General features: G+C 32.0%; 2 protein-coding genes and 1 pseudogene across 3 annotated transcripts; 1 reads left to right on the top strand and 2 right to left on the bottom strand.

Moving 5' to 3' along the window:
* Nucleotides 1-54,550: 54,550 nt before the first annotated feature.
* Syx18 (syntaxin 18) lies at nucleotides 54,551-87,367 on the bottom strand. The gene is made up of 10 exons (XM_076452217.1): nucleotides 87,143-87,367; nucleotides 80,355-80,419; nucleotides 74,375-74,490; nucleotides 69,325-69,402; nucleotides 69,093-69,159; nucleotides 62,754-62,937; nucleotides 61,749-61,807; nucleotides 60,421-60,490; nucleotides 58,576-58,656; nucleotides 54,551-54,702 (listed from the first exon to the last, which is right to left on the bottom strand). The coding sequence occupies exons 1-10, from the start codon at nucleotides 87,290-87,292 to the stop codon at nucleotides 54,607-54,609; spliced, it is 966 nt and encodes a 321-aa protein (XP_076308332.1). The 5' UTR covers nucleotides 87,293-87,367; the 3' UTR covers nucleotides 54,551-54,606.
* Nucleotides 87,368-100,132: 12,765 nt separating this feature from the next.
* LOC143223789 (STE20-like serine/threonine-protein kinase) lies at nucleotides 100,133-194,193 on the top strand (annotated as a pseudogene). Its single transcript, XR_013013074.1, has 23 exons — nucleotides 100,133-100,269; nucleotides 109,302-109,848; nucleotides 119,440-119,604; nucleotides 120,577-120,775; nucleotides 123,559-123,632; nucleotides 130,898-131,092; nucleotides 132,848-132,929; nucleotides 134,573-134,683; nucleotides 138,046-138,169; nucleotides 149,470-149,881; nucleotides 150,393-150,499; nucleotides 158,434-158,569; nucleotides 162,236-163,109; nucleotides 170,074-170,264; nucleotides 171,869-171,993; nucleotides 173,221-173,349; nucleotides 173,815-173,958; nucleotides 175,847-175,976; nucleotides 180,567-180,691; nucleotides 181,457-181,654; nucleotides 187,223-187,348; nucleotides 190,516-190,629; nucleotides 191,148-194,193. The product of XR_013013074.1 is annotated as an STE20-like serine/threonine-protein kinase (transcript).
* A 9,974-nt stretch (nucleotides 194,194-204,167) lies between these two features.
* Nucleotides 204,168-245,663, bottom strand: LOC143224052 (atrial natriuretic peptide receptor 1-like). Its single transcript, XM_076452514.1, has 16 exons — nucleotides 245,557-245,663; nucleotides 241,822-241,954; nucleotides 239,623-239,694; nucleotides 238,886-238,963; nucleotides 235,617-235,721; nucleotides 233,081-233,152; nucleotides 231,449-231,599; nucleotides 222,353-222,521; nucleotides 221,394-221,543; nucleotides 214,499-214,642; nucleotides 213,781-213,904; nucleotides 212,356-212,424; nucleotides 210,646-210,820; nucleotides 210,224-210,322; nucleotides 206,660-206,751; nucleotides 204,168-204,454 (listed from the first exon to the last, which is right to left on the bottom strand). The coding sequence occupies exons 1-16, from the start codon at nucleotides 245,661-245,663 to the stop codon at nucleotides 204,383-204,385; spliced, it is 1,812 nt and encodes a 603-aa protein (XP_076308629.1). The 3' UTR covers nucleotides 204,168-204,382.
* Between the last annotated feature and the right edge of the window lie 37,036 nt (nucleotides 245,664-282,699).

Below are 282,699 nucleotides of genomic sequence, written 5' to 3'. Positions count from 1 at the left end.
ACTCCATGGGGAACCTTCAGTTGAACTTTCTAACGTCATACTGACTATAGCAGATATAATTAGGTAATGGTTGTTGGGGTTGACTGTAAATAAAGACAATGATACTTCATGTGTTAGTGCTACCTGACACAAAATGGTTCACTGGTATCTGCTACAAATAAATCGAGTACCCGTAAAAACAGGATCCGAAAATGTTATGCAAAACGTGGACAGCAAAAGAGCATTAAAAACACCAGCATATAAATAAAACAATATAAATATTCATAATATAATGTGTAAATTTATATCTTTTAACTGGTCAACTCTTTATTTATAGCACCATTGGAGAAGGTATCAGAATTTATGATGAGATAAAGATAAGACATTGACAATGATGATACAGGTGCAAGTTAAACCTCGCGCAGTATCCTAAAATCCATAGGTTACCTAGCTTGACAGTTATTCTTATTATTTTCCCTTCTCCCTCTGTGCAACTAATCCTAACTGATATAGTGGTCTGTAATATTCTTTGAAACAAGTATTAGCTCACCCTAAAGGGGAAAATAACATAAACAGGGTCAAGCAAATGTAAGTTGTATGTATGTTGATGGAGGTTTGATTGGTAATAGAAGTAACTATAGTAAACTCCAGTATGGCTAGTGGACGATCACAGAACTTGTAAGGTGCAATAAATACTTAAGATTAAGATATATTTGAAAACTATGGGTTTTATTACTGTTTTGAAGAGGCTCAAATAGATACAGTAAAAACAAGATGAGTAAAATATACTATGAAAAATGCTCGATTTACAAAAGTGTACAGTGGTGTTATAGTAAAGCAAGATGAGTAAAATATACTATAGTAATTTACAAACGTTATAGTAAAATATAAAATATACTATGAAAAATGCTCGATTTACAAAAGTGTACAGTGGTGAAACGTTATAGTAAACCAAGATGAGTAAAATATACTATGAAAAATGCTCGATTTACAAAAGTGTACAGTGGTGAAACGTTATAGTAAAGCAAGATGAGTAAAATATACTATGAAAAATGCTCGATTTACAAAAGTGTACAGTGGTGAAACGTTATAGTAAAAAGATGAGTAAGATGAGTAAAATATACTATGAAAAATGCTCGATTTACAAAAGTGTACAGTGGTGAAACGTTATAGTAAAGCACGATGAGTAAAATATACTATGAAAAATGCTCGATTTACAAAAGTGTACAGTGGTGAAACGTTATAGTAAAGCACGATGAGTAAAATATACTATGAAAAATGCTCGATTTACAAAAGTGTACAGTGGTGAAACGTTATAGTAAAACAAGATGAGTAAAATATACTATGAAAAATGCTCGATTTACAAAAGTGTACAGTGGTGAAACGTTATAGTAAAACAAGATGAGTAAAATATACTATGAAAAATGCTCGATTTACAAAAGTGTACAGTGGTGAAACGTTATAGTAAAAACAAGATGAGTAAAATATACTATGAAAAATGCTCGATTTACAAAAGTGTACAGTGGTGAAACGTTATAGTAAAACAAGATGAGTAAAATATACTATGAAAAATGCTCGATTTACAAAAAATGCTCGATGTACAGTGGTGAAACGTTATAGTAAAACAAGATGAGTAAAATATACTATGAAAAATGCTCGATTTACAAAAGTGTACAGTGGTGAAACGTTATAGTAAAACAAGATGAGTAAAATATACTATGAAAAAATGCTCGATTTACAAAAGTGTACAGTGGTGAAACGTTATAGTAAAACAAGATGAGTAAAATATACTATGAAAAATGCTCGATTTACAAAAGTGTACAGTGGTGAAACGTTATAGTAAAACAAGATGAGTAAAATATACTATGAAAAATGCTCGATTTACAAAAGTGTACAGTGGTGAAACGTTATAGTAAAAACACGATGAGTAAAATATACTATGAAAAATGCTCGATTTACAAAAGTGTACAGTGGTGAAACGTTATAGTAAAACAAGATGAGTAAAATATACTATGAAAAATGCTCGATTTACAAAAGTGTACAGTGGTGAAACGTTATAGTAAAACAAGATGAGTAAAATATACTATGAAAAATGCTCGATTTACAAAAGTGTACAGTGGTGAAACGTTATAGTAAAACAAGATGAGTAAAATATACTATGAAAATGCTCGATTTACAAAAGTGTACAGTGGTGAAACGTTATAGTAAAACAAGATGAGTAAAATATACTATGAAAAATGCTCGATTTACAAAGTGTACAGTGGTGAAACGTTATAGTAAACCAAGATGAGTAAAATATACTATGAAAAATGCTCGATTTACAAAAGTGTACAGTGGTGAAACGTTATAGTAAAACAAGATGAGTAAAATATACTATGAAAAATGCTCGATTTACAAAAGTGTACAGTGGTGAAACGTTATAGTAAAACAAGATGAGTAAAATATACTATGAAAAATGCTCGATTTACAAAGTGTACAGTGGTGAAACGTTATAGTAAAGCAAGATGAGTAAAATATACTATGAAAAATGCTCGATTTACAAAAGTGTACAGTGGTGAAACGTTATAGTAAAACAAGATGAGTAAAATATACTATGAAAAATGCTCGATTTACAAAAGTGTACAGTGGTGAAACGTTATAGTAAAACAAGATGAGTAAAATATACTATGAAAAATGCTCGATTTACAAAAGTGTACAGTGGTGAAACGTTATAGTAAAACAAGATGAGTAAAATATACTATGAAAAATGCTCGATTTACAAAAGTGTACAGTGGTGAAACGTTATAGTAAAACAAGATGAGTAAAATATACTATGAAAAATGCTCGATTTACAAAAGTGTACAGTGGTGAAACGTTATAGTAAAACAAGATGAGTAAAATATACTATGAAAAATGCTCGATTTACAAAAGTGTACAGTGGTGAAACGTTATAGTAAAACAAGATGAGTAAAATATACTATGAAAAATGCTCGATTTACAAAAGTGTACAGTGGTGAAACGTTATAGTAAAACAAGATGAGTAAAATATACTATGAAAAATGCTCGATTTACAAAAGTGTACAGTGGTGAAACGTTATAGTAAAACAAGATGAGTAAAATATACTATGAAAAATGCTCGATTTACAAAAGTGTACAGTGGTGAAACGTTATAGTAAAACAAGATGAGTAAAATATACTATGAAAAATGCTCGATTTACAAAAGTGTACAGTGGTGAAACGTTATAGTAAAACAAGATGAGTAAAATATACTATGAAAAATGCTCGATTTACAAAGTGTACAGTGGTGAAACGTTATAGTAAAACAAGATGAGTAAAATATACTATGAAAAATGCTCGATTTACAAAAGTGTACAGTGGTGAAACGTTATAGTAAAACAAGATGAGTAAAATATACTATGAAAAATGCTCGATTTACAAAAGTGTACAGTGGTGAAACGTTATAGTAAAACAAGATGAGTAAAATATACTATGAAAATGCTCGATTTACAAAAGTGTACAGTGGTGAAACGTTATAGTAAAAGCAAGATGAGTAAAATATACTATGAAAAATGCTCGATTTACAAAAGTGTACAGTGGTGAAACGTTATAGTAAAACAAGATGAGTAAAATATACTATGAAAAATGCTCGATTTACAAAAGTGTACAGTGGTGAAACGTTATAGTAAAACAAGATGAGTAAAATATACTATGAAAAATGCTCGATTTACAAAAGTGTACAGTGGTGAAACGTTATAGTAAAAGTAAAATATACAAGATGAGTAAAATATACTATGAAAAATACTCGATTTACAAAAGTGTACAGTGGTGAAACGTTATAGTAAAGCAAGATGAGTAAAATATACTATGAAAAATGCTCGATTTACAAAGTGTACAGTGGTCAAACGTTATAGTAAAACAAGATTAAAATATACTATGAAAAATGCTCGATTTACAAAGTGTACAGTGGTCAAACGTTATAGTAAACCAAGATGAGTAAAATATACTATGAAAAATGCTCCATTTACAAAAGTGTACAGTGGTGAAACGTTAGAGTAAAGCAAGATGAGTAAAATATACTATGAAAAATGCTCGATTTACAAAAGTGTACAGTGGTGAAACGTTATAGTAAAACAAGATGAGTAAAATATACTATGAAAAATGCTCGATTTACAAAAGTGTACAGTGGTGAAACGTTATAGTAAAACAAGATGAGTAAAATATACTATGAAAAATGCTCGATTTACAAAAGTGTACAGTGGTGAAACGTTATAGTAAAACAAGATGAGTAAAATATACTATGAAAAATGCTCGATTTACAAAAGTGTACAGTGGTGAAACGTTATAGTAAAACAAGATGAGTAAAATATACTATGAAAAATGCTCGATTTACAAAAGTGTACAGTGGTGAAACGTTATAGTAAAACAAGATGAGTAAAATATACTATGAAAAATGCTCGATTTACAAAAGTGTACAGTGGTGAAACGTTATAGTAAAACAAGATGAGTAAAATATACTATGAAAAATGCTCGATTTACAAAAGTGTACAGTGGTGAAACGTTATAGTAAAACAAGATGAGTAAAATATACTATGAAAAATGCTCGATTTACAAAAGTGTACAGTGGTGAAACGTTATAGTAAAACAAGATGAGTAAAATATACTATGAAAAATGCTCGATTTACAAAAGTGTACAGTGGTGAAACGTTATAGTAAAAACAAGATGAGTAAAATATACTATGAAAAATGCTCGATTTACAAAAGTGTACAGTGGTGAAACGTTATAGTAAAACAAGATGAGTAAAATATACTATGAAAAATGCTCGATTTACAAAAGTGTACAGTGGTGAAACGTTATAGTAAAACAAGATGAGTAAAATATACTATGAAAAATGCTCGATTTACAAAAGTGTACAGTGGTGAAACGTTATAGTAAAACAAGATGAGTAAAATATACTATGAAAAATGCTCGATTTACAAAAGTGTACAGTGGTGAAACGTTATAGTAAAACAAGATGAGTAAAATATACTATGAAAAATGCTCGATTTACAAAAGTGTACAGTGGTGAAACGTTATAGTAAAACAAGATGAGTAAAATATACTATGAAAAATGCTCGATTTACAAAAGTGTACAGTGGTGAAACGTTATAGTAAAACAAGATGAGTAAAATATACTATGAAAAATGCTCGATTTACAAAAGTGTACAGTGGTGAAACGTTATAGTAAAACAAGATGAGTAAAATATACTATGAAAAATGCTCGATTTACAAAAGTGTACAGTGGTGAAACGTTATAGTAAAACAAGATGAGTAAAATATACTATGAAAAATGCTCGATTTACAAAAGTGTACAGTGGTGAAACGTTATAGTAAAACAAGATGAGTAAAATATACTATGAAAAATGCTCGATTTACAAAAGTGTACAGTGGTGAAACGTTATAGTAAAACAAGATGAGTAAAATATACTATGAAAAATGCTCGATTTACAAAAGTGTACAGTGGTGAAACGTTATAGTAAAACAAGATGAGTAAAATATACTATGAAAAATGCTCGATTTACAAAAGTGTACAGTGGTCAAACGTTATAGTAAAGCAAGATGAGTAAAATATACTATGAAAAATGCTCGATTTACAAAGTGTACAGTGGTCAAACGTTATAGTAAACCAAGATGAGTAAAATATACTATGAAAAATGCTCGATTTACAAAAGTGTACAGTGGTGAAACGTTATAGTAAAACAAGATGAGTAAAATATACTATGAAAAATGCTCGATTTACAAAAGTGTACAGTGGTGAAACGTTATAGTAAAGCAAGATGAGTAAAATATACTATGAAAAATGCTCGATTTACAAAGTGTACAGTGGTCAAACGTTATAGTAAACCAAGATGAGTAAAATATACTATGAAAAATGCTCCATTTACAAAAGTGTACAGTGGTGAAACGTTATAGTAAAGCAAGATGAGTAAAATATACTATGAAAAATGCTCGATTTACAAAAGTGTACAGTGGTGAAACGTTATAGTAAAACAAGATGAGTAAAATATACTATGAAAAATGCTCGATTTACAAAAGTGTACAGTGGTGAAACGTTATAGTAAAACAAGATGAGTAAAATATACTATGAAAAATGCTCGATTTACAAAAGTGTACAGTGGTGAAACGTTATAGTAAAACAAGATGAGTAAAATATACTATGAAAAATGCTCGATTTACAAAAGTGTACAGTGGTGAAACGTTATAGTAAAACAAGATGAGTAAAATATACTATGAAAAATGCTCGATTTACAAAAGTGTACAGTGGTGAAACGTTATAGTAAAACAAGATGAGTAAAATATACTATGAAAAATGCTCGATTTACAAAGTGTACAGTGGTGAAACGTTATAGTAAAACAAGATGAGTAAAATATACTATGAAAAATGCTCGATTTACAAAAGTGTACAGTGGTGAAACGTTATAGTAAAACAAGATGAGTAAAATATACTATGAAAAATGCTCGATTTACAAAAGTGTACAGTGGTGAAACGTTATAGTAAAACAAGATGAGTAAAATATACTATGAAAAATGCTCGATTTACAAAAGTGTACAGTGGTGAAACGTTATAGTAAAACAAGATGAGTAAAATATACTATGAAAAATGCTCGATTTACAAAAGTGTACAGTGGTGAAACGTTATAGTAAAACAAGATGAGTAAAATATACTATGAAAAATGCTCGATTTACAAAAGTGTACAGTGGTGAAACGTTATAGTAAAAACAAGATGAGTAAAATATACTATGAAAAATGCTCGATTTACAAAAGTGTACAGTGGTGAAACGTTATAGTAAAACAAGATGAGTAAAATATACTATGAAAAATGCTCGATTTACAAAAGTGTACAGTGGTGAAACGTTATAGTAAAACAAGATGAGTAAAATATACTATGAAAAATGCTCGATTTACAAAAGTGTACAGTGGTGAAACGTTATAGTAAAACAAGATGAGTAAAATATACTATGAAAAATGCTCGATTTACAAAAGTGTACAGTGGTGAAACGTTATAGTAAAACAAGATGAGTAAAATATACTATGAAAAATGCTCGATTTACAAAAGTGTACAGTGGTGAAACGTTATAGTAAAACAAGATGAGTAAAATATACTATGAAAAATGCTCGATTTACAAAAAATGTGTACAGTGGTGAAACGTTATAGTAAAACAAGATGAGTAAAATATACTATGAAAAATGCTCGATTTACAAAGTGTACAGTGGTGAAACGTTATAGTAAAACAAGATGAGTAAAATATACTATGAAAAATGCTCGATTTACAAAAGTGTACAGTGGTGAAACGTTATAGTAAAACAAGATGAGTAAAATATACTATGAAAAATGCTCGATTTACAAAAGTGTACAGTGGTGAAACGTTATAGTAAAACAAGATGAGTAAAATATACTATGAAAAATGCTCGATTTACAAAAGTGTACAGTGGTGAAACGTTATAGTAAAACAAGATGAGTAAAATATACTATGAAAAATGCTCGATTTACAAAAGTGTACAGTGGTGAAACGTTATAGTAAAACAAGATGAGTAAAATATACTATGAAAAATGCTCGATTTACAAAAGTGTACAGTGGTGAAACGTTATAGTAAAACAAGATGAGTAAAATATACTATGAAAAATGCTCGATTTACAAAAGTGTACAGTGGTGAAACGTTATAGTAAAACAAGATGAGTAAAATATACTATGAAAAATGCTCGATTTACAAAAGTGTGACAGTGGTGAAACGTTATAGTAAAAACAAGATGAGTAAAATATACTATGAAAAATGCTCGATTTACAAAAGTGTACAGTGGTGAAACGTTATAGTAAAACAAGATGAGTAAAATATACTATGAAAAATGCTCGATTTACAAAAGTGTACAGTGGTGAAACGTTATAGTAAAACAAGATGAGTAAAATATACTATGAAAAATGCTCGATTTACAAAAGTGTACAGTGGTGAAACGTTATAGTAAAACAAGATGAGTAAAATATACTATGAAAAATGCTCGATTTACAAAAGTGTACAGTGGTGAAACGTTATAGTAAAACAAGATGAGTAAAATATACTATGAAAAATGCTCGATTTACAAAAGTGTACAGTGGTGAAACGTTATAGTAAAACAAGATGAGTAAAATATACTATGAAAAATGCTCGATTTACAAAAGTGTACAGTGGTGAAACGTTATAGTAAAACAAGATGAGTAAAATATACTATGAAAAATGCTCGATTTACAAAAGTGTACAGTGGTGAAACGTTATAGTAAAACAAGATGAGTAAAATATACTATGAAAAATGCTCGATTTACAAAAGTGTACAGTGGTGAAACGTTATAGTAAAACAAGATGAGTAAAATATACTATGAAAAATGCTCGATTTACAAAAGTGTACAGTGGTGAAACGTTATAGTAAAACAAGATGAGTAAAATATACTATGAAAAATGCTCGATTTACAAAAGTGTACAGTGGTGAAACGTTATAGTAAAACAAGATGAGTAAAATATACTATGAAAAATGCTCGATTTACAAAAGTGTACAGTGGTGAAACGTTATAGTAAAACAAGATGAGTAAAATATACTATGAAAAATGCTCGATTTACAAAAGTGTACAGTGGTGAAACGTTATAGTAAAACAAGATGAGTAAAATATACTATGAAAAATGCTCGATTTACAAAAGTGTACAGTGGTGAAACGTTATAGTAAAGCAAGATGAGTAAAATATACTATGAAAAATGCTCGATTTACAAAGTGTACAGTGGTGAAACGTTATAGTAAAGCAAGATGAGTAAAATATACTATGAAAAATGCTCGATTTACAAAAGTGTACAGTGGTGAAACGTTATAGTAAAGCAAGATGAGTAAAATATACTATGAAAAATGCTCGATTTACAAAAGTGTACAGTGGTGAAACGTTATAGTAAAACAAGATGAGTAAAATATACTATGAAAAATGCTCGATTTACAAAAGTGTACAGTGGTGAAACGTTATAGTAAAGCAAGATGAGTAAAATATACTATGAAAAATGCTCGATTTACAAAGTGTACAGTGGTGAAACGTTATAGTAAACCAAGATGAGTAAAATATACTATGAAAAATGCTCGATTTACAAAAGTGTACAGTGGTGAAACGTTATAGTAAAACAAGATGATAAAATATACTATGAAAAATGTAAAATGTATAAACGTTATAGAAAACAAGATGCTATGAAAAATGCGATTTACAAAAGTGTACAGTGGTGAAACGTTATAGTAAAACAAGATGAGTAAAATATACTATGAAAAATGCTCGATTTACAAAAGTGTACAGTGGTGAAACGTTATAGTAAAACAAGATGAGTAAAATATACTATGAAAAATGCTCGATTTACAAAAGTGTACAGTGGTGAAACGTTATAGTAAAACAAGATGAGTAAAATATACTATGAAAAATGCTCGATTTACAAAAGTGTACAGTGGTGAAACGTTATAGTAAAACAAGATGAGTAAAATATACTATGAAAAATGCTCGATTTACAAAAGTGTACAGTGGTGAAACGTTATAGTAAAACAAGATGAGTAAAATATACTATGAAAAATGCTCGATTTACAAAAGTGTACAGTGGTGAAACGTTATAGTAAAACAAGATGAGTAAAATATACTATGAAAAATGCTCGATTTACAAAAGTGTACAGTGGTGAAACGTTATAGTAAAACAAGATGAGTAAAATATACTATGAAAAATGCTCGATTTACAAAAGTGTACAGTGGTGAAACGTTATAGTAAAACAAGATGAGTAAAATATACTATGAAAAATGCTCGATTTACAAAAGTGTACAGTGGTGAAACGTTATAGTAAAACAAGATGAGTAAAATATACTATGAAAAATGCTCGATTTACAAAAGTGTACAGTGGTGAAACGTTATAGTAAAACAAGATGAGTAAAATATACTATGAAAATGCTCGATTTACAAAAGTGTACAGTGGTGAAACGTTATAGTAAAACAAGATGAGTAAAATATACTATGAAAAATGCTCGATTTACAAAAGTGTACAGTGGTGAAACGTTATAGTAAAACAAGATGAGTAAAATATACTATGAAAAATGCTCGATTTACAAAAGTGTACAGTGGTGAAACGTTATAGTAAAACAAGATGAGTAAAATATACTATGAAAAATGCTCGATTTACAAAAGTGTACAGTGGTGAAACGTTATAGTAAAACAAGATGAGTAAAATATACTATGAAAAATGCTCGATTTACAAAAGTGTACAGTGGTGAAACGTTATAGTAAAACAAGATGAGTAAAATATACTATGAAAAATGCTCGATTTACAAAAGTGTACAGTGGTGAAACGTTATAGTAAAACAAGATGAGTAAAATATACTATGAAAAATGCTCGATTTACAAAAGTGTACAGTGGTGAAACGTTATAGTAAAACAAGATGAGTAAAATATACTATGAAAAATGCTCGATTTACAAAGTGTACAGTGGTGAAACGTTATAGTAAAACAAGATGAGTAAAATATACTATGAAAAATGCTCGATTTACAAAAGTGTACAGTGGTGAAACGTTATAGTAAAACAAGATGAGTAAAATATACTATGAAAAATGCTCGATTTACAAAAGTGTACAGTGGTGAAACGTTATAGTAAAACAAGATGAGTAAAATATACTATGAAAAATGCTCGATTTACAAAAGTGTACAGTGGTGAAACGTTATAGTAAAACAAGATGAGTAAAATATACTATGAAAAATGCTCGATTTACAAAAGTGTACAGTGGTGAAACGTTATAGTAAAACAAGATGAGTAAAATATACTATGAAAAATGCTCGATTTACAAAAGTGTACAGTGGTGAAACGTTATAGTAAAACAAGATGAGTAAAATATACTATGAAAAATGCTCGATTTACAAAAGTGTACAGTGGTGAAACGTTATAGTAAAACAAGATGAGTAAAATATACTATGAAAAATGCTCGATTTACAAAAGTGTACAGTGGTGAAACGTTATAGTAAAACAAGATGAGTAAAATATACTATGAAAAATGCTCGATTTACAAAAGTGTACAGTGGTGAAACGTTATAGTAAAACAAGATGAGTAAAATATACTATGAAAAATGCTCGATTTACAAAAGTGTACAGTGGTGAAACGTTATAGTAAAACAAGATGAGTAAAATATACTATGAAAAATGCTCGATTTACAAAAGTGTACAGTGGTGAAACGTTATAGTAAAAAAGATGAGTAAAATATACTATGAAAATGCTCGATTTACAAAAGTGTACAGTGGTGAAACGTTATAGTAAAACAAGATGAGTAAAATATACTATGAAAAATGCTCGATTTACAAAAGTGTACAGTGGTGAAACGTTATAGTAAAACAAGATGAGTAAAATATACTATGAAAAATGCTCGATTTACAAAAGTGTACAGTGGTGAAACGTTATAGTAAAACAAGATGAGTAAAATATACTATGAAAAATGCTCGATTTACAAAAGTGTACAGTGGTGAAACGTTATAGTAAAACAAGATGAGTAAAATATACTATGAAAAATGCTCGATTTACAAAAGTGTACAGTGGTGAAACGTTATAGTAAAACAAGATGAGTAAAATATACTATGAAAAATGCTCGATTTACAAAAGTGTACAGTGGTGAAACGTTATAGTAAAACAAGATGAGTAAAATATACTATGAAAAATGCTCGATTTACAAAAGTGTACAGTGGTGAAACGTTATAGTAAAACAAGATGAGTAAAATATACTATGAAAAATGCTCGATTTACAAAAGTGTACAGTGGTGAAACGTTATAGTAAAACAAGATGAGTAAAATATACTATGAAAAATGCTCGATTTACAAAAGTGTACAGTGGTGAAACGTTATAGTAAAACAAGATGAGTAAAATATACTATGAAAAATGCTCGATTTACAAAAGTGTACAGTGGTGAAACGTTATAGTAAAACAAGATGAGTAAAATATACTATGAAAAATGCTCGATTTACAAAAGTGTACAGTGGTGAAACGTTATAGTAAAACAAGATGAGTAAAATATACTATGAAAAATGCTCGATTTACAAAAGTGTACAGTGGTGAAACGTTATAGTAAAACAAGATGAGTAAAATATACTATGAAAAATGCTCGATTTACAAAAGTGTACAGTGGTGAAACGTTATAGTAAAACAAGATGAGTAAAATATACTATGAAAAATGCTCGATTTACAAAAGTGTACAGTGGTGAAACGTTATAGTAAAACAAGATGAGTAAAATATACTATGAAAAATGCTCGATTTACAAAAGTGTACAGTGGTGAAACGTTATAGTAAAACAAGATGAGTAAAATATACTATGAAAAATGCTCGATTTACAAAAGTGTACAGTGGTGAAACGTTATAGTAAAACAAGATGAGTAAAATATACTATGAAAAATGCTCGATTTACAAAAGTGTACAGTGGTGAAACGTTATAGTAAAACAAGATGAGTAAAATATACTATGAAAAATGCTCGATTTACAAAAGTGTACAGTGGTGAAACGTTATAGTAAAACAAGATGAGTAAAATATACTATGAAAAATGCTCGATTTACAAAAGTGTACAGTGGTGAAACGTTATAGTAAAACAAGATGAGTAAAATATACTATGAAAAATGCTCGATTTACAAAAGTGTACAGTGGTGAAACGTTATAGTAAAACAAGATGAGTAAAATATACTATGAAAAATGCTCGATTTACAAAAGTGTACAGTGGTGAAACGTTATAGTAAAACAAGATGAGTAAAATATACTATGAAAAATGCTCGATTTACAAAGTGTACAGTGGTGAAACGTTATAGTAAAACAAGATGAGTAAAATATACTATGAAAAATGCTCGATTTACAAAAGTGTACAGTGGTGAAACGTTATAGTAAAACAAGATGAGTAAAATATACTATGAAAAATGCTCGATTTACAAAAGTGTACAGTGGTGAAACGTTATAGTAAAACAAGATGAGTAAAATATACTATGAAAAATGCTCGATTTACAAAAGTGTACAGTGGTGAAACGTTATAGTAAAACAAGATGAGTAAAATATACTATGAAAAATGCTCGATTTACAAAAGTGTACAGTGGTGAAACGTTATAGTAAAACAAGATGAGTAAAATATACTATGAAAAATGCTCGATTTACAAAAGTGTACAGTGGTGAAACGTTATAGTAAAACAAGATGAGTAAAATATACTATGAAAAATGCTCGATTTACAAAAGTGTACAGTGGTGAAACGTTATAGTAAAACAAGATGAGTAAAATATACTATGAAAAATGCTCGATTTACAAAAGTGTACAGTGGTGAAACGTTATAGTAAAACAAGATGAGTAAAATATACTATGAAAAATGCTCGATTTACAAAAGTGTACAGTGGTGAAACGTTATAGTAAAACAAGATGAGTAAAATATACTATGAAAAATGCTCGATTTACAAAAGTGTACAGTGGTGAAACGTTATAGTAAAACAAGATGAGTAAAATATACTATGAAAAATGCTCGATTTACAAAAGTGTACAGTGGTGAAACGTTATAGTAAAACAAGATGAGTAAAATATACTATGAAAAATGCTCGATTTACAAAAGTGTACAGTGGTGAAACGTTATAGTAAAACAAGATGAGTAAAATATACTATGAAAAATGCTCGATTTACAAAAGTGTACAGTGGTGAAACGTTATAGTAAAACAAGATGAGTAAAATATACTATGAAAAATGCTCGATTTACAAAAGTGTACAGTGGTGAAACGTTATAGTAAAACAAGATGAGTAAAATATACTATGAAAAATGCTCGATTTACAAAAGTGTACAGTGGTGAAACGTTATAGTAAAACAAGATGAGTAAAATATACTATGAAAAATGCTCGATTTACAAAAGTGTACAGTGGTGAAACGTTATAGTAAAACAAGATGAGTAAAATATACTATGAAAAATGCTCGATTTACAAAGTGTACAGTGGTGAAACGTTATAGTAAAACAAGATGAGTAAAATATACTATGAAAAATGCTCGATTTACAAAAGTGTACAGTGGTGAAACGTTATAGTAAAACAAGATGAGTAAAATATACTATGAAAAATGCTCGATTTACAAAAGTGTACAGTGGTGAAACGTTATAGTAAAACAAGATGAGTAAAATATACTATGAAAAATGCTCGATTTACAAAAGTGTACAGTGGTGAAACGTTATAGTAAAACAAGATGAGTAAAATATACTATGAAAAATGCTCGATTTACAAAAGTGTACAGTGGTGAAACGTTATAGTAAAACAAGATGAGTAAAATATACTATGAAAAATGCTCGATTTACAAAAGTGTACAGTGGTGAAACGTTATAGTAAAACAAGATGAGTAAAATATACTATGAAAAATGCTCGATTTACAAAAGTGTACAGTGGTGAAACGTTATAGTAAAAAAGTGTACAAGATGAGTAAAATATACTATGAAAAATGCTCGATTTACAAAAGTGTACAGTGGTGAAACGTTATAGTAAAACAAGATGAGTAAAATATACTATGAAAAATGCTCGATTTACAAAAGTGTACAGTGGTGAAACGTTATAGTAAAACAAGATGAGTAAAATATACTATGAAAAATGCTCGATTTACAAAAGTGTACAGTGGTGAAACGTTATAGTAAAACAAGATGAGTAAAATATACTATGAAAAATGCTCGATTTACAAAAGTGTACAGTGGTGAAACGTTATAGTAAAACAAGATGAGTAAAATATACTATGAAAAATGCTCGATTTACAAAAGTGTACAGTGGTGAAACGTTATAGTAAAACAAGATGAGTAAAATATACTATGAAAAATGCTCGATTTACAAAAGTGTACAGTGGTGAAACGTTATAGTAAAACAAGATGAGTAAAATATACTATGAAAAATGCTCGATTTACAAAAGTGTACAGTGGTGAAACGTTATAGTAAAACAAGATGAGTAAAATATACTATGAAAAATGCTCGATTTACAAAAGTGTACAGTGGTGAAACGTTATAGTAAAACAAGATGAGTAAAATATACTATGAAAAATGCTCGATTTACAAAAGTGTACAGTGGTGAAACGTTATAGTAAAACAAGATGAGTAAAATATACTATGAAAAATGCTCGATTTACAAAAGTGTACAGTGGTGAAACGTTATAGTAAAACAAGATGAGTAAAATATACTATGAAAAATGCTCGATTTACAAAAGTGTACAGTGGTGAAACGTTATAGTAAAACAAGATGAGTAAAATATACTATGAAAAATGCTCGATTTACAAAAGTGTACAGTGGTGAAACGTTATAGTAAAACAAGATGAGTAAAATATACTATGAAAAATGCTCGATTTACAAAAGTGTACAGTGGTGAAACGTTATAGTAAAACAAGATGAGTAAAATATACTATGAAAAATGCTCGATTTACAAAAGTGTACAGTGGTGAAACGTTATAGTAAAACAAGATGAGTAAAATATACTATGAAAAATGCTCGATTTACAAAAGTGTACAGTGGTGAAACGTTATAGTAAAACAAGATGAGTAAAATATACTATGAAAAATGCTCGATTTACAAAAGTGTACAGTGGTGAAACGTTATAGTAAAACAAGATGAGTAAAATATACTATGAAAAATGCTCGATTTACAAAAGTGTACAGTGGTGAAACGTTATAGTAAAACAAGATGAGTAAAATATACTATGAAAAATGCTCGATTTACAAAAGTGTACAGTGGTGAAACGTTATAGTAAAACAAGATGAGTAAAATATACTATGAAAAATGCTCGATTTACAAAAGTGTACAGTGGTGAAACGTTATAGTAAAACAAGATGAGTAAAATATACTATGAAAAATGCTCGATTTACAAAAGTGTACAGTGGTGAAACGTTATAGTAAAACAAGATGAGTAAAATATACTATGAAAAATGCTCGATTTACAAAAGTGTACAGTGGTGAAACGTTATAGTAAAACAAGATGAGTAAAATATACTATGAAAAATGCTCGATTTACAAAAGTGTACAGTGGTGAAACGTTATAGTAAAACAAGATGAGTAAAATATACTATGAAAAATGCTCGATTTACAAAAGTGTACAGTGGTGAAACGTTATAGTAAAACAAGATGAGTAAAATATACTATGAAAAATGCTCGATTTACAAAAGTGTACAGTGGTGAAACGTTATAGTAAAACAAGATGAGTAAAATATACTATGAAAAATGCTCGATTTACAAAGTGTACAGTGGTGAAACGTTATAGTAAAACAAGATGAGTAAAATATACTATGAAAAATGCTCGATTTACAAAAGTGTACAGTGGTGAAACGTTATAGTAAAACAAGATGAGTAAAATATACTATGAAAAATGCTCGATTTACAAAAGTGTACAGTGGTGAAACGTTATAGTAAAACAAGATGAGTAAAATATACTATGAAAAATGCTCGATTTACAAAAGTGTACAGTGGTGAAACGTTATAGTAAAACAAGATGAGTAAAATATACTATGAAAAATGCTCGATTTACAAAAGTGTACAGTGGTGAAACGTTATAGTAAAACAAGATGAGTAAAATATACTATGAAAAATGCTCGATTTACAAAAGTGTACAGTGGTGAAACGTTATAGTAAAACAAGATGAGTAAAATATACTATGAAAAATGCTCGATTTACAAAAGTGTACAGTGGTGAAACGTTATAGTAAAACAAGATGAGTAAAATATACTATGAAAAATGCTCGATTTACAAAAGTGTACAGTGGTGAAACGTTATAGTAAAACAAGATGAGTAAAATATACTATGAAAAATGCTCGATTTACAAAAGTGTACAGTGGTGAAACGTTATAGTAAAACAAGATGAGTAAAATATACTATGAAAAATGCTCGATTTACAAAAGTGTACAGTGGTGAAACGTTATAGTAAAACAAGATGAGTAAAATATACTATGAAAAATGCTCGATTTACAAAGTGTACAGTGGTGAAACGTTATAGTAAAACAAGATGAGTAAAATATACTATGAAAAATGCTCGATTTACAAAAGTGTACAGTGGTGAAACGTTATAGTAAAACAAGATGAGTAAAATATACTATGAAAAATGCTCGATTTACAAAAGTGTACAGTGGTGAAACGTTATAGTAAAACAAGATGAGTAAAATATACTATGAAAAATGCTCGATTTACAAAAGTGTACAGTGGTGAAACGTTATAGTAAAACAAGATGAGTAAAATATACTATGAAAAATGCTCGATTTACAAAAGTGTACAGTGGTGAAACGTTATAGTAAAAACAAGATGAGTAAAATATACTATGAAAAATGCTCGATTTACAAAAGTGTACAGTGGTGAAACGTTATAGTAAAACAAGATGAGTAAAATATACTATGAAAAATGCTCGATTTACAAAAGTGTACAGTGGTGAAACGTTATAGTAAAACAAGATGAGTAAAATATACTATGAAAAATGCTCGATTTACAAAAGTGTACAGTGGTGAAACGTTATAGTAAAACAAGATGAGTAAAATATACTATGAAAAATGCTCGATTTACAAAGTGTACAGTGGTGAAACGTTATAGTAAAACAAGATGAGTAAAATATACTATGAAAAATGCTCGATTTACAAAAGTGTACAGTGGTGAAACGTTATAGTAAAACAAGATGAGTAAAATATACTATGAAAAATGCTCGATTTACAAAAGTGTACAGTGGTGAAACGTTATAGTAAAACAAGATGAGTAAAATATACTATGAAAAATGCTCGATTTACAAAAGTGTACAGTGGTGAAACGTTATAGTAAAACAAGATGAGTAAAATATACTATGAAAAATGCTCGATTTACAAAAGTGTACAGTGGTGAAACGTTATAGTAAAACAAGATGAGTAAAATATACTATGAAAAATGCTCGATTTACAAAAGTGTACAGTGGTGAAACGTTATAGTAAAACAAGATGAGTAAAATATACTATGAAAAATGCTCGATTTACAAAAGTGTACAGTGGTGAAACGTTATAGTAAAACAAGATGAGTAAAATATACTATGAAAAATGCTCGATTTACAAAAGTGTACAGTGGTGAAACGTTATAGTAAAACAAGATGAGTAAAATATACTATGAAAAATGCTCGATTTACAAAAGTGTACAGTGGTGAAACGTTATAGTAAAACAAGATGAGTAAAATATACTATGAAAAATGCTCGATTTACAAAAGTGTACAGTGGTGAAACGTTATAGTAAAACAAGATGAGTAAAATATACTATGAAAAATGCTCGATTTACAAAAGTGTACAGTGGTGAAACGTTATAGTAAAATAGTAAAACAAGATGAGTAAAATATACTATGAAAAATGCTCGATTTACAAAAGTGTACAGTGGTGAAACGTTATAGTAAAACAAGATGAGTAAAATATACTATGAAAAATGCTCGATTTACAAAAGTGTACAGTGGTGAAACGTTATAGTAAAACAAGATGAGTAAAATATACTATGAAAAATGCTCGATTTACAAAAGTGTACAGTGGTGAAACGTTATAGTAAAACAAGATGAGTAAAATATACTATGAAAAATGCTCGATTTACAAAAGTGTACAGTGGTGAAACGTTATAGTAAAACAAGATGAGTAAAATATACTATGAAAAATGCTCGATTTACAAAAGTGTACAGTGGTGAAACGTTATAGTAAAACAAGATGAGTAAAATATACTATGAAAAATGCTCGATTTACAAAAGTGTACAGTGGTGAAACGTTATAGTAAAACAAGATGAGTAAAATATACTATGAAAAATGCTCGATTTACAAAAGTGTACAGTGGTGAAACGTTATAGTAAAACAAGATGAGTAAAATATACTATGAAAAATGCTCGATTTACAAAAGTGTACAGTGGTGAAACGTTATAGTAAAACAAGATGAGTAAAATATACTATGAAAAATGCTCGATTTACAAAAGTGTACAGTGGTGAAACGTTATAGTAAAACAAGATGAGTAAAATATACTATGAAAAATGCTCGATTTACAAAAGTGTACAGTGGTGAAACGTTATAGTAAAACAAGATGAGTAAAATATACTATGAAAAATGCTCGATTTACAAAAGTGTACAGTGGTGAAACGTTATAGTAAAACAAGATGAGTAAAATATACTATGAAAAATGCTCGATTTACAAAAGTGTACAGTGGTGAAACGTTATAGTAAAACAAGATGAGTAAAATATACTATGAAAAATGCTCGATTTACAAAAGTGTACAGTGGTGAAACGTTATAGTAAAACAAGATGAGTAAAATATACTATGAAAAATGCTCGATTTACAAAAGTGTACAGTGGTGAAACGTTATAGTAAAACAAGATGAGTAAAATATACTATGAAAAATGCTCGATTTACAAAAGTGTACAGTGGTGAAACGTTATAGTAAAACAAGATGAGTAAAATATACTATGAAAAATGCTCGATTTACAAAAGTGTACAGTGGTGAAACGTTATAGTAAAACAAGATGAGTAAAATATACTATGAAAAATGCTCGATTTACAAAAGTGTACAGTGGTGAAACGTTATAGTAAAACAAGATGAGTAAAATATACTATGAAAAATGCTCGATTTACAAAAGTGTACAGTGGTGAAACGTTATAGTAAAACAAGATGAGTAAAATATACTATGAAAAATGCTCGATTTACAAAAGTGTACAGTGGTGAAACGTTATAGTAAAACAAGATGAGTAAAATATACTATGAAAAATGCTCGATTTACAAAAGTGTACAGTGGTGAAACGTTATAGTAAAACAAGATGAGTAAAATATACTATGAAAAATGCTCGATTTACAAAAGTGTACAGTGGTGAAACGTTATAGTAAAACAAGATGAGTAAAATATACTATGAAAAATGCTCGATTTACAAAAGTGTACAGTGGTGAAACGTTATAGTAAAACAAGATGAGTAAAATATACTATGAAAAATGCTCGATTTACAAAAGTGTACAGTGGTGAAACGTTATAGTAAAACAAGATGAGTAAAATATACTATGAAAAATGCTCGATTTACAAAAGTGTACAGTGGTGAAACGTTATAGTAAAACAAGATGAGTAAAATATACTATGAAAAATGCTCGATTTACAAAAGTGTACAGTGGTGAAACGTTATAGTAAAACAAGATGAGTAAAATATACTATGAAAAATGCTCGATTTACAAAAGTGTACAGTGGTGAAACGTTATAGTAAAACAAGATGAGTAAAATATACTATGAAAAATGCTCGATTTACAAAAGTGTACAGTGGTGAAACGTTATAGTAAAACAAGATGAGTAAAATATACTATGAAAAATGCTCGATTTACAAAAGTGTACAGTGGTGAAACGTTATAGTAAAACAAGATGAGTAAAATATACTATGAAAAATGCTCGATTTACAAAAGTGTACAGTGGTGAAACGTTATAGTAAAACAAGATGAGTAAAATATACTATGAAAAATGCTCGATTTACAAAAGTGTACAGTGGTGAAACGTTATAGTAAAACAAGATGAGTAAAATATACTATGAAAAATGCTCGATTTACAAAAGTGTACAGTGGTGAAACGTTATAGTAAAACAAGATGAGTAAAATATACTATGAAAAATGCTCGATTTACAAAAGTGTACAGTGGTGAAACGTTATAGTAAAACAAGATGAGTAAAATATACTATGAAAAATGCTCGATTTACAAAAGTGTACAGTGGTGAAACGTTATAGTAAAACAAGATGAGTAAAATATACTATGAAAAATGCTCGATTTACAAAAGTGTACAGTGGTGAAACGTTATAGTAAAACAAGATGAGTAAAATATACTATGAAAAATGCTCGATTTACAAAAGTGTACAGTGGTGAAACGTTATAGTAAAACAAGATGAGTAAAATATACTATGAAAAATGCTCGATTTACAAAAGTGTACAGTGGTGAAACGTTATAGTAAAACAAGATGAGTAAAATATACTATGAAAAATGCTCGATTTACAAAAGTGTACAGTGGTGAAACGTTATAGTAAAACAAGATGAGTAAAATATACTATGAAAAATGCTCGATTTACAAAAGTGTACAGTGGTGAAACGTTATAGTAAAACAAGATGAGTAAAATATACTATGAAAAATGCTCGATTTACAAAAGTGTACAGTGGTGAAACGTTATAGTAAAACAAGATGAGTAAAATATACTATGAAAAATGCTCGATTTACAAAAGTGTACAGTGGTGAAACGTTATAGTAAAACAAGATGAGTAAAATATACTATGAAAAATGCTCGATTTACAAAAGTGTACAGTGGTGAAACGTTATAGTAAAACAAGATGAGTAAAATATACTATGAAAAATGCTCGATTTACAAAAGTGTACAGTGGTGAAACGTTATAGTAAAACAAGATGAGTAAAATATACTATGAAAAATGCTCGATTTACAAAAGTGTACAGTGGTGAAACGTTATAGTAAAACAAGATGAGTAAAATATACTATGAAAAATGCTCGATTTACAAAAGTGTACAGTGGTGAAACGTTATAGTAAAACAAGATGAGTAAAATATACTATGAAAAATGCTCGATTTACAAAAGTGTACAGTGGTGAAACGTTATAGTAAAACAAGATGAGTAAAATATACTATGAAAAATGCTCGATTTACAAAAGTGTACAGTGGTGAAACGTTATAGTAAAACAAGATGAGTAAAATATACTATGAAAAATGCTCGATTTACAAAAGTGTACAGTGGTGAAACGTTATAGTAAAACAAGATGAGTAAAATATACTATGAAAAATGCTCGATTTACAAAAGTGTACAGTGGTGAAACGTTATAGTAAAACAAGATGAGTAAAATATACTATGAAAAATGCTCGATTTACAAAAGTGTACAGTGGTGAAACGTTATAGTAAAACAAGATGAGTAAAATATACTATGAAAAATGCTCGATTTACAAAAGTGTACAGTGGTGAAACGTTATAGTAAAACAAGATGAGTAAAATATACTATGAAAAATGCTCGATTTACAAAAGTGTACAGTGGTGAAACGTTATAGTAAAACAAGATGAGTAAAATATACTATGAAAAATGCTCGATTTACAAAAGTGTACAGTGGTGAAACGTTATAGTAAAACAAGATGAGTAAAATATACTATGAAAAATGCTCGATTTACAAAAGTGTACAGTGGTGAAACGTTATAGTAAAACAAGATGAGTAAAATATACTATGAAAAATGCTCGATTTACAAAAGTGTACAGTGGTGAAACGTTATAGTAAAACAAGATGAGTAAAATATACTATGAAAAATGCTCGATTTACAAAAGTGTACAGTGGTGAAACGTTATAGTAAAACAAGATGAGTAAAATATACTATGAAAAATGCTCGATTTACAAAAGTGTACAGTGGTGAAACGTTATAGTAAAACAAGATGAGTAAAATATACTATGAAAAATGCTCGATTTACAAAAGTGTACAGTGGTGAAACGTTATAGTAAAACAAGATGAGTAAAATATACTATGAAAAATGCTCGATTTACAAAAGTGTACAGTGGTGAAACGTTATAGTAAAACAAGATGAGTAAAATATACTATGAAAAATGCTCGATTTACAAAAGTGTACAGTGGTGAAACGTTATAGTAAAACAAGATGAGTAAAATATACTATGAAAAATGCTCGATTTACAAAAGTGTACAGTGGTGAAACGTTATAGTAAAACAAGATGAGTAAAATATACTATGAAAAATGCTCGATTTACAAAAGTGTACAGTGGTGAAACGTTATAGTAAAACAAGATGAGTAAAATATACTATGAAAAATGCTCGATTTACAAAAGTGTACAGTGGTGAAACGTTATAGTAAAACAAGATGAGTAAAATATACTATGAAAAATGCTCGATTTACAAAAGTGTACAGTGGTGAAACGTTATAGTAAAACAAGATGAGTAAAATATACTATGAAAAATGCTCGATTTACAAAAGTGTACAGTGGTGAAACGTTATAGTAAAACAAGATGAGTAAAATATACTATGAAAAATGCTCGATTTACAAAAGTGTACAGTGGTGAAACGTTATAGTAAAACAAGATGAGTAAAATATACTATGAAAAATGCTCGATTTACAAAAGTGTACAGTGGTGAAACGTTATAGTAAAACAAGATGAGTAAAATATACTATGAAAAATGCTCGATTTACAAAAGTGTACAGTGGTGAAACGTTATAGTAAAACAAGATGAGTAAAATATACTATGAAAAATGCTCGATTTACAAAAGTGTACAGTGGTGAAACGTTATAGTAAAACAAGATGAGTAAAATATACTATGAAAAATGCTCGATTTACAAAAGTGTACAGTGGTGAAACGTTATAGTAAAACAAGATGAGTAAAATATACTATGAAAAATGCTCGATTTACAAAAGTGTACAGTGGTGAAACGTTATAGTAAAACAAGATGAGTAAAATATACTATGAAAAATGCTCGATTTACAAAAGTGTACAGTGGTGAAACGTTATAGTAAAACAAGATGAGTAAAATATACTATGAAAAATGCTCGATTTACAAAAGTGTACAGTGGTGAAACGTTATAGTAAAACAAGATGAGTAAAATATACTATGAAAAATGCTCGATTTACAAAAGTGTACAGTGGTGAAACGTTATAGTAAAACAAGATGAGTAAAATATACTATGAAAAATGCTCGATTTACAAAAGTGTACAGTGGTGAAACGTTATAGTAAAACAAGATGAGTAAAATATACTATGAAAAATGCTCGATTTACAAAAGTGTACAGTGGTGAAACGTTATAGTAAAACAAGATGAGTAAAATATACTATGAAAAATGCTCGATTTACAAAAGTGTACAGTGGTGAAACGTTATAGTAAAACAAGATGAGTAAAATATACTATGAAAAATGCTCGATTTACAAAAGTGTACAGTGGTGAAACGTTATAGTAAAACAAGATGAGTAAAATATACTATGAAAAATGCTCGATTTACAAAAGTGTACAGTGGTGAAACGTTATAGTAAAACAAGATGAGTAAAATATACTATGAAAAATGCTCGATTTACAAAAGTGTACAGTGGTGAAACGTTATAGTAAAACAAGATGAGTAAAATATACTATGAAAAATGCTCGATTTACAAAAGTGTACAGTGGTGAAACGTTATAGTAAAACAAGATGAGTAAAATATACTATGAAAAATGCTCGATTTACAAAAGTGTACAGTGGTGAAACGTTATAGTAAAACAAGATGAGTAAAATATACTATGAAAAATGCTCGATTTACAAAAGTGTACAGTGGTGAAACGTTATAGTAAAACAAGATGAGTAAAATATACTATGAAAAATGCTCGATTTACAAAAGTGTACAGTGGTGAAACGTTATAGTAAAACAAGATGAGTAAAATATACTATGAAAAATGCTCGATTTACAAAAGTGTACAGTGGTGAAACGTTATAGTAAAACAAGATGAGTAAAATATACTATGAAAAATGCTCGATTTACAAAAGTGTACAGTGGTGAAACGTTATAGTAAAACAAGATGAGTAAAATATACTATGAAAAATGCTCGATTTACAAAAGTGTACAGTGGTGAAACGTTATAGTAAAACAAGATGAGTAAAATATACTATGAAAAATGCTCGATTTACAAAAGTGTACAGTGGTGAAACGTTATAGTAAAACAAGATGAGTAAAATATACTATGAAAAATGCTCGATTTACAAAAGTGTACAGTGGTGAAACGTTATAGTAAAACAAGATGAGTAAAATATACTATGAAAAATGCTCGATTTACAAAAGTGTACAGTGGTGAAACGTTATAGTAAAACAAGATGAGTAAAATATACTATGAAAAATGCTCGATTTACAAAAGTGTACAGTGGTGAAACGTTATAGTAAAACAAGATGAGTAAAATATACTATGAAAAATGCTCGATTTACAAAAGTGTACAGTGGTGAAACGTTATAGTAAAACAAGATGAGTAAAATATACTATGAAAAATGCTCGATTTACAAAAGTGTACAGTGGTGAAACGTTATAGTAAAACAAGATGAGTAAAATATACTATGAAAAATGCTCGATTTACAAAAGTGTACAGTGGTGAAACGTTATAGTAAAACAAGATGAGTAAAATATACTATGAAAAATGCTCGATTTACAAAAGTGTACAGTGGTGAAACGTTATAGTAAAACAAGATGAGTAAAATATACTATGAAAAATGCTCGATTTACAAAAGTGTACAGTGGTGAAACGTTATAGTAAAACAAGATGAGTAAAATATACTATGAAAAATGCTCGATTTACAAAAGTGTACAGTGGTGAAACGTTATAGTAAAACAAGATGAGTAAAATATACTATGAAAAATGCTCGATTTACAAAAGTGTACAGTGGTGAAACGTTATAGTAAAACAAGATGAGTAAAATATACTATGAAAAATGCTCGATTTACAAAAGTGTACAGTGGTGAAACGTTATAGTAAAACAAGATGAGTAAAATATACTATGAAAAATGCTCGATTTACAAAAGTGTACAGTGGTGAAACGTTATAGTAAAACAAGATGAGTAAAATATACTATGAAAAATGCTCGATTTACAAAAGTGTACAGTGGTGAAACGTTATAGTAAAACAAGATGAGTAAAATATACTATGAAAAATGCTCGATTTACAAAAGTGTACAGTGGTGAAACGTTATAGTAAAACAAGATGAGTAAAATATACTATGAAAAATGCTCGATTTACAAAAGTGTACAGTGGTGAAACGTTATAGTAAAACAAGATGAGTAAAATATACTATGAAAAATGCTCGATTTACAAAAGTGTACAGTGGTGAAACGTTATAGTAAAACAAGATGAGTAAAATATACTATGAAAAATGCTCGATTTACAAAAGTGTACAGTGGTGAAACGTTATAGTAAAACAAGATGAGTAAAATATACTATGAAAAATGCTCGATTTACAAAAGTGTACAGTGGTGAAACGTTATAGTAAAACAAGATGAGTAAAATATACTATGAAAATGCTCGATTTACAAAAGTGTACAGTGGTGAAACGTTATAGTAAAACAAGATGAGTAAAATATACTATGAAAAATGCTCGATTTACAAAAGTGTACAGTGGTGAAACGTTATAGTAAAACAAGATGAGTAAAATATACTATGAAAAATGCTCGATTTACAAAAGTGTACAGTGGTGAAACGTTATAGTAAAACAAGATGAGTAAAATATACTATGAAAAATGCTCGATTTACAAAAGTGTACAGTGGTGAAACGTTATAGTAAAACAAGATGAGTAAAATATACTATGAAAAATGCTCGATTTACAAAAGTGTACAGTGGTGAAACGTTATAGTAAAACAAGATGAGTAAAATATACTATGAAAAATGCTCGATTTACAAAAGTGTACAGTGGTGAAACGTTATAGTAAAACAAGATGAGTAAAATATACTATGAAAAATGCTCGATTTACAAAAGTGTACAGTGGTGAAACGTTATAGTAAAACAAGATGAGTAAAATATACTATGAAAAATGCTCGATTTACAAAAGTGTACAGTGGTGAAACGTTATAGTAAAACAAGATGAGTAAAATATACTATGAAAAATGCTCGATTTACAAAAGTGTACAGTGGTGAAACGTTATAGTAAAACAAGATGAGTAAAATATACTATGAAAAATGCTCGATTTACAAAAGTGTACAGTGGTGAAACGTTATAGTAAAACAAGATGAGTAAAATATACTATGAAAAATGCTCGATTTACAAAAGTGTACAGTGGTGAAACGTTATAGTAAAACAAGATGAGTAAAATATACTATGAAAAATGCTCGATTTACAAAAGTGTACAGTGGTGAAACGTTATAGTAAAACAAGATGAGTAAAATATACTATGAAAAATGCTCGATTTACAAAAGTGTACAGTGGTGAAACGTTATAGTAAAACAAGATGAGTAAAATATACTATGAAAAATGCTCGATTTACAAAAGTGTACAGTGGTGAAACGTTATAGTAAAACAAGATGAGTAAAATATACTATGAAAAATGCTCGATTTACAAAAGTGTACAGTGGTGAAACGTTATAGTAAAACAAGATGAGTAAAATATACTATGAAAAATGCTCGATTTACAAAAGTGTACAGTGGTGAAACGTTATAGTAAAACAAGATGAGTAAAATATACTATGAAAAATGCTCGATTTACAAAAGTGTACAGTGGTGAAACGTTATAGTAAAACAAGATGAGTAAAATATACTATGAAAAATGCTCGATTTACAAAAGTGTACAGTGGTGAAACGTTATAGTAAAACAAGATGAGTAAAATATACTATGAAAAATGCTCGATTTACAAAAGTGTACAGTGGTGAAACGTTATAGTAAAACAAGATGAGTAAAATATACTATGAAAAATGCTCGATTTACAAAAGTGTACAGTGGTGAAACGTTATAGTAAAACAAGATGAGTAAAATATACTATGAAAAATGCTCGATTTACAAAAGTGTACAGTGGTGAAACGTTATAGTAAAACAAGATGAGTAAAATATACTATGAAAAATGCTCGATTTACAAAAGTGTACAGTGGTGAAACGTTATAGTAAAACAAGATGAGTAAAATATACTATGAAAAATGCTCGATTTACAAAGTGTACAGTGGTGAAACGTTATAGTAAAACAAGATGAGTAAAATATACTATGAAAAATGCTCGATTTACAAAAGTGTACAGTGGTGAAACGTTATAGTAAAACAAGATGAGTAAAATATACTATGAAAAATGCTCGATTTACAAAAGTGTACAGTGGTGAAACGTTATAGTAAAACAAGATGAGTAAAATATACTATGAAAAATGCTCGATTTACAAAAGTGTACAGTGGTGAAACGTTATAGTAAAACAAGATGAGTAAAATATACTATGAAAAATGCTCGATTTACAAAAGTGTACAGTGGTGAAACGTTATAGTAAAACAAGATGAGTAAAATATACTATGAAAAATGCTCGATTTACAAAAGTGTACAGTGGTGAAACGTTATAGTAAAACAAGATGAGTAAAATATACTATGAAAAATGCTCGATTTACAAAAGTGTACAGTGGTGAAACGTTATAGTAAAACAAGATGAGTAAAATATACTATGAAAAATGCTCGATTTACAAAAGTGTACAGTGGTGAAACGTTATAGTAAAACAAGATGAGTAAAATATACTATGAAAAATGCTCGATTTACAAAAGTGTACAGTGGTGAAACGTTATAGTAAAACAAGATGAGTAAAATATACTATGAAAAATGCTCGATTTACAAAAGTGTACAGTGGTGAAACGTTATAGTAAAACAAGATGAGTAAAATATACTATGAAAAATGCTCGATTTACAAAAGTGTACAGTGGTGAAACGTTATAGTAAAACAAGATGAGTAAAATATACTATGAAAAATGCTCGATTTACAAAAGTGTACAGTGGTGAAACGTTATAGTAAAACAAGATGAGTAAAATATACTATGAAAAATGCTCGATTTACAAAAGTGTACAGTGGTGAAACGTTATAGTAAAACAAGATGAGTAAAATATACTATGAAAAATGCTCGATTTACAAAAGTGTACAGTGGTGAAACGTTATAGTAAAACAAGATGAGTAAAATATACTATGAAAAATGCTCGATTTACAAAAGTGTACAGTGGTGAAACGTTATAGTAAAACAAGATGAGTAAAATATACTATGAAAAATGCTCGATTTACAAAAGTGTACAGTGGTGAAACGTTATAGTAAAACAAGATGAGTAAAATATACTATGAAAAATGCTCGATTTACAAAAGTGTACAGTGGTGAAACGTTATAGTAAAACAAGATGAGTAAAATATACTATGAAAAATGCTCGATTTACAAAAGTGTACAGTGGTGAAACGTTATAGTAAAACAAGATGAGTAAAATATACTATGAAAAATGCTCGATTTACAAAAGTGTACAGTGGTGAAACGTTATAGTAAAACAAGATGAGTAAAATATACTATGAAAAATGCTCGATTTACAAAAGTGTACAGTGGTGAAACGTTATAGTAAAACAAGATGAGTAAAATATACTATGAAAAATGCTCGATTTACAAAAGTGTACAGTGGTGAAACGTTATAGTAAAACAAGATGAGTAAAATATACTATGAAAAATGCTCGATTTACAAAGTGTACAGTGGTGAAACGTTATAGTAAAACAAGATGAGTAAAATATACTATGAAAAATGCTCGATTTACAAAAGTGTACAGTGGTGAAACGTTATAGTAAAACAAGATGAGTAAAATATACTATGAAAAATGCTCGATTTACAAAAGTGTACAGTGGTGAAACGTTATAGTAAAACAAGATGAGTAAAATATACTATGAAAAATGCTCGATTTACAAAAGTGTACAGTGGTGAAACGTTATAGTAAAACAAGATGAGTAAAATATACTATGAAAAATGCTCGATTTACAAAAGTGTACAGTGGTGAAACGTTATAGTAAAACAAGATGAGTAAAATATACTATGAAAAATGCTCGATTTACAAAAGTGTACAGTGGTGAAACGTTATAGTAAAACAAGATGAGTAAAATATACTATGAAAAATGCTCGATTTACAAAAGTGTACAGTGGTGAAACGTTATAGTAAAACAAGATGAGTAAAATATACTATGAAAAATGCTCGATTTACAAAAGTGTACAGTGGTGAAACGTTATAGTAAAACAAGATGAGTAAAATATACTATGAAAAATGCTCGATTTACAAAAGTGTACAGTGGTGAAACGTTATAGTAAAACAAGATGAGTAAAATATACTATGAAAAATGCTCGATTTACAAAAGTGTACAGTGGTGAAACGTTATAGTAAAACAAGATGAGTAAAATATACTATGAAAAATGCTCGATTTACAAAAGTGTACAGTGGTGAAACGTTATAGTAAAACAAGATGAGTAAAATATACTATGAAAAATGCTCGATTTACAAAAGTGTACAGTGGTGAAACGTTATAGTAAAACAAGATGAGTAAAATATACTATGAAAAATGCTCGATTTACAAAAGTGTACAGTGGTGAAACGTTATAGTAAAACAAGATGAGTAAAATATACTATGAAAAATGCTCGATTTACAAAGTGTACAGTGGTGAAACGTTATAGTAAAACAAGATGAGTAAAATATACTATGAAAAATGCTCGATTTACAAAAGTGTACAGTGGTGAAACGTTATAGTAAAACAAGATGAGTAAAATATACTATGAAAAATGCTCGATTTACAAAGTGTACAGTGGTGAAACGTTATAGTAAAACAAGATGAGTAAAATATACTATGAAAAATGCTCGATTTACAAAAGTGTACAGTGGTGAAACGTTATAGTAAAACAAGATGAGTAAAATATACTATGAAAAATGCTCGATTTACAAAAGTGTACAGTGGTGAAACGTTATAGTAAAACAAGATGAGTAAAATATACTATGAAAAATGCTCGATTTACAAAAGTGTACAGTGGTGAAACGTTATAGTAAAACAAGATGAGTAAAATATACTATGAAAAATGCTCGATTTACAAAAGTGTACAGTGGTGAAACGTTATAGTAAAACAAGATGAGTAAAATATACTATGAAAAATGCTCGATTTACAAAAGTGTACAGTGGTGAAACGTTATAGTAAAACAAGATGAGTAAAATATACTATGAAAAATGCTCGATTTACAAAAGTGTACAGTGGTGAAACGTTATAGTAAAACAAGATGAGTAAAATATACTATGAAAAATGCTCGATTTACAAAAGTGTACAGTGGTGAAACGTTATAGTAAAACAAGATGAGTAAAATATACTATGAAAAATGCTCGATTTACAAAAGTGTACAGTGGTGAAACGTTATAGTAAAACAAGATGAGTAAAATATACTATGAAAAATGCTCGATTTACAAAAGTGTACAGTGGTGAAACGTTATAGTAAAACAAGATGAGTAAAATATACTATGAAAAATGCTCGATTTACAAAAGTGTACAGTGGTGAAACGTTATAGTAAAACAAGATGAGTAAAATATACTATGAAAAATGCTCGATTTACAAAAGTGTACAGTGGTGAAACGTTATAGTAAAACAAGATGAGTAAAATATACTATGAAAAATGCTCGATTTACAAAAGTGTACAGTGGTGAAACGTTATAGTAAAACAAGATGAGTAAAATATACTATGAAAAATGCTCGATTTACAAAAGTGTACAGTGGTGAAACGTTATAGTAAAACAAGATGAGTAAAATATACTATGAAAAATGCTCGATTTACAAAAGTGTACAGTGGTGAAACGTTATAGTAAAACAAGATGAGTAAAATATACTATGAAAAATGCTCGATTTACAAAAGTGTACAGTGGTGAAACGTTATAGTAAAACAAGATGAGTAAAATATACTATGAAAAATGCTCGATTTACAAAAGTGTACAGTGGTGAAACGTTATAGTAAAACAAGATGAGTAAAATATACTATGAAAAATGCTCGATTTACAAAAGTGTACAGTGGTGAAACGTTATAGTAAAACAAGATGAGTAAAATATACTATGAAAAATGCTCGATTTACAAAAGTGTACAGTGGTGAAACGTTATAGTAAAACAAGATGAGTAAAATATACTATGAAAAATGCTCGATTTACAAAAGTGTACAGTGGTGAAACGTTATAGTAAAACAAGATGAGTAAAATATACTATGAAAAATGCTCGATTTACAAAAGTGTACAGTGGTGAAACGTTATAGTAAAACAAGATGAGTAAAATATACTATGAAAAATGCTCGATTTACAAAAGTGTACAGTGGTGAAACGTTATAGTAAAACAAGATGAGTAAAATATACTATGAAAAATGCTCGATTTACAAAAGTGTACAGTGGTGAAACGTTATAGTAAAACAAGATGAGTAAAATATACTATGAAAAATGCTCGATTTACAAAAGTGTACAGTGGTGAAACGTTATAGTAAAACAAGATGAGTAAAATATACTATGAAAAATGCTCGATTTACAAAAGTGTACAGTGGTGAAACGTTATAGTAAAACAAGATGAGTAAAATATACTATGAAAAATGCTCGATTTACAAAAGTGTACAGTGGTGAAACGTTATAGTAAAACAAGATGAGTAAAATATACTATGAAAAATGCTCGATTTACAAAAGTGTACAGTGGTGAAACGTTATAGTAAAACAAGATGAGTAAAATATACTATGAAAAATGCTCGATTTACAAAAGTGTACAGTGGTGAAACGTTATAGTAAAACAAGATGAGTAAAATATACTATGAAAAATGCTCGATTTACAAAAGTGTACAGTGGTGAAACGTTATAGTAAAACAAGATGAGTAAAATATACTATGAAAAATGCTCGATTTACAAAAGTGTACAGTGGTGAAACGTTATAGTAAAACAAGATGAGTAAAATATACTATGAAAAATGCTCGATTTACAAAAGTGTACAGTGGTGAAACGTTATAGTAAAACAAGATGAGTAAAATATACTATGAAAAATGCTCGATTTACAAAAGTGTACAGTGGTGAAACGTTATAGTAAAACAAGATGAGTAAAATATACTATGAAAAATGCTCGATTTACAAAAGTGTACAGTGGTGAAACGTTATAGTAAAACAAGATGAGTAAAATATACTATGAAAAATGCTCGATTTACAAAAGTGTACAGTGGTGAAACGTTATAGTAAAACAAGATGAGTAAAATATACTATGAAAAATGCTCGATTTACAAAAGTGTACAGTGGTGAAACGTTATAGTAAAACAAGATGAGTAAAATATACTATGAAAAATGCTCGATTTACAAAAGTGTACAGTGGTGAAACGTTATAGTAAAACAAGATGAGTAAAATATACTATGAAAAATGCTCGATTTACAAAAGTGTACAGTGGTGAAACGTTATAGTAAAACAAGATGAGTAAAATATACTATGAAAAATGCTCGATTTACAAAAGTGTACAGTGGTGAAACGTTATAGTAAAGCAAGATGAGTAAAATATACTATGAAAAATGCTCGATTTACAAAAGTGTACAGTGGTGAAACGTTATAGTAAAACAAGATGAGTAAAATATACTATGAAAAATGCTCGATTTACAAAAGTGTACAGTGGTGAAACGTTATAGTAAAACAAGATGAGTAAAATATACTATGAAAAATGCTCGATTTACAAAAGTGTACAGTGGTGAAACGTTATAGTAAAACAAGATGAGTAAAATATACTATGAAAAATGCTCGATTTACAAAAGTGTACAGTGGTGAAACGTTATAGTAAAACAAGATGAGTAAAATATACTATGAAAAATGCTCGATTTACAAAAGTGTACAGTGGTGAAACGTTATAGTAAAACAAGATGAGTAAAATATACTATGAAAAATGCTCGATTTACAAAAGTGTACAGTGGTGAAACGTTATAGTAAAACAAGATGAGTAAAATATACTATGAAAAATGCTCGATTTACAAAAGTGTACAGTGGTGAAACGTTATAGTAAAACAAGATGAGTAAAATATACTATGAAAAATGCTCGATTTACAAAAGTGTACAGTGGTGAAACGTTATAGTAAAACAAGATGAGTAAAATATACTATGAAAAATGCTCGATTTACAAAAGTGTACAGTGGTGAAACGTTATAGTAAAACAAGATGAGTAAAATATACTATGAAAAATGCTCGATTTACAAAAGTGTACAGTGGTGAAACGTTATAGTAAAACAAGATGAGTAAAATATACTATGAAAAATGCTCGATTTACAAAAGTGTACAGTGGTGAAACGTTATAGTAAAACAAGATGAGTAAAATATACTATGAAAAATGCTCGATTTACAAAAGTGTACAGTGGTGAAACGTTATAGTAAAACAAGATGAGTAAAATATACTATGAAAAATGCTCGATTTACAAAAGTGTACAGTGGTGAAACGTTATAGTAAAACAAGATGAGTAAAATATACTATGAAAAATGCTCGATTTACAAAAGTGTACAGTGGTGAAACGTTATAAACGTTAAGTAAAACAAGATGAGTAAAATATACTATGAAAAATGCTCGATTTACAAAAGTGTACAGTGGTGAAACGTTATAGTAAAACAAGATGAATAAAATATACTATGAAAAATGCTCGATTTACAAAAGTGTACAGTGGTGAAACGTTATAGTAAAGCAAGATGAGTAAAATATACTATGAAAAATGCTCGATTTACAAAGTGTACAGTGGTCAAACGTTATAGTAAACCAAGATGAGTAAAATATACTATGAAAAATGCTCGATTTACAAAAGTGTACAGTGGTGAAACGTTATAGTAAAGCAAGATGAGTAAAATATACTATGAAAAATGCTCGATTTACAAAAGTGTACAGTGGTGAAACGTTATAGTAAAACAAGATGAGTAAAATATACTATGAAAAATGCTCGATTTACAAAAGTGTACAGTGGTGAAACGTTATAGTAAAACAAGATGAGTAAAATATACTATGAAAAATGCTCGATTTACAAAAGTGTACAGTGGTGAAACGTTATAGTAAAGCAAGATGAGTAAAATATACTATGAAAAATGCTCGATTTACAAAAGTGTACAGTGGTGAAACGTTATAGTAAAACAAGATGAGTAAAATATACTATGAAAAATGCTCGATTTACAAAAGTGTACAGTGGTGAAACGTTATAGTAAAACAAGATGAGTAAAATATACTATGAAAAATGCTCGATTTACAAAAGTGTACAGTGGTGAAACGTTATAGTAAAACAAGATGAGTAAAATATACTATGAAAAATGCTCGATTTACAAAAGTGTACAGTGGTGAAACGTTATAGTAAAACAAGATGAGTAAAATATACTATGAAAAATGCTCGATTTACAAAAGTGTACAGTGGTGAAACGTTATAGTAAAACAAGATGAGTAAAATATACTATGAAAAATGCTCGATTTACAAAAGTGTACAGTGGTGAAACGTTATAGTAAAACAAGATGAGTAAAATATACTATGAAAAATGCTCGATTTACAAAAGTGTACAGTGGTGAAACGTTATAGTAAAACAAGATGAGTAAAATATACTATGAAAAATGCTCGATTTACAAAAGTGTACAGTGGTGAAACGTTATAGTAAAACAAGATGAGTAAAATATACTATGAAAAATGCTCGATTTACAAAAGTGTACAGTGGTGAAACGTTATAGTAAAACAAGATGAGTAAAATATACTATGAAAAATGCTCGATTTACAAAAGTGTACAGTGGTGAAACGTTATAGTAAAACAAGATGAGTAAAATATACTATGAAAAATGCTCGATTTACAAAAGTGTACAGTGGTGAAACGTTATAGTAAAACAAGATGAGTAAAATATACTATGAAAAATGCTCGATTTACAAAAGTGTACAGTGGTGAAACGTTATAGTAAAACAAGATGAGTAAAATATACTATGAAAAATGCTCGATTTACAAAATGTACAGTGGTGAAACGTTATAGTAAAACAAGATGAGTAAAATATACTATGAAAAATGCTCGATTTACAAAAGTGTACAGTGGTGAAACGTTATAAAACAAGATGAGTAAAATATACTATGAAAAATGCTCGATTTACAAAAGTGTACAGTGGTGAAACGTTATAGTAAAACAAGATGAGTAAAATATACTATGAAAAATGCTCGATTTACAAAAGTGTACAGTGGTGAAACGTTATAGTAAAGCAAGATGAGTAAAATATACTATGAAAAATGCTCGATTTACAAAAGTGTACAGTGGTGAAACGTTATAGTAAAACAAGATGAGTAAAATATACTATAAAAATGCTCGATTTACAAAAGTGTACAGTGGTGAAACGTTATAGTAAAACAAGATGAGTAAAATATACTATGAAAAATGCTCGATTTACAAAAGTGTACAGTGGTGAAACGTTATAGTAAACCAAGATGAGTAAAATATACTATGAAAAATGCTCGATTTACAAAAGTGTACAGTGGTGAAACGTTATAGTAAAGCAAGATGAGTAAAATATACTATGAAAAATGCTCGATTTACAAAGTGTACAGTGGTCAAACGTTATAGTAAACCAAGATGAGTAAAATATACTATGAAAAATGCTCGATTTACAAAAGTGTACAGTGGTGAAACGTTATAGTAAAGCAAGATGAGTAAAATATACTATGAAAAATGCTCGATTTACAAAAGTGTACAGTGGTGAAACGTTATAGTAAAACAAGATGAGTAAAATATACTATGAAAAATGCTCGATTTACAAAAGTGTACAGTGGTGAAACGTTATAGTAAAGCAAGATGAGTAAAATATACTATGAAAAATGCTCGATTTACAAAAGTGTACAGTGGTGAAACGTTATAGTAAAGCAAGATGAGTAAAATATACTATGAAAAATGCTCGATTTACAAAAGTGTACAGTGGTGAAACGTTATAGTAAAGCAAGATGAGTAAAATATACTATGAAAAATGCTCGATTTACAAAAGTGTACAGTGGTGAAACGTTATAGTAAAACAAGATGAGTAAAATATACTATGAAAAATGCTCGATTTACAAAAGTGTACAGTGGTGAAACGTTATAGTAAAACAAGATGAGTAAAATATACTATGAAAAATGCTCGATTTACAAAAGTGTACAGTGGTGAAACGTTATAGTAAAACAAGATGAGTAAAATATACTATGAAAAATGCTCGATTTACAAAAGTGTACAGTGGTGAAACGTTATAGTAAAACAAGATGAGTAAAATATACTATGAAAAATGCTCGATTTACAAAAGTGTACAGTGGTGAAACGTTATAGTAAAACAAGATGAGTAAAATATACTATGAAAAATGCTCGATTTACAAAAGTGTACAGTGGTGAAACGTTATAGTAAAACAAGATGAGTAAAATATACTATGAAAAATGCTCGATTTACAAAAGTGTACAGTGGTGAAACGTTATAGTAAAACAAGATGAGTAAAATATACTATGAAAAATGCTCGATTTACAAAAGTGTACAGTGGTGAAACGTTATAGTAAAACAAGATGAGTAAAATATACTATGAAAAATGCTCGATTTACAAAAGTGTACAGTGGTGAAACGTTATAGTAAAACAAGATGAGTAAAATATACTATGAAAAATGCTCGATTTACAAAAGTGTACAGTGGTGAAACGTTATAGTAAAACAAGATGAGTAAAATATACTATGAAAAATGCTCGATTTACAAAAGTGTACAGTGGTGAAACGTTATAGTAAAACAAGATGAGTAAAATATACTATGAAAAATGCTCGATTTACAAAAGTGTACAGTGGTGAAACGTTATAGTAAAACAAGATGAGTAAAATATACTATGAAAAATGCTCGATTTACAAAAGTGTACAGTGGTGAAACGTTATAGTAAAACAAGATGAGTAAAATATACTATGAAAAATGCTCGATTTACAAAAGTGTACAGTGGTGAAACGTTATAGTAAAACAAGATGAGTAAAATATACTATGAAAAATGCTCGATTTACAAAAGTGTACAGTGGTGAAACGTTATAGTAAAACAAGATGAGTAAAATATACTATGAAAAATGCTCGATTTACAAAGTGTACAGTGGTCAAACGTTATAGTAAACCAAGATGAGTAAAATATACTATGAAAAATGCTCGATTTACAAAAGTGTACAGTGGTGAAACGTTATAGTAAAGCAAGATGAGTAAAATATACTATGAAAAATGCTCGATTTACAAAAGTGTACAGTGGTGAAACGTTATAGTAAAACAAGATGAGTAAAATATACTATGAAAAATGCTCGATTTACAAAAGTGTACAGTGGTGAAACGTTATAGTAAAACAAGATGAGTAAAATATACTATGAAAAATGCTCGATTTACAAAAGTGTACAGTGGTGAAACGTTATAGTAAAACAAGATGAGTAAAATATACTATGAAAAATGCTCGATTTACAAAAGTGTACAGTGGTGAAACGTTATAGTAAAGCAAGATGAGTAAAATATACTATGAAAAATGCTCGATTTACAAAAGTGTACAGTGGTGAAACGTTATAGTAAAGCAAGATGAGTAAAATATACTATGAAAAATGCTCGATTTACAAAAGTGTACAGTGGTGAAACGTTATAGTAAAACAAGATGAGTAAAATATACTATGAAAAATGCTCGATTTACAAAAGTGTACAGTGGTGAAACGTTATAGTAAAACAAGATGAGTAAAATATACTATGAAAAATGCTCGATTTACAAAAGTGTACAGTGGTGAAACGTTATAGTAAAACAAGATGAGTAAAATATACTATGAAAAATGCTCGATTTACAAAAGTGTACAGTGGTGAAACGTTATAGTAAAACAAGATGAGTAAAATATACTATGAAAAATGCTCGATTTACAAAAGTGTACAGTGGTGAAACGTTATAGTAAAACAAGATGAGTAAAATATACTATGAAAAATGCTCGATTTACAAAAGTGTACAGTGGTGAAACGTTATAGTAAAACAAGATGAGTAAAATATACTATGAAAAATGCTCGATTTACAAAAGTGTACAGTGGTGAAACGTTATAGTAAAACAAGATGAGTAAAATATACTATGAAAAATGCTCGATTTACAAAAGTGTACAGTGGTGAAACGTTATAGTAAAACAAGATGAGTAAAATATACTATGAAAAATGCTCGATTTACAAAAGTGTACAGTGGTGAAACGTTATAGTAAAACAAGATGAGTAAAATATACTATGAAAAATGCTCGATTTACAAAAGTGTACAGTGGTGAAACGTTATAGTAAAACAAGATGAGTAAAATATACTATGAAAAATGCTCGATTTACAAAGTGTACAGTGGTCAAACGTTATAGTAAACCAAGATGAGTAAAATATACTATGAAAAATGCTCGATTTACAAAAGTGTACAGTGGTGAAACGTTATAGTAAAACAAGATGAGTAAAATATACTATGAAAAATGCTCGATTTACAAAAGTGTACAGTGGTGAAACGTTATAGTAAAACAAGATGAGTAAAATATACTATGAAAATGCTCGATTTACAAAAGTGTACAGTGGTGAAACGTTATAGTAAAGCAAGATGAGTAAAATATACTATGAAAAATGCTCGATTTACAAAAGTGTACAGTGGTGAAACGTTATAGTAAAACAAGATGAGTAAAATATACTATGAAAAATGCTCGATTTACAAAAGTGTACAGTGGTGAAACGTTATAGTAAAACAAGATGAGTAAAATATACTATGAAAAATGCTCGATTTACAAAAGTGTACAGTGGTGAAACGTTATAGTAAAACAAGATGAGTAAAATATACTATGAAAAATGCTCGATTTACAAAAGTGTACAGTAGTGAAACGTTATAGTAAAACAAGATGAGAAAAATATACTATGAAAATGCTCGATTTACAAAAGTGTACAGTGGTGAAACGTTATAGTAAAACAAGATGAGTAAAATATACTATGAAAAATGCTCGATTTACAAAAGTGTACAGTGGTGAAACGTTATAGTAAAGCAAGATGAGTAAAATATACTATGAAAAATGCTCGATTTACAAAAGTGTACAGTGGTGAAACGTTATAGTAAAACAAGATGAGTAAAATATACTATGAAAAATGCTCGATTTACAAAAGTGTACAGTGGTGAAACGTTATAGTAAAACAAGATGAGTAAAATATACTATGAAAAATGCTCGATTTACAAAAGTGTACAGTGGTGAAACGTTATAGTAAAACAAGATGAGTAAAATATACTATGAAAAATGCTCGATTTACAAAAGTGTACAGTGGTGAAACGTTATAGTAAACCAAGATGAATAAAATATACTATGAAAAATGCTCGATTTACAAAAGTGTACAGTGGTGAAACGTTATAGTAAAGCAAGATGAGTAAAATATACTATGAAAAATGCTCGATTTACAAAGTGTACAGTGGTGAAACGTTATAGTAAACCAAGATGAGTAAAATATACTATGAAAAATGCTCGATTTACAAAAGTGTACAGTGGTGAAACGTTATAGTAAAGCAAGATGAGTAAAATATACTATGAAAAATGCTCGATTTACAAAAGTGTACAGTGGTGAAACGTTATAGTAAAACAAGATGAGTAAAATATACTATGAAAAATGCTCGATTTACAAAAGTGTACAGTGGTGAAACGTTATAGTAAACCAAGATGAGTAAAATATACTATGAAAAATGCTCGATTTACAAAAGTGTACAGTGGTGAAACGTTATAGTAAAGCAAGATGAGTAAAATATACTATGAAAAATGCTCGATTTACAAAGTGTACAGTGGTGAAACGTTATAGTAAAGCAAGATGAGTAAAATATACTATGAAAAATGCTCGATTTACAAAAGTGTACAGTGGTGAAACGTTATAGTAAAGCAAGATGAGTAAAATATACTATGAAAAATGCTCGATTTACAAAAGTGTACAGTGGTGAAACGTTATAGTAAAGCAAGATGAGTAAAATATACTATGAAAAATGCTCGATTTACAAAAGTGTACAGTGGTGAAACGTTATAGTAAAACACGATGAGTAAAATATACTATGAAAAATGCTCGATTTACAAAAGTGTACAGTGGTGAAACGTTATAGTAAAGCAAGATGAGTAAAATATACTATGAAAAATGCTCAATTTACAAAAGTGTACAGTGGTGAAACGTTATAGTAAAGCAAGATGAGTAAAATATACTATGAAAAATGCTCAATTTACAAAAGTGTACAGTGGTGAAACGTTATAGTAAAGCAAGATGAGTAAAATATACTATGAAAAATGCTCGATTTACAAAGTGTACAGTGGTGAAACGTTATAGTAAAGCAAGATGAGTAAAATATACTATGAAAAATGCTCGATTTACAAATGTGTACAGTGGTGAAACGTTATAGTAAAGCACGATGAGTAAAATATACTATGAAAAATGCTCCATTTACAAAAGTGTACAGTGGTGAAACGTTATAGTAAAGCAAGATGAGTAAAATATACTATTAAAATGCTCGATTTACAAAAGTGTACAGTGGTGAAACGTTATAGTAAAGCACGATGAGTAAAATATACTATGAAAAATGCTCGATTTACAAAAGTGTACAGTGGTGAAACGTTACAGTAAAGCAAGTTGAGTAAAATATACTATGATAAATGCTCTATTTACAAAAGTGGTGAAACGTTATGACTGTTTTGACAGTTACGATGTTCAGACAACAGATTCAAACTAATTTGAAACCATAGTTGGATATAATGAGGGGAGTAATTCTTGATGACGAGAAACCCACTTGAAATAAAAATGTATCTCAGAACGGCTGGTATGAGTATTAACATTTCTATTGACGTTCCGAGATACATAGTGAGGGAAGACATGATCCACAAATAGTTTACACAGAGAAAGACCAACAGATTAGTCTATTTGTAATGGACAACATAAAAAGTGCAGAGCTAAACTTTATTTGCTATATTGGTAATAATGTAGCATGCAGAATAAATTGTGTAATATATAGTGATCAATAAGAGATATTTGATTCACCATACAACTGTGGTATCCTTACACTGGTATGTTCGTATTTAATAATTTACACAAGCGGTAATCTAACATTTATGTAATGTGTGGAAAAGAAAGAAAAAAAAGATTAAAATTTCTCTAGGAAAATTATTATTTATTTATATGGCAAGTAATTTAAACTGGAGAGCACCAAAGAGTCTGGTGTGAAACAAAGTATGTAATCACACACATGACAAACAGTTCGAAAAAACAAAATGATATGATGCGACTTGAAATGACTAATGTTAGGATCGGTTGTTAGATGAAAAATATCTACATAGTTATGAAAATATTGTTTGTTCGGTTCTCTATTAAAGTCCTATCATTTAAAATAAAACAAAAACTCAATTTAGGAGAGATTTATAACGAGGATTTAATCATTATCATAAGATTTCTTTTCTAACAAGTGAGTTTCTGTTTCTTTTTTAACAACTTTAATTGTGGAATAACTAAGACTTGTTTAAATAAAACTTAAATAAAGAAACAATTGAGTGGATAGATTGGTAACACAAAATAAGGACTATTGAAACTCCAGATTGGGAAGACATGATCCACAAATAGTTTACACAGAGAAAGACCAACAGAATAAGGACTATTGAAACTCCAGATTGGTAACATAGAATAAGGACTATTGAAACTCTAGATTAATGGTAACATAGAATAAGGACTAGTGAAACTCCAGTTGGGCTTATAGCAGTTCACGAACAGTTGCAGTGAAAGTTATAGGGTGTGTGGCTAATCGTCATTCAGGGACAGTTGGAGTGGAACTTATGGGCTGTAATTATGTTCGAAAATCATGGATTTGGTTATGACTTTGAGCAAACTCAAACGATACAATCCAGAATTCGCTTGCACGAACATAGCTTTGAGATATATTTCTGGAAGAGTGCTCTTTTAGAAGATTGTTTGTTTTTTAATTTCGCACAAAGCTACTCGAGGGCTATCTGTGCCAGCCGTCCCTAATTTAGCAGTGTAAGACTAGAGGGAAGGCAGCTAGTCATCACCACCCACTGCCAACTCTAGGGCTACTCTTTTACCAACGAATAGTGGGATTGACCAAAACATTATAACGCCCCCGTGGCTGAAAGGGCGAGAATGTTTGGCGCGACGGGGATGCGAACCCGCGACCTTCAGATTACGAGTCGCACGCCTTAACACGCTTGGCCATGACTGGCCATCTTTTAAAAGAAGAAATATGACAGCTAGAAATATAAAAAAGATGGTCTGGAAGCAAAGGTTGCTTTGGAGAGAGTAACATTGAGAATGTTTCGTTTTAAAGAGTAGGGAAAATAAATAATGTTTGCGCTATAGATGGAAGCTCACTGAGATCCAATCACTAGTCGTTATGAGACTTGAACCTTTGGCTGTTTGTAACGAAAAAAGAAGTAGATGGTGAAGAAGTTTACTTTATAAAAGTTTTATTAAGAAACTAGAACTCCAATCTTCTTGTCAGGACATTATAAAAGATATGCACACTTTGTTTACTTGGATCAGAAAGAATCCTGTTGAAGAAGATTGTCAGAAACGCTCTCTGCTTTGAAAAATTTCTCCAGAAGTTTCGGGATTGAAATAGAGGTATAAGCCATTTGGGATACAAACACAATAGGTGTTGTTTTTGTTTTTGTAAGGTCCGTTTTCAAAGCAAGATTGAACTGTAAGCTAAAGACGGACTTCACTTCAATAGACTTGGTAGCAGGTAATTAGAGGAAACTGAAGAATTACATAAGGTTGTCTAAACTAAATTTAGTGGAGAACCAGTTTGGGAAACTTGAAATAACAAGGTTGTTGAAGAACATCGAGCTTTAAAAAAAAAAGTTAAAATTTTAAATATAAGTCTATCGGATTCTATTGTATATAAGCACAGTTGATAATTTGATAACGTTAGGGACAACAGAAACTAAAAGAGTGAGTTCAGAGCTCTTGTACAGACCTGTTGTTTCTATCTCAACTGAAACAGTTAGGATATTAGAGTATTAACTGGCCAATCGTGTTAAGGCGTGCGACTCGTAATCTGAGGGTCGCGGGTTCGAATCTCCGTCCCATATTGTACTGCTGGGAGTCAAAGGTTCATAATATATTGTCCTGCTGGGAATCAAAGGTACATAATATATTGTACTGCTGGGAATGAAAAGTACATAATATATTGTACTGCTGAGAGTCAAAGCTACACAATATATTGTACTGCTGGGAATCGAACGCCGAATTTCTCCAAACACTTTCCTTCTCTCTGTGGTTTCTCTAGGCAGTAGCTACGTACACTGTTCGTATTATTTGATAGTTCTCAGAATCGAGTAGTTCAAAACCTAGGCAGTGGACTCAAAATATATAGTAATATCCATGGTTATTTATACATTCCAACTCATATTTTTGAAATACCAGGTTAAAAAAATACTCACTATTTCTAGAGTTTCACGGATTTGTATCCATTAAGTGCTAACCCTTGTTCTTAAATTCAGAGATTTCTTCATTACAATAACACTATAAATATATATCTGTTACCTTGCATCACTTATTCATGTGTATAGTAGGTTAACATTAACCTTGGAATACGTCCATGTTTACATTTTAAGGGTAAAATATAGAAACGATGAACCCAAAGATATCTGTTAGTTATATGAATTAGGGTTATGTTAATTCGAGCAGCGATATTACTTGGTAATTATATTCATGTTGCTATTCCTATTCAAACGGATACTTCACTATTTCATCAAAATTTGTGGGGAAAGGCTACCAAGTAATTTTCTCTATAATGGAAGATGCAATTTTCAAATTCAAGACATTTATAATTTTATAACTCTTGTATCTATTTCACTCATCTTTCCTACATGTAATTTATTAACCTCTATTGCACCTAATTCATCAACGAAACTTCTGTAACTAAAATAGAATATGATAAATTTAAGAGTAAAATATTGAGTTTGATATACAGAGGGTTTATGTTACTGGCGTACTCTATGAGCCCTGTTTACAGAGTATAGTTTTAAATCGACATTTGTACTTTCAGCCGTGATACTATTCTGCCACAAGCATTATTTACAAAGGGGTTTTAAGTTTTTTTGTTGTTTTTTTTTCGAGTGGAAACTGTAATTCGGTTGATTGAACATTTCCGGGCTCTGCAAGACATCCATAACGTCGAACGTGGTTCGCTAACGTAGACCTAAGACGTCCAGTACCTCGTTGTATGCTGATATATTGCCTGTAGAAACTTGTTGGCAATTGTGGGTGGAAACTACAACTGACTTGTACATTTATCAATCTCTTAAATAACGTCTTGACAAACTCAGTTCTTATTGGTTTAGTTGTTCCCGTCACCCACACCAGTGAAGGTCAAAAACCATCGTTAGGCCCTCGTTTGTAGTTTCTCGTTTCGCAGGGTAAATTTACGTCTAAGGCTTAAGAATATTGTATATGTGTTTTTACAGCTCGTGAAAACCCTGTTATTAAAAGACGGAACTATCTGTTTTCGTATGTTGGATAACAGAAACATTATTATTACAAAACATCAGATATTTTCAAAACTCTTACTTTTTGTATAAACTAAAAAAAGATGTATTTAGCATATCTTTAAATAAAACGAAACAATTTCCACTCTATTTAAGATTCATAAATTAGAATGAATATCGTCCGCCCTTGGGTAGGTCAGCGGAAGGTGTGCGGACTTGCAATGTTAAAATCCGAAGTTAGATCCCCTGTTTTAGAGAGATCGCAGATAACCCGTTGTGTATCTTTATGTTAAAACAAACAATACTCTCCAATAATGGACGATATAATTAATTAGCTTTTATAAAGAAACTCAATGATTGTTAAAATTTGACGTTTATCCATTTATTGGCAAGTTCCAACAGCACACAGTGTATAATATTGTTATTTCTAATTATTGTCTCATTTTTTATATATTTTATAGTGAAGTTCTTTAGACAGCATTGCTTATCATTAATCTAAAGTTAGGCTTATCAGAGTCAAGTATGCGTTACAAATTACATGTAGGAAAGATGAGTGAAATAGAAACAAGAGTTATAAAATTATAAATGTCTTGAATTTGAAAATTGCATCTTCCATTATAGAGAAAATTACTTGGTAGCCTTTCCCCACAAATTTTGATGAAATAGTGAAGTATCCGTTTGAATAGGAATAGCAACTTGAATATAATTACCAAGTAATATCGCTGCTCGAATTAACATAACCCTAATTCATATAACTAACAGATATCTTTAGGTTCATCGTTTCTATATTTTACCCTTAAAATGTAAACATGGACGTATTCCAAGGTTAATGTTAACCTACTATACACATGAATAAGTGATGCAAGGTAACAGATATATATTTATAGTGTTATTGTAATGAAGAAATCTCTGAATTTAAGAACAAGGGTTAGCACTTAATGGATACAAATCCGTGAAACTCTAGAAATAGTGAGTATTTTTTTAACTTGGTATTTCAAAAATATGAGTTGGAATGTATAAATAACCATGGATATTACTATATATTTTGAGTCCACTGCCTAGGTTTCGAACTACTCGATTCTGAGAACTATCAAATAATACGAACAGTGTACGTAGCTACTGCCTAGAGAAACCACAGAGAGAAGGAAAGTGTTTGGAGAAATTCGGCGTTCGATTCCCAGCAGTACAATATATTGTGTAGCTTTGACTCCCAGTCGCACAATATATTATGTACCTTTGACTCCCAGCAGGACAATATATTATGTACCTTTGACTCCCAGCAGTACAATATGGGACGGAGATTCGAACCCGCGACTATCAGATTACGAGTCAAGTGCCTTAACCACCTGGCCATGCCGGGCCATTTTCTTGTTAAACGATCCAACAAACAAATGAAAAGTTAAAACCACTTTTTTAGTTCTTACATCGTGTCAACTTTTAGGATTAACAAAAAGTCACTTCGTTTCGTTTTTGCATCATCTCGGCAGTTTGTACATTAATATTTCTAAACTCGTCCACTTACTCTATGGTAAGGGTATGATCAACATACGTATGTCTTACTTCGTGTTCACTGTTTGTATATATATATATAGATAGATAGATAGATAGATACACAAAATCATTTAAAGCAATATATTTCCAGAAAAAAATATTAATATTTCTAAACATTAATATTTCTAAACTCGTCCACTTACTCTATGGTAAGGGTATGATCAACATACGTATGTCTACTTCGTGTTCACTGTTTGTATATAGATAGATAGATACACAAAATCATTTAAACCAATATATTTCCAGAAAAAAAATATTGTTCAATGAACCTTTTGGTTTTGAAATTCTAAATACCTATGTGTTCTTTAAAGTTTTATTTTATTGTAAAGTCACTAACTGCCTAACCCAAATTTTCCTAAATATAACTATTATGACATATAATATCTGAGAAGTTAACAGAGATCGTCTTCATCAACCAATCTACAGCCACGTGATCATATTCAATTATATGAATAATAGTTAACATTGTCATCGTAATAAAATGAACTTTTCAGTTTGCGATAATAACCACTTTATTATTTAAAATAAGCTAATCAAAATGCAAATATTTTACTTTTATGTTATGAAAGTCAATTAACTCCTCTAATGACAAAAAATCCATTATTTAGAAACTAATTTTAATCTGATGAAAGTTTTAAACGTGAAAGTTGGGAATATAGTCGGTATAACTCTAACATTAAATACACAATGTAGTAAGTAAAACTATAATATTAAGTACAAATGTAGTAAGTAAATCTATAATATTAAGTACAAATGTAGTAAGTAAAACTATAACATTAAATACACAATGTAGTAAGTAAAACTATAATATTAAGTACAAATGTAGTAAGTAAAACTATAATATTAAGTACAAATGTAGTAAGTAAATCTATAATATTAAGTACAAATGTAGTAAGCAAAACTATAACATTAAATACACAATGTAGTAAGTAAAAGTATAATAAGTACAAATGTAGTAAGTAAAACTATAATATTAAATACACAATGTAGTAAGTAAAAGTATAATAAGTACAAATGTAGTAAGTAAAACTATAATATTAAGTACAAATGTAGTAAGTAAAACTATAAATGTTAAATACAGGACGTAGTAATTAAAATTATAATATTAAATACACAGTGTAGTAAGAAAAATTATAATATTAAATACACAATGTAGTAAGTAAAATTATAATATTAAATACACAGTGTGGTAAGTAAAATTATAATATTAAATACACAATGTAGTAAGTAAAATTATAATATTAAATACACAGTGTGGTAAGTAAAATTATAATATTAAATACACAATGTAGTAAATAAAACTATAACATTAAATACACAATGTAGTAAGTAAAACTATAACATTAAATACACAATGTAGTAAGTAAAACTATATTAAATACACAATGTAGTAAGTAAAACTATAACATTAAATACACAATGTAGTAAGTAAAACTATAACATTAAATACACAATGTAGTAAGTAAAACTATATTAAATACACAATGTAGTAAGTAAAACTATAACATTAAATAAACAATGTAGTAAGTAAAACTATAACATTAAATACACAATGTAGTAAGTAAAATTATAATATTAAATACACAATGTAGTAAGTAAAATTATAATATTAAATACACAGTGTGGTAAGTAAAATTATAATATTAAATACACAATGTAGTAAGTAAAACTATAACATTAAATACACAATGTAGTAAGTAAAACTATAACATTAAATACACAATGTAGTAAGTAAAACTATATTAAATACACAATGTAGTAAGTAAAACTATAACATTAAATACACAATGTAGTAAGTAAAACTATAACATTAAATACACAATGTAGTAAGTAAAATTATAATATTAAATACACAGTGTAGTAAGTAAAATTAAAATATTAAATACACAATGTAGTAAGTAAAATTATAATATTAAATACACAGTGTAGTAAGTAAAATTAAAATATTAAATACACAATGTAGTAAGTAAAATTATAATATTAAATACAAAGTGTAGTAAGTAAAATTATAATATTAAATACACAATGTAGTAAGTAAATGTATAATATTAAATGCATAATGCAGTAAGTAAAACTATAATATTAAGTACACAATACAGTCGGTACAACTTCAATATTGAATAAAAAATGTAGTTTGTAAAACTAGAATATTAAATACAATGTTGTAAGCAGAAGTATAATATTAAATAAACAATATCATTGGTAAAACTATATTTTAAATATAAAATAATATAGTTAGTAAAACTATAATATTAAGTACACAATGTTGTAAATAAAACTATAATACTAAATACACAATGCAGCAAGTAAATCTATAATATTAAGTACACAAGCCAGTCTGTACAACTATAATATTAAATGTAGAATATATTTGGTCAAACATCATGTATACCCTAAAAATGAGGGACAGGTTGTAGTGGCCAGCATTCTTACCGGTTCGATTTAAGTTGGTATTTCTTTTTGATAAATCAGTAATGGTTGGAAAGGCGCCATCTAGAATCTAAATATTTTTGCCACCTGTGGGCAAAGATTAAGTGGAATAAAGTTCTTGTAATTTCTGTCTTATATGAAATCCAATAATACATATAGCTGTTGATAGTACTTGTTTTGAATTTATTGTTTGACACAATTCTGTTATAATTTAATTCCTTCCTTATGCAATGAGGTTATGTGGTTCTTAAAAAGCTCAAATGATACATTCTTATTGGTGATTATTTATTATACGCTGTTAAAGGCTCTATTTTGTGCTTTTGGAGAGTTCTTAAATAGTAAAGAATTCATCTTTCCCTTTGACTGAATTTTACTAACCCCATGGAAGATATTCCAATCCGTGATTGCATCTCATGGATGACCATATTAACATAATGCCTCTGATGAACCTAGAAGGTGTTCCCATCCAAGAAAGACCTCTGGTTGTTATTTTGAAACCAATCTTTTACACATTGTACATCTTTATTGTGACAACCGGCTTGTGCAGAAATGGTTCCATTTGCTGTCTTTTGGTAGGTGAAAAACCTCTTCGAACTGCAACCAATTATTTGTTACTCAATATGGCAATGTCCAACGTGTTTGTATGTTGTGTCGCTCTGCTTACGCCTCTAGTAATACTATCACGAGTGCCAGTAATCTCAACAGCCTTGTGTCACATTCTATCCTTTATAACCTGTGTCAACAGTAACTTTACGTCCTTGATTTTAACAAGCTGCCTGGTACAGTTCACCTACCAAATATACATAATACATACAAGTAGATGCGGAATTTACTGTGGGTGTCACTGAGCATGTGACTTTCGAGCATCGTCCTTTCTGTTCCTCAGACAATCTTCAGACACTTTTACCTTTTTGAACTAGGTGGCGCTGCTGAAAAGATTTGTAACCCCAAACTTCCTCTTCAATTAAGAAAAATACTTCCGATTATAACAGTCCTGCTTCAAATCGTTTCCCCATTAGTCATAAATACATTTTGTTTGTCCTTCGGCCATCAGGTTATTTCTCGAAGTTTCCAACATCGTCAAAGAAAGCAAAACTTGTGTTCAAAGCATTTCAAAGCAACCCATGACACATTGCATGCTCTTGTTGGTTTAGGAGTTGTGAATATTAGTTGCTTGTTGCCGGCCTATGTTCTAGAAATACTGCCCTGTGTTCTTCTATTCACAACCATTGAACAAACACCAGAATGTCATCTCATTTACTATTCTTCTTCTACCTGTTTGTGCCACACCCCTGTTTTTTGGATTTATACCTACAGAGTGCTCAAAAAAAAAAAAAACTCCCTTCTCCAAGAGTGTTTACAAACATAGGCAAGTAAACAATGCAACGCTAGGCCTAGTAAACCAGTATAACTATAATACTTCTATATTTCCTTAAAAGCATCAATTGAAATAAACATGAAATGAATCGTATCTTGTTTCTTATAATTATCACCAACATATATCTACACTAGTTTGATGAAGCTAACATTCCAACCTTTGACATTCATTTCAACATAAAAATGTCTAAGTTTTAACACAATATGGAACAGGTATCTTAATATCATATAGTACTTTTCTTTGATACAATACCCTATTATTACAGGATAAATCTAACGATTATTACTAGTGTGTAAATGCCACATGGCTGTCCATAAACATAGATTTTTAAATGGTCTTTTTCTTTAATAATTAATATAATAGTAATCACTCCAAAATTAGTTTATATTTACCGATTCTAGTGTTTAAGAAATACAAATTAAAAACTACTTGATTCATAGGAAATTTAATTTCATTTTTAACACAAGGTAAAAAAAATATTACTGTTATGTGATCCAAACTTAAGGAGATAGAATTATTTATTTTTTAATTTTGTCCAAAGTTGCATGAAGGTTGTCTGTGTCCATAATTTAGTGACCAGAGAAGGCAGCTACTCACCAACACCACCCATTGGGTGGCTCTTTTACCAACAAATAGTGGAATTGACTGGAACATTATAATACCCCCATGGTTAAGACAGCAAATACATTCGATGGAATGAGAATTCAAACCTACTACTCTGTTTATTTTATATCAAAGCCACATTGGGCTATCTGCAGTGTCCATAACATGGAATTGAACTCCAGATTTTACAGGTTTATCACTGTCTCACCAGGGAATTAAAATCTCAGGCTTCCTGATTAAGACAGTTATAGACTTGTTTAATTACACACATATTTTCCAATTAATTTGATCAATGATCAACTTGAACCTACACATATTATCATATAATCTTTGGATACAACAAGGGATCTGTCTGTCCATCTCGACCATCTCATCCTCTGAGCCTAACTACAGCTATTAAAATAAATAAAATCCACCCCTTACAATTCATATATCTATCAACCTTTCATTTAAACTCACTCAAATTTATTTCCTCCACAACATCCAAAGTCAACTCACTCCATAGGCCAATCACCTTGTAAGGAAAATAAACTTTTCTTTGCTTAAGATGACTTACATCTTACCTAAATCCCTATTCATGTCTCTTAGTTCTATAACTCTTGCTGTTAAATATGAAAAATATTGATCCATTCACATCATCATTTCCTTTCACAATATTAAACACTTCAATCAGATCCCCTCAAACTCTTCTTATTTCAAGAGAAACCAATTTTAAAGATCTTAATCTCTCCTCATATGACAACTCCTTCATCACAGGTACCACTTTAGTAACCATCCTCTCAACCATTTCAAACAATTCAGTGTATTTCCTAAGGTAAGGAGCCCAAGACTGAATGTGCTGCAATTTTAAACTCTCAAACAAAATCTGAAAACCTTATTAACAAATATGTTCATTATAAACAGAGATAAAGGTATTTAACCTTACATTTTACTGTTCAACGACTGTTTGTTTTATAAACAAAAATAAAGGTCTTTAACCACACATTTAACTGTTTGCAGACTTTGTTTCATAAACACAAATAAAGGTCTTTAGCATCATATTTAACTATGCAATGACTGTTTGGTTCTCGTTAAGCCCAAAGATGCAGAGCAGGATGTTTTGTCCACTGTAGGTATAGAAAACCTCATTTTAAGTTTCACATTCAAAGACAAAGATACTGAAAAGCTCTTCAGAAAATTAACTAAATTCATTCATTCATAAAGTGTGTAACGAATAAAGATAATTTTTTTACATTTATTGTGAAACAGATTCAAATGGATTTCTAAGAAATGAGGTGCATTGAAACAAAAACTGGCCAAAAGTCAGTATTATTTGTCTTGGTTGTTTTCTTACACTTAAAACACTCCATCCTCTGTTAGTTCTAATGTTGTATCCCACCAGATTAAATATAAAACCACATATTCTGAATGTTGTTATCCTGATGTTTACTAGAGTTAGGACAGATAAAACAGACTTTCATACAACCTTGTTCAGCATTCTTGTTCCATTATTGAAAGTATAACCTTGTTCAGCATTCTTGTTCCATTATTGAAAGTATAACCTTGTTCAGCATTCTTGTTCCATTATTGAAAGTATAACCTTGTTCAGCATTCTTGTTCCATTATTGAAAGTATAACCGTGTTCAGCATTCCTGTTCCATTATTGAAAGTATAACCTTGTTCAGCATTCTTGTTCCATTATTAAAGTATAACCTTGTTCAACATTCTTGTTTCATTATTGAAAGTATAACCTTGTTTAGCATTCTTGTTCCATTATTGAAAGTATAACCTTGTTTAGCATTCTTGTTCCATTATTGAAAGTATAACCTTGTTTAGCATTCTTGTTCCATTATTGAAAGTATAACCTTGTTTAGCATTCTTATTCCATTATTGAAAGTATAACCTTGTTCAGCATTCTTGTTCCATTATTGAAAGTATAACCTTGTTCAGCATTCTTGTTCCATTATTGAAAGTATAACCTTGTTCAGCATTCTTGTTCCATTATTGAAAGTATAACCTTGTTTAGCATTCTTGTTCCATTATTAAAGTATAACCTTGTTCAGCATTCTTGTTCCATTATTAAAGTATAACCTTGTTTAGCATTCTTGTTCCATTATTAAAGTATAACCTTGTTCAGCATTCTTGTTCCATTATTAAAGTATAACCTTGTTCAGCATTCTTGTTCCATTATTGAAAGTATAACCTTGTTTAGCATTCTTGTTCCATTATTAAAGTATAACCTTGTTCAGCATTCTTGTTCCATTATTGAAAGTATAACTTTGTTTAGCATTCTTGTTCCATTATTAAAGTATAACCTTGTTCAGCATTCTTGTTCCATTATTGAAAGTATAACCTTGTTTAGCATTCTTGTTCCATTATTAAAGTATAACCTTGTTCAGCATTCTTGTTCCATTATTGAAAGTATAACCTTGTTCAGCATTCTTGTTCCATTATTAAAGTATAACCTTGTTCAACATTCTTGTTTCATTATTGAAAGTATAACCTTGTTTAGCATTCTTGTTCCATTATTGAAAGTATAACCTTGTTCAACATTCTTGTTTCATTATTGAAAGTATAACCTTGTTTAGCATTCTTGTTCCATTATTGAAAGTATAACCTTGTTTAGCATTCTTGTTCCATTATTGAAAGTATAACCTTGTTTAGCATTCTTGTTCCATTATTGAAAGTATAACCTTGTTTAGCATTCTTATTCCATTATTGAAAGTATAACCTTGTTCAGCATTCTTGTTCCATTATTAAAGTATAACCTTGTTCAGCATTCTTGTTCCATTATTGAAAGTATAACCTTGTTTAGCATTCTTGTTCCATTATTGAAAGTATAACCTTGTTTAGCATTCTTGTTCCATTATTAAAGTATAACCTTGTATAGCATTCTTGTTCCATTATTAAAGTATAACCTTGTTCAGCATTCTTGTTCCATTATTGAAAGTATAACCTTGTTTAGCATTCTTGTTCCATTATTAAAGTATAACCTTGTTCAGCATTCTTGTTCCATTATTGAAAGTATAACTTTGTTTAGCATTCTTGTTCCATTATTAATGTATAACCTTGTTCAGCATTCTTGTTCCATTATTAAAGTATAACCTTGTTCAACATTCTTGTTCCATTATTAAAGTATAACTTTATTTAATATACATTTTATTATTGAAAACAGAACTACTTAGTAAATGTCACATTACTGAAAGTATAATTATTTGTTACTCATAATTCACTGTTGAAAATGTATCTTTTAGTTATTTGTTTTAATGTAAAGCTACATAATAGACTATCTGCACTCTGTTCGATGCAGGAAGGTGAACCCTGAATTTTAGCTAGAATATGAGTAGATGTGTATGTATATATTTAAAATGAACTCTTATGAGCTCAGTACTTTATGTGTGTCAAAAAAGTCACCACACGCATAAGAATACTTTATAACAGATTAAACGCAAGCAGGTGAAGTGTAAGTGAACTGAAAATGTAAACTAAAGATTGTTTGGTTTTACAACAGTTCTTTTCATTTGGCCATTTCAAATTTAAAATCAGAGGCAGGTAAATAATATTTTTAAACACATTTAAGTCGGAATCTGAAATGGAAGTGCAGACACACATAAAATAGGAAGCTGTAGCCAAGAAAACCTGTGTAAAACAAGCAGAAAAACTGAATTAAAGAAAACATGATTCTGTGTACATTTTATTTTATATTACATCAACGAATATAAACTTACGCATGGCTATGGGTTATACCAATCAAGGAACAACAGTGAAAAGGAAATTACCAAAAGGAAGAACAGAATCCAAACACGGAATCCTGCATTCTTCTTCATAGCCTGGAAGATAAAGAAATTTGTTAAAATCACATACAGCATGTGACTTTAAAAACGTTTTATACTTCCTAAACCTCGATTTTTTTGACAGTTTTCCCATGTCTTACCATGAGTTGTTAGCAAATACCTTATATTTATAATGGATTAAGAAGAAATACTTAAAAAAAACAAAAACTTAAACCAAATTTGCCTGTATCAAGTTTTGCAAGTTACTTTTGAAGAACAAGACTGTGTGCATGATCTCTGTATAGTAAAGAATTATATGGATGGTGCTAAATTATGAATTAGTGTTCTACATTGAAAGATAGGTTTCAATCAAAATTCCAGTAGCTAAAAAAAACCTAATTATAGACAACCTTTACACTAATGAGTTGTTTTGGTGTTGTTTTTTTACATTCAGCCTCGTTTCTGGCCAGTGTGTGGACTTCTGAACATTATTACACCACCAAAGTTAGAGAGATGAGAAAGAAACTAGTCCTAAATATCACTTGGGTATCAAAACTAAACAAGTTGTGAGTCAGACAGATGTGTTTTTACTAGTTTTTTAATAGTGAAACATGGCACATTTGTGTAGAAACAGATACCGCAAATTTAAAGACTTATGACACATAATAAATGTCAAACAGCATGTTACATCTGGCAATAAACATTATATAACATTTAAAAACACAAAATAAGTAATACTGGCATATTTATAGAATTTATTTGTATTTAACACAAACTGTATGAACAGAAAGAGGCACATTCAGTAAATTTCAAGTTATAGTGGGTTGAATCAAAGTACACTAAGAGCAATGATATAGTATGTTAAAAAATCTCAAACTGAAAATTATTAACTGATCTGTTGACAGATAAACATAAAAACACATCATGACAAGAAATAGTTTCATTTCAGAAGTTCGTGATGTAAAATACTTACTTGTACAAAAGGGTAAATAGCAAAACATTTTATGTTTCCATAATACTATTACTTAAATTATAACTGAAGAAAACACAAATTTGATACTTTTGTCCTAGGAATCAATAGAATTTGGGGCTCATTTTAAGTACAGAATTTTTTCTTCACAAGGTAGAAACTGATATGTAAAGTAGCATGATTCTTATGTAATAACATTAAACTTTATGTATTTTTGAAACATATTTACAAGTCACATTTGTTATACTATTAATCACATGTTCATGTATGTTCTCAAATTACCTAGTCATTCAAATTATAGAATATTTTTTATATTTCTTCACTGCAGCTCTATATACAATATAAAATATGTGAAAGGAAAATTAAACAATGTATGTCCTACTAACTAGTTAAACTGATAAATACAATATAATACAAATACACCATAATGATTAAATTCTGTATTCTACAAGTTCTCACTCTGTGACTGAACATATCTGTTCATTTTTCAACAATGTGTGCCTGCACTAAGTACAACATGGGAATCAAATCCCAATTTGTAATCTGTAGAAAAAAGTTGAAAGCTAATTAAGCAAGACAATAAAAGAACAATAACACAGGTCTGCAGTGGTTTTATTGTCTTGAAGTTTTTACATGTTCTACGGATCCTGTATGCTGAATCCAAAAATGATATTCATCACTCATTTATCTCCATCACATACAAACTTATCACAAAACATCATATGTACTATTACATATGTGAATCAGTTTCATTGAAATTGGGTCGTAATTTGTCATGCTTAAAATATTGACAACAACCACTGACTATAGATTTCTCTAGACCAACTGTGACATACGTCTTTTTCTAGACCCCAAACATAGTAAGAAAAAATGTTCGTCATAGTAAATGAAATAATAATTTGATCCATGTAAGTTTTCCTTTTCTTGATTTGTAACAAATCCTTGTGTGATAAAGAAAATGATTATTTTAAAAAATCTGCATAGCTGTTATGAAGTTTAATTATGCAGACCTGTTAAAATTTGAAATCTTGTGATATTTAAGTTTTAATTACTGTGTTTCAAAGGAAATCTTTCAAACAAATACTTACAACAGTCTACATCAAACATAAACCACAAAACTCCAAATTTTAACATTCATCATAAGGTTAATATCATTGACATACACAGATAATAATACACAGAAAGGAATTTAAAAATGGAACCAAAGGCCATAGGGTTAAATGAGAATTGCCACAAACAAGTTTTTCCAAAGATTTCATTACTTTGTCAATTAGCAGCCAATCTTCTTCAAAATCTGCAAAAGTCTGAAGGAATCTTGGGATTTTAATGACTATTTTCCAACACAAGTACATTTACCTTTCCCAAACAGTTGCTTTATAGTCCTTTACAGTGAAAACATGAAGTCCTCTCTCTTTATATTTAACATCAACATCAGAAAAATAAAATGTCTTTGTGTTTTTTCTTTATCCATATCTAATATAACTCTTGATGAATTACAAATGACCTTAGAAACTAATATAACATTTCTGTACCCATCTCCTGAGTGACTCCTATAGATAACATTTCCATCCTTGGCTTTGCACTATGTAGAAAGTGCACACAAAGTTTTGTGTCCATTTCCTCCAGGTTACTGGACAACTCATTCACTACCAAACTTACATTCTCTGTAATAAGATGACATTTCTTCAGTTGAGAAGTTAATCTCTCCTAATGGTAATGCTCAGAAAGACTTATTCCTGTTTCCAAACACTGTTGAGAGAATCAGCTGATTTTTCAGTGTGGTTCTACAAGATCCATCTGGATTGATACTTATTTAAAAGGTGATTCAGGTCATTCTTATGATACCAAATTTCATGTTTAGCATAAAAAGGCAATAAACAATTTACAGAAAACAGACCCTTAAGAATTTCAACAATGGCTAAAAAGAAATATATAGTTTGTAAAGCCCATCTTGTTGTTGACATCTTTACCATGTGACCACAACAGTGATAGCATAAGCCTGGTGGTGACTGTCAAGCATAAATAGCCTCTAATAACCAACTAACATCATTAACCAAAAAATACATCCAGTAGTGCTACATTCAACTAATGAGACTGACATAAGGATATAGACTTTGTGACCTTTGATGTATTAAAACATTATCTTTGTCAAACCTTCCTGCCATGACAACAAAAGACTGACTAATATAGTTTTTAATGTCAAAACCTTCATTCACATTAAAATATTTCATAGCAATTGAAAGACACAAAATGCTTAAATTGTCCAATTTGAGAAAGCCAAGAAACTGTTCTCAGACTTTGTCACTCAAACAATGAACTCACACTAACATCCACTTGATATGTGCTTAGCATCAAACTTCATCCACATACAATATCCTAATAAATGAAAAGAGAAGATGCAAGCAAGATATCATTTTAAACATCTTTTGATGGACATTTCACACCATGCAGAAGAGATTCAACTTTTGACAGTTATGTATTATTCTCTAAATACTACTTTTTGTAATTACTTCATTTACAAGCATCTTCATGTGGTTACTTGATTTGGTTTGTTTGAAATTTTGTACAAGGCTACATAAGGGTTATTTGCACTAACAGTCCTTAATTTAGTAGTGAGGGAAGGCAGCCAGTCAGCAACACCCACTGCCAACCCTTGGGCTACTCTTTTACCAATGAATAGTAAGATTACATGTCACATTATGACACTCCATGGCTGAAGGACAAGCATGTTCAGTGTGACAAGGATTTGTACTTGTAACCCATAGATTTGATTACTATCATTTAATAGCTAAAACTGCATCATAAAATTCTCCTAAAACATGACTGACTAAAAGTGGACAACCATGATATCTAAAAAAATGAGAAAGTTTTATTTTCAGAACTATTGGAAGATGTTTTGTTGGAGAATGATCAAACCTGCTTAACACAGTAAAACATAGAAATAAGTTCTTCAGATTTACCTCTCGAAGCTCCTCGTTTCCTTCTATGATATTCTCTGTTGTCCCAGCTACAGTCTCTGCTATTCTGTTGGCGTCACTCTCCTTTTTTGTGAAAATAATAATTAGAAGCTCAATTTTGTTAACATGTTTGTATTTTATTTTATACTGGGCAAAAAAATAATAGCTAGGTAAACACAGCATACAGCTACTGCAAGTTCCTAGAATTCTACCACAAGGAATTATACTGTTCAAGTAGTGATGTGGATTTGGAACATAGATCTTGGGCAACCAAGACAAAGTTTCATATCAAAACATAAAAACCAAAACTCGCTTGTATCTTTCCAAAGAGACATCCTTTTCTGTGCTTGTTATGAGGTTCTACTGAGTTGCATTCAAATCTACTTTACCATCATACACAAGTAAAGTTGGCATCAAGATGTAAATACAATCTTAATATTAAACAAGTACTGAGTTCTTACTTCTACAAAGCAATAAGCAATATTACAAAAATAAAAATCCTCAGTTTCCTCTAGTATGAGAATTGCGACATTTGCTATCTAGGTCTTCCCTCTTCTCTAATTTACCAACCCTCTGAAAAGTACAAAATTTAATGTAAATTACTCATTATAATATTGTTATTACTCAGACAAACCATAATATTTATAGCCTTCAATCTAACTTGATTACAGAGCAATAAACTAAAAAATCAGAACCCTCTTGCCACACTCATCTGTCACATTGTTTCACAAATTACTAAAAGTTTTTTCTAATGTTCAATGCTAATATTTTTATTCAATAATCAATTAAAATCCAAGGTTTTAATCTATCAAATGACGTTATGTTACATTATTTTACGTACAGAGAATTACATCTTTCACTACCAGTTCAAACTTCATTTCTATGGAAAACACATATATGTGCTTAGCTGAATTTTCAACAGCTCTTATTGCACAATTAGAAATCCAGAAAAATAATATCATTTATTGGACATAGTCTGTTTTTTTATGTGCTGTTATCTGTGTTCTTAGTTACATTAATTATTAAATAAAAAAATATTTAGTACTGTTAATTTTAAAATGGAGTTAAATTTTATCAATAGTAAGCAGCACAAAAAAGATCCATGTAAGTTTTTTTGTATTCTTTATTTTATTACAAAAGCAACTAGAATATAAAAATAAAAAAAAACATTTTAGGTAAGACAACGTTTGATTAAGTAAAATAAACAAAAGGTTTTCAAAAGGTAAAACATGCTTTACATAATTCAATAGAGAAACATCAACTACACATCTACAAGCTAACTTGTGTGGTGGGATTATTAGTTAGACACAGTTCAAAGAACAATAATAAAACAACAAAGTTAAAGTAGAAACAGATGAATACTGTTATGAGTTTTAAGCTGTTCAGGATAAACAAATATAATTTCATGTTACAATTTGAAGTAATGTAATTATGAAAAGAAAAAAAGCTAATTTATATTTATTTTGTACTTTTTATGGAGGTTATAAAATGACTGACCTTGTACAGTTAGGGAAGAGAAAATAATAGGTAAAATATAGTTTTACTGAAAACAAATGTTTGAAATTTATTTAGGAGGATTTTGCATCTTAACACAAAAAGCAAATTAATTCATAGCAATCATCACTCCATACATTTATAGAAAATGTTTAGTGAAGACACTTCACTGCAGATTCCAGTTTTTTGTCAACAAAAGGCTCTTAACACTTACTGAAAGATGCAAAATTTTGTGAAAGTATACAAAACACATTAGAAGTTATGGTATGGAAACTATAAAGGTTAATTTGGGGTCTCACACTCAGCCCATACAAGCCCATAATGTTAAGCAGAAAATAACATATTTCTCCTCACCTGTTGAAGAACTTTCTCTGTAAATATTTCTTGAAGTTTGGAGATTTCAACAACTTTTCCCTCTATTTGCCTGAAACAGAATATTTGTCATTGATAGAGGGTCATTTTAAAAAAAATACCAGTTTTTATTAAAGTGCAAGTAGGCAACATTTCAGTCTGTGATTAAAGGACAGTAAAATGATACTTGGTGACACATTTACAAGTTCCTCGTATTTCACCAGTGATATTTGAAAGTATCTCTTTTCCTTAATAATTCAACACTTATTTAAACAATTTTTTATTCATAAACATAATCTGATCACACTGATCTTTCAACAGATTTTCTGATTAACCATAAGATTGTTTAATACTAGTTTAATTAATTACTTTTATAAATTCACGGTTTAAATGCACATCATAAAAATCACTTTTGAACAGTGGCATTAGAAATTTAAAGTAATTTTACTACAGCAAAAATAATACGACTGTCTTTGAGTCTGAAATGCTCTAGATTTATTAACCCAAAATTTTTGTTTATTTTATCACTGTGTAATTTAATGTGTATAATTTCAGATGTGTAAAGGAAATTAGTTTATAATACCAATAACAATTCCTGAAAATTCATTAAATACTGACTTAATATTTTTATGTGTAAAATAGCTATTATCTAACATACAATGTGAAAGTAATAAAAACAAACATCTCATTAACACATTTGAAGAAAATATTCATTGTGACCCACACCAAATACAACACAATATCACTACCAATATTTCATAATTTAAAACGTTTTTTTTTGTTTCTCACAACTGTATCTTAATTATTTTTCATAACCTAAGTATCCTTGAAATAAATTATTTACTTTTTACCATTGTATCTTATTTTTCATAAATGTACTTGGAATTAAATTTTTTTTTAGATTTCTCACCACTGTATCTTATTTTTAAGAGTTCGTTTTTTGTTTTCCATTTGGTTTTTTCATAATGTTATTACATGAACTGATTTTCTCAAGAAATATTGTGTAAAGTCAATACATTTTGCTATTCATTAAATATATATACAACTAATAACAACACTGGCACGAACATGAACACACATTTTTGTTGTTGTCTATTTTAGGGTTCCCAACCACTAGTCTATGGTGAAATTTAAAATGTATTACAAGACTATTAAAAAACAATGTGCTTTAAATATAATAATTGGATTGTTTTACAATGTTATATAAAAGTATTTTCAAAAAGTTACTATTCTGTAAAGTTGTCTATGAAATGTTGAGATTGAAACCAGCTTCTTGGTTAGAAATAGGATGGGAATTGCCAGTCACAAGAACTACTTAACCTTTGCCTTACCTGACTTCATCTACAAGGCTGTTCATCTCTTCATAGATCTGATCATTTTCTTGTTCAAGCTAAAGAAATTACTGAACTATTTACTGATGCAAAAAATATGAAAACTTGTGATTTCTGCTAAGAAGGTATTATTTTGCAAGAAAACTTGAAATGTCAAAGGTTTCAGAAATAGTGTACACTATAATCTATAAAAATAACAAATACTGAATAATGTAAAAGTTAACTAGGCTTCAGCCATAAATTATACTGAATAATGTAAAAGTTAACTAGGCTTCAGCCATAAATTATACTGAATAATGTAAAAGTTAACTAGGCTTCAGCCATAAATTAAACTGAATAATGTAAAAGTTAACTAGGCTTCAGCCATAAATTTAGTTTAAAATTATAGTTCCAAACTATCCATTTAAACAAAGCCCTTGTTTTGAAAACATAATTATAAAAGAGACTGGTTTTAAAAAAAACGTTTTTATAGGTTTAAATAAGCCATTTTTAAGAAAAATACAATAACTTTCAAAACATAAGCTTTAACAAATTTTACAGGTTTGATGGGAGACCAGATATAGTAATATTAGTTCTATGTATTCTTTAATCCTTCAATAGACAAAACATACCAACCATCTGTATTTCTTCTGATGAAAACCAGATATAATAATATTAGTTCTATGTATTCTTCAATAGACAAAACATACCAACCATCTGTATTTCTTCTGATGAAAACCAGATATAATAATATTAGTTCTATGTATTCTTCAATAGACAAAACATACCAACCATCTGTATTTCTTCTGATGAAAACCAGATATAATAATATTAGTTCTATGTATTCTTCAATAGACAAAACATACCAACCATCTGTATTTCTTCTGATGAAAACCAGATATAATAATATTAGTTCTATGTATTCTTCAATAGACAAAACATACCAACCATCTGTATTTCTTCTGATGAAAACCAGATATAATAATATTAGTTCTATGTATTCTTCAATAGACAAAACATACCAACCATCTGTATTTCTTCTGATGAAAATTCAAACTCGTTCTCAAGCAAAGAAGTTTTCTCTCCACTAGGATTACGCTGCCTATCTTTGGAAACTTCTGTTCCACTATTGTCTCCTTGTTTTCTTCTGGATGGTTCTGACTGATCCATCAAGATTTTTCTTTTCTTTAAATCAGGTTCAAGCCTCAACCTACAAATACAATATAAACAAAGTACAGCTTGTTTCCAGTTTCCTTTTTATTTTAATGTAAACTGTACTTTTAATTAACCCTTCTGCAATGGGTTCAATATAATATACACAAGTTTGTATACAAGTTAGTACATTATATATTTATACAACAACTTTTGATGCAGTCAATATGTGTATCTTCATAAAATATAATAGACTTTAAAAATAGTTTACAAGTTTTTGTGTGGAAAAAATCACATTTTTTAATGAAGTATTTTCAATAAATACTTGTTTGTGAGAATTTTGAGTCTGTTTCATTCCCAGTCTGAGTGTGAAGCAATTTTTTTATAAAAAAATTCTCCATCCCAAAATTCTCAAACATTATTTGTATAATTTCTAAAACTTCCTAAATATATTTCAAATATTTGTTTCAGGTAAGACTTCATATTTTATCTGTTATTTTTCTCTACACTAACTATGTGGGGTCTGCCATATTGAACGACCTCATAATCATTATAAAAAATTATTAGGACAACAATGCTGTTTTCATGCTAGAAATGACTACAAATTATAACTAAAAAATATAAATTTTTAGTCTAAGTAGATTAAATCTCACAACATTATATATTTAAAAATATTTTTTTACTATATTGACCTTCCAGTCATGTCTGGCTAACATCACATAACATACACTGATGCAGTGCATGTACTGTCATGTTACTGTATTCACTAATATAAAATTGAATTTTGTAACATACATTACAATCATTATACATTATATATCTATATATAGATTATTACTACTTCAAAATAAGTTATTATATTTATTTTCCTAATATATAGAATAATAAATAAAGAGTACAGCAAAAAATTCTCTTTTAACTACACTACAACCTTTGAGCTCAGTTACTGCTGGTTGTAGGTCACCAAGCCTCTAATATTTTACAGGTGAAGGATATAAACAAATTTTTGGGAGTTTTTTTATATGTGGAGCTGAATAACCAAAAAATTATAAATATATTAATAACATAGAATTTCACTATACTTTATCAACCTGAGCTGAATTTAGATCTAAAAAATATATGAAATTTCAAGCACACTAAAGACACAACCTACCTGCTTGAAATTTCAGTTTGAAAGAAGGCGTTAGTCTTTTAACAGGTTAAAATGGCTGAGAAAGTAACTAGGGAGAATATTTTGAGCTGTTAATTGGTTATTCCCATGTCATATATTGAAGTAAGTATATATAAGAGACGATTTTGAGAAATGGAAAGAGCTCAGGATTCATGTGTTTGATTCAGTACACAAGTCTTCTCTCAACAAATATAGAAGATATGAGGTCTTTGTTTTATGTTGTCCATATTGGTATTTGTGAGCTATATGAAACTATACTCAGTATTTTGACATCACAAACATCTAATTTTGACTAGTGCTGCATTCAACTTACCATGTGACTCACAAAAATCTACATTTATGTGTGTTATTTTAATAATTACTTTTAAACTAAGAAGTTAATTAATGTATGATATGAAAATCTGAATGATAACCTACAGTTTGATACAAAACTTATTGATATAAATTCATAAAATTGTAATTCAATAAAATTCTGAAATCAAGTCAACAAATCTGATAGCATGGCCTACAATCCTTGACCTGTTACAAGAGGGTTAAATAAAAGAACTACATTATTCCAAACAAAATAATGTTTATAACTACACAACCGTTCTGTACTTCACACTTCCACACATCTCCAGTATGAACTTCCATATGTTCTATACATGTCACATATTAAAAAAATTACAAGCTTCTTTTATAATGATGTATTACTTGTTGAATCACGTTATTAAAAACGGTGAAAAGAAAATAATGCAGTTTATTACAGATATAAGGTTAAATAAAGCCTTGAAATAGGGATATTATAAATTATTTCTAACAATAGATGGTTGAATGTCAAATGAAGTAAAAAAGGTTACTGTTAGGAAGAAGACAAAAATGATACGATAATAAATGGAAAAAGAAGGAAAATTATAAAAGAGAAAGATACAATCTTCCATTGTAAACACATAAATGCTTCTTTTCCATTAAATATACTATATTAAGGGATAAGGTAAAGATTTACAGAGTTATCAATAACCTTAACTTAATTGTTAGCTGAATGTAGAATTTAATTTTAGTAGCCACTGGCTGCCCATGATGTTGGGTTTTCCTTAAAAGATTCTAAATTAAAAGATAAAAAGAGATACCTCAAACACATTAAATTATAGAAATTCAACCTGTAGAAAAAATATGTTAAAAATTATACATTTCAATAGAAAGCTGTACCAAACCTCTTATTGTGAAGATAAGAAAAAACTAAAAAGTAACCAAAGAAACAGATGTTTTCAATAAAGGAAAATGTGATTCAGAACTAGAAACTGTCACAACACTCAAAATGTACTTCTGATATGAACTTACCTAAACTAGCGTAAATCGCTATTAAACTAACATAAGAAACTATGAAGCTAACATCAATAACTATTAAATTAACATAAATAGCAATTCTTGTTCAATGTTGCCTCCACATGCAAAACAATTCTTTAAACATGTCATAAGCCTTTTTTCTCCCCTCCACTGGAATTGATGAATTTATGTCCAGCTCCCCTGCAAATCATTCAACAATTCTCCACCAGTAAGTGTGACATGGTATCAAGATGCATGTGACTCCTTGTGACATGGTATCAAGATGCATGTGACTCCTTGTGGCATGGTATCCAGATGCATGTGACTCCTTGTGGCATGGTATCCAGATGCATGTGACTCCTTGTGGCATGGTATCCAGATGCATGTGACTCCTTGTGACATGGTATCAAGATGCATGTGACTCCTTGGGACATACCATCAAGATGCATGTGACTCCTTGGGACATACCATCAAGATGCATGTGACTCCTTGTGTTCAATTCTACCAAACTATCACTTCAAGTTTTTGTAAAAGATGGATGCATTGGTTTCAGCAGGAGGAAGAGTGGGAAATACAACATCAGTGTAGGAAAATTAGAAATTCTGATACAGTACTTTACCACCACTGACATGAAGAACTAGAACCCCACACCAAATAGACGAGAGAACTAGTTTGAGGGAAACCAAGAAGAACCCTACGGACTCTTCATGTGGGAGAAGGAAAGAGAATCATACCATTGGCAAGTCAACTACAGTCCAAAACCTAGCTACCTGGCAGGGGTATGAAAAGGGTCATATCATTTTAACATCTAGTTCATGAGACTGAAGGGAATCTAGTACTCCCAACTTACAAACAGGGCACATGTAAGTAAAATAAGTAGATAGGTCAGTCCAGAAACCCAGTATCAAAACAATATCTACATAATGTAAGCCACCTCCATCAAAAGTGTAACAGACCAGGACCACCCCAAGCATATTAACAGCCTTGAAATAACAAAAATGAATGGATAGCAAGAGGTAAAGAATTGTAATAATCTGCAATTACTGTCACTATAACCCACAACACTGATGGGGTATAAATAAGGGAGAAGTATAGACATCTGTAATGCATACTTGTGTTGATTGTTTTTTCTAAAAATCCAAAATCCAGACACTGGCAACCAACATCAATGCAATGGAAGTAAAAGAAAGCTGAACAGGTCTGATGGTCTGTTGAGATAAAATGTCTTGTACTACATCTTACAGACACTGGCTGGTATTAGGATCCTGAGGCACATGGAAACACATACCAAAAACAAAGGATTGGGAAAAAGAAATTGGAGGACAAGTTACCCTGATAAAGCCCAAATGACCCACTACTCTGTGGCATGAGATTACCAAAAGAGATCACATTTGCACAATTGAGTTCCAACTAGACCAGAACTCAGTGGGTAGTCACCAGTACTGTTGGCATGTGCCCATCTACATCAAATAAAACAACAAAATTTCTCAAGAAACCCTTGTAGGGAGGAACAAGTAAGGCTGAGAAGGATTAGGGGCCAGGAAAAAGGAATGGAGGTTGTTTTGATTCCAACTGTGACAAACAAGCAACCAAAGAAGAAAGAGTACAGAGTTTACACACACTCTACAGATGATTCCAAAATCTCAGGTGCGTAGTCAAAAACATATCGCCTAAGAAAAGGGGCCATATAAATCCCTTAGATAAGTGAGCAGCAAATGAAGCCGAGACACGGCTGCATTGCAATCCAGAAAATCTCAACAACAAAGAAACCACATGTAAAGCAAGATCTAAAAACTCCAAATGCACCAAAGTGGAGATAATAAGGAAGAAGAAGCTCTGAAGATTTCAATGCATCATCTCATAAAGGAAATGGATTTCAATGCATCATCTCATAAAGGAAATGGATGGTAAAGAAATACTGTAGCAGGGAAATAATGGAAAAATGAAAACTGGGAATGGGTTAAACACACAGTAAAAATCACAGACTGCCTCCTCACAAGGAAAATAGATCACAACTGCTGAGAGTTGAGAAATGAACAGTCAGCTTGATGATAAACTACAGCAAATTGATGCACAGTCCACGGAGGGTGAGGCATGCTGGTTCCCTCAACCAATTGCAAAACAAATTTCTCAGCATGAATCCTGATATCTTCAGAAAATGGGAATTCTAAATACCAAGAAGAAAAACTGTGATGAAATAAAGGAAAATGGGGATAACAGAAAATTGGAACAAATTGATAAAATTTCACATACCTGAAACATCATGTCTAAAAATGCAATATATAATTCTGCATGTTAGGTATAGAAAGAGACAGAAAAGTAGAATGGTAGAAAAAGGTTATCAATATATTTGTCGACCTCAACATTTTCAGTTTGTTCAAAGTTGAGCAAGATTATAAAAAAAGTGGTTGGCCCACATAACAATTAATCGCTGAGCAGATAATACTTGGTAAATCCAAATGACAAGTCTCCCCTACCTGCAGACTGTGAATTAGGGCTTGTGTAAGGTATAATACCTGGAGTGGTAACATGAATCTCAGAATTCATTTCAAAAATATGAATGAAACAAAAATGTTTGATAGAGACAAATGCAATGGGAGAAAAAAAAATTGGGAAAATAAGTTAAAGATATAACAAAAAAATTCATGAAGAAATCCTTCCTGACAATTGAAACTATTATATTCACAAGTTCAAACCACATTAAAACCATCAAAAGCAAAAAACATCTGAACACAAGTACTGCTAAACAAGAGGTGGTAGTTTGGTACATAGGGAGTTATGTGTCATGCAAATACATCGCACTTTTATTGGTGGATACTTACTGATTTGGTACATAGGGAGTTATGTGTCATGCAAATACATCACACTTTTATTGGTGGATACTTACTGATTTGGTACATAGGGAGTTATGTGTCATGCAAATACATCGCACTTTTATTGGTGGATACTTACTGATTTGGTACATAGGGAGTTATGTGTCATGCAAATACATCGCACTTTTATTGGTGGATACTTACTGATTTGATTGAGTTATGTTTTGGAATCAGTCAATTCCAATGCAGCAGAAACAGAAGGCTTGTGGCATGTGTAAACATTTTTTTATATATATATATATAGAGAGCAGCGATGGCTCAAAAATGTGAGAAGATATAACGTATCAGAAAAATGAAAAACGCATACATAAATAAGCTAGGAAACTAAAAATATAATCACATTATAAATCATCTGATAAAACTTTCCATCATCTAGTTGTCAAGATAAATCATACAATGAATACAGCAACATAGGAGTTAACTAAAAATTAGTGCCAGTGAAACCTATTTTAAGCCTTGAGCATCATAAACACCTTTAAGGAAATCAAAAACTTAAGCCTCTTTGAAAGACATAGATAGAGGAATATTTCTCAGTCCTGCATTCCAACAGTTTTATTGATTTCTGAATATATACAAGGGAAGGGGGAATACACCAGATTTATCTCAATGCACATGTTAAAAAATGAATCTATTTTTAAATTATAAAGGATGAATGGTATTTGGATGATAAATTCATCAACTTAAAAGTTAATATTTTGAATTTTGATCTGAAATTATCCAAAACTAGTGATAAAAAACTGTCAATTTTTATTTTACTTGTACATTGTTTCAAAATTTGAGAATGATAAACATAAGATATAACAACATTTTGGTACAAATGTTACTTCTGTTCAAGCAATAATAAGTGATCCAACTAATACTTACATTTTTTGCCTATCAAATACTCTCTTCACTCTAATAGCTTTCTGTTCAGAATAAATTTTGCAAACCTCTAGAAAAAAATAATTAAAACATAATATCTCAGATGGTTATGTTTACATTTAGTAAACTACAACTATTCAAGAAGTTTTCCATTGAAGTATTTACATTCAAATATTTTATCAATAAATATTATAAAAATTTAGCTTATATAATTTAATAGAATATGTTTAGAAACCTTTCAAATAGCTTTCTACAAGACTCAAAATGGCTTCTTTGTGTTGGAACGCTTGATTAGAGGATGACTCCTTCTTTACTGGAAAAAAAAAAAAAAATTTACATGTAATACATATAACAACATAGACATGTACAAGTGTAGTCATGTAATACATATAACAACATAGACATGTACAAGTGTAGTCATGTAATACATATAACAACATAGACATGTACAACAAGTGTAGTCATGTAATACATATAACAACATAGACATGTACAAGTGCAGTCATGTAATACATATAACAACATAGACATGTACAACAAGTGTAGTCATGTAATACATATAACATAGACATGTACAACAAGTGTAGTCATGTAATACATATAACAACATAGACATGTACAAGTGCAGTCATGTAATACATATAACAACATAGACATGTACAACAAGTGTAGTCATGTAATACATATAACAACATAGACATGTACAACAAGTGTAGTCATGTAATACATATAACAACATAGACATGTACAACAAGTGTAGTCATGTAATACATATAACAACATAGACATGTACAACAAGTGTAGTCATGTAATACATATAACAGACATGTACAATTGTAGTCATGTAATACATATAACAACATAGACATGTACAAGTGTAGTCATGTAATACATATAACAACATAGACATGTACAAGTGTAGTCATGTAATACATATAACATAGACATGTACAACAAGTGTAGTCATGTAATACATATAACATAGACATGTACAACAAGTGTAGTCATGCAATACATATAACTACATAGACATGTACAAGTGCAGTTACGTAATACATATAACAACATAGACATGTACAAGTGCAGTTACGTAATACATATAACAACATAGACATGTACAAGTGCAGTCATGTAATACATATAACAACATAGACATGTACAAGTGTAGTCATATAATACATATAACAACATAGACATGTACAACAAGTGTAGTCATATAATACATATAACAACATAGACATGTACAACAAGTGTAGTCATGTAATACATATAACAACATAGACATGTACAACAAGTGTAGTCATGTAATACATATAACAACATAGACATGTACAAGTGTAGTCATGTAATACATATAACAACATAGACATGTACAAGTGTAGTCATGTAATACATATAACAACATAGACATGTACAAGTGTAGTCATGTAATACATATAACAACATAGACATGTACAACAAGTGTAGTCATGTAATACATATAACAACATAGACATGTACAACAAGTGTAGTCATGTAATACATATAACAACATAGACATGTACAACAAGTGTAGTCATGTAATACATATAACAATATAGACATGTACAAGTGCAGTCATGTAATACATATAACAACATAGACATGTACAAGTGTAGTCATGTAATACATATAACAACATAGACATGTACAAGTGCAGTTACGTAATACATATAACAACATAGACATGTACAAGTGCAGTCATGTAATACATATAACAACATAGACATGTACAAGTGTAGTCATGTAATACATATAACAACATAGACATGTACAAGTGCAGTCATGTAATACATATAACAACATAGACATGTACAAGTGCAGTCATGTAATACATATAACAACATAGACATGTACAAGTGTAGTCATGTAATACATATAACAACATAGACATGTACAAGTGCAGTCATGTAATACATATAACAACATAGACATGTACAGAAACTGTAGTTTCTTAACCTAATATTTTTTTTTAAATATTTTTATTTCCAGTTGAGCAGTGGAATAATCAAAGTGGTTTAGTTTTTACAATCCTTTAAAACTTTAAAATAATATAATGTACACAATTAATACTAAAACTTTTACTAAAGGTTTCTACAAAGTTTGATTTGAAATATTACAATTTTTTTCTGAAAAACAAACTTGTGGTTTTAAAAGAAGTGAATGTTGCAAAGGGAAGAAAGATTTGGTGCTTAAGCATGCTAAGGAATGGAAGCTTTGATGCTCAAGTATATCAAAGAAAAGAAAGCTTTGGTACTCAAGCATGCTCAAGAAACTTTGGTGTCCAAGATGAGACAGTCAGATTCTATAATCTGATGCATGGAACCACACCACTTCTAAACCAGGTATACTCCACATCCATCACAGAAAGGTATCACATATATGGATGGATAACAGAGGAGCACACACAACTGGGAGAGAACTATGACTGGAAAATGATCCAAATCATGCAACATTTATAAAATTCAATCCCAGAACTTATAAAAGTGGATAGAATGAAAAGGATGTGTCCCCAGGCATAGAGTAGCTAGGTCACAACAGACTGTACTTGGAAAATCAACTAGATCCAAAACACATGCTGCAGGGAACTAACGTCCATGTGAGAGTAGGAAGGATAATCATGCAATTGGTAAGTCACCTACAATCCAAACCCCAGCCATATGGTGGAGGTAGAAAAGGTAATCATACTCTCTTCATCTCAAATTCATGAGACCAGAGGGAATCCCAACTGATGAATGGGGTACCAAATATGACCAACTAATAGATCAGTCCAGTAACCAGATATTGAAAAGATGTCTAGATAATGTAAACCACCTCTCTCAAAAGCAAAAGTGATTGGAACCATTTCAAAACCATTAACACCCTTATAATAATAAACAACAAGGAACAGAGAAAGTGAAGAAACTGTAACAAACTGTAATTACTTCAACTGTGACCCACAACACTAATGAAGTATATAATGAGGGAGAAATGCAGACATCTGTAATACATGTGTGAGGACTTATGTTGATCAGTTCTATTCTCAGTTATAAAAGCCTGGAGAAAGGTGATGAACAGGTTCAATGGCTTGTTTGTGTACCACTACTTACAGGTGACAGGATTCCAAGGCATGTGGAAAGAAAGAGGTACTTGAGACAAAGGAGAAAGGTAAAAAAAGTGGAGAACAAGGCTTTCTGATAAAACCCAAATATCCCACTAATCTGCAGTAAAACAGAACAAATTTACACAATCAAACTCCCACCAAACCAGCACTCACTGGGCAGTCACCAGGGCTTGATAACACATGCCCATCTATATAAAAAAAGAAATCCTGGGACTAGGACCAGGAAACAGGAATAGGGATTTGTCTTGGTTTCAATGACAAATGACCTACCTAAGAGGAAAGACCAATGTTTATGCACAGATTCCACATGCAATTTTAAAACCTCAGACACATGGTCAAAAACATACTGCCTACAAAAGGGGGCCACAAGTAAATCCCTTTGATAAATGGGCAGCAAATAAATATGGGACAAGGTTGCATTGCAAGCAATAAGACCCCAACAATAGAAAAAAAATGTGGATGTAAATCAAAAGTCATAGAGGACATACAAGTCAATGTTGAGGTTATAAGGGAGAGACTGCCCCTCAGGATCTGTGTACTGCCTCAGAAAGGAGATGAACTGTTGATAAATACTATGTGAGTGAAGTAAAAGAAAGACAGAGGCATGGGTTAAACACACAGATAGAACAGACCCCAAGAGCAGAGAGTTGAGAAATTCACAGTCAGCTTGATGGCAAACTGAAACAAACTATTGAGGCTGTGGAAGGTGAGGCATGCTGGCACCCTCAACCAATTGTAAAACAAATTTCTCAGCATGAATCCTAATATCTGGGGAGAGTTGGAAAACTAAATACACACAGGAAAAACCATTAAGCAACAAAGGACAGGGGATCACAGAAAGAAATAGACAAAACATCACATACTTGAAAAATCATGTTTAAAAATGCCATATGATATTTAGCTGATTCTGCACAGGAAGACACAACAAAATGTGGTGGTGGAAAAAAAGCTGTAAAATTCTTCACTGACCGGTGCACATTCGGCTGGTTCAGGAAGAACTGGAGCAAGATTAGGAGAATGTGATTGATCCATATAACAATAAATCTCTCAGCAGTTAATTGCTGATAAATCTAGTCACCAACCCATGTGGCCTTTGAAAGAGAATGTATAGAAGATATAATATTGAAGTGGTAACACAACTCATTTCAAAGATATGAATGTTTGATAGACAAATGCTAATGGGAGAGAAAAAAAACTGGGAAATTAAGTTAAATATGACAAAAAATTAACAAAAAATTTTGAAATTGAAACCACATGCAAAGCACATGAAAAGCACAATATGCAAAAAAATATCTGAACATAATTACTGACAAAGGAGAAATGATAGTTATGTAGAATGGAATAGAGTCCCATGTGTCATGAGAATATGTTGCACTCCTTCCTACTGGTAGAGAGTTGACACATGATGATTTCCATGAGAGATGCGTTAAACAAAATCAGTTCCCATGAAGAGCATACAGGAGGCTTGTGGCAGGAGTAAAATATGTAATGTACTGTATTGGAGTTTTTCTTATTATTAGTGAAAGACAACACTAACATTAAGTGAAGAATCTTCAAAAATCCCACATTTTCAGAACCACCTCTATAATGAAACAAATATTTGCTCCAGAGACACCAAGAAGTCAGTATTAATTCATCTATATAACTGTGCAATGTTTAACAACCTACATAACATAGACATAAGATTTTGTATACTTCATAATTAAAAAAAATGCATCACATAAAAAAATATCTTGGAAGTAAAAAGAGAAATGTAATCAGTTGATTAACTTATGTAGAAGTTTCACTGAAGAGCCAACTGAAAATATAAAGACACTTATTAAATAGCTCTGGGTGATTTTCAACATTAAAAGTTGTTAACTAAGAAGTGCTGGTAAGAAAAATAAATAATATTTCATATGATTTATGCAGTACTAATAAAAACTGTTGACCATCAGTCAATATTATTTTCATTCAGTTGGTCATTAGTTTTCAAATTTCAAATTTTTAACCTGCAATATATTATACATTTCCCAGTATATTAGCATAATACACAAATAACTTTAAAGCACAATTATTAGTACATGAATACCAGATTTTATATTTAAAGCAAATGAGAACAACAAAACATGCATTAGTTTGTATGACAGACAACTTCCATGACACCACTTCCAAAACCTCTCACCTTCTGAACGTAAGGAACGGAGCACTTCACTACAAGTCTCAACAAAAGTCTGGACATCACTATCTATCTGGTCTCTTTCACTATCAGTCATTTTTGAAGCATCATACAACAAGTGGCTGAAAAAAGGAGATTTTATTCACCCTCTGAATACTAAAATGCTTTGTTTTTAATATTGTACATTTACAGTGTGCCTGTTTTAAACTTAAAACCAAGTTAAAATTATTACAAACTAACATTTAATATTATTTTTATTTTCTCCATAATATTCTTATTGGATAATGATAAATGTGATAATCCATGTTGGTTGTTTGCAATGTAAGAGACATGCACTACCAGGATATTTTAAGTTCCACCCTTGTTACAACTTTTTAAATCACAATTATGTAACACCATATTATTTTCTAATATTACAATAACTAGTTGAATGTCTCTAATTTCACAAAAGTATTGAGAAATTATCCAATTATGAAAAAAACATGGATTGAGTAAGAAGTTGAGTATGAAGGCATTCTATGTCTCATGTTTGTGTTCATTGATTGCTAAGATTCATGAAGGTTATTCTGTGGTCAATAACAAAGACCTACTACTACACCAACAGTTGAGGACGTTCTAGACAAGGTAGTAGGCTATCAGTCAGCAAACTAACAAGGTCCACTAGTCCAATTGTGTTTCAAGCAGAAATATGTTATATACACATTCTTTAAACTTTAAAGCAAAGTAACTTCCATTCTTGCAAACTGCATACTGCCAATAAATTAATAGAAGATATTAACTAGAGTGGAGTTTTGTGAATAAGACAGAATGAGCTAGATAAACACTTTGCCTTGAACAATATTTGTAGAGATGAGACAATGTTTTATATCAATGCTGAAATGAATCACCACAGCTGTGTAGAGATGAGACAATGTTTTATGTCAATGCTGAAATGAATCACCACAGCTGTGTAGAGATGAGACAATGTTTTATATCAATGCTGAAATGAATCACCACAGCTGTCATACTCATGCTAAAAAGAAACCATGTCACTGGAGAATTCTAAAATCAGGATGTGGTCTGAAGATTGTCAGGTTGTTGGCCACTTTTCATCAACAAGAAACTGACTTTATAAAAAAGGACTATCTTAACTCGGTTCACGTATTCACAACCTGACGATGTGGTTTTAGCATGGATGTCAGGCAACATTTATATGTTACTATTCCTGACATTATAGGATGATGACAGAATCTTCTGGTTTCATTAGATTTTATCTTCCACGAAGATACATTTGATGTGTATCACATGGCTAAATAATCTGAAAATTTTGAAGCAGAGAATTAAAGCATCTTGCATAACCATAACATCATAAAATAGGAGGCACAAGTTAAAGGAAAAATATGACACTGTGTCACAATAACAAAAGTGCACATTTCAAACAGCTATAAGAACAGGACATACTTGCTGATATGTCTTTTGCAGTACCCCCATATCAATAAATTATGAAATCAAAGGGTGTTAATATAGAAATGAACTCTTACATTACTTAAACTATCAAAGAAATCAGAAGAGATGTTGCTAAACCACTGATGTATCAATCTAAGCATTGTTAAAAAACAATTCTTAATCATAACCAAAGCATTAAAAATGTTCTAATTTATCTCTGAATTGTAATGTGATGGTAACTGAGGTAAAAAAACAACATATTTTGAGGGTTTTAGTAACAACATGTGATACAGGTGAAATTTAGTAATGTTTCAACTGCTTCACAAATCTCTGATTTTGTCAAACTCTGTCTGACTAGTACTTGATTTCACTGTTGCTAAATAATAAACAAATTATTATATAAACACAAATATGAATTACTACAGAGGTTGAATAAATTATACTAAAATAAATTTGGAACCTCACCACGCCATTAGAGTCAACCATGTCACATCCAGTCGCACTCAATCTGAAGATTATATTTTGATGATAGCCCTAATCTATAACTTCTATTCCAAGAGGGTATCTAATAAGGTTGTCATGTACAAAACATCATTTGTCTCTGATGCTTTCTATAATCCATCTAGTATACGAGCCAATACTTGTTTCAACAGTCTTTTGCAAAACACACCTGCTTGCTCTATGTCTGGTGATTGGACTAATATGTCTTTCTATAGAAAAGCATAAATATCCATTTCATGCTCCAGCTGTTTGAAGTATGTAACAATTACAGTGGCAGTCTTATCTTGGTGAACTAATGCCTTGTTGGCCTCATTTCCATATATTTTTTTAATAACAGATTTTTCTCCTAAACTTCTCACTTCTTACAAGACAATCAACTTTGCTTACTATGACTAGGGTACAAATTCTTGCAGGTCTCCTTCTGGATAGTCCTGTTATCCCAGGTTGATCTACAGTCCATTATTTGGAATAATTAGGAACAAAATTAAAAATGATCATTTCTTGAAGTGACAAAATTACTTATATATTGTATCATGTAGGGCTTTCAGACAGTCTACTATGTTATCGTAAGCCAATAAAATAGTATGTCCACTAACATCCCCCTCTCATTTGGTTACTTATTTCAAGTTCAGTAGTCAGCCCTACAAACATAATCAAAAATGAAAATAAAAAAATCTCAGTTCTTCAACTTTTGGATGTTTTAAACAGCTGAAAAGTAATATATAAACTGTAGGTAGAGCAACTACAACCAGTATATACACTGTAGGTAGAGCAACTACAACCAGTATATACACTGTAGGTAGAGCAACTACAACAAGTATATACACTGTAGGTAGAGCAACTACAACCAGTATATACACTGTAGGTAGAGCAACTACAACCAGTATATACACTGTAGGTAGAGCAACTACAACCAGTATATGCACTGTAGGTAGAGCAACTACAACGTAATATATACACTGTGGGTGGAGCAACTACAACCAGTATATAAACTGTGGGTAGAGCAACTACAACAAGTATATACACTGTAGGTAGAGCAACTACAACAAGTATATACACTGTAGGTAGAGCAACTACAACCAGTATATAAACTGTAGGTAGAGCAACTATAACCAGTATATACACTGTAGGTAGAAACAACTACAACCAGTATATGCACTGTAGGTAGAGCAACTACAACCAGTATATGCACTGTAGGTAGAGCAACTACAAGTATATACATTGTAGGTAGAGCAACTACAACCAGTATATACACTGTAAGTAGAGCAACTACAACAAGTATATACACTGTGGGTGGAGCAACTATCACCAGGTATAAACACTGTGGGTTAAAGCAGCTACAACCAGTATATACACTGTGGGTGGAGCAACTACAACCAGTATATACACTGTGGGTGGAGCAACTACAACCAGTATATACACTGTGGGTGGAGCAACTACAACAAATATACACACTGTGGGTGGAGCAACTACAACAAGGTATATACACTGTGGGTGGAGCAACTACAACCAGTGGTATATATACACTGTAGGTGGAGCAACTACAACAAGTATATACACTGTGGGTGGAGCAACTACAACAAGTATATACACTGTGGGTGGAGCAACTACAACAAGTATATATACACTGTGGGTGGAGCAACTACAACCAGTATATATAAACTGTGGGTGGAGCAACTATAACCAGTATATACACTGTGGGTGGAGCAACTACAACCAGTGTATATCCACTGTGGGTGGAGCAACTACAACCAGTATATACACTGTGGGTGGAGCAACTACAACCAGTATATCCACTGTGGGTGGAGCAACTACAAGTATATACACTGTGGGTGGAGCAACTACAACAAAGTATATACACTGTGGGTGGAGCAACTACAACCAGTATATACACTGTGGGTGGAGCAACTACAACAAGGGTATATACACTGTGGGTGGAGCAACTACAACCAGTATATACACTGTGGGTGGAGCAGCTACAACCAGTATATACACTGTGGGTGGAGCAACTACAACAAGGGTATATACACTGTGGGTGGAGCAACTACAACAAGTATATACACTGTGGGTGGAGCAACTACAAGTATATACACTGTAGGTAGAGCAACTACAAGTATATACACTGTAGGTAGAGCAACTACAACAAGTATATACACTGTAGGTAGAGCAACTACAACCAGTATATAAACTGTAGGTAGAGCAACTATAACCAGTATATAAACTGTAGGTAGAGCAACTATAACCAGTATATACACTGTAGGTAGAGCAACTATCACCAGTATATACACTGTAGGTAGATAAACTATCACCAGTATATACACTGTAGGTAAAGCAACTACAACCAGTAGATAAAGTAGTATATACACTGTAGAAAAAGAACAACTACAACCAGTAGATAAAGCAGTATACACACTGTAGACAGAGCAACTATAACCAGTAGATAAAGCAGTATATACACTGTAGAAAAAGAACAACTACAACCAGTAGATAAAGCAGTATATACACTGTAGACAGAGCAACTATAACCAGTAGATAAAGCAGTATATACACTGTAGACAGAGCAACTATAACCAGTAGATAAAGCAGTATATACACTGTAGAAAAAGAACTACAACCAGTAGATAAAGCAGTATATACACTGTAGACAGAGCAACTATAACCAGTAGATAAAGCAGTATATACACTGTAGACAGAGCAACTATAACTAGTAGATAAAGCAGTATATACACTGTAGACAGAGCAACTATAACCAGTAGATAAAACAGTATATACACTGTAGAAAAAGAACAACTATAACCAGTTAGATAAAACAGTATATACACTGTAGAAAAGAACAACTATAACCAGTAGATAAAGCAGTATATACACTGTAGAAAAAGAACAACTATAACCAGTAGATAAAGCAGTATATACACTGTAGAAAAAGAACAACTATAACCAGTAGATAAAGCAGTATATACACTGTAGAAAAAGAACAACTATAACCAGTAGATAAAGCAGTATATACACTGTAGACAGAGCAACTATAACCAGTAGATAAAGCAGTATATACACTGTAGAAAAAGAACAACTATAACCAGTAGATAAAGCAGTATATACACTGTAGAAAAAGAACAACTATAACCAGTAGATAAAGCAGTATATACACTGTAGAAAAAGAACAACTACAACCAGTAGATAAAGCAGTATATACACTGTAGACAGAGCAACTATAACCAGTAGATAAAGCAGTATATACACTGTAGAAAAAGAACTACAACCAGTAGATAAAGCAGTATACACACTGTAGAAAAAGAACAACTATAACTAGTAGATAAAGTAGTATATACACTGTAGACAGAGCAACTATAACCAGTAGATAAAACAGTATATACACTGTAGAAAAAGAACAACTATAACCAGTAGATAAAGCAGTATATACACTGTAGAAAAAGAACAACTACAACCAGTAGATAAAGCAGTATATACACTGTAGACAGAGCAACTATAACCAGTAGATAAAGCAGTATATACACTGTAGACAGAGCAACTATAACCAGTAGATAAAGCAGTATATACACTGTAGAAAAAGAACAACTATAACCAGTAGATAAAGCAGTATATACACTGTAGACAGAGCAACTATAACCAGTAGATAAAGCAGTATATACACTGTAGAAAAAGAACAACTACAACCAGTAGATAAAGCAGTATATACACTGTAGACAGAGCAACTACAAACAGTGGTTAAAGTAGTATATACACTGTAGGTAGAGCAACTATAACCAGTAGTTGTTCATATATTACTTCTTATAAGTTGTATGTGGTAGACATATTGTATCTCACACTACTGTAACAAACTAAGGTGGTAGATGTATCATATTTCACACTATTGTAACATTCAACATATTGCTCATAAAACTAGTTTTTTCAGAATACAGCAGATTTTAGAAATTGATACAAATTTCACAAGAAACGTGTGAAACATGACATAAACATTTACATAATATTTATATCTTCCTTTGTTCACTCTTTACAGTTTCTCTTAATATTTTACCAAAGGGTGTAAAATTTGACTTACTTAGTATCTATGTAGTCTATTCGATGCTTTAATAAAAAATCTCTCATTCTAGTAATTGAAGATACCTGTAAGAAAAACACAATGTTAAACTGGAGATAACAGAGGTTGATCAAGATGTAAGATATATCAATATTAAAAACAAAACACTTTCCTTCAAAATGTCACTAGATCAGTGTTAGTAGTAGAGAACAGTTTAACAGCAGTGAAATTAAGTCTGATTTTATAGCAAATGAAAATGTTCTTAAAATGAAAAAAAAAAAAAGTTTGTCTGAAGTTCACTTTCCTTATTGTACAACAGATTCAACACAATCATTAAAACAAGTTTGTCTGAAGTTCACTTTCCTTATTGTACAATAGATTCAACACAATCATTAAAACAAGTTTGTCTGAAGTTCACTTTCCTTATTGTACAACAGATTCAACACAATCATTAAAACAAGTTTGTCTGAAGTTCACTTTCCTTATTGTACAACAGATTCAACACAATCATTAAAACAAGTTTGTCTGAAGTTCACTTTCCTTATTGTACAACAGATTCAACACAATCATTAAAACAAGTTTGTCTGAAGTTCACTTTCCTTATTGTACAACAGGTTCAACACAATCATTAAAACAAGTTTGTCTGAAGTTCACTTTCCTTATTGTACAATAGATTCAACACAATCATTAAAACAAGTTACTGAAATTGGGTTGAAAAAATTTGAAATTTGTACAAACGAATTTAATGCTATATAAATATATATATTCTAAATTTGAAATTTTATTTTCATATTACATTTTACATCATGTATATTTTGATAGACTATTAAACCTAAATAAATACAAACAAGCAAACATAATACATTTTTAAAACACTATCACAAAGAGAACTCAAACTAATGATACCTTAAGACTTGTCAAAAAATATTACTAAATCATAATTGCATGTCAGTGTTGTAATGAATCTTACTTTATTAATACTGCACTAAAATAAACCGTAAAATCCTCCACTAAGAGAGACTGATTAATTCAGTTTATGAGCAAATGACTGAAAGGGTAGACTTTATTTACATTACAATTAAACAAGTGACTGAAAGGGTAAGCTTTACTTACGTCACTGTGAAAGAAGTGTGTACGTGTGCATTTTCTTTTAGCAAAGCCGCAATGGACAATCTGCTGAGCACACCGAGGGGAATCGAACCCCTGATTTTAGCATTGTAAATCCAGTGACATACTGCTTGACTAGCGGGTGCAATCGTGAAACAAGTGACTGAAGGAGTAAGCTTTCTTTTCATCACTGTTAAAACAAATGACTAAAATGGTAAACTTTCTTAAGGCCACTGTTAAAACAAGTAACTGAAAGGGTAAGCTTTCTTAAGGCCACTGTTAAAACAAGTAACTGAAAGGGTAAGCTTTCTTAAGGCCACTGTTAAAACAAGTAACTGAAAGGGTAAGCTTTCTTAAGGCCACTGTTAAAACAAGTAACTGAAAGGGTAAGCTTTCTTAAGGCCACTGTTAAAACAAGTAACTGAAAGGGTAAGCTTTCTTCACGTCACTCTTAAATTTGTTTGTTTTTTTAATCCACAACTTGCCAGTGCTTTCAAACTGGCTTGTTTCAACTGGAACTAGCAGATGAAAATAATCACCCTAAAAAGGATGCCACACTATTACAACTTAACCCCAGCTTACAGTTGGTACAAACTGTATGACTGGGTAAAACAAGTGAGGGTAAAGTTAGACAGTGGCATGGCATGGATCAGCCTCAAACTCTCAACCATCCAACTACGAGTCCAAAGTGCAAAGCTGATAAACCACTCTGCCCCCACTGTCTATCAATATTCACATATCTCTATGTATTCTAATACTTTATTAAATTATGAACAAGCAAGCCTTATCAATATCATAAATGTTAATGTGAAAAATCAAAAGGCCCAAGTACTAACCTCTGAAAAAGTGCATTAATGATAAGAGTCCAATCTGACTGGATTCCATTTATTAGAACCTTTTGCTTTCTCTCATACAACTATTCTACAATCCAACAAAGTCTGTTCCTAATGCTTTAGTGATGTGATTTTCTTAGCTAATATTTTGTGTGTCAAGTGACATCAAAAGCTTTTATAAAATCTTAGCAAGCATGTTCCAACTTTCAGATAAACACACCAAGCATGTTCCAACTTTCAGATAAGCACACCAAGCATGTTCCAACTTTCAGATAAGCACACCAAGCAAGTTCCAACTTTCAGATAAGCACACCAAGCATGTTCCAACTTTCAGATACGCACACCAAGCATGTTCCAACTTTCAGATACGCACACCAAGCATGTTCTAACTTTCAGATAAGCACACCAAGCATGTTCCAACTTTCAGATAAACACACCAAGCAAGCTCCAACTTTCAGATAAACACACCAAGCATGTTCCAACTTTCAGATACGCACACCAAGCATGTTCCAACTTTCAGATATGCACACCAAGCATGTTCTAACTTTCAGATAAGCACACCAAGCATGTTCTAACTTTGAGATAAGCACACCAAACATGTTCCAACTTTCAGCTAAACTCACCAAGCATGTTCAACTTTCAGATAAACACACAAGCATGTTCCAACTTTCAGATCGCGCACCAAGCATGTTCCAACTTTCAGATATGCACACCAAGCATGTTCTAACTTTCAGATAAGCACACCAAGCATGTTCTAACTTTGAGATAAGCACACCAAACATGTTCCAACTTTCAGCTAAGCTCACCAAGCATGTTCCAACTTTCAGATAAACACACCAAGCATGTTCCAACTTTCAGATAAACACACCAAGCATGTTCCAACTTTCAGATAAGCACACCAAGCATGTTCCAACTTTCAGATAAGCACACCAAGCATGTTCCAACTTTCAGATAAACACACCAAGCATGTTCCAACTTTCAGATCGCGCACCAAGCATGTTCCAACTTTCAGATATGCACACCAAACATGTTCTAACTTTCAGATAAGCACACCAAGCATGTTCTAACTTTGAGATAAGCACACCAAACATGTTCCAACTTTCAGCTAAGCTCACCAAGCATGTTCCAACTTTCAGATAAACACACCAAGCATGTTCCAACTTTCAGATACGCACACCAAGCATGTTCCAACTTTCAGATATGCACACCAAACATGTTCTAACTTTCAGATAAGCACACCAAGCATGTTCTAACTTTGAGATAAGCACACCAAACATGTTCCAACTTTCAGCTAAGCTCACCAAGCATGTTCCAACTTTCAGATAAACACACCAAGCATGTTCCAACTTTCAGATAAACACACCAAGCATGTTCCAACTTTCAGATAAGCACACCAAGCATGTTCCAACTTTCAGCTAAGCTCACCAAGCATGTTCCAACTTTCAGATAAACACACCAAGCATGTTCCAACTTTCAGATAAACACACCAAGCATGTTCCAACTTTCAGATAAGCACACCAAGCATGTTCCAACTTTCAGATAAGCACACCAAGCACGTTCCAACTTTCAGATAAACAAACCAAGCACGTTCCAACTTTCAGATAAACACACCAAGCATGTTCCAACTTCCTTAAAAAACCATTTTAAATTGGTAATACACAATTTTTCTTCAGTGGATCCACACTTTACAATATATTTAAATAAAATGATTTTGTCTAAAGAAATAAGACTAACTGGTCTCTAGCTATCAAAGCAACTATTTAAAATTATGTGTAACATTAAAAACTACCATCTTTGTGAGTATTTGTTGGCCTACCACAAATGAGAGAAAGCCTCCCATGTTCGAGCTATCACTTCCTTGAAGTCCTTGGGAAAAGCCTTATCATGATCTGTTTTTTTTATCTGTTTTTAGTCTCTCAATCTTTCAACCTACAGTTTGTTTCAAGGTTGGACTTGATATAGTGTTCAGGGTGTTGGTGAATTACATACAAGAAATAGGCTGCAGTTAAGAAGTAATAAAATGTTTAGAAAAATTATCTCTCTATATATATATATATATTAATTAATTAGATACTTTTAAACTAAACTTGAATATTAGTGAGTGGGCTGGGAAGCAATAAATAAACTGTTAAGGTACTTATATCAGTGTAGAGAACAAGAGAGATTTAGTACATAACAAGTTTAATTATTTAAAAATACACCAATCAGATTGAATTATAGCCATAGTAGATAAAGATAATGTCTCACCAGACAATGTCTTACCAGGTTTTGTAAAAAAAAGACAATGTCTCACCCAAATGTTTGTATATAGTATACCTTTTTATTTACTTTTTTAAGGCATCTTGAAAGTTTATTTGTTTGTTTCAAAGTGAGATCTAAGGTAGGTAATTTAGTAATTATAGCTTATATTTTTCAAGATGAGAAATTACACATTGTTACAAAAATTTAGCACTCTTGAATATAATTGGTATCTCATTAGAAAGAAATGATTCTATTTCCATGAAACAATTATCAAACACATTTTCATTCAAATACAAGAAACTATATATTTTCAACAAATGACTGGAAAATACAAAAGACATGTGAAAAAACAATTTTATCTGAACACAAAACAAAAAATATGACAATTCAATTCATGTAAAAAAAAACTTAGAGTAACTGCCCACAAGTGAAACATTGTTCAAAAAAACTTTAGAATGTTTATAAAAAAATTATAGAAATTTTGGTGGTCAACTTCATTTGGTTACTGCATTCATGTCTCATGGTTATAATTTTTATCAATGTTATACCAATTTTTGTGTAAATCTCTCTAGTGATCAATAGGAATGCAACATCAGAAGTTTGTTTTAAAATGAGAATCAGTATTCACGGAGGTGAGATATTGTCCTGGATCCAAATTCAAGAATAACCTCAGCTACTATTTTTTTTAATACAGAAGCATCAAGAATAAGCTGGACAGGTTCACAGCTCTAGTTGCAATGGAAGGCTGTGACATAATAGGAATCAGTGAAACTAGGGTGAATTTGGATAACATTATCAATGTTCACAATGTCCCAAAACAACAGGTAATGGTCTTTCCACTGTACACAGGTTCAGTTGTCACAAAACTATAGTTAATGATCTCTGTACTGTATACTGGTTCACAGTGATGTTCACCTTTATGGAAAATTCAGCAATTTTCATGTTTGAAAATCATATCGAACTTTCTCAACAGTCACACATTATGAATTCAGCTGTTTAATGTGTGCAAGCACTTATGTTGACTCAACAGTTAGAAGACTGAGATCATTTAAAGGAACACTCAAGGATATAGGGCAGTTCAAGCTATTGTTTGGCATGTATTAAGTGAATGTAATGTGGTTCCAACCCCCAATATGTTCAAAGTAATTGGTAAAGCCAAGAATATGAGTATGCTACAAGTGAAGGAGACACATCTTATCCTTCAAATGAAACTTAAAATAAACAATTAGCAAACAACCACTGAATCTCTACTTGCAATTTGGGTAATTGAAATTGAAAATGTATTTACAGGTATATTCCACTCAAAAGAATAATAATTTATTTAAATTATGGTAAGGCCTGACTTGGAATGCAGTATACAGTTTGTCTCTTCATCTAAGAAATGACACTAATAAATTAGAATGGATTACATGGAGAGATACAAGAAAAATCACAGAGATATAAGGGTTATGTCCCACAGATAGGTCAAGAACTCTGACTTATTTTCTCTTGAAGAAAAGAAAGAACATGACAAAATATCTAAAGTTTAAAAGATTATCTTTGGAGATCATTAGCTCTATGATTTCTTTGTATTCTAATCACAGCAGGATAAGAAAACACTAGTTTAAGATTTGGAAATGACGTGCTAAGCTTTAGTTGAGACAATTTTATGTTTTTGCTAGGGTAACTGATTTATGGAATAAGTTGCAATTAATAATAATGGATATCAGCATTTTATAAATGTTTGAAAGGATAACTGACAGTTTCATTTAAAATAAAAGAGTGGGTTTAAGTTCCAACTTCTTCTCAATGGAGGGTATGACAATCACGGAAGACCAAACAGTTCCTTGTTTATATGTTACTGCGAAGTAGTTGTATCACACACTGTTAGACTACAAGTTATGGTAACCCTTAACTGGGTTAAATAACTTTTCTGTTGATTAAAAAATTACAGCCACTCAACTTGAAGACAAAAACAATGATTTGAAAATGTCTTAAACACAAAAAACAACAGGCCCACTGTTTCTTATATTTGTATCAGCCACCTAATATTTGTATTAGACATGAAAACTGTAGCAGTAATAGTAGGTACACTTAATTTTTGTTCTTTCTGAAATAACAGCAATCAAATTAATGAAATCCAATAAACATAGCTATATGCTTTTTGCAATGCACTTCTTAAAACATAAAATGTTTTGACCTTAATTTTAAAAACGGAAATACTCAGTTTTTGACACACGAAGACATTTTTCACTAAAGTTTAAACAGCTTTAACTTTAAGTCCTATTACTTTTAAGCTTCAAAGCTTCACACACATTATCATCGTAGATTTTATAGTTGGTAAATGTAAATACAAATCTCACTGCCACATAATGACATTAAATGTGGATTTTGCATTCATTTTAAACTTAATGTAAGTGCTGTAAAGTGTAATTTATTTTTTGTCTTTGTTGTATAACTAAAAATAAGCTGAGAATCCCAATTTTATCATAGACATGTTGTAACTAATTTAAATTTCATTTTTGTATTATACTCTACTATCAATATAAATGCTATATCATTGTCTAACACTAACACCTTCAACGTCCATATCGAGCGTGAAAATACTTTTTACTATACAGAATAATAATACATGAATGGTATTCTTACTATTTCCTTCAATTTTATACTGAAATTCGACTTCTTCCGATTTTTCATAATAAACTGGGAATTCGCTTTAAAACCATCTCCATTTTCAAGAGCTTTAATACGAGTTTTCATTGTTTTAACACAAGCTTTGAATAATTGTGTTATATCCATTTCTTTAAAACAATGAAACTTTCAATAACGGTACGAAATTAATAAACCATGCCAGTTGTCACTGAACCTTCTTGTAACACCTATCGGATTCAATTTGTACTAAAAAAAGGAAAGGATAATTACATGAATCTTTACATGAAAATAATAAAAAGGTGTGACAAATATCAAAGCCTTTAATCTATCTATAAAACCGTGTTGATGAACGTTTAGAATAACAAGCTTGTGTAATACTTGGCAATGTTGTTTAATCATTGGCCATTTAATCAACGGCTTAATTGTGACACGGCATGGTGAGTTGGTTAAGGCGATCAGCTCATGACTCAGGTTCACGCGTTCGAATCCTCATCACAGCAAATATGCTCGCCTTTTTAGCCGTGGAGATGTTATAATGTTCCGGTCAATCCCACTATTAATTAGCGGTGGTTGATGATAACTAACTTCCTTACCTCTAGTCTTACACTGCTAAATTAGGACGGTTTTCGTAGATAGCCCTCGTGTAGCTTTGCGCAAAATTCAAAACAAACAAACAAACAAAAGCTTAGCTGTATTTCTGAGTTAGGTCTGTCAACAAGTGTATCCAATAGAACTTGTACGTTACCGTTAAAACCAAAAGAGAAAGAGAAAGAAAGAAGTCAGTTTTGTTATCTTTACAGTGCATGATTGATGGTCAGCTCAACGGTGACAGTAGTGATTGGAGCATATAAAGAACATTGAGAGTTGTCAACATATCACGGTATGCCAGTAGGAAAAGACTGTGTTAGATACAAGAAAGTAAAAGTTCTATGAGACATTGGGTGCAACAACGAGAACTGGTTTAATATTTAATGACAAGATGACTGGCAAATTACATTGTGTATGTTAATTGATGGAACGGTTTCCCACAGCAAGAATAAAGATAGACTTTGTATACTGGATAGCAAGCCTTGAGGGTACGTGCATGAAAGCGCCTACATACGGTTTGGTGGCCAGCAATATACCAGGAAGTAGGAATTTAGAGGAATCAGACAAAAAGAAGATTGATGAGGTATCTGCAGACAGCACAAGATGAGAAGAGCAAGCTAGACTTCAAGCCTTTTCAAATCTTGAAATGTTACACCCCAAACATAGATATGCAGAAATTGAAGGAAACAGAAAAAAAGGCTCTTTACTCTAGAAAGAGGAAGAAAGTGGAACACAAGCCTAAAGTAAAAGGGATTTACAGAATAGAGAACCAGAAGAGATTGGTGTACCACATCTATCAAGTTACACTGGGGGAAGTTAAACAAATCATAGTATCAACATGATACTAAACTCAAATAATGAAGCTGACTCATTAGTCGAATGTGAGAGGACATCTAGAAGTAAATAAGCTTGTAGACAGAGTCACTAACTATTGGAAGTGTAATCAGATTCTGCAGGTCATGTGATATTTGCCAAAGTACATTATCCAGTGGAAGGTGTCCAAGGTGCTACATTGGTAAACATTCCAGATGTTAAGCTAGACTTTCACTGCATAAAGTCTGAACAAATGAAAACACAAACATCTAATATCAAAAGTAGCTTACAATGATATATTTAGCTTTCTGTGTTGATAGTTTATAATGAGCATGACTAAAGGATTAGAATATTCTTGAAAGTTTAGGAAACCACTTGAGCCATACAAAAGCAAGCTTGATTACTGATTTATGGCGTTAGTTAGTTAGTTTGCTACTGTGTTTATGAATACTGAATTTGTGTTCTAACAAAGTATTAGAGATACGAGCAAATAAAAGAGGGAAAATAGGCGAATAATTGAAACTGTTGAGTTAATGTCTACTATAGTACTGTGAACTCTGCATAACAGTGACTGTTACTCAGCTTCTCAAATTTGTTGCTGAAGAAATAAAATACTTTTATCATTCAGTGGACCATGTTTGGCATTCTTTTGAAGTGAATAATAAGTGAAAACCTGCACAATGATAAAACAAATTAGCTGAAAATGATGAAACAGTGTAAAGAGGAAGAAAAGTAAAACTAGATTGAGAAGAAAAATGTCAGAAAGATCAAGAAATAAATAAGAAAGGAATTTTAAATACAAGACGTAAGATATAGAGGAGAATTACATACAAAATTTAATTTAATTGAGCACAAATTCCAATAACCTATAGAAAATGTATAGATAGATGATGAATAAAACCATATGAAATTTAAAGAAAGTTCATAACAATATCAAGAAGAATTGAAAAAGAATTATAATGAAAAGGTCAAAGAAAAATAGAGATTATAATCACAAAATAGAAGAATTCATTGGAAATGTGGTCAAATGCAGCTCAATGATTAGGATTACAGCTAATAAAATTGTGTCCCACGCATTAGGACCGAGGGTGCATTACAAGAGTGACACTATTCATAGTGGCAACATTAGCTCAAGAACTGGATGAGAATGGTGTTGACTAATTGTCTTTTCTCTAGTCTACACACTTCAAAATTAGGGTTGGCTAGCTCTACTCAAAATTCAACAAACAAATAATCCATAGAAAATGTGAAGAAAAAAATCAATAAAGTAAAAACAGAACATCATATCCAGGACAAAACAATTAGAAACTGTACTGGGAAATACAAGAATAAAATTAGTTACACATTTCTTTTCATCCTCTCACACATTTAGCCTTACATTATGCAACATAGAAAAGAAAAACTCGTGTGGTATACACCTATTTTCATGGATTAATCCTGCAACGCTAATACCTCACAGAAATATTGTGTATAACAGGCCAGTTCAAAAACATTAGGCCCGGCATGGCCAGGTGGGTTAAGGCGTGCGACTCGTAATCTGAGGGTCGCTAGTTCGCATCCCTATCGCACCAAATATGCTTGCCTATTCAGCCGTTGGTGCATTATAATGTGACGGTCAATCCCACTATTCGTTGGTAAAAGAGTAGCCCAAAGGTTGGCGGTGGGTGGTGATGAGTAGCTGCCTTCCCTCTAGTCATACACTGCTGAATTAGGGACGGCTAGCGCAGATAGCCCTCGAGGAACTTTGCGTGAAATTCAAAAACAAACAAACAAAAACATTATTACTGAAAACCCAACAGCTTATCATGGAAAATTACCACGTAAATAACCTCAGTCACAAAACTGATCAAACAAGACAATTGTTTGATATGGTTTGTTTTTGAATTTCGTGCAAAGCTACTCGAGGGCTATCTGCGCTAGCCGTCCTTAATTTAGCAGTGTAAGACTAGAGAGAAGGCAGCTAGTCATCACCACCCACCGCCAACTCTTGGACTAGTCTTTTACCAACGAATAGTGGGATTGACCGTGACATTATAACGCTCTCACAGCTAAAAGGGCGAGCATGTTTGGTGTGAGAGGGATTCAAGCCCATGACCTTCGGATTACGAGTCGAAGGCCTTAACCACCTGCCCATGCTGGGCTACACAAGATGGAATAATGAGCAAGAAGCTAATTATCTTGCTATTTTTGTTTAAATCACCTCTAATAACATTAAATATCTTTCCAATTGAGAATTATAACAAATATCATGGCCACTTGTAAAGCAGAGCCGGAGAGTTACATCAGAAGAAAATTTTAAAAACAAAGTAATGGGAAAAATAAGATATTCACTGAATTTGTTAAAAGTAGGGAAGGAATTACCTTGTTATGTTATCCAGACAACACTGAACAGTAAATGATGTATAATTTTACAGATAACAAAGTAGCTAAGGATATGTAAATTAGATTTAAAAAAAAGAATAGTGTGCTTCTTTAAGGGAAGATATGCTAATTGAGCAATGGAACTTGAAGTAGTGAGAACCAACATAAGTAGCTAATCTCACCATTCGGAAATCATGAGGTTATCATATCAAATAGTTTGGAATCATCAAATTCCTTCACCGAAAGTCTGGAAGAACTTGAATTATTATTCAGACAGGTTTTTTTACTTAGAACTGAAAAAAAGTAATTGCAGGATAGAAAGTGTTCAACTGAAACTTTAAAAGGCATGTTACAAGGAACAACAGACAAAAGTTTTTTTGGAAGTAAGAACCTTGTCCCTAAGGGTAGAATGAGTTGTTATTAGTGTTGAAAACACTGTCATCAGACGCTAGACTGCGATGAATCAGTAATTGAAATGAATCATAGAGACAATATCCGAAAATAAGAATACTTCATCCGCCCCAGTTGACATAAAGAGTACGATACTTAAAGAAGATTATTCAAAGACTAACGGTTACATTGCTGGGAAGCCTTGCTGTATGCTAGTCAAGACTGGTTCTAAAGTTATCACTGTGAGATTTTATTAGGTTATGAATACTGGAAAATTACCTCCAGAAATGAAGCAAGAAGATTGGATAATTGGATCACCTATTAGTTATAAAGTTTCAACAAAAAGAAAGCTAGAAATTACATTCGTAATGGAAAATCATTCTACATAACCTGATATATGGCATAAAGGGAATACTTAAGGCAGAAACACCGATTTGATGTTAGCTAACTTTGAATAGTTTTCACAGTCCATGACCAGAAAATCCCTTTGCACTACTTGATACTTCCACAGCCAGAGGATGTACTTCCAAAGAAAATAAGGATCGAAGCATAATATAGTGAAAATGTTTTACCTAAACAAAAGAATCCGAAAAGATAGGTGGTCCAAACCAAAGGTCACCCATTGTGATCATTTTTAAGATAAGTTAATAGGAATGTGGCCAACTAACTGGCTGCCAGAAGTAGTTCAACCATGTTTGGAACTTTAGTTTTTGTCGAGATAAAGTTCAGAGTACCATCAGGAATAGAACCCACGTTTAATTCCCTTGTTCGAATATCTGAAAAGAAATCACCAAGTAAAAGTACTGGTGATCAAGCTATCTTTGTACCATAAACTACAGAAAAGAAAATCACCCAAGATGATTTTGGTGAGTGATTATGTAAAGCATAATAAATGTGTAACGAATGATTATAGTATTTGTTATTGCCAATTAATCAGAATTGTGATTATAATTTGGTTCGTGTAATTAATCATTTAATAATTGTATGATCTATATTTATGGATATTTATACTGATAATGATCAAGAGTTACTCATTTGTTAATTATGGAAGTTTAATCTATCATTATTTACTTTGCATAAGAGATTTTGCAATCAAAGGATGAAGAAATGTTTTAATAATTTTATTTTTCGATTTAGGTATTTATATTGTTGTTTGGACAATAGGAGGTTTAACATAGCGTGATGGTCGTGCCTACATTACTAGAAAGGGTTTTAACAGTATTAAGTTTAAGTTAAGTTAAAGTAAATACATATCAGTTTTTGAATCTGGTAGTATGTTATATTGAGCCTAATGTATAAGTAGTATATTATTTGACTGAGTTTGTTATTCAGTCAGTTTTGGACGTTAAGTTTGATATTGGCCCGGCATGGCCAAGCGTGTTGAGGCGTGCGACTCGTAATCTGAAGGTTGCGGGTTTGCATCCCCATTGCGCCAAACATGCTTGCCCTTTCAGCCGTGGGGGCGTTATAATGTGACGGTCAATTCCACTATTCGTTGGTAAAAGAGTAGCCCAAGAGTTGGCGGTGGGTGGTGATGACTAGTTGCCTTCCTTCTAGTCTTACACTGCTAAATTAGGGGCGGCTAGCACAGATAGCCCTCGAGTAGCTTTGTGCGAAAAACAAAAAACAAGAAAAAAAAACAAGTTTGATATTAACAAAATAAATTAAAATATGTCATATATTGTGTATGTAAAGTTAAATAAACAGTAAACAAATTTTTTTTTTTTTTTTTACGTTTTCATCTACTATGTGCTTAGGTATACCAGTGATCATTATTTACGGTAACTTGTAGTCGAATAAATAAAACATTTGCATTATAATTAAGTGGATGATTTTTGCATTATTATTTTATCTGAATCATCCAAAATAACTCGCTCTATAATAAGAATAATTACAACACAGTAACTAAAGGCTACTTGTGAACCATTTGTGAAACATACCAATTCATCCAAGTCATCCAGAAATACCTCAAAAGCCTCAATGTAACTTAAAATACTCAACGATTTGAGATATTACTTTTCTATGATTTATGGACTGTGCACTTTCTTAGCTACCTTGGAATATCACATTCACCCAATTTCATGACATAATTACACACAAAGACATTTGGTAACGCTTCTGTGGGTTAAGGAAAACTTTCGATTGCTTGAGGAAAGAGAACATTAATGTGAATTCCAAGAAGTGTAAGTCGTTCAGTTGATGTCTTGCTTTCCATAGGGACTATATTCACCGAAGAATGAGTGCTTACACACATACATCTAAAATTGTATTTGTGAGGTATTGTCCAATACCAAATTGAATTTCCATGAGGAAAGACGATTATTGGACAACGTTTTTATTATTTTCATTTTGTAAAATCATTCCATCATAAAGCTCGACCTCTATAAAAATATTCGAAATCTCAAGTAAACTGTGTTGGATTACTGATCGTGAACAAACATTCAACAAACTGAAATAGGAGTTAACCATTAATCTTGAATTAGCCTTCTAAAATCTTGAAGAAAGATTCGTTTAAGAAACAGATAATATATATATTGAGTTTTTCAGTGAAGACAGTATTCTCAAAACACAACATGATAAATAACATGAAATTGCTACTATAATAAGTCAATGAATTTTGCAGGAAAAAGACATTGTATCACTCAAAAGAATTACTAAGTGTTGTTTGATCCTTAAGTAATTTCCATCATTACCTTTACAAATAAAAGTTTACACTCTGACCAGACTATGCAGCACTGATAACTTCTGAAAAGTCAGAAGAAAAACTTTAACATTTTTCATCTATCTGAACTGAACAACAGAAATGCTAATGCATTATCCCAAAGACCATTTGTTAAAGAAATCTATAAACATTATAAAAAATGGGAAACATGAGACAGTAAAGATAACATCCCAAAGAACAATATAATTGTAATCCAAGATGTAACATCTACAGAAGATTTTAGAGAACTAATATGGTCTGACACTAAAGTGAAGCATTTTCAGGCAAACGATATTGTATCAAACAGTTGCTCATACAGCCAACAGACAAACACATTGGATATAGTGGAATTAATTATGTATATAGGAGAGCTTATTATGACAAAAATAGAAAATATCAGGGAATAAAAATAATGATTGCTATTGGCACTTCCATTGTCTCAGCTTTTTGAATCACTCTGTTAGCTACACAATATCTTAATTGTGGATATTTAAGTGTTAAGAAAACAGTGACAGAATAAGAGAATGCTTCTATAAGATAAATCAAGTGAAATATTATGTGAAATAAAGATTCACAAAAGAAATAACATTGAAAACTACAGCAGTATTTTTTGGGAGCACTGCATGAGATTAACAGTAACGGTGAGGTTAGATACATCATAGCTGTGATGAATTTCGTCAAATGGCAAGAACGAAGAAATGCTAGAAAAGAAGCTTGTAAATGAATTAATTTATTTAAATTATTAATTAATTTAAATAACTGAAGTGCCTGTGGAACTTCATTTAGATTAGTGACAAAATTTGAATCAACTTTTTTTTTGTGAAAATGTATCAGACACCTGGATGAAAAGAACCAGGACTACAACATTTCAACCATCTTTTGATGATATGGCAGAATGATACAAAAATCGTGGGATCAAGATTTTCCACTGCAACTTATAATTTATTAAGAGGTAATACAATAAGCTGAAGAAACATACAACACGTCATTATCACTGATGTTTCGAAGATAAATTAAACTACCTTTGGACCCTCCCTGCACACTTCCAGAAGATAGTCACTAAACAAACTTTTTACCTAGAATATGCTGAGAGGAATGCAAAGAAGAACTTATATCAAATGGTGAAAGAATAAAAAATCATTATGATGATAATGCTAATGAGACTGGAAATGCTTATAGTTTTACAATCCCTGTTATGATAAAGTTAAGAAAATGTTAAATTGAAAAGATTAAACAATGTGGTTTACAGAATCGTAAAGGACAAGCATTCACAGCTAAAAGTCATCCATCATGATCATCTTTGAAAGTGATTTGGTGAGGGAATGGTGAGTTGGATAATTTCAGAGAAGAATTTCCCAGCGAAAAGCTAACTTATCAAACAGTTCACAGTTCCTGTCACGAACATTTCCAGAGGATCATGAAGGATAGACTCACCAGCAGATTTGCTCGACCACCTACCTGAAGGAGCTTCCTTAATGACAAGACAAGATTTGTCTTTAAGAGTGAAAAGGTCATCCTATCTGCATACCATATCCACCGAAGAAAAACTGCCAAAAATGTTGGCTAAATTGTGAGTTTATAATACTGTTTTATTTATGTATTGATTGTTCATGAAACTGCATAATCCAAAAAAGATATGTTATCAAATATACTTTTAATATTTTAATTTAGACATTTGTTTCTTATATGACACAGAAAACTGATTACATACTTACTAATTAAATTTTTCACTGAGTGATTCAGTTCCGTGTTAGCAGTGAGAATTGTTGCATCTATTTCTGTTATAAGTGAATTAATTAGTATTTTAAATCTGGAAGAAAGTTTATTTGTGATTTAGGAATTGTACTGTTAGGTTTAGAATATCTGTTGCAACATTTATTTTGGAAGTTAGGTTTAAAATGTGCATAGCTTAAAAAGCAAATTAATTCATTATCGTTACGCGGACTGGAATGTGGCACTATTATTGTCAAGTAATTCAAAACAGCACTCTCAACGACATAACATATACAAAATATGCAGGTGTGATGTAAACATATACGACATGATGTACCCGTAGGTTATAGATTAGAATACTTCATACTTGCAACGGCCCTGCATGACCACGTGGTTTTTAATCTGAGGGTCACAGATTCGAATATCATGCTCGCGCTTTCAGCCGTGTGTGTGTTTTAATGGGTTAACCCTACTACTCTTTGGTAAAAGAGTAACCCAAGAATTGGCGGTGGGTGGTGATAAATAGATGCCTTCCTTCTAGCTTTACCCCGCTAAATTTGGGACAGCTAACGCAAATAGCCCTTGTATAGCTTTGAGTGAAATTAAAAAGCAAACAAACATATTTGCAAGCACACACCTGAAGAGGACAGAAAACCACCACTGAAGATCGATTGAATGGCCTGGCCTCATTATACATTCACCGTGATTTTAAAGTTGAACCAAACTGTGTTGTAGATGTCCTGGCAAGAACGAACAGGCGTTTAAGCCTTTCATAGATTTTCGATTGCATTTCTTTAGTTCTGACAAAACTTGTTGTATTAAAAGAGTGTTCAATCAGAAATTTGTATTTGACCATTTATATGCAAAAACGGCTCGTTTGGGTTGAGAAAATATTTTACATAGAAGAGCGAACAACGTTTCGACCTTCTTCGGTCATCGTCAGGTTCACAAAGAAAGAGGTAACTGACCGGAAGCTGACCACATGTTTGAAAGGGGTTGTGTAACTATGTGTCGAAATGTAGAGGGCGGTAATTTCTCAACAAGTGGGTTTCTCGACATCACTGATTATTTGACCATTTGTTGTGTGTGAAATTATTTGCCATGCAATCACGGATCTTTATGAAACTTCACAAGTGGCAACTGAACTTGTGTAAAAAGTTTGGGTCCATGAGGGGGTTAACCCCAACCCCACCTTGGTTACGCCCACGATTATACACGAATAGTTTATATAAATAGTGAAGCATTTCTCAAGAAATATATATACATGCATATACACACTAAAACACCACAGTATTTATACATAAATATATATGTAAAATGAGGGTTTCTCTTTAAAAAAAAGGTAAGTAGTAACTTACATGATCTAATAATAATTATGTTACACTATAATGCAAAAATTACAAAGACAGGAACAAATAAATCATTATAGCGGCCATTCAAAACAATCTGACCAAGGACGCGTCAAATAACTGTTTCTATTTTATGAATTCAGACTAAGACTTAGTTTTATTCTATGATTAATATGAGAGACTTTGTATTTCTAGTTTGTATTTAGAGAAAAGCTACCAAAGCTAATTGCTGTTATCCTCAATTTTGAACTATTGAGCAAAAGTATCCATTCTAAAAGATTGACTGTTTACATGATAATGGGTTAAGAATCCCTCCAATGTTAAAGGAACGTGGTATCTGTTGAACGGAAGCTTAATTATGAAATACCTTTTTAAAACAATTAATTGTTCAAAATCTTGTATGTCCTCTTAAAAAATTAAAGCTTACAGGTGTGTGTAATTTTAACTATAGAAAATCGGCAAATAAAGTAGTGGCCTGGTGGTTAGAGTACTAGAATCTCAAAATGTGGGTTGCAGGATCAAACACCATCATTAAACATAGTCATTCTTTCAGCTTTAAGTGCGATATAATGAGATGTAATTCCATTGGTAAGAACACGAGAATCACAAGAGCAAACACACAATTTGTAGGCCTGTGATGCAATAAAACAATTCAACAAACCAAACTGTAGGGGGGATGATTGTATGCACCATACCCGCACTTAAAATGAAGGGGGGATGTATACCCTCTATCCCCCCAGGATCTACGCCCCTGTATATATATATATATACATCCATGCAGACACTCAGCTCATATTTTCAGATGGGTCGGTGCTACTAAATTGGAGGACTTTCAAACTCAATTTAGTATGCTAACTATGGTACCTTTCCACCATAGCTTCAATTGTCCAATGTTGTTAAACCGGCCTGCAAAATTATCTAGCTTGATGAAGTAATGATATAGTTGGAGTAGTCCTAAAAGGTTTTGCATTTATAGGAGGCACAGCAGTAATACTGAAAGATGTGCATCAATTGGTTTCTCACACCCCTTACTTTATAGCTAATGAAGTTTAAGATTAAATTTCTCAGGCAGATAAAGAAGTGTGGTGGGTTTTTGCCCAAGCACTTATAAGTTCGTTTTACGGGTGTCTTGTTATGTCACTGATGTCCTTTTCTATATATCATCTGATTTTTTTCCCATAATATTTCTGGATATATTTTGTACTTTTTCATATTTCTTGTTTTAATTCATCTCTACGTTTTCAACCATGTTGTTTCAATCCATTTGTTTGTCGTCAATAGTTTCTTTGACCATATCTGCAGTCAAGTTTATTTTTAATTTTAAATGTTATTTACATTTAATTCCTTTTTCTTTTAATTCATGGTCAGGCGATTAAAGCACTCGACTCTTAATTCGAGAGTCGCGGGTTCGAATCTCCCTCCCACCAAACATACTTTTCCTTTTAGCCGTGGGAGCATTATAATGTAACTCTTCGTTGGAAAAAGAGTAGCACAAAAATTGACGTTGGATCGTGATAACTAGTTGCCTTCCCCTCTAGTCTTACACTGCAAAATAAGGGACGGTTAGCGCAGATAGCCCTCGTAGCTTTGCGCGAAATTTAAACAAAAACAGTCTTTTAATTCCTCTTGTAGAAATCCTTTTATTTGAACTTGATCATGTTTCATTTTTTTATCTTTATCTTTTAATTTTATTAATTTGTTCTTGAACTTATATTAATTTTTTTTATCTCCATCATGATTTTCTCTTCTCTGCTTGTTCCGTTATTTACACCAAATATTCAATCACACTTCGAACTAATGTTGTTTTATTGAAGTTTAGTATCATGTCTTCTGTCAAATTTTTATTTGTGGACGAATTTTTTATGATTATTCATGGAAAATAATACAAAGTTCGGTCATCTTAAGTACAATAAAAGTATTTTTTCTCTCAACATTACAAGTTTTATAGGCCTATCTCACAAATAAAACTTAACAGTAACTTATTAAATTTGCTTGTGTGTATGTCACTGACTCAACGAAAATGTACTGCATTGAACTGATCTACTAAGTAACTGATTAACAAATCAACATGTTGGTTAACTCTCTTCGGGCCTGGCATGGCCTAGCGCGTTAAGGCGTGCGCTTCGTAATCTGAGGGTCGCGGGTTCGCGCCCGAGTCGCGTCAAACATGCTCGCCCTTCCAGCCGTGGGGGCGTTATAATGTGACGGTCAATCCCACTATTCGTTGATAAAAGAGTAGCCCAAGAGTTGGCGGTGGGTGGTGATGACTAGCTGCCTTCCCTCTAGTCTTACACTGCTAAATTAGGGACGGCTAGCACAGATAGCCCTCGAGTAGCTTTGTGCGAAATTCCAAAACAAACAAACAATTCGACCCTCTAACAGACTTATTGGTGTATCAGTTACTATAATATTTATTTCCCCCTACATTTTACAAAACTCAAGACGTAACGTCAAATTTAGAACCTCAAGAAACTTCTTAGCACAGATAGCCAACTAGCGGCTGAAGAAAATGTTACCCGCCCCTGTAGTTTTTAACCATATTTTATTTTGGTCAAAGTTGCTAAATGAAAGCATAAAACGAAATCATGACCAAGCAAAACAGCTCTGTGACTCTTCTGAGAACTTTCTGCAAATGTTAACACAATTATTTATTAAACATCCATTAATTAATTGAATTATATACTACTTATATATATTATTGGAATAAAATATTTTGAACTTTATTTACTCACTCATAAGGGATTGCCCCTCCCTGTGCAAGACTATAATGTGGAAACTTGATGAGAAACATTTCCATGAGCATCAAGTCGTTCATTCGTGATACGACGTTATTTTACAAATTTTGCACAAAAATATTTATACTAACTACACGTAATTCATGTTTTAATATTCGTTTTATTAAATTGAATTTTATTCCATATATTCAGAGTGAGATATAGAAGGTAATTTGTATTTGTAATATGACCTCTTTTTTTCATGATTTCTCTTCAGTAAATTAATAGGAAATTATTAGACTGAATAAAAAAAAAAGAGTGACATAGAGAAAAAGAGTGAATCATATCTTTGTGAATCATTTTTCGTGCTTTGGGAGAGGTTTATTAAATATGACGTCAAGAGAACTCAGTAAAACATGGTGGACTATCTGTAACGTCGACAAATAAACTCAAAGCAGGAAGTCTATGCCGTATAGAACAATGTGAGGGATGCTGGTAAGAAAATGTATTTATTGTTTTTTCACATATTGATGTTAGTGGGATATAAAAACGTGCTTTACTTGAATGATCTTTCTTAACTACTTGTTAGAATCATTAGAATTTTCAAAGCACAATAAATAATGTTAACAAACAGTTACTGAGTTAGTAATACCAATACTATTAGGTAGCAAGCACTACTACTATATTACGATTTTGCCGTCAGCCTTAGGATAGGAGTCAGGTTTCGAATTTTGAAAATGGGGTTAGAAATAATGTAACTGTACACCACAGTTATGGTGAATTGTGCGAGGATAAAGTTTACTCTTTTTGAAATCTTATACAATAAAGGTTTAATCTTAACTTTCGTCAGTATTTTCGAGCGAATTGATGTTAACCCTAATGAGTAATAACTAATAGCAAAGAGTTCCAACGTTTTATAAAAATAATCTCTTCTGTTCTTTCTATGAGTCTAACATAGTGCGTACACAAACACTACTTTATAACAATTAGTTATGATATGAGAAAGACTAGTTTAATTTTATTCTATCCAGGTCTTAATCAAAAGTGAAAGTTAATCTGGATCAGTAGATGGATATAGTTTATAAAGACCAAATATTGTGTAGATAATTTCTGATAGTTTTAATTTTATAATTGTTAAAAAGGGTCTTGCAGTAATTGCTCGTAGCTACCCCATTATCTTGGTAGTGTACTTGACTGGCATATGAGAAGTTGTAGTTAATATAATATTTACAAAAATATTATCACAGGAAAAGTAGTGTTTGGTGTGAGGGCTGGCCACGACCCTGAGGTAAGGCTCAAGAAATGGCCTTGGTTGTGGTGGAAGAAAAATGTATTAGTTTGAAATGATAAAAAGCACTTTACTAGCAAATGTTATAGTTAACTCTTTAGCTCAGTTGGTGAGGCACTTGGGCTTAATTCAAACATTCTCAGAGAGAATGTTCTAAAATGTTCTTTTTCAGGAACATAACTCGCTGTAATGGCTATTTGTGAACTTTTGGAATAATTTTACATTGTAAACTAACACTAGTTTTTGAATTGAGTTTTCTTTTCAAGAGAAGGAAGTGACTTTAGCATTGCAGGAAACTATTTTTCAACTTTTGTTTTTTTTAATATTCAAAGATATCCCAATTGATTTGAGCTGAATTGAGATTTGCCAATTAATTACTGGATTGACAGTGAAACAAAACAATGGACACAATAGTATTATTGAAAGTATCATAGAGGGAAATTGGAATTTTATATAAGAAATTATTAGATTGAATATTTTCTGAAACTAATGACACTGTAAAGCCCAAAGATGCAGTGTTGATGTTGAAATAGATGTACTGTGCATTAAAAGATGTCGTCTCTAGATTCTCAAACTAAAAATGACATTTATACAGTGAATAGTAAATATATGAAGGATGTTACTGTTGCCTGTATAGTAACATCATAGTATAATCCATATAGATTTCATCAAGCCATATTTTCATTAATGTTTAGTTAGTTTGTTTTAGAAGTTCCTGGTTTCACTCATTTTAATCTAATTAACACTAAATCACTGGAATGACTCCCTTGTTGATCATTCTAGTCTTGGTACTAACAGATGCTGGTCTGGTTTGTATGACAGGTGTTAAAATTATTTCACTGGAGTGACTCCCTTGTTGATCATTCTAGACTTGGTACTAACAGATGCTGGTCTGGTTTGTATGACAGGTGTTAAAATTATTTCACTGGAGTGACTCCCTTGTTGATCATTCTAGACTTGGTACTAACAGATGCTGGTCTGGTTTGTATGACAGGTGTTAAAATTATTTCACTGGAATGACTCCCTTGTTGATCATTCTAGACTTGGTACTAACAGATGCTGGTCTGGTTTGTATGACAGGTGTTAAAATTATTTCACTGGAGTGACTCCCTTGTTGATCATTCTAGACTTGGTACTAACAGATGCTGGTCTGGTTTGTATGACAGGTGTTAAAATTATTTCACTGGAATGACTCCCTTGTTGATCATTCTAGACTTGGTACTAACAGATGCTGGTCTGGTTTGTATGACAGGTGTTAAAATTATTTCACTGGGTGACTCCCTTGTTGATCATTCTAGACTTGGTACTAACAGATGCTGGTCTGGTTTGTATGACAGGTGTTAAAATTATTTCACTGAAGTGACTCCCTTGTTGATCATTCTAGACTTGGTACTAACAGATGCTGGTCTGGTTTGTATGACAGGTGTTAAAATTATTTCACTGAAGTGACTCCCTTGTTGATCATTCTAGACTTGGTACTAGCTGGTCTGGTTTGTATGACAGGTGTTAAAATTATTTCACTGAAGTGACTCCCTTGTTGATCATTCAAGACTTGGTACTAGCTGGTCTGGTTTGTATGACAGGTGTTAAAATTATTTCACTGGAATGACTCCCTTGTTGATCATTCTAGACTTTGTACTAACAGATGCTGGTCTGGTTTCTATGGCAGGTGTTAAAATTATTTCTTTACACATTACACAAATGTATAATTACCTCCTCTGTAGGTAATTTTATGATTTATGTGTAGGAACAAAGTACCAATATGAATCGTACAGTTGTATAGTTTCTTCCCACTATGAATCAAATGTTCATATCATAGGTTCTGCAAATTCATGTGTTTTTTTTCCAATGTAAAATAATTCCTGTATTTTATTATAATTATATATTTAACTTTCTAGGAATACATACAGGAAAAAAATCCTGTATTACTTCACAAAATATTTTTTATTGCACACTACAAATGTTTTATTCACATACCTTATGGATAATATTTGAATTCTTATAATTTTGCACTTAGTGAAATTTATTAATTTATTTAAAATTCCTACATGATTAGGCTTCTTATTTCCAGCTTTTACTTTTAAACATATTTCTGAACTATCCCTCTTTTAAGACAAACATTTCCATGTTTTCATCACAAAGTATCTTTATTGTTATTACTAATAGTCATAATTTATTTGTTTTTTGCCAAAAGAAAAAGCTATGAAAAATATTAAGCAAACTGTTTGTCACAATTTTTTTTTTAAGATTATCAAAAGGATTGATTAACCATTAAACCTTTCTGAAAGATTTCAAAATAAATCTCCATATACTGAACTAATATATTTTGCTATGAATACCAGTATTTTGATGCTATTTTTAAAAAAGTTTTCTTTCCTGTAATAAAAAAAATGTTCAGATATATAATGAGGTGTATGGCTAAAACTAATAATGTTTTTTAAATCATTTATTTGTGAGATTTTAATAAACTTATTAGCTTCATGTAGAAAAGTTTGAAAGTTTTTTTAAAAACCTTCAGTAGAAGATTGGATTGTTTACATTTGTGAATTTATTATAGACCAAAATATATTAAATGTAATTGTAGTTATTGAAGTTAACATAAGTTAACAGGCATTGGCTACACTAGTTGTAAAGATCAACTATTAAAAAAAGTTGTGTTACTTAGTTTTTCATTGTGTTAACTTTTGTCACACTGCACTGTAGTATACTGTCACGAAATTCAGTTATGTTACTTAGTTTTTGATGGGGGTTTTTTGTTTCATATTTGTTTCTGTCAAAAAATATACATTTTTTTAAAAACATATAAGGCATGTAGATTGTAGGCTGGAATCTTTACTTCTAATACCCAGCTACAAGAGTAAAACTTTTAACTAAAATACACTATGGAAGTAGTAACTGCAGTTGATTTACATGAACTGTACTAACTCTTTGTATTTATAAAATATGTGTTTATATTATTATTATTATTCATTAACATTCATATACTTTACAGTGATGTTCATTTTTTGTAAATTTTTCTCCAAGGATTAAAATGCTGCAAAAATTACACGTTTTCCTTGACTTTCCCCCATCGTACTAGATGCAAAAACATAAAATATGATTTTCAAGACTGCTTTAATTTAACATGAACAATGGAAGAAAAGAAAGTTCTAGTGTTCACACACACACACACACACACACACACACACACACACACACACACACACTGTAAAATTCACTGATCTAAATCTTTGCATAGCTTTTATAATCTTATGTTTATATCTATGTTAAATATGCTATTTTGCAGATAAGCTGCAAAGGTTATTACACATAGATACAAATTATTTTTTAATGGTTACTTAAATATATTTTGTAAATTGTCTAATTCATAAGATTTCAAACACTGAAACATCAATTCTGTTTTTGCTTTTCTCTATCCAGGTGTTAGGTTTTTTTAACAGTGTGAAATGAATAAACTAGATGTATTACTAATCATATTTGAATTATTTAATAAAACCACTGTTCAGTCTTCACATGTTGTGAAATAAGAAGTAAGCTATTAATCAAATAAAATCTTCACAAGTTATATGAAGATTTAAAGTTTACTTTATTTCTGAGTTTTCAAAATCTGTTTTAGTATTTGATAAAATGCTTGATATCCATAAATCTTAGTAAAAATGTTGCATATTCCTCAAAATAATACCATTGTCAGCTTGTCTTTCTTCCCTGGAACAGTGTATACCAAATTTTTATATAAATGTTCTACACACATGCATACGTATATATTAATTCTTGTGTGTCTTGTGGTATATAACATCAAGTAATTAGGTGTTACAGAGCATCATGTAGAGTACCCTTCTATTATTTTCAATGTTTAGTGAAGTATTCAGTGTGTGAAAGATCAAATAATTATTGATCTGGAGAAGATTGGTTGAGTAAAGTGATCTGTGTGTCAGTTTCATTTTAGTCTAACCTTATTAGTGTATTAAGCCTACTGTGGATTGAGAACTTGTGTTGAAAAGTGTCTGTGAAGTCAGATCAACAACTTTAGTGAATATAGCCTGTAGCATACCTTGTAGAAGAAATATGTTAATTCATTATCATTGTACAATTAAAATTTAACTTATTTCGATGAGTAATTTTCAAGTAACCTGTTCAGCAACAGACAATTTTGTAATTTGTTTGTTATTCCTAGTGCTGCCAGTCAAGGTTTGCTGTGCTCCTACTAGAGACAATAGTGATGTAATAATATTGTTGCTGTTCATGTGACTTAGGATTTGTGAATTAAAGGAACATGTGTATATAGTTTTGGTTAAAGATTTAGAGATATTAAATTTTAAATGTTAGTGTGTTTGTGCCATGTTTCTACAGTTCAAAATTTTAGGAACTTGTTTCCTTAGAAATATAATCTTTATACTAGAAGAAATGATGTAAACAGAACAGGAAGTTAACTGTTTAAGGGGTAAAGTATAACAGTAAACTTTTATGTACTTCAGACACGTCTTCTTGCAGGCATGAATTCCACACCTTCACATTACATATGCTGTTTTTGCATTTTTAATAGTCTTCAAAAAAATCAAATTAATGAAAGATGTCAAATCAACTAAACAGTATATAAAGATTATAAGGCATTTATTGTTCTTGCTGTTTTGCAGTAATATTTTGGCAACACATGACTCAAGTACACAACTATATGCACAATGCTATATATTTTAAAAGTTTCTGGAAAATTCATAATAATTGAATTTTTCCACCATGGCATGTCACCATCAGTTAGACCCAAGTCTGATTTGTGAAGCAACCTTCATAATCATCAGGCCAGAATGAGCATGAATTATTCAATAAAATAAGAAATATTGGTTACTTGGTTAATTGATTGTTGTGTCACAACACTACTTGTTTTAGCTGATGAAACCTGCATTCATGTAAAATAATTATGAGAGAACATAATGGCTATATTTCAATTACTTAGATAGTTGATGTATTTGAAAACACTAATTTTGGTCAGTTGGTTATTTTCATGATATTACTCAGTATAATTGTTTGATTAATACACTGTCTTGCATGACACTAAATAATAAAAAAACAAAAATAAACCCACTTTATTACCCAAGTACTTCCAAAAGGTGGATCTTTGCTCTTCAGGGAAAACTGGTATACTGGTTAATGTAATGTTTAGGTAGTTGATTGTACTGGGTTTTTCTACCATTGTAATGTGAGAAACAATGGAAGCAAGTACATTTAAAAAATTATTAAACTTCTGCTACATTTTTCATTAGAAACAGAGGATTTTTAGTAGACGACAGTTAATATTCACAACAGAACTGAATGAAGTGAAAGTTCAACCTATTTAATGTTGTCATGGGATTTAGTAAAAGGGTGATGCAGGAAAATATGATAAATATATGTGTAATATGTAGTTTGTCTGGACTGCCACCATGTTGTTTTTTATAATTAAAGACTAAAAAACTTTGTAATAGTTCAAGTAAATTACTTAATACAAGTATGAGTACCCACATTTAAAACCTGAAAACTTACTACACCATAATACTTTAAAATTTACTGGTTAAATATCAAAAACTAACAAAGCATTAGTAAGAAATATAATCTAAAATGGACAGGTTAAGAGGAATGTGGAAAATATCTATAGATTACATTATTTTTGTTACAAATTTTAGGTTTGTTGTATTCCAGCGTTTCGTCAGATTTTGGTGCTTAAAGGAATTATTTTGTATATTTAAATAGTATTTTAAAGAATCATTGTCTTTTATTCAGCCCATCTGGATAAGTTCTGGCATTGATTTGCAAGAGACAAAAGGTAGACCTATAAAGCTGTTTCATCTGAAACAGACAACTTAGGAGAAATGTGCTAAAAATGTTAACATAAATTTTTTTAAAAGAAGATTTATGATTGGTGTCATTTTTATCAGTGTCGTTATCAGTAGAGCTGTTTAATATTACTAGTGTCGTTATCAGTAGAGCTGTTTAATATTACTAGTGTCGTTATCAGTAGAGCTGTTTAATATTACCAGTGTAGTTATCAGTGGAGCCGTTTAATATTACTAGTGTCGTTATCAGTGGAGCCGTTTAATATTACTAGTGTCGTTATCAGTGGAGCCGTTTAATATTACTAGTGTCGTTATCAGTGGAGCCTTTTAATATTACTAGTGTCGTTATCAGTGGAGCCTTTTAATATTACTAGTGTCGTTATCAGTGGAGCCGTTTAATATTACTAGTGTCGTTTTTTTTCTTTTTCTTCTCCTACCACTGTGGTTTTATATGTTCGTTGAATATTTTTATTGGTGTCTAATTCTTACTGATGTCGGTGTTACTTCTATCCTGAAAAGTTTCTTCCAAAATTGTTCTTATTGTTGAATGCCCTAAATGACAAATAACAAAACTATGTTCTGTCTGACTATACTAATTAAGCTTTTGATTTTTAAGAGTTGCAGATTTAAAGCAAATTATTTTAACTTTGCTGTATTTTCATTAACATAAATATCTGAATATTGTAATATGTCTAAATCTGAATGTGCATTTATGTAAAGATAGAACATTGTAAATGGGTGAATAAACGTGTACAGTTAAGACATGTTGGATATATGGAGTACAGTAGTTTTAAATTATAGTTAAGACATGTTGGATATATGGAGTACAGTAGTTTTAAATTACAGTTAAGACGTGTTGGATATATGGAGTACAGTAGTTTTAAATTACAGTTAAGACATGTTTGATGTTGGAGTACGGTAGTTTTAAATGTTGCATGATGACATGCTTCCTATATTTAAGCTTAATTACAGTAGAACACACTAACTAATATATAAACAAAGATCAACATTAAATTTTGCTTAAATAAGTAGACAGTCTGAGGACCTAGGTATAAAACTGTTGGACATTATCCACAGTGGTTGTGAAAAGATAAAGTATGTTGTAGGTCAATCGACCAAAGACAACAAGCAGTTAACTACAATTATATGTATGTTAATATATATATGCTGTTGTCAATGTGTCCGGCAATGTTCTTCAGGTATAAGTAAGTGAACAGTAAATCCATTGATGAAAACCTTCTAAATTAACAGTTGCATGACTGTATTACAAATAAAAATGTATAATTTATGGTAATGTTTGCTTACAGGGTCATTTTTCAAAACAAGTATTGTAAAATGGTCAAGGGTATGGTTGTGCAAGTTTAAGTGTTAGGTCACTTGTTTATTTGTATAATTATTTATTATATCTTAGAGATGTTCTTGGATACATTCTGCTAATAATCTGCTGGTTTCTCCTATGTTTAATTTTTCACAACATGAGGAAATGGTAGAATACATGACATTCAGTTTTATTGATCCTTGAGTTAACTCAGTTTAGGACCCTGTATGGATGTTCTAGTCAGTGTAAGCACACATCTTGCAGCATGTTTTTGTTTATGTATGTATAATTCAATACTATTTAAAGCATGTGTGAGCATGTTATACATGTTTACTTGTTAAATTGCCACTCAGACTTCGATTAGCAATGTTTTTGCTTGCAGATTTACTGTTCTGTAAGGGACACCTGAAGAAAGGCATTGTATCTACAGCAGTATATATATTAAAATGTATGTATTTGTAGTTAACTCATGGTTGTTTCTAGTTGTTTGACCTACAACATACATCATTTAATCAAAGGACTTAGCTAATGGTTCTTATTCTCCAAAATCTGATATTAGTCACTGACTTCAAAAGGAAACTTGAAACTTCAAGGAACATCTAAAGATATCTTCATAATTCTGATTAAACATGCGTAATGCTCTCAAGTGTTTATATTTGTATATTGAAATAACAGTAGCAAGTTGTAATTTAAAGTTAGGAATGCTTTAGTTCTAACTGCTTGATACAGAAATGGATCAAGGTGCTTTACAAAAAATAGTTTACTCCAAAACATGATAGTAGCTTTTGATGGTTTCCAAACATTTTTTTATGTTAACATCAATTCTAAAACTAAAATTTTTGCTGTTCCAAAATTGTTCTTTAACCTAAATTTGTATGATAATTTAGACACGAGTTTTATGATCACTAAACCATGTTAGGTTTTTATTTTTTACCAAATAATAGTTTTAACTTCTAATGCTACAAAGAGCTTGCACTGTTTATAGTTTACTGTTCTTCATGTGTATCCATTTTTCTTATGAATTTGAGTTTTTATTTTATGATGAAATTAAAACAAGTTGATGAAATGTTACTAATTAAAACTTAAATTTAAGTTTTGTTTGCTTTCTTTCCAGATGTCCGAGCTTCATTCCTAACTTCACTACCATGTTGATTATTCCACAGGACAAGAAAGATTCTGTGAGGAATAGCTAAGTTTTGGATGCTGACACTTGAAAAAAAAGTACGTATAAATTTGTATGCAAGACCACGTCAGTTGGTGACTTCTGTAGCTGAGTCTGCATTGTGGGTGAAATGTGTGATGACGATTAAAACTTGGAAATTAATTTGAAGTTGTATGATGAAATGAACCTATTAAGTTGACTTAATAGTCAACACAGTGCACTTCAGTTGACTGATTTTCACAACATAACTCTTTAACATTATCACAATGCCCTTAATATATCAAAGAAATTATATTATATGAAGCAGTTTGATCAGGTACAGCAATAATGTCTTTCTTTAGTAATTTTAAAAAAGATTTTTAATATTGGAGGAAGTGTTGGAGGTGGAGAATCAAAAAGGAGGCGAGTCTACCACAGTATCAAATTTAATGACAATCCAGAAGATTATTGGGAAATTATTGGAGAGCTTGGAGATGGTGCTTTTGGAAAAGTTTATAAGGTAAGAAGTATTACTTGTAGTTTTTCTTTTAAATTACATGGTAGTATTTGGTTTGTTGTAGAAACAAAGACCATCGAATTTACAACACAAAATAATATTGAGATATTTATATTTTACTAGTTGCTTTAGACAGTGTGTTTTGTTTTTTAAGATTGGGTTGTTTACATATTTCCAGGGTTTGAAACAGAAAAAAAAAACACTCATGTATAGATGACATTTTACTTACACTAATATTATAACCAAAGTAAACTTACTGTACTTTCTAAAAACAGAACTTACATTAGGCCTAGTACCTTATACCTTTCTTTTATGATATAATTAGTTTTATAAGAGTTGACTGTGAGTAGATGAGAACTCCAAGTGGTACTAGTACCACACTGGAAATGCACACCTAAGTCAATATGAAATAATAAATATTTTCCTAATAACAATCTTATTTTGATGGGCAGTATTAATAAACTTTGATAACAGGCTTCCCTAAACATTTTGTAAAATACTTTCTAGAAAAACATGCAATGTAACATTCCTTTTCAAATTGGAGAGGTCCTTATATTCATTGTTTAGTACACTAACCTTTCACCTAACTCCACCACTTACACAACATGTTTTGTCTATAAAAATAAATGGGGGAAGGTGTTTACAAGTGCATGTGATGGAGAGTTATGTTAACATATCAAGCCTGCAGAATAGTTTATTTATTTGTATTATATCAGCTGGTTCATAGATTTCATGTAAAAAGCTGATTAATCCTAAGCTACCATTTTTTAAATGAAGAAAAATATTTCTTACCTAGATAATATTTCATGGGAGGCCCATTAAAGCTAAGTGAATGAGGTTGGACCAATGCTCCTGTTGGAGAATTAATATTTATTAAAACTGAATTTACTGTGTTTATCTTAAAAAAATGTGGTAAGCATTTATTATACTTGAGTAATACGTATGGTGTACTAAAAATCAACTTTATTGTAAATACTTCATTAAAGATTTGTTTGTAAATTTGTAATGGTTTTACTGAATGCAACATGATATTTATAGTAAGGATAAAAATACTTTTTCCTATTGCAGTTTTCAGTGTCAAAGTTTCCATTCTAATCTGGATGACATTAAGACTTTAATTGAATCCTGTCATTTTTTACAGGAAACATTACTGAAATCTGTCAGTACAGTCACCTTTTGACAGTTTTCTCTCCACGAGAATGACAGGTTGTGTGATGGGTAGAGTGCATGGATGGGCGACACTGCTTTTTCCTATGGTCCCTTAGATAAAGTTCTTCGGGGGTTAACTTTGACTTTAAGCTTACTTTCATTTCTCACATTAAGCAGCAATGTGTCAAGTGTACAAGGCACAGTACATCCTCAGTGTCTTCTCTTCTGCTTCTTGAGAAGTGAATTGACCTTCTATGCTCAAGATTTATTGTGCTCTCATTCATTTCAAACTGGACTATGGATCTATGGTTCTACCAGGACCCTAGCCTTAAAGACACTGGACTCAATTCACCATTTGGTGGAGCTTCAACTCAGAATGGGGGCTTTTCACACTTCTCCAGTTTCAAGTTTGTACACTGTCACAACCTCACCTTAAACTCCATCACATGTAACTTTCTTTGTAGTATGCTTTAAATCTTTGATACTTATCACAATATCACACCTGAGGTTGCAACTTCCTTCTTCAATGGGCTCTGCTCTTTTGGAATAGATTATCTGCTATTCTTCCTTTTTGGCCTTTATGTCCAGGTGCAGCTGGCTGAATTTGATCAGTCCTTGGATAGTGTTTCTGTTGCCACTGATCAGCTCATCCTACCATGGCTTATAACCATCCCCATCTGTGAACTTTCTTTGATTCATTCAAAGATGGAAGATACTCCTAATTGGAAGTATTGTCTTGTATTTGCTGAACATCTTTTAAACCATTTCTCAAGTCCCATTTATATGGATAATTCAAAATCAGGTGACTTTGTGGGCTTTTCCATGGTTTGTTGTGGCTTGGTGGTTGTTCACAGGAACCTCTGTACAGTTTATATGTTCACTGTTTTATGCCATTTCTCTTGCCCTGGGTCATGTAGGAGCTATGCAGTACATAGACTGCATCTCTTAGCTCTCTACTGACCCTGGAATTGCTTCAAGTTAGTCTTCACCCAGTTCACATCAATATTCAAAATGACTGGCTCATTTTCCTTCATCTTCTGTTTCTATCCAGTTTTTCTGGATACCTAGGCATGTTGGTATTTGCTGGAAGAAGTTAGCTTATGCTTCAGCTAAATTCATCTGCTATGGTGCCTCAATGGTCATACCTGTTCCAGATATGGACTATGGTCCTCTATTTAAAGCTTGGCTTTGAACCAATTTGCATTCGACATGTAGTGAGAAATTTCAAGCTTTTCCAGATCAAACCTTCTGTTGTACTTTGGCCATCTTGTTTCTGTAAGGATGACAGGAGGAAGTTGTTCTGGCAAGGGTATGCATTGGTCAGTTTTTACCCATCATTTTCCTTTATGTGAGACTGATCCACCAATGTGTGGCTTTTGTGATACCCAAATCATAATCCCTTAGGTGTGAATTCCTGTATGTGTTGAGGGGATCTCCAGGAGAAGGTTTTCTTTTTTTCAGCTTACCTCCTATGGGATCTAAACATCCACCCATATGTTTGTTATGTGTGGTGATTGGTAAAGGGGAAGAAAGGAAAAGGTGGTTGAGGGGTCCAACCCTAACACACCACTTTGGCCTTGAATTTCTGAAGACGGGTAGCCATGGGGTGGCCCCCCTTTGGTCAGTCGTCCAGTCCACTTGGGCCAGGGTCAGCCTAGTACCAGTGTTGGATGTGGACATCATATCTGATACTGGTGTTTGGGTATAGGGGCTCACAAAACCCTGGCATTACTTCAGTGTTCTTGTTTGCATTGTAATGCATTCCCTCATAAGGCTCCATGATGGGTGGGGTCAGTGGGCACTGAAATAATTTATTTTTATTATGGCTCCTCCAAATAAGAACTTAAATAAATAGTGAAAAAACAGTCCATAGGTATATGGCCATGTCTTGAAGATCCTGAGCAGCAATCTTCAACATCTGTAACACCTGTTGTACCTCATTTTCTTATACTACATTCTTTTTTAGACAAAACTTTAGGGCAAATGTCTCCCTCTTTCATTCAGAAGGAACTAGAGAGACTTGCTGACTCTCCAAAGTCAGTAAAGAGCTTTGCTCTGATGACATATTGGTGGAAACATCCACATCTCAACACAGTGAACTCCTTGCATTCAAAGGTGATTGGGGATATACCTATTGAGGTTACACCATCACAAGGAGTTATTGTTGAGAGGGATTTGAAGAACATCTCTGAGTCAGAGATTCTTGCTGGTTTCTCCACCCAAGGAGTTTCTGCAGTGAGGTTTATCTCCACTCGCAAAGATGGAATTATGATGCTGACCAGCATCTTCATCCTGACATTTATATCACTACATTCACCTGCCACCATCAAAGCAGGTTATCTTAATTGCAAGGTATGGCCATGCATTCTAAACCTTCTCGAATGTTTCCATTGTCAGCGATTCGGTCACTCGAAGACATCGTGTTGTGGTTCCTTGACGTGTGCTCGTTGTGGTGGCAAGGACCACGGTACCTGTGAGTGTGAAATGGACTCTCATTGTGTCAATTGCAATGGCTCTCACCCATCCTACTTTCGTTCTTGCTCTAAATGGTTGGAAGAGAAAGAGGTGCAGCATTTCAAAATGATTCATAATATTACATACCCTGAGGCTCGAAAGTTGCTGTCCACCACTTCATCTCAAAAGTATGCTGCTGTGTTTTGTTCCACTACTACAGTGGGAGTGCAGACAAATCTGTGTGCCTCCAAAAGAATTATTTTCAAACCAAATTAAAAGTCTTTTGACCTCCATGGTTAAGAAAGTTGATGAAACAACTTCAACACCCATCTCTGTTCCTAACATACATTCCAGCAAATCCTATGATCCACTTTCTTTGGTTCTGGGTACAGGCATTTTCTCAGGTACATCTTCTTCCACTTCAAGATGCAACACAAACATTCATTCACATTCTCAATCATTGGAATTCTCTTTGAACAACAAAGACCTGCCAAATTGACCCAGGGCAGGATCCATGGATGTCAGTAGACCTCCCTCGAATAAGGACAGAAAGGAAAAAGACATGGTCATAAAGAGAAGGGTTCTCCACCCAATTTGCCTACACATAAATAAAATTGGTCACCTTGATACAATGGAACTGTCGAGGTTTACGTTCTAATCTGGGTAACATCAAAATGCTGATTGCTTCCTATTATCCTGTATGTCTTTCCTTACAGCAAACATTTCTGAAACCTGCTAATACATTCACCTTTCATCAGTTTTCTTTGTACGGAAATGACAGGCTGTGTGATGGATGAGTGGCATTGTTGGTTGATCAGCATGTGCCCACCCTGTCTTTCCCACTTTACCATACCCTTGGAGGCAGTAGTCATCCATGTTTTTTTGGGTCATACCATCACTGTTTGTTTTGTCTACCTGTTGCTTGGAGAGACATGTGATCAATCAGACCTTGATGCTCTCATTGAACAGTTGCTGTCTCCCTTTTTAATCCTGGGGGACTTTAATGGACATCATCCCCTCTGGGGAACTTTAATGGACATCATCCCCTCTGGGGAACTGCTGATATTGATAGGAGGGGGTTGATCTGTAGAGTGTATGCTCTCTAATCACAACCTTTTTCTTTTCAGTAGTGGTTCTTACACTTATTTTTATTCATCTATTCTTTGCTGCTATTGATCTCTCACTATTCTCCCATTTTTCATGGAGGGTTGACAATAGTCCATGATACAGTGATCATTTTCCTATAATTTTGAGAGAGATTGATCGTTTTTGATGCTACCTTATCCGCATGCCCTGGTGAAAACTGGATCAAGCAAACTGGTCCTCTTTCACTGCTTATGCAGAACTTTATCCTGCCATCATCTGTGAGCCATCAATAGACGACTGTGTGGCAGCAGTAACTGACTTTATTATACAAGCAGCTGCTCAATGTATTTTTGAAACCTTCACATGTTTTCCACAATATTTTCATCCATAATGGAATCCTGCCTGCCACATGGCACAAAAGGCTCAAAAATGGGCCTGAGATATTTTTCGTAGGTGTCCCACACTCTTGCACCACATCTCTTTCCATCAGGCACGTGCCCATGCTTGATGGGTAGGATGTCAAAGCCAGAAGGAATCTTGGATTAAGTTCACAACTGGCATATCTTCTACCACCAATTCCAAAGCCATATGGGACAAGATTCAAAACAAAAATGAGGAAAATAATTCTGTCCCCTTTTCTATCTTGCTCTCTGATGGCCAGGAAGTAGCTGATACCTGGAACATTGCCAATAATCTAGGTGAAAGCTTTTGCTGGGTATTTAGCACTTCTGCTTCTTCCTCAACCTTCTTGGCAATCAAGACTCGGGCAGAGTGATCACCCCTTTCCTTTTGAGCTTATTGTCTTTGTAATTATAATCATCCCTTTATACTGGTAGAACTCAAACTAACCATTCATTAATCTGACAGTACATTGGTTGGACCTGATGATGTACACTATGAGATGCTGCGCCATCTATCTTCTGTTTCTGTTTCTCTTGTTATTCTTCTAATTGTATTTAACTGGACCTGGTAGGAAAATGTTTTCCTGATGCCTGGTGCCAAGCTATTGTCCTATCTTTGTCTAAGCCTGGGAAGGATCCCAAGATTCCTTCAAACTACTCTCCAGTTGCTTTGATGAGCTGTCTCTGTTAGACCTTAGAGAGGATGGTTAATGCTTGTCTTGTTTGGTTCCTTGAATCAAACAACCTCCTCTTTCCCATCCAGCATGGGTTCTGATGACTGTGCTCCACCATGGACCACCCGATTCAACTTGAAACGTAAATCAGATAAGCCTTTCTCAGATGACAACATCTTGTGCCAATATTCTTTGACATTGAGTAGGCTTATGATGCAACATGGAGGTATGGTATTTTATGGGACCTCCATTTATATGGGTTACATTGTCATTTGCACATTTTTCTTATTTTATTAATTGACAGGCAATTTCAAGTTAGTGTGAGTTTGACACTTTCTTTTCTACAGGAACTTGAAGTCCCTAAGGGCTGTGTTTTGAGTGTCACGCTTTTCAGTATAAAGATTAATGCCATCACTGAACAACTCCCTCTCATTGATGCAAACGGGCTGTATGTCGATGACTTTCATATTTCATGTCAGTCGTTGAACATGAGGTATATTGAGTGACAGCTGCAGACTGCCCTCAATTGTTTACTAAAGTGGACCACAGCAAACGGCTTTAACTTCTCTCTGACTTTAAAACCATTTACGTGCATTTTTGCCACTAACAGGGTCTTTACTCTCATCCTGAACTTCGTATTGGTGAAGTTTTGTGTTACCTGTGGTCCCTGAGACAAAGTTCTTGGGGCTTATCTTTGACTATAAACTGACCTTTATACCACACATTAAGCAGCTATGGGTCAAATGTACAAGAGCACTGAACATCCTCCATGTCCTCTCTTCCACAATTTTGGGAGCTGATTGATGTTCTGTGCTAAAGATATATCGTGTTACTATTCGATTGAAACCCAACGATGGATCACTGGTCTGTAACTCTGCCAGCATGTTGGCCTTAAAGATGTTGGGCCCCATTCATCATCAAGGACTTTGGCTCTGCCCTGGGGTCTTTCACACTTCTCCAGTTCCAAGCTTATTCATAGTTTTATGAATCTTCTTTGCACTTCTGCCATTTGCAACTGTCTTTACTGTATGTTTCAAAACTTCATTCCAGGGGTTGCGTTTTCCTTCCTTGGTGGACCATACGTTTTCAGAACAGACAATCTGCCATTGATTTTTTTGGCATTCATACCCAGGTACAGTTGGATGAATTGGATCTGTCCTTGGATAACATTGCTGTATCCACTGGTCAGCCCATCTCACCATGGCTTATTACAGTCCTCAAATGTGATCGATCTTTAAGTCATATAAGAAAAGAAAACTCCTGATTGGAAATACTGTCTGTTATTTGCTGAACATCTTTGAACCATTCTTCTATTTCTGTTTATACAGATGGTTTGAAATCAGGTAACTGTGTGAGCTCTGCCATGGTTTGTTGTGGTTTGGTGGTTGCATGCAGAATCCTCTCTATAACTTCTGTGTTCACTGCTAAACTGTATGCTGTTTCTCTTGCCCTGGATCACATAGAAGCTAAGCAATACTCAAATTGCACTATTTATGCTGACTTGCTCATTTCTCTACTGGCCCTGGAATCGCTTCACGTTAGTTCTCACTAATATTCAAAACCGACTGGCCCATTTCTCTTTAACATCTACTTCTGTCCAGTGTTTCTGGATACCAGGCCACATTGATATTCATGGGAACAAGCTCGCCAACACTCCAGCTGAATCTCTCTGCTCTGGCACTATTACCGCTGTGCCTGTTCCATACATGGACTACAGTCCTGTATTCAAGGCTTGGCTCCATGCCATTTTGCAGTTGACTTAGAGTGAGCAACATGAAAACAAGCTTTTCCAAATAAATCCCTCTATTGGACTTTGGCCGTCTTGCTTCTGTAAGGGTTGGAAAGAGGAAGTTGTTCTAACTAGACTATTCATTGGTCACAGTTTTTTAACTCATCATTTTCTTTTATCTGGAGCTGATGCACCAATGTGTTGTCTGTGTAACACTCGAGTCACAATAAGCCACATTTTACTGCCTTGCTGTTGTTATGACTCTCAATAATGGCACCATTTTAAACTTGGTGTGTCCCAAGGTTTATCCATGATATTAGACAGTGTTATTGGTGATGGTGACACTATCTATCTTGGAAACATTTTTAGTTGTTTAAAGGCCATAAATCTTTTTTAATGCTATTTAAGTGTTTTAATTTATACATTATACCTTTTTTAACATGATTCCATTTTAAGAATTGAAGTCCATCTAGTTTGATTTTAAATTAGAAAATGGCTGTAACATCAATTAACTCAACACCAGGACTGGAAAGGTCAACTTCAGGTGACTAATGCTGCTGTTTGAATTACCTGTTAGTCATCCTGGTGAGTTATGATAATTACAGTTATGCTACAGTCCTTTACAACTTGTATTACTGCTGTAGACTTGATGTGAACATTGGTTTTAATGCTATATGTATTTTTTTAAAACATTGTTTTGTTTTACCTTAATTTTCTTTTGTGAATTTTAGTAAATTTAATTTTAACTTTTTACTGGATGCTTGGCAGAGATAGCCAAGCTACTTTGTGCCATAAAACACCAACCAACTGAATCATGACAGCCTACATTTTACCATTGTGCCATCATGACAATGGCAGTGGTGACCCTATCTAGCTTGATTGTACTCTAAAGTTTTAAGAGCCATTGTTTTTTTTTTAATTTTTTTAAAATCTTTTATCTGAATTTTGGGCATTGTTTAGTTTCAACTTAATTTATTTTCACATTTTATAACAAATTTAATTTTATAGTTTTTACTGGTTGTTTAGCACAGATAGCCTAATTGCTTTGCCCTAGTACATGCCAAACAACCAACTAACTAACTCTTCACCACACTTCGCAGGTTGACACAGACATGCCCAAAGTATTCTCCAGGCTACTGCCAACCTTGAAACAATTCATAAAATTCAAAGAGAAAATAATTAGTTTCATTGCATCACATAGTGGCTTTACTGTTGATCTTCATTAATTTTGACTCTCATGAATCTTTTGTTGGGAGTTCATTGTAATTTCTTTTCATACAGAAAAAAATGAGTAAAGAAAATAGAGGTAGAGCAAAACTCAGGACAGAGAATACATGGTAGAAAATCTGAAATATAGGTTCATAAGTGTTTGTGACAGGCCATTCAAAAGTTTTGCACAAAATGCTTTCATCATATTATGTCAATTGCAGTTTTTCTAAATTTAATATTATGAAATAGATCACTTTCAAACAGAAAACAAACTGTTTTGCAAAAATAGTGTAGAACATTAGAATTGGATTAGAAAATGTTGATCTACCTAGCTTGTTGTACAATTACATATCCAATACAACTACTCGTTATCTGTTAACACAGCAAGAGTTGGATTCTAACATTTGTGCCACAGTATTCTCTTATTGAGAAAAAAGAGCTACCTTTCAGAAAAGAATTCAGTTAGTTTTTATTTTATGTGACATTAGTATTTGACTGGGTGATAACTTGTAAAGGTTGCATCTTTTATATGGAATAATTCAATTAACAAAGTAAATGTTACTTATAATTTTAAAGGGGTCATCTCTTTTAACTACTTCCACCATTATACAGTAGCATGTTGCCTGTCAGTCAGTCAGACACTAAAATGATGTCACATAATGGATGCTCAATGTTGAAGGTTGTATTGCCATGATAGCAGTAAAGTGTGCCACATACCATGAACTGCTAGAATAATTATTCATTCTAAAGACTACAAGAGACCATGACGTAGATCTTCAAAAGTAAGAAACAAAAATGTTACTCATAATTTTGGTTTCATTTACTCATGGAACAGAACACTTTCGAAAACTACGTGAAGTTGTGTATTCAAATTTAATCTTTTTCTCTATAGGCAAAACATAAAGAGAATGGAGCACTTACTGCTGCAAAAATTTGTGAGCTGAAAGGAGAAGATGATCTGGAAGATTTCAGTGTAGAAATTGATATCCTTACTGAATGTAAACACCCAAACATTGTCTCACTGCAAGAAGCATTTTTTTATGAAGAAAAATTATGGGTAAAGTTCACTTTTTACTATTCTCAGTAAGAGTTAGATATTTTGTATACTGTTTTTGAGATAAATTACAGTAATATCTTTCTGTTGGTTTAATTATCTTGTTTGTGATATTTTGTTAACCCTTCCCAAAAACCATGCTTTCCCAAAGTGAAGGCAGCCATTGTTTTCCTTCTGTGCTGCTAGCAGTTAGTTTTCCCATAACTTTTTCACTTTGGTTCAGGTAACATTAATCAAACTCCATTGCAGATATTTTCTGTCATCTCTTTGGGACTGGACAGTGCCAAGTATAGCCACCTCTCTACTTGTACTAGGGGTATCTAAATTAAGCCTGTTTGTTATAAATGGGGCTCATGGTATTAATCAAACTTCTCCATGATGACAAGAAACCCTTTTGAAGTAAAACTGTATTCACAATACAACTGATGTGGGTATTAAAACTTTAATAAAAATAAAGTACAGAATGATGTTTCAATCTTCAAAGGTTATCTTTGGGTTAACATTTTTCTTTGGAGACACTTTAATTAGAGCTATGTTAATGTCATCTTAATCTGTGATTTTTCAAACCAAAACATCTAGTTCTGTCTGGATGGACACATCTTATCTGTTCCTTGTTGGTACAAAAATGTAACTCCAATCAAGTAATGGTGTAACTGGCCTTCTGCAGATGTTGTGGCATGAGTGTTGGGGGAACCATAGAGATTTGAATAGTTTAGGAACATCATTTTTTAGAGTCATAACAAAACAGTATGTAGAAATGAAAGGTGTTTATCATTCCAGCAAAGAACTTTTTTAAAATCCTTTTTGTAAAAACTGAAGATTTTTTGTTCCTTAATCATGACCAGTTAGAAACAGAGTGAAACATTTTGGATTAAGGGTAAAGGTTATCTGTTTCTCAATTGTGAAATTGTTTTTTTGAATACACAGATTCTTTATTAATTCTGGGCATCACATGTGATTTGGTTTATTTTCTAGATGCTAATAGAGTTTTGTGAAGGAGGAGCTGTCGACACCATCATGATGGACTTGGAGAAACCTTTGACAGAACCACAGATTCAGTATGTGTGTCGGGAGATGTGCAAAGGGTTGGATTTTTTACACAATAACAAAGTAATCCACAGAGATCTAAAAGCTGGAAATGTATTATTGACTCTTGATGGTGGAGTGAAATTAGGTTTGTTAAAACCAGTAATATTACTGTTATTGCTGTACAAAGAATTCCAGAAACTGTTGAAAGCATGGCTATTTAGATTATCTTTTTGGACTTGGCTATTTAATACTGATTTAACCCTTTTGATACAGGCTCAGTATAATATACATGAATTTGTCTACACGTTTACACATGTTTAGTATTTGACCATAACATTTCGTACAGTAAGTGTATCTTCACAAAATTTGGTGAATATTTACTAAAGATTAAAAGTTTTTTGTACACAAAAAATAAGATTAAATATTTTTCTAAAGATTTTTTTGAGGACATAGTCTTTTTCATTACTAGTCTGAGTGCAAGGTGATTTCATGTTATGATTAAAAACTAATCGTTGTTCCAGAAATGTCAAATATTATTTGTGTAGTCTCTAAAACCCCCTAAATACATTTGAAACATTTGTTTTCCGTAAGACATTATATTCTATACTATAGTACATGCAGTCTGTCACTTAACTAACCTCATAACCATCATATCAAATTAGGAAATAAATATAAATTATGGTTTTTCCTTCTAGAATTATTACATGTAACATGAAAACATAAATGTTTAGTCTAAATAGCTTAAATCTCATAACATTACATTTATAGAAATTTATTTATTTCTATCATCCAGTTCTGCCTGGCAATGATATAGTGCGAATGCACTCACGTTCAAATTAGGAAATAAATATAAATTATGCTTTCTTCATGCTAGAATAACAACATATAACATAAAAATACAAATGTTTAGTTTTCACTAGCTTGAGTCTTGTAATGCTACATATATATATTTTATTATATTGACCTTCCAGTCATCCCTAGCTAACATTAAATAACTTGCAGTGCATGTGCACTCTTTACGTATCCAATAATATAAAACTGACCTTTAGACTTCTCTGTCTTGACTGTGTTTCTGTGGACTAGTATTTGTGTAGCATACAGTCACATTTAAATTATTATACATGTTTATAAGTTATTACTTTTGAGAAGTAAATTATTGAACTTATTTTTCTTAAAGTTTAAAACAATAATTGTTTGCTTTACTACTTTATCTCCTAGCTGTGACCTTTCAACTTGGTTGCTGCTGTATATAGGTTGCTCGGCCTTTTAAAATTTCACGTGTAAGATAGCACACATTTATTGTTTTTTTGGCTTTTGTATATACAGTTGAGTAACCAAAAATTTTAAAAATAACTACACTGATGCTATAGAATTACACTATAATTTATCAAGCTTAGTAACTTTGTAATTTTGAGCAGACTAAAGACACAACATACTTCCTTGAAATATTGGTTAGAAAGAATGTGATAGCATTTTCACAGATTAAAATGGCTCAAAAAAACTACTAAGGGGACATTCCAAGCTGTTGATTGGTTATTCGTGTTGTATATTGAAGTAAGTATACATGAGGGATTATTTCCAAAAATGGAAAGAGGTGAATGTGGCCACTTTGATTTGGTGCAAAAGTCATGTTTTAGCAAAGTAAAAAAGATACAAAGTTCTTAATTTATATGCTAGCTTGTTAATATTGGTAATTTTAGTTTCTAATCTGTATGAAACTATAAACTTAAGTATTTTGGCATTGCAAACATCTAATTTTAAACAGTGCTGCATTCAAAATGCCATATGACTCATAAATCTATATTTAGGCATGTTCTTTTCATATTTATTTTTAAATTAAGAAACTAACTCATATATAATATTAAAGTTTGACTTATAATCTACAATTTGATTCCAGATTTATTAATATAAATTCATAAAATAATAGTTCAATGAAATTTTGTATGCAAGACAACAAACAAGATGATGGCATGACCTGTGACCTGTCCCGAAAGGGTTAACACAACTGTTTTACAGGTATCAGAGATATTCAGTGGTTTGTTGTTAGGTTATTTACACAAAAACCTTGTTCTAAGTTGTTGCAGAAGAACAAAAATTATAACTGAATATCTTGAATTTAAGTTAAACTTGATGTTTTATAAACACAGCATTTTTAAGCTGTTGTAAAATGAGAAGTAGCATAGCCATTAATTGTTACTCCTGTGTTAAGAGTGTGATACTAAGATTTGTGGTAAGCAAGCAAACTAAAATACCCCATAACATTTTAACTCCATATAAAATTTGTATGGATAATCTTTATATAGTATGTGACAAAGTATATTAGCTGAAAACAGATCTAAAGACATTTTAATCCCAAAACACAATACAAGTTAATTTCTCAGCTACTCTTATAATGTACAGTGCAGTACATAATGAAGTTTTGAGTCTGCTAAAATATCTGATTCATGTCAAACTTCATAGAGAAGACAAAATTATTAATGTGTTTGTGTTGTTTTTAGAATATATAAGTATTGGTTAGGTTCTAATAATAATTCACTACTGATACTTTTGTACGTTGAAGATTTAATATGGCTTAAAAGTTCACTTTATGAAACCACTAACTGTGTACAACCTACATACAATGCTAGAAGCATTTTTTTTTGTTTTTTTCATGAAACTATGTATTCAAAACACAAAATGTTATTAACAAATAGTGTCCAGCTGATGTGGCATTATTTATTATTTATATCAATTTCTGGTATTTTCTTTTGTTACAGTAAATGGTTGTCTTGTGTTTAATACATTTTCAACTACGTTAATTCACTGATTAAATATTTAATGGAGAATATTTTACATTTTACTTGTTAAAATTCTATTAAAATGCAGTTTTTTTTTCATGTTGATCATAGTATTATAACAGTTCCTTTTGTAATAATGTTTTACTTACAGCTGATTTTGGTGTTTCTGCTAAAAAACAAGTCTACTTTACAGAAGAGAGACTCTTTTATTGGGACACCATACTGGTAAGTTCAACAAACTTTACTACAATGTTATGTATGAAAATTGTACTGTTATATTGAGTTTATAAAAACATCATTAGTTGTACTTTCATGAGACAAGTTTAACAGTTGGTTTCTGAATGGTTTGAAATGCCTTCTTGTTTCATTTGACCAACAATCAACTCCCTCAACACAGGATCAGCTGACACGTTTGACCATGTGACCTCTTTTTATTCATTTGAAACTTAATAGATTTAGTACTTCTAACTCTCAATGTAGTGTGTATATCTTCACAAAATTTGGGATTTTTTTAGTTAATATTGTAAGGCCTTCACACACAAAAAGTAATATTTTTAGTGGACTTTTTTAATAAACTAAAAAAGATTTGTTCATTAATATTAAGTATATGTTTTGAATAATCTGTGTGGAAAGTAATTTTCATGTTAAAATTAATAAAACTTCTGTTCATTTCACAAATCTCAAAATTCTTTTGTTTAATCCCTAAACCTTCCAAGTATATTTCAAATATTTTCTTTTTTCACATAATTTTTTACCTTAATACTTAATTAGGGCATGCCTCCTGCTCCTTCTTCTTCTTGTTATCTATATCCTGTTACTGTATCTGAAACTATGAATAATATTTTCTCCTTATCAAATTCAGCTTCTAATGGTGTAGATGGTGTTTCGGTTAAGATTTTGAAAGCTAATGCTAATCTTTTGCACCAATTTTGACTTTTTTAATTAATTTATCTTTTACTCAAGGGAAGTTTCCTAATGCTTTAAAGTTATCATTGGTCATTCCTATTTATAAATCTGGTAATATTTCTGATTTTACGAATTATAGACCTATTTCCTTATTAATACATTTCTCTAAACTATTTGAAAAATCTATGAAGATTAGAATTTTATCATTTCTTGATAGACATTCAGTTTTGTCTCCTTCTCAATTTGGCTTTCGGCCTGGGCTTGGAACGGAGGTTGCTGTTGCTAAACTTGTGGGAAGTATTACAGAAGCTTTGGATTCTGATCTTCATCCAATTGCTGTTTTCTTGACTTAGCCAAAGCTTTTGATTCTGTTAATCATAAAATATTGTTAAATAAATTATCTTATTATGGTTTTAGAGGCATTGTTTTGATTGGTTTTTTCTTACTTTCACAATAGAAAGCAATCGGTTTGTATCCATAATAATTATAGTGATTGGCTTACAATTAATGTTGGAGTACCACAAGGTTCTGTTCTGGGCCCTTTATTATTTCTCATTTATATAAATGATATTCTTTACCAACAGTTTTTTGGAGATATCCAAGCCTATGCCGATGATATTGCTGTTGTTTATAGTAAGCCAAACCTAATTAATGAAGCCATTATTTCTAGTGATCTTAATAAAATTAAAATTGGCTTTTCTGTAATGACTTATCCTTAAATATATCTAAATCTTTTCTTCTTCAGTTTAACCTTTATGGTGTCATTCCAGCTTTTCCTTCTATTTTTATCATTCTAGTGATTGTTATACTTACCCTAATTGTAAGTGTCCCAAATTGACTCAAGTTTCCTCTGTTAAATATTTAGGAATTATTTTAGATCGAAAATTAAATTGGCAATTTCATATTAATTCTTTAGTTAATAAATTAAAATATAGTTCTATGCTAATTTTGAACTTAGTCATTGTGCTCCTTATCATATTTTGTTAAGTGTATATTATGCTCTCTTTCAATCTTTCTTACAATATTGTATTTCAATTTGGGGTGGCACATATAAGACTTTTAATTCCTATTCACAAGTTGCAAAAGTGTTTTCTCTCTTATTTTTACTCATAGGCTTGATACCGATTTCAGTAAATTTAACTCCCCTCTTTCATATGATAAACTTTATTTATATTTTTTAGCTTTATCTACATTGCATGTTTCTTTTAATAGGCCTTTTAAAGTCACTTCATATTTTACACGACTTCAATCTTTTTTTCCAATTAATGTACCCACACCACGTAAAACAGTTACACTTCATCAATATCTTTATTTGGCACCTCGTATTCATAATTTTATTCCTTATAGTATAAGATCTTCTATTAATCGTGTTAATCAAAAGAAATACTTAAAACAATGGATCTTAAATACTGATGATAATATTCTGGGAACTTTATATTGATTTTGTAAGTTTTGATTTTACTTTATTATGTGTTTAACCATCACAGGACGAGTTAACTCTTTGTTGATGGTTTTATATTGATATTTGATTTTTTGTGTCTAATTTATTGCTTAATAAATTTATTATTATTATATTATTATTTATAATACAAATCAGAATTAGTCAATTTGTACATAACCACTAAAATGGAAAAAAAATTACTTTTCCTTTATAAAGTGGTTTAAATTCTAATCTGAAACTATGTTTGTTTATCTTATGTAGCTTTACGCTCATAACATCTGTACATCTACTTATATTTTATTGTTCTATTTCCTTTTTCATTGCACTTTAAACCGTGCTTAACTTTTATCAATGCCATTATAAATTTTAAACCACTTAAGACACATGCAGTTCATGCTATTGTTACCCACATGATTCTCACTTGTGTACCTTGTGCCTCATGAAACATTTTTAGTATTTGTTTTTCTTAATCTAATCTACAAAGAACTGTAATTTTACATTTTCGTTTTGTTTACTATGATAAATAAAATACATACTTAAACTGTTTTCTTCCCATTTATTGTCGAGGTTAGGTAAGCCTAATTTTTATACTAATAGTTGCAATGCAATTAGTAATTTTTATTTAATTGAACAATGCACCAAAGAATAGACTAATCACATGAAGAAAGTAGACAATTTCTTTATAGTCTCACAGTTTTCCTGGTTTTCTAACCATGTGACAAGAGCCATTATAATTTTATCAAAGCTAGTTGTTAAGTTTCTAACTAGAATGTTGCTTGTACTTCGAGGGGAATTGACCATTATTTGTTCAAAAGCGATGTAATGTAATACATCATGTGATAGATGAAAATATTGACTTTCTATTGGTTAAATGTAATATTGAAATAAATGTAAGGCAAAACAATTAACAAATCCTGAAAGAGAGGATGTTACAGGTGAGTGTTGCAGGAGAGGTCTGATTTTCTGTTGATAGCTCTGCAACTGAACAGAATTGAAGGCTATAGAATTTGTTTGTCTGAGCATTGAGTGATTGACATTTAATTTCTTACTCTATCAAAGGTGTTGGAAAAAATAGAGAAGACAAAAATGTGGGGGAAATTCAAGATTTAAAAATATATTTTCTTCGAGGATTAGGAGCTTCAAACTTACACTTAAAATATGGATTATTAGTTAAGATTTTATGTTATAGTAACTGGTATAACATAAACAAGTAGTAGTTTCATAAAAGTTTGAATTGTAAGACTAAAACTTTCTGTCATGGTTAGTAAAGGATACCAGGGAATAAAGGGTGAATACACTGCAGGAATATGTACTTTTTTAAGTGTTCATCTTCAGATAAAACAAATTAGTTCTTACTTTATAGTTTCTTTTATTATGACATAACACAAAAGTATATAAGAAATGAACTGATTTTTTTAACTTGTTTTCTCCAGGTATATAGACCTTACAGCAAAATAATTTTCTTTCCATATAATGAAATATTTAATGACAACATCTTGTATCAATATTCTTTGACATTGCAAAGGCTTATGATGCAACATGGAGGTATGGTATTTTGCGAGATCTACATTTATGTGGGTTACATTGTCATTTGCCCATTTTCATTAATAATTTTTAATGGACAGGCAATTCAAAGTTCGTATGGGTTCGATAATTTTCCTGTTCTTTTCTACAGGAATTTGGAGTTCCTAAGGGTTGTGTTTTGAGTATAACACTTTTCAGTATAAAGATTAATGCCATCACTGAACAATGGGCTCTATGTCAATGACTTTCACATCTCATATCAGTCGTTGAACATGAGGTATATTGAGCAGCAGATACAGACTTCCCTCAATTGTTTACTGAAGTGGACCACAGCAAATGGCTTTAACTTCTCTCTTACTCAATTTTTTGCATGCACTTTTGCCACCAGTGGGTTATTCACCCTGATCATGAATTCTGTATTGGTGAAGTTATGCTGCCTGTGGTACCAGAGACAAAGTTCTTGAGGCTTATCTTTGACTATAAACTGTCCTTTTTCCACACATCAAGCAGCTATGGGTCAAATTACAAGAGCACTGAACATCCTCAGTGTCCTCTTTTTTACTATTTGGGGAGCTGATCGATGTTCTATGTTAAAGATATATTGTGCTATTATTTGATTGACAGGTGACTATGGATCACTGGTCTGTGGCTCTGCCAGTATGTTGGCCTTAAAGATGCTGGACTCCTTTCATCATCAACGACTTCGGCTCTGCCCTGGGGTCTTTCACACTTTCCCAGTTCAAAGCTTATTCATAGTCTCATGAATCTTCTTTGCACCTCTGCTGTTTGCAACTGTCTTTACTGTATGCCTTGAAACTTCATTCCTGGGGTTGTGTTTTCCTTCCTTGGTGGACCATACGTTTTCAGAACAGAGAATCTGCCATTGATTTTTTTGGCCTTCGTATCCAGGTGCAGTTGGATGAATTGGGTCTGTCCTTGGATAACATTGCTGTATCCAATGGTCAGCCCATCTCACCATGGCTTATTACAGTCCTCAAATGTGACCGATCATTAAGTCATCTAAGAAAAGAACACTCCCAATTGGAAATACTGTCTGTTATTTGCTGAACATCTTTTGAACCATCCTTCCATTTCTATTTATATAGATGGTTTGAAATCAGGTGACTATGGAGCTCTGCCATGGTTTGTTGTGGTTCGGTGGTGGCATGCAGAATCCCCTCTACAGGGGATATGTTATTTATGTTTTTAATTCCAAAATTAATTTTTTTCTTATTTTACCTTAATTTACTTTTATGAATTTTAATAATTTTACTTTTTTAACTTTTTACAAGAAGTTTGGTGTGGATAGCCTAGTTGCTTTGTGCCATAAAACACCAAACCAACAAACCAACTTAGATTGAACTTAATTTACACTGATGGGCCCCAATTAACATAGATCCAACTTAATTTACACTGATGGGCCCCAATTAACATAGGTCCAACTTAATTTACACTGATGGGCCCCAATTAACATAGATCCAACTTAATTTACACTGGTGGCCACAGTTAAGATAGATCCACCATATAATAATTTTTTCTCTCTCTCTCCTTCCAGATTTTGAAGAAACTGTAAAATATGTTATGCCAGTGATATAAAATAGTAATGCTTGTTTGTGTACCCCTGTGGTATAAAATGGTATTTAGTAGTTAATCTATATACTCCTGTAATAGTCAAACTTTGTGACGAATTTCTTTGGTCCGTAATTGAGGAGTCGACTTTTACATGAGTAATACTTTTTAAGAGGTTGAAATGCATGCTCAGTAAGAGTTCACAAAGCATGAAACAGTGACCCAACTGATATAAAAGACAAGAAACAGCAAAAATGCTGTTTTAATTTTTTTATTTAACACGAAAACTGACATGTTATCTTAATTGAATATCTTACATATCTACCAGTAATGTCAGCACACTTATCTTAGAGTACATTAATTTATTTAAAATTATAATATTTTGATGTTATGGTTAGCATTAAGATACAACAAGAAAATTTAATATTATCTCTAAGTTTGTAACATTATTGATTAAAACTTAATTGTACAAATAGACATTTGGTATATAAATAATCTATACTATTTTAAGTTTAAAGCTATTTAGGATAAACAGTTGTTACAATTTGAAGCCATTATAGTTATGGTATTAAAACTATATACAAGTACAAATGGTTACATGGTCAGTCCCTTGGACTTAGCATGTGTTGTTAGAGTTAACTGTTTTTTTGGTTTTTTTTTCATAGTTTCTCAGTGTAAAGTGACTTGGTGAGCAGTTGCTTTCTTAGGTTGCCAGAAAATCTGTGTATGGTAGAAGACAACATAAAAACACATTTAACAGTAACTTATTAAATCTCCAGCTTAAATAGAACTTTGTCATTTTCTTTTACTCAAACTTGGTCATGGAAATGGGTACTGTTCTTTAAAAGTGATCAAACTTATGGTAGATACAATGCTCAGAAAACTTGTAACTGTTGCATGTTAATGTGCACTCCTTAAAAGTTCTGGACTCTGAAATTCTTTCAATATTCCTTATTCATTCAGTATTAGTGGCTACATAACTTAATGGTAGATACTAATAAAGGTTTCACTAACTGATATATACGTTATAAATCCAATAATTTTTTTTTGCTTCTAAGCAGTTTCTTGTAAAATTTCTTGTATGATACATTATCTGTTTTAGACCTTTAGGGTTAACTATCCTACACACATGTTGAATAAATTTATAGAAAATATTGGACAGATAATAAAGTTATGTGCAGAACTTGGTTTTAAAATGTTATATAATAGAAAACAAGTGTCTAAAGATTAAGGTCATGGTCACATATGTGAAACATTGTCAGATTGTGTACGATTTGTTGACCTTTTTTGTGGTACATCAACAATCCTTAAATTCTCAGCTTGTTTTTTTGTAGTGTTTGCTTCTGTTGGGGTCTATGTACCTCATCAAATTGAATAGTGTGGTACTTATTGTAAAGTTGAATTAGCTTAACAAATTGGGTGATTTTACCCATCATCTATGTGTAGTACATAAGGAAGTAAAAATTATTTAGTGCAATTAGTTTTCATATTTATGATATCTTTTGTTATTTTGTTGCATGGCTCATTAAGAACATTGTTACCAAACAACTGTGACACCCTGGAATGTGCATCAAATGTAATTCTAGGGAAATGGAAGATTTCACAGGATGTATACATATGAAAATGTAATTTAATTTATGTCTTTATTATGCAAAATGATAAAATGGTGGTACAGTTTATCAAATTTTAAAGAAAGTGAATTGGATTTAGTTCCTCGTTAATTTATTTTTCAGTATTCATTAGAATTTTAAAAATATTGATTTGAGTGATGAACTTGAGATTTAAAAACTTCAAAGAAAACAGCCATGTATTAGAATATAACGTTTTCATTAGTGTAACTAAAGTAGCAAAGCCTCATCAGGAACACTGACACAGCCTAGGAAAAGCTCTCTGACAGATCTTGTCAGATGTTTTTTAAATTTTACAAATCAACTGTTTCTGTGATGAATTTGAGGGTAGTTAAAATAATAATTAAATAATGTGAAATAACTTTAACAATTTCAAAATTCTGTGGTTGAAAGTTTAACATTGAAACCTATTCATTCTGCAGGATGGCACCAGAAGTAGTACTTTGTGAAACACTGAGAGACAACCCATATGACTATAAAGCAGACATTTGGAGCTTGGGAATTACTCTGATAGAAATGGCCCAGATGGAACCTCCAAATCACGACGCTACCCCTATGCGTGTGTTGCTGAAAATTCAGAAGTCTGATCCACCTAAACTGGACAGGCCATCTCTATGGTAAGAACTATTTTGTTGGCAAAATATTGAATGAAAAAATGGTTAATTGGTATTCACAGTGTGTTTAGCAGTCTTTGTGATATGTGTGTATTTTGTTTTCCTTTTAAATGTATAAAATTCTGAAATTTATTTGTCATTCATCAGTAAAAGGCTTACTGTTGGACTTTAGATCAGTAGATCCAAGGTTTGGGTCATTTATCTCATTCCATACATTAGCTTGAAGAGTATTATAACTGATATTAAAGCTTAGGAGGAGTAACGACTACGATGGTCAGTGCAGTCAATAGTTCTGTGTTAGGGGTGGCTACAGTTGTATGATAGGTGTCTTTGACTTGGCTATTTAGCCCATCTGTTACATAAAGTGTTATCCAACTAAAAGTACTGTTACCAGTCAAATTGTGTGTTGGATATGTTTTTGAAACACTTTTTAAATCAAGGCATAAAATTACAAATAATACATGTAGGAAATAACTGAAGATACAGAATCCTCTGTTATTAATGGTTAAAATAACTGAAGACACAGAATCCTCTGTTATTGATGTTTAAAATAACTGAAGACACAGAATCCTCTGTTATTGATGTTTAAAATAACTGAAGACACAGAATCCTCTGTTATTGATGTTTAAAATAACTGAAGACACAGAATCCTCTGTTATTGATGTTTAAAATAACTGAAGACACAGAATCCTCTGTTATTGATGTTTAAAGGTTGTACAAAAGTTTCTTTCAGTATTCATGTTGTCATTTGTTTGTTTTTGAATTTACTGTTTTATTTACTTTGTACCATAATGTCTTTGTTGTGTGACTGAAAAGGTAATATATTTTTTATTATAAAATTTGAGTTATACCAGCTTTCATTAATTATTTTTGATTTTTAGTATTAATTGGAACTTGTATTCCAAAACTAGAATAGATAAGTTTATAGTTGCTGAGAGGAACTTCTATTCTGTAAGCAGTGTATGATGAGACTGTGAGAAAACTTCATCTTGTTTCTATGCATTAATGTTTCTCTTTCCCTTTAAAAGATAATTATATGATAATGAAGATTGATTAATTTTTAATAATAGTAAAACATTATTAGAACTGCATTCAGGAACATATTGTCACCACCTGTTGTTTTATCATAAAGGTATAGAACTTTTAACGTTTAGGTAGGTGTGTCAACTATTTATGCAAAGCAACTGTTATAGTACAATTTTGTAAGGTATAAAGTTTGTATAATCTTCTGAATTGTGGACATAGATTAAAAGGTAAATTTTAGGTTGAGTACAAAAGCAACTGTGTTTGTGTGTGAATATATTTTTATAAATTATATTTTTGCTTTTGCTTTTTTTTAAAACATATTTGAGATGTTAATTATAAAAGCTGTATTGAAGTTTTAAGCGTAAAGCTTTATTGCACATTGAAACCGATCTTGTGTAAAAGTTTGTACTGTGAGAAAGTCAAAGGGCATGCTAAGTCTTACTGATATACAATTGAATGTGACAAGAAATAGTGGAATGTGTTGTTTTTCCTGTACACACATTATGTGTGTAAAAGTGTTGGAGAAACTAAGGATTTGTTGTCTTGACCACTCGTAGCTATCACTTTGTAATTATTGTCACTTCATATTTTATAAGTTCTGCAATGTTATTCTATTTTATCTTGGTGTGTTTTTGTGAGAAGATTTTACAGTTGTGAAAATATATGTAAATCTTGGAAAGTAGGAGCTTGGGTTTTATTTTCAATTTTATAAATTTGTTGTTTAATGAACAGGTCTAAGGAATTCAGTGATTTCTTGGCAATATGCTTAGTTAAAGATCCTCAACAGAGACCAAATGCTGAAGACCTACTTAAGGTAAGTAAACATTTATATAATATCTGTCACAAACAAAATTTGATTTATACCGTACCAAGTGTAGTTTTTATGTATGAGAGTTTATCATTTGCCTTTACCTCTTTGCTCTTGTATCTTTGACTCTAGTGTTGAATGCATAAAAATATCTATTTCTGTTGTACTTCATTTTACAATCCAAATGTAGTTTTCGAGAAGGTACCTTAAAGACAAATGTTACTGACTATTGGATAGTTGTATTAAATAAGTTATTGTAACTGGGTGAGTCTACCTTAACTAAGTATTGGGTAAACAAAGCTGTTGATAGCTGATTCTTCAGTAATTTTGGGTGGTTTAAAAGCTAATAATGAAGTGAAAGTTTTTACTATTGTGTGAATACAGAATGTTTCATGATTAGTTTGTGCTTTAAGCAGAGATGCCAACCATTACAATTTGAGCATAATCATTACGATTTTGGTGCATACATTACGACTATATGCTCATACAGACAAATATTACGACTTGTTGCAACTCCCAAATGATTATATGTTACATAGCCCTATACAATAAAGTGATAAATTGTTCCCCTAGGGCTTGAAAGGGGTGAAAAGAAAATTTCTAGTGAGATACAAATAAGCTTTGATGACAAATAAAAGACATAGCCCAAATGATTACTTGTGATAATCATGTTTGTGTTTGAAATAATAAAAATTATTTGTATCTCTGACATCTATCTACCAATAGTTTTGAGTGTGGTGCTTCTCCATACTGGGTACGTGGAGGAATCCATAGTTACGTCATCAGTGCTTGTCAGCCAATCAGCGCTCGCATAGATGAGTATTTCTTGTTTTCTAAGCAGCATAGAAACACCAATGAGATCGTTCACAAGATGGAAAAAAGAGGCCTTGTTCAGCAGATTGTCTTGTTTCTGGCAAATCTAAAAGGACTAAAACTGTGAATAAAAAATTTAGGAAAGAGTATAGTGCAAAATATCCGGTCATTGCATCAAACGTCGGTGACAGTCATGCGTTTTGTACAGTTTGTCACATCGATTTTTTCTGTGGCGCATGGCAGGATAAATGATTGTTCCAGACATACAAAATCGGCATCTCACCAACAAAAGACTGAGACGAAGACAAAAATGATGCAGATAATGACAGTTATGAATAAGAATTCAGAATATGAAAAATAATTTCAAAATAATTTTTTTAAATTTATTTATTAAATACACAAAACACAGTCATAAATGAGCAATCTATAGCAGTAATAAATAATAGTTTTAATAATAATAATATAATAATAAACAGCTTAGAGACATTGGTCAGCCTTAGTAGCTGCAAATGATAAAGGGTTCTGTCTACAATCATTATGCTCAGTTATTTGAAATAGTTGGCATCTCTGCCCTAAGTACTGTAATATTTAACTGCTGCTATAATTGTTCTGTTTTTGTTATCAAATCAGTTTTTTTGAGTAAACAATGTACAATTAGTAATAGCTGAACACTTTGGGAACTGGGTTTTTATCATGTAAAGTTAAATCTGAAATAAAATTCCAAAACTGTTCAGTCCTCAGAGTTGTTACCTGAGAATATCTTGTAGGAAAGGAAATATTTCAGAATATCTTGTGTCTGTATAAAGATGGTTACTTCTCTCCTGTTTTCTTCACAGCATTCGTTTATTGCTACTGCTCTTGACAAAAAACCTCTGATTGAACTCATCAGTGAATACAAGGCTGAGGTGTTTGAAGAAGTCACAGAAGAGTCAGATGATATAAATGATGTGAGTCTGTTAAGTGAAATATATCTAAAATTACTATATGTATGTATTTCTTGTGTGTTTTACATGGCTTTTAAGTTATTTTTAACAAGCCTCACTGTACTTAATCTTATTTGTTTCATAGGTTATCATTTGGTTTTCTAAAGAGTAATTAAGTGAAACTGCGAGTTTGCTTGGGAATGTAAATTTTTATTGTAAAACTGCTTTGAAATTGTACTTATTGTTCTTTGGGAGGATTATATAGTTTTACACAAATTGCTATTAGATTTCAAAAGAGAAAAATATGCCTTGTGCCATTTTGTTTTACTAGTATATTGTCCTTTGTGTAATTTATATTCATATTTAGCACTTAATCCTTACTGACTGAGTGGGAAACAGAGTATCAAGTAAGATAAGCATAAAACAATACTGGATGTTTTAAGTAGTTGGATGTTTGACTCTTTTGGATTATAAAACTGACAAACCATTTCTTCTTCGTCAGCTGTGTTAAAGCATGATTGGTTTTTTAAATAGCTACTGTATTTAAGTTATTGTAATACCCATACACTGGATGACTACTTCTGTCATTTTTAGAATTTGTAAATCACACAGTGTCTTATAGTAAAATAAAGTGAGAGAACAGATGCAACTGTCTATTGTTTTAATATTGTATTTCATTTAACAAAGTTACAATATAATATAACATTGAAAAAAAACAAGTGTTCATGTTTTCACAAATTCTGCTTGCAGATAATGGTTAAATTAAATTTTGAATTATTTAAAACTGAATGGTTGATAGCATTAAAATGATAATACTTAAATACAAAACAAGTGGAACTGTCAAAATGTGCATGTAAATCATCTTTGTCCACAAACCACCCCTCAGTAGCATGGCAGTAACTTTGAAGGCTTCTAATGCTAAAACAGATTTTGATATTCGTGATGGGTATAGCACAGTAGTTTGCTGTATAACTTTGTTTAATTAAAAACAAATGAATTCAAAAACAAAATTCCTACCTAAGTAACCAAATTTGTATTTACATGTTGTCAGAAAGTTTTTAATATTTAGAAGCAAGTCTTGCTACCATATTTTTGAGAACATGAATCTTTACTTCAATATGAAATTGAACTTTGTAATATTTTCAGTTACTGACAAGTAAACTAAACGTTTTTATAAATTTTAACATTTTACATATTCTTACATTTTTTATACATTTCTCATTGAGCTAACTTTAAGTGACCAGTGAACATTTTTCCATGGTTCTGATTTTGTACTTGGTTCTTCTTGGCTCAGCATAGTATATAAACATTAATCCACAATTTTCAAAATACATGGTTTATTAAGAATATGTAGGTCATAATTTAGTCATTTAATAAGCTCTGAAATGCGAACAGTGGTAATTAACTGGTATTTCCAATCCAATTGAATTTGAAAACCATTGATAAAGAGAAGACAAACTATATATTCATGTGATACTTAGCTAATTAATAATTTATAATTTTAATTAAATATTTTAACATTGAAGTAACTGAGTGTAACATTATGTTAACGTACAAAGATATTTTAATGTAATTTTATAAATATTTTAGATGTAAGTTTGATATGTTGTAGAGAAATGAAATACTGTTGATTAAATGAAAATATGTATTATCAAGTTAGTATGGTGTGAGCATGAATACATATTTTATATTTCATTGGTAGAGGGGAGAGATCTAATACTTTAACATATAAACTTAGCAGTACAAGTTGTCAAATAAATTGTAGAGTTACATTTGGTTTTGAAGACATTTCATCTTGCTTTCCATATTGTCTTACTGGTTATGTTTTAACTTGTTTGATATTTACTAATGTATTTCACTCTAATAGTTCATCGTATATTTTGAATTAACCATTTAGTCTTCCTGGAACTTTCTTTCCTGTCTTTTCTGTTGTTTGTACCTTTAAACTTAACTAGCCCTAAGCTATACATGTTTAACAGTAACTAAGTGTAGTTCTTTCTTCAGTTGTTACTAACTTCTAGTTGCAATAACTTCTCTCCACTAACTTCACTTCACCTATGTTGAATCTGTTTCATGCTGAACTTGTCAGCTTAGGCTGAAGAAGGTGGCATATAAGAAACTTCTGCAAGGCTCCCCTGTTAAGTCTGGGTGTAGTGGTAGAATAAGCCACCAGAACAGAAAGTACCTGCAGGTGTGTATGGTACTAGATGTAGATCATATGGGAAATGAAATTCTGTTTTTTTCGCTCTCAAATGATTTAAGGGTGCTGTAGCATGAGGAGCTGCTTTTCTTTGTGAATGTTGTATAAATAGACAAACAAACTGTGTGTAGGTATTTGTTGTAAACACTTGTCATTCATTTTGTTACTCTTTGTTCATGTGTAAGATTTTGTTACTCCTTGTTCATGTGTAAGATTTTGTTACTCCTTGTTCATGTATAAGATTTTGTTACTCCTTGTTCATGTGTAAGATTTTGTTACTCCTTGTTCATGTGTAAGATTTTGTTACTCCTTGTTTATGTATAAGATCACGTGGTTGAATTTTCAATTTAAACTAAATTTGAAGTTTTTATTTAAACACATTTTTCAAAGCAGAACCAATGATAATTCTCAGATAGCAGGTAGACATCTGTGCTTCTAACGACAATGATAATTCTCAGATAGCAGATAGACATCTGTGCTTCTAACGACAATGATAATTCTCAGATAGCAGGTAGACATCTGTGCTTCTAACGACAATGATAATTCTCAGATAGCAGGTAGACATCTGTGCTTCTAACAGTATTAAGTATTAAATAATATGATTTTTAATTGAATAAATGCTGAAAACCAGACAACCCATCTAAACTTGTTTTATCCTTAGCAAGCTATATTTTCAATGATGTTATTAGCATCAGTTTTTGTATACTAGGTTTTCCATGACATTTTCTTCTCTGTGTTGTGATGTGGTCAAGAAATAGATTCAGCCATTCTGGATAGTAGTTTTAATGACATATATATCAATTAAAAACAAGCTCTCATTAAATTACAGAAGTGTAGATTTCTGATCTTGTGATTTATGATACTGAATTTTTATTTATGAATATTAAGAGGATGGAGAGGAGTGTAACCTGCACGTTCTAGAAAACAAAGTGTGATATGTAAATATTTTGGATTATTTTTTGCTCCTTTCTAACAGTTTTTTTTGCTTCTCTGCATGCACTTTTTTCACTTATCACAGCTTTAAAACTTGGTTGCATGTACGGTTGATTTGTATATGAATTTATGAATTGTTCATAGTTTTGGGTGAAGCATGAGGAGTTATTTTGTAAAACTTTCTTGTATATATACATTGGAAGTAACTATATATATCAAGCTTTAAATTTTTAGTACTTTTTAAATTTATTAGGTATCTTCAAGGGCTAGTCTATTTAGAGAATCTCAGATTAGTGTAGAGAGTGAAGCCAGTGAATTAATACCTACAGTTGCAGAGAGTGAGGAGGAATCGAGAGAGACAACATTTTTACAGACAAGTGAGTTGGTTTCAGGTTTAAACATTGTGTAAATATGAATTGAAAAAAAGGTTTTTCAAAAATGTAACAAACTGTATACACCAACATTTAAAAGTGAAAGACTGCAGTAATGTGATCAAGAACTCAAAAAGCATCTGAACTCCTGTCTGGCTATTTAAATATATCACTTTTTGTTCTCTGATAAGCCTAATAGTTTTTCTATGCTTTTGATCATTAGAGATATATTACATTTACATCAACAATAAAGAACTGTGAGCCTTTTAAAACAGTTTTAGCTTTGTGTTACAAACCAAGGTTTTTAAAGTAATATAAGATTTATACAAAAGTAAATAAGTAGTGCAATGCCTTAACCATGTGAAATGCTCTTGTACCTTTTTTGTTATATTAACTTTCCATTATCCCTCCCCCTTGGTGTGGATTCCTGTATGTGGTGAGGGGACCTCCCAGGGGAGGTTCTGTTCTTTCACTTTACCTCCTCTGGGATCTAAACATCCACCCATGTGTTTGCTGTGTGTGGTGACCCATGAAGGGAAGGAAAAGAAAAGATGGTTGAGGGGTCGAACCGTAACACACCACTTTGGCTTTGAATTCCTGTATACGGGCAGCCTTGGGGTGCCCCCCCTTTGGTTAATCAGCTGGTCCACTCGTGCTAGGGTCAACCAAGTACCAGTATTGGATGTTCTCAACAGGTGTTGTGGACATTATACCTGATACTGGTGTTTGGGTATAGTGCTCATGAAACCGTGGCATTGCTGCAGGGTCCTTGTTTGATATTGTAGTGTGTCCCCTCGTATGGCTCCATAGTGGGTGGGGTCAGTGGGTACCGAAATTTCCCTTTCTTTATTATGGATACTCTAATTAAATATCCCAATAAAATAGTGAAAAAACAGTCTATAGGTAAACAACCATGTCTTGAAGATTCTAAGCAGCAATCCTCACCATCTGTACCACCTGTTGTACATTTTCTTATATTGCATTCACTTTCAGACAAACCTTTAGGGCAAATGTCTTCCTTTTTCATTCAAAAGGGACTAGAGGGACTTGCTGGTTCTCCAAAGTCACTAAAGAAGCTTCACTCTGGTGACATATTGGTTGAAACATCCATATCTTAACACAGTGAACTCCTCTTGCATTTAGAGGCAATTGGGGATATACCTATTGAGTTTACACCTCCTGCTACTTTGAATTTATCATGAGGAGTTATTGTTGAGAGGGATTTGAAGAACATCTCAGAGTTGGAGATTCTCGCTGGTTTCTCCACTCGAAGAGTTTCTTCTGCAGTGACGCGTATCTCCACTCGCAAAGATGAAATTATGGTGCCGACCAATGTCCTCATTCTGACATTTACGTCACCACGTCTGCCTGCCATCATCAAGGCAAGTTATCTTAATTGCAGAGTACGAACATATATTCCAAACCCTCTCCGATGTTTTCAGTGTCAATGGTTGGGTCACTCGAAGACATCATGTCGTGGTTCCTTGACGTGTGCTCATTGCAGTGGCAAGGACCGTGATAACTATGAGTGTCAAACGGACCCTCATTGCATCAATTGCAATGACTCTCGTTCATCCTGCTTTCGTTCTTGCCCTAAATAGTTGGAAGAAAAAGAGATGCAGCATTTGAAAATGATTCATAATATTACCTATCCTGAGGCTCGAAAATTGCTGTCCACCACTTCATCTCAGACGTTTGCTGCTGCACTTTGTTCCACAGCTACTGTGGGAGTGCAGACAGATCTCTCTGTGCCTCCTAAAGAATCGTTCTCCAAACAAATGAAAAGTCTTTTGACCTCCATGATTAAAAAAGTTGATGAACAACTTCGACTTTTATCTCTGACTCTTATATACATTCCACCAAATCTCAAGATTCACATCCTTTGGTTTCAGGTTTCGGCATTTCCTCGAATCCATCTTCCTTTCTCACCCCAAGATGCAAAACAATCAATCATTCACATCCTCAGTCTCTGGAATCCCCTTCCAACAGCAAAGACCTGCCCAATCAACACAGGGCAGGATCCATGAAGGTCGATAAACCTCCCTCAAATAAGGAAAGTAAGGAAAAAAGACATGATTGTTAACAGAAGAGTTCTCTGCCCAATTTGCCTACATGTTAATAAAAATGTCCACCCTGATACATTGGAACTGTCGAGGTTTATATTCTAATCTAGATTACATAGAAACAATGATTGCTGCTTCCCACCCTCCTGTTTCTCTCTTTACACAAAACGTTTCTGAAACCTGCCGATACAGTCACCCTTCAGAAGTTTTCTCTGTACAGATATGACAGGCTGTGTGATGGACAAGTGCATGGAGGGGTGGGATTGTTGGTTGACCAGCATGTGCCCACACTATCTTTGCCACTCAACACACCCTTGAAAGCCATAGCCATCCGTGTTTCCTTGGGTCATACCATTACTGTTTGTTTTAATCTATCTGTCACTTGGAGAGACATATGATCAATCAGACCTTGATGCTCTCGTTGAACAGTTGCCTCTCCCTTTTTCATTCGAGGGGACTTTAATGTACATCTTCCCCTCTGGGGAAGTGCTGGTATTGATAGGTGGGGTTGCTCTGTAGAGCATATGCTCTCTGATCACAACCTTTCTCTTTTCAATACTGGTTCTTCTACTTGTTTCCATGCACCTTTACAGCTATTGATCTCTCAATTTGCTCCCCTTCATTATTCTCCCATTTTTTATGGAGGATTGACATTAATCCACAAACATTTTCCTACAATCTTGAGAGAGACTGACTCGCGTACCCTGGTAGAAGCTGGGTTAGGCAAACTGGCTCTCTTTCACTGCTCTCGCAGAACTTGATCCTGCCATTGTCTGAAAGCCATCAATAGACGGCTGTTGCAAGCAGCTGCTCATGTATTCCTAAAACCTTGTCACGTTTTCCACTATATCCTTGTCCATGGTGGAATCCTGCCTGCCACATGGCAGAAGGCTCAAAAATGAGCCTGGGATACTTTGTTTAGATATCTCACACTCTCTAACCTTATTGCTTTCCAGCAGACCCGTGTACATTCTCGATGGGTAAGACATTAAAGCCAGAAAGAATCTTGGATTAAGTTCACAACCAGCATATTATCTACCACCAATTCCAAAGTTATTTGGGACAACATTCGAAAGGTCAGTGGGCAATATCACTCTGTCCCTCTCTCAATCTTGCTCTCTGATGGCCAGGAAGTAACTGATACCCAGAGCTTCGTCTATACTCCAGGTGAAAGATTATGCTGGGTATCTATCACTTCTGCCTCTTCTTCTACCTTCTTGGCTATCAAGACTCGGGCAGAGCAATCACCTCTTTCCTTTCGAGCTGATTGTCTCTATGACTATAATTGTCTCTTTACACTGGTGTAACTCAAACTGGCCCTTCATTGGTCTGGCAATACATTGGTTGGACCTGATGATATACACTGTGAGATGCTGCACCCTCTGTCTCCTGCTTTTCTTGCTATCCTTTTGGTTGTTTTTAATTGGATCTGGCAGGAGAATATTTTTCCTGATGCCTGGCACCAGGCTATTGTCCTGCCTTTTTCCAAGCCTGGGAAGGATCCCAATATTCCTTCAAACTACCATTCACTTGCTTTGATGAGCTGTCTCTGTAAGACTTTAGAGAGGATGGCTAATACTCGCCTTGTTTGGTTCCTTGAATCAAACAACCTCCTCTTGCCCACCCAGCATGGGTTCTGATGATAGTGCTCCACCATGGACCACCTGATTCAACTTGAAATGCCAATCAGAGAAGCCTTTTCCAAATGACAACATCTTGTATGAATATGATGTAACATTGAGAAAACGTATGATACAGTATGGAGGTATGGCATTTTACGAGACTTCCATATATTTGGGTTACGTGGCCATTCGCCCATTTTTATTAAAAAATTTTTAATGGACAGGAGTTTCTGAGTTCATGTGGATTCGACACTTGTCCGTTCTTTTCTACAGGAACTTGGAGTTCCTCATGGCTGTGTTCTGAGTGTCACACTTTTCAGTATAAACATTAATGCCATCACTGAACAACTCCCTCTCACTATTGCAAACGGGCTGTATGTCAACGACGTTCACGTCATGTCAGTCATCAAACATGATGTATATTGAGCTGCAACTGCAGAATGCCCTCAGTTGTTTACTGAAGTGGACCACAGCAAACGGCTTTACCTTCTCTCTCTCTAAAACCATTTGTGTGCACTTTTGCTACCAATGGGGTATTCGCCCTGATCCTGAACTCTGTATTGGTGAAGTTGTGCTGCCTGTGGTCTTTGAGACCAAAATCTTGGGGCTTATCTTTGACCATAAACTATTCTTTACATCACATCTCTAGCAGCTATGGGTCAAATGTACAAGAGCACTTAACATCCTCCGTGTCCTCTCTTCCACCACTTGGGGAGTTGATCAACATTCTGTGCTAAAGATATATCTTGCTCTTATTTGATCGAAACTTGACTATGGATCACTGGTCTATGGCTCTGCCAGACCATCGGCCTGAAAGGTGCTAAACCCTATTTAGCATCAAGGATTTGGCTCTGTAATGGTGCTTTCCACACTGCCCCAGTTCAGAGCTTATACATAGTCTCTCTAACCTTCTTTGCACCTCCACCATTTGCAACTGTCTTTACTATATGCTTTGAAACTTTGTTCCTTACTAAAGCATTTCACCTGGGGTTCTTTTTTACTTCCTTGATGGGCCATACTTTGTCATTCCAGACAGTCTGCCATTGCTCCTTTTGGCCTTCATATCCAGGTGCAGTTAGATGAATTGTGTCTGTCCTTGGGTAACATTGCTGTATCCACTGGTCAGCCCATCCCACCATGGCTTTTTACAGTACCCAATTGCAACCTATCTTTAAGTCATCTTAGGAAAGTAGACACTCCTGATAGGAAATACTGTCTGCTCTTTGCTGAACATCTTTTGAACAATCCTTCCATTCCTGTTTATACAGATGGCGACTGTGTGGGCTCTGCCAAGGTTTGTTGTGGTTGGTGTTTGTGCGGAGAATCCCCTATACAGCTTTTGTGTTCACTGCTGAACTGTATGCCATTTCTCTTCCCCTGGATCACATAGAGGCAAGCAGTACTCGAACTGCACAATTTATACTGACTCGCTTAGTTCTTTTCTGGTCCTGGAATTGCTTTACATTGGTTCACACCCTGTTCTCTCTATTATTAAAAACTGACTGGCCCATTTCTCTTTAACATTTACTTCTATCAAGTTTTTATGGATACTGGGCCACGTTGGTATTTGCAGGAATGAGCTCACTGACACTGTAGCTAAGTCTATCTGCTCTGGCACTTCCACAGCTGTGCCTGTTCCATATGTGGACCATGGCCCTGTATTCAAGGCGTCTGAACCATGCCAGCTGGCAGTCGACTTGGAGTGAGCAATGTGAAAACAAGCTTTGCCAAATATAAACCCTGTATTGGACTTTGGTCGTCTTGCTTCCATAAGGATTGGAAAGAGGAAGTTGTTCTAACTAGACTATGCATTGGTCACAGTTTTTTAACTCATCGTTTTCTTTTATCTGGAACTGATGCACCAATGTGTAGTTTGTGTAACACTCAGATCACAATAAGCCACATTTAATTTCTTGTCATCGTTATGATTCACAACGACGGCACCATTTTAAGCATGTTCTGTCCCAAAGTTTGTCCATAATATTAGACAGTGTTATTGGTGATGGTGACACTGTCCACCTTGATAGTGTTTTTGTTCTTTAAAGACCATTAATGCTTTTAGTGCCATTTAAATTTTTTAATATATACTTTACACTTTTTTAATGTGGCTCCCTTTTAAAAATCACAGTTCATCTTGTTGAATTTGAAATTAGAAACTGACCGTAACATTAAGTAACTCAAAACCAAGACTGGAAAGGCCAACTTCATGTGACTTACGGTGGTTTTTGTACTTACCTGTTAGTCTTCCTGGTGAGTTTTGATTATTTCAGTCACACTACAGAAAGTCCTTTACAACTTGTATTACTGTAGTTTTTCTCTTAATGTTGTAGAATAGATGTAAACATTGGTTTTATGCTATTTATGTTTTTTAAACTTTGTTTTGTTTTACCTTAATTTCCTTTTATGAATTTCACTAAATTTACTTTTAACTTTTAACCGGATGTTTGGCACAGTTAGCCTAGCTGTTTTGTGCTATAAAACACTAAATCAACCAACTGTTATCTCTCATTACACGATCTTTACTTACTACATAAAATCATATATGATCATGAGTTAAATTTACAGTGGTATTTGTTAACCTTTTGTATTGGTTCAGCGTAAGTCTTGCATTCATTTTAAGTAAAGTTGCTTTGAAGTAAAACTACATATTTGTATTCAAACAGTAATTGAATAACACAGTTGTGAACTATATTAATAATATTAAACCAGAAAGTACTGTAGAAATGGTATTAATACTTTATATCTCATTGTGTAGTCAACTTTTAAGTAAGAAATTATGTCAGGCTTAAAAATAGTTTTGTTTGCTGTAACCCTAAACTGATTTTAAAATGTAGCTAGGTAAATATATATTGCGTGTGGAATTAACTCTTATCTGCTGCCCATAGTGGCATCACACTCATGTTGTAGTAGATAGGTTTATAAAGCTGACTTTGAGTAAGAACTTATATTTATACCAAAAAATAATTGATGCAATACCTGGACAGTCTACAAATCTACTACAGTAATAATTTTATAGTGTTACATCATCCACAAAACGTATTTACACCGATGTGTATTAGGACCTCCAAACAGATGATGATTTCAAAGCAGTGTGTGAAGATCTTAGATGATGCAATAAATTTCTTTACCACAGTACGAGGTCTGTTCAAAAAATACGCGGACTGACGTCATAAAACAAAATGTACTTTATTTAGAAGTTACAGGTCTGGGACCCCTTCAAAGTACTCTCCTCCCCAACGCACACACTTATCTCAACGGTGTTTCCACTTGTTGAAACAGTCCTGGTACGCTTCTTTTGTAATGTCCTCCAGCTCCTTCGTCGCATTTGCCTTAATCTCAGGAATCGTCTCAAATATTCTTCCTTTCAAGGGTCTTTTGAGTTTGGGGAACAAGAAAAAATTGCAAGGTCAGGTGAGTAGGGGGGTGGGGTGGGGAAAAACAGTGATCAAGTGTTTGGCCAAAAACTCACGAGTTCTGAGGGCTGAATTTCGCAGCAACGTGGTGCATCTTCAATTTTTCAGTCAAAATCTCGTAACAAGATCCAACTGATATCCCACACTCTTCAGCAAGCTCCCTGACAGTCAGACGTCAATTTGCTTGCACCAGGGTGTTGATTTTGTCGACGTGTGGCTCGTCAGTTGACGTGGAAGGGCATTCATCATCTTCAATGGACTGTCGACCATCCTTAACACTCCTACGAAAAGATGTTTCTAGTCCTGATTTCTCCAAGCCCATTCCCCTGGCTGTGGTTTCGCTAGATAGTAGATAGGGACAGTGGGAATCTCGTTAGTTCATTCATTAATGGATTTAAATGGCAATTTCATTTAAATACAAAATTATTAGCCTAATATTAATAACCTTTCAAGTTGCTCTGGGGCCTATTAGGCCCCACTTTTCATAGAAGTGTTAAAACGTTCATTCCACTTGAAACATGTCGTACGCTTCATAGCAACATCACCGTAAGCCGTGTTAAGCATAGCAAAATTTTAGTCGCAGATTTTCCAAGTTTAACACAATTTCACAGCAAGTCGTTGCTCCTTCAGGTCATTCATTCTAAAATCCGCCAAACGAAAAAATCGCACTTCACTTAAAACCGGGTAGATAAAACACAAATGAAGATATCTGCAATCGGGAAATGGCGTCGTAATCACCTGATCTATGGGAACCTAGCGACACCAAGCGGATTCCCCTGGAACCAACTGGAGCTGCGCAATTCAAACAGTCCGTGTATTTTTTGAAAAGCTCTCGTATAATTTGTTTATCTGCTGTAACTGATACCATAGGTTCTCATATTTTATTCATTTTGATTGGCTAATACAACTTTGGTACCTTTGTTAAAACAATAATTAATTTTCTAAATTAAAGAACTTTAACCAAAAGTAATTTTTCTTTTAAAAATAAGACCAGTTAGTGATTTGGTGTTTTTACTTAACTAGGGCTCTTATTTGTTATCATAAGAGGTATGTTTTTCTGGTTGTTGAAGTAGTCGTTTCCACAGTCTATTTCATGATGTTGAACTGGGTATTAAGTTTTAGATGAATCACCATAAGTAGGACATTTAACTGTGAGTTGTGCCTGTGTTCATTTACTAAAGTGTTGCATCTTTCTCAACAAAAGGAATTCAAACTTTGGGTTGTAATTTAAAATACATGTAAATTTTATGTATAAGTATGAATGAAATGTTTTTGTTCTTCATTGTAACAGAAGTTGGGCATCTGAGAATGATTTTAAGATGCAGAGCAGCTTGACCAAAGTAAGAAGGGCCTTAGAGTTGCAGATCTTCTAAGCATAAATATTCACTATTAGTAGAAGTATAGAAGTATATCTTATGCTGTGTTAACTCCAGTCCTGTTTGACATTTCACACAAGTTTCCTGGCTTGTGTTGAATATAGGATATTAAATACTGATGCTTTTATTCTGTCCTTTTAATTGATGGATCCTTAATTTATAGCTTTGACTTGGGTGGCTTATTCTACTTAAACCTTAATTTAAAGGATGGTTATATTTTAACAGTAAAATGTAATTTATATACTCATGTTTCTAATAATTAATTTACCATCCCCAATCTGGTTTATAAAACTATCGTTGAGTACATGACATATGCTGTTGCATGTAACTTATGCTGTGAAATGAAGAGTAGATGTGTTTCATGAATTTTTTGTTAATTAAGTCAACAGTTATGGTAGAATTTCAGGAATAAATTTGCTTGTTTCAACAATTTCTCAAGATCTGACTCTGTAGTATGTATTAGTCTCATTTCATTAGTAAGATGTAGATCTTATCAAAGATGTTTTTTCCTTGTAAGATAGTTTGGACAATACACCAACAATATATTTTCTAGAATTAAAATAATTTGTCTATTTTTTACTGTTGGTTTTGTCTAGGTTTATTTCAGTGAGTAGTTATTAATTTATAAAATTCAAAATATTGTATCAGTTAAAACATTTTAAAACAACTTTTTCATAACAAAAAAGATGATGACAGTGAAACAAGTAGTAGTCATGGTGCAGTAAAGTGATAATCAAAATTTAGAATTTCAGAGAAACCAAGAACTATCAGACTTGCTAGCATACATAATGTTTAACCAAGAACTATCAGACTCACTAGCATACATAATGTTTAACCAAGAACTATCAGACTCACTAGCATACATAATGTTTAACCAAGAACTATCAGACTCGCTAGCATACATAATGTTTAACCAAGAACTATCAGACTCACTAGCATACATAATGTTTAACCAAGAACTATCAGACTCGCTAGCATACATAATGTTTAACCAAGAACTATCAGACTCGCTAGCATACATTTCGTTTAACCAAGAACTATCAGACTCGCTAGCATACATTTCGTCGTTTAACCAAGAACTATCAGACTCGCTAGCATACATAATGTTTAACCAAGAACTATCAGACTCGCTAGCATACATAATGTTTAACCAAGAACTATCAGACTCGCTAGCATACATAATGTTTAACCAAGAACTATCAGACTCGCTAGCATACATAATGTTTAACCATATTCTTTTTTTGTTATCAAAGCTTGATGTTTGTTTTCTAACTCTTCAATCTAATGCTAACCACCTTCTTCACATAACTATCTATAAGGTGTAACAATAAAGATAATTAGTTCATGACATGTGTAACAATTAGTTCATGACATGTGTAACAAACATCTCACCAAACTGAAAACTGCAGATTTGGGCAGGTACAGTTGTTTTTCTTTAAATCTTACCTAGGTAGTGATGTTTTGAATTATTAAAACTGCACAACAATTTTTTTGAAAAGTTTTGTTGATTGTGACAGGTACCTGGTGAGTATGCACAAATATAGTCTTGGTTTTGCTTCATCACGTAGGAACTTTGAGAAATAGACAGTTAACTGTTTACCGGCAATAACATTTTTAATTTTGTTTATGTTTGTAATACGCTATTACGTTCAACATAATTAAAAGTGTTTTGCTCCTGATTTTCATTTCTATTCAATATCTGGTGCATCACGTTGCAGTGTCCAACAGTAATCAGCAAGCATTGATGGATTCCAGTTGTCCTGATATCGTTTTTCCATTGTATCAAAACTTGAGATTTCAATGAAACGGTACGTGATGGGCAAATTTGGATGTGATTTTCGTGATCAGCAGCCAAAAATCTATAAGGAACACCCAACAATGTTCAAGAAGCAGAAACTTTGTTGTGCAGTGTTGTAGATGGAGCTTTATTGATTTTTATTACCAGAAACAGGGATGGTGTTGGTTATATAACTTCATTTGTTTACAACATAAATAATGAAAAAAACACTTTAGGGTTTTACAATAACACGTTTATTATTCAGTTTATTTTAAGACACTTTAGGGTTTTACAATAACACGTTTATCATTCAGTTTATTTTAAGAAAAAGATAAAGAATTTAAGATTATTAGTTTTAGCCTTTGAAGCTGTGAGTGAGTTTTTTTCTTTTATTTTTTTTTAATTAAGTGGGTAAACTTCTAAACTCTTGAAGGGTTGTCATTCTTATAAAAATTATCAAAAATGTGTAATGTGAAACACGTCTGCATAAAAATTATCAAAAACGTGTAATGTGAAACACGACTGCATAAAAATTATTCACAACGTGTATTGTGAAATACGTTTGCATCCAACTATTTTGTATAACAATGGAATTATGCTGGACAATCAGTTCAGAAGTCTGAATCAAACAACAAAAAACTTGGTGGTTACCTAAATGACAACTTTTGTTATGTGGTTAAGTTTATTTGTTCATAATGAATAAGTAGTTTATTGCATTAATGAGTTTTTGAAAGTTCTTGTAAGAAATTGAGTGTACTATGAGTAATCTGTTTTTAACAGCATAAATATACAACCCACATTAGGTGTCTCTAAGGACTTGAGTGTGCAATATGTGTTTAGAATATCTGTGTATTTAAAGTGTATTAAATTGAAGGGTTAATTAGAAAGTGTGTTCATTCCATGAACCATTTGCATAATGTATTGTGTTGCAGCTAAAGCTATTAATTTCTCTCGAGTTTAGTTGAGATATTTATCTTCATGAATCTCTTTTCTGTGTAATACATTTACTTCAAATGTTCTAACTTGTAAAATGTTGTGTGTTGTGTAAACATCAGTTAAAGATGGGGAAGAAGAGAAACGAAGAGCTGAAGAACCTGAAGATTCAAAAGTCTCTGAAGACAAACTTGGTTCGAGTATTGCAGATGTTACAATCAAAAACAAAGTCATTATGGATAAGGTTGAGACAAACCAGTCTTTAGAATTAAAAACTGATCATGAGCCAGTTGATATGCCATCACAAGTTTCAATAGACCACAAGACCACTGGTGAAGAACATCTGTCAGAAACTAGGATTAGTCAACACAAAATTCAAGTTGCAGGTGAACTTTTAAGTTCAAGATTGAACAAACAGTCTGAGAAAAATGATGATATGCAAGAGGAAGAAATGGAAGATAAACCAGTAGAGAAAAAGGTGGATTACAAAAAAGAATTTGAACCCCTGGAGCAGCTAGTGACAGTATCTAGCAGGTATTGTTTTTATGAATATAGTTGTTTGTCCTAGACTATTAGTGAGATCTACTCACTATAAATAGTCGTATGGTGTGGTCATTATCATGAAAGTTTGTCTTAAATATTTAAAAAGATTGGAGATGACTTGAAACTGTGATGAACAAAACTGTTAAAATAAAGTACAAGTGAAAAAATCATAACATTTGTTACTGTGTTAAATTTGTCTTCCTTGATCCATAATGTTTGTCTTAAAGTAGGTTTCTCTACATCAAATGTAACAGTGATATTCATCAGTGACTTGAGCGGTGTTATTACATTTTTATCCACCAATAAAAACATCATCACAGTTATTTTTCCACATCAATGTAATTCTTATCATGTAATAAAAAAATGAATTTTACTTCAGTTGGGAGCTTTGTGCTTAACAAACATGATAGTTCTTGTGAGTAATGTAGAACAGTGCAGTTACTTATTTTCTAGATTATTGTAGTTTTCTTTGTAGTGATTACTACGATTATTATTTTTGCAGTGGAGATGCTACAGAAAGTGTTGTCACCACTGCAGTATCAGAAGTTAGTTATACTGCATCTGATGAACCTACAAGTCACATTAAGGGAGAAGTGGTCATAGTATCCAGTAAGTTTAATAAATCCTGAACTTTTAACGTGACGTAGATATGCCCAGAACATTATTACATTTTTCTTACAATAATTACCTAATAAGTATCTTTTGTTATACAAACAAAAAGTGGATATTTGAATTATGTTTTAAAGAATTATCTGGTGACAGAGATGGGAAACATCATTGTGTGTTATAAAATTAAGTTCGTAGTAATGAGGTAAGTATGGGAATGATTGCATTTTTAATGTATATTACAATAGAAATAAAACTAGTTACATTTGATTATTGGTAGAAGAATAGTTGTATTTTTATATTACTTACACAGAGTTTGGTTGTAAAATTTAGTTCTTAATATTAGTACTCAGGCTTTCTCGGTTTTTCATTTCCAAAGACAATGTTTTGTACCGGAAGTACTGAAGTTGCTTTCATGTCAGGTTTACTTGTGACTTGGAGGTGCATCTGTCATATAAAACTGTCCAGTGTTCTATTAATAAATGTTTTGGTTCTATTCAGTGTAGTAGGTTGTAATTATAGGATGATAGATAAGTTGTACCACATTGTTTGTATTTTTTTATTACAATAATTGATTGTATTAATTGATAATAAATGATTAATTGATTAATGATAATTAATCCTATATCCTTTCCTTATTTTAGGCTTAGCCTGACCAGCTGATTTGTGTGTCACACCAAATAAACGATTTTAGCCTCTTTTCTTTTGAGTGGGTCTTGAACTTTAAGATTGTCACATGCCAAAATAACCTGGGTAATTTAAAGCAGGGTCACTACATTCTCCCAATGTTAGCTTCAACATGAGGGAAAGAGTGGCAGTGAGTTGTGATACCACTCATGAATATTATAAACAGCTTTAAAGACAGTTTAGAGAGACAGTGTTAGATTGTGAAACTTGCAACATGCTGTGTTGATTACAATAAGAAAGATGTAGGTTTCAGACATTGTCAAACTATTACAAAATGTACTATAGGAATATTTACAACACAGCCCTTTACTGGCTTTCTGAGAGAGATTTAATATGAGATTTAACTACAGTTGAGTGAATAGGGGACTAGCTAGTTAGACATAACCTAACCAGTTTCTCTGTAAAAATCTGTACATATGCCACTGTGCACATATGCATGTTTACCCATCTAAACTAAAGTAAAAGGAATGTGTCATACATTATCTCCATTAGGTTGATGAAAAATAGTCTTTGAAATTTTTCTTCTCATTGAATCATTGCTGGTGGGTCAAGAAGACAGTTTTTTGTTCTGTTGTTATTGTTTAGGCATATTTTCTCTAGACTGGCATATTATCAAAAATTACACTAAAATCCTTCATGCATGTGTCATAGATCAAATTAAATGATGATGAGCTTGTGACTTGTTTTTATCTGTTCATAGAAGGCTTTCAGAAATGATGATGTTGAAGATGCCAAGTGATGATCATTTATAAATTGTCCCAATTTTAAATGTTAATATGCTATTTTATGGCTTATTTTGGTTGTGCTTATTAAATGGTTTTGTTTAAAAAATGCTGGGAGTTACTTTTATTCATAAAACTTACAGTACTTTGTATGATTAGTGGTATTTGCTAATGGATTAATGAAGGGTTCCACTAAACAATTACACTAGATTAATCACTTAGTGTAATGTTTCTGATAACGTTGTTATTTACAAGCACAAAGACAAGTGCTGTCAGCCAGTTCCTCTCCCTCTGGTAAGTAGCTCCAAAGAAATGGCAGCCAGTGCTACAAGCCAGGTGCATTTCAGTAGTTCCAAATTAGTGACAGTTGTAGGTACCCTCAGTAGCAGGAACATAACTTTTTGATCATATAGATTATTGGAATAATGTAAAATAGTATTAACTGAAAACCAAACAAACAATACCACATGCTTACTGGTCCTCCTCATTCTCTCAGTCAACCATTGTCCTTTCTCTCAGTTAGGAATTATCTATTGGACTATGAATTTAACTTGATTTGCTTTGGTTAATGCCTTACCAAATGGCCTTGACCTTCCAATATTGTTTTAGGATTTCATTCTCAGTTATATTTCTTTCCTTATGTTTAACTTGTGCTCTTTAATATTTTTCATTCATAACTACGTGAATATACTTCTTGGAGTTTAGGTTGTTGCTCCTATCTGTTTCTTTATAGGGGTTTGTGGTGTATCCTTTAACATTTTTTCACTCACACCCAAATGCCTTCTTTCCCCCTTCCATTCATGACTCATTTGTCTTGATTTGTAGACATTATCATACATTCCTTTCTAGATTCTTTGTCTTTGGTATCTATTTGGTCTGCATTCTGTTTCATTCTCTGGTTTCCTAATTTTGCATTATCAACAAAGGTTTTTTTCATCGCCCTTTATTGTGGTTAGGAAACGTTTTGTATAATTTGTTCTTTTCTCTCTGCCAGTGTAGACTTTTCCACTTCTTTTCTGTCTCTCCTGATTTCGTTCCTCTGCTAGGACTCATTAGGCCCAGTTATGTTCCTTTTTACTATAAGCTTCCTTCTCTTTTTGCACATTCTTTACTGGGATTCCTTTCTTCATGAAGGATGTCTTTGGTGGTGGTTGCGTTTCACTGGAAGTCTGGATTGAAGTTATATGACCTTTGGTCCTCATTATCTTCCCAGGTTTATCTCCTTTCTTGAACATGCCTTTTACCTTCTGTTCCTCATTTGGATTAATTTACCATTGCCCTTCCCATTACAGGTTCTAGGCCTCCTTGTTTTGGTTTTTTACATCCTTTTGCTACTTGACATCTGACTCGTTGCTTTTCTTGTCATTGGCACTTCTGGCCTTGTGTATATGTCTCTTCCTCTTAAACTGTGTTGGTCAATGTTTCTGACAAGTCATTTTTTTACTTTCACCAGTCTTTCTCCCCATTTCTTTTCATTTCTTTTTCTTCTTTCCTCTTGATCTCATCTCTGGCTTTTTATACCCAGTTTGCAGGCTGTGGTTAGTGTGTCATATCTTCTTCCAAATCCCTATTGACCCATTGTTGAAATGCTTTCTATGGTCCATCTATCAAACTTGCATCTTCTAATTCTTTATTCTTCCCTTTGTCATAACATTGTTTTTTTTTTTTTATATTTCTATTTGTATGATATGAGCTTTTGCTAGCCATCTTTTACAGCCTGTAACTGTCATTACTTTTCTTAGACTGTTGACTTCTGTTGATAAATCTTTGGGTGATATCCACGTCTCGCATATCTCTTTTGTAGGAGGCTGCATGATTAGTGACTTACCAACATATGCAAATTATTTTTCACACCCTATTTGATATATCTGTTCCTTATCTCTTATTTCAGCCAAATTAACCTTCTCTATGCTTTCAAGCTATGGACTATCCGGTCACCAGGATTTGCTGTTCTCATTTTCGTTCTGTGTGAGGGGATCTTTCACTTTTGTGACTGTGGCTTTTCTGGAATACTGTATTTCTTTGTCCTCATTTGTGAACTTTTCCTTCTCTAAAGGAATTCTTATGGTGTCTGAACTGCACCCATAATACTTCCAGCATTCCCTTACCAATTCCCAAACCCAACCTGTCTCCTCAGTACTCTTTCCTTCTCAGATTAAGGGGTATCTCTAGATGACAACATGACTTTTGTCATTTGGATGCAGGATGAGTATTCTCTCCACTTTAGTGTGCTTGAATTTCTCACTTTTCATTGAGCATGTTCCCACTTCTGGTGGATTAATCACAGTCTACCCTGACATATGAATAGTCATTTCGTACATCTACTATCAAGGGATGCCTATTTCAGGAACCATTACTTTTGGGCTCATTCATAACAAGTTCATCTTCTACCTGGACCTGTATAGTTTGGCATGTGTTGGGGATGCTCATTGTAGATACCTTTGTCATCTCTATTGACTCCAATATTTTCTTTTCTGATTCTTCCATCTCTGTCCCATTTCTCATTCTTTGGCTCTGGATGATGTTAACTCTTAGCCAGGGCTGGTCTTGTCTTTTTCTGTGTGCTTATTTTCCTATGGTACGTCTTTTGCCAACTCAGCCTTAGTTTCCTTTGCTTTGTTGTTTAACATAGAGACCCCCCCTTTCATACAACCAATTTCTCCTCATTATTGATTCATATTCACAAGTTCCTTTTTCTTTAAGGGATGTCATCTCTTTGTCTTTATGTATTGGATTTATCTGGTCCATTGCCCATCAAACCAAACTACCTATTGTGTAACTAACTTTTCACATTTCCATCAACCTTCCACTTCATTTATTTACAATAGTGGTAGTCTTTCATTATTGATCCATATACTGCTACTTTCCTCCCAGCCATTTCTAATGTGCTTCATCTTTATGCATTTTTGAATTGGCTGTATGACCATCATTTGTTGGTTTCTGCCATTGCTGGTTAAGGAATGGTTTTGGCTGCTACATTTTGCCTTTCATTGTACTGTAGTGTGCTTCCTGTTCTCTTGACTCTCTTCCACTCTCTTTTTTTTCATCATTCTCATTGCCTGACTGTGCCTCTGATTTCAGACACATCTTTGATCTTATTTACACAGTCGACTAGCAAAGGAAAGTTTGCAAAGTTATCATTCTCTGTTTGTCATTTCTATAATGGTAGCTTTTTTTGAAAAGCCTTCAGGTTTTCTTCTGTTTCAATGATGTTGACTCCACCGCCCTGCATCTGTTGATTGAGATGATTGAGAGTATTGGAGATATTGGCTATGTACGCCAAAATGAGAATGAACTCAGATTTTTCAAGCAATCTGCATGGTAGTGTTGGTGCTCTCACAAAAACAGGGCTAATTCCATGCTCATGGCAAAAATGCGATTCAGCACCTTTCCCCTGGATAACCATCAAGTGTTAGAATTGTACAGAAGTACCTTGAATTCAGAGCCCATTTCATTACACAGCTCTTTGAAGATGTGGTGCTTCAGGGCACTATTTTGCACAAAGTTCACACATTCCATTACAATATTTAATACTTCTGCCAGTTTTGAAGGAAAGGTTTTTGTTGCCAATGCATGCCTGTGCAGAACACAGTGCGTTACAATGATGTGTGGTGCATTGACTTTCACCAGTGCACCAAAACTAGAGTTTTGTCCCAGTGTGATTAAAGCTCCATCTGAACAAACTGCAGAAACAATATCCCATGAAAGATCGTTGTCTCTCAAGAAGTCATCCACAAGTTTCTTCATGTCAGCTGCCCTAATTGTTGTTGTAAGAGGCTTACAAAATAACATTTATCTCATCGTTCTTTACGTAGCGCACAAATACAACACGTTGGCTTAGATTGGAAACGTCAGTGGTCTAGTTGAGTTGAAGGCTGAATTTTGCTGGGCTTGAAATCAGATCTGCAACTACTTGAGCCAAGATGTCATTGCTCATGTTATCTGTTCTACTGCTAATGGTGTCATTTGAAAGAGGAATTTGGGATAACTAATTTTCAACAGCTATTCCCAGCATGATATTCGCCATCTTCAATGCAGCTGGTTTTACGAGTGCTTCAACAATGGTGTGTGTTTTGTCGTGCTTTGCAATCGAGTACACAGCTTTGTATGACGCTGTGAGGATCGGTTTGTCGATGGGTACAAAGCAGAGAACAGGCAAAGTAGCCTTTTCATCGAACCTGGCTCTCTTTACCTTGAATTCAGCAAGCGTTGTGTTCTTGTATTTCCCATCTCCATGCAGCTTTAGGGAGTGTTATCTTAGTTTTGCCGGTGCTAGACTAGAATTGCTCAACTTGGCATTGCAAATCATGCATTGAGGACGCTGACTCCCATCATGTTCTGTTATACACGTGAATCCATATTGTACGTATTCGTCCGACCACTTTCTGTTTTTGCTCGACATAGTGTGAAGGGATTGAAAGATTAGGAAAAAAAAATCACAAATGATGCACAATTACTGCGGTCACAAGTCAACTGCTAAGCAGACAAAGTTCCCTGCAGCACAGATATTAAGACCAAATGATGTGACGCGATCAGCTGCAGCCAATGATGGCCAAGTAAAGCATGACGTCACAAATCATACGAGTGTGTGTCTTGACCTCTGCTGAACCTCTTAGACTGACTCACCGAACCCCTGGTGTTCAATTGAACCCAGGTTAAGAACCACTGCTCTAGAGGAAGCATGTAAATGGCTTCCCACAATTTCATCTCTCATTACACACACTATCTGATCGTTTCTTCTTCCACTGATCACCATTTTTTGATCAATCTCCACCATCTTTGAGATAGATCAGTGTATTTATTTTTCCTTTTTATCATTCAGGTTTTTGCCAGATGGTTAGTGTTGTTTAAACCGTCTGCCTTAGCTCTACCAGTGCTGACTGTAAAAGGAGTGTCCTGCAAGACCATTTCATGGGATACTTATATACTCAGTTGTCTGATCTGGTCTGTCATGGAAAAAGCCATGCACCAGAGAAGTGTCTTGTTACATCTTTAGCTCTTGATTACCTACTTTTAAAAATGGGGATGTGTGTCTCACCCATTACACTATCTACAGCAGATATTTCTGTCTGGTAGTCAAATGGAAATCTTCTGTGGGTGTCTCCAAAGCAAATTTTTCCTCTTCCTTTTGTCAAGTGGAGCACAGAATACTCTTGCTATTCACTACGTCCTAGCTGTTATGGTGGAGGGATCATGGAGAATCTTATTGCTTCTGCTTAACAGGAAGAGGATGGTCCTGTCAGTGTGGTAGGGGTTACCCTGTACAAGTGTAATGTGTAACTATATATATAGCTCACTGACAACTTGTGTGCATGTGCTTGGACAGCAGTCTTCTCATTACGTCCATCCATCTGACACTTTGGATTTATTTTCCTCTCCTCTACACATTTCAGTTAAAATATATTTTGGTCAAGATAAGGTCTCCCACAGATATGCTGTATGGAGTCCTTGCCATCAGATTTTACACTGCATGAGCTTTCCTTTTGGGCACTTTTTGAAGTGGGCTCATCTAGGTTTTGAAAATTTTGCAGAGGGTCACTATCCCATTTTAACATGTGATTCTAGCAATCCTGGGTGAGGAGATTAAGTATTGTTTCAAAAGCTCAAAATTTCCTAAACAGAAAATACATTTCTGTTATACACTCATCTTCTCACACATTGTCACCTGTTCTTCCCACATTAGATGACTGTTTCTGTTGTTTTGTTAAAGAATAGTTATTGTGAATGTAGGCACCTGGGGAGAGTTAATGTATATGTAGGTTGTGTCACCCACCTATAGGTGGTAGTCTTTTGTTGCTAGATTTCATTTTTGTTTGTGGAGGTACCCAACAGAAATGTTTTTAGGTTAATAAAATTGTAACTTTGATTAGTTATTATATTTGTGACAAATCTGTTTTGTGTACTATAGTTTAGAACATCACAGTACAAAGGAAGGATGACTTTTGTATCAGTTTGTTAATTTTACATGTGTGTACTTATCCATAACTACATCTTTAACTGATATTGTTAATAGTCCAGCAAGATAATATTCCATTTAACAGTATACCTAAAATCCAGCAGTTTAGTACACCGAATTAAAAAAAAAAATATTATAAGAATTGTAATAAAAGCTAAATAATTGTAAATATAAGAACTATGAACCTTTGAAGTATTAAAAATAACTAATTTCTTAACCTGTCTCACGTTTTGTATGAAATACTTAGAATGAACTATTTTGATTTTATTATTAGTAAAATATTTAATAAACAGACAATAAATATTAATCTAGCTAATGAAGTGTTTGTCAATACATGTATATTAGGTTGTCAGACTTTGATGTGTTTGTGTTATTAAAGTAGAGAGTTGGTTGAAAATGTATATAATTTCACTTGGTTTATGCTAGTAACTGTACCGTATAGTTTGACTACAGTAGTAGAGATAAAAGTAGTAGACCTTAAGGCCAAGTTCAGGTGTTATCTTTAGTCTAAAGAAAACTTTTAGTACATACCAGACTATCTGGATTGTGAACTCTATCTTCTTACAACAAAGGTACATCAATATGTGAAGATAAACCAAGTGGTGAGTCAGAAGATGTGGATGAAGAATATGAAAAACTCAGAACGGCAGAAGCAGTTAACCTACTGATTGATGAAGCTATCAGAGAGCAGAAAGAGAAGGAAAACATGTAAGTATGATCAGTTAACCTACTGATTGATGAAGCTATCAGAGAGCAGAAAGAGAAGGAAAACATGTAAGTATGATCAGTTAACCTACTGATTGATGAAGCTATCAGAGAGCAGAAAGAGAAGGAAAACATGTAAGTATGATTAGTTAACCTACTGATTGATGAAGCTATCAGAGAGCAGAAAGAGAAGGAAAACATGTAAGTATGATTAGTTAACCTACTGATTGATGAAGCTATCAGAGAGCAGAAAGAGAAGGAAAACATGTAAGTATGATCAGTTAACCTACTGATTGATGAAGCTATCAGAGAGCAGAAAGAGAAGGAAAACATGTAAGTATGATTAGTTAACCTACTGATTGATGAAGCTATCAGAGAGCAGAAAGAGAAGGAAAACATGTAAGTATGATCAGTTAACCTACTGATTGATGAAGCTATCAGAGAGCAGAAAGAGAAGGAAAACATGTAAGTATGATTATTCTTTAAATGATAAACTCTGTGTCTTGGAAACGAAGGTTTTCATTCTGTAATCCATGGATAAATATGGCATCAATGTTTGTGATTAGAATGCACAAATATACAGAAAATGAAACAAAAACTGTAGTGAAGGTGTCTGTAACAGTTTCAAAGACAGCAGTGCTTTAGAATTAGTTTACTCTCACAGTGATCCATTTTGTTACATGTAGGTACCATAGGTTAGGGTCTTTATAATATTTGTTGTTGTTTTTTTTAAGTCGTTTTGACAATGTCTAGCATCTGTTTCAAAGTTATATGTTAATTTTATTTTTAGGGTTTCCCATATCTGTAAATACACTAAAGTGGTACTGGTTCACAAGGTAGTAAGTGAAATATGTTGTAGAATGAATCATTGTTTATTAATTTACTTGTGTGTGTATGTGTGGAACGCTTGCAGGTTCATTACATCTATACTGGTAAATAATAATGGTGTGGGGAACAATTATAATGGAGGAATAGGGCACAGATAAATGAGATTCTGCTATGTGTAGTGGGATATCATTCACCATTAGTTGATTTAACCCTTTTGCAGAGGTCTCAGTATAATATACGTGAGTTAAGTATTTATACTGTAACTTAATGCTGTATGTGTACCTTCACAAAATATGGTGGATATTTGAGCAAACATTTCAAGTCTATTGTACACAAAAAATCAATTTTTTTAAGTGAAGTATTTTTAGTAAAGATTTATTTGTGAAAACATCAAGTCTGTTTAGCTGCTAGTGCAAGCACCATGTTATGATTAAAAACTATTCTGTGCCCCTGAAATCTCGGATATTATTTGTATAATCTCTGAAATCTCCTGAATACAATTTAAATGCCTATTTTCAGTAACACTTTATTTTCTATACCCTCACTATGTGGGATCTGTCAGTTTAACTGACTTCATAACCATGATAAAAAATTAAGAAATAAATATAAATCATGTCTTATTCCTTCTAGAATTACTGCAGATTATAATCTGAAAGAACAAATTTTTAGTCTTAGTAGTTTAAATCTGTTAACATGATTATGTTGACTTTCCAGTTGTGTCTGGTTAACATTACAGAAGTTACAGTGACATAGTATACGTACAATTATGTTATCTTATCTAATGATACAAACTGACCTTTAACTTTTACAAAATGACCTGTCTTAACTGTGCTGTAGTGGATTAATATTTTGAAAATTCAGTCACGTTTCAATTACACTGCACAACAAAGTTTTTGTTTCTTGAACACTGTTGGGTGTTCCTTATAGATTTTTGGCTGATGATCATGAAAATCACATCCAAATTTGTCCATCACGTACTGTTTCATCGAAATCTCAAGTTTTGATACAATGGAAAAACGATATCAGGACAACTGGAATCCATCAATGCTTGCTGACTACTGTTGGACACTGTAATATGATGCACTGGACATTGAATACAAACGAAAATCAGGAGCAAAATACTTTTAATTATGTTGAACTTAATAGCATATTAGAAACATAAATGCAATTAAATATATTATTGCCGGTAAACAGTTAACTGTCTATTTCTCAGAGTTCATACGTGATGAAGCAAAACCAAAACTACATTTGTGCATACCTACCAGGTACCTGTCACAGTAAGCAAAACTTCAAAAAAAAAATTGTTGTGCAGTGTTATTATACATTATATATGTATATAAAGTTATTACAATTAACCAACAAGTTCTAAGTTAGTTTCCTTAAAACAAAGAAAGTCAATAAATAGAGTAAACAATATAACTTCTAATAATAACAACTTTTGTACTCATTTGCTTCTCTTCATAGGTTTCTAAGCCTTTTCATATTTTGCATAGTGAGGACATGAAATAACTTATGTTTTATGTATACATTTGAAATAACCAGAAACATCCTGAGTAACTATATTTATACCATAGAGTTTTACTCTAATTTATGAAACTTAGTGACTAAGCTGTACTTTGTCTGAACAAATATTTAATTTCAAAGAGATTTTAAGAGATGACCTATTTGTAATCTTGGTTTGAAAGAACAAGATGGCTTCCAAGCACATTAAAATGGCTGAGAAAGGGAATGGGGGGGGAGACATTCTGAGCTCTTGATTGGTTGTTCACATGTCATATATCAAAATAAATGTATATAAAGAACGATTTTCAAAAATGGAAAGGGGTGAGTGGGGTTGCTGTTTGATTCAGTACATGAGCCATATCTCAACAAATATTAAATATGAGGTTCTTATTTTGTATTGTAGATTGTAAATGTTGGTAATTTCAGTTTGTTATTTGTATTAAACTATATACAGGGGTGTAGATCTTGGGGGGGGATGGGGGATACATCCTCCCTTCATTCTAGGTGGGGGTTACGGTGCATACCATCATCCCCCCCCCTCCCTACAGTTTGGTCTGTTGAATTGTTTGCATCACAGGCCTACAAATTGTGTTTGTTCTTGTGATTCTCATGTTCTTACCAATCAAATTACATAATTAGGCCTAGATGTAGGCTTTTTCAGTAGCCAAAATGTACATCTTTAATATGGGCGTGCTTCTAAGCTTTTCGATCTAAGCGATAGTTTGTAAGTATCAGTCAGTAGGCCTAAGTATACATGCAAGTATTGAGGCAACAAGATTACTCTGTGACTGCATGTTTACAGCTTTCAGGTTCAGTAATCAGAGATTACCAATTTGTAAATTGAACAGCCTGCATAAGTGGTTGCAAAAATCATTTCCCCCCTCGGGTGTAAAAAATCTACACCCCCTGACTATAGAGTTAGTATTTTGACATCAGAAATATCTGATGTGAACCACTGCTGCACTCAACATGCCACATGACACATTGAAAGAACATACCCAAGTATAAATTATTCTATTTCCTTTTAAATTAAGAAATTAACTGATATATAATACTAAAATATGAATTATAAACTACAACTTGACACCAAACTTATAAATTCATAAAATATTAGTTCAATAAAATTAATGCAGGTCGACAGATATGATGACATGCCCTTTGACCTGTGACCTGACTTTTCATTTCCCTTGAGTTATGTAAATTTATCAGTGATCTGCTTAAGTATATAAGATGCTTTTAAAGTGTGCAGTTTGTCATCTGGATTCTATGATAATATAATGTTTAACTGTTGTAATAGTATGAGTAGGATAACATGGTGGAAATAAATTTTGTTTATAGCAGGAAAAGCCCTGATGTTGCATGGAAGCCAGGCTCTCATGAAGTTACAGTTTCATCTAGCCACAGTTTTGTAGAAGTTACTGAAGAGGCTGACCGTCGGCCTATTGACAGCCCAGAGTCCTGTGACACAAGTCATGTCTCCATAGTTACAGTTGGAGAGAATGAACAAGTGAAGGATTCTTCTTTAGCACTTGAAGGTACCACCACTGAGTCCACAGATGTGGACAACTTAGATTTCCAGTTGGAAGATGCTAGTACAAATGAACAGCAAAAACTAAAATCTGGGATGAATGACAATAACGTGGTAGTGATTCAGCACGAAGCCTCAGAATCAAAAGATTTAACCATCGAAAACAAAAGTGAAGTAGTGGTTATTAACAATTCTATTAGTGAACAGTTATCTGATGAACAGCCAATAGGATTTGATGAATTGAAACTTGATGAAAAACTTGAAGAAACTAATAAAACAGAGGACAGTAGTGGAGTGTTTGATGATGGCACAAGTATTGATAAAAGTTCTGTTAAAACTTCTACATCAAGTGCCTCATCTGAAGACAAACCTAAAATTAAGGTGAATCTTAATTTAAAGAAGGGTTCCTCCTCGTTGCCATCACCTCCTGTATCTCCGGGTTATGTAGAATCAGAACGAAAACTACCAGCAAGTGCTCCCAGCACTGCTCCCTCCACACCTGCGGAGAATGAAGGTTTGACACGCCGCTCAATATCCGTGACAACAAACTCTACTTTGTTGTCTCACAAAAAAGAAATATCAGACACAGAAAGTGTATCTACGTTAGGTAGTACAGGAAGCAGAGAAAGTAGTGATAAAGAAAAGGAAGAAAACCAGGTCGTGTTGAGGAAGAAGAAAGAACAGGTTAGTGTTGGACTGTGGCTTGTGTTTTGAAGAAAGAGCAGGTTAGTGATGTCGAGAAACCCACTTGTTGAGAAATGTATATGCAAAAACGGCTCGTTTGGGTTGAGAAAATATTTTACATAGAAGAGCAAACAATGTTTCGACCTTCTTTGTTCATCGTCAGGTTCACAAAGAAAGAGGTAACTGACCGGAAGCTGACCACATGTTTGAAAGGGGTTGTGTAACTGAGTGTCGGAATGTAGAGGGCGGTGTTAGATGTTTGAATATATAATTTTATTTATTTTATTATATTAATATAGGTATAAAGGCATTCCTTTATATTGGTTTATTTTGGGTTTAAGTTGTTGTATAAGTAAGGCTTCTTTAATTTTGCATTTGTTTATGTTTGTTTCTTTATTTAGTATTTGAGTGTTTTCTATGGTTATGTTGTGTTTATTTGACTTGCAGTGTTCGAAAACGTGTGAAGGTGACTTTTTATGTTCTTTGAATCTGGTTTCCATTTTTCTACTTGTTTCTCAATATAGAAGTCGTGGCAGTTATCACATTGTATTTTGTAAATAATGTTGGTGTGGTGTTTGTCAGTGTAGTTTTTACATAGTATAGACCTCAGTTTTGTGCCTGGTTTTTGAATAAATTTGGTATTAACTGGAATGTCATATTTTGTTACCAAATTTTGCTAAATGTTGGTTGTTTGTTTGCTGATGTCAGGAATATATGGTATACAGCAGTATATGGTTTCGTGATTTTTTGATTCGTGAGATATATTTACTTTAGTTGGTTGATTTTGCTTTCTGTCTAGGTGTGTGCGTATAATGTTTTCTACGGTTTGTGGGGTAAACTTATTGATGTTGATGAAGTATTGTTTTATTTTGTCTAATTCATCCTTAATTTTATCTGGTGAGCATAGTTTTGTGGCCGTGTTTATTTGGTTTCTTAGTATGTTGAGTTTTTGTTTTGTTTCATGTGCTGAGTCCCAAGGAATGTATAGTCTAGTATGGGTGATTTTTCGGTGGAATTCTGTTTTGAATTGTGTGTCGGTTCTTGTAATTTTGAGGTTAAGAAATGATATTTGATTGCTTTCTTCCTGTTCACATGTGAAGTTAATGTTGGGATGTATGGAGTTAATGTGATTGAAAAAATTAAGTATGTGTTCTGTAGATTTGAATCCATAACCGTGTCATCTACATATCTGTACCAGTATAGTGGTGGATGTAATGCTGTGTTAATTGCTTGTGTTTCAACTTGTGTCATAAAAATATTGACTAGAACTGGTGATACTGGGTTGCCCATGCTTAGGCCATTTGTTTGTATATAGTTTTGGTTGTTGAACATGAAGTTTGTCTTTATCGTGGTGAATTCTATGAGGGTTGCTAATTGGTTGCTGGGAATGTCTATAGTTGGGTTAGGGTCTCGGATATAGAGTTCTAAGGCTATCTTGCAGGCTTCAGTGGTTGGAACTTCTGTAAAGAGGGATATAACATCGAAACTGGCCATTAAGGCTTTATGATTAAGTTGATTTAGATTAGACTTGAAATTAAAAGAGTCTTTGATGAATGAGCTGGCTGATGTTACATATTTGGAGAATGCCCATGCTATGTATTTACCAAGATTGTAATTAAATGATTCATATGTGGACATTATTGGTCGTAATGGACAATCTGGTTTATGAGGTTTGGGGATGCCGTATATTTGTGGTGTGCGTGAGTCGGTTTTACCTAGGTAGGAATAAAGTGTTTGTGAAATTGTGATGGCTTTTTTCATTTTTAGTAGTAATTTGTTCAGTTGCGTCTTGTGTGTCTTTGTTGGATTTTTGTGTATTGGTTTAAATTTGTTCGTTTTTGATAGGATGTTATTCATTTTTTGGATGTATTCATTCGTGTTCATTATGACTATAGCGTTACCTTTATCTGCTTTTAGAATTTTTATGTTTTTTGTCTTGTTTTAGGTTTTTAATGGAATTAATGTCTCTTTTTGTAAGGTTGTCAAATAAACTGCAAGTCAAATAAACACAACATAACCATAGAAAACACTCAAATACTAAATAAACAAACAAACATAAACAAACGTAAAATTAAAGAAGCCTTACTTATACAACAACTTAAACCCAAAATAAACCAATACAAAGGAAGACCTTTATACCTACATTAAAAATAATAGAATAAATAATATAAAATTATATATTCAAACATCTAACACCGCCCTCTACATTCCGACACTCAGTTACACAACCCCCTTTCAAACATGTGGTCAGCTTCCAGTCAGTTACCTCTTTCTTTGTGAACCTGACGATGACCGAAGAAGGTCGAAACGTTGTTCGCTCTTCTACGTAAAATATTTTCTCAACCCAAACGAGCCGTTTTTGCACATAAAAGAGCAGGTTAGTGTTGGACTATGGCTTGTGTTTTGAAGAAAGAGCAGTGTTTTATTTAAGCTAAAACTTCAGTTTTTAGATTTCTTACATGTTGTACAAACGTATTTTGTTTCAGTATATTTAGTCAAGCATTGTAATGTAAAAATAATTCATACATACATTTGTAATATGTCAATAAACAAAAGTCAAAGAGTAATGAACAAAGTGTAAACTTTATAGTTATTTGTATTTCTATGGTGACTATAGATGAAGATATTTGATGCAATTATGTAGGTAGTCAAGTCACTTGGTGTCTGGGAATTTGTGCCTAATTTTTCATTTTAAAAAGAAAATATTTTTTTCATATATACATTAATATTTGTGATGTAACTAAACATAACAGAATATATTTGTATAGCATCTGAATCTGCAATAAATATTGAACAACTTTAAATGAAATTAGAAATGACATAATGTGGAAAGATTTATATTCATGATGATCTGATTTCCATACAATAAACAAGTGTATCTGCAAGTGGGTTTATGGTAGTAGAGGCAGTTTGGATGGTTGATGCTGAAACTTTCAGTAGAAGATACTTAAATCTTCACAGCAAAGAGGTGACCATGTGATTGAAATAGTTGCCTTGAAACTGTTATAAAAATTAGATTGCATGAAAGTGTATATTTAGTTTGTCTGTTGGAAACATGCACAATATTGAAAAATTGGGTTAGAAATTTTTGTGAAACATGATTAAGATGGTTGCCTTTTAAACATTACTTTAAGAAAGGAAAAAGTTCTTGCCGAATGCACCATGTATATAGTTCACCAAATTTGTGGCACTACTGAACGTGTATATGTAACGTGACTACTCACTACCATTACTATTGAATTACCTACATTGGTGTAGCTAACTCCATTTATACTATTCCTGCTCAGTCCTTATGTTTTCAATTGGCACAGCTTCATTTAGACACTACATGAGACTACTATGTGATTGTCTGTATTTGGAATTCATTTAAACAGTTTTCTTTCACTATGTATGCATTCAGTTGTTTCAATGTTTCTGGTTTTTTATTTGTATCTTGTTACCAAGTTGCACAAGAACTTTATATGAATCTGTTATTTGCTGTAAGGACAGTTAACTCTCATTACAGTTAACATCACTACCAGTAGACTTCTTAGGAATCAGGTGTGACTTTAGTCTTAATTTGCTATAAGCTAGATCCAGTTATTTGGCTGGTGATTTCTCCTGTTTTTTTGTATAATTTTGACTTTTTGTTTTTCTAACATTTTTTTTAATAGCTACATTGTTGACTTTTTTGTTTCTTTCCTATTTGTAAAGCTGACCTTTGATCTGGCCACATTTCCTCTGTTCTTAATACTGGAGTCAAGTATTTGTTCTTGTACTTTACAATTTGCAGCTTGCTCTCACAGTGCCAAAGGTGATTCTTATTTACAGTTAGAACTCAAGAGTTCCAATTTAGAATATTTAACATTTGGACCACTCTCAGCTCCTGTATTTTGTTAGGTGGTAAGAACTTTGCCCGAAATCTTCACTCAATAGGTCTTCACACTCATTACATGGATGACTGGATTCTACTCGCATTTTCTCATTCACAGTCCAAAGACCATACTTGTTTGCTCCTAGAAGCAGCACAGGTGGGATTATTCATAAAGTCTGTTCTTACCCCTCCCCCAGTCATTATCTTGTTTATTTGGGGGTTTTGTTCAATTCCAACCTTGGTTGGGCTCGGCCTTCTCTTCAGGATATGGAGCAACCAGTCCACAAAGCTCTATATCAGCTCAGGAGGTTCTTTCTGCTTTGGGGATGTGGGCTTCTTGGAAGATTTCATTCCCAGAGGTTGAGCTTATGTGTGTTTCCTTCAGTTGACATACTTAAATCAGTGGAACTTCTCAATATCTCTTGAATCATTACCTTTCTACCCTTCCTACCCTAACCAGGACCAGCCTAGCATTGTGCCCTAGACAAAGAACAGATGTTATTTCATCCAAACAAGATTCTCCCATAGAGTGGTCCCTCAATCCTTAGGTCTTTCAGTGATTGTGTTTTCAGCTGGGAACACTTTATTTCAATGCTTTTGCCACCAACTTGGACATCAACTGACCTTTCTTTTGATCTCCCATTCCACACCCACTAACTCTGGGAGTGAATGCATTGAGACAAGATTGGAGAAGTTATCACATTTATTCTTACCCTCCTATTCAACATTTCCTTACAGTTCTGTCCCTAATCCAGAGAACTCTGTGTCCATTCCTCCTGGTGATTTTGTAGTGACCAGTACAAGCTGGAACTTTTTTTATCCTTAACTATTACTTCAGTCAGGCATCACTCATCCAGACATCCCCACCCTCTGTCTTTGCATGTGGCTTTTGTTAGCTCTGTTGCCTTAGTCCAGGGACTAATTCCACATGTTGCCATCTTCTAGATCTGTAAGACCTTTTTCCATGTTCATTCACCAAAGGTGATAGTCTGACTTCCACATGTGGTCCCTACAATGTGGTTTCCATTCTTCCCATTTTTCTGTTACTGATCTTTCACAGTTACTCACCTGGTTGTTTGTTAAAAGCTTGGGTGCATTGTCTAGCTGAGAGTAGCTTATCTAACACCTTCTGTTTCCTGAGGTTTTGTGTTCCCCTCTCATTTCTCTCCCCCTCCATACTATTTGGGTTCTGTCTCCTTCACATTACTTTGTACCCTATTCTGTTATATCGCCATGCTTGTAGCTGCTTGACTTCACTGTCCTTTGGAGGAGACTATTCAGGTCAGAATGAGGACTACATCCAATACCTTATTGCTCATTATCTGTATGATCTGACTGTTTTCTTCAGTTGGATATCAATTCTCTCCATTGCAATTGTACATGTTCATTTGCCTTTGATTGGGTTATTAGTTTGTTTTCTTTTATCATTGCTAAGAGGATCACACACACACACACACGCACACAGTGTTTGGGTGTTGCTTGGTCAGATATGCATTATTTATTGGTTGTGTCCATCCCTGCCAACTTCTTTACTGAATAAATCAGAAATGTTCTGCTTTTCAGAATAGGAAATTATGGACCACTATTGCACTTGAGACAGTTTGACAGTCCTCTGAACTCTCTGTTGCATTTAGTTCCCTTCTCTTTGTTTTTCTTCTCCAAGTGGAGAAAGGGGGTCCTTATCACTTTCCAGCTCCCAGTTACTGGACTGGTGGACCATTGAGGGTTTCCCCTAAGACTTTTAACTTACCATTTATCTACTCGGTTTGAAGAGAGCAAAGCTGGCTCCCCACCTTCCACTTCTTCCCAATGCTTATTCCCAAGTGGACAGTTGTCGGTTAGAGCAGGACCAACCTGGATCTTCCTCGTAATACTGGGTTTGGAATGACATTGCCCTGTTCCTCTAATTGTGTGCAGTAGAGGCTCCTTTTGTTGTTAATTATGGTTGCAGGTGGTTCCTAACATGCTCCTACAGTTGAGGTTTGGGGACTTTGTCTCTAATTTCAGCAACAGGACATGTATATTTATATGCAAAAACGGCTCGTTTGGGTTTCTTCGGTCATCGTCAGGTTCACAAGTGGGTTTCTCGACATCACTGATTAGGACATGTATATTGCTCCTCTGATTGAGGAAATATCCCATATTCCTATTGTAATTCTGGATGCATGATGTCTCTTTCCTACATTTATGGTTAGGTGAGTTAATATTTCTGCTCTTTAATTCCAGTTACAGATATTGCCGCAGAGTGAAAGGCATAACTCTTCCAGAAGTAATGTGGTGACCCAAGTGTGTGCTTTGGCTCATTTCAGAGCTCATTTTGGGCAGTCACTTTCTGCTTAGTTTCAATGTTGTACATCCACACTGGCCCCTCCATTTTTGTAATGTGGAATTCTAGCTCTGTGTGAAAGAAGGTAATACCATATTGGAATTAATGTTTTTCTTACATTGAAAATCTGTTTTCAATAATTACTTACTTCCCTACTGCTGGTGTTTGTTTTTTTTGTTAGATCCTGCCAGTTATATAACACCATTTGTCATTTTATAATAATTATTAAAAGGGTTGTAATTCTTACAAATGTCTAAATATATGATGGTTTATTTCTACTACAAGGTTGTTATATAACTAAATATTGAGGGTGACTGCCTTCTCAAAACTGGCTGCAGATAGGGTACAAGTACTCAATTCCTAACCCTTAATTTATTTTTCATAAGTGCTGACCAGTTCAACGTCTTCATTTGGAGTGTATTTGATAGATGGAATATCCCTTATGATCAAAAACATCTTCTATTATGAGTTAATGATGACAAGTTCTGGTAATGGATAGTTTGTTGTTTTCATTGTTTTTTTTAAGTACTATTGCAAGTGTATTTTTTTATTTATATTAATTTCATTATTATTTTATAGTGCTGATTTTATCACTTGTTTACAATTAATTTGATTTATAGCCTAGAATTCCTGATGTATACAGGTGTGTGCTCAGATACTGTGCACAAACATTTGATTGCTCACTTTATGTTAATATTGTGTTAGATTCATGTTTAATGTGACTTAATAAAATTTAAATGCTCGTGAGTTGTTTGGTAATATATACCTAAGCTTTATTGTTGTAGGAACAACACAGTAACCTTCCAAACATAGTAAGAAAGGCTAATAACACAGCCAACAATGCTACCTCTGCCCAACGGAAGACATTGAAACGTACCAGGAAGTTTGTAATTGATGGAGTAGTTGTAACTACCACTCAAAGTAAAGTAATTTATGGTGATGAGGATAACAAAATCAGAGATGACCATTTTCTAAGGTAATGCCATTTTGTGGTTAAGTATTGATAAAGGAAGACTTGTTTAATCTGTTATTTGTAATTTTTGATATAGATTTGATGCAACACTTTTGGGATAAATGACCAATTTTTAGTATTAAATGTGTGTTACCGAATCTGATATTCAATGATTCGTAAAGTAGTTTTTGAAAAATTTTACTGTTACAAAAATATGTTCGTTGTCAAAGTTAGGCTTACCATCTAGCTTGTTGTTAAAGACACAATATTTTATGTAATAATGAACATTATTAATGAAAGTATGTAAGTTATACCATGTTAAGCCTTTATCAAGTTTATAAAAACAAACTATTGGTCCATTCAAAGGACATTTATCCTGAAGGTCATTTCAAGTGGTATGTTTTACTTTTTTTCTTATTTACCATATTTTGTATATGGAGAACTATTTATATAAGGAATGTATGAAGTTCATAAAGTTGTTAAAACATTAGCTCCAAATATTTTGTTGTTGTTATATATTGCTTATATATTAAATCATTCATTTCTTATTTGTTACATATTTGACTATGGTAGAATTAATTGAAAAGTTTCTTATATGAGATTTCATATCATATGGAAGATAGGTGAAATTATACCTTAAGATATTTAAAGTTTTATATAGTGCCTACTTAAATAAATTACTAAAATTTACAAATTTTTCCATACTGTGTATACATTTTAAAATCGTTTTTAAATATTTTCTAAACCTGTGAAATTTTGTATTGATTTTAATTTGATTTTGTTTCTATTTAGTATAAAACCTTTCTGTGTATATTGTCTTGATCTGTATGAAATACTTGTACCTATGTTTTTAGATGGTCATTTAAAGAGGTAGAACATTCTGCTTGATTATACTTGTTACTTTCTGCATATCAGAATCAGGTTAAATGAAAGAAAAAAGTACATATTAATATAGAAAGTTTTTAAACTTTATAGTTTTTTTTTTAATTTTTAGCTAATTACATTATGTAACACAAATTTTGTTCCTGGATAGTACATGTTATTTCTTCATTGCTTATGTTGTAAAAGTACAGAAAATGACCATTATTCCCTTCAAACTTTGCTTTTGTGACCTGGATAATGAAATTTAGAAATTAATCTATTTTCTGTGTAAAAACGGGCAAATTTGCACATTTTCATTTACATAAGGTCTGAATAAAACAACTTATGAATCAAGATTTACATGTATTTATACTAAAGTTATACAGAAATGTTTAGAACTGAGTAGTTTTTCGAGATTTGCAACTGTAATGTAAATCGCCTTCACATATCAGCCCCCAAATATAGTCTCCCATCATGTTTTTGTTACATGCTCCCAGGCCACAAAAGCAAAGTTTGAAGACAAAAATAGTTCTTTTCATTTACTTTAGGCATAAGCAATTGGGAAATAACACTTTCTGTCCAGTAACAAGAAAGAGTAAAAATTTTGTTACATATTGTTACGAGAGATAACAAAAGCATGAAATACAGAATGTTCTAAACTTAGATAAAATGTAATTAGCCAATTGGAAATCTGTTAAAATTTATAAAATTTGTTTGTTTGAAGATCATACTGTTGCAGATGATGGATTACTGTTTGTTTTTTGTAGGAAACAAGAGATGAGAGAACTGAAAATGCTTCAAAAAACATGAAACTAAACAGTTCCAAGACTTAGCAGTGAAGGCTCAGTTCACTGAAGAACAACAGGAAAAAAGATTTGAACAAGAAATGGCTGTAAGAAAAATTTGTGACTAGGAATTTCTGTAATACACAAATCTAAAGTCAAAGTTAGCACTGTTCATTGCATTATATTTTGAAATGGAAGACTTATTTTTTACTACCAACTTATTGAGTGGATAAGGATAATTTTGTTATAGTTTATGGACTAAGGCTGATTTATCTTGTGGTCTATTAAGATTTGTGAAAAATCTACCTTTTAATCTTTCTTTACTCAGTAACTCTGCAGGAAGGCTGTAGTAACAATGTTGTCACATTGGGAGTAGCTTTCAGTAAACCTGAAAACACATTTACAAGTATTTAACATTTTATTAAAGAAGTTTCTCAAAAAACATGAGAAATTACTCGGTGGAATTCTCTGTAATCTGTAAGCTTCCTCAAGAAGTAAGTACAGTTGATGATACATTACTTGGACTAAAGTTATTAAGAAAAGGTGGAGGCTTATTTTAAGGTAATGTCAGATTGATTCAGAAAAGTGAACTTTGAAAATGATTTGATTTCTAACATAGTAACATGGGTCTTCTTTGTTTGACATAGTAACATGGGTCTTCTTTGTTTGACATAGTAACATGGGTCTTGTTTGTTTGACATAGTAACATGGGTCTTGTTTGTTTGACATAGTAACATGGGTCTTGTTTGTTGATAAGCATAAAGCTGTGCTTTCTGTACTTAGTTCACTTTAGGGATCAAACACCAACTTGTAGTAATATAAGGAATCAAGCTTCTCTCTGAAATATTGGAGGGAATGTAAGTTACAGAATGTTTATTTCAGTATTACTATCAGGCTATCTAATTTATGGACTTGTGACATGAAATCCAGTACAGTAACTGGTGTTACAATTGGTAGATTTGCTAACCAATAAATTAATATTAATGTTCTTTGTAGTGTGTGTTTGTTAACTCTTAAGATGTTAATTTGTTGGAAAATGGAACAATACTGTAAAGCAAAAACCTAAGTTAATTATCTACAAACACAGAATTCAAGTATTTTATATTAAATTAACTAATAAATATACTAATAGAATTAAACGATGAAAAGAAGTAGATAAAAACTTAATGAATGGATTTATGGTATTTCAGTGTTAAGCCTACTTCAGTCAAAGAAGTAAGTGTAAATTTTCAAGAGACACTAATCATGTTACAGGTAAACACTTAAGCAATCAACACAATTCACAGAATGAGAAATTTGTGCTTATTATGAATAATTATTGTGTGTTTTTCAAGAACCTACTAAGGAATTATGACACTGACCTGGAAGCCCTTAACAGGCAGCAGAAACAGATGGTAGAAAGAGCAGAGCAGCAGCAGGAAACAGATCTGAAAGTAGCATCAAAGAAAATCAGGAGTGAACAGGTATCTATCTATTTGTTGTTTTTATATGTCAGAAAGATTTACATATCTAATTTGAGTTGAATTTTTAATGTTTGTCCTTGGTTGAAAGGTAAAGAGTCGTGACAGTTTTGTTTTGTTTTCAACAGGTCATAAGAAGTTGGAGTTTACTGTTAGAGATCACACTTATAAATTTATAGTAATTGTCTGAAGAGTAACTTATAAAACAACCCAAATAAGTTTTCAAGACATACCAATATCATGTTAAGGGTTAATTTAACCTCAACAATCAGACTGAAAATAAGAAGCAACATGAGTGATTGTCAGTCAAATGAAGGGAAGGGTGTATTATTTCCTAGTGACTGAGATATCTGTATAGTAGGACCCACTTTGTAAAATAGCTCGGATGAAGAGTTCATATATGCCATTGTTATAAAAATACACAAACTATTTAAATATATTTTTATGATCGTATTTTGATTTCGATAGGAGCGAGAGTTGAAGTCATTTAGGGACAGCATGAAAAGTGAATCAAAGTTGTTGAAACAGGAAGTAGAACTACTACCAAAAGACAAACGAAAGGATGTATTTAGGGTTAGGAAAGAAAAACTTGACCAGGAACATTCAGAAAGGGTGAGTGACATCTGAGCATTGTTTAGGAGTAAACTGATATATATTTTTTTCAGTGTAAACTTTTGTCTCACTGATCTTTGCTACACATTACAACAGATTAAAATAAAGAACAGCTCAATGCACAGTACAACCTTAGAGTTAAACACTGTATATAATAATGCAGTACAGAAGTGTTTCTGTTCTTGTAGTGTTTCTTGTAAAACATCATATAAATAATTTTCACTTATTTCATTGTAGAAGAGCATCAGCCCTGTAATCAAAACACACACATTGGTTTATTTGTTTAAAATATTTATAAATGTAAGCATTTCTTCATAGTACATGTAAACATTATCAATGTAGCCTCACATTATTATACAAGTTTGGATTATTTTGTTGTTTTTTTTATTCTGTATATTGTATGTTATTGACTTATCACCTGCATTTTATATCATTGGAACTTTAAGAACTGTTAAAACAACAAAGTCAACACAGAATAATTCTCGAACCCAGACAATGCTTCAGTCAGTCACTCCTGATGAGATCTTTATCATAATTTCATTTCAGGTATTGGAAAAGTCTCCTAATGACCATGACAACTAACAAAATGGATTTTATTTAGAGAGAAATATAAATAACAAAGTTTATTCAACTGGATCTGTAAACTGTTCATGATAGCTGACAATGAATGATGCCATTTCATTTTTGTCTGATTGCATGTGAGGTTGACAAATTTGTACAGAAGTAATTGTATGTTTATTTATTTAGGTTTAATTTATAAAACTATCAGAAACTTCTGTATTGGGGACTATTTGTGCTAGTAATTAGTAACTGTAATATTCATACCTCATTGTAAACAAAACATTTTCATGAAGAACTGCATGGAAAATGTTCTAGATTGTGCTGTTTTGTCAGACAGAGCTCATTTCACTGTATATAACCTGCAGTGTTTTTATTAATTATTACTGTTTATTGAAACAATAGGTTGTTTTTTAAACTCCATTTCTAGTACTATATTTATATATGACATCAATAAAGATATAATCAGAGCTTCGTGTACAGTCCTAGTGAATGTTCTTGTTTTATTTAAAATTGTGGTTTGTGATAAAGAAATGGTTGTTGTGCATACTACAGTTATTTATATAGTTGTCTGAATTTTTAATACTAAATTTGTGAAATTGTTTTTATGGGAGTTTGTTTGTGGCGCTGTTCAATAGATGTCATCACATTTCATAAGCTTTCATCACCATTGGGATCAGCCAAACAGATGGCAGTATTGAATTTATTATTTTAGTCATATGGATAACCTTGACATTTCTCCATTATAGTAGGATGTTTTGAACTGTTTATGCATGCTTTTGTGTTATAATTGTAGAATTGATTTATTTTAATAAGTTAATGTTCAGAATTACATTGTCTCTAATATGTAACTCCATCCAAAGTAAAAGAATAAAGGAACAGTTTGAGAGATTTAGACACACATTTAGCACATGTCAGTATGTTGCTTAGACAAAGCATTTATGACTTCTTGACAATCAAATACTTTTTTTTTTCCACTTTGATTGCTGTAAACAATGTGCATGTGGTATAAAATTAGTATTTATATTTCTATATATTCAGGCATTTGTCTAAAAATAACTTTTAGTAATTAGTGTAAATCTTATGGACAGGTTTGTCAAGCTGATGAAACTTTTGAATTTTCTAAATGTTTGTGATATGCCTTCTGTATTTATGTTAAAGATAGTTTTTGAAAACTATTAAACATACAGTAATTGCATATAATTTAAATTTATTTTTATTATCTCAAAAAATATTAAAAATGTATTAAAATCATTTTAATGGAAAATACAGTCAAAAGAATTAAAACTTACAGGTGAAAAGATTATAACTGTGAATTTATGACTTGTAGGAGAGGGCATTCTTAGAGAGGCTGAATGATAATCATGAAATCTCAATGAAGCGGCTGGGAGACACCCACAGAGAGAAAATAGCCTTATTAGAAAAACAGTTTCTACAGCAGAAACAACAGTTGCTCAGAGGTAAAAGTTTTACTTTAACAAAAAAGTGATTAAGGGATTACCTTTACTGTCAGCAACTCAACTTAAGATTCTGGGGGTTTACAGGTGGACTGGAACCATAAAAAACTAGCTTTGATTACTTTTAAGAACAACAGATCACATTTAGGTGTGGTGGGTTTACAGGTGGACTGGAACCATAAAAAACTAGCTTTGATTACTTTTAAGAACAACAGATCACATTCAGGTGTGGTGGGTTTACAGGTGGACTGGAACCATAAAAAAACTAGCTTTGATTACTTTTAAGAACAACAGATCACATTTAGGTGTGGTGGGTTTACAGGTGGACTGGAACCATAAAAAACTAGCTTTGATTACTTTTAAGAACAACAGATCTCATTCAGGTGTGGTGGGTCTACAGGTGGACTGGAACCATAAAAACTAGCTTTGATTACTTTTAAGAACAACAGATCACATTTAGGTGTGGTGGGTTTACAGGTGGACTGGAACCATAAAAAACTAGCTTTGATTACTTTTAAGAACAACAGATCACATTCAGGTGTAGTGGGTTTACAGGTGGACTGGAACCATAAAAAACTAGCTTTGATTACCTTTAAGAACAACAAATCACATTCAGGTGTGGTGGGTTTACAGGTGGACTGGAACCATAAAAAAACTAGCTTTGATTACTTTTAAGAACAACAGATCACATTCAGGTGTAGTGGGTTTACAGGTGGACTGGAACCATAAAAAACTAGCTTTGATTACTTTTAAGAACAACAGATCACATTCAGGTGTGGTGGGTTTACAGGTGGACTGGAGCAAAGTTGCAGTATTGTTACTGGTTGACTGAAAGTGAGTGACAGTCGAATAATCCAGGTAAGTACAACTAATTTCTAAAAGCACTTCTGTATCTCTGAATGAAGGAAAATGTGCAGTAAAATAGCTGAATTACTTAATCCAAATTTTTTTGAAAAGGATCGTTCATATGAGTGACATCTAAAGGAAACAAAAACATTGAAGACCAAGACTGTACACAGTAGGATGAACCAACAAGAACACATTTCAGCACTACTTATTTTGTAGCTGCAAATTCTACATGGAAATTGAAACCTGATCATGAAGTTCTGTTATATGTGGTCACTGTACAAACAACTTGTCAATCCAGTTTGATTTGAAATTAGAAAATGGCTGTAATGCCAAATAACTTGGAACCAGGACTGGAAAGGTCAACTTCAGATGACTGACAGTGGTTTTTGTACTTATCTGTTAGTCATCCTGGCGAGTTATGATAATTACTGTTATGCTACAGAAAGTCCTTTACAACTTGACTTACTGTAGTTTTTCTCTTACTGCTATAAACTAGATATAAAAATTGGTTTTAATGTTATTTATGTTTTTAATTCAGAAATTAAACTTTGTTTTGTTTTACCTTAACTTCCTTTTATGAATTTTAATAATTTTACTTTAATTTTAACTATTTATTGGATGTTTGGTGCAAATAGCCTAGTTGCTTTCCATCATAAAATGCCAAACCAACCAACCAACCAACCAATATTGAGAGCCATTAGTAGGTTGATATATTCACTCTATTAGAGAATACACAGTAGAAAATCGTTTGAGCTTAGATGAATGAATTAGAATATAAACTTGTTGCATATGATCTTTCACAAAAGATCAAACTACAAGAAGTTGATGAAATTATGATTTTGTTTGTTATGGTTTCTGTAGATTTGGAATAGTTTACATATTGCAGTAGAAAAGGTCAAACTGGTGTAGAGTTGAGTGATTTAATCATGTTATCATACCTACAAACAGCAGTTACACTGATTAATATTATGTAAAACTGATCATTTGATCAGAGATCAGGTTTCCAGTTATTACTATTGTTGATTATTTGAACTATCCAGTGATCAAAATATTGTCACCAAACTTAATTATTCTATCTTTGTTGTGACTAAACTACTAAGGCTGTGTGCTATTTTTGGACTAACTAGAGGGAGACAACTGACTGGTAGGTCCACTGCCAACTGTTTTATTTATTTTGCTTGTATGTACAATGGTTTGAGGAACACTGTGTTATTCAACAAATTGATTATAAATACCACTAATTGTCTGCCACTAGTCTAACACAATATCTCAGGAAGACAATTTCTGCATTTGAAAGGTTCTAAAAGAAAATTTCTAACTGAATACCAGCCTAAATGGACTTAGAATTTTGATGAACCATCCATATTGGATCCTACCTTTGAAGTAGCAGATGGGTTCCTTACACAACAGCAAATAATATTAGTAATTTTGGATGGAGATGTTAAGAGCTGGCTCTTAATAGCTTGAGGTGGAACAGTGGAGCTCTTAAACTTACTTCTGAACTTGTAATGCTTGTTAATATTTTGAAGGTTATATTCAGTCGCCACAAAAAAAGTTACTGTATCATTGTTGTTCTGGATTTATTTGGTGATGAGCTGTCAAGTGTAAATTCAATCTTTAAATATTCATTTCATCCAAACTATTGCTACATATTCAGTCAAGGTATGAAGACAAAGATGGTGGTCACTCTTATCTTCTTTCTTGTTCACAAGGTTGTGTGTAAAGAATTTTAAAACTGACAAGGATAAGTGATAAAGGTAAACAAATTTCAGTTCTAAGCAAACCTTCTATTCAAATTAGTTCTACAGAAAGTGCTACGAATAAGTTAGATATTAAAACATCCAGCTTGGTAGTATTTGAGGTTGATATTGACTGACCACTGTAAATGTTATTTGTTCTTGGACGAAAGATGTTGATCTGTTTTCATTTTTAGAAAACCTCATGATATTGACTGACCACTGTAAATGTTATTTGTTCTTGGATGAAAGATGTTGATCTGTTTTCATTTTTAGAAAACCTCATGATATTGACTGACCACTGTAAATGTTATTTGTTCTTGGATGAAAGATGTTGATCTGTTTTCATTTTTAGAAAACCTCATGATATTGACTGACCACTGTAAATGTTATTTGTTCTTGGATGAAAGATGTTGATCTGTTTTCATTTTTAGAAAACCTCATGATATTGACTGACCACTGTAAATGTTATTTGTTCTTGGATGAAAGATGTTGATCTGTTTTCATTTTTAGAAAACCTCATGATATTGACTGACCACTGTAAATGTTATTTGTTCTTGGATGAAAGATGTTGATCTGTTTTCATTTTTAGAAAACCTCATGATATTGACTGACCACTGTAAATGTTATTTGTTCTTGGATGAAAGATGTTGGTCTGTTTCAATTTTTAGAAAACCTCAAAGAAATTGACTGACCACTGTAAATGTTGCAGTTCTTGGATGAAAGGTTGATCTGTGTTTGTATTGTCAGTGGGTGGACTTTCACTGTAAGTAGCTTTATGATTAAGATGAAGATGTGATCATACAGCTTAGATCCTCAGATATTCACATTTAGCAACAAGCATCAAGAGCAAGTGTGCATACAGCTGATGATCTGTTCACATTTAGCAACAAGCATCAAGAGCAAGTTTGCTACAGCTGATCCTGCTTCACATTTAGCAACAAGCATCTGAGCAAGTGCATACAGCTGATCCACTTTCACATTTAGCAACAAGCATCAAGAGCAAGTGTGCATACAGCTGATCCCGCGTTCACATTTAGCAACAAGCATCAAGAGCAAGTGTGCATACAGCTGATCCCGCATTCACATTTAGCAACAAGCATCAAGAGCAAGTGTGCATACAGCTGATCCCGCGTTCACATTTAGCAACAAGCATCAAGAGCAAGTGTGCATACAGCTGATCCCGCATTCACATTTAGCAACAAGCATCAAGAGCAAGTGTGCATACAGCTGATCCCGCGTTCACATTTAGCAACAAGCATCAAGAGCAAGTGTGCATACAGCTGATCCCGCGTTCACATTTAGCAACAAGCATCAAGAGCAAGTGTGCATACAGCTGATCCCGCGTTCACATTTAGCAACAAGCATCAAGAGCAAGTGTGCATACAGCTGATCCCGCGTTCACATTTAGCAACAAGCATCAAGACAAGTGTGCATACAGCTGATCCCGCGTTCACATTTAGCAACAAGCATCAAGAGCAAGTGTGCATACAGCTGATCCCGCGTTCACATTTAGCAACAAGCATTAAGACAGGTGTGCTTGCAAACAATCTCAAATTTACGTTTAATAGTGTTTTATGGTAGGGGTGCTTCCAGTCCAACCTACATACAAAAAGAATAGAAGTGTACTTTATACATAACTGATACTTATGGTTAGATTGTTTCTATTTACTGTTAAAACTCTTAGATGTAGATTTACATACAGCTTTGTATATTCAACATATTTTGAATAATGTTACATTATTCTTATTACTTTATTATATTACTAGCCACAAATAAAACAGTATAATCTTAAATGTGTTGTATGATCTTACACATAGGGTTAATTGTGATGTGTTGTAGTTGTGGGGACAGTTATTGTATCTTTGGAATGATATTTAAATGCTCTTTTGTTGCTGCATTAAACCATACAGAACATGGTGCTAAATATTACCTTGTTGAATGTTATCAGAATTACTGTATAATACAATAATTGTCTATTTTGCTTTTCTTAAACTATTTGAAATAGCCCGAGAAGCTGCTGTTTGGGAGATGGAAGAACGCCACCTACATGAAAAACACCAATTAGCCAAAAGACAACTTAAAGATATCTTCTTTCTTCAAAGGCATCAAATGCTGATACGTCACGAGAAGGTAATCAATCACTTAGGCCTTGTGCAATTTATAAAGTTTCCAAACAAGAACTTGTAAACATATATTTTATAAGAACAAGAGTAAAGGAAAATAGTAATCTACTTTTTATTCCAAAATGTTCATTAGGTGTAACTTGTTTATATTAAAAAGTTAGAATCGTATTATCACATTGAAAGATTGTACCCTGTTTATGGAATGTTATGAACACTTTGAAAGTTCTAGCCTGTCTACTGTTTGGAATTTTGTTTATTTTCAAAGAAATGCTGTAGAAAATTATAATTATCTGATTTATAACTTTGTGAAAAAATTCAACTGAAGGTAAATTATTTGAAGACAATTTCCTGTCATATCTGCTACTTATGAGACTCATGAGTTTGACATTCCTGTGTAGTTTCATTGCTGCCACAGTGGAGTTATTTGTATGGTTTATGGTTACTTTGTATAGTTTCATTACTGTCACACATGTTTGTTGTTTCAATTAATAGATGCTCTCTTAATTTTGTACCTAAGTAATTTTACTTTACATGTGACTTCATTCTTAATGTTTTTATAATGTGGTTTGATTGTTTTACAAAAAACATTATATGAAAATGAAAGTTTTTTTTTTCTTCATGACACAATGATTTATATTTGATTGTTATATACTGTTCTTACTTATAAACTACATACTAAAGATACCTTCTGTTTAATAATTGTAACCTAACATTTATGAAATGGAGTATTGAATTTTTTTTCTTTTTAGCATTAAAATCTTTGTTGTTTTAGGAATTAGAACAGATAAAAAGAATGAATTCTCACAAGGAAGATGAACTTTTAAAAAGACAGGCTGTGGAAAAGAAACAGTTACCTAAGCGTATCCGAACAGAAATGAAAACTAGAGAACTTATGTTCAGAGAGAGCTTGCGAATAAGCATGGTTTCTCATCCTGATTCTCCTAATGGAGAAAGAAACAAAATACGCAAGGTTGGTGAATTTATTTCATGAAAAAGTCTTTCTCTTAAACCTCCATCAAGAAGGTTTAGAATCTTTTCGGTTATGCCAAAAAATTTTCTGAATGTGTGATAACCATGGTTGGGTTCAACCCTTTAGGTACATACTTTTATTTAGGTTTATCACAGTCAAAATCATTGTCAGATAATTTAGGTTCATTGTCAGCTTTTATAAGTTCAGTTATGTCTTGAAGTGTGAAAACACTGTAGGGACTTAATGCTATCTTGAGGCTGCTATCTCATAAACGCAAGTTTTCAACTGCAAGTATTATCAATATTTTGAATTGCTATGCTTGATATAAGTTGTCAGCTGAGATGTCGTCTGTATGTATTAGACCTTGTATATTGATTTTGTGTACTCAGTTCACATTTCTAGAAGAAATGTCAGTTTACATTATGAGCACACCTAAGAAGTTAAGCTAAATATTTTGAATAACTCATTCTGTAATGATGATGTGTGTGAAATTCATCTATTTGCTCTCCAAGTTCTTTTATTGGAGTGAACTTTTGAATGGTTCCAAATTGAAAGTTAGCTCAAATAAAATAACTTAGATCCATATATATATATATTTGAAAATGGTGTAAACATATTTTAAAAAATTTCATTCTAATTTGTGTATCCTTAATTCAGGTTTTTACTTAACTGTACGAAAATGTTAAAATAAGGTTGATCCGCAAGATTACTGTTTTCTTGTTCATTATCTAGTTAAGTTATGGTTTATGATGTTAACCATATTAACTTCTTATTTGAAGCTCAAATACCTGTTTTAGTAACAAAGATGTTTGCCATTTTCAGAGCTTTGAGAATATAGTATCATTACAGATATGGGTGATTTTTTGTTTTCTTTATTCTTTTAATTATAAAGTTTACAGATGTTATGGTTTCTGTTGTAAGATACAGAGAGGCTCAAGAACATTGATTTAACATTTCTGGTAATATTTTCACTTAAGCCAAATCAATTGCTTTAGAATTCAGTTGGCCAGCTAAACTATTTTATAGTATATGTATTAGTTATTTTTATCTCAGTATTGTCCATATGTAATTCACTTGCACCATTGCACCAGCTAATCATCACACAGGTGTGTTCAGTTAGGTTAGAGAACACCCTTTGACAAGATAAATTATTCTCCTTACCTTTTACAAACTGTTAATCTCACTCTAACATATCAACCAATGGGCTCCAATGACAATTAACTTTGTATTTTCTAACTTTTTTACTATTTTCATTTCATCTGGTTGCCAGTCTTTTAACATCTGTCACTTAGGTTTTCTAAAACTCTCCATAGCCTCATTATTAGTGAGTTCCAAACACAGTTTCTGATAAACTCAACATGTGACTTACAAACACAATTAATAATACCGTGTACTCTAAACAGTCTTTTACATCTGACGTTGAAATGTTGGTTTTTTACACCAGCAGCTGTATTAACTTTTAATCATACTGCAACAGGTCACAGGTCATGTCATTATGCTTGTTGACTTGCTTTCAAAGTTTTATTGAACTACTATATTATAAATTTATGTCAATAAGTTTGGTGTCAAATTGTAGGTTATAATTCAAATTTTAGTATTATATATTGGTTAATTTATAAGTAAGTATTAAAAGAATATAACTAAATGTTGATTTTTGTTTATCACGTGGTATATTGAATTCAGCAGTGGTTGAAATTAAGTGTTGGTGTTGTCAAAATACCACATCTATAGGTTCATGTCAATTGGGGACTCATATTTACTTATACTGACAAGTTAGAATATAAAATAAGAACCTTATATCTCTATTTTGTTTAAATATGGCTTATGCACTAACTCAAATACATTGACCCAACTTATCTCTTTCCATTTTTCAAAATGGTCCCTTAAATACACGTACTTTAACATATGACACATGAATAACCTGTCAAAAGCTCAGAATGTCCCCCATTTGCTTTATTAGCAATTTTAAAGTGCTAGGGAGTTGCTTTGTTCTTTCAATCTAAGATTTCAAGCAGGTAGGTTGTGTCTTAAATCTGTTTGAAATTACATATTTGTTTAGAAAAAATACAGCTTAGTTGTTAAGTTTGTTAAAGTATAATGCAATATTATGGTCTTGATAAAGTAATTTATGATTTTTGTTTTATTTCAAATGTACACAAAACTAAATTCAATTTACATTCTGCATTTGCAAAATTTGAAAAGGCTGGCAACATATGGCAAGCAACAAATAAGTAAATAAGTCATCATAACTTGAACATATTGTTTGATCTACTTATTTACTGTTTTAACTTTTTAAAAGAATAAGTTTAGAAACTTATTTGTGAATAGTACTAATCAGTATACAAGTAATTTATAATAATTGAAATGTGACTATACCAAATACTAGTCTACTAAAATACAGCTAAGAAAAGTCACTTTGTAAAGGCTAAAGGCCGATTTTATATTAAAGGGTATAGTAACATGAGTTCACATGCACCTTGTCACTGCAGCTTTTATAATGTTAGTCAGACAGGACTGGATGGCAAATATAATAAAAATAATAGATTTATATAAATGTGTAATGTTATGAGATTTAAGCTATTTAGACTTAAAGCTTGTGTTTTCATGTTATCATTTGTAATTTTTCTAGAAGCAAAAAAGCATAATTTGAATATTTTTCTTAATCTGATATGGTGGTTACAAGGTTAGTCAAATTGACAGGCCCTTTTTAGTTAGGGTAGAGTAAATAACAGAAAAATATAAAGAAATAAAGTTTTGTTGACAAATAATGTTTGAAATGTATTTAGAAGGTTTTAGAAATTGCACAATACTTGAGATATCTGGGACAGAGAATAGGTTTTTTAATCATGACATTAAAATCACTTTATGCTCACACAAGTAGACTCTATTTTCACAAAAGTAAGCCTACCAAATTTGGTAAAGGTATATGTACCGCATCAAAATTTATAGTGTAAATATTTTTATTATATTGAGTCTGTTAAGAAAGGGTTAGTGAATATCTAAAACTGAAATGTTGATTTTACATCAGCAGCTGTATTAACCTTTAAAGCATAAAGTAATATTTGATGTTACACCAAAATATTAAGGAAAATGAAGTATTGGAGATAGCAATGACACCACGTAATATGTAAATGTTTAAAGTATTGACAAAAATCTCAGCCATAAGTACTTAACTTTTTTCCAATAATGCCAAAGGTGTTTTAACTTAAACCACATTTACAGAATTCTTTAGGTTATAAAAGAAAATCCATTAAATTTATAATTAACTTATAAAATCAAATTTTTGTATGTTATAAACAAAGTGTTCCACCATTTTTAAAGTTTAGTATCTTGTTCACATCCAGTTCCTGTAAAATCGTGCTACATGTACTGGAGCCTTGGTTATGTTACAAGTGTGACAGTCAAATCTCATTATTTGATTGAAGCAGCTCAAGAATTAATGGTGGACTGGTTTAATCCCTTTTAGTCTATCATTTCAAATTAGAGGCGGTGAGAACAGAAACCTCTTGTGTAGTATTTGTAGAAATATCTCGAACAAATTGTACTTATGAAAACACCATTGATTTTAGTCTTCACTTAATGCATACATTGTTTTCTTTCTGGTAAGAGAAAAGTATGTCAGAGTATTTTAATAGTTTTGAGTTTGTACATGGTATTTGTATGTTTAATTGTAAAGTGAGTGTGTCTAACATTCTTTTTTAAATAATACTTACATTTATGGGTTTGTCTTTAAAAATGTTTTCATATACCTAAAGATGTTGTTAATTTATTTCTTTATTTACCTATCTATATTGCACAGTGAGTTTGAGAACCAAAAGAATTTCCAGAATGTATTTAGGTCTGTTTCTCATGCAGAAGTTTGTCCTGCACGTGAGTGTTACTATTTAGGTCTGTCTCTCATGCAGAAGTTTGTCCTGCACATGAGTGTTACTATTTAGGTCTGTCTCTCATTGAGAAGTTTGTCCTGCACGTGAGTGTTACTATTTAGGTCTGTCTCTCATGCAGAAGTTTGTCCTGCACTATTTAGGTCTGTCTCTCAGCAGAAGTTTGTCCTGCACGTGAGTGTTACTATTTAGGTCTGTCTCTCATGCAGAAGTTTGTCCTGCACGTGAGTGTTACTATTTAGGTCTGTCTCTCATGCAGAAGTTTGTCCTGCACATGAGTGTTACTATTTAGGTCTGTCTCTCATGCAGAAGTTTGTCCTGCACGTGAGTGTTACTATTTAGGTCTGTCTCTCATGCAGAAGTTTGTCCTGCACATGTTACTATTTAGGTCTGTTCATCCTGCACGTGTTTTAACTTTAATTTAAATGTAATTTCTCTTTCTTATATTTCTTAGATGTCATATTTGAAAAACTTTAAATATAAAAGACAGGAAGGAAATCATAAGACATTGTGTTAGTGGTCTTAATACTGACTGTGTACCTAAACTGTAGTAAATATTTAAACTGTATACTAAATACTCCAAACTTTATTTTCAGAGAACTAATAGAATAAAACTATGAATTATTGTTGTGTGAAATTTAACTGTCAGGCAGATAGTTATTTTAGGGTTATATACCACAGAGTACTCTTCTACCTTTTGTTCTCTATCAGCACTAATTGTATCTACAGGTTGACTATTGGTGTAGCAGGTCTATGTTTTCTGACAACATCTCAAGATGTAATAATGTACTGTAGTGAACAGCTTACTACGTTTATCTTGTGAGTTTCGAGCCATGATAAGTCAATTTCATATCCATCCAAGAACTACCTCTTCCAGAAGGTGTATATATCTTAAGACTGATTTTTAGCATATCTTACAAATGAATGTCATTGGTTGATTTGGAAAGTGCCAGAAATTTTCTGAAGCTGATTTGGGATGATCTATAGTATAGGAATGTAGCTGAATTATGTTTCAACTGTTTGAAGTGAGGAGAGCTTAGGGTAAACCATCTTGACTTCCTGTTTCAACTGGTTGAAGTGAGGAGAGCTTGGGGTAAACCATCTTGACTTCCTGTTTCAACTGATTGAAGTGAGGAGAGCTTGGGGCAAACCATCTTGACTTCCTGTTTCAACTGATTGAAGTGAGGAGAGCTTGGGATAAACTATCTTGACTTCCTGTTTCAACTGATTGAAGTGAGGAGAGCTTGGGATAAACTATCTTGACTTCCTGTTTCAACTGATTGAAGTGAGGAGAGCTTGGGATAAATCATTTGTGACTTCCTGTTGAAAACTCCAGTACAGATTCCTATTTGAAATAAACTTGTAAATTTTATGAAAATAGTTATCCCTATGTCTCCCTTCCGAGTTGCTAAACTTACTATGTGTAACTGTGATCTGATTGGTTTGTTTAAACTTATAAAAAAATAAATAAATTCTGTTCAATCAATTATAAGTTGAATATGTTCACAATAAATAAGAAGTGAAAAATATGTGGTTGTGATATTTTAAAATATCTTTATAATTGCATAGTTTATATTATCAAATATAAAATTCACTGATTAATGTTCTTTGAAAAGCAAAGAGACATATTGTTTGTATTGTTTGACATTTGAATATTAGGTCAAAGTTCTTTAAATTATTCCAGTTCCAAGAGGGAGAAAAGAAGCGATACAAGGCAGAGCAGCAACGTCAAGAACTCAAGCATAAGAGACAGTTTGAGGAGCTAAGAGCATCGTGCGAGTCTGCCATTAAAGAACTAGAACAACTTCAGGTAATAAGTCTGTTGTCGCTTTCTGGAAGCACCATTACTGCTTCACATTGTCAGGTGTTTGGTTCTCAGTGGTTTTGTTAATGCTATATTGTACATAAATGCCACCAAAATTGTGACACATTTTGCTTTGGTTTTTTCTATATCACCTTATCTATGGCTTCAAACATTGGCATTGTTCTTATTTTGATACTTTAAAAATTACACTAAATAAATGATAAACTTATTATAATTGTAATCTATATATTTTGAAATTTGGTAGCAGTTAAAGGAAAATGTGAAAAGATTTTTCAGTGCTATATTTCTGTGTATCTTACTTAGCAATTCTAATTTTTTGACTGTGTATAAATGTAGGTTTATATTTGCTGTCATCTCTTGATAAAATAATTGTTGCACCTTTTTGTGATGTCACTGTGCATGATTTGAATGGTTACTATGTGAAAATAGCTTTCAAAATAACTACACATTAAATTTAAATATCTCTAGATAGTGTTTGTTATAAACAATTTGTCATTTTATAATGTATGATTTCATGGGTAAGTGACAAGTTGGAGTTTTTGTAGATATGAACAAAGGAATTGTGGACAAACCACAGATCTGAGAATGCCTTGTAGTTCCTTGACATTAATTGTACTCCCTTAAATGTTTTCATCTTAACTTGTATCTGTTTCAAAAAATACAGAAATTCCATGAACTGAACAACTGAGCTCATTAAGTAATATGTTCTGGTGAATCCAGTCTGTATTTATTGAATATTACTGCTCAGTTTATTGGTAACAGAGAATACATGTAAATGAAGGAACTTATTAAAAATAAACTATTTATTAAATGGAAATTGGATATAACAAAGTGAAAGGCTGTGACCTGTGTCTCTGTTAGATCTTAACCAGTATTTTATGATTCATAGCTGCAACTGGGAAAATAAACTATCAAAAAATGTTAACCAGTCTAATTAATTAATACACACACACACACACACACACACACACACACGCACGCACACAAAACATTATGATTAACAGTAAAGTTAATTAAATTCCAAAAGAAAAGATTATTATTTTCAGTATATTTTTTTATTTCTTCCAAATGGTGCCTTGCAACAAAATTTTGGTAAATTTATAGCATTAAAATTTAATGAAATACTAAAGCAAAGTATATGTCTTATTTCTTTTTTGGACAAAACTGTATACTTCTGGAAGGTTTGACTGAGGTTCTTGCTATTTGGTTAAACACATCCACTCTGGACAAAATAGAGGGAAGCTCAGGAACAGCCTCTCTGGTTTGGAAAGGGTTAATTAACATTATAATATTGAAGTTCATTGGTAAATGTCAATATAACTGATAACCATTGTACTTGCAATCAGTTTGTTGGTAAATAGATTATTTGCTGTTTATGTTATTGGGAAATGTAATTGCAAATTCATAATTTGAAATATTGTTTTCTTCATAGTTTGACTTGTGTATAAGCTAACTTATTTCATTTTGCTGGCCATGGGGGGCTTTATAATATGATGGTTAGAAGAGTTGACCAGGTGTTCAGGGTGCTCGATTGGCAATGTGCGAGTTGTGGGTTCAAATCCCCATCACACCAAACATTCTTGTCTTTCAGCTGTGGGGGTGTTATATTGTGACAATTAATCCCATTGTTCACTAGTAAAAGAGTATCCCAAGAGTTGGCGGTGGATGGTGATGAGCAGCTGCCTTCCCTCTAGCCTTACACTGCTATGAGCAGCTGCCTTCCCTCTAGCCTTACACTGCTAAGTCAGGGGTTACTAGTGTGGATAGCCCTTACATAGCTCTGTGCAAAATTCAAAACAAACAATTTCATTTTGTATTGTACCGTTTTCTTGTGTTTGGCATGATTTCTTACAGAACCTGCAATTTGTGGATCCAATGTGAGTATTCACTGTTCCTACATTTGTAAAGTATTGACTAACAAATAGTGGCTGCAGCAGACATACAGAATGTTGTATATATATCAGTGTTTGGTAATAGAATGTAAAGAAGGCTTATCTGTGACATACATCAGTATTTATAACAATATACAACAGATGTTCTTCAATAGAGTACTTGTACTGATCACTAACTGCTTTATGAACTTAGAAGTTTGCTATAAATCAAGATCTTACCAATCAGTAACAACGCAGAAACATTAGTGAATTTGTAAGATATTGGTAGCTCCCAACGAAGCTGTAATAACAAAGTATTGAGCTAATAAAGTTACCTTTTGGAAGTGTAGGTGGCTATTTTGTTTGAAACACTGTTCTTTTAGTGTAGAAATGATAGCTTAAAGTGAACAGTAATGCTGTGGATTCTTTTACAAATTATTCTTTATAGTAAGTAGTAGATACTATAGACAGTGTTGTTATTTTGTTATATAACCAAGTACTTAAGATTAGGTTGTGACATTTTAAGTATCAGTGTCAGTAGTCAGACATAATAATTTACATTTAATTATTAATTACCTAGATTTCTTAATATATTAATATTTTTTTAAGTTAAATGTTCCAGCTGCTAATTCACTGCTGTTCTTGCAGAAGTCCTGAGAAGGACTATGAGTTGGTAGGGACTGACATGTTGTCCTGGGTCATGTTGTTGTAAAAAGTTGTGTGCTATCTGCTCTTCCACATCCTCAACATACAGCCCACCAGATTATTGAACATCTTGATTCCTCATGTAATGAATCTGTAGGTACTGAGTACCTTAACAGTATTATACATTTGTATCTCTGAACAGCTGGTATGGGTATCAATAAAATAGATGCATTTTTATTTCAAGTGGGTTTCTCGTCATCAAATATTTTACAGACTTTCTGAAACTGGTTGAACCTTGATACAACTAGAAATCATTCGTGAAGATGATTTATTTTAAAAGACAGTAGATGATGAAACCAGTCTTTGTAACAAGTCATCTGCAAACCCTGTCGCCACATATAGCCCTTCTAGGGCTTTGACCCCATATTAACAGCCCAAACATTGGATGTACATAAATATTCATTATATGGTGGTAAAACAAATAAATTGGTTGCTAACTGATAGACTTAAATGTTAAAAGATGTAATACTTGAAAATGTTTTGCTGTAAGTAGTGTAGAAAACAGATCAGTTATTTTTCTCTTGATGTAGTTTTGTGTACGACATCTTTAAGTACAGCTATTTCTGTTTTCTTCAGAATGAGAAAAGAAAGATGCTAATGGAACACGAAACTGCTAAACTGAAACAGCTGGAGGAAGAACACACTATTGAGTTGAGAGATTGGAAGAACAACCTGAAACCCCGTAAACAGGTAACAGAAACAGTGGTATTGAATATAGTTTCTTCTCTTGTTTTGTTAAAAACGATTCTTAACATTCACTAAAAGTCTTTTAATGCAATGTTTATGAACATTGGTTGTATCCTGTTACTGTTTTTAACAAAACTGTATTCCGTGGACTACAACTGTGAATAGAACATAATTATTTATGGTGCTTTTAATGTGAGAGATGGAGGTATGTGTTAATTGTTTTTTATACACTAGCGAGTTGACTGAATGTGTTTGGTGATTCAGTTAAAGTTACAACTGAGAGCAATGAACTATCTTGTTGACCACTCAACTTAGTCAAATAAAACATTTCTACACAAAAAGCCATACTGCATATTGAAAGTATTTATGAACAAACAGTGACTAAGTGATCTAGTAACTGTGTGTGATAGTTCCATGGTATATTTGAGTTAAAGACCACTTAAATATAGAAAACTAATATATTCAGACTGTGTACTGGTTACTCATATCTTTAAATAATAACTCTCTCTTTACTATTAAAGAAACTTGAAGAAGATTTCCTCAAACAGCAAGAAGAACAAGAAAAGTTCTATGGGACTAGTACCTTCCTGCACGAGTATGTAGACAACAAGGAGTGCATGGTATCTCGTAGTTATAGTGTTTCAGGATCGGAGCCTTTATTCACACCGGTATACCAGTAGATTACTGGTACACCTAATCTGTTGAAACTGGTAAAATACAACTAAGACCTCCATTTTCATGTTGTTTAACAAAAAAATAAATTTACTGATGGCACTGAAGTGTTCTTAAAACTGTTCTAATTCAGAAGACATGAACCTTAAATTCCTGCTTGTTTTTCCGAGATAATGTGTTACTTAATCGAAAAACCTGGTTATGGATTTTTTTACCTTGTGTACTTCAGAACTCTGCACTTATCTTGACTGAGGTAAAAGTATGAACTTTGAACTTGCTTCAGAATTTGTGCTACTGGTAACAAAAGACAGGTGTTCAAACTGTGTGGTTACACTGTGATGTTTAAGACAGGTGTTCAAACTGTGTGGTTACACTGTGATGTTTAAGTTGTGCTACTGGTAACAAAAGACAGGTGTTCAAACTGTGTGGTTACACTGTGATGTTTAAGACAGGTGTTCAAACTGTGTGGTTACACTGTGATGTTTAAGAATTTCAGAAGTAAATTTATGTTTTCTTATACTTAGTGAAGGATAATGCAGTGATTTACATTTATGACCTAGTGTATATATGATTTGTATTATTTTAATTCCCTGCTTAGGTTTTAACTTGGGTACGTAAAATGTATGGTAGAGATTGTCCCAGATGATGTCTTTGCTAGGAATGATCTGATATAAATATATATATATACATAAAGAAGTATATACTATTTTGCTAGTGAGGATGTTTCTGGACCAATACTTCACTCTTATTTTTTGTGTGCAAGAAATGAGAGAATAAAATATTTCACAATGTGATTTTGGAACATGGAAATGTGTACTTTATTACAGTTAATGACGACAAAGTGCTTTTAGAGTACTTAACCTGTAGCAGGCATTTAGTTTTCCCCAGTTTTTTGTTTGTTTCTTGGGTGAACTAAATTTTAAATATTTGGTAATGTTTATAACATCATTGTAATGTATGCTTTGTTCCCATCTTTGAAAAAATTGCATTTACTTTCCATTTTATCTGTCATTCTAACCTTTTGAAATGTCTTCTTTAGCATAAAGTTATTGCATATATCCTTAGTTATTTTAAAATAATTATTTTTTTGTTTTCAGTTTAACACAGACATGTGTGACTGTGGATTTATTATGTTTTAGATTCTAATTTTGTATACTTTAATCCCATACTGTGTGATTAATAGTTTAGTAAGAATTCTAAGATGTATTGTTAGGTTGTATAAGCTTATATATTTGTAATATTTGGGATTTTCAAAATTGTAAGAAACATTTTCTGTGTGTACAATGATTGTAAAGATAAAACTGGCAGTTATAAATCAGTAGTTTCATAGGCTAATTTTGTTCTGCTGCTGTCAGAATGTGAAATGAAAAAGATTCTTAAACCACTGTGTCAAGCATGCAAAGTATCAGATTCAATTTAATAAATTCTAGGAAATATAACCTATATACTGTACATGTTTTTTAGGACAACTTTTAAGTATAGACAGCAGGCAGAGTCTATTTATGGTCTGATTCTTTTCAGTGTCATCTCTTCATATATACATGCCAAATATTGTTAAATGTCCCTAGATGTATTAACTCTGAGACTGGTTTATAATAAAATGATAAATCTCAGTGATTTTGTCATCTTCAGTGGAAGGTTTCAGCTTTAGAAACTGGTAATTTTGTATTTTTTAGCTTTACAAGATTCGTTGTCTGTATTTATTTCAGTCGTTACATAAAATGATTAGTTTCATTATTTTTTTTTTCTTTTAAATTATTTCAAGCATATTATTCTTTAGAGTTTTAGAGAGAAAAAAGTTTAACTTGGGGGTAAATACTCTTCCAAACTAGCGTCCGAGAGATATGGGGGATTGTTTTGATATTTGGAAACTTTGAGAAGAGTTCTGGGTCCTGGAAATGGGGCAAAAAGCAGGAAGGAAAAAAATCAACCAAGGACAATTTCAAAAATACATAAAAATAAATTTTACACTGACTAGTTTTTGTCACTGATAAATTGGGGGAACATTTTTGGAATATTAATTGAATGTACAAAACAAACATGTTTGTGTTTTGGAAGACTATTTACCTCTGTATCAGATATGCTGGTTACCAGATTCCTTGGTTAGTATGGTGCGTAGGAAGTCAAAAAACCTGCAAGGACTAAGTCTGTTGTGAAGAGGTTAAAATCTAAACAACAAGTTTATTTCTCTGTGCGAGGGTAATATTACAAGAGTTTTGTTTGGAGTTTTACAAGGTGAGTGTTTGTTGTGTCTGATGATTTATTTATCTGAATCTTTCAGTAGAAACAATCAATGAATATAATTGCTACAGTACAGCAGGTAACATTAGGTTTTAACAATCCAAATCTGTACAGTTAAATATATTGCTGTCACCATAACATGATTGGTCTATAATTGACAAGATACCTGTACCTGTTTAGCTTGGTTGGTTAGTACTGACCTATTGCAATGAAGAACCAAGTTTGTATCTTTATTAGATTACAGTGTGTTAAGTTTGGTTCACAATTAAGTTTTTAGTTTTCCTGTGTATAAATAGCTTCTTTGGAATAATGTTCTGTGTTTGTTTTTCTTACTCTATAACCAGCTACCACATAATTTCAGTGTTTTCACTAATAAAAGGACGGCATGCTTTTATTATTAGTTTTCACTTTATGTTATCTTGCATGCTTTTAATTGTTTCTTTTGTTGTATTTTTTACTTTGTTCTGATGTTTGGTTTTGTTGAATTAAAGTTAAATGTGTGTTTACCTTCTGTTGTATTAGAAATTTTATTTTTCTACATGTATGTGTAGAAGACAAGTGACTAGAAAAATGTTCTTGGCTGAGGTAACTGAACTTCAGCCCTGAGTAAGATGTAAAGCTGTTATTATCCAATAAACTGGCATGTTGTTTGAATGAGTGAGGGAGTGGATTACTTTCTGGGGTTCTCTTGTCTGTGTTTTATGACATATTGACTGTTTTTATCTTGTTTTTAGTTAAGTTTTTTCTCTTGGAGATACTTTCTTAAGGCTATTACTCCATATAATACTTTATAATATTTCATTTAAGAGGTTTTATTTTGTGTAACTCTTGCTTGTCAACTAAAACCACAAGTCTCTCAAGGCACATCCTTTGAATTGCTAAGCTTCCTGGTAAAGACAGGTTTCATTCTGTTAGTGATGGTTTTAACTGTGGTCTCAGTATATTACTTTCTCTGGATGCACTCTCCCAGTTTCTTCTTGATCAACACAAATTCCTGAAATTATTCTTAAGCTATTGTTTACCTTAGAAACATTGTACCCTGTTAGATGCTGTTTATCTTTTATTCTTGGATTTAATTAAGTTTATACATCACTTAATACTGTATTATCAGGAATCTGTTTCTTTTGCTTCAATCTGTTTTGTTTTTAATTTCTTCCTTGACTTTTCATAACTGTTCTTCATTTAAATGCATCATTTTTCTCTGCATGTAAATAAAGTAACAGAACTGATTCATGTCTAAGTTATTGCTCAAACAATATGATAAAATGATTTACTACAATGTTCAAGGTAGAATGTAATATTTTTATATGCAGTAAACTAAACATTTTCTTTAATTTAATTGTACAAGATTTATATAGAGACGTTTCTGCAGATAACATTTTGGTATGCATTAACAATCTGTCATCTGGAACATGATCACACCTGTTTCTTAACGGTCGTAACCCTTTAGTATTCAATCTGTCATCTGGAACATGATCACACCTGTTTCTTAACGGTCGTAACCCTTTAGTATTCTTTATCTGTTTATGTTTCCCATTTCATTTTATATCTTTTTGTAACAAAGGAACATGTGAAATAATATTTTAGTGAATTATGATTAAACATAATTTTCATGGGAAGAACTTAGTGCATTTCTTGGTTTTATTGCTAATAACAATTCAAGTGTTTCCATATTATGTAACAGCATGTAACAATTCAAGTGTTTTCATATTATGTAACAGCATGTAACAATTCAAGTGTTTCCATATTATGTAACAGCATGTAACAGTCTCCTAAAAGTTAAATTTGTGTGTTGGCGTACGTAAGGTTAATTTGTTTTTTCTAGCATTCCCACTGTGATTTACCCATTTTCTATGGTGTCAGTGGTATTTTATTACATCAGCAGTGTATTGAATGAAAATGTTGATGCAAATCCTCTACAATTTCTGTTCTTTGGCATTGTTAATGTGATAGTTAGGCTTGTATGAAGACTTCTACACCTTTTGTTATGGTATAGTTTCATTTATCTGAGATCCAAACTTTTAAATAAGTTTGTGTTTTTACCTCAGTGTTTATGGCTTATCATTTAGGCAGTTAAACCAAATTTGCAAATCACTTAAATGTAAAAATAAAAACAGCTACAAACATTTGTGTACATTGATATATTAAATTAAAATATAGGAGAAAATTACTTTAAAAAGTATAATTTTTTTAAAGTTATATTACCCTTCAATATTAAATTTATCTTATGTTCAGTTTTTCCCTTATTACATTCTTATATAATTTTTATGCTAAAAGCCATAGGAGAGCTTTCACATGCCAAACTAGTTATTCAAATCTGTTTAATCATAGGACAGTTCTAATAATTTACTGAATGCAAACTGAATTCCTGTACAAACTTAGAATTTAAATTTGTATCCTAATCTTACTGTTGTTTCAGTAAATAACTTTGAATAAATATCTAATTTAAATATCAATGACATTTGCTTTGTTTGATGATAAATTCTCATCTGTATTTCTGGTATCAATGATACCTTTTGGGTAAAATTTAATTTTTTATGAGTAGATCCAATATACTGCTGATCTTATGAAGGTAGGCCAAATATTGGTGTTATTTACTCCAACTGATAAGTACCAAACTGGGATGGTTGGTTGCATCTGAACTTTGAGGTATTTGATCTGATCGTTTAATCTCTTTATTCCATAAGATGCTATTGAGCTTAAAAATACCAACAATGCAAGACATTCATTCTGCACTGTCAGTAATACCTTTGTGATAGAAAACACACACACACACACACACACACACACACACACACACACAAAGAAAACCTGTCTTTGTAGACATTCACATTGTGTTGTCAGTGATGGCCTTCCCTCACACTAATCACTTTTGTTAAAATAAATATTTTATATTGTAAATGGAAATCAAAAATGCCATGAAGTAAGGACTTGATGTATCAACTGACTGAGTGATTATATGTTAGATGCAACCAATCCCAGTCTTTGTTCACTCACAGATTATAAAATTGTTAGTATATTAGATATTGCATGCTTCTGAATTTTAGTATTTTTACCCAACGTTGTAAAATCAGGATAGTTAGTAGTTTCTATAACAAGTATCACATTGCAAAATATAACATTCAACAAGACAGCAAAGTCTTAGTTTCGAGTATTGTAGAATACAACTGTAGTACTGTAGTTACTTGCATATATAGTAACTTTGAAACCATATATGAAAATCAATAAATCTATATTTCTATGATCCTTAATATAGTCAAATGATTAATTCAAAATTTTTTCATTAGTAGAGAGAATAGAACCTGGAACTGTAAAATATTCATAAATAAAAATAGTACCATAAAAATAGAAAACCACATGTTTGTGAGACATTGAAAAAAAGTATTTAAAACTGTAGTTTCACTGAGAATTATTCGTTTAATAGTTGACCTAGAAAATTCGTATTATTTACAAAAGACTATTAGAATGAACTTTTAATATACATTAACTCTCAAACAGTAAGACTGTTTTAGGTAGCAGCATCAATTGATGATGGCTGCCGTTTTAGGGTTAAGCTGATAGTTTTGTTTCCTTTGGTTCTTCTGCTTAGATCTGTTTTCCATTGTTTGAGTAGGTAAACTACATCAGTTACTTTTATAATACAGTAGATATCTTTGTGGGACTTTCTTCATGTGCTTGTAAACATTTGTGGTGAATCACTAGAATAACAGTTTCTGCTATGTGGACCACTACATTGTATGAAACCCTTCACCTAAAATTAAGAGAAGTAATTATTCCATTACTAACTGATACAACACTCTGATGTTCTACTAAACTTCTCTTGTATACAGATTGTGTTCTGTTTGTTAGGGAAAGAAGTTTTATCCTGGACAACTTATTTCCACTTGGTTTTACCGCGTGTGATAAGAATGATGTTGTGTTCAGCTGATTTTCACGTAGTTGTTCTACATGTGATAAAAAAATAAAGTTCTCATAGAAAATATGTGGCTGTTTGCTCGTTTTCAATTACAGAACAAAACCTAACATCTGACGTTTAATCCACCACCTGTACCTTTTGATGGTAGTTCAGGACTGCCACTGTACACAAGAATATCGTTGTATTTGACTTGTTGTTTCTTTACTTGTTCGGGTTAAATGAGTCTTGATTTGTCAAGTAGATGGATGCCTTGTTCATAACAGTCATCCCAGTAATGAATAGTGTAGTATTATTATGTGGGCCTATTTTAGATACTTTCCATTTCATGCATTTAAAAAACCATAACGCACTACACAGTACTACCGTAGTTATTTTCATGGAACTCCATAAGGAGGCAGTATAGTCGTTTTATCACAGTAATTATAATACCACATGGTGTTCCAGGCCATTCAAAATCCCGTCGGAAGTAATTTAATCCTTTTCAGAAAAACGAGCCACAAACATCTTGATAAACGTGAAGGTACTTTGGAAGAGGAGTAAAGATCTGTTATACACGATATGTAACAATCATGGAGTCGTTCATGATAACAAGAAACCCATTTGAAGTAAGACAGCTGGTATGAGTATTGAAACTTTAATTAAAATACAGTGATGACCTTAGAAGATCGAAACGTTGTTCTGTAGTTTAAAGTTTTAATACTAACAGAGTCAGTAGAACGTACGAGGGGATGGCCAAAAGTACTCAGTGGACATAATAGAAGTATGTACACTAGAAACCAATAATGACGAAGAGTTTTAATCTACCTAACAAGGCGAGAAACCGTCGCTAAGATACCAAACCAGAAAGTTATTCATCTTTGTTGTTCTTTCGTCAGTCGAGGTAACTCTACAACTAACGCCAGTTTAATTCTAAATCAACTGTGTTTATGGACACGACGCGACGTCATCGGTTTGTTGTGATAACTAGAAGTAATAAAACAACTCATAATTCAAGTGTAAACGATGTTATCATTACCCGTTTGAAGTTAGTTTTTTACATATATCCGATGTCACTTTGAAACGGGAATTACCAGCTAATAATAGATGAATATTAGATTGTTGTAACATGTTTCTACACCATATAATCAATGTCTTTAGGGAGTAAATTCTATGTAATGGAGTGAATGAGTCAAAAGAATCAATACACGTAATATTTATTACACACATCACTAGAATACACTAACTTTAATCAGGTGAAAGACTTTGTAAAAATAAAATGATGTAGAGATGGCAGTGCATTGAAGAATAGGAACAATATAGATACAGCTATACATTGATCACACCTACAAGATTCCAACTAACCTGATGTTTTCTGCATTAATAATCACGTGGTATCCATACACGTTACAACTTGATGAAAACTAATTCTGAATGTTTCCTATGCGGTCGTTATTGTGCAATTTGTACTCGCATCGATAACCTTGCTATTGTCGTTAAACCTAAGGGTCAACATTATATTAGTCGACCTTTCACTTGTGTATAGGACTTGGTTATATACTGCATGAGCTGTGACTTGTGTCAAAATCTACACAAGAGTAGGACTGAACGTATGGTCAGTGAACGATTTAGGAACATCGTCGTTATATGATTACTACTAAACCAAATGAACCAGTTTCCCGACACTTTAATAACAAAAACTATTACCTTTTATTATTGCATTGTTTAACATACTAAGTGATGGGGCATTTCTCCCGAGCGGGTCTTCTTTCCTACTTCACCAGGAAGGAAAAATTTACTTTTTTGTACAAGTAGCTTACGCTTTTAGTCCTAAATTAAAAACAAACATTTAAAAACCATATCCTGTTTGTTATTCGTCGCCTTAATAATTTACTCCATGGAAACCTTTTATTAACTCTCTTGTTACGAGGGTGGTTAATTCGACCGATTTAAAGATTGGACTGATATAAGATATCAATAACGCACCTTGCCAGTACAAACTAGTTCTGTCTAGTATACATTAGTAAACTTGTCAAACTTTTAATGAGCATTAAACTCTTAATTCCGTTACAGCCCGTAAGATATTCATTGTTATAAATAGAATGCCTTCATATATTAATATTTTGCTTTCGAATGATATTTATTGAATTTCGGAAAAATATATGGACGTTTTTTTTGGAAACTTGTCCCACCAATAAAAATTCATTTCAAAATGCTCTGCGTTTCACATTTTTCAGTTGTGAAACAGAACTTTCCTGCAAAGGACAGAACAATGTATTGTTTTCGACACTTTATCCCCTGGTGGCCTGATTCAGTATTTTTGTTTCATTAAGAAAAAAAAAAAAGCCTTTTCTTATTATTGTTGTTTTCAATGATATTTTTAGAGACTTTAAGGATAAAGCATTTGAGGAACGGTTTAGGCCTAAAACTTCAACTATATCACCATCATTTGGGTCATCTATTCAATTCCATTCTTTTAAATACCTTTGGCGATTTTTTATCAACTTAAATTTTTCTACTTTGTTTGAACACAATTTTAAAATTATACATTTATTTAAATGTTACCTTCACAACAAACATTCAGAAAAACATGAATTTACTCTGTACTGAAACCTGACAGTTTTAACATTCATAAGCAACAATGGTTAAACAATTACTATATGCATTTAAATTTTAGACAGTAAACCTTCAAAAAGAACGAGTCATTCTGTGTTGAAGTCTACTAATTACAACATGCATAACACGACATAAAATAATGAGTGATTATCACTAGAAATAAACGACCTTATAACACCAAATTTTTGTTGATACAGTCAAACACTGATACAGTTATTAACGACCGATGATCGTGTACGTTTTATCAACAAACACACACATGTATACACGAAGAACAACAATGGTGAGTTATTACACTAGTATATTTTTATTTTATCAAGACAGGTCAACGAGACAGCGCTGATAAACAACTGTACTTTATCTCTCTAGTTTTAATTCAAGTATGGCGTAGACATTAAGCAAGAGTTGGTAATTATTATGTGTATTTAAACTTTGTTTTTATTAATCAGACAAAGGAAGAAACAGATACAAACATGAGTTTTAATTTATGAGCATCCATGAACTAAAAAGTTCCAGTAGTGTGTAAAAATGTTATAAACAGACTAACACATGAAATAATAACATTAATAGTTATTTTTTATATATAGTAATTGTAGTTTCATCAATAATTACGCACAGGAAGAACAGATATTTGTATGTAGGCACGAAAAAATACTTAACAACATAATAATATAAAAATAAATGTGGAAACTTATGTCAAAGTGTCCTGATGAAAAACAACAAATACCAGATCTTGGAATGAACATTCGGGCAATGAAAGGCCGAACTGGTCAATGGTGCTTTGTCCTAACGTGCACAAATGTATATGATTGGACCACCACAGGTATCGAATCCCCTTTGTTCGCGTTATAAGCCTTCAGAGTAGACGGGGCCAACACAATAATGACCTGAGATTTTCAAAATAGTTTCTAAAATATAGGCTCTCGGGGACTTAGAGGGAAGTTTACGACTTCAAAACTCTAAAATTCGGGGTCGACTTCCTGAGATGGCCACAACAAGTAGCTAAAAATGGCTTTGCTCTAAAATAAACAAACAAATTAAAAACCTAAAGTTTACACATAAAGTTGATATGTTATGAATGAGAGAAATAGAGAAAATAACATAAAATTCGAAAAAACAAAAACAGGTATCGATTTAAAGTAGACATGTACTTGATTTACATTCATGAAATCACCGATTTCAGTTTGACTGAAATAAGTGACCCTATAACAACTGGATTTTACTGTCACAATTAATATTTTTTCTTATAATTGAAATCCGTTATAAGAGCTAGTTCTTAAAGATAATAATAAAGTACAAGAAGATAGTTTTTTGGAATGGATGTTTTGTATTTAAATAAGTTGAGGCTGGCTGATACTGACGAAATCAGTGAGAAATTGTACAATGAGATAAATACTTCAGATGTTAATGTCTGACTGGGAAATGCTAAACTCAAACAGTGAGGAAGAAAGGTTTAGGAAACTGTTCAGGATTGCTTTCTTCACCAATTAGTCAAGGAACCTACTATAAGCAATGCTATTGTAGATTCATTTATTGTTAACTTCAATTATAGAAATGATTGAGGAGTGGAAATTGGAAAACATCTGAGTACAAGAAATAGTGATATTTAGTTACAAATTTCAAAAACTATATTTTAAAGAATACGATAAAAAATGTTTGTTGTGAATTGGTCAGAAGAGTTACTTGGAAACACTAAGCGACTTTAATATTTTATATTCAAAATAAACCTTACAGATAGAAAAGGGTAAGTAATCAAGTTGTCTCATGAAGAGTATAAGAGATGAGATTAAATAAAAGCATCACAGATTTAATAAATTTAAACTGACTGGTATAACAGAAGATTTAGAGGATTATGAAAGGTCAAAACAGTTGAAACAGGAAGTTCAAACACAACAAAGGATGTACGGAAAAAGTTACCTGACAATGTGGAAATTAACAGTGAGAATTTCTTTAAATACATTAAGGATAAACACAATGTTAGGATGGAGTTAGGATATTTAAATACATTAAGGATGAACAAAATGTTAGGATGGAGTTAGGACATTTAAATACATTAAGAATGAACAAAATGTTAGGATGGAGTTAGGACATTTAAATACATTAAGGATAAACAAAATGTTAGGATGGAGTTAAGACATTTAAATACATTAAGGATAAACACAATGTTAAGATGAAGTTAGGACATTTAAATACATTAAGGATAAACAAAATGTTAAGATGGAGTTAGGAGATTTAAATACATTAAGGACAAACACAATGTTAAGATGGAGTTAGGACATTTAAATACATTAAGGATAAACACAATGTTAAAATGGAGTTAGGACATTTAAATACATCAAGGATAAACAAAATGTTAAGATGAAGTTAGGACATTTAAATACATTAAGGATAAACACAATGTTAAGATGAAGTTAGGACATTTAAATACATTAAGGTTAAACACAATGTTAAGATGGAGTTAGGACATTTAAATACATTAAGGATAAACACAATGTTACGATGGAGTTAGGTCATTTAAATACATTAAGGATAAACACGATGTTAAGATGAAGTTAGGACATTTAAATACATTAAGGATAAACACAATGTTAAGATGAAGTTAGGACATTTAAATACATTAAGGATAAACAAAATTTTAGGATGGAATTACGACATTTAAATACATTAAGGAAAAACAAAATGTTAGGATGGAGTTAGGACATTTAAATACATTAAGGACAAACAAAATGTTTGGATGATCATAGATCTTGAATAGTTGACAGATGGAAAGATGTATGCATAAATTCTGAGCTGGTTAATAATACCTTGGTAAGTTTAAAAATAAACAATAAAGTTCCTGGATCAGATAATATTTACCCAAGGGTTTTGAAAGAAGTTAAAAATGGGATATGTGAGCCACTTGTTACTATTTTTTGTCAGTCCTTGAATGGTGGGCACGTACAAGAAGAGTGAAAGTAAGTTAATGTAACTCCTCTTTTCAAGGGAGAAAATAAAAATTGTTCCAGTAATTATAGGCCTATTATACGAGTCTTATAATAGTTGTGGAAAAAGTTTTGGAAAGCCTATTAAAAGATGCTTTGTCGTAAAGTTATTTAACAAAGTTTGTAATTTTATTGGATAGTCCACATTGGTTCACTGAAGGGAATTCTTGCCTTATAAATCTTTTGACAAACTTTGAAACGGTTACTACTTATGTATATAAGGATTATGATGTAGATTTGGTTATATGGATTATCAGAAAGTATTTAACAAGATGCCACATAAAAAGGATTATGAAAATATTTATATAGGTTTGGAGAATAAGTTAGAAAATTGGATAGACGAGTAGCTGGATGAAAGAAACCAGAGGATGTTTACAGATGGAGTTCAATTAAAGCGGATTAATGTTGCAAATAAAGTACATCATGATTCTTAGGATCTTTGCTCTTTTTGATTTACATCGATAACACATGAAAAAGTGGTCAATAAATTACTTAATATTACAGATGATATTAAGGTCTTGGGTGTTGGTGGCTGTGAAGAGGATGCTGCTGATTTACAAAATGATTTAGATCATTTAGTAAGTTGGGAGAATAAATGGTAGATGGGTTTTAATTATAATAAATGCAAGATAATGGATCTGGGTTATCATAAAATAAGCATAATTTACATGAGAAAAAACTTAACTGTGTAACGAAATAAAGAGAGATCTTGATGTCTTCTAGAACCCTCCAAGCAACATACTGTTGCTAGTGGTAGGACAAATAGGATTTTATACAGAAATATTGAATACAAGTCTACTGATGTTATAATTTCATTGTACAGATGATACACTGGTTAGGCCATATTTAGAATATCGTGTTCAGTTTTGGGCTACGTACCTTTAAAAAGAAGGACATTGAACTGTTGGAATGGGTTCAGAAAAGGGATACTAGAATGATCCCTGAGATGAAGAGTTCGTCATATGAAGAAAGTCTGAAATATCTAACATTGTTTTCTCTTGGTAAAAGATAATTTTTGGAGGATCTGATTGAAATGTTTAATATTGTAAAAGGAATTGATAATGATAATGAACCATCTTTTGTCATATTTATCAACGAGAACAGAAGAGCTAGGGGACACAAGTATAAAGTTTGGCAGGTCAGAAGTTATTTTCAAGTTTTATTTTTATAAGAGGATGGCTAGCCTTTAAATGGGTTACCTTTAGATATTACAGACAGAAAATTTAAATGAGTGTAAGAAAGGCTTGATAAGTACATGAATGATAAAAGCAGGTTTTACGTTTTTTATTTTGAAAACAGAAATGTGAAAAGTCCTTTAGTAACACGATTTAAAGAAGATTCCATATTAATCCAGTTACGACAGGATCTGGTAGTTAGGCATGTCTCTTTCGCCTTCCAGCCAGTATGTTCGAATGATTCCTTTTCCCTACACAAAACAAATGCAATTAAGGAAAGAGGTAACATTACAGGTTTTTATCTCTTGAACACCTTTATGTTTCAAATACAATTACTTTTAAACATATAAAGATGCTCCTATTTACCAGTTTCTGATACGTCATGTTTTTCAGAACAACTATAGTGAAACGGAATATTTTAATATGTTTACAGGACAGCTATAATAAAACAGTATATTGTAATTTGTTCACAAGACAGCTACAGTAAAACGGTATACTTTAGTTTTTTTTACAGGACAACTAAAAGAAATTGGTATACTTTAATGTTTTTTACAAGTCAACTATAGTAAAACGGCATATTTTAATTTTTTCCAGGACAGCCATGGTAAAACGATATACTTTAATGTGTTTTTACAGGACAGCTAAAAGAAATTGGTATACTTTAATGTTTTTTACAGGTCAACTATAGTAAAACGGCATATTTTAATTTTTTCCAGGACAGCCATGGTAAAACGATATACTTTAATGTTTTTTACAGGACAGCTAAAAGAAATGGGTATACTTTAATGTTTTTTACAGGACAGCTAAAAGAAATGGGTATACTTTAATGTTTTTTAACAGGACAACTATAGTAAAATGACATACATTAATGTTTTTTTCAGAACATTATAGAGAAACGATTATTTTAGATAGTGTAAAACAGTATATTTTAATATTTTTACAGGACAGCATGTTGTAGGAAAACAACATACTTAAATGTTTCTTATGGGACAGCTATAGTCAAATTGTATACTTAAATATTTTTTGCAGGCAACTATAGTAAAACGATGTATGTTAATTTTTTTACAGGACAACTATAGTAAAACGGTATATTTTAATGTTTTTTCAGAGAACAGCTATAGTAAAACGGTATATTTTAATGTTTTTTCAGAGAACAGCTATAGTAAAACGGTATATTTTAATGTTTTTTCAGAGAACAGCTATAGTAAAACGGTATATTTTAATGTTTTTTCAGAGAACAGCTATAGTAAAACGGTATATTTTAATGTTTTTTCAGAGAACAGCTATAGTAAAACGGTATATTTTAATGTTTTTTCAGAGGAAAGCTATAGTAAAACGGTATATTTTAATGTTTTTTCAGAGAACAGCCATAGTAAAACGGTTGGTATATTTTAATGTTTTTTCAGAGGACAACCATAGTAAAACGGTATATTTTAATAACTTTGTATTACATACAACGTGAATAGAAGAACTCCATAACAAGTAATCAGACCCAGCGTTAGGACACATCCAGCTTGTCAGTTGGTTTGAGACGGCGGTTGAGGTGTTAAATCCGATAACATATCAAGAGTTGTATACCATGACTAACTAATGATAATGTGAGTTGACTATATCGAAATGGTGAAGTTGAAAAGCGCGCGATAGTCTAATAGAAAATCTATGGGTGGGCTGGCACCGTTTTGCCATCTAGTGAGCGCACACAATGTTATTTTGACATCGTGCATTTTCGAACAGTTCTTACTTGACTGAGAGACAACGCACTGCTGCGAATGGTTAGAACTGACGACTCCTCCAGACGTCCTTCTGGGAAATTTATTTCTTCGACATCTCAATACTCGGACGACATGTTACTGTGACAGTAGTAAACAATACTCGGACGACATGTTACTGTGACAGTAGTAAATTTTGATTGTCTGGGACATGTCAAGAAAAAATAATTTAATTAACATATCAGCTTTTATTTATATCCGCAATATATAGTAATTATTAATGAGTATATTTAAGCCTTGAGTAATGATGTAAATATGTAACATGTGTAACCGGGCAGTGGTGACCATTTCAGACTTGGAAGCTGAGATCCGGTGACTCGCAACTCTTTACTCTAAAAATAAATAAATCGCAATCCGTACTCTGAGGTAGTTGGTTCATTATAAGAGTGACAGTCAATTCAACACTATTTGGTCTGACAGACGTAATCTAAATGTTGGCGGTGTGTGCTATCGGAGGCAGGAATGGCCAGGTGGTTAAAGAGCTGTGAATCGCGGGAATGAAACCCACCGTTTAACATGTTCACCCCTTAATCCGTAGGGGGGCGTTATAATGAAATGGTCAATTCTAATATTCGTTGGCCAAGTGTTGACAGTGGATGGTATTGATTATCTATTTGCCTTCCCTCTGGTCTATCAAAATTATGGACAGTTAATTCCAATGAGTGAAATACAACACAGACTACTTACCTTAATCTCTGTGTCTCCACGCAGACTCAGTATAAAGGTCCCGAATTCGTCCAACATAGTCTTAGTATGATGACTAACGTGTACTTTCATGGCTGTTTAGAAAATGAAGGTTTAACGTATTCGGGCAAAAGTTTCAAAGTAGCATCATATACTACAAAATAAGTATCTTAAAATATGTAAACATTTGTTTTAAAGTGGAATTATTTTCATAATTACAACGATCCCAATAAAGTTATTTTTAATCTCACGGCTCCTCGTTGTGTTTATTTCTTAACCAAACAGTACCATGCTTACTGCAAGGATCGAATCACAATATTTTTGCCTTATAAGCGATGAATAATTTCGCTAAATCGGAGAAAACATAAATTAAAAAAAAATCAATACGCATTCACTGCTATTATTAAACACAATAAGATATCTGTGATCCGCACATTGCGTCTGTCAAAACATGAATTTTAGGCTTACAAACAACATGGTAGTTTTATAATTTTTTTCACTAATATTTTTAATATGTGTTAGAAACTTGATCATACTGGTCAACTCTTAATATGAAATTAATTTGTAAATGTTAAATACATTTGTTACCCAGTGTTTCAATGGTATGTCTGCAGACTTACAATGTTAGAAATTGGGTCTCGATACCCGTCGTGGGCAAAAGACAGATAGCTTATTTTGTAGCTTTGTTAAATATATATATATATGTTATTTGAACTTGACAGACAGCAAACAGTAGTTCAGATTATTTCGGTTCCTCTAACAGTTAAATGTAACCGTTGTATTGGTACAGTTGATGGATACTCAAACGCTAAAAATAGCCGAAGTATTGGTACAGTTGGTGGTTACTCCAAAGGTAAAAACAGCCGTTGTATTGGTACAGTTGGTGGTTACTCCAACGGTAAAAACAGCCGTTGTATTGGTACAGTTGATGGTTACTCCAACGCTAAAAATAGCCGTTGTATTGGTACAGTTGGTGGTCCTTCCAACGGTAAAAACAGCTGTTGTATTGGTATAGTTGATGGTTACTCTAACGGTAAAAACAGCCGTTGCCGTTGTATTGGGACAATTGGTGGTCCTTTCAACGCTAAAAATAGCCGTTGTATTGGTACAGTTGATGGTTACTCTAACGCTGAAAACAGCCGTTGTATTGGTACAGTTGGTGGTTACTCCAACGCTAAAAACAGCCGTTGTATTGGTACAGTTGATGGTTACTCTAACGCTGAAAACAGCCGTTGTATTGGTACAGTTGGAGGTTCCTCCAACGGTAAAAACAGCCGTTGTATTGGTACAGTTGGTGGTTCCTCCAACGGTAAAAACAGCCGTTGTATTGGCACAGTTGGTGGTTCCTCCAACGGTAAAAACAGCCGTTGTATTGGTACAGTTGGTGGTCCTTCCAACGGTAAAAACAGCTGTTGTATTGGTATAGTTGATGGTTACTCTAACGGTAAAAACAGCCGTTGTATTGGTACAGTTGGTGGTTCCTCCAACGGTAAAAACAGCCGTTGTATTGGTACAGTTGGTGGTCTTTCCAACGGTAAAAACAGCCGTTGTATTGGTACAGTTGGTGGTTCCTCCAACGGTAAAAATAGCCGTTGTATTGGTACAGTTGGTGGTCCTTCCAACGGTAAAAACAGCTGTTGTATTGGTATAGTTGATGGTTACTCTAACGGTAAAAACAGCCGTTGTATTGGTAGAGGTTGGTGGTTCCTCCAACGGTAAAAACAGCTGTTGTATTGGTACAGTTGGTGGTTACACAACGGTAAAAACAGCCGTTGTATTGGTACAGTTGGTGGTCCTTCCAACGGTAAAAACAGCTGTTGTATTGGTATAGTTGATGGTTACTCTAACGGTAAAAACAGCCGTTGTATTGGTACAGTTGGTGGTTCCTCCAACGGTAAAAACAGCCGTTGTATTGGTACAGTTGGTGGTTCCTCCAACGGTAAAAACAGCCGTTGTACTGGTACAGTTGGTGGTCCTTCCAACGCTAAAAACAGCCGTTGTATTGGTACAGTTGGTGGTCCTTCCAACGGTAAAAACAACTGTTGTATTGGTACAGTTGGTGGTTACTCCAACGGTAAAAATAGCCGTTGTATTGGCACAGTTGGTGGTTCCTCCAACGGTAAAAACAGCCGTTGTATTGGTACAGTTGGTGGTCCTTCCAACGGTAAAAACAGCTGTTGTATTGGTATAGTTGATGGTTACTCTAACGGTAAAAACAGCCGTTGTATTGGTACAGTTGGTGGTTCCTCCAACGGTAAAAACAGCCGTTGTATTGGTACAGTTAATAGTTACTCTAACGCTGAAAACAGCCGTTGTATTGGTACAGTTGGTGGTTCCTCCAACGGTAAAAACAGCCGTTGTATTGGTACAGTTGGTGGTTCCTCCAACGGTAAAAACAGCCGTTGTATTGGTACAGTTGGTGGTCCTTCCAACGGTAAAAACAGCTGTTGTATTGGTATAGTTGATGGTTACTCTAACGGTAAAAACAGCCGTTGTATTGGTACAGTTGGTGGTTCCTCCAACGGTAAAAACAGCCGTTGTATTGGTACAGTTGGTGGTTCCTCCAACGGTAAAAACAGCCGTTGTATTGGCACAGTTGGTGGTCCTTCCAACGGTAAAAACAGCTGTTGTATTGGTATAGTTGATGGTTACTCTAACGGTAAAAACAGCCGTTGTATTGGTACAGTTGGTGGTTCCTCCAACGGTAAAAACAGCCGTTGTATTGGTACAGTTAATGGTTACTCTAACGCTGAAAACAGCCGTTGTATTGGTACAGTTGGTGGTTCCTCCAACGGTAAAAACAGCCGTTGTATTGGTACAGTTGATGGTTCCTCCAACGGTAAAAACAGCCGTTGTATTGGTACAGTTGGTGGTCCTTCCAACGGTAAAAACAGCTGTTGTATTGGTATAGTTGATGGTTACTCTAACGGTAAAAACAGCCGTTGTATTGGTACAGTTGGTGGTTCCTCCAACGGTAAAAACAGCCGTTGTATTGGTACAGTTGGTGGTTCCTACAACGGTAAAAACAGCCGTTGTATTGGTACAGTTGGTGGTTACTCCAACGGTAAAAACAGCCGTTGTATTGGTACAGTTGATGGTTACTCTAACACTGAAAACAGCCGTTGTACTGGTACAGTTGGTGGTCCTTCCAACGCTAAAAATAGCCGTTGTATTGGTACAGTTGGTGGTTACTCCAAAGGTAAAAACAGCCGTTGTATTGGTACAGTTGGTGGTTACTCCAATGGTAAAAACAGCCGTTGTATTGGTACAGTTGGTGGTCCTTCCAACGTTAAAAACAGCCGTTGTATTGGTACAGTTGGTGGTCCTTCCAACGTTAAAAATAGTCGTTGTATTTGTACAGTTGGTGGTCCTTCCAACGCTAAAAATAGTCGTTGTATTTGTACAGTTGGTGGTCCTTCCAACGCTAAAAATAGCCGTTGTATTGGTACAGTTGGTGGTTACTCCAACGCTAAAAACAGCCGTTAGGTTGAAAAGAAACAGGAAATTTTACAGTTTTATGAACATTTATAATAAGGTTATTCACTCATCATTTCTGGAAGCTCTCACCCGCTCCGTTGCTTTCCATTCTGGAGGCTGTGTTAACAGTGTCTCCAAACAGGCAGTATCTCGGCATCTTTAGCCCCACAACCCCTGCAGCACATGGCCCTAAAAAACACATGAACACACATTAATCAGTGTACTTACACATCATTCATTTTGTAATTTATCGGAAAGTATCCAATAGATAACTATTAATATTTGTAATTATAAAAATGAATTATTTGTAGGACCGTAAATCTTCTAGTTCGTGTGTGACAACTATGGCTGTGATAGATTTTGATTTGTTTATGAAGAAAAAATAAATAGAGAGAGAAAGTGCGTTATCATACACGGATGTCATCTGTAGGTTACTCTGTCTGATCAATCACATATTTTTTGATAAAGTGTAGCCCAGTTCTAGTTCTCATATTTCTGTTTTCGACACTCACCAGAATGGATTCCAATTCTCAGCTGAACCTTCTTGTATGGCCGATGACGGATTTCGAATCTGTCAATAGCATGTAACAGCGACAAAGACATGCGCGCGATCTCATTCACGTGTTCGTTGCCGTTTCTGATTGGTAGTCCAGACACCACCATATAGGCGTCACCAATAGTTTCCACCTGATGAAGAACGGAATATTACGTCTAAATGTATTTTAATTTGAAGTATTCAGATATTTGATTGTTTTATTATTATCCGTCCAAAAAGTAGTTTCTAGTAGGTCAGTTTGCGACAGTAAGTAACGAATCAATTGTAATGAAATACATTACAAGTGTTAAAGTAATAATTACAGTAAAATCTAGGTTGAATTACTTTCACATTAAAACAAGTCGAACTATTGATAATATATATAACAAAATTCTAGGCTCATTATTATCGCCTACTGTTTTAACCATAACTTTAGATTCTTTGCAACGTTAGCTTAATATAAATATACTGAGATCTACCCAAAATCTCCTAGGATGGCAGAACCTCGTGGGATTCTATTGGGTTTATGGCCGAAAATATCGATAACGACAAGGATATCGAAATGACGAAACGTATTCTAATTTTTTTAAAGTAAAAACGTAAGAAAAGTATATTTACTTAGCTATTCTCGTACCAAGTTGGTTTTTGCTTTATTTGATCGGAAATTAATATTAATCCAATCGGCATATTATTAATTTTAATTCAAATTTGTAAACATCTTTCTTTTAAATATCAACTTACAGAATTCCTACTCCCCCCCTCGACGAGGCGTTTTAAATGCAACACTTGTCATGTATACGTATACATAAACTTAAACCAAAGCACCCTCAACTAGCTTTCTAATTTTTCTAGTTTCGCTATGTGTTTAATATATTTTAAATCCAAGTAATAACTATATAATTCTTCACTTCAATGTTTTGACAAATAATGCTAATACTTAAATCATTGATGCTTGTAGAAACATAACAAAACGTTTGTGTCACCTTTCGACAATGGATAACTCGAGTTATTGGCTGTAATTGTTTTTAATTTCAGCCGGTTGGTGACAAACTCATTATGCTATCAGTTCTGTTCTACAAACATTATTATTAACATTGTTGACCACACGACTGGTAACCATAAGAATGTTTCTCGATATAATACTTAAAGTACAGAACATTAGGTTACTATGGTGATTTTGAAACAAAAATATGTGAGAGTAATTCATAAAAAATATTAAGTTTATATGTTAGGAGTAGAAACACAAACGTAACAAATCCCAGAAGTAGCTTCCATGAAGTTGGTAGAGTCAGTTTGTATTAGTTTGTAACGTCTTAAAGTATTACAGAATAAACATTTAGAAGGAAATGTAAAACAATTTTACTCATATTATACGTGAATGTCCCTCACCTTGTACACGTCATAGTTCTATATATATATATATATAATAAACATTTAGAAGGAAATGTAAAACAATTTTTCTCATATTATACGTGAATGTCCCTCACCTTGTACACGTCATAGTTCTATATATATATATATATATATAATAAACATTTAGAAGGAAATGTAAAACAATTTTTCTCATATTATACGTGAATGTCCCTCACCTTGTACACGTCATAGTTCTATATATATATATATATAATAAACATTTAGAAGGAAATGTAAAACAATTTTTCTCATATTATACGTGAATGTCCCTCACCTTGTACACGTCATAGTTCTCTATTATGGCATCAAAGCACGTGTACAAGTCATTTAAAAAGTTCACGACCTATGGAAAGAGAACGAAGTATAAACCGACTGTTTTAATATAATTAATATATAAAACATATTTGTAATGTACATGTTTTAGTTACGATTAGTGGTCATTTCTGAAAAAGTCCACTCGCTTCTATATTATCACATTCACTAACTTTATTCTTTTGGACCACTGTTACGTCACGATCTAAGCATTTATGTAGTTTGGCAAAAAATAAAGTTTTACAAGATGCAGAATACAGCTAAATCTATACATACCCAGAATACAGCTAAATCTACACATACCAAGAAACTAAACATGAACTTGGTGGTTTAGCTTTGAATATATAGATATGTCACTAAGTAAAATACATACACGTAGTTATATCCCTAGGTAAAATACATACATGAAATTATATCCCTAGGTAAAATACATACACGAAGTTATATCCCTAAGTAAAATACATATACGTAGTTATATCCCTAAGTAAAATACATACACGAAGTTATATCCCTAAGTAAAATACATACACGTAGTTATATCCCTAAGTAAAATACATATACGTAGTTATATCCCTAAGTAAAATACATACACGTAGTTATATCCCTAAGTAAAATACATACACGAAGTTATATCCCTAAGTAAAATACATACACGTAGTTATATTCCTAAGTAAAATACATACACGTAGTTATATCCCTAAGTAAAATACATACACGTAGTTATATCCCTAAGTAAAATACATACACGAAATTATATCCCTAAGTAAAATACATACACGTAGTTATATCCCTAGGTAAAATACATACACGTAGTTATATCCCTAAGTAAAATACATACACGTAGTTATATCCCTAAGTAAAATACATACACGAAGTTATATCCCTAAGTAAAATACACACACGTAGTTATATCCCTAAGTAAAATACATATACGTAGTTATATCCCTATGTAAAATACACTTATGTAGATATACCTGTAAATAAAATACACCTAAGTAGATATAAAAGTAAGTAAAATATACATACGTAGATTTGTCAATAAGTCAAATACATCCACGTAGATATGTCAATAGGCCAACGACACATTATCTATGACTCTAAAAAAACCAGTTCAACATTTCACATGCAAGCAAAGTGCCCTCTGGAAGGAAGGGATGACAAAGAAACGTCTATCATTTAATTGAAATAAATATCAAGCCGCGTCGTCTGGTAGAGCAGCGGTAAGTTTATAGAATTACAATGCTAAAGTTCGGGGTTCGATTCTTCGCGGTATACACAACAGATAGCCCAAATGATCTGAAATAAATGCTAAATTACAAATTAGGCCTGAAAGTCCAGACATAAAATTATGGAAGGTAAAATATCTAAAGCTATCATTGTTTCTTACCTCCATAGGCGTGCTTTCAGCTGACAAGGAAGTAAACCCAACAATGTCACTGAAATATATCGTAACACACTCGAACGTTTCCGGCCGAACATGGTTTCCTGACTTAAGTTGTTCAGCTACGTACCTATAAGTTACAAAGTAGAGTTATAAACTAAATATATATATATATATAATTAGTGAAATGTATACACAGGTGTTAATACAGTAACACCCTACTCGTTTTAAAGTACATGAAACTAGCTAAAAAAAAACAACACACGAGTAATTACCACTGCTTCTGCCAGTTAAACCGGTCATCAACATGTAGAAAAGTGTCGTGAACTTTGAACAGCTAACTGTTTATATTATTGTCATGGTAATAAAATATTTAACGATACAGTTAAAAAGCACGATATTTTCAAAGACAAATAATTACAATAACTGAAATAAAATATAACTTCAAGATATTAGAATAAGGAAACAGCGTCCTCTGCACGTTCCCTGGCATGGTTTGTTAGGCCTATAAAAAAGGAAAAACGATCGGTCAGAGGTAGTGTTTCTGTTTCAAAACCGCCAGTTTTCCTATCTTTTCCTTCTATTAGGCTTAGAGCTGGTGTGTAAATATTGTTTTATTAGCACTTATGTATAATGTTAATATAGCCCATAATGATAACATCGAGACACATCGTAAATGATTTTTAATTCAAGCTAATCTGTGACCTCCAAAACATTTACTCACTTGTTTCGCCTTTTCAACTTCAAAATAATAAATAACACACAACGTTTGAATTGTTTGTTAGACTTGCTACCTTCGGAAAAGCCGATAGAACTAACTGCCGTGTCTACCGCGGGAAATAAAACCGTGAATTTTATTGTTGCAAGTCTGTAGACTTACCGCTTTCCCACTAGAGGGACTAACGTTAAAAAACTTATTGGCTTGAATTAAAACTTTTTAATTGTACATTTATTCGAACGTTGTGTGATGTTTATAATTTTACTTGGTGTACATTCCAAAATTAACTAACTCTAAAGGCAGTTCAAAACTTACTATTTAGCTTGCTATCTAGGTCAATGAAGTGTAACACTACAAACAGGGGAATATTAAATGCATTACGCTTGCAAGGAATACAACATGTTTCGTGCTACTGGAAGGAATATTATTTGTGATGAAGATACTGTGCTTATTTAATAAAATTATACATTAAATATGAATATATTTTTCTTTACTTGTGAAATTATCATTATGAAACTGAAGGAGGCTACCAAATAAACGAAAAGAACTAATAAAAATTAATAAATTGTTATATTGTTATGGTAAGTTGTGTCAACGTATTACAAAAATACGTATTTGGTATATTTATTTTCCAAGATTTTGTACTTCCAATTATGGAAAGATCATTGTAAGCTAGATTAATATATTTCCAAAACATAGAGGTGTTGTATATTCGTATCTATAGAAATATATTTCTTATTGTTTTCATTATGTTTGCTATTAAGGGTTTGGGTATATAACGCTAAAATTCGGATTTCGATATCCGTGGTGGGTACAGGACATATAGCCCAGTTTTGTCCTTAAGAATAAACAAACAAGCCAGATGTTATATAGTGCATTTCATTTGCTATTAAGAACAAAGCTACACAAAACACTATACGTTTTCTGCCCACCATAGTTTTAAAACCCGGTTCCAAGCAGTATCAGCCTGCAGACATAGCGCTGTGCTACTGGTATGTATAGACTGCATCTACAAGTATTCGTTTGATCGTGTCCATAGGTATAAAAGGCAATGTACAGTCTATAACTCATACATAAATATATTACCTAATATACAGTTTATAACTCAAACATTTATAAATTACACAAAAGGAAACATATAATTAATTTCTAACTTTTTGTTTGTTTGTTTGGAAATTTTGCACAAAGCTACTCGAGGGCTATCTGTGCTAGCCGTCCCTAATTTAGCAGTGTAAGACTAGAGGGAAGGCAGCTAGTCATCACCACCCACCGCCAACTCTTGGGCTACTCTTTACCAACGAATAGTGGGATTGACCGTCACATTATACACCCCCACGGCTGGGAGGGCGAGCATGTTTAGCGCGACGCGGGCGCGAATCCGCGAATTACGAGTCGCACGCCTTACGCGCTAGGCCATGCCGGGCCAATTTGTAACTTAATATATAGTCTATAACTTGTAGACTAATATATATCTCAATACACAGTCTATAAGTAACACAACAATATATGAACCAACAACATCCTATAACGTATATATTAAAACATCAACAATCATTTTTACTTCGTAATCAAACTTTTGACATCAAAGTATAGAATATCATACTATTATAGAGTTAAGATTCTCAATGAAAAATCCTTTACTAAACGCACGACTCTAATAACGAAACATTTCACGTGGGACTACGTGATACAACTTTTATAATTAAACATTTCACTCAGATGTACGTGGAACAACTCTAATAATTAAGTATTCTACTTGGAAGTACTTAGTACAACTCTAATAATTAAACAAGTCACTTGGGAGATCTTGATACAACTCTAATAATTAAACATCTCACCTGAAAGTACTTGATAAAACTCTAATAATTAAATATAACACCTGCATGTAGGAAGTACAACTCTAGTAACTGAACATTTCACATGGAGGTAGTTGGAACAACTCAAATAATTAAACATTTCACTTGAAAGTACGTGGTACAACTCAACTAATTAAATATTACACCTGGAAGTACTTGGTACAGCCCCCAAATAAAGAAACATTTCACTATGAAGTATTTGAAACAACCCTAATAACTAAACATTTCACACGGATGAACTTGGTACAACTCTAATAATTAAACGTTTCACTATGAAGTACTTGGTACAACTCTAATAACTAAACATTTCACACGGATGAACTTGGTACAACTCTAATAATTAAACATTTCACAAAGAAGTACTTGGTACTCTGCTAATAAATAAACATTTCACGAGGAAGTACTTGGTAAAACCATCCAGTAATTAAACATTTACCTAGGAAGTACTTGGAACAACTCTAATAATAAAACATTTCACATGGAAGTACTTGGAACAACTCTAATAAATAATCATTTGACATGTAAGTATGTGATAGAACTCTAGTAATTAAACATACCACTTGGAAGTACGTTGTACAACTGTAACAGTTAAACATTTCTCTTGAAAGTATGTGGCACAACTCTACTAATTAAACATTTCACCTGCTAGTACTGGGTACAACTCTACTAATTAAACATTTTACCTGCTAGTACTGGGTACAACTCTAATAATTAAATATATCACCTGCTAGTACTAGGTACAACTCTAATAATTAAATATTTCACCTGAAATACTTGGTACAACCCTAAGAATTAAAATATCACCTGGAGGTACTTGATACAACTGTGATAACTAAACATTTCACATGGAAGTACTTGGTATTAATCTAATAATTAAACATTTCATCTGTAAGTACGTGGCACAACACTGTATTAATTAAGCATTTCACCTGGGAGTACTTGGTACAACTCTAATAATGAAATATTTCACTTGCAAGCACGCAGTAAAACTGTAATAACTAAACATTTCACATGGAAGTACTTGGTATTAATCTAATAATTAAACATTTTACCTGAAACTACGTGATACAGCTCTAATAATTTAACATTTCACTGGGAAGTTGTTGGTACAACTCTAATAATTAAATATTTCACGGGGAAGTACTTGATACTGCTCTAATAATTAAATATTTCACCTGGAAGTACTTGGTAAAACCATCCAGTAATTAAACATTTATCTAGGAAGTACTTGAAACAGCTTTACTAATTATACGTACTTGGTACAACTTTAATAACTAAACATTTAAACTAAAAGTACTTGGCAGAACCCCCTAATAAAGAGATATTTCACTATGAAGTACTTGAAACAGCTTTACTAATTATACGTACTTGGTACAACTTTAATAACTAAACATTTAAACTAAAAGTACTTGGCAGAACCCCCTAATAAAGAGATATTTCACTATGAAGTACTTGAAACAACACTAATAATTAAACATCTCAGTAGGAAGTACTTGGTACAACTCTAATAATTTAACATTTCACTAGCAAGTACATGATACAACTCTAATAATTAAACATTTGACTTGGAAGTACTTGGTACAACCATCTAATAATTAATTATTTCACTAGGAAGTACTTAGTACAACTCTGATAATTAAACATTTGACCTGTATGTACGTGGTACAAGTCTAATAATTAAACGTTTCACTAGGAAGTACTTGGAACAACTCTAATAATAAAACATTTCACATGGAAGTACTTGGTACAACTCTAATAATTAAATATTTAACCTCAAAGTACGTGGTAAAACTCTAATAATTTAACATTTCACTGGGAAGTTGTTGGTACAACTCTAATCAGTAAACATTTTACCTGAAACTACTTGTACCAACTCTAGTAAGTAAACATTCAATCTGTAAGTACGTGGCACAACACTATATTCAATAAACATTTCACCTAGAAGTACTTGGTACAACTCTAGTAACACTTCACAACAAAGTTTTCGCTTCTTGAACACTGTTGGGTGTTCCTTATAGAATTTTGGCTGCTGATAATGAAAATCACATCCAAATTTGTTCATCACGTACCGTTTCATTGAAATCTTCAGTTTTGCTACAATGGAAAAACGATAACAGGACAACTGGAATCCATCAATGCTTGCTGACTACTGTTGGACACTGCAACGTGATGCACCGGATATTGAGTAGAAACGAAAATCGGGAGCAAAACACTTTTAATTATGTTGAACGTAATAGCGTATTACAAACATAAACGACATTAAATACGTTATTGCCGGTAAACAGTTAACTGTCTATTTCTCAAAGTTCCTATAAAATGAAGCAAAACCAAACCTATATTTGTGCATATCCACCAGATACCTGTCACAATGAGCAAAAACTTTTCAGGAAGCAAAAGTTTTCAAAAAAATTGTTGTGCGGTGTAATTTGACATTTGACCTGGAAGTATGTAATACAACTCTGATAACTAAACATTTCACATGGAAGTGCCTGATAATTAATCTTTTCACCCGAAACTACATGGTACAACTCTAATAATTAAACATTTCACTAGGAAGTACTTGGTACAACTCTGATAAGTAAACATTTAACCAAAAAGTAGTTGGTACAACATTAATAATTAAACATTTCACTAGGAAGTACTTGGAACAACTTTAACAATTAAACATTACACTAGGAAATACTTGGTACAACTCTAATAATTAAATATTTGACTTGGAAGTACTTGGTACAACCCTCTAATAATTAATTATTTCATTTGAAAGTACTTGGTACAACCCTCTATTAATTAAAGATTTTACGCAAAAGTACTTGATTCAACTTTAACAATTAATGATTTCATTTGAAGTACGTAATACAACTCCAATACCCTAAATATTTCACATGGAAATACTTGGATGAACTCTAATAATTAAACATTTCACCTGAAAGTACATGGTAATACTGTAATTATTAAACATTTCGATAGGAAGTACTTCAAACAGCTCGTACAATTAAACATTACACCTGTAATTACTTGGTACAACTTTATAATAAATATTCCAGTTGGAAGTTCTTGGTACAACCCTCTGATAAAGGTACATTTCACTAGAAAGTGCTTGACACAACTCTCATAACTAAACATTTCACATGGAAGTACTTGGAAGAGCTCTAATATTTAAACATTGCACCTGGAAGTACTTGGTACAACACTCTAATAATTAAACATTTCATTTGAACTATGTAATACAACTCTAATAACTAAATATTTCACATGGAAGTACTTGGAAGAGCTCTGATAAGTAAACATTTGACTTGGAAGTACTTGGTACAACTCTGATAATTAAACATTTCACTAGGAAGTACTTGGAGCAACTTTAATAATTAAATATTTCACTTGAAAGTACTTGGTACAACTCTAATAATTAAACATTTCACCTTGGAGTATTTGGAACTACTTTAATAATTAAACATTTCACTTGGAAGTACTTGGTACAATCCTCTAGTAATTAAAGATTTCGTGTGAAAGTACTTGATTCAACTTTAACAATTAAAGATTTCAATTAAAGTACATAGTACAACTCTAATAGCTAAATATTTAACATGGAAGTACTTGGTACAGATCTGACAAATAAACATTTCACTAGAAAGTACTTGGTATAATACTAATAATTAAACATTTCACCTGGAAGTACGTGATAGAACTCAGATAATTAAATATGTCTCCTGGAAATACTTGCTACAACTTTAATAATCAAACATTTCACCTGGAAGTACTTGATACAACTCTGATAAGTAAATATTTCACTAGGAAGTACTTGGTACAGCTGTAAAAATTAAACATTTTACCTGGAAAGTACTTGGTACAGCTCTAATAATTCCACATTTCACCTGGGAAGTACTTGGTACAGCTCTAATAATTAAACATTTTACCTGGGAAGTACTTGGTACAGCTCTAATAATTAAACATTTTACCTGGGAAGTACTTGGTACAGCTCTAATAATTAAACATTTTATCTGGAAAGTACTTGGTACAGCTCTAATAATTAAACATTTTACCTGGAAAGTACTTGGTATAGCTCTAATAATTAAACATTTTACCTGGAAAGTACTTGGTACAGCTCTAATAATTGAACATTTTACCTGGGAAGTACTTTGTACAGCTCTAAAAAGTAAACATTTTACCTGGGAAGTACTTGGTACAGCTCTAATAATTAAACATTTTACCTGGGAAGTACTTGGTACAGCTCTAATAATTATACGTTTTACCTGGAAAGTACTTGGTACAGCTCTAATAATTAAACATTTTACCTGGAAAGTACTTGGTACAGCTCTAAAAATTAAACATTTTACCTGGGAAGTACTTGGTACAGCTCTAATAATTAAACATTTTACCTGGGAAGTACTTGGTACAGCTCCAATAATTATACGTTTTACCTGGAAAGTGCTTGGTACAGCTCTAATTATTAAACATTTTACCTGGAAAGTACTTGGTATAGCTCTAATAATTAAACATTTTACCTGGAAAGTACTTGGTACAGCTCTAATAATTGAACATTTTACCTGGGAAGTACTTGGTACAGCTCTAAAAATTAAACATTTTACCTGGGAAGTACTTGGTACAGCTCTAATAATTAAACACTTTACCTGGGAAGTACTTGGTACAGCTCTAATAATTATACGTTTTACCTGGAAAGTACTTGGTACAGCTCTAATAATTAAACATTTTACCTGGAAAGTACTTGGTACAGCTCTAATAATTGAACATTTTACCTGGGAAGTACTTGGTACAGCTCTAATAATTAAACATTTTACCTGGGAAGTACTTGGTACAGCTCTAATAATTAAACATTTTACCTGGGAAGTACTTGGTACAGCTCTAATAATTGAACATTTTACCTGGAAAGTACTTGGTACAACTCTAATAATTAAACATTTTACTTGGAAAGTAGTTGGTACAGCTCTAATAATTGAACATTTTACCTGGAAAGTACTTGGCACAGCTCTAATAATTAAACATTTTACCTGGGAAGTACTTGGCCCAGCTCTAATAATTAAACATTTTACCTGGGAAGTACTTGGTACAATAATTCTTCACTTTTTTTCTTTTCTTCGAGAAATGCAGCTGTCTTTTCCTCTACAAGGGATTCCAAGTTGTTAGCGTACTGTTCCATCCGAGATAAAAGGTTGTCTAAGAAGTTTTTACTTCCCATTCCCCTTAAGAAGTGAACATAATAAAAATATATATAGTTATTCTGTAATATTTAAAGATTGAGTGTTATAAATATATGAGGTTTTACTAGACGTTTTAACTCTGTTTTATTTTTACTGAAGGGATCTACAGTCATGCATTCATATATATGTTCCTCATATGCTTTCTATCAATGGGGCTATCTGCTATGCCTGCTTAGGGGACTCAAGCCTCTGAACATAGCACTGTAAGTCAGAGGAGTTAGTACTCTACCACAAGTGACAAATCTTTAATATTGTGATGAAATATGTTATATTCTATTGAAGATGCATGGTAATTTTAACTAATATGTTATATTCTATTGAAGATGCATGGTAATTTTAACTAATATGTTATATTCTATTGAAGATGCATGGTAATTTTAACTGATATGTTATATTCTATTGAAGATGCATGGTAATTTTAACTAATATGTTATATTCTATTGAAGATGCATGGTAATTTTAACTAGTATGTTATATTCTATTGAAGATGCATGGTAATTTTAACTAATATGTTATATTCTATTGAAGATGCATGGTAATTTTAACTGATATGTTATATTCTATTGAAGATGCATGGTAATTTTAACTGATGTTATAAAGATGAATGGATGAAATAATTAATTACATGAAAGATTTCTTCTTGTGTAAAATGCGAGATGTTTATATTCATTAAAATGAAACCCATGGTTCTCTTGTCTTAACAAACAATAATGAATTAACATATTGTGTGTACTTTCTCTGTGCAAATCTAAAGGTTATTTTCTAAGTTTGGTGTTGGAAAAACTGCTTACTTTGTAATTCTCTTCAGTTGATGTTTGACTTGGTAAACACTCGGTCTGCTACTTGGCCCCTCTGCCCAGCACTGATGTAAAATGTCCATTAAATCAGTGGGGCAGTTTTCAGGAAGAACCTCTGGTCTGAAAGGGGGTACACTTCCTATCTTCACTCGATGAAGGATTTCTGATGAAATGAAATCAGAAGTGAAATTTTCTACCAAAGTTTAACTACAACTCCTCAATACCTTATGTTAAGGTGACAACATTCTTTAACATGTGGTAAGACAGCAGGGTTAATAACATGTGGTAAGGTGAAGGGATTCAGTAATATGTGTTGAAGTGATAACATTCTTTAACATGTGGTAAGACAGCAGAGTTAATAACATGTGGTAAGGTGAAGGGATTCAGTAATATGTGTTAAAGTGATAACATTCTTTAACATGTGGTAAGACAGCAGGGTTAATAACATGTGGTAAGGTGAAGGGATTCAGTAATATGTGTTAAGGTGAAAACATTCTTTAACATGTGGTAAGACAGCAGGGTTAATAACATGTGGTAAGGTGAAGGGATTCAGTAATATGTGTTAAAGTGATAACATTCTTTAACATGTGGTTAGACAGTAGGGTTAATAACATGTGGTAAGGTGAAGGGATCCAGTGTATGTGTTAAAGTGATAACATTCTTTAACATGTGGTTGACAGCAGGGTTAATAACATGTGGTAAGGTGAAGGATTCAGCAATATGTGTTAAAGTGATAACATTCTTTAACATGTGGTTGACAACAAGGGTTAATAACATGTGGTAAGGTGAAGGGATTCAGTAATATGTGTTAAAGTGATAACATTCTTTAACATGTGGTTAGACAGCAGGGTTAATAACATGTGGTAAGGTGAAGGGATTCAGTAATATGTGTTAAAGTGATAACATTCTTTAACATGTGGTTAGACAGCAGGGTTAATAACATGTGGTAAGGTGAAGGGATTCTTTAGCATGTGTTAAAGTGACAACATTCTTTAACATGTGGTAAGACAGCAGGGTTAATAACATGTGGTAAGGTGAAATAATTCATTAACACAGTTTGGATGAATCGAAATTACATGTTAGAATATTATATGGTCTGTTTTTTAATTTTTTAGTTTTTATTTTCTCTAATGTACAATGTTTGGAGTAGTAAGAAGTCCATAGAAAAACAAGATTACATATTAATGCACGTGTGCACGTCACAGATCGTGTTTTCTTATTCGCCACATTATTGTGCGATAATTCATTGGATTTATTAAAATTAGAACAATTAAGCATCTGTCTCCAACATAATAATATTAATAAATCACATCGTATTTAAGCGATGTTACGAATTACGTAATGTTACAATTTCATTGTTGAATTATATTATAACTTAAAACAAACTGTTAGATTACACTATGTAACACAAATATTGTTACTGGATAGTATGTGTTATTTCTTAATTGCTTATGTTGTAAAAGTACAGAAAATGGCCATTATTCCCTTCAAATTTTGCTTTTGTGACCTGGATAATGAAATTTAGAAATTAACCTATTTTGTATGTAAAAACGGAGGCCCGGCATGGCCAGGTGGGTTAAGGCGTTCAACTCCTAATCTGAGGGTCGTGGGTTCGAATCCCGGTCGCACCAAACATGCTCACCCTTTCAGCCGTGGGGGCCTTATAATGTGACGGTCAATCCCACTATTTGTTGGTAAAAGAGTAGCCCAATAGTTGGCTGTGGGTGGTTATGACTAGCAGCCTTCCCGCTAGTCTTATACTGCTAAATTACGGATAGTTAGCACAGATAGCCCTCGAATAGCTTTGCGCGAAATTCAAAACAATAAATAAATAAATGTCAAAACGGGCAAATTTGTACATTTTCATTTACATAAGGTCTGAATAAAACAACATATGAATCAAGATTTACATGTATTTAAACAAAAGATACACAAAAATGTTTAGAAGTGAGTAGTTTCTCGAGATTTGCGACTGTAATGTAAATCACTTTCACTTATCAGCCCCCACATATAGTCTCGGCATTCAACTTTGTTAGACCAAGATCTCTGATAAAGTCATTGAGGTCTCTTTGGTTGGGGTAGTGTGGGTTTCTCTCATCAGCTGCACCTCTGAAATTGTAATCTGAATCTTCAACGTCTTCCTCCTCTTCTGATTTGCTGCTCTCTTCTGAGGATGGCTGCTTTCTCTCTGGCGGAGTGGGTATAGGAAGCTCAGGGCAGTGTGGCACTGGAGTGATGGATGATGGAAGGTCCGGATACATAATAGCAGATGCATTCTTGCCAGCCCGATGTTTGGAAGGGTCCACCATGCAGAAGTAGCAATTGCTTGAGTGGTCAGTGGGCTCATGCTAAATTCTTGGAATATTGAACTTCATGGCTCTCTTTTCCCCTCTGTACCATCCTGCAAAAGAGCAAAATAAAATTGTTATTATGAAGAATAAATATATTTCATCCACAACTTATGTGTAAGAAGTTCATGTAAAATATTTGTGATAGTTTTTCTGTATTATTGGAAAAAAATGTGTTTAAGTTTTAAAAGGTGTAAAATTTGTATAATATGAAATCTTACTGTTCAAGCAAGCAAACATTGTCTGTCTTACCTTCTAGGGATGTTTTGCAGTGTTCGCAGGTAAAATGAGGTACCGAGGATTTGTCTTGATCTCCAACAGGCATACCGAAATATGTCTTGTAGGCTTCACACATTTTAGCAGATGCTGTCACAGAGTGCTTTTTCGCTCTTGTCTCAATAAATTGGCCACATACATAGCAGAAGGTGTCTGGAGAATGCTTGCAGCTTCTTGATGCCATCTCTGATAAAATCAGATAGGTCTATATGTTCACTTAGGCATCTGGAACAAAACTGAAGTGGTGACTGGTGAGCCCCTGTATATATATTACCATGGAAAGTTCTAGAAAATTCTTAAAGGTTCTTGAAAATTCTCGTAAGTTCTACAATATTCTAGAAAGTTCGAGAAAATTCTCATTCAGCTACTTAGCACTGAGTCTACCTGGAATGTTCTGGAAAATGGGTAAATTTGAAAATTTCATTACCCAGGTCGCAAAAGAAAAGTTTGAAGAGAATAATAGGTCTTTTCCATTTCCTTTTGCCATAAGTAATTGGGAAATAACACTTTTTGCCCAGGAACAAGAAGAAGTAGAAATTTTCTTACATAGTGTTATTTATTACTGGATGGAAATAAGTGGTTAAAGTGAAGCGAGATTGAACTGTTAATTTGAGAATTCATGGTTCTCGCCACTTTACCCTGAAAGTGTGGTTCAAATCCCTCTGGTCAATCAGACAACTGCAGCTACGGGGGGTGTACAACGTTTTGTTAGCCTAACGCTACACAGAGAGAGACATGAAGTGACATCTTTATGTCGTGGGACTTATTCATTAACTGTAATTTTCCTAGAAGCAACTAGTGACATTAGGACCAAAACGTTGCTGTTTATTTAGCACTTGATATATAATTACGAGTCATGACGTAGTAGTTATTCAGTAATTGTAATTTTTATGTGTGAGTTAACACACTATATGAAATATCAATATATATATATATATACTCATATAAATAATCATTTAGTACTCGGTTTTAGACTCGATTTGATTTCAGTTTGTGTGATGTAGTGAATTATAATTTTTGCACTTGGAGATGATATTAAAATCGAGTCCATGTGGGTGTATCTCAAAAACTCATAAACCGATGTACACGATAGTCAGTACCGGACAGTCCTACCCAAACTGTGTCCTGATCTAAATCCTCATCAGGATTCTGGCTCACTTTATTTTTGCGGTTTTGGATTAATAACTGTAAAGTTTGATCGGATTTGAACCACATTTCTTAGACACATTAAGGTTGAGACTCCTCACCATACCATAAGTATCTGAGAAGGATTTTCTGAGTTTACGAAGGTTAAATTGGATATTATCCAATACAACACATACAATCTCGAAGAGCAGCAATAGGACGAAAGTGTATGACCTCTCTGATAGACCTTACTTTGTAATTAATTTATTTTATTACAATAATCCATGTATTTTTGAAAATTTTGAGTATATCTTAAAGTTCGAAATATTTTGATGTTGTTGTTTTAAAATAAAGTAAAATAAGTCAATGTTCTTTAAACAGGTTTTCAAATTAAATAACAAAATATTAATATGGACATATTATTGTTGCAATAAACAATACGCTTGTTAACCTGAAGTTGACCTAAGAAGGTCGAAACGTTGTTCTGTACTTTATTTTAACTAAAGTACTAATACCCGTACCAGGTGTCATGAGAATACATTTTTACTTCAAGTGGGTTTCTCGTCATCACGAAAAACAATACGCTTATTCATAAAAGATGGAAGTTTTAATGAAATATTTCGGTGTAATTTTATGTTTGATACAGTGTGTAACCCTCAGTTTAATATTAATGAAATTTCTGATGTAATTCTGTATTTATTACAAATGGGACATCCTGGTATTAACTTATAATTACCTTCAATAAAGTATTCTAGTCTAATTCAAAATTTATTATCCCCGCCTCCCTGTAGCACAGTGACATATCTGTACACTTATAACGCTAGAAATCGGGTTTCGATACCCCTGGTGGGCAGAGCACAGTTAGCCCATCGTGTAGTTTTGTGTTTAACTACAAACCCACAAAATATATTTATTGATAGTTAAATATTCTGATATAATATTACAGTTGATAGGCCCGGCATGGTCAGGTAGGTAAGACGCTTGACTTGCAATCTGGGGGTCGTGAATTCGAATCTTTATCCTACCAAACATAATCGCCATTTCAGCTATGTGGGCGTTATAATGTTACGACCAATCCCACTATTCTTTGGTAAAAGAGTACCCCAGAGAATTGGTGATGGGTGGTTATGACTAGCTACCTTCCCTCTGGTCTTACATCGCTAAATTACAAATGGCCAGTACAGGTAGCCTTCGTGCAGCTTTGCGCGAAATTAAAAACTAAACTTAAAATTAATGATACATTTGAGAGTATATTTTATTACTTATGATATTGTGAATCCGGAAACCATAAGGCTGAACCCAGGTGTTTGCCAACCACTCGCTAGTACAGCACTTGAAACGATCATTGTTTCTTGGGATACAAGCTAGTTTCAACGTTTCTTAAACTCTTGATAAATACCTGTTCTCATGTTTGTTTTAATATACCAGGAACGGAAATAAACACAAAAATATAGAACGTTTGACACTCTTACACGAACTATTTTTGCGCAAAGATACACAGCATCCTCCCCTTCTTCCCCAACCTCTTCAGTTACTCTTTGTGACGTAACAGTTATGTATAGCGCACCCTAGTGTCCAAACTGCGTGCGGCAAATGAACGCGAATCACAGTTTAGGTATGCTGATCAATGGAACACAGTCAGTCCAAAGTAGCTGGACACGTTGAATCATTTCAACTAAGCAATAGAAAAAAAAACCTTTATTTTCCAAATTACATTTGTTAACATAAGTGTAATTACAGGGTGAGAGGAGGATAAACAGGTAGAAGATGCCCCACATATTTCCATGGGGTATAGTGTACACATGACAAATGAGGCCTTCATTGTGCCCTCTCTCTTTACGTTTCACATCCTGCCAATGTTTTCCGTTCGTCTTAAAATTAGTTGTTAACTAAAAAATTTATAAAATCGTTTCAAAAATTATACTCTTACATATTAGATGTTATAATATATTAAATATTTAGTTTGCAATATTTCTGAGTTAGTTTTAGCTCTGTTCGGTTACAAAGAGTTAACAGCCAATAATGATAAAGTTTATGACAAACTTTTGCAACGGTCCCGACAATTATAACATATATTTATTAACATACCTCTAGGTTCCATAAAATGTCTCACTTTGTTAACGTCCAAGTTTTCGTAAGGACATGTCCGAGTGATGACTTCCTGTAATATTATAGCAAAGCTGTAGACGTCACCTTTTTTGTGAACCTTGTTCTTCGGGGTGAATCTGTCTCAAGTGTTCTGGAGCAATCCAGAAAAGATCTCCTGTTGGAGGCGTTATAAAAATTAACTTAGTAAAGAAATACAATTGTTCTCCTAAAAACACTAATTTTCTAACTCACTACAAAATTAGCTCTCTCTCTGTTGTTAAGTACCTTACATCTATAACAATGACGACCCAGTCCAGTTATTTATAGACCTTTGTTGATACAGTTTCTGTTATACGTCTGAAGTGTTAGGCTATAAACAAAACAGCTACTTTATGTTTTGTTCGTTTGTTCAAGTTCGTATACACTTCCTCAAATATTACATGCGTTATTTTTCATTGATTTTGGACAAATAGACTAGAGAAACGGCAGATAGTCAACAATAACAAATCTTAAAGGTTGACAATAAAATAGTTGGATTTTACACACCAACCATCAACTGTTGTGCTGCTCTAATCGAGAGAGTTGTCTGTCAATCTTTTATAGGGCACCCACGACGTAGAGTTATACAGTAAAGGGACACGAATTAAAAACATTTGGAAATCCAATATGACACATTAACCAAAAGAACACACCCGGCATCATTATAAAGAAGCAACAACGATTTTTATATTGAAAATATCTGTCACAGAATTTAGGGAACTTTGTGATGAAACTGGAGTAGTGGTATATTAATAATCCTGGTTAAAAAGAAGATGAAACTGGAGTAATATATATCAATAACTCTGGATAAACAAAGATTAAATTGGAGTAGTGGTATGTCAATAACTCTGGATAAACAAAAAGATGAAACTGGAGTAGTGGTATGTCTATAACCCTTGGCAAAAGAATATAAAACTGGAGTAGTGGTATATCAATAATCCTGGATAAACAAAAAGATGAAATTGGAGTAACATATATCAATAACTCTGGATAAACAGAAGATGAAACTGGAGTAGTGGTATGTCAATAACTTTGGATAAAAAAAGATAAATCTGGAGTAGTGGTATGTCAATAATCCTGGATAAACAAAAAGGTGAAACTGGAGTAATATAATCTTCAAGAAAAGAAACGCAAAAGGGATATTTCTGTTATTTTAAAGAGAAATATAAGTAATAACGTTACAAGCTCAGAGCATGTGATGTTACACGTGTTAAGGCACTGATTGTCAGACCAAAATGACAATAAAAGTTGTGCACTTTGAAAACGAAGGAAAACATCGGATTTTTCGCCAAAACGCATTCGTGTCCAATAAATTTGTTTGAGAAATCTGCATGTTCTGCAAGTGCAACATGCGCAAAATCCCTATAAAAGTGACGGGTTATCGCTTTCCATAGCTCAGTGTTAAGCCACCGACACGCAATACAGTTACGCCAAGACTGACTGAAGCACAACGCAACAACGCCATTGGTCGTTTGGAAGCAGGCGAATCTCGATCAGATGTTGCCAGAGCTGTGAATGTCCACCCAAGCACCATCACAAGGCTATGGAATCGTCTCCAACAACATGGATCAACTTGTGACCGTCCACGATCTGGCAGACCTCGTGTGACCACGCCCGCACAAGATCGCTATATCCGGTTACGTCACCTTCGGGATAGGACCACCACTGCGACGTCTACTGCCTCAACCATACCAGGGCTGCGTAGGATTTCCGATCAGACCGTACGCAACCGTCGACGAGATTCTTAGGCCCCATGTGCAACCCATCATGGTGAACGTCAACGACGTTTTTCAACATGACAACGCTCGTCCTCACACAGTCCGACTCACCACTGTCTTCTTGAGACACCACAACATCAACGTTCTTCCGTGGCCCTCCAGATCACCAGATTTAAACCCCATCGAACATCTTTGGGACGATTTGGACGGACGTCTACGACGGCGACAACCTCAACCGCAGACTCTACTTCAGCTTGCAGCAGCTTTGCAGGCTGAGTGGACAGCCATTCCACAGGATGTGATTCGCCATCTCATCGCTTCCATTGGCAGGAGATGCCAAGCAGTTATTGATGCTCACGGTGGGCATACTCGTAATTGACGTTGAGTGACGTTAAACTTCACCTAGTGAGCGTGGACTTCGCCTTTGCAGACTTTGGATGTTCAGCAGTGAAGGTGCAAAGTTTCACACATGTCATACAGAACCACCCAGAATAAACTTGTTAACAATACGTCTCAAATTTTGCCTTTTGCGTTTCTTTTTTTTTTGAAAAGTATATATTAATAACTCTGGATAAAAAGAAAATGAAACTGGAGTAGTGGTATGTCAATAACTCTGGATAACAAAAAAGATGAAACTGAGGTAGTGGTATATCAATAATCCTGGATAAAAAAAAGAAGATGAAACTGGAGTAGTGGTATGTCAATAATCCTGGATAAACAAAAAGATGAAACTGGAGTTATATATATCAATAACTCTGGATAAAATTAGTGTTACAATACCAACTAGAGTCAGTAGTACAATACTTACTGAGGTTGGTGACAATATACTCACTAAGTTTAGTGTTAGAATACCAACTAGAGTCAGTGGTACAATACTTACTAAGGTTAGTGTTTGAATAGTTATTAAGGTTAGTGTTAGAATACCAACTAGAGTCAGTGGTACAATACTTACTGAGGTTGGTGACAATATACTTACTAAGGTTAGTGTTAGAATACCAACTAGAGTCAGTGGTACAATACTTACTGAGGTTGGTGACAATATACTTACTAAGGTTAGTGTTAGAATACCAACTAGAGCCAGTGGTACAATACTTACTGATGTTGGTGACAATATACTTACTAAGGTTAGTGTTAGAATACCAACTAGAGCCAGTGATACAATATTTACTGATGTTGGTGACAATATACTTACTAAAATTAGTGTTAGAATACCAACTGGAGTCAGTGGTACAATACTTACTGAGGTTGGTGACAATATACTTACCAAATTTAGTGTTAGAATACCAACTAGAGTCAGTGGTACAATACTTACTGAGGTTGGTGACAATATACTTACTAAATTTAGTGTTAGAATACCAACTAGAGTCAGTGGTACAATACTTACTGATGTTGGTAACAATATACTTACTAAGATTAGTGTTAGAATACCAACTAGAGCCAGTGGTACATTATTTACTAGGGTTGGAGATAGAATATTGACTCAACTCTACACTTACTAGGGTTAATGAAGGCTTGTCTCTGCTGGTTCCACAGAGAGCGCAATCCAAATTCCGTTAACTTGACAACAAATCTAGTGTCAATTAAACAGTTTTTTGAACGTAGCCTGCCGTGGTATAGAATTCCACTCTGATGTATAAAGAGTAAACCCTAAAACAACAGAACCTTCAATGTTATACTGCATATATTCTGTTTTGAAGATTATTTATAGGGTTAGAGCGAGATTCTTTCCAATAAAAATAACGTGTTGAAATTAATAATTTTATTTATTTATTTCCTATTCATGTTTTTTGAATGAGGTGTGGTATTAAATAATTAATATATTTTGATTATTTACCCATTTTCATTTGTATCTTAAGATATTTTAATTAGTTACTGATTTTGCTACTGTCTTTAGTTGCTGTTCGGTTTACAACAGTTCGTGCTACACTGTTATGTTTATTTTAACTCTGTCTTTACTGGTATCTGTCTTGTAAACAACAGTTCGTGCTACACTGCGCTGTTGATTTTAACTCTGTATTGGTATCTGTCTTGTAAACAATAGTTTGTGCTTTACTGTGCTGTTGATTTTAACTCTGTCTGTACTGGTATCTCTCTTGTAAACAACAGTTCGTGCTACACTATGCTGTTGATTTTAACTCTGTAATGGTATCTGTCTTGTAAACAACAGTTCGTGCTACACTGTGCTGTTGATTTTAACTCTGTCTGTACTGGTATCTGTCTTGTAAACAACAGTTCGTGCTACACTGTGCTGTTAATTTAACCTTGTAATGGTATCTGTCTTGTAAACAACAGTTCGTGCTACACTGTGCTGTTGATTTTAACTCTGTCTGTACTGGTATCTGTCTTGTAAACAACAGTTCGTGCTACACTGTGCTGTTAATTTAACCTTGTAATGGTATCTGTCTTGTAAACAACAGTTCGTGCTACACTGTGCTGTTGATTTTAACTCTGTCTGTACTGGTATCTGTCTTGTAAACAACAGTTCGTGCTACACTGTGCTGTTAATTTAACCTTGTAATGGTATCTGTCTTGTAAACAACAGTTCGTGCTACACTGTGCTGTTAATTTAACCTTGTAATGGTATCTGTCTTGTAAACAACAGTTCGTGCTACACTGTGCTGTTGATTTTAACTCTGTCTGTACTGGTATCTGTCTTGTAAACAACAGTTCGTGCTACACTGTGCTGTTAATTTAACCTTGTAATGGCATCTGTCTTGTAAACAACAGTTCGTGCTACACTGTGCTGTTGATTTTAACTCTGTACTGGTATCTGTCTTGTGAACAACAGTTCGTGCTACACTGTGCTGTTGATTTTAACACTGTACTGACAAGCAGTCTTCTTTACGTATTCGCAAATACAGTTTATGTTGCTCTGTTCTGCTGTCTTCTTTATGTATTGACAAATACAGTTTATGTTGCTCTATTCTGCTGTCTTCTTTATGTATTCACAAATGCAGTTCATGTTGCTGTCTTCTTTTCGAGTTGGTGACGAACTAACACAGAGCCTACGTTTGGAAACATATGGTTTAAACACCTACATAAGTGGTAAACAAACTTTGTCCTAAACAGTTTATAATACCTTCACAATGTTAAGACACATTGTGAACTACACAGTTTATAAAGCTTACCTCCACAATGTCACTTATGATGGAGAATCTGAAAGGCCAGTCAATCTTCATGCTATCGTTACTTAAGAGGTCCTGTCAGTAAAACTTAGAGATTATGTTTCAAACCAAGCTTTCACTACCCGTTATATATAAACACAATTCTTTTTTAACAGAAATAGTACCATGCTCAACATGAATATAAAATCATATATGTAATATTTTACTGACACACGAATTTTTAGAGAAATAAATAGGAAAACAACAAAAATTAAATACAAATTAAAAAGACTAAAATACAGACATTTCATATCTGTTTGTGCTTTCTCCCCTTTTACGTAATAATGTTGAAAAGGAATTTATTAAAATAAACAGTTAGGCCTTCGTAAAATATCTTTACCGTTGAGATCACTACTTCAAGATCAGCACTGTTTCTAGGTTTATAACCTTTTACAACACTGTTTCTAGATTTATAACCTTCAAGATCAGCACTGTTTCTAGGTTTATAGCCTTCAAGATCAGCACTGTTTCTAGGTTTATAGCCTTTTACAGCACTGTTTCTAGGTTTATAGCCTTTTAGAGCACTATTTCTAGGCTTATAGCCTTTTCACAGCACTGTTTCTAGACTTATAACCTTTTTACAACACTGTTTCTAGATTTATAGCCTTTATACAGCATTATTTTTAGGTTCATAACCTTATTACAGCACTCTTTCTAGGTTTACAACCGTTTAACCACACTGTTTATATGTTTATAGCTTTTTTTATACAACATTGTTCTAGGTTTATAACCTTTTTTCAAAGCTACTTCCAGGCTTATAGCCTTTTCTACAACACTGCTTCAAGATTAGACACTAACAATTATCATTGTCTTATAACACTTGTTTGGAACGTTCATTATTGTAGAACGTTGACTCAGAGCTAACATATATTTAAAAAAACACAATTACACAATAATGATTGAAGATCAACCATTTTTATAACAGACATTGTTTTAGGACACTAATTAAAGAATACTATTATTGTACAACAGTAGTCAAGAGTAGTAATTGTTTCATTGTTTTTGAATATTGACACAAGACTCTCACTGTTTACAATACTGGTTCGAGACTAGTGTTACAAAGTTCTTAAACACTTTTACTGTTTACAATACTGTTCTAGACAAATGCTACTCATTACTTGTTGAATACTGATGTTATACAATACTGGTTCTATACTAATGCTACTCATTACTTGTTGAATACTGATGTTATACAATACTGGTTCTATACTAATGCTACTCTTTACTTGTTGAATACTGATGTTATACAATACTGTTCTAGACAAATGCTACTCATTACTTGTTGAATACTGATGTTATACAATACTGGTTCTATACTAATGCTACTCATTACTTGTTGAATACTGATGTTATACAATACTGTTCTATACTAATACTACTCATTACTTGTTGAATACTGATGTTATACAATACTAGTTCTATACTAATGCTACTCATTACTTGTTGAATACTGATGTTATACAATACTGGTTCTATACTAATGCTACTCATTACTTGTTGCATACTGATGTTATTCATTACTGTTCTATACAAATGCTACTCATTACTTGTTGAATACTGATGTTATACAATACTGTTCTAGACAAATGCTACTCATTACTTGTTGAATACTGATGTTAATCATTACTGTTCTATACAAATGCTACTCATTACTTGTTGAATACTGATGTTATACAATACTGTTCTATACAAATGCTACTCATTACTTGTTGAATACTGATGTTATACAATACTGGTTCTACACTAATGCTGTTCATTAGTTGTTGAATACTTATGTTGTTCAATACTGGTTCTATACTAATGCTACTCATTACTTGTTGAATACTGATGTTATACAATATTGGTTCTATACTAATGCTACTCATTACTTGTTGAATACTGATGTTACACAATACTGTTCTATACTAATGCTACTCATTACTTGTTGAATACTGATGTTATACAATACTGGTTCTATACTAATGCTACTCATTACTTGTTGAATACTGATGTTACACAATACTGTTCTATACTAATGCTACTCATTACTTGTTGAATACTAATGTTATACAATACTGGTTCTATACTAATGCTACTCATTACTTGTTGAATACTGATGTTATACAATACTGGTTCTATACTAATGCTACTCATTACTTGTTTAATACTGATGTTATACAATACTGGTTCTAAACTAATGCTACTCATTATTGGTTCAATACGGATGTTATAAAATACTGGTTCTAGACTAATGCTACTCATTATTGGTTCAATATTGATGTTATACAATACTGGTTCAATACTGTTGTTATACAACATTTTCAGGATTTGTATGTAAAGAAAAAAGGCTTAACACACTCCTACTCTTACATAAACATTACCGAGAGAAATGCTTAAATGTATGTTTAGGACGTTGATAGACTGATGTAACACATTCGAACTGAAAGGTCATTCAGGTTAGAGCAAGTTTATTAAAAGAATTAAGACCTGTTTCGTCTCTGGTATTGTGTCTTAAACTTACCCGTAGCGTCCCCCTGGAGCAGTGTTCCGTTAGCAGTGAAACGTTAGGTTCTTCAGGACACAGGCCAATAAATCGTACCAAATTTTCGTGAGTTATATCTCTTACCTAACGAGAAACAGTGGAAATGAATATGTTTTGAGTATTTACTAGATTTATATTTGCTTAAGTTAATAAGGAATCGACATTGTAAGGTCACGCTGTGGTCAGATCGTTACAAACTAGGAGGAATTAAAAGGTAAAATATAAATAATGTGAAAACTCTCGCCAATACAAACCTGTCACCAACAGAGGGTGTTGTTTAAGAAAAGAGATTTTTCTGTCTTTTAAAAACTTAAATATCTTCAATTACAACGATAAACATGTAAAAATATCCACACCAAAGTAAACAATCACTTTTGTTATGTGTGAAAGGCAAATATAGCAACTAACACATGATATGAGGCATTAAATCTTTGTGTTAAATTTATCTATTCAATCTACATGTTTTCCTAACCTCACAGGCATGATATATTAAAGTAGGACTTCTGTATAAAAATAAAGCATTCACTTAGATCAAAACTGTTAAGTCAGAGAAAAGTATTCACTTAGATCAAAACCGACCTTTCCAATCCTGATTGTTACTTTGGCTCGCAAGCAACAAAGAAATGAAATTGTGTGTTTTAAAAGTAGTAAATATTAATAATATATTATTGCATATATCAGTATGGTATTTGAAAAACCCACCAGTGTCTGCTTTCCTGGGAGTTTTGGAAATGGATAGTACTAAAAATATTAAATCTTGACGTTACTGTTTTGCGACTATAGCTAATGGATGGTTTCACAAAATGTGTTAACAGGAGACATAACTACTATTATTTTTGTCTCTGACTGTTTGGCATTCAGTCGTAAACTTCAGATGCCTATCTTACCCTGGAAAATAAAGGTTTTATAAGGTATATATTTGTATGATATATTTGAAGGGCAGATAAGGGGTTTTGTATACATGGCCAAAAGAATGTGGACACGCGATCATCACACCCATATGTGCTTGTTGACCATCTCGTTCCAAAACCATGGGTATTATTATGGAGTTGGTCCCCCTCTGCTGCTATAATAGCCTCCACTCTTCTGGGAAAGCTTTTCACTAGATTTTGTAACATGGCTGCGGTGATTTGCTCCTATTCAGCCACAAGGGCATTAGTGAGGTCGGGCACTGATGTCGGGCGAAAAAACCTGGCTAGCAGTTAGCTTTCCAATTCATCCCAAAGGTGTTCGATGGGATTGAGGTCAGGGCTCTGTGCAGGCCAGTCAAGTTCTTCCACACCAACCTCGTCAAACCATGTCTTTATGGACCTTGCATTTTGCACGGGGGCATTCTCATGCTGAAACAAAAAGGGTCTTCCCAAGCTGTTGTCACAAAGCACTCAATTCTCTAGAATGTCATTGTATACTGTAGCATTAAGATCTCCCTTCACTGGAACTAAAGAGCCTAGAGCCCAAACCATGAAAAACAGCTCCAGACCATTGTTCCTCCACCACAAAACTTTACATTTGGCACTATGCATTCAGGTAAGCAGCGTTCTCCTGGCATCCGCCAAACCCATATTCGTCCGCCAGACTGCCAGATAGCAAAGCGTGATTCATCACTCCACAAAACATGTTTCCACTGCTCCAGAGTCCAATGGCGGTGTGCTTTACACCACTCCAGCCGATGCTTGGCATTGCGCATGGTGGTCTTTGGTTTGTATGCAGCTGCTCGACCATGGAAACCCATTTCATAAAGCTACCGACGAACAGCTCTTGTGTTGACGCTGCTTCCAGAGGCAGTTTGAAACTCGGTAGTGAGTGTTACAACTGTGGACAGAAAATGTTTACGCGCTTCAGCACTCGGCGGTCCCGTTTTGTAAGTATTGAGTGGTCTACCGCTTCGTAGTTGAGCTGTTGGTGTCCTAGACGTTTTCACTTCACAATAATAGCACTTACAATTGATCGGGGTAGCTCTAGCAGGGCGAAAATTTGACGAATTGACTTGTTGGAAAGGTGACATCCTGTGACAGTGCCAAGTTCAAAGTCACTGAGCTCTTCAGTACGACCCATTCTACTGCAAATGTTTGTCTATGGAGATTGCGTGGCTGTATACTTGATGCTATACACCTATTAGAAATGAGTGTGGCTGAAATAGTCGAACCCACAAATTAGAAGGGGTGTCTGCATACTTTTGGCCATGTAATGTTTATTTAAAGGCAAATAAAGGGTTTTGTAAGGCATATATTTGACCGATGTACTTGAATGCTTTGTTTATTTGTTTTTGAATTTCGCGTAAAGCTACACGAGTGCTATCTGCACCAGCCTTCCCTAATTTAGCATTGTAAAACTAGAGGGAAGGCAGCTAGTCATCACCACCCACGCCACCTCTTGGGCTACTTTTTTTTTACCGACGAATCGCGGGATGGTTGTCACTTTATAATACTCTCACGGCTGAAACGGCAAAAATGTTTTATGTGAAGGGGATTCAAACTTGCGACCCTAAGATTATAAGTCGAGCACCCTAACCATTTGGTCATGGCTGGCCCTTAGTTAAAGAGTTTTGTAAGATATATATTTGAAGGCAGATAAACTGTAAAGTTTAAAGAATGTTGGAATACATATTACATTCGCTAACTAGAAATTGTCCCGAAATAATCTTTATTTTTTTATTATTCTGAATATCATCTCGCTGGAGTTCCTTTGTAATCTGATTACACATATTATAACATTACTGGTGCCCTATTTAAAGGTTTACCGCTGTACCACATGCACAGATGATTGCCCTAGCAAGTGAAACAATAAACTACCTAGAGGTGTTTTCTTATATCAAAGCCACTTTAGGCTATCTGCTGAGTCTACCGAGGGGAATCGAACCCTTTCTTTTAGCCTTGTAAATCCGTAGACGTACCACTGTACCAGCGGGGGAACTACCTAGAGTTAATCCTTTTAAACTCGGAAACACAGATCTCGTTCAGAAATATTCCACATTCGGTCCACAGATGACACTCCAAGTAAATACCTGTTTATTGTAAAATATTGGAGTTTATTTTCTATTGTTTTAAATATTTAGTTTCAAATGTCCAACTTTCTTTTGCTCATCATTATTATATCCCTACATTTATTTCAATATAATTATATATAAATATGACGTTGTTTACTTATTATATTTAAAAGCGGGAAAATAAAAATATTTCACAAAACGCTAAGTTATCCGTTACAATTACGTTTTATACATTCGAATATCGAAGATTTCTCAAACTTACTTGTTTCAGCTGGAGTAAAATGTTTCTCGTCACGATCAGTCGTTTAACGTCCAGAAACGTCACAGACACGTGCATTCCCTGAGACATTAGTCAAAACTGAATTAGTTTTAAACTCGAAATATTTAACGATATATATTTAATTTCTCACCCTATGGTAGATCTTACATGCAAACAGTGATTTAAAATATATTCGAAATATGTGTATATAAGAATTAGAAACAAATAACTTTTAATTTTATATGTTTTTTCTTCCCAAATAATGATTGAAGTATGTGAAAATATATGTAGTTACTCTATTATTATGTTATGATTTTATAGAATATTTGTCAGTTTCAATACGCAAAACGTTTAATGTTTTAACTTGTTATTCTTCAACGATAACCTTAAGGGCTTTTAACGTTAATATCCGGAGTTTGAATCCCAATGGTGGGCAAAGTACAAGTATGCCTTGTCATTTAACAACGAAGAAACTCAACCAGTTAAAATTCTTAAACTTTGTGTCTCAAGAAGACAGATTATCTTCCAACTCTCTAAGTTGTGTAATGATATGAAACAGTTAAAATGTGAAATATTTATAGATTAATTAAACTCCACGCTATTATTAAGGTTGTTTTTTATTTAGTGTAAGCCTTTAGAATGGACTGTCTATTTGCCCACCACGGGATATCTAATTCCGAATTTTTCCGCCGTAAATCCGTAAATTTAGCGCTGACCACCAGGGCACTCAGTGGTGTTACCTTGTACGTTCCAACACAACGTTCCTGTAAGGCACGATCACCCATGTTTTTCTGAGCGCCCTCTTCCCGGTCCTGTAGAATCAAAATTTATATTTACTTTTATATTGGCACTTGGGTTCTTTACATTTCAAGACTCTGATATGACTGGAATGTCTGTAGGCCCCAACACCAAAATATAAAAGTATTTAGTACATAGAACTAAATATAAAAATAATTATATAATCTAGCTGCTATATATGACTAACTTTAACATATCATTAAATAATAAACATAAATTTGTAATATCTACGAATTTAACTTAAACTTATAAAGAATGTAAAAAAACTCAAGCGTACAGTTTCTAGAATCCTACTGCTTAAATTAGAAATTAATTAAATGATGCGAGGCTAAAACATATTGGAGTTTGAATCAAACCTTCAGAAGACGAAAAAAAAAAAAAACGATATTTGCACGAGTTGGACATTAAACCAGTAAAACGTGCCGAGTTCAACGAGATAAATCATTTTAGAAAAATATTTGATGCATCTGTATATAAAACACACCAGACATCTGTGATGATGGTAGATCGAAAGAGAAATATTCCAAACAACAAGATGTTTACTTAATTTAATGTATGTTGATGGTTCAAAGAACAAGATGTCTACTTATTTCAATGTTCGTCGATGGTTCAAACAACAAGATGTCTACTTATTTCAATGTATGTCGATGATTCAAAGAACAGGATGTCTACTTAATTCAATGTTCGTCGATAGCTCAAACAACAAGATGTCTACTTATTTCAATGTATGTCGATGATTCAAAGAACAAGATGTCTACTTAATTCAATGTTCGTCGATAGCTCAAACAACAAGATGTCTACTTATTTCAATGTTCGTCGATAGCTCAAACAACAAGATGTCTACTTATTTCAATGTATGTCGATAGCTCAAACAACAAGATGTCTACTTAATTCAATGTTCGTCGATGGTTCAAACAAGAAGATGTCTACCTAATTCAATGTATGACGATGGTTTACATTTGGCAAACGAATCGATCTCGTACATAAAGATTAAAAGGACATTAATTTGAGATTTGCTATAAAGAAGAAGGTAAATTAACACAGCTTTTAGAAATCAACCAAACTTCCAACAAACTAAAATTATTATTGTTGAAACAAAATGCTATTACCAACGTAACATTATAAATATATATACAAATAAAACAAAAACAGGCGTATAAGAAATAAAATTGCGATAGGACTTAAATTAATGTATCATATATATGTATATACATTGGTATATTTATAGTAACACGTCACGCTGCAGAATTCGTGTTATAAATGAAGTGTTTGTGTGTCGGAAGTAGTTGGGAATATTATAGTGTGTGTGTACCAGTTCTAATGATGTTAAATCTACGATTTTGTCCAACACATTTCTTGTCTTTTGGAAAACTGTTTCACCAACTTAAGCGTTGTAAAGTATGTAAGTAAAGAATATAATAAGATACATAGAACAACACATTAGCTCCTGCAGAAAGTACATAAAACAATAAATTAGCTCCTACAGAAAATACATGAATTGTTTATTTTTGTTTTGAATTTCACGCAAAGATACAAGAGGATTCTCTGCGCTAGCCGTCCATAACTTAGCAGTGTAAGACTGGAAGGAAGGCAGTCATCACCACCCACCTTCAACTCTTGGGCTACTTTTTTACCAACGAATAGTGTGATTGACCGACACATTATAACGCCCCTACGGCTGAAAGTGTGAGCATGCTTGGTGCGACGAGGCTTCGAACCCACGGCCCTCGGAAAACGAGTCGAATGCCTTAACCACCTGGCTATGCCGGCCCCGAAAATACATGAAACAATACATCAGTTCTTACAGAAAATACATTAGCTCCTGCAAAAAATATTTAAAAGAATACGCTAGCTCGTACAGAAAATGCTTAAAATAATACATTAGCTCTTGTAGTAAATTCACAAAATAATACGCTAGATGTTCATTTGTGTAAAGACTGAGTCTCTAAAAAATTGAAGTTTCTTGTGAAATAATTAAACTGATTTGTCGAAATTTTTCATGGATGAAATTAGATAAGTTAATCATTACATGTGAACAGGACTGTATTTACTATTTATTAAGTCATCCCACAGTACGTAATCATTAAATACTTTAAGTAAATTTCGACTTTTATTTTAATACAAGTTTTATTTATTCTAACCGGAGGTTTTGTGGAGCTACTTTCGCTGGACCCGATACTTGTAGCAGACCGGACTCCTGTTCTTTCAATGATCACATTTTCCCACTTAATTCGCCACCAGTGACTCGCCAGGTCTGCTTCAAATCTAAACCGTCTTCGGAAGTGAAACCCAGTTTCAAAATTAATAGTACACTAATACATGAAATACCTATACACTAATACATGTATTACCTATACACTAATACATGTAATACCTATACATTAATACATCCACACACCTTGTTTACTTTACCTGTATACTACTACATCCACACAACTTGTTTACTTTACCTGTATACTACTACATTCACACAACTTGTTTACTTTACCTGTATACTACTACATTCACACAACTTGTTTACTTTACCTGTATACTACTACATCCACACACCTTGCTTACTTTATCTGTATACTACTACATCCACACACCTTGTTTACTTTACCTGTATACTACTACATCCACACACCTTGCTTACTTTATCTGTATACTACTACATCCACACACCTTGCTTACTTTACCTGTATACTACTACATCCACACACCTTGTTTACTTTACCTGTATACTACTACATCCACACACCTTGTTTACTTTACCTGTATACTACTACATTCACACAACTTGTTTACTTTACCTGTATACTACTACATCCACACACCTTGTTTACTTTACCTGTATACTACTACATCCACACACCTTGTTTACTTTACCTGTATACTACTACATCCACACACCTTGCTTACTTTACCTGTATACTACTACATCCACACACCTTGCTTACTTTACCTGTATACTACTAGATCCACACACCTTGTTTACTTTACCTGTATACTACTACATCAACACACCTTGTTTACTTTACCTGTATACTACTACATCCACACACCTTGTTTACTTTACCTGTATACTACTACATTTACACACCTTGTTTACTTTAACTGTATACTACTACATCCACACACCTTGTTTACTTTACCTGTATACTACTAAATCCACACACCTTGTTTACTTTACCTGTATACTACTACATCAACACACCTTGTTTACTTTACCTGTATACTACTACACCAACACACCTTGTTTACTTTACCTGTATACTACTACATCCACACACCTTGTTTACTTTACCTGTATACTACTACATTTACACACCTTGTTTACTTTTAACTGTGTATACTACTACATCCACACACCTTGTTTACTTTTACCTGTATACTACTAAATCCACACACCTTGTTTACTTTACCTGTATACTACTACATCCACACAACTTGTTTACTTTACCTGTATACAACTACATCCACACACCTTGCTTACTTTACCTGTATACTACTACATCCACACACCTTGCTTACTTTATCTGTATACTACTACATCCACACACCTTGCTTATTTTACCTGTATACTACTAGATCCACACACCTTGTTTACTTTACCTGTATACTACTACATCAACACACCTTGTTTACTTTACCTGTATACTACTACATCCACACACCTTGTTTACTTTACCTGTATACTACTACATTTACACACCTTGTTTACTTTAACTGTATACTACTACATCCACACACCTTGTTTACTTTACCTGTATACTACTAAATCCACATACCTTGTTTACTTTACCTGTATACTACTACATCAACACACCTTGTTTACTTTACCTGTATACTACTACATCAACACACCTTGTTTACTTTACCTGTATACTACTACATCCACACACCTTGTTTACTTTACCTGTATACTACTACATTTACACACCTTGTTTACTTTAACTGTATACTACTACATCCACACACCTTGTTTACTTTACCTGTATACTACTAAATCCACACACCTTGTTTACTTTACCTGTATACTACTACATCCACACAACTTGTTTACTTTACCTGTATACAACTACATCCACACACCTTGCTTACTTTACCTGTATACTACTACATCAACACACCTTGTTTACTTTACCTGTATACTACTAAATCCACACACCTTGTTTACTTTACCTGTATACTACTACATCCACACAACTTGTTTACTTTACCTGTATACTACTACATCCACACACCTTGCTTACTTTACCTGTATACTACTAGATCCACACACCTTGTTTACTTTACCTGTATACTACTACATCAACACACCTTGTTTACTTTACCTGTATACTACTACATCCACACACCTTGTTTACTTTACCTGTATACTACTACATTTACACACCTTGTTTACTTTAACTGTATACTACTACATCCACACACCTTGTTTACTTTACCTGTATACTACTAAATCCACACACCTTGTTTACTTTACCTGTATACTACTACATCAACACACCTTGTTTACTTTACCTGTATACTACTACATCAACACACCTTGTTTACTTTACCTGTATACTACTACATCCACACACCTTGTTTACTTTACCTGTATACTACTACATTTACACACCTTGTTTACTTTAACTGTATACTACTACATCCACACACCTTGTTTACTTTACCTGTATACTACTAAATCCACACACCTTAGTTACTTTACCTGTATACTACTACATCCACACACCTTAGTTACTTTACCTGTATACTACTACATCCACACACCTTAGTTACTTTACCTGTATACTACTACATCCACACACCTTAGTTACTTTATATGTACGCTGATACAGTTACACGATCCTTCTCTAAATTACATGTACAGTTATCACGCAACACATCTTTTCTAAGTTACATGTTCAGTTATCACCCAACACATCTTCTCTAAGTTACATGTGCAGTTATCACCCAACACATATTTTCTAAGTTACATGTACAGTCATCACCCAACACATATTTTCTAAGTTACATGTTCAGTTATCACCCAACACATCTTTTCTAAGTTACATGTGCAGTTATCACCCAACACATATTTTCTAAGTTACATGTACAGTCATCACCCAACACATATTTTCTAAGTTACATGTACAGTCATCACCCAACACATATTTTCTAAGTTACATGTACAGTTATCACCCAACACATCTTTTCTAAGTTACATGTACGGTTATCACCCAACACATCTTTTCTAAGTTACATGTACAGTTATCACCCAACACATCTTTTCTAAGTTACATGTACAGTTATCACCCAACACATCTTTTCTAAGTTACATGTACAGTTATCACCCAACACATCTTTTCTAAGTTACATGTACAGTTATCACCCAACACATCTTTTCTAAGTTACATGTACAGTTATCACCCAACACATCTTTTCTAAGTTACATGTACAGTTATCGCCCAACACCTCTTTTCTAGGTTATATGTGCAATTGTAATTTGAGCATCTGTTTGTTACATATACAGTTATAACTCAACAAATCTTTTCTATGTTACATACACAGTTATAATCCAACACATCTTTTTATGTTACATACACAGTTATAATCCAACACGTTTTTATGTTACATATACAGTTATAACCCACCACGTCTTTTCTATGTTATATATACAGTTAGAACCCAGCACGTCTTTTCTATGTTATATATACAGTTAGAACCCAGCACGTCTTTTCTATGTTATATATACAGCTATAATTTGAGACACCAACATGTTACGTCTACAATTGTAACTCAACACAAATTTTTCAATGATCTTCAAAGAAGACATTTATGTGGTTTCTACCACCAGCCTCGTTGTCTCAACAAACAATTTGTAATAGATGATCAAATATCATACATACCTATAGACGAAAAGACCAGCGATCATTCCCATCAATGTGATAGCTGCTGCTACAATCAGTGACGATGCATACGATGGAAATGGCTCTAAATAATGAATAAAAATCATGTTTCACAAAGTAAGTTAAACTTCACTAGTACTTTATATGTAATTAGTTACTCACTCTTTCTTGTTATACTAGTGATCTTCTTGAAATGTTGAAAACACCGAGTGTATTAGTTCTTTGTTCAGTAACGTACTTTAGAACCAGACCTTGAAAGTTACGTGTAGAAAACATTGAACTGGTGACTATCTCACATCCCATGTGTGGTTAGAGAAGTATATACATATCGGACATTTCTCTCATCTCTCAGTTCTCTGAATAATGCACTATATCCTCTCATATGTACAGTATCTTGACATATGTACTAAACCCTCTCACATGTAAAGTATACTAACATATGTACCAAACCCTCTCACATGTAAAGTATATTGATACATGTACTACACCCTCTCACATGTACAGTATACTGACATATGTACTACACCCTCTCACATGTAAAGTATACTGACATATGTACCACACAATCTCATATGTAAAGTATATTGATACATGTACTACACCCTCTCACATGTAAAGTATACTGACATATGTACCACACCCTCTCACATGTAAAGTATATTGACATATGTACCACACACTCTCACATGTAAAGTATACTGATATATGTACTACACCTTCTCATATGTACAGTATCTTGTCATATGTACTACACGTTCTCATATGTAAAGTATATTGACATATGTACCACACCCTCTCACATGTAAAGTATATTGACACATGTACCACACCCTCTCACATGTAAAGTATACTGACATATGTACTACACCTTCTCATATGTACAGTATCTTGGCATATGTACTACACGTTCTCATATGTAAAATATATTGACATATGTACCACACCCTCTCACATGTAAAGTATACTGACATATGTGCTATATCCTCTCATATGTACAGTATATTCTCATGCATACTGTACATTCTTATGTGTTCTGTAATTTCTACAATGTACTGTACCTTCTCATATGAACTATACCTTTTGTGTAATGAATGTATTTTTAAGTCTTTGTGTGATTATATATGCTAGGACATATCCAATTAGCGTAGAATTCAATGTATTCCATTTCACAGCAAGGGGTTTGAGATTTAATAATACAAAATAAATTCAATGTTAAAAATTGTTACATTTTAAAACATCTGTGAAAACTATCTTCCAATTAAAAATGATATACGTGTTTGAAAGTTTCATAATGCTATTTTAATCGTAATCTGAATGAAGTGAAGACAGGAAACTAACACGATAACCAAAGAAATGGTTCGTGGAAAGTGCACGAGCTATTTATTTCTTTTTATAATTTTGTCAGTATCTTGTAATGACGTAAAGAACATACTTCTGTGTTACAACAGTACCAATATTCCGATACAATCAAACATATTATCTTCTGGTAGTAAAAGTAAACATACGGCTTTCTTAAAACTGGCAATCATGTTGAAATATTCTGGTGTATTCTTTATTGTGATACAAACAGTTTAAAATAGTTCTTGTCAAAGACCTATCTATTAGTAGTAAAGTGAATGTTACCTATAGAACATTATTATTAGTATAAAAATTACTAGATATAACCAAACATAAACACTGAAACACGTATCAGACTTCAAACAACAAGGTGAGCAAATATAATGTTTGTAAATGAATCCAGGCCCAAATATTTTGGCACCTATCAAAGATAATTTGTTCCGAATTAGAAAGGTTTGTTCTGAATTTTGCGTAAAGCTATATGAGGGCTATCTGATGAGGATTGTCTGCTCTAGCAATCCCTAATTTAGATATGAAAGACTATAGTAAATAAGTGTTAGTTTACACCACCCAATGCCAAATATTTGGCTACACTTTTGCCAATGGATAGTGCGATTGACTGTCACTTTATAACGTCCCCACAGCGAACATGTTCAGTGTGTCGGAAAATCGATTGTTTTTTTTGTTTGTTTTTTAATTCGCGCAAAGCTACATGATGACTATCTGCGCTAGCCGTCCCTAATTTAGCAGTGTAAGATTAGAGGTAAGACAGCTAGTTATCACCACCCACCGCCAATTCTTGGGCTACTCTTTTACCAATGGATAGTGCGATTGACTGTCACTTTATAACGTCCCCACAGCAAACATGTTCAGTGTGTCGGAAAATCGATTGTTTTTTTTGTTTGTTTTTTAATTCGCGCAAAGCTACATGATGACTATCTGCGCTAGCCGTCCCTAATTTAGCAGTGTAAGATTAGAGGGAAGACAGCTAGTTATCACCACCCACCGCCAATTCTTGGGCTACTCTTTTACCAATGGGTAGTGGAATTGACCGTCACATTATAACGCTACCACGGCTGAAAGAGCATGTTTGGTGTAAATAGGATTCGAGCCCGCGACCCTCAGATTACGAGTCGCACGCCTTAACCCACCTGGCTATGCCGGGCCGGGAAATCGAACCTGCCATTCTGAAATTACGAGACGAGTTCCTTAGTCATCAGGTTATGCTAAGCCTTTCTTCTCAGTTAGTAATGTCGAAAAAACGAACTTGTAGAGAAAAATATATATGTAAAAACGGCTCGTTTGGGTTGAGAATATTTTTTTTTTTTTTTATGTAGAGGAGCGAACAACGTTTCGACCTTCTTCGGTCATCGTCAGGTTCACAAATTTTCTCAACCAAAACGAGCCGTTTTTACATATATATTTTTCTTCTCAGTTAGTTGAAATGGAGTTCTCCACAGAATCGATGTCACCTTGACTGCTGACAGGTACGTTTATGTAGTTCTCTTAGGAATGAAATCTGTTGGACAGGAACTCGCCTTTAAGCAAAACTGTGATCCCAAATAACGAAAATGTGATGAAACAATAGACGTTAAGTCAAGGTTGGTGTCAATGGAACATTCTCAGTGTTCTGATATCAGTATTAATTTAAAACTTGGTCAGGATTAAAACAGGAACAAACGTACATAATTAATTTGTGTGGGTATAAAACAAACACAAACTCCTTCAACTGTGGAAATTAGAACATAAGTAACTTATGTGTATTAATGTGAGAAATTCTTAGTTTGTGTGTGTACGTGTGTTAACGTTCAATGAAAGGATTGTTTAATTTGTATGTGTGTTAACGTTCAATGAAAGGATTGTTTAATTTGTACGTGTGTTAACGTTTAATGAAAGGATTGTTTAATTTGTATGTGTTAACGTTTAATGAAAGGATTGTTTAATTTGTACGAGTGTTAACGTTCAATGAAAGGATTGTTTAATTTGTACGTGTGTTAACGTTCAATGAAAGGATTGTTTAATTTGTATGTGTGTTAACGTTCAATAAAAGGATTGTTTAATTTGTATGTGTGTTAACGTTCAATGGAAGGATTGTTTAGTTTGTATGTGTCAACGTTCAATGAAAGGATTGTTTAATTTGTATGTGTGTTAACGTTCAATGAAAGGATTGTTTAATTTGTATGTGTGTTAACGTTCAATGAAAGGATTGTTTAATTTGTACGTGTGTTAACGTTTAATGAAAGGATTGTTTAATTTGTATGTGTTAACGTTTAATGAAAGGATTGTTTAATTTGTACGAGTGTTAACGTTCAATGAAAGGATTGTTTAATTTGTACGTGTGTTAACGATCAACGAAAGAATTGTTTAATTTGACGTGTGTTAACGTTTAATGAAAGGATTGTTTAATTTGTATGTGTTAACGTTTAATGAAAGGATTGTTTAATTTGTACGAGTGTTAACGTTCAATGAAAGGATTGTTTAATTTGTACGTGTGTTAACGTTCAATAAAAGGATTGTTTAATTTGTATGTGTGTTAACGTTCAATGGAAGGATTGTTTAATTTGTATGTGTCAACGTTCAATGAAAGGATTGTTTAATTTGTATGTGTGTTAACGTTCAATGAAAGGATTGTTTAATTTGTATGTGTTAACGTTCAATGGAAGGATTGTTTAATTTGTACGTGTGTTAACGTTCAATGAAAGGATTGTTTAATTTGTACGTGTGTTAACGTTCAATGAACGAATTGTTTAATTTGTATGTGTGTTAACGTTCAATGAAAGGATTGTTTAATTTGTACGTGTGTTAACGTTCAATGAAAGGATTGTTTAATTTGTACGTGTGTTAACGTTCAATGAACGAATTGTTTAATTTGTATGTGTGTTAACGTTCAATGAAAGGATTGTTTAATTTGTACGTGTGTTAACGTTCAATGAAAGGATTGTTTAATTTGTATGTGTTAACGTTTAATGAAAGGATTGTTTAATTTGTATGTGTGTTAACGTTCAATGAAAGGATTGTTTAATTTGCATGTGTGTTAACGTTCAATGAAAGGATTGTTTAATTTGTACGTGTGTTAACGTTTAATGAAAGGATTGTTTAATTTGTATGTGTTAACGTTTAATGAAAGGATTGTTTAATTTGTACGAGTGTTAATTTTCAATGAAAGGATTGTTTAATTTGTACGTGTGTTAACGTTCAATGAAAGGATTGTTTAATTTGTATGTGTGTTAACGTTCAATAAAAGGATTGTTTAATTTGTATGTGTGTTAACGTTCAATGGAAGGATTGTTTAATTTGTATGTGTCAACGTTCAATGAAAGGATTGTTTAATTTGTATGTGTGTTAACGTTCAATGAAAGGATTGTTTAATTTGTATGTGTTAACGTTCAATGAAAGGATTGTTTAATTTGTATGTGTGTTAACGTTCAATGAAAGGATTGTTTAATTTGTATGTGTTAACGTTTAATGAAAGGATTGTTTAATTTGTATGCGATAACGTTCAATGAAAGGATTGTTTAATTTGTATGTGTGTTAACGTTCAATAAAAGGATTGTTTAATTTGTATGTGTGTTAACGTTCAATGGAAGGATTGTTTAGTTTGTATGTGTCAACGTTCAATGAAAGGATTGTTTAATTTGTATGTGTTAACGTTTAATGAAAGGATTGTTTAATTTGTACGAGTGTTAACGTTCAATGAAAGGATTGTTTAATTTGTACGTGTGTTAACGTTCAATAAAAGGATTGTTTAATTTGTATGTGTGTTAACGTTCAATGGAAGGATTGTTTAATTTGTATGTGTCAACGTTCAATGAAAGGATTGTTTAATTTGTATGTGTGTTAACGTTCAATGAAAGGATTGTTTAATTTGTATGTGTTAACGTTCAATGGAAGGATTGTTTAATTTGTACGTGTGTTAACGTTCAATGAAAGGATTGTTTAATTTGTACGTGTGTTAACGTTCAATGAACGAATTGTTTAATTTGTATGTGTGTTAACGTTCAATGAAAGGATTGTTTAATTTGTACGTGTGTTAACGTTCAATGAAAGGATTGTTTAATTTGTACGTGTGTTAACGTTCAATGAACGAATTGTTTAATTTGTATGTGTGTTAACGTTCAATGAAAGGATTGTTTAATTTGTACGTGTGTTAACGTTCAATGAAAGGATTGTTTAATTTGTATGTGTTAACGTTTAATGAAAGGATTGTTTAATTTGTATGTGTGTTAACGTTCAATGAAAGGATTGTTTAATTTGCATGTGTGTTAACGTTCAATGAAAGGATTGTTTAATTTGTACGTGTGTTAACGTTTAATGAAAGGATTGTTTAATTTGTATGTGTTAACGTTTAATGAAAGGATTGTTTAATTTGTACGAGTGTTAATTTTCAATGAAAGGATTGTTTAATTTGTACGTGTGTTAACGTTCAATGAAAGGATTGTTTAATTTGTATGTGTGTTAACGTTCAATAAAAGGATTGTTTAATTTGTATGTGTGTTAACGTTCAATGGAAGGATTGTTTAATTTGTATGTGTCAACGTTCAATGAAAGGATTGTTTAATTTGTATGTGTGTTAACGTTCAATGAAAGGATTGTTTAATTTGTATGTGTTAACGTTCAATGAAAGGATTGTTTAATTTGTATGTGTGTTAACGTTCAATGAAAGGATTGTTTAATTTGTATGTGTTAACGTTTAATGAAAGGATTGTTTAATTTGTATGCGATAACGTTCAATGAAAGGATTGTTTAATTTGTATGTGTGTTAACGTTCAATGAAAGGATTGTTTAATTTGTACGTGTGTTAACGTTCAATGAAAGGATTGTTTAATTTGTATGCGATAACGTTAAATGTGATGAATATGTAGTTTAAGTGTGTTAACGTTCAATGGAAAGAATGTTTACCAGGTCAGCATGGATGTGTGTGTGGACACGTGAATGTACGTTAACTGTTCTCTTGATGTGAGTAAACTGAAGCCAACGTAATATCGTGTTACTTCAATATGTTGTATGTTCCAGTAGCACCATATATTACACGTTTACACGTATGTTGTGTTACAACACCGGAACATGCAACGACATAGCTTTCACACTGGAACTTCGAAAGAATTTTTTTCACACCACGTTATGTTGTATTAATACAGTGGAACAACGTACGACATCGCTTTTATACCACGTTATGTTGTATTATAACACTGGAACTTCGAACGACATAGTTTTTATGTAATGAACTTCTTCAGTGATTATTTACCACTGTTACTTCAAAAGAGTTATCACTCCAGACGTAACATTGCTCTTACGTAACAGCTTTAATTATGAAGTTTGGACTGCAGTCCTTGGTATAGTCCTTATCTGCGTCTGCTATTAACCTCTATGAACAACATTTCAAGACAACAGATGTCCTTATAAAATCTACTCCGGTCAAGTGGTCATTATTGTACAAACGGTTTGTGCGTGTGTGTACGTATGTCGTAACTGATGTTATTTCTTGCCTACTGAAATGAGTGTAATTTCATTATTCTAATGTATTAACGTAACTCTTTCAATAACTGTAGTTCGGTCGATTCCTATATTCTAATAGCAATGTGTTTCAGTTGAACCTTAGGTAGATTAGACACATTAGGGTTAACAACCTAACTGGACTGCAGCTGCCTGTTGAAGTAATTATAACATTATCTTCAGTATCGAGTGGTTAGAATCACAGTTAACAGTGAATTAAAACCTGACGTAGAAGTGAAGTTAGTGTCATGAAAAGAAAGAAACGCTTTCTGTAAAACCTTACTTTACAGGTACGACCTGGTTTGGTTCTGTGGTACGTTGAACCACAACCTCTAGCACGGTCAGTCGGTGTATCCGTTAGTTATTGACCCATATTCTTGTAACACATTCTTTAGAACATTGACCCACATTCTTGTAACACATTCTTTAGAACATTGACCCATATTCTTGTAACACATTCTTTAGAACATTGACCCTTATTCTTGTAACACATTCTTTAGAACATTGACCCTTATTCTTGTAACACTTCTTTAGAACATTGACCCATATTCTTGTAACACATTCTTTAGAACATTGACCCTTATTCTTGTAACACATTCTTTAGAACATTGACCCATATTCTTGTAACACATTCTTTAGAACATTGGCCCATATTCTTGTAACACATTCTTTAGAACATTGACCTATATTCTGGTAACACATTCTTTATAACATCGACCCATATTCTTGTAACACATTCTTTAGAACATCGACCCATATTCTTGTAACACATTCTTTAGAACATTGACCTATATTCTTGTAACACATTCTTTAGTGTATTGACTCAGATAGTTTAATGTATCCACAATATTCTTTAATATACTGATATTTATCAGTGTATTCACATACACCTTAATATATAAAATCAGATGTTTATTATATTTACGCATTATTTAATATATAGACTTAGATGTTTATTATATTTACGCATTATTTAATATCTAGACTCAGATGTTTATTATATTTACGCATTATTTAATATATAGACTAAGATGTTTATTATATTTACGCATTATTTAACATATAGACTGAGCATTATTTAATATATAAACTCAGATTTTTTATTTCACACATTATTTAATATATAGTATTTTCATACATTATTTAATATATAGACTGAGGTTTTCGTGTATTCATATTCATACATTATTTAATATATCGACTGAGGTTTTCGTGTATTCATACATTATTTAATACATCGACTGAGGTTTTCGTGTATTCATACATTATTTAATATATCGACTGAGGTTTTCGTGTATTCATACATTATTTAATATATCGACTGAGGTTTTCGTGTATTCATACATTATTTAATATATCGACTGAGGTTTTCGTGTATTCATACATTATTTAATATATCGACTGAGGTTTTCGTGTATTCATACATTATTTAATATATCGACTGAGGTTTTCGTGTATTCATACATTATTTAATATATCGACTGAGGTTTTCGTGTATTCATACATTATTTAATATATCGACTGAGGTTTTCGTGTATTCATACATTATTTAATATATCGACTGAGGTTTTCGTGTATTCATACATTATTTAATATATCGACTGAGGTTTTCGTGTATTCATACATTATTTAATATATCGACTGAGGTTTTCGTGTATTCATACATTATTTAATATATCGACTGAGGTTTTCGTGTATTCATACATTATTTAATATATCGACTGAGGTTTTCGTGTATTCATACATTATTTAATATATTCATACGACTGAGGTTTTCGTGTATTCATACATTATTTAATATATCGACTGAGGTTTTCGTGTATTCATACATTATTTAATATATCGACTGAGGTTTTCGTGTATTCATACATTATTTAATATATCGACTGAGGTTTTCGTGTATTCATACATTATTTAATATATCGACTGAGGTTTTCGTGTATTCATACATTATTTAATATATCGACTGAGGTTTTCGTGTATTCATACATTATTTAATATATCGACTGAGGTTTTCGTGTATTCATACATTATTTAATATATCGACTGAGGTTTTCGTGTATTCATACATTATTTAATATATCGACTGAGGTTTTCGTGTATTCATACATTATTTAATATATCGACTGAGGTTTTCGTGTATTCATACATTATTTAATATATCGACTGAGGTTTTCGTGTATTCATACATTATTTAATATATCGACTGAGGTTTTCGTGTATTCATACATTATTTAATATATCGACTGAGGTTTTCGTGTATTCATACATTATTTAATATATCGACTGAGGTTTTCGTGTATTCATACATTATTTAATATATCGACTGAGGTTTTCGTGTATTCATACATTATTTAATATATCGACTGAGGTTTTCGTGTATTCATACATTATTTAATATATCGACTGAGGTTTTCGTGTATTCATACATTATTTAATATATCGACTGAGGTTTTCGTGTATTCATACATTATTTAATATATCGACTGAGGTTTTCGTGTATTCATACATTATTTAATATATCGACTGAGGTTTTCGTGTATTCATACATTATTTAATATATCGACTGAGGTTTTCGTGTATTCATACATTATTTAATATATCGACTGAGGTTTTCGTGTATTCATACATTATTTAATATATCGACTGAGGTTTTCGTGTATTCATACATTATTTAATATATCGACTGAGGTTTTCGTGTATTCATACATTATTTAATATATCGACTGAGGTTTTCGTGTATTCATACATTATTTAATATATCGACTGAGGTTTTCGTGTATTCATACATTATTTAATATATCGACTGAGGTTTTCGTGTATTCATACATTATTTAATATATCGACTGAGGTTTTCGTGTATTCATACATTATTTAATATATCGACTGAGGTTTTCGTGTATTCATACATTATTTAATATATCGACTGAGGTTTTCGTGTATTCATACATTATTTAATATATCGACTGAGGTTTTCGTGTATTCATACATTATTTAATATATCGACTGAGGTTTTCGTGTATTCATACATTATTTAATATATCGACTGAGGTTTTCGTGTATTCATACATTATTTAATATATCGACTGAGGTTTTCGTGTATTCATACATTATTTAATATATCGACTGAGGTTTTCGTGTATTCATACATTATTTAATATATCGACTGAGGTTTTCGACTGAGGTTTTCGTGTATTCATACATTATTTAATATATCGACTGAGGTTTTCGTGTATTCATACATTATTTAATATATCGACTGAGGTTTTCGTGTATTCATACATTATTTAATATATCGACTGAGGTTTTCGTGTATTCATACATTATTTAATATATCGACTGAGGTTTTCGTGTATTCATACATTATTTAATATATCGACTGAGGTTTTCGTGTATTCATACATTATTTAATATATCGACTGAGGTTTTCGTGTATTCATACATTATTTAATATATCGACTGAGGTTTTCGTGTATTCATACATTATTTAATATATCGACTGAGGTTTTCGTGTATTCATACATTATTTAATATATCGACTGAGGTTTTCGTGTATTCATACATTATTTAATATATCGACTGAGGTTTTCGTGTATTCATACATTATTTAATATATCGACTGAGGTTTTCGTGTATTCATACATTATTTAATATATCGACTGAGGTTTTCGTGTATTCATACATTATTTAATATATCGACTGAGGTTTTCGTGTATTCATACATTATTTAATATATCGACTGAGGTTTTCGTGTATTCATACATTATTTAATATATCGACTGAGGTTTTCGTGTATTCATACATTATTTAATATATCGACTGAGGTTTTCGTGTATTCATACATTATTTAATATATCGATACATTTATTTAATATATCGACTGAGGTATTTACATTATTTAATATATCGTGAGGTTTTCGTGTATTCATACATTATTTAATATATCGACTGAGGTTTTCGTGTATTTATACATTATTTAATATATCGACTGAGGTTTTCGTGTATTCATACATTATTTAATATATCGACTGAGGTTTTCGTGTATTCATACATTATTTAATATATCGACTGAGGTTTTCGTGTATTCATACATTATTTAATATATCGACTGAGGTTTTCGTGTATTCATACATTATTTAATATATCGACTGAGGTTTTCGTGTATTCATACATTATTTAATATATCGACTGAGGTTTTCGTGTATTCATACATTATTTAATATATCGACTGAGGTTTTCGTGTATTCATACATTATTTAATATATCGACTGAGGTTTTCGTGTATTCATACATTATTTAATATATCGACTGAGGTTTTCGTGTATTCATACATTATTTAATATATCGACTGAGGTTTTCGTGTATTCATACATTATTTAATATATCGACTGAGGTTTTCGTGTATTCATACATTATTTAATATATCGACTGAGGTTTTCGTGTATTCATACATTATTTAATATATCGACTGAGGTTTTCGTGTATTCATACATTATTTAATATATCGACTGAGGTTTTCGTGTATTCATACATTATTTAATATATCGACTGAGGTTTTCGTGTATTCATACATTATTTAATATATCGACTGAGGTTTTCGTGTATTCATACATTATTTAATATATCGACTGAGGTTTTCGTGTATTCATACATTATTTAATATATCGACTGAGGTTTTCGTGTATTCATACATTATTTAATATATCGACTGAGGTTTTCGTGTATTCATACATTATTTAATATATCGACTGAGGTTTTCGTGTATTCATACATTATTTAATATATCGACTGAGGTTTTCGTGTATTCATACATTATTTAATATATCGACTGAGGTTTTCGTGTATTCATACATTATTTAATATATCGACTGAGGTTTTCGTGTATTCATACATTATTTAATATATCGACTGAGGTTTTCGTGTATTCATACATTATTTAATATATCGACTGAGGTTTTCGTGTATTCATACATTATTTAATATATCGACTGAGGTTTTCGTGTATTCATACATTATTTAATATATCGACTGAGGACTTTTTCGTGTATTCATACATTATTTAATATATCGACTGAGGTTTTCGTGTATTCATACATTATTTAATATATCGACTGAGGTTTTCGTGTATTCATACATTATTTAATATATCGACTGAGGTTTTCGTGTATTCATACATTATTTAATATATCGACTGAGGTTTTCGTGTATTCATACATTATTTAATATATCGACTGAGGTTTTCGTGTATTCATACATTATTTAATATATCGACTGAGGTTTTCGTGTATTCATACATTATTTAATATATCGACTGAGGTTTTCGTGTATTCATACATTATTTAATATATCGACTGAGGTTTTCGTGTATTCATACATTATTTAATATATCGACTGAGGTTTTCGTGTATTCATACATTATTTAATATATCGACTGAGGTTTTCGTGTATTCATACATTATTTAATATATCGACTGAGGTTTTCGTGTATTCATACATTATTTAATATATCGACTGAGGTTTTCGTGTATTCATACATTATTTAATATATCGACTGAGGAGGTTTTCGTGTATTCATACATTATTTAATATATCGACTGAGGTTTTCGTGTATTCATACATTATTTAATATATCGACTGAGGTTTTCGTGTATTCATACATTATTTAATATATCGACTGAGGTTTTCGTGTATTCATACATTATTTAATATATCGACTGAGGTTTTCGTGTATTCATACATTATTTAATATATCGACTGAGGTTTTCGTGTATTCATACATTATTTAATATATCGACTGAGGTTTTGTATTCATACATTATTTAATATATCGACTGAGGTTTTCGTGTATTCATACATTATTTAATATATCGACTGAGGTTTTCGTGTATTCATACATTATTTAATATATCGACTGAGGTTTTCGTGTATTCATACATTATTTAATATATCGACTGAGGTTTTCGTGTATTCATACATTATTTAATATATCGACTGAGGTTTTCGTGTATTCATACATTATTTAATATATCGACTGAGGTTTTCGTGTATTCATACATTATTTAATATATCGACTGAGGTTTTCGTGTATTCATACATTATTTAATATATCGACTGAGGTTTTCGTGTATTCATACATTATTTAATATATCGACTGAGGTTTTCGTGTATTCATACATTATTTAATATATCGACTGAGGTTTTCGTGTATTCATACATTATTTAATATATCGACTGAGGTTTTCGTGTATTCATACATTATTTAATATATCGACTGAGGTTTTCGTGTATTCATACATTATTTAATATATCGACTGAGGTTTTCGTGTATTCATACATTATTTAATATATCGACTGAGGTTTTCGTGTATTCATACATTATTTAATATATCGACTGAGGTTGTATTCGTTCATACATTATTTAATATATCGACTGAGGTTTTCGTGTATTCATACATTATTTAATATATCGACTGAGGTTTTCGTGTATTCATACATTATTTAATATATCGACTGAGGTTTTCGTGTATTCATACATTATTTAATATATCGACTGAGGTTTTCGTGTATTCATACATTATTTAATATATCGACTGAGGTTTTCGTGTATTCATACATTATTTAATATATCGACTGAGGTTTTCGTGTATTCATACATTATTTAATATATCGACTGAGGTTTTGTATTCGTGTATTCATACATTATTTAATATATCGACTGAGGTTTTCGTGTATTCATACATTATTTAATATATCGACTGAGGTTTTGGTGTATTCATACATTATTTAATATATCGACTGAGGTTTTCGTGTATTCATACATTATTTAATATATCGACTGAGGTTTTCGTGTATTCATACATTATTTAATATATATATCGACTGAGGTTTTCGTGTATTCATACATTATTTAATATATCGACTGAGGTTTTCGTGTATTCATACATTATTTAATATATCGACTGAGGTTTTCGTGTATTCATACATTATTTAATATATCGACTGAGGTTTTCGTGTATTCATACATTATTTAATATATCGACTGAGGTTTTCGTGTATTCATACATTATTTAATATATCGACTGAGGTTTTCGTGTATTCATACATTATTTAATATATCGACTGAGGTTTTCGTGTATTCATACATTATTTAATATATCGACTGAGGTTTTCGTGTATTCATACATTATTTAATATATCGACTGAGGTTTTCGTGTATTCATACATTATTTAATATATCGACTGAGGTTTTCGTGTATTCATACATTATTTAATATATCGACTGAGGTTTTCGTGTATTCATACATTATTTAATATATCGACTGAGGTTTTCGTGTATTCATACATTATTTAATATATCGACTGAGGTTTTCGTGTATTCATACATTATTTAATATATCGACTGACTGGTTTTCGTGTATTCATACATTATTTAATATATCGACTGAGGTTTTCGTGTATTCATACATTATTTAATATATCGACTGAGGTTTTCGTGTATTCATACATTATTTAATATATCGACTGAGGTTTTCGTGTATTCATACATTATTTAATATATCGACTGAGGTTTTCGTGTATTCATACATTATTTAATATATCGACTGAGGTTTTCGTGTATTCATACATTATTTAATATATCGACTGAGGTTTTCGTGTATTCATACATTATTTAATATATCGACTGAGGTTTTCGTGTATTCATACATTATTTAATATATCGACTGAGGTTTTCGTGTATTCATACATTATTTAATATATCGACTGAGGTTTTCGTGTATTCATACATTATTTAATATATCGACTGAGGTTTCGTGTATTCATACATTATTTAATATATCGACTGAGGTATTCATACATTATTTAATATATCGACTGAGGTTTTCGTGTATTCATACATTATTTAATATATCGACTGAGGTTTTCGTGTATTCATACATTATTTAATATATCGACTGAGGTTTTCGTGTATTCATACATTATTTAATATATCGACTGAGGTTTTCGTGTATTCATACATTATTTAATATATCGACTGAGGTTTTCGTGTATTCATACATTATTTAATATATCGACTGAGGTTTTCGTGTATTCATACATTATTTAATATATCGACTGAGGTTTTCGTGTATTCATACATTATTTAATATATCGACTGAGGTTTTCGTGTATTCATACATTATTTAATATATCGACTGAGGTTTTCGTGTATTCATACATTATTTAATATATCGACTGAGGTTTTCGTGTATTCATACATTATTTAATATATCGACTGAGGTTTTCGTGTATTCATACATTATTTAATATATCGACTGAGGTTTTCGTGTATTCATACATTATTTAATATATCGACTGAGGTTTTCGTGTATTCATACATTATTTAATATATCGACTGAGGTTTTCGTGTATTCATACATTATTTAATATATCGACTGAGGTTTTCGTGTATTCATACATTATTTAATATATCGACTGAGGTTTTCGTGTATTCATACATTATTTAATATATCGACTGAGGTTTTCGTGTATTCATACATTATTTAATATATCGACTGAGGTTTTCGTGTATTCATACATTATTTAATATATCGACTGAGGTTTTCGTGTATTCATACATTATTTAATATATCGACTGAGGTTTTCGTGTATTCATACATTATTTAATATATCGACTGAGGTTTTCGTGTATTCATACATTATTTAATATATCGACTGAGGTTTTCGTGTATTCATACATTATTTAATATATCGACTGAGGTTTTCGTGTATTCATACATTATTTAATATATCGACTGAGGTTTTCGTGTATTCATACATTATTTAATATATGAGGTTTTCGACTGAGGGTTTTCGTGTATTCATACATTATTTAATATATCGACTGAGGTTTTCGTGTATTCATACATTATTTAATATATCGACTGAGGTTTTCGTGTATTCATACATTATTTAATATATCGACTGAGGTTTTCGTGTATTCATACATTATTTAATATATCGACTGAGGTTTTCGTGTATTCATACATTATTTAATATATCGACTGAGGTTTTCGTGTATTCATACATTATTTAATATATCGACTGAGGTTTTCGTGTATTCATACATTATTTAATATATCGACTGAGGTTTTCGTGTATTCATACATTATTTAATATATCGACTGAGGTTTTCGTGTAGGTTTTCGTGTATTCATACATTATTTAATATATCGACTGAGGTTTTCGTGTATTCATACATTATTTAATATATCGACTGAGGTTTTCGTGTATTCATACATTATTTAATATATCGACTGAGGTTTTCGTGTATTCATACATTATTTAATATATCGACTGAGGTTTTCGTGTATTCATACATTATTTAATATATCGACTGAGGTTTTCGTGTATTCATACATTATTTAATATATCGACTGAGGTTTTCGTGTATTCATACATTATTTAATATATCGACTGAGGTTTTCGTGTATTCATACATTATTTAATATATCGACTGAGGTTTTCGTGTATTCATACATTATTTAATATATCGACTGAGGTTTTCGTGTATTCATACATTATTTAATATATCGACTGAGGTTTTCGTGTATTCATACATTATTTAATATATCGACTGAGGTTTTCGTGTATTCATACATTATTTAATATATCGACTGAGGTTTTCGTGTATTCATACATTATTTAATATATCGACTGAGGTTTTCGTGTATTCATACATTATTTAATATATCGACTGAGGTTTTCTGTAGACTGAGGTTTTCGTGTATTCATACATTATTTAATATATCGACTGAGGTTTTCGTGTATTCATACATTATTTAATATATCGACTGAGGTTTTCGTGTATTCATACATTATTTAATATATCGACTGAGGTTTTCGTGTATTCATACATTATTTAATATATCGACTGAGGTTTTCGTGTATTCATACATTATTTAATATATCGACTGAGGTTTTCGTGTATTCATACATTATTTAATATATCGACTGAGGTTTTCGTGTATTCATACATTATTTAATATATCGACTGAGGTTTTCGTGTATTCATACATTATTTAATATATCGACTGAGGTTTTCGTGTATTCATACATTATTTAATATATCGACTGAGGTTTTCGTGTATTCATACATTATTTAATATATCGACTGAGGTTTTCGTGTATTCATACATTATTTAATATATCGACTGAGGTTTTCGTGTATTCATACATTATTTAATATATCGACTGAGGTTTTCGTGTATTCATACATTATTTAATATATCGACTGAGGTTTTCGTGTATTCATACATTATTTAATATATCGACTGAGGTTTTCGTGTATTCATACATTATTTAATATATCGACTGAGGTTTTCGTGTATTCATACATTATTTAATATATCGACTGAGGTTTTCGTGTATTCATACATTATTTAATATATCGACTGAGGTTTTCGTGTATTCATACATTATTTAATATATCGACTGAGGTTTTCGTGTATTCATACATTATTTAATATATCGACTGAGGTTTTCGTGTATTCATACATTATTTAATATATCGACTGAGGTTTTCGTGTATTCATACATTATTTAATATATCGACTGAGGTTTTCGTGTATTCATACATTATTTAATATATCGACTGAGGTTTTCGTGTATTCATACATTATTTAATATATCGACTGAGGTTTTGGTGTATTCATACATTATTTAATATATCGACTGAGGTTTTCGTGTATTCATACATTATTTAATATATCGACTGAGGTTTTCGTGTATTCATACATTATTTAATATATCGACTGAGGTTTTCGTGTATTCATATTTAATATATTCATACATTATTTAATATATCGACTGAGGTTTTCGACTGAGGTTTTCGTGTATTCATACATTATTTAATATATCGACTGAGGTTTTCGTGTATTCATACATTATTTAATATATCGACTGAGGTTTTCGTGTATTCATACATTATTTAATATATCGACTGAGGTTTTCGTGTATTCATACATTATTTAATATATCGACTGAGGTTTTCGTGTATTCATACATTATTTAATATATCGACTGAGGTTTTCGTGTATTCATACATTATTTAATATATCGACTGAGGTTTTCGTGTATTCATACATTATTTAATATATCGACTGAGGTTTTCGTGTATTCATACATTATTTAATATATCGACTGAGGTTTTCGTGTATTCATACATTATTTAATATATCGACTGAGGTTTTCGTGTATTCATACATTATTTAATATATCGACTGAGGTTTTCGTGTATTCATACATTATTTAATATATCGACTGAGGTTTTCGTGTATTCATACATTATTTAATATATAGACTGAGGTTTTCGTGTTTTTTACATTATTTAATATATCGACTGAGGTTTTCGTGTATTCATACAGTATTTAATATATCGACTGAGGTTTTCGTGTATTCATACATTATTTAATATATCGACTGAGGTTTTCGTGTATTCATACATTATTTAATATATCGACTGAGGTTTTCGTGTATTCATACATTATTTAATATATCGACTGAGGTTTTCGTGTATTCATACATTATTTAATATATCGACTGAGGTTTTCGTGTATTCATACATTATTTAATATATCGACTGAGGTTTTCGTGTATTCATACATTATTTAATATATCGACTGAGGTTTTCGTGTATTCATACATTATTTAATATATCGACTGAGGTTTTCGTGTATTCATACATTATTTAATATATCGACTGAGGTTTTCGTGTATTCATACATTATTTAATATATCGACTGAGGTTTTCGTGTATTCATACATTATTTAATATATCGACTGAGGTTTTCGTGTATTCATACATTATTTAATATATCGACTGAGGTTTTCGTGTATTCATACATTATTTAATATATCGACTGAGGTTTTCGTGTATTCATACATTATTTAATATATCGACTGAGGGTTTTCGTGTATTCATACATTATTTAATATATCGACTGAGGTATTCATACATTATTTAATATATCGACTGAGGTTTTCGTGTATTCATACATTATTTAATATATCGACTGAGGTTTTCGTGTATTCATACATTATTTAATATATCGACTGAGGTTTTCGTGTATTCATACATTATTTAATATATCGACTGAGGTTTTCGTGTATTCATACATTATTTAATATATCGACTGAGGTTTTCGTGTATTCATACATTATTTAATATATCGACTGAGGTTTTCGTGTATTCATACATTATTTAATATATCGACTGAGGTTTTCGTGTATTCATACATTATTTAATATATCGACTGAGGTTTTCGTGTATTCATACATTATTTAATATATCGACTGAGGTTTTCGTGAGGTATTCATACATTATTTAATATATCGACTGAGGTTTTCGTGTATTCATACATTATTTAATATATCGACTGAGGTTTTCGTGTATTCATACATTATTTAATATATCGACTGAGGTTTTCGTGTATTCATACATTATTTAATATATCGACTGAGGTTTTGGTGTATTCATACATTATTTAATATATCGACTGAGGTTTTCGTGTATTCATACATTATTTAATATATCGACTGAGGGTTTTCGTGTATTCATACATTATTTAATATATCGACTGAGGTTTTCGTGTATTCATACATTATTTAATATATCGACTGAGGTTTTGGTGTATTCATACATTATTTAATATATCGACTGAGGTTTTCGTGTATTCATACATTATTTAATATATCGACTGAGGTTTTGTATTCGTGTATTCATACATTATTTAATATATCGACTGAGGTTTTCGTGTATTCATACATTATTTAATATATCGACTGAGGTTTTCGTGTATTCATACATTATTTAATATATCGACTGAGGTTTTCGTGTATTCATACATTATTTAATATATCGACTGAGGTTTTCGTGTATTCATACATTATTTAATATATCGACTGAGGTTTTCGTGTATTCATACATTATTTAATATATCGACTGAGGTTTTCGTGTATTCATACATTATTTAATATATCGACTGAGGTTTTCGTGTATTCATACATTATTTAATATATCGACTGAGGTTTTCGTGTATTCATACATTATTTAATATATCGACTGAGGTTTTCGTGTATTCATACATTATTTAATATATCGACTGAGGTTTTCGTGTATTCATACATTATTTAATATATCGACTGAGGTTTTCGTGTATTCATACATTATTTAATATATCGACTGAGGTTTTCGTGTATTCATACATTATTTAATATATCGACTGAGGTTTTCGTGTATTCATACATTATTTAATATATCGACTGAGGTTTTCGTGTATTCATACATTATTTAATATATCGACTGAGGTTTTCGTGTATTCATACATTATTTAATATATCGACTGAGGTTTTCGTGTATTCATACATTATTTAATATATCGACTGAGGTTTTCGTGTATTCATACATTATTTAATATATCGACTGAGGTTTTCGTGTATTCATACATTATTTAATATATCGACTGAGGTTTTCGTGTATTCATACATTATTTAATATATCGACTGAGGTTTTCGTGTATTCATACATTATTTAATATATCTGACTGTATTCATACATTATTTAATATATCGGAGGTTTTCGTGTATTCATACATTATTTAATATATCGACTGAGGTTTTCGTGTATTCATACATTATTTAATATATCGACTGAGGTTTTCGTGTATTCATACATTATTTAATATATCGACTGAGGTTTTCGTGTATTCATACATTATTTAATATATCGACTGAGGTTTTCGTGTATTCATACATTATTTAATATATCGACTGAGGTTTTCGTGTATTCATACATTATTTAATATATCGACTGAGGTTTTCGTGTATTCATACATTATTTAATATATCGACTGAGGTTTTCGTGTATTCATACATTATTTAATATATCGACTGAGGTTTTGTATTCGTGTATTCATACATTATTTAATATATCGACTGAGGTTTTCGTGTATTCATACATTATTTAATATATCGACTGAGGTTTTCGTGTATTCATACATTATTTAATATATCGACTGAGGTTTTCGTGTATTCATACATTATTTAATATATCGACTGAGGTTTTCGTGTATTCATACATTATTTAATATATCGACTGAGGTTTTCGTGTATTCATACATTATTTAATATATCGACTGAGGTTTTCGTGTATTCATACATTATTTAATATATCGACTGAGGTTTTCGTGTATTCATACATTATTTAATATATCGACTGAGGTTTTCGTGTATTCATACATTATTTAATATATCGACTGAGGTTTTCGTGTATTCATACATTATTTAATATATCGACTGAGGTTTTCGTGTATTCATACATTATTTAATATATCGACTGAGGTTTTCGTGTATTCATACATTATTTAATATATCGACTGAGGTTTTCGTGTATTCATACATTATTTAATATATCGACTGAGGTTTTCGTGTATTCATACATTATTTAATATATCGACTGAGGTTTTCGTGTATTCATACATTATTTAATATATCGACTGAGGTTTTCGTGTATTCATACATTATTTAATATATCGACTGAGGTTTTCGTGTATTCATACATTATTTAATATATCGACTGAGGTTTTCGTGTATTCATACATTATTTAATATATCGACTGAGGTTTTCGTGTATTCATACATTATTTAATATATCGACTGAGGTTTTCGTGTATTCATACATTATTTAATATATCGACTGAGGTTTTCGTGTATTCATACATTATTTAATATATCGACTGAGGTTTTCGTGTATTCATACATTATTTAATATATCGACTGAGGTTTTCGTGTATTCATACATTATTTAATATATCGACTGAGGTTTTCGTGTATTCATACATTATTTAATATATCGACTGAGGTTTTCGTGTATTCATACATTATTTAATATATCGACTGAGGTTTTCGTGTATTCATACATTATTTAATATATCGACTGAGGTTTTCGTGTATTCATACATTATTTAATATATCGACTGAGGTTTTCGTGTATTCATACATTATTTAATATATCGACTGAGGTTTTCGTGTATTCATACATTATTTAATATATCGACTGAGGTTTTCGTGTATTCATACATTATTTAATATATCGACTGAGGTTTTCGTGTATTCATACATTATTTAATATATCGACTGAGGTTTTCGTGTATTCATACATTATTTAATATATCGACTGAGGTTTTCGTGTATTCATACATTATTTAATATATCGACTGAGGTTTTCGTGTATTCATACATTATTTAATATATCGACTGAGGTTTTCGTGTATTCATACATTATTTAATATATCGACTGAGGTTTTCGTGTATTCATACATTATTTAATATATCGACTGAGGTTTTCGTGTATTCATACATTATTTAATATATCGACTGAGGTTTTCGTGTATTCATACATTATTTAATATATCGACTGAGGTTTTCGTGTATTCATACATTATTTAATATATCGACTGAGGTTTTCGTGTATTCATACATTATTTAATATATCGACTGAGGTTTTCGTGTATTCATACATTATTTAATATATCGACTGAGGTTTTCGTGTATTCATACATTATTTAATATATCGACTGAGGTTTTCGTGTATTCATACATTATTTAATATATCGACTGAGGTTTTCGTGTATTCATACATTATTTAATATATCGACTGAGGTTTTCGTGTATTCATACATTATTTAATATATCGACTGAGGTTTTCGTGTATTCATACATTATTTAATATATCGACTGAGGTTTTCGTGTATTCATACATTATTTAATATATCGACTGAGGTTTTCGTGTATTCATACATTATTTAATATATCGACTGAGGTTTTCGTGTATTCATACATTATTTAATATATCGACTGAGGTTTTCGTGTATTCATACATTATTTAATATATCGACTGAGGTTTTCGTGTATTCATACATTATTTAATATATCGACTGAGGTTTTCGTGTATTCATACATTATTTAATATATCGACTGAGGTTTTCGTGTATTCATACATTATTTAATATATCGACTGAGGTTTTCGTGTATTCATACATTATTTAATATATCGACTGAGGTTTTCGTGTATTCATACATTATTTAATATATCGACTGAGGTTTTCGTGTATTCATACATTATTTAATATATCGACTGAGGTTTTCGTGTATTCATACATTATTTAATATATCGACTGAGGTTTTCGTGTATTCATACATTATTTAATATATCGACTGAGGTTTTCGTGTATTCATACATTATTTAATATATCGACTGAGGTTTTCGTGTATTCATACATTATTTAATATATCGACTGAGGTTTTCGTGTATTCATACATTATTTAATATATCGACTGAGGTTTTCGTGTATTCATACATTATTTAATATATCGACTGAGGTTTTCGTGTATTCATACATTATTTAATATATCGACTGAGGTTTTCGTGTATTCATACATTATTTAATATATCGACTGAGGTTTTCGTGTATTCATACATTATTTAATATATCGACTGAGGTTTCGTGTATTCATACATTATTTAATATATCGACTGAGGTTTTCGTGTATTCATACATTATTTAATATATCGACTGAGGTTTTCGTGTATTCATACATTATTTAATATATCGACTGAGGTTTTCGTGTATTCATACATTATTTAATATATCGACTGAGGTTTTCGTGTATTCATACATTATTTAATATATCGACTGAGGTTTTCGTGTATTCATACATTATTTAATATATCGACTGAGGTTTTCGTGTATTCATACATTATTTAATATATCGACTGAGGTTTTCGTGTATTCATACATTATTTAATATATCGACTGAGGTTTTCGTGTATTCATACATTATTTAATATATCGACTGAGGTTTTCGTGTATTCATACATTATTTAATATATCGACTGAGGTTTTCGTGTATTCATACATTATTTAATATATCGACTGAGGTTTTCGTGTATTCATACATTATTTAATATATCGACTGAGGTTTTCGTGTATTCATACATTATTTAATATATCGACTGAGGTTTTCGTGTATTCATACATTATTTAATATATCGACTGAGGTTTTCGTGTATTCATACATTATTTAATATATCGACTGAGGTTTTCGTGTATTCATACATTATTTAATATATCGACTGAGGTTTTCGTGTATTCATACATTATTTAATATATCGACTGAGGTTTTCGTTTCGACTGTATTCATACATTATTTAATATATCGACTGAGGTTTTCGTGTATTCATACATTATTTAATATATCGACTGAGGTTTTCGTGTATTCATACATTATTTAATATATCGACTGAGGTTTTCGTGTATTCATACATTATTTAATATATCGACTGAGGTTTTCGTGTATTCATACATTATTTAATATATCGACTGAGGTTTTCGTGTATTCATACATTATTTAATATATCGACTGAGGTTTTCGTGTATTCATACATTATTTAATATATCGACTGAGGTTTTCGTGTATTCATACATTATTTAATATATCGACTGAGGTTTTCGTGTATTCATACATTATTTAATATATCGACTGAGGTTTTCGTGTATTCATACATTATTTAATATATCGACTGAGGTTTTCGTGTATTCATACATTATTTAATATATCGACTGAGGTTTTCGTGTATTCATACATTATTTAATATATCGACTGAGGTTTTCGTGTATTCATACATTATTTAATATATCGACTGAGGTTTTCGTGTATTCATACATTATTTAATATATCGACTGAGGTTTTCGTGTATTCATACATTATTTAATATATCGACTGAGGTTTTCGTGTATTCATACATTATTTAATATATCGACTGACTGAGGTTTTCATACATTATTTAATATATCGTGAGGTTTTCGTGTATTCATACATTATTTAATATATCGACTGAGGTTTTCGTGTATTCATACATTATTTAATATATCGACTGAGGTTTTCGTGTATTCATACATTATTTAATATATCGACTGAGGTTTTCGTGTATTCATACATTATTTAATATATCGACTGAGGTTTTCGTGTATTCATACATTATTTAATATATCGACTGAGGTTTTCGTGTATTCATACATTATTTAATATATCGACTGAGGTTTTCGTGTATTCATACATTATTTAATATATCGACTGAGGTTTTCGTGTATTCATACATTATTTAATATATCGACTGAGGTTTTCGTGTATTCATACATTATTTAATATATCGACTGAGGTTTTCGTGTATTCATACATTATTTAATATATCGACTGAGGTTTTCGTGTATTCATACATTATTTAATATATCGACTGAGGTTTTCGTGTATTCATACATTATTTAATATATCGACTGAGGTTTTCGTGTATTCATACATTATTTAATATATCGACTGAGGTTTTCGTGTATTCATACATTATTTAATATATCGACTGACTGGGTTTTCGTGTATTCATACATTATTTAATATATCGACTGAGGTTTTCGTGTATTCATACATTATTTAATATATCGACTGAGGTTTTCGTGTATTCATACATTATTTAATATATCGACTGAGGTTTTCGTGTATTCATACATTATTTAATATATCGACTGAGGTTTTCGTGTATTCATACATTATTTAATATATCGACTGAGGTTTTCGTGTATTCATACATTATTTAATATATCGACTGAGGTTTTCGTGTATTCATACATTATTTAATATATCGACTGAGGTTTTCGTGTATTCATACATTATTTAATATATCGACTGAGGTTTTCGTGTATTCATACATTATTTAATATATCGACTGAGGTTTTCGTGTATTCATACATTATTTAATATATCGACTGAGGTTTTCGTGTATTCATACATTATTTAATATATATATCGACTGAGGTTTTCGTGTATTCATACATTATTTAATATATCGACTGAGGTTTTCGTGTATTCATACATTATTTAATATATCGACTGAGGTTTTCGTGTATTCATACATTATTTAATATATCGACTGAGGTTTTCGTGTATTCATACATTATTTAATATATCGACTGAGGTTTTCGTGTATTCATACATTATTTAATATATCGACTGAGGTTTTCATGTATTCATACATTATTTAATATATCGACTGAGGTTTTCGTGTATTCATACATTATTTAATATATCGACTGAGGTTTTCGTGTATTCATACATTATTTAATATATCGACTGAGGTTTTGGTGTATTCATACATTATTTAATATATCGACTGGGTTTTCGTGTATTCATACATTATTTAATATATCGACTGAGGTTTTCGTGTATTCATACATTATTTAATATATCGACTGAGGTTTTCGTGTATTCATACATTATTTAATATATCGACTGAGGTTTTCGTGTATTCATACATTATTTAATATATCGACTGAGGTTTTCGTGTATTCATACATTATTTAATATATCGACTGAGGTTTTCGTGTATTCATACATTATTTAATATATCGACTGAGGTTTTCGTGTATTCATACATTATTTAATATATCGACTGAGGTTTCGTGTATTCATACATTATTTAATATATCGTGTATTCATACATTATTTAATATATAGACTGAGGTTTTCGTGTTTTTTACATTATTTAATATATCGACTGAGGTTTTCGTGTATTCATACATTATTTAATATATCGACTGAGGTTTTCGTGTATTCATACATTATTTAATATATCGACTGAGGTTTTCGTGTATTCATACATTATTTAATATATCGACTGAGGTTTTCGTGTATTCATACATTATTTAATATATCGACTGAGGTTTTCGTGTATTCATACATTATTTAATATATCGACTGAGGTTTTCGTGTATTCATACATTATTTAATATATCGACTGAGGTTTTCGTGTATTCATACATTATTTAATATATCGACTGAGGTTTTCGTGTATTCATACATTATTTAATATATCGACTGAGGTTTTCGTGTATTCATACATTATTTAATATATCGACTGAGGTTTTCGTGTATTCATACATTATTTAATATATGAGGTTTTCGATTCATACATTATTTAATATATCGACTGAGTTTTCGTGTATTCATACATTATTTAATATATCGACTGAGGTTTTCGTGTATTCATACATTATTTAATATATCGACTGAGGTTTTCGTGTATTCATACATTATTTAATATATCGACTGAGGTTTTCGTGTATTCATACATTATTTAATATATCGACTGAGGTTTTCGTGTATTCATACATTATTTAATATATCGACTGAGGTTTTCGTGTATTCATACATTATTTAATATATCGACTGAGGTTTTCGTGTATTCATACATTATTTAATATATCGACTGAGGTTTTCGTGTATTCATACATTATTTAATATATCGACTGAGGTTTTCGTGTATTCATACATTATTTAATATATCGACTGAGGTTTTCGTGTATTCATACATTATTTAATATATCGACTGAGGTTTTCGTGTATTCATACATTATTTAATATATCGACTGAGGTTTTCGTGTATTCATACATTATTTAATATATCGACTGAGGTTTTCGTGTATTCATACATTATTTAATATATCGACTGAGGTTTTCGTGTATTCATACATTATTTAATATATCGACTGAGGTTTTCGTGTATTCATACATTATTTAATATATCGACTGAGGTTTTCGTGTATTCATACATTATTTAATATATCGACTGAGGTTTTCGTGTATTCATACATTATTTAATATATCGACTGAGGTTTTCGTGTATTCATACATTATTTAATATATCGACTGAGGTTTTCGTGTATTCATACATTATTTAATATATCGACTGAGGTTTTCGTGTATTCATACATTATTTAATATATCGACTGAGGTTTTCGTGTATTCATACATTATTTAATATATCGACTGAGGTTTTCGTGTATTCATACATTATTTAATATATCGACTGAGGTTTTCGTGTATTCATACATTATTTAATATATCGACTGAGGTTTTCGTGTATTCATACATTATTTAATATATCGACTGAGGTTTTCGTGTATTCATACATTATTTAATATATCGACTGAGGTTTTCGTGTATTCATACATTATTTAATATATCGACTGAGGTTTTCGTGTATTCATACATTATTTAATATATCGACTGAGGTTTTCGTGTATTCATACATTATTTAATATATCGACTGAGGTTTTCGTGTATTCATACATTATTTAATATATCGACTGAGGTTTTCGTGTATTCATACATTATTTAATATATCGACTGAGGTTTTCGTGTATTCATACATTATTTAATATATCGACTGAGGTTTTCGTGTATTCATACATTATTTAATATATCGACTGAGGTTTTCGTGTATTCATACATTATTTAATATATCGACTGAGGTTTTTCGTGTATTCATACATTATTTAATATATCGACTGAGGTTTTGTATTCGTGTATTCATACATTATTTAATATATCGACTGAGGTTTTCGTGTATTCATACATTATTTAATATATCGACTGAGGTTTTCGTGTATTCATACATTATTTAATATATCGACTGAGGTTTTCGTGTATTCATACATTATTTAATATATCGACTGAGGTTTTCGTGTATTCATACATTATTTAATATATCGACTGAGGTTTTCGTGTATTCATACATTATTTAATATATCGACTGAGGTTTTCGTGTATTCATACATTATTTAATATATCGACTGAGGTTTTCGTGTATTCATACATTATTTAATATATCGACTGAGGTTTTCGTGTATTCATAATATATCGACTGAGGTTTTCGTGTATTCATTATTTAATATATCGACTGAGGTTTTCGTGTATTCATACATTATATAATATATCGACTGAGGTTTTCGTGTATTCATACATTATTTAATATATCGACTGAGGTTTTGGTGTATTCATACATTATTTAATATATCGACTGAGGTTTTCGTGTATTCATACATTATTTAATATATCGACTGAGGTTTTCGTGTATTCATACATTATTTAATATATCGACTGAGGTTTTCGTGTATTCATACATTATTTAATATATCGACTGAGGTTTTCGTGTATTCATACATTATTTAATATATCGACTGAGGTTTTCGTGTATTCATACATTATTTAATATATCGACTGAGGTTTTCGTGTATTCATACATTATTTAATATATCGACTGAGGTTTTCGTGTATTCATACATTATTTAATATATCGACTGAGGTTTTCGTGTATTCATACATTATTTAATATATCGACTGAGGTTTTCGTGTATTCATACATTATTTAATATATCGACTGAGGTTTTCGTGTATTCATACATTATTTAATATATCGACTGAGGTTTTCGTGTATTCATACATTATTTAATATATCGACTGAGGTTTTCGTGTATTCATACATTATTTAATATATCGACTGAGGTTTTCGTGTATTCATACATTATTTAATATATCGACTGAGGTTTTCGTGTATTCATACATTATTTAATATATCGACTGAGGTTTTCGTGTATTCATACATTATTTAATATATCGACTGAGGTTTTCGTGTATTCATACATTATTTAATATATCGACTGAGGTTTTCGTGTATTCATACATTATTTAATATATCGACTGAGGTTTTCGTGTATTCATACATTATTTAATATATCGACTGAGGTTTTCGTGTATTCATACATTATTTAATATATCGACTGAGGTTTTCGTGTATTCATACATTATTTAATATATCGACTGAGGTTTTCGTGTATTCATACATTATTTAATATATCGACTGAGGTTTTCGTGTATTCATACATTATTTAATATATCGACTGAGGTTTTCGTGTATTCATACATTATTTAATATATCGACTGAGGTTTTCGTGTATTCATACATTATTTAATATATCGACTGAGGTTTTCGTGTATTCATACATTATTTAATATATCGACTGAGGTTTTCGTGTATTCATACATTATTTAATATATCGACTGAGGTTTTCGTGTATTCATACATTATTTAATATATCGACTGAGGTTTTCGTGTATTCATACATTATTTAATATATCGACTGAGGTTTTCGTGTATTCATACATTATTTAATATATCGACTGAGGTTTTCATACATTATTTAATATATCGACTGAGGTTTTCGTGTATTCATACATTATTTAATATATCGACTGAGGTTTTCGTGTATTCATACATTATTTAATATATCGACTGAGGTTTTCGTGTATTCATACATTATTTAATATATCGACTGAGGTTTTCGTGTATTCATACATTATTTAATATATCGACTGAGGTTTTCGTGTATTCATACATTATTTAATATATCGACTGAGGTTTTCGTGTATTCATACATTATTTAATATATCGACTGAGGTTTTCGTGTATTCATACATTATTTAATATATCGACTGAGGTTTTCGTGTATTCATACATTATTTAATATATCGACTGAGGTTTTCGTGTATTCATACATTATTTAATATATCGACTGAGGTTTTCGTGTATTCATACATTATTTAATATATCGACTGAGGTTTTCGTGTATTCATACATTATTTAATATATCGACTGAGGTTTTCGTGTATTCATACATTATTTAATATATCGACTGAGGTTTTCGTGTATTCATACATTATTTAATATATCGACTGAGGTTTTCGTGTATTCATACATTATTTAATATATCGACTGAGGTTTTCGTGTATTCATACATTATTTAATATATCGACTGAGGGTTTCGTGTATTCATACATTATTTAATATCGACTGAGGTTTTCGTGTATTCATACATTATTTAATATATCGACTGAGGTTTTCGTGTATTCATACATTATTTAATATATCGACTGAGGTTTTCGTGTATTCATACATTATTTAATATATCGACTGAGGTTTTCGTGTATTCATACATTATTTAATATATCGACTGAGGTTTTCGTGTATTCATACATTATTTAATATATCGACTGAGGTTTTCGTGTATTCATACATTATTTAATATATCGACTGAGGTTTTCGTGTATTCATACATTATTTAATATATCGACTGAGGTTTTCGTGTATTCATACATTATTTAATATATCGACTGAGGTTTTCGTGTATTCATACATTATTTAATATATCGACTGAGGTTTTCGTGTATTCATACATTATTTAATATATCGACTGAGGTTTTCGTGTATTCATACATTATTTAATATATCGACTGAGGTTTTCGTGTATTCATACATTATTTAATATATCGACTGAGGTTTTCGTGTATTCATACATTATTTAATATATCGACTGAGGTTTTCGTGTATTCATACATTATTTAATATATCGACTGAGGTTTTCGTGTATTCATACATTATTTAATATATCGACTGAGGAGGTTTTCGTGTATTCATACATTATTTAATATATCGACTGAGGTTTTCGTGTATTCATACATTATTTAATATATCGACTGAGGTTTTCGTGTATTCATACATTATTTAATATATCGACTGAGGTTTTCGTGTATTCATACATTATTTAATATATCGACTGAGGTTTTCGTGTATTCATACATTATTTAATATATCGACTGAGGTTTTCGTGTATTCATACATTATTTAATATATCGACTGAGGTTTTCGTGTATTCATACATTATTTAATATATCGACTGAGGTTTTCGTGTATTCATACATTATTTAATATATCGACTGAGGTTTTCGTGTATTCATACATTATTTAATATATCGACTGAGGTTTTCGTGTATTCATACATTATTTAATATATCGACTGAGGTTTTCGTGTATTCATACATTATTTAATATATCGACTGAGGTTTTCGTGTATTCATACATTATTTAATATATCGACTGAGGTTTTCGTGTATTCATACATTATTTAATATATCGACTGAGGTTTTCGTGTATTCATACATTATTTAATATATCGACTGAGGTTTTCGTGTATTCATACATTATTTAATATATCGACTGAGGTTTTCGTGTATTCATACATTATTTAATATATCGACTGAGGTTTTCGTGTATTCATACATTATTTAATATATCGACTGAGGTTTTCGTGTATTCATACATTATTTAATATATCGACTGAGGTTTTCGTGTATTCATACATTATTTAATATATCGACTGAGGTTTTCGTGTATTCATACATTATTTAATATATCGACTGAGGTTTTCGTGTATTCATACATTATTTAATATATCGACTGAGGTTTTCGTGTATTCATACATTATTTAATATATCGACTGAGGTTTTCGTGTATTCATACATTATTTAATATATCGACTGAGGTTTTCGTGTATTCATACATTATTTAATATATCGACTGAGGTTTTCGTGTATTCATACATTATTTAATATATCGACTGAGGTTTTCGTGTATTCATACATTATTTAATATATCGACTGAGGTTTTCGTGTATTCATACATTATTTAATATATCGACTGAGGTTTTCGTGTATTCATACATTATTTAATATATCGACTGAGGTTTTCGTGTATTCATACATTATTTAATATATCGACTGAGGTTTTCGTGTATTCATACATTATTTAATATATCGACTGAGGTTTTCGTGTATTCATACATTATTTAATATATCGACTGAGGTTTTCGTGTATTCATACATTATTTAATATATCGACTGAGGTTTTCGTGTATTCATACATTATTTAATATATCGACTGAGGTTTTCGTGTATTCATACATTATTTAATATATCGACTGAGGTTTCATACGTGTATTCATACATTATTTAATATATCGACTGAGGTTTTCGTGTATTCATACATTATTTAATATATCGACTGAGGTTTTCGTGTATTCATACATTATTTAATATATCGACTGAGGTTTTCGTGTATTCATACATTATTTAATATATCGACTGAGGTTTTCGTGTATTCATACATTATTTAATATATCGACTGAGGTTTTCGTGTATTCATACATTATTTAATATATCGACTGAGGTTTTCGTGTATTCATACATTATTTAATATATCGACTGAGGTTTTCGTGTATTCATACATTATTTAATATATCGACTGAGGTTTTCGTGTATTCATACATTATTTAATATATCGACTGAGGTTTTCGTGTATTCATACATTATTTAATATATCGACTGAGGTTTTCGTGTATTCATACATTATTTAATATATCGACTGAGGTTTTCGTGTATTCATACATTATTTAATATATCGACTGAGGTTTTCGTGTATTCATACATTATTTAATATATCGACTGAGGTTTTCGTGTATTCATACATTATTTAATATATCGACTGAGGTTTTCGTGTATTCATACATTATTTAATATATCGACTGAGGTTTTCGTGTATTCATACATTATTTAATATATCGACTGAGGTTTTCGTGTATTCATACATTATTTAATATATCGACTGAGGTTTTCGTGTATTCATACATTATTTAATATATCGACTGAGGTTTTCGTGTATTCATACATTATTTAATATATCGACTGAGGTTTTCATACATTATTTAATATATCGTGAGGTTTTCGTGTATTCATACATTATTTAATATATCGACTGAGGTTTTCGTGTATTCATACATTATTTAATATATCGACTGAGGTTTTCGTGTATTCATACATTATTTAATATATCGACTGAGGTTTTCGTGTATTCATACATTATTTAATATATCGACTGAGGTTTTCGTGTATTCATACATTATTTAATATATCGACTGAGGTTTTCGTGTATTCATACATTATTTAATATATCGACTGAGGTTTTCGTGTATTCATACATTATTTAATATATCGACTGAGGTTTTCGTGTATTCATACATTATTTAATATATCGACTGAGGTTTTCGTGTATTCATACATTATTTAATATATCGACTGAGGTTTTCGTGTATTCATACATTATTTAATATATCGACTGAGGTTTTCGTGTATTCATACATTATTTAATATATCGACTGAGGTTTTCGTGTATTCATACATTATTTAATATATCGACTGAGGTTTTCGTGTATTCATACATTATTTAATATATCGACTGAGGTTTTCGTGTATTCATACATTATTTAATATATCGACTGAGGTTTTCGTGTATTCATACATTATTTAATATATCGACTGAGGTTTTCGTGTATTCATACATTATTTAATATATCGACTGAGGTTTTCGTGTATTCATACATTATTTAATATATCGACTGAGGTTTTCGTGTATTCATACACTGAGGTTATTTAATATATATCGACTGAGGTTTTCGTGTATTCATACATTATTTAATATATCGACTGAGGTTTTCGTGTATTCATACATTATTTAATATATCGACTGAGGTTTTCGTGTATTCATACATTATTTAATATATCGACTGAGGTTTTCGTGTATTCATACATTATTTAATATATCGACTGAGGTTTTCGTGTATTCATACATTATTTAATATATCGACTGAGGTTTTCGTGTATTCATACATTATTTAATATATCGACTGGGTTTTCGTGTATTCATACATTATTTAATATATCGACTGAGGTTTTCGTGTATTCATACATTATTTAATATATCGACTGAGGTTTTCGTGTATTCATACATTATTTAATATATCGACTGAGGTTTTCGTGTATTCATACATTATTTAATATATCGACTGAGGTTTTCGTGTATTCATACATTATTTAATATATCGACTGAGGTTTTCGTGTATTCATACATTATTTAATATATCGACTGAGGTTTTCGTGTATTCATACATTATTTAATATATCGACTGAGGTTTTCGTGTATTCATACATTATTTAATATATCGACTGAGGTTTTCGTGTATTCATACATTATTTAATACATCGACTGAGGTTTTCGTGTATTCATACATTATTTAATATATCGACTGAGGTTTTCGTGTATTCATACATTTTATTATACTGAGGTATTCATCGACTGAGGTTTTCGTGTATTCATACATTATTTAATATATCGACTGAGGTTTTCGTGTATTCATACATTATTTAATATATCGACTGAGGTTTTCGTGTATTCATACATTATTTAATATATCGACTGAGGTTTTCGTGTATTCATACATTATTTAATATATCGACTGAGGTTTTCGTGTATTCATACATTATTTAATATATCGACTGAGGTTTTCGTGTATTCATACATTATTTAATATATCGACTGAGGTTTTCGTGTATTCATACATTATTTAATATATCGACTGAGGTTTTGTATTCATACATTATTTAATATATCGTGTATTCATACATTATTTAATATATCGACTGAGGTTTTCGTGTATTCATACATTATTTAATATATCGACTGAGGTTTTCGTGTATTCATACATTATTTAATATATCGACTGAGGTTTTCGTGTATTCATACATTATTTAATATATCGACTGAGGTTTTCGTGTATTCATACATTATTTAATATATCGACTGAGGTTTTCGTGTATTCATACATTATTTAATATATCGACTGAGGTTTTCGTGTATTCATACATTATTTAATATATCGACTGAGGTTTTCGTGTATTCATACATTATTTAATATATCGACTGAGGTTTTCGTGTATTCATACATTATTTAATATATCGACTGAGGTTTTCGTGTATTCATACATTATTTAATATATCGACTGAGGTTTTCGTGTATTCATACATTATTTAATATATCGACTGAGGTTTTCGTGTATTCATACATTATTTAATATATCGACTGAGGTTTTCGTGTATTCATACATTATTTAATATATCGACTGAGGTTTTCGTGTATTCATACATTATTTAATATATCGACTGAGGTTTTCGTGTATTCATACATTATTTAATATATCGACTGAGGTTTTCGTGTATTCATACATTATTTAATATATCGACTGAGGTTTTCGTGTATTCATACATTATTTAATATATCGACTGAGGTTTTCGTGTATTCATACATTATTTAATATATCGACTGAGGTTTTCGTGTATTCATACATTATTTAATATATCGACTGAGGTTTTCGTGTATTCATACATTATTTAATATATCGACTGAGGTTTTCGTGTATTCATACATTATTTAATATATCGACTGAGGTTTTCGTGTATTCATACATTATTTAATATATCGACTGAGGTTTTCGTGTATTCATACATTATTTAATATATCGACTGAGGTTTTCGTGTATTCATACATTATTTAATATATCGACTGAGGTTTTCGTGTATTCATACATTATTTAATATATCGACTGAGGTTTTCGTGTATTCATACATTATTTAATATATCGACTGAGGTTTTGTATTCGTACATTATTTAATATATATCGTGATTCATACATTATTTAATATATCGACTGAGGTTTTCGTGTATTCATACATTATTTAATATATCGACTGAGGTTTTCGTGTATTCATACATTATTTAATATATCGACTGAGGTTTCGTGTATTCGACTGAGGTTTTCGTGTATTCATACATTATTTAATATATCGACTGAGGTTTTCGTGTATTCATACATTATTTAATATATCGACTGAGGTTTTCGTGTATTCATACATTATTTAATATATCGACTGAGGTTTTCGTGTATTCATACATTATTTAATATATCGACTGAGGTTTTCGTGTATTCATACATTATTTAATATATCGACTGAGGTTTTGGTGTATTCATACATTATTTAATATATCGACTGAGGTTTTCGTGTATTCATACATTATTTAATATATCGACTGAGGTTTTCGTGTATTCATACATTATTTAATATATCGACTGAGGTTTTCGTGTATTCATACATTATTTAATATATCGACTGAGGTTTTGTATTCGTGTATTCATACATTATTTAATATATCGACTGAGGTTTTCGTGTATTCATACATTATTTAATATATCGACTGAGGTTTTCGTGTATTCATACATTATTTAATATATCGACTGAGGTTTTCGTGTATTCATACATTATTTAATATATCGACTGAGGTTTTCGTGTATTCATACATTATTTAATATATCGACTGAGGTTTTCGTGTATTCATACATTATTTAATATATCGACTGAGGTTTTCGTGTGATTTTCGTGTATTCATACATTATTTAATATATCGACTGAGGTTTTCGTGTATTCATACATTATTTAATATATCGACTGAGGTTTTCGTGTATTCATACATTATTTAATATATCGACTGAGGTTTTCGTGTATTCATACATTATTTAATATATCGACTGAGGTTTTCGTGTATTCATACATTATTTAATATATCGACTGAGGTTTTCGTGTATTCGTGTATACATTATTTAATA

Source organism: Tachypleus tridentatus, chromosome 8, assembly GCF_004210375.1.
Source record: "Tachypleus tridentatus isolate NWPU-2018 chromosome 8, ASM421037v1, whole genome shotgun sequence".
Taxonomy (NCBI): domain Eukaryota; kingdom Metazoa; phylum Arthropoda; class Merostomata; order Xiphosura; family Limulidae; genus Tachypleus; species Tachypleus tridentatus.
The sequence above is the reverse complement of the archived record's forward strand: the minus strand, read 5'-3'. Positions and strand labels throughout refer to the sequence as shown.

Coding starts and splice junctions, on each gene's coding strand:
- Syx18 (XM_076452217.1), bottom strand. CDS start 87,292: ATGGATATAACACAATTATTCAAAGCTTGTGTTAAAACAATGAAAACT. Junction 62,938..69,092: donor GTATTTGATAGGCAAAAAAT/GTAAGTATTAGT, acceptor TTGTATTTGTAG/GTTGAGGCTTGAACCTGATT. Junction 60,491..61,748: donor AGCCTTGTAGATGAAGTCAG/GTAAGGCAAAGG, acceptor ATTCTGTTTCAG/GCAAATAGAGGGAAAAGTTG.
- LOC143224052 (XM_076452514.1), bottom strand. CDS start 245,663: ATGATTTTTATTCATTATTTAGAGCCATTTCCATCGTATGCATCGTCA. Junction 222,522..231,448: donor ACAAGCCTTCATTAACCCTA/GTAAGTGTAGAG, acceptor TCATTTCATCAG/AAATCCTTCATCGAGTGAAG. Junction 212,425..213,780: donor CTGAAAGCACGCCTATGGAG/GTAAGAAACAAT, acceptor CTCTTTCCATAG/GTCGTGAACTTTTTAAATGA.